The sequence below is a fragment of the Scyliorhinus canicula genome, chromosome 2 (assembly GCF_902713615.1).
Source record: "Scyliorhinus canicula chromosome 2, sScyCan1.1, whole genome shotgun sequence".
Taxonomy (NCBI): Eukaryota; Metazoa; Chordata; class Chondrichthyes; order Carcharhiniformes; family Scyliorhinidae; genus Scyliorhinus; species Scyliorhinus canicula.
In genome coordinates this window covers 216,303,938-216,592,295 of record NC_052147.1, presented here as the reverse complement: position 1 = coordinate 216,592,295, position 288,358 = coordinate 216,303,938, and positions in this window count along the sequence as shown.

The following is a 288,358-nucleotide window of genomic DNA, read 5'->3' as shown; positions in this document are numbered from 1 at the left end:
TACAGCTAGAGTGTGGAGACGAAGGGGTAACGGTTCAATCATGGAGGATGAGACAATAGTGCTATATTTCTATCACACCCCAGTGGTAGACGTTAGACACTGAACATTCACTGCACCATGTTACCCTGGCCTGTGACAGAACCGGACAGAACAGGGAGTTGGAGGACAAATACCGGCCGTTAATTGGGACCGAATGGCCAGTCAAGATTACAGCCACGGTCACGGGAAAAGAAGGTAGAGCCGATTTTGTTACAATACCACCACATTTATGGCAACAGTCAGCTTCTGTAGTCCCTCATATTACACATCAAGTCCACAACCAATACCATGTCAAGGATCTGGGGCCTATGGTAAGGAGGGCAGTGGATCATTCAGATCCAACACAGTACGCACTTCAAGTCTTGCCAGACGGCACTTCCATAAAATATTTTGAGGTCCCTGAAACGATTAACACTCAACTTCAGCATCACCTGGGACATGACGTTTTGGAATATGTTAACCCACAGATCTGGGCAGAATACCCATCACAAGTGGGACAGGCAAATGTTACACCCATTAAGGTAATGATTAAGGACCATGTAACGCTGCCTTCTATTCGGCAATACCCCCTGAAACCCCAAGCTGCCCCGTCTATAGACAAATTAATCCGGGAACTGTTGCAACAGGGTATTCTGGTCCCTTGCCAATCAGAATGTAACACCCCCATACTTGCGGTGCCCAAACCAGGCAAACCGGACCAGTACCGCTTAATACAGGATTTACGTTCAATCGATGCCATCGTGCAGCCGTTACATGCTCTCGTCCCTAATCCCGCCCACATACTGGCTCAAATACCAGCTTGAGCCCAGGTCTTCGCCATAGTTGACCTCCAGCATGCTTTCTTTGCCCTTCCACTCGCATCTGAAAGCCAATATTTGTTTGCCTTCACTTACAATGGACAGCAGTATACCTGGACCCGACTGTCTCAGGGGTTCATCAACTCACCTACGCTCTTCTCCAGATGTCTACAGACCCAACTCCAGGCCTTGACATGGAGCATGGTTCCACTCTCATGCAGTATGTAGATGACCCATTGATAGCGAGTCCCGGCGAGCCCAGTAACAGGAGTGATGTGATCCAGTTATTAAACCACCTATCCTCGTTGGGTTACGTTGTTTCACAATCAAAGGTCCCGGTGGCTCAGACAAAAGTCAAGTTCTTAGGAGTTTTACTTACAGCCACAGAAAGAAGTCTCGAACCCAGTAGGATTGAACCCATATGCCAATTCCCCGCCCCTACCACAGCCAAGGAGGTCCGTCATTGGCTGAGTATGGTGAATTATTGTAGGCAGTGGATACCAAACATCGCTGTCTATACAAAGCTGCTGACGCCTTACACTAGCGAAGGGGGGAATTTTACTCTCACCACCAAGGCACTCGAAATCTTCTGTTGCCTGAAGCAGGCCTTGTTACAAGCACCGGCCCGTGGCATATTACTCTTCCAAACTTGATCCAGTGGCGTTGGGCCATCCTGTTTGCACCCAGATCCTGACAGCGATAATAGTTTGCAGGCTGCTGCTAATATAACTCTCCAACAGGACATTACGGTGTATAGCTCCCACTTGGTCATCGCACTACTGGGGCAGCTGCAGACTCAGCATCTTACTGCAGCTCATCAGAATAGGTATGAAATATACCTTTTAAACAATCCATGTCTGACATTTAAATATTGTACCACTATCAATCCAGCCTGTTTTCTTAGTGGTCCCCCTGACCATGAAGAGGCACCTGGCCACGACTGTCTATCCTTGATTCAGGAAGCTACTACGATAAGGGAAGATCTGAGCGATATTCCGTTAGATCAACCTGACATGATTATGTATGTTGATGGCAATGCATTAATAAGCCCCAGTGGCTGGAGACTATCCGGTTACGCAATCGTGGATCAGGATGGCCTGACCCTAGAAGCGGCCGCTTTTCAGACCCCTTATTCAGCCCAACAAGCCAAACTTTTTGCCCTTACCCGTGCATGTATACTTGGGGCAGATCGCCGGGTAAATATTTATACTGACTCACGATACGTCTTCGGGGTAGTTCATGACTTCGGACAACTCTGGAACAATAGGGGATTCCTTACCTCGGCAGGCAGGGAGATATCCCACCGGGGTTTAGTTAATGACCTACTGCAGGCCCTCCTTATACCCGCGCAGATTTCCGTCATTAAATACGCTGCCCATACAAACGTTAAGACCCCAGTTGACGTTGGTAATGAACGAGCAGATTGTGCAGCGCGGACAGCCGCGTAAACTCAGCAAGTGGTGGTGCCTAAAATGTTAAGTCAGACTAAACGTTCTGCAATAAATAGGTCTGCCTCTGACAAGCCAATGCCAACCATCCAAGATGTCATAAGGAGGACGCTCCTGAGAGTGATAAACAAATGTGGAAACGTTTAGGTTGTACATATGATTCTGTTTCTTCTTTATGGACCACGCCAGCACATCAGACTTGTATGTCTGATGTGCTAGCATTATGGGTCATCGAATGTGTACACTTTTCAACTCATTGTGGGGCTCGGGGGACGAGTGGTTTGTTACTGTACACTTGGTGGCACCCTAAGATGCAGGGGATGGGCCAGAGTATCAGTAATCGGTGTTTGATTTGTCAGCAATATAACACCGGCAAAGGTGTCCCTTGTGGTATGGGGCAAACCCCGTTGCCCAGTGGTCCCTTTGAGACGCTCCAGATGGATTACATTGAGTTGGAAAGGTGTCAATGTTATATATATATGTCTTGGTTACTGTGGATGTGTTCAGCAGATGGGTTGAGGCGTATCCGACTACCGATAATAAAGCTGCTACTGTGGTTAAAGTTCTGATGCGGGAAATCATTCCCCGGTACGGCATACCAGCTCAGTTAAGTTCTGATAACGGGCCTAATTTTATTGGACAGATTAACAAGGAGTTCTGCTCCCAGTTGGGCATACGGCAGCAGTTACACTGTGCTTACAGACCGCAGGCAGCCGGGTTGGTTGAGAGACACAATCAGACCCTCAAAACTAAATTGGCTAAATTAAGAGCAGACACGGGACTGACATGGCTTAAGTTGCTCCCCGTTGCCCTCTTCCAGCTGTGGGTTACACCTGCGGGACCAGCCCAGCTCTCTGTGCCGAGATCCTTTATGGCAGGCCCATTAGAACTCCCTGGAACCTTCATGTTCCCAGACTGGTTCAGTTTCACCATATGACTGAAGAAATGACTATCTATGTTCTAGCCCTCACTAAGGTCCTCAAGGAGCTCCATGGCCAGGTCGGCGTAGCTCACCCGTCACTGTCCCCATTAGATAGCTCGCTTTCAGTGCAGCCTGGTGGTTATGTCATGGTCAAAAATTGGACTCGGAAAGGGTCGGAGCCACGATGGGAGGGGCCCTTCCAAGATCTCCTTACCACCCCCACTGCAGTTAAAGTGGAGGGACGGAGTGCTTGGGTCCACCTCCACCACTGTAAAAAGGTTGGTTACTAACCTGCCTCCCTTCCCCGGCGCTGTTTTACAGGTGTGGAGCATGATGGGTTGGATACGCGCCGCCTGTGTAATCTTCGGCCTTGCCTCGCTTGGAGTGACATCGGCGGCGGAAATGGAAAAGGGAAATATCATCTACATCTGTAACCCCAACCAAACTACAAGGACATTTCACTTATGCAAAGGTGACGTTCTTCGTTGCCCCCATATACGAGGACATGGTATCGACTCATGGAAGGTCATCAGGTTAACGGACAATGCAGGACTCATGAAGCAATTGGACTGGTCCCAGCGATGGGAAGGGAACATTGCATATACATTGCCTTGTTTTTGGAGTACATGTAAATTTGGTTTTGGATGTTTTAAGATTGGTGCCATAAAGGTAAAGTCAGACCATGCGGAGAGGGTAGGAAGAGGTTGTGAGAGAGAGAGAAGGACTAGAAAGAGGACGGAGCGTGTGAGAAGGGGGGTACAACTAGAACGTAGGTTATCAGGCGATATATTTACTTAATTTAGAACCCAGAATGAGGGAAACCTGGGCAGTATGAATCTCTTCTACCAGATCTACCACGCTTGTATGGCCAGGGACGGGTTGTCTGCTACCCGAACCCCGCATCGGTGTCTAGGTTATTTTCTGTTTCACCGCTTTGGGGCACTCACCAAACGGTGGTTCATTGTCAGCGTTCCGAGCCACCGCACGAGCAAGTCACTCTTCCTTACAATCCGGGTTCAGCACCACCGGCTATTTGCCTTCCCCTTCCTCGGGATAATTCCCACTCACAGTATGATAAGCTTCAACGAGGGAGGGCATATATACCTAGCCACTTCACTCCCAATAGAGAATCCCGGTCGTACGAGAATTGTTTCAGCAGTGAGGGGTACGGCTGTTTGCTGGTAGAGGTGGAAACGAATATAACATGTCTGTTCCCCACCTGTACGGACAGGAGGTGTCACGTCACTCAGGCGTCTGGCCAATGCATCTGTTACAACACCACCTGCGTTCCATTGAACGCCTGCCTTCAGCTCCTTTGTGGCTGGGCGAATGTCTCTCATATCACTGTTGGGATTAGGGCTTTCCGCATTGCTAGGAGGCCCAAATGGGCGTTCCAAAGCTGGACACTTCACAGACATGTCAACTGCACTGTGGCAGCTGAGTATTTGCAAAGGTATGATATGGCAGTGTCATCACATTGCTGGTTCTCTAGGATAACAGTGAGGAATTGAACAAACGAATGTGATATAAAATAGGATTATTAGTTAGAATAATGTAGATGTGAGCCAGACTGATGGTAGTGAGCTCACAGACAAAGAACAAAGGGATTCAGCAAAGCATGGCTAGGAGGGGGCGGGGGGGGGGGGGGGGGGGGGGGGGGGAGAGGGGGCCTCGTGCAGAGGGTGGTGAAAAGGATGCTTGGTAACAAGAGGCCCAGGGTTGAGGAATGCGAAGTGAGCCAATCAGAATATATGGCCAGGTCAGGAGGTGTATAGGATGACCTACAGGAATCTTGTATGTGAAACTCTATAGAGCGGGTCAGCCTTGCAAGTTGTTTAAAAATAAATAATACCATACCTACAAATCCCTCTTGAGTTTTATTGAGGCCAGACTGACGGGTAAAGAACTTAATTTGTCAACAGAAACTACAGGAATACTCCTTCAAAGGAATCTCTTCTGTTGAAAACTGACTGCAAGTATCAGTATCATATTAAAGTGTCATACCCGTCAGACTCCTCTTTTGACTGTCGCTCATTACTATCCAGTCAGCCTCGTTGTAGTTATAATTAGCATCATAGTTCTGGTTGGCTATTACATGGCAAATGTAGCTCATCAGAAGTGAGCGTGGAGGTGTACATTTCTGGAATAGGAACAGAATGGGAATGCTTCCTGAACAGTAAAGACTTGCAATGGCCTGGGTGGGAGGAGAGGGGTGGGTGGGGGGGGGGGGGGGGGTTGTCAAAGTTTAGTGATGCACGTCTGCAACCTTAGGACCAAAACATTTTTGTAAATATCATAAAATACTACAAGACAGGGCAGGTCATGCTGAAGCTTTATATTGCATCATTAATGCTTTCCCTAGCCCCATTTGAGTTAGCACCTGGAGCTGTGAATAAATATTACACGTAGCCTAGACTGAAGAACTGAGTGCTGCTTGCACTTGATCTTTGGGGTGAGATTTCCTGCAATTCTCAACCATTTATAACCAACTTGAGCCTGGAGACAAAAAAGAAAATCCTGATATAACGGGGACAGGCAGAAAGCAAGAATCATTTATGGATAAGGAAAATATTTGTAAAATACAGTACAATAAACAGGCAGGGCGGAAAATATGACAAATATTTCATTGGAGGATTGACCTGAGTTTTGTTTTATTGACGTGCAGGTTAGGTGGGGTTATGGGGATAGGGCAGGGGAGTGGGCCTGGGTAGGATGCTCTTTCGGAGGGTAGGTGCAGACTTGATGGGCTGAATGACCTCCTTCTGCACTGCAGGGATTTTATGGACCCCATATCAGGCAAGAACTTTCCTGGACCTTTGGAGGTAATTCTGGAGATCGGGCTGGAAATTTAGAAAATCATGCGTTTGGGCTGGTTTATCGGTGTGTTCCTACTTCCAGCTGCTTTTCACAGGTGTTGGTTGGTGGGATAGCTGGGAACTTTTATGGATGAACCAGGAGGCAATTTATCTCATTAGAAAGGCAATTTAGAAAGATTTGCCCCAGTGGAACCCTACTTTCCTAACAGGGGAGCAGTCTGATACAATGGGCGGGATTCTCTGGTCACGGATGCCACAATCTCGTTCGCCGATCGGCTGGAGAATCCCCGTTTGCACCGAAGTCGGGAGCGGCGCCGCTTTTGCGATGCTCCGCCCCCTCAAAAATGCCATACTCGATGAGTACTGCGCACGCTATCAAAACGGCCTCAGGACGTCACCCTCCCCCGATGCTCCACCCATGATGGGCCGAGTTCCCGATGGTGTGGATCACTCATGGTATTTTGTTTCGTGGACCCACGGGCCGGCTGCGGACTTGGTGCAACTATTGTGCCATTTTTCTGGCGTAAAATACCACTGTACCCACACCGACATCAGCACTAATTCTCTAAAACGGAGAATACAGCCCATGAGGTATGAATACTTTGGTCAGTTGCACTGAAGAGTTGGAGAAATAGCCACGGTGCCTCCAGAGGAGAGATTGCCAATGATGTAGTTTTCGGACAGGCTGTCCTTCCCAGTGCTGAAGCAGGGGAGAAGGGAAGAGTTGGAGTCGATGTTGGAACCAGAAGAGGTTATGAAGTGTATCAAATGAATGCTCTGGGTACTGATGGGTTCCTATCGAATTCAATTAGAAATTTGCAGGTCAGTTACCCCGCTGTTTCTGCATATAATCAATGATTACTTGTTCCGAGGGGTATTGCCGGCCATGTTGGCACAGGCATTGATTTTCCTGATCCTGAAGGAGGCCAAGGATCCTATGGAGTGTGGGTTGTGTGGTGTTCATTGTGGTGTTAAGATCCTAGGATGGTTGATGTAGTGTTCATAAATACCACAGCTAACTTTTATATACAACATAGCTAAAGATTTATTTACACTACTTAATTGAATTTGTCTTACTTTTATATAAACAATTGACAATAATCATACAATCTACACTCATCCATCACTAATCTCCACACTAATACAATAACTATGATCCGCTCTCACTCATATTATCTTTCCTACAGTCTGTTCTCTAGCTGTCTCCTCAGCTCTCTCGCAGAAGGCTTAACATTGATGCTTTATATAGTTCTGCATCTAGCTCCTTCTAGTGATTGATTCGGACATAACATTAGCCCTTACAGTTCTGTACATTTCTCAAAATGTCACTTCCCCCTTTCTTTGAAAAACAACATTTATAAATTCTGTTTGTAACCTTCTTTTCCCGAATATAACACTAACGAGAATGCACTATTATTATTTTTACATTCAATAGCAGTGATTACAGAGCAGTAGTTATTAACATATCATTAAAAATTCAGTCTATTTGGCGGTTTTCTTGTTTTCGTTGATCTTCTTAGTGTGCTTGTTGAATTGTTCAAATCGTTTTCCATGTTGTTTAGATTTCTTGTCAACAGTGAAGGATTTGGAAAGTCAATGTGAAAAATGGCATTTTAGAGCAATAATATCAGGAGTTTGAAGTGGAACATAATTCTTTATCTTCAATAATGCTCATCGATTCCTTCGGAACATTGTGCAATGTTCAGTTTGTACCAAATTTGATCTTGGTGCTATCTGTCATAATACCTTAGCAACATGTGACTGTCCACCATCAGGATTTTGTATTCTGACATAGTCTCCTTCATGTAATGGCGGTAAAGGTTTGGTATGCCTGTTGTAGTAGGCTTTTTGTTTCCTTTTTTGTAACCTTATTCTATCATGTAGTACTTGTTCATCCATATTCGGAATTGTGTTTTCTGGTAAAGTTGTACAAATTTTTCTTCCCATCAACGTCTGTGCGGGCAACAAACCTTATGACAATAGAATAGCTCTGTACGTTAACAGTGCAAATGAGGAATCTTTGTTATCATCCAGTGCTTTGCTGAATAGCTTTTTAACTATTCCTGCACCTTTCTCTGCTTTTCCATTGGATTGGGGTACAATGGACTTGATGTTACATGGTGGAAGTTATAAATTTCCGCAAATTGTGACCATTCCCAGCTGGTAAAGCAAGGACCATTGTCAGAGACAACGTATAATGGAATTCCATGTCAAACAAAAACAGATTTTGCTGCTCTGATTACAGATCGACTTGTTGAATCCGTGAGCGTATTAACCTCAGGATAGTTAGAATAGTAGTCAATAATGCCTAAATAGTCATCTCCTTTAAATAGAAGAGATCCATTCCAACTTTCAGCCATGGATGAATAACTAGTTCATTTTCTTCAAAACTTTTTTTACATTGTGCGGATTGATGCATCTGACAAATGCTGCATTCCTGCACATGATTGTCCACATCCTGGTTGATTCCAGGCCAGTACATAGATTGTCTTGCTCGTCTGCGATATTTTACAATTCCTTGGTGCATTTCATGTATCTGTTCCAAGATATCTTTCCGTAGGCAGGAGGGAATAACTATTCTATCTCCTTTGAGTAGGGATCCGTTAATCGCAGTGAGGTCATCTTTGACACTACGAAAACTGGAACAACAGCCATCCTTCTTTGAGGTATTGGATTATCCTTTGGAGTGTCAAGTCCTTTGCTGGTTCTTCTCGTATGAGACGTAGCTTGTTGTCAGACACTGGTAGCATTTCTGCAATGAATGAAACTTGTGCTTCCACTATGTGTACTATTTCTGGAGACGTGATATCAACATTATTTGTAGCTTTTGATAACGTATCAGCAACAACTAATTCTTTTCCTTGCTCTTTAAGCGTGATATTTTAATTATCGGTTGCATGTATCTTTTGAACTAAGTTAAGTTTGCTGCAAGCATCCACTCCAAGTATGATGATTCCAAGTAAGATGACTCCAAGTGATGATTTGTCATTTTCTACTATTTCGAAGTCTATTGGCATGCTGATGTCACCATTCAGAGCAATGAGACATCAGGAACCTCTTGTAGCTATGGCATTGCCATTATAGTCAGTTAATCGACAGGTTGATTTCTTTATCTGTGGCTTATTGTCTTAAATCCTTTTCCGTTATTAAATTTGCGTGTGCACCTGTATTTATTTTCAATGGAATTTCAGACCCATTTACATAAAGTAATACAGTCCACTCTTGAATAATTTTGGAGAGCTGATATATTGGCTTATTATCACAGTCTAGAGCATTGACCCTAGTAATCGCATCAAACATGAAAGTATCTTTCAGTGCATATTGAGAGGAATTATCATTATCAGTCAAGTCTTTTTTTATGTTCCTTCACTCTGTATATTCTGAATCTTTAAAATTTATTTGCTTCTGAAGCTGTTGCGAAACGGCACTGTGCTGCAAAGTGATTGTATTTGCAACATTTGGAACATTCTGTGGGCGTGATCCCAGCATGTGCGCATCATCATGCTCGTGATGTTACTTTCAAAATGGTCACCTGTCGTTGTGAATAGTTTTCTGCGCTGGCTTCGGACAAGTTTCCTGACTTTGCACCTTTTTCATTTGCCCTGAACTCCATATCTTAAAAGGATGCTTGTTCACTGGCTTTGCACATATTAATCCTTTATCTAGTGGCAAAATCGGTCACCTCAGCATTTTTTCCTGCAAACGTTCATCATTAATTCCAAAGACAAGTTGATTGCGAAGCATTGAATCAGCAATGGATGAGAAGTTATACGACTGCAACAGTAATAAAAGAATCTACCGACTCCCCTTTCAGCTGCAGACTTTTCCTGAACATGTAATGCTCGTATCACCTGCTCTTTGCAGTGAGCATCAAATTTTTTCAACACCATTTTTTTTCATCCTCTTCTTCTGAAAATTCAAATGAGTTCAACAACTCTAAAGCCTGCGGTCCAGCCAATTGGATTTTTCTCTGATTGGAAGCATTTTCTAGCACGGAAGCAGATAAGAACATTTCAAACTGTTGTTTGAAAAATGTCCAATTTTGACGCAGTTTACTGGCCATTCTAAAGTGGTCAGGTTTCTTCACGTCTTCCATTGTACGAAATGAAATGAAAATGAAAATCGCTTATTGTCACGAGTAGGCTTCAATGAAGTTACTGTGAAAAGCCCCTAGTCGCCACATTCCGGCGCCTGTCCGGGGAGGCTGGTACGGGAATCGAACCGTGCTGCTGGCCTGCTTGGTCTGCTTTAAAAGCCAGAGATTTAGCCTGGTGAGCTAAACCAGCCCCTTGTTGATCCATTGTTTGTGTAGATTCCTCAATTGGTGTAGCGGCAAGACTGTTTTTTTTCTAATTGTCTTAAAACTATACTATCTAAACTAATTGGTTATTTTTCTAGAATAAATACCTGGTACCATGTGGTGTGCTTTGTGTTGTTCAGATCCTAGGATGGTTGGCGTAGTGTTCACAAAGGCAACAACTAGCTTTTATATTAAACAAAGCTAAAGATTTATTTATATTACTTAATTGAATTTGACTCTTACTTCTAAATAATAAACAATTGACAATAATCAGGCAATCTAAATTTATCTATCACTAATCTCTACACTAATATAATAACTACAATGTGATCTCACTCACACTGTCTGTTCTCTTGTCTTCTCCTCAACTGTCTCCCAGAAGCCTTATCATCAATGCTTTACATAGTTCTCCATCTAGCTCCCTCTAGTGGTTGATTCATAAATAAGCTTACAGTACTGTACATTTCTCATAACGTTAAAGGTCGTACCAACCTATTTCATTGTTGAACACTGATACTAAGCTGTTGGTGAACATTTTGGCAATGCATTTGGAGCCTGCCTCCCAGGAGTGATTTCGGAGGACCAATTGATTTTGTAAAGGTCTGGCAGTTATCGGCCAACATGCGACAATTGTTAGATGTCATTCTGTCCCCCTCCTGAGTGCCCGAGCCAAAGGTAATTATTTCAATGGATGCTGAAAAAGTGTTTGATAGGGTGGAGTGAGGGTACCTATTCAAAATTCTTGGATGGTTTGTCTTTGGGCCAAAACCTATGACATAGATTTGACTCTTGTACAGCCCCCCCCCCCCTCCCCCTGCAGGTGTACATACGAATGCACTGAGCTCAGATTATTTCCAGTTGAACAGTGGTATGAGACAGGGTTATCCATTGTCTCCACTTTTGTTTGCCTTGGCAATCGTGCATCTGGCCATTGCATTGAAGTTGTGCATTGCGTGGAGGGGGATGGAGCCGGGGGAAGGGAGCATAGGGTATCTTAACGTGTGGATGATCTGCTTCTGTACATCACAGATCCACTCTCTAATGTAGAAAAGATAATGAAGCTACTTAGGAGCTTTGCGTCCTTCCTGGGTATAACCTGAATCTGGACAAAGGTGAATACTTTCCGGTGAATCCCCCAGCGAGTGGAGCTGATCTGGGGAAGTTTCCATTTCACCTGGTCATGACTAGCTTCCGTAATATGGGAGTCAGGTGGCCCACGATTGGGCCATGCTTCACAAACGTAACTTTGCTAGCCTGGTGAATGGGGTTAAGGTTGACTGAAAAAGTGGGACGACCTCTCTTTGACCTTGGCAGGCCGGATGAAGACTGTAAAAATGAACGTTCTCCTAGGTTTTTTTGGGTTTTGTTTCAGTGTCTTCCAATTTTTCTCCCCTACCCTGGGAGGTTGGGCGAATCGCACGCACATGTTCCGGTCTTTCCCTCAACTTGTGAGTTTCTGGGTCTCCTCCTTCAGCACCATGTCAAGGCTTCTGGGTATTCAGCTGGAACCATGCCTGTTGGTGGCTATTTTTGGTGTATCAGACTCACTGGTGCTGCAGATGGCGGTGAAGGCGGGCATCCTCTCCTTCATCTCATTGATAGTCCAGAAGCAGATTCTGCTCAAGTTGATGTCCCCATACCAGCCAGTGCCTCGGCTTGGCTGAGTGATTGAATGGAATTTTTGGATCTTGAGAAGGTTAAGTATACCATGAGGGGGTCGGTGGAGTTTTCAGGGAGTTAGTCACCATCAGTTGTTGGGGGTAGGGTAGAGTATTTTTGTTAAGTTTTGTTTATTCATGGAAATTTGTGGTTGGGGAGGGGGGGGGGGGTTAGATGTGGTGGATTTATTTTGCAATGGAACTTGCCGTATGTTATTGTTTATTATCTTATTATTATTGAAAACTTTTCTGAATAAAAATATTTTTTGAAAAAGATTAATTTGGTAGAAATTATGGCTTGAATTTTCCTTCCATTCCCACTGGCAGGATCTTCCGGTCCCACCTTCAGCAAACCCCCGCGGTTTCCTGGCAGCGGGGAGTGGATGGGATGGGAAACCCCATCGACAGCAGCAGAATCAGAAGATCCCGCCCTTGACCAATGTCAGGCCACTTCCACCATCATGAATCAAGCTGTGTGGGTGGGGAAAATCCCGACCTATGGCTCTGAAAATCCACAGTTTTTCCAATACACGGCTGCCATATTCTGGTGGAAGTTCTACAAATTAGGGGCACAATTCTCCACCACAAACTCCGTAAACGCGAACTGCGATCGGGTGGAGAATCAGGCGCCCAGCCAAAACCGAGATCCGCGCCCATTGCCGCTTCAGACGCCATGCTCTGGACACTCGCCGGCCCACGGCGTCCATTCATCCCCGGCTGGCGTGGTGCCAAAGGCCTTCCACGCTAGCCGGCGGGACGCAAACCACTCCGGTGCCGGCCTAGCCCCTGAAGGTGCGGAGGAGTCCGCACCTTTGGGGCGGGCCAACGCCGGAGTGGTTCCCGCCACTCCATCCCGCAACGACCCCCCTGCCCCGCCGGGTACCGGAGAATCCCGCCTTAGGTTTCTAAACGTCTTATACATTTGGTGCATAACCATACCAGATGGAATAAATTTATTTATTTTTAAGAACGGGCGGCACGGTGACGCAGTGGTTAGCACTGCTGCCTCAGGGCGCTGAGGAGCCGGGTTTGATCCTGGTCCCTGGTCACTGTCCGTGTGGAGTTTGCACATTCTCCTCGTGTCTGCGTGGTCACAACCCCCACAACCCAAAAAGATGTGCAGGATAGGTGGATCTGCAACGATAAAATGGCTGTTTAAAATTGGAAAAAATATATAGTTTTAAGAAATCTCCTTTCTGTCCATGTTCCCTTTCTAATCTTTCTATTGTGTTTGCTGCAGTCAAAAAGGGCATATGTCATTGTACTATATAAACTATATTTAGTAATGTGTTTACTGAAAAAATTGATGACGCAAGCAGAATCACAAGAGCAGCATGGTCCTTTCCCTCATTAGTTTCAATTATCTACAATGAAAGTACTGATGGCTACAGCACTCATGTTTGACCAATTTTGAACACTCGAACAGTTACTCAGCTGGCTACAGAGTCTGTGATAAATTTCAGTTTCCTGGATCAACTGCTGTCATTGTTGCTGTGTGTGTACCCATCAGAAGCACTTCACAATTCGCTTGAGTGTTGAGCTCCTCCACGGTAGGTAGAAGTGTTTCATAGAACCACTTGGGTTTCGTCGATGGTAGGTTATTGAAGACCGTTACAACCAGTGAACTAACAAATGGGGCAGAATTGGTCAGAAAATTGGCCCTTGTATGTATTATAATTTCAGGGGTTTTAGTGCCATCTTCTCTCTGAAGGGTCAAACAGAGATTACGGCAAATGGGTTTCTCTCCCAGCGATCCAGACGGAATACACTTTTCTTTACTCAACCAATGCAGAGATGTGCAATTACACCACTTACAGTAACCTTCTTATTGGGTTTAATGTAGTTTTGCACCATACTATCAAATAGACTTTGTATTTTCACACAGACCGGTAGCTGACAGCACAGAACAGCTGGAAAAGTAATTCAGATGCTCACCACATCTTATTTATTGCAGAAATTCACAATTTCTCCAAAATAACTTCAAAATAACAGACAATGCTAGAAAAACACAAAACAGGCCAGGCAGTGCAGCAAGAAAAACAGAACAAAAAGTTTTAAAGGTGGGGGTGGGAGGTAGGAGGTGTGGGGTGGAGGGAGGTGTTGGGTGGTGGTATTGGGGTGCAGGTATGGTGTGTGTGAGCCCTAAAGTGAGAGTTGGCTCCAGGGATATAGGTGCCCAACTGACCTTAATGGCTGGGCCTTGTCATCATCAGAGTCTGACTCAAAACTGGCTGGTAAGTGGCTGCAGGAAGGTTGCAGGCAGGACCTGCAGCACCGATTGAGAGGCTGACCTCTCAACCCCCAACCTGACCCGGGGAGGAGAGGTGGGAAAGTTCATATCGGGACCAATTTGTTTTGACTATCATCCTGTGTCAGAACCAAAAAGCTAATAGAGATGAACAGATTACAATATGCACCAAGGAAAAGGAGGCAGGGAGGGAAAAAAAGTATGGTGGGTAATTAGGAAGAAGGACAGGAGATGATTAAACAACAGAAGTAATAACGGTGGAAGATAAAAGGATACAAATGTCAACCTCCCTAGTTCCTTACTTAATTAGGGGTCGCCTGGAAAGTAATGGGATGTTTGCTGCACCTTCTCATCCAATTATACAGGCCCCACCTCCCAGCCCATTGCTGGAATTTTCCCCATCTACCAGCAGCAGGGTTCATGGCAGGAGAAGGAGAATATGAGGGGAGAAAAAAAACTGGTTTCCCGATCATGGGAACGAGTGGCGGGAACTTCCAGTCCCGACCACCATGGTGTGACAATGGTAGGCTGTCCTTCCTGCTGAAGGCCATTGGGAACTGGATATCAAATCATTAATGTTATTCAAATAAGCAGCCGACTGGCATTCCTGCTCCCCTCCAGGCACATCCTCAGGAATAACCAGGGAGAATTCAGGCCAGGCTGGTCATTACTGTACCAATGTGGCATTCACATGGCGAGAGAGCACTTACCTGAAAAGCAGGTATCGGTCTCGTCTGGGTTGTTGGAGCGGTAAGCAGCTTTACACAGATCTGGGGAACGGGTAACAGCAATGTGGAAATAGGCACTGTGGAAAGTGTCAGTTCATTGGGGGAGGGAAGGCATTTGAATGGCGATGGTATTGGGGGAGGTTCAACAGTTAGGAAAATGAAGGTAACACTGTTTGGCGAGGGGGGGGGGGTGGGTGGTTGATAATAGGGGTACGAGGGTGGGTTACAGGAGGAAGACAGAGGTGTTAGAGACAATTCGGAATATGATGCACAGCTTCTACATGCAAAGACAGATCAACCTGTTGACAACCTCAATGACCAAAAGAAAAAATGCTAGATGGGAGGAGGGTCATCAGATGGACGATGCAGAAGGTCAGCTCAGCTGGAAAACCGTAAGGGAACTCTCGTAATATAGACTGACAAGGCATTTGGAGGGAGGTTATGGTGCCCCATCTCCCTCTTGCGTAACCACTGAAAAAGCTTACCAGTGGCTAAAGTGATGAAGTATGGATCTGAGTGCATCTCCAGAATTCTGCTGGAACAGGGTTTCTATGGTGTCCACCATCCTCCCCATGGAGACTGCGTTGCCATCACATGTCAGGGCCAGTACATCAGAGAGCATGTGGATAGATTCTTCCATTTTGCCTACCACTTTGTTGAGTGCCTCTGACACTCCTGTCCAATGTTCTCCTGCGTCTCTGTAACACTCCTGCATTTTCTCCATGGCTGCTCCCAGATGCTCATCATCTGACTCAGACTGAGCAGGGGCTTCTTTGTCAATAGTCCTCGAGTGCAGGAGCACTTGGCTGTCACTGCCTCCTCCTGCCTAGTGGGGTGGCACCAGAGTATGAGCCTGAGCCTAAACTAGATCTATAAACCACCAAGGTGGGTGTCACTCGGCTGGTGGAGGGTGCAGGTGAATACTGTGATGTTTCTTTTATTCCCTTTTCTTCCCGTGTACTTAATGATCTGTTGAGTTGCTCGCAGAAAAATACTTTTCACTGTACCTCGGTACGCGTGACAATAAACAAATCCAATCCAATCCAATGTCTCTACAGGCAGAAAGTCATCTTGTCCTCCTCTAAGCCTCACCCTCTTCCAGCTGGCACCAGGAATGGAGAGAGAATGAGTGACTGCCTCCTATATTGCACACTGCCTCACACCCAGGTTCCGATTTGCAGAGATTAAACATGTTTGAGAGAGACAGGCCTCACCCTCAGCACAGGCATGGTCACGGTCATCTCCTGTCAGCTTGGTAGCCTGCTGCTCAAGCTATGTGGGAGGCAGATCTCAGGCATGCCCCATCCCATCCTCTCTCCCTCTCATGCCTGTTGTGCGCTGTTTTCTCCAGCATAAAGATAGATAACTGGATTGTGAGGAGTTCTGATTCAAGAGCTGGTTGCATGCTGCTAATATTGCAGCTGAGAAATGATATTGTGACTCTCCAAAGCCTGCCCACCATCTGGAAGGGACAATGAGGGGTTTGAGGTAATACTGACCAATTGTCTGGAGAAATGTAGTTCCAACAGCTATCAGGAAGTTGAACATCATCCAGGATGAAGCAGGTCACTTGACTGACGCTCAATCCAACACCATTAACATTGAGTCCCTCCACCACTGACACATTGGCAGCTGTGTGTGTAATATGAATGATGCACTCCTCTTCAGGCCTGTGAGCTCTCACAACACGAAGGATAAGGGTAGCAGAGGCATGACATCAGCAGCATCTGCAAGTTTCCCTCGACTCCAATACCCCTCGCTACCCCTCAAATGGCTGCGTCCTCAGTGTGACTGGATCAGCAACTACTGTTGCCTCCCTACCAGCAGACCACATGGACGGCAGTGAGAAAATGAAGCAAAACCCCAGCACTTTCTGAAGGTCTTCTGATTGACCACACAGAAGCTGGCCTTGCACTTTGCATCCAGGTCCTATGACAGGTTCAGAAAATGGCGAGTATAAAGAGTAAAGGATTTTCCAGCAGCACGGATTAATTCATTCTTGCAAAGCAGGGCAGTCTTCCTCTGCATCCCTCTGGCACTGAACACATTGGTGGCCTCCTCCTCCTCTCGAGTGGGTCTCCTGGTCCCATTTCATGGAAAAACGACATCCTCCTGTCCTCCATGGCCTGGGGGAGAGTCTCCAGAGAGGCATCACTGAACCATGGGGCTAGTAGATGCTGCTTTCTGGAGGCCATATACTGACTCACTGGCATTTTTATAATGGCTCCCAGACATGTGTTAGGATACTGCGCCAGACCCCAATTTTTATTAGGATACTGGATGTGAAACCCCAAACAATTTCTCATTGTAAAACTGTGAGGAAAGGATACTTCATCCTCGGAGTGAATACTCTGACCAATAGGTATCTTTTACACTGAAACAAACTTTAATTTAAACACAGAAGGAGGGCAGCATGGTGGTGCAGTGGGTTAGCCCTGTTGCCTCACGGCGCCGAGGTCCCAGGTTCAATCCCGGCTCTGGGTCACTGTCCGTGTGGAGTTTGCACATTCTCCCCGTGTTTGCGTGTGTTTCGCCCCCACAACCCAAAGATGTGCAAGGTAGGTGGATTGAACATGCCAAAATAGCCCCTTAATTAGAAAAACAGGAATTGGGTACACTAAATGTATAAAAAATTAAAATAAAAAATAAAAATTTAAACACAGAATTAACCACATTAACATCAAAGAAATATCTTTACAATTAGCAGTTAAACAGTTCTTAAATGAAAGGAAAAAAAAATTAACGCACTATCTACACCCATCATTATATATATATTCCAACAAAGAAGCCCAGTACAGTTTAAAATCCACTTATAAATAAAGTTAGCAATCAGGATTACTTGCTGTTCTCAGTGCAGACCTTTGGAGAGAGACTCTTTCAGGAACATCCTGAAAATACTTCTGTCTTGTTGAACTCAAATCCAACAGCCAAATTGTCTAAACTGCAGACAGATCTGGCTCCTCCCATTAATTACGTAATCTGCATCCCATTAAGATGTCCCATGCCCTGCTTAGCTGGGACTGAACACCGTCCCTCTTTAATTATCTATACCGGACGGAACCTCCAAAAACACAACAATATTCCATTGGCCGTCACTCTGTAAACAAGTAAATGGTGAAAATCAATGATAACCTCACCTTTACGACTTATTAACCATAGCTTTAGCAGACATACTGCCTGTATGTATTTTAAACCAGGGTTTTTAATAACATTACTTCAACAAAATATAAAACATAATATATAACAATTTCCTACATTTATCACACATTTTTGCCAAGAACTTCCTGCCAACCCCACTACATGATGCTATGCAATCCTCCCAGCTGCATAATTAATGATTCGGCATGCTCACCCACCTGGCTCTCCAGTGGGAGTCCCTCTGCCTCCCCGCTCCCACCACCGGACTTAGGCCCGAAGCGAATAATTCCAGCCTTTGTGTGAAAACCACTCCATCAGCCTTTGTGAGGGTTTATGCCGAGCACCACTCAATGCTTCCTCCAATGTTGAAAGCATTTGTTCACCCATCCTACATTACCAGCATGAGCTGTCTGAGAGAAAATGGGAGCAAGAGTTAAGGTTTGAAGTTCATCAAGTCAATGTGAAGGTCACAGAGGAAGAAGCTGACGAGTAGAAATAGGTGTTTTTCCTCATGCGTGAGTGGATCTTCATTGAATCCATGTCGAAGAGCAAAAGGCACCATAACCTGGTGATCATACCTGTGGGAGAAACTTGGGTTGCTCCATCAAAACTCTGTGATGTGATGAGTGTTCCATGCCCCCTGGATACAGATGTATGGGATGGTTGGTCACATTAACGTGGGAATGCTGGACCCAGTAACATGTTTGTGAAAGCTCACAAACTCTCCAGGTAGCATTCCAGAGTGAGGACCTCCGACAGACCTCCACCCCTTTTCACCTTCACTGTGACCTTACAATTGCGTGCTCTCAACTGCAATCACAAAAGGAAACCAGCATTATCCCTGGTTTTCCCGGCTAACATATATTAAATGAGCAGAGATTTTGCATTCTTAACCAAATGCATTGTGTAATTGAACGTAAAGTAGCTCAGCTGCAGAATGTTTCGGAGTTACTGAATTCAGTGGAACTGTTAGGTGAACGTGTGAATAATGATAGGCAGTCATCAGTCTTTGTCACGTGCATCTTACCTTACTTTCCTTTTATAGACTGCTCAATGCATTATCAGAGAACATCTATAAATCTTTAACCCTTGCTCTCTGGCCACCCACTCAAGAACACGGCCCGATGGCAGGATTCCCTGAGAATCCCTCGTATTCCAAGCTCTGCATAAATTTGCAAGGTGTGGAATACTGAATGGCATCCCGCTTTACGACCCCAAGGAGATTATAAAACTGGTCCAATTCAGCTCTGGCGGGAGAACATAGGGCTGGATTCTCTATTGAAGGAATCCTCCGTATCGCCGGCAGCACTCACATGCCTGCGGATTTCCTGACCTCGTGGGGGTGTCCACAACGGGAAAGCCCATTGGCCGACTGCCAGGACAGAGGCGCTCTGCACCAGAATATGGGTGTGGTGGGACGGAGAATCCCACCCATGGGGCTGAATTCTCCGATTCTCAGGCTATATCCTGATGCCGGCGTGGGAATGGTGGCCTTTTACGACCGAACTTTTGGCACAAAATGGCCCCCGATCCTCCATATGACTGGGGGCTAGCAGGAAGGCAGCGTAGAGTATCCAGCTCTAGCTGCCGTTACGTCCCGGAGAATTGCCGGGTCCGTGGCCGTGAATGCGCACAGCGGCAGCCAATAACGGCCGCATCGTGCAACATGGCGCGCATTAGTCTGCAGCCGCCATGCCAAGTTCCCGACAGGTAATACCATGAGAGATCCACGCCGTTGGGAACTCAGCCAGTCGGGGGTGGAGCATCGGGGCCGGGCCTCAGGCAAGTACCCTGCTTTGGACGGGGCAGAGCATCGTGCACGCGGCACCGCCCCAGATTTCGTCGGAAACAAGGATTCTCCGCCCAATCGCTGAATGTGATTTCAGAGAATCCCGCCCATGGTCTCCCAAATGGAGAATCCAGGCCCATCTTCCTTCTTAACAATACACGTTTCCTAGATTACATTTACCTTTCCAGGTTCATCAGATTTATGACATCACCATCACCGCCTAATACCTCCCCACAATTTGTCTCTGTGGTTGGTGGAGAGTTGAGGCAGGAGTTGCCCTGTCGTACTGAACACAATTCCAAACAACTGTCCTCCAACAACTGTCATCTGCAGAACTTTAATTGTTAAACACATTTTGACTGTTCCATAGGCTTTTCCATTTGTTTGTTCTGGTCTTGTCATTCAAGTGGTTTATGTTGATCCTGAGAAGTAAACATTCTGATTCCACTTGGTCTTTCATCAATATCACCCCATACTTAAATCATGATTATTCAAATTATTATTACTGCTTCGCAAATGTACCTCATCGTAAAAAATTGATTTTCCAGCATTGAAACAGCAATTAGATCACAAGAAATAACACAGTGTTGACAATGCTTTCAGATCCTCCCATGACTGATGCTGCTTAACTCAAACCTGAAGTTAAAGCTTTTGTGGGTTTTACGAATGTGTTATGCATCAATTAAGGCAATTATGCAAATTGGCACAAACATATTGTACTAAAAGACTTGAATATAGACAAAAATTCTGATGGATAGGGTAATAACATTGTGAACAAGTCGGTGCTTGTGATTCACACAGCATGGGTATACAACAAGGCTGACCATTGCTGAACATGTTGAAGGACAAAGAGGAGGACAACCAGTACAGTGGAACTAGGAAGATATTTGGAGGATTAAGATCAACAACTGTCCACCCCTGTACCAACAACAGACTGATCTCACCAAATGAATGTGTGACAGAAACTGTCGCAATCGCTTGGAATCAGATCTGCAACCAGAGAGCAACGCCAGCAATGAACTACCAGTGGTGTTTGGACCCGACAAGACACCATCAAGATCTGAGAAAATAATAACCAATTTAATGATCACTGCTGCATTACCTAGGCTACAGATGCTCTGTTGAAACATGCTAATGAATACATTAAAAACAGTGCTGGCATGCAGCATGAAGCACAGGTAGTGTTTACATTTCATTTCTTTTTTTTTAATAAACATCTATTCCTCAATAGCACTGTTTATGTGGAAATCATTAATTTTGAAAATAATTAGGTTATGTTTGGTGTATTTATTGAATAAAGAAGCGAAGGTGAAGAGTTTTAACATGATATGCTGCTGTGCCATCTGACAGTAAGTGAATTAATGCACTGTGGTATTCCTAATCTGAATGCTGTGAGGAGTGGAAACCACAGCTTGGTGAGTGGGCTGCAGTGGAACTTAATTTGACTGCTTATCTTGAAAGATGACAGACTCAGGCAGTATTGTTTGTGGGCAAATGATGCCCAGTTGTGACTCAGGGGTCTATCCAGTCATCTGTCCAGAGGCAGGAATATGGCAGATGGCATTTTAAGACAACCCACTTTGTTCCTATGCTTCAGCTGTATGCCATTGGTAGAAGCCAAGTTCTCATTATAACCAATGAGCTGTTCAAGCAATGTGTTGCATTGCCGTGTGATCCCTGGATTTTACATTCATAATTTTCAGCAACCTGTCTCAAAGCATGTTATCATTATGACAGAAATGAAGCGTTTAGAACATAGAACATAGAACAGTGCAGCACAGAACAGGCCCTTTGGCCCTTGATGTTGTGCCGAGCAATGATCACCCTACTCAAACCCACGTATCCACCCTATATCCGTAACCCAACAACCCCCCCCTTAACCTTACTTTTTTAGGACACTACGGGCAATTTAGCATGGCCAATCCACCTAACCCACACATCTTTGGACTGTGGGAGGAAACCGGAGCACCCGGAGGAAACCCACGCACACACGGGGAGGACGTGCAGACTCCGCACAGACAGTGACCCAGCCGGGAATCGAACCTGGGACCCTGGAGCTGTGAAGCATTTATGCTAACCACCATGCTACCGTGCTGCCCAGTTTGTGTGGGACTGGTCCCATAAATTCAGTCACAATATACTGGCACCAATGTTTTACATAGTGTCTTGTGCTGGGTTTAAACCAGAGATCCCTGAGTTACACTGCTTTGTTTTGGAGAATTTTGGACCTGTGGGCCGGGATTCTCCAGTATCCGGTGGGGCGGGCCGTACCGGCGCCAAAGAGTGGCGGGCCATACTGGCGGCAAAACGTGGCGTGAACCACTACGGCGTCGGGCCGCCCAGAAGGTGCGGAATCTGATTGATTCCAACCTTGGGTCACTGTCTGTGCGGAGTCTGCACATCCTCCCCGTGTGTACGTGGGTTTTCTCCGGGTGCTCCGGTTTCCTGCCACAGTCCAAAGATGCGCAGGCTAGGTGGATTGGCCAAGCTAAATTGTCCCTTAGTGCCAAAAAAAAAGGTTAGGCGGGTTATGGGGATTAAATGGGGGAGTTGGCCTCGGTAGGATGTTCTTTCAGAGGGTCGGTGCAGACTTGATGGGCTGAATGGACTCCTTCTATACTGTAGGGATTATAGGATTCTAAATTTCCCCTGATTGTCCAAAAGGTTAGATGCAGTTCCGGGGACAGGATGGGTGACTGGGCTTAGGTTAGGTGTTCTTTCAGAGAGTCGGTGCAGATTCAATGGGTCAAGTGGCCTCCTTCTGCACTTTATTGATTCTTTCGTACTGAAGAGTTGGAATATTCTGAATCCATGGTCCCATTTTAAAAATTATTTTACAGGATGTAGGTGACTGGTGAAGATGAGGTCAAGTATGTTTTTCCCTCTTGTTGGTTCCCTCACCACATGCCGCAGGCCCAGTGTAGCAGCTTTGTTTTTTAGGACTCAGCCAGCATGGTCAGGAACGGTGCTACTCTTGATGATGGACATTGAAATCCTCCACCCAGAGTACATTTTACATGCTTGCTACCCTAAGTGCTTCTTCCAAGAGGTGTTCAACAGGAGTACTGTTTCATCAGCTGAGAGAGGGTGGCAGTGGTAACCAACAGGAGGTTTCATTGTCCATCTTTGATCTGGTTCCATGAGTCTTCATGAGGTTTGGAGTCGATGTTGAAGACTCCCAGGGAAACTCCTTCCAGACTGTGCCCCCTTCGCTGGTGAGTCTGTCCTGCCCATAAATAAGGACATACCCAGGGATAGTGATGGTGGTGTCTGATTTTATCTGCAAGGTAGGGTTCCGTGAATATGACTATGTTAGACTATTGCTTGACTCGTCTTTAGGATAACCCCCCCAATTTTGGCGCAAGCTCCCAGATGTTAGCAAGGGGGCAGCGCGGTAGCATGGTGGTTAGCATAAATGCTTCACAGCTCCAGGGTCCCAGGTTCGATTCCCGGCTGGGTCACTGTCTGTGCGGAGTCTGCACGTCCTCCCCGTGTGTGCGTGGGTTTCCTCCGGGTGCTCCGGTTTCCTCCCACAGTCCAAAGATGTGCGGGTTAGGTGGATTGGCCATGCTAAATTGCCCGTAGTGTTCTAAAAGTAAGGTTAAGGGGGTTGTTGAGTTACGGGTATAGCGTGGGTTTGAGTAGGGTGATCATGGCTCGGCACAACATCGAGGGCCGAAGGGCCTGTTCTGTGCTGTACTGTTCTATGTTCTATGCTTTTACCATTGCTATTTCTGCTGCCTGTGTCAATGCTGGGCAGTCCATCCAGTTTCATTCCTCTCAATCGTCTCAATGCACAACACCTTCATCAATCACCAATCAACACTCTCCAACAGTCAGGACTCACACCTGATTCCACCGTACATTCATTCACACACCTTCCAATTATACCAACAGTAATCTCAATGCTTGCTGCATCTAAATATCTCCAGCTCTTCAGCTTCTGGTGACATTCTGGCCTTTCTCTTACCAAACTGAGCCTGAAGGAGAGGATGGTGCATTGCCTGTAACACCTCCAGGCATTACCAATCTCATCCAGGAAGATGGTTTGGTTCCTGGCATATGGCCCTTCCCAGCAGCTTCCACTCCCACCGCCTGCCCCATCACAATTCTTGTCCTGCTATATGGCCCAAAGTGCAAACTGCAGATGGTGTCAGCCATGGATCACTTTACATTCCACCCCCATCTCACTTTTACCTCCCCTTCTGAATTTGTGATTTTGGACCGCTAAGAATTGTCACTTGGCCAGTGAGAGAAGCTCCCAGCTAGATATTGTGCAAACGTTAGAGATTTGGGAGCTTCACATGTTGAGTTATCAGATGTAATTGGCAGCAGCCGACGGGAGAAAAGACTGCTCGGCTGCTAGTTCATTGGAGGGCATGATTACAGTGATGTTCTGCTGCAACTTACTCAGGGAAGTGCAGCAACCAGAATGATGCTGGTGAACAAGCACATTGAGATACTCGTTGCAATGACGGGCCTTCCAGATATCTTCTGTCACTGTTAAAAAGCATGGAAAACATGCTTCTAAGATCAAAGAGAGAATGCTGCAGTGCTTGGAGCCAAGCTTTTCAAGCCTGGAAGTGTGGCCAACCCAATGACATATTGGTAGATCAACCTTCAGTGTCGTGTCTGGTGTCCAGTATCTTAGTTTCCTTTCCAGCACGGATAGCAGTCACCTAACATCTGTTATTCCACAATACTTCTAATGGATTTGCTTAAGCAGAAGTAAGTTAAAAACACTCCATGGGCAAGTTGGTGACCTCACTTTAAATAATGCTATTACGGTTCCTTCATGCTGCTGAAGGCTTGTTCAGCTATGAGTATTAACACAGGCATGCACAGAATAAGTTAGTGAAAAGGCATTAATTCAGTCAAAATGGTCTTTTATGTTGATGGGACCTCTTCTGATGCTAGCGGTGCATGCACGGACACCTATGCTGATGCCCTTTGTAGCTTGGCTGCTGCATGAGCTGCACCAAAAAGTTCCGTAGCAGAGTCAGTACCATTTTTGTCCTTCAGTTTCACATTTTCCTTCTCTTCTCTTTGCCATGCTCTTGCTCATCTGTCAGTATCAGATCCTGCAGGCACTTGCCATTCTTGAAATGTGGGACAATATCACACTGTCCTCTGTGATATTTACTTGGCTGTGATGTCATTCTGGAAAATTGTTTCAGCTTATCTGCTGCTCCTCCCTTTCACTACTGCAATTATTAGTCATCCTTGGCTTTTTAAAGGCTTTTTTTATTAATTGTGCATCCTGCCTGTAGAATATTGCTGTGTTACATTAGAATTATGTTAACAAGCTGCCAAAATCCTATAAATGAGTTAGCCCCACAATTGCAGGATCTGTGTCGATAACATCAGTGAATACAAGTTGCAAATGAGGGGCACAACACCAGCATCAGTGGAACCGTCACATTCGAGGCCTTTCTGCTGTACATTTCAGGTAGAATTGTTTAAGACTTTAAAAGTGAAATCTTCAATTACATCGGAGCCCAAAGTGGCCAGTGACACATTAGCTACCGAGTACACACCCTGCTCATTTTTCCATATTTCATTGGTTTAATTGGACGGACAAATTAGGCAGGGTGCATGATGGATCTTCTGTTCTTATCGATGTTGAAAGTTCCAGCGTGTCTATTATTTAACTGAATACCATTGCCTCTGGAAAGTTTATGAATTCTTTGGCTGAATACTCAGTGTTATGGTGGCGATGTGTGTGAATGATTATGGCCAGTCTTCAATCTTTCTCAGCCATAACATTCAAAGTTCTTTTTTCATTCCTGCTGTACTAGTTCTCAATCATGTTTATAATAAATGACACTTGTCCGTACTTTGCTTAAATCAGGTTTTGGTAGGCTGTATTTATTCGCATCCATTCTTATACCTCACCATTGTATCCCAAGTTTGATACTTTCCTGAAGATTATGCACTTCCATCTCCTGTGTGGTGACCTCCTACATTTCCTTCATTCCCTGGGCATTGGCGATTACCACTTCCACTTTACGAGGAGTAGTTTATTATGCCCTCATTCCATTTGTTAGGATTTGCACCTGACCTATAACTCATGCATTATTGTTTTCATTGCTTTTCATAACAGGTTTGACCCTCAGAAAGCTTATTTGTATCAGTTACAGTTAAATGGTTGCTTAGCTAAGTGAATTGCATTCTTGGAAGTGCTTTCCTATGTTCTACTAAGTCAAGCATTTTAGGACACCTGACCTGAGCTTCCAGAATAGTACAAAGCAACGGTTTGTGTTCAAGCAAAAGTATAAATACGAACAATGTTTAATTCTATTGACTACATTGGGCTGGATTCTCCGATTTTGAGACTAAGTACTGATGCTGTTGTGAAAACTGCGGCCTTTTACGGCAGGAAAACTGGCATCAAAAGGCCACCGAATCCCTGTTTTGCTGGGCTAGCAGGGAACCATTGTAGAGCTCACAGCTCCAGCCACAGATATGGCCCCCAGCACCTCCGGTTCAGAGGCCACGCATGTGCAGGGCGGCAGCCTGCAGCGGCTACGCTGTGATCCATGGCGACCTCAGCCCACGGACATAGACCGCCAAAGTAGTGTACCACATTGGCCGCTCGCGCGCCCTGCACCGCCCACCCACATTTCCCTCAGTCCAGAATCAAACCCCCCCCCCCCCCCCCCCTCGCCTGCCGATCGGCCCTCCCCAACTGTGGAAGCCCTGGAATGAGTCCGCAGCTGCCACACGAGGATCCCGAACGGTGTGAGCACACGTAAGCCACACCGTCGGGAATTCAGCCGGTCGGCAACGGAGCATCTCGGGGCGGGCCTTCGGCAATGGCCTGAAGTGGTGGATACTCGGCGTGGCGTACTCCTTGAGTACGCTGATTTTCAGGGGGTGGAGAATTGAAAAATCGGTCCCGCTCCAGTTTCTGGCGCTAAAGCGAATTCTCCGCCGCGTCGCCGAACGTGATTTCGGCGTCGGGGAGCGGAGAATCCAGCCCATTGTCTTTATACTAACAATAGCATATGTTGATTTCAGAATTTTGGTTGCACTGAACCAGTTTGCCATTCACTTTTCTATTTTCTTGATTCTATAGTTTCTTATTTTCAATAATGAGATAGTTATCAAACACGTTTTGAAATTCAAAGTAGCCCAGGATTATTCCCAGTTTGGTGATATTTATAGTCACTGAGTGACTTTGCAAGGCACAGTTTTCTGCTCATAAATCCACTTTGGTTTTCATCCGTCATATTCATTTGAGGTTCAGAACTGCATTCTTTATATTGCTTATAAAATAAAGTTTTTTAACGCAGGAATTAAACATTTGACAGTTGTAAAGTCAGTGAGAAATAGTACATTTAGTATATACATCAAATTTAACACAAGCATGTACCATTTGAAGAACCATTTGAAATAGTTACAATAGCCGAGCAATTGCATGACCTTAAATAACATTTTCCGTTGCAATTTGCTTTAGGAGAATTGACCAAATCATCAAGGCTCACATTGGTTATTTTTATGATTCGTTTTATCATATATCTTCTATTCACATTTGCAAGAAACTGTTATTTGCATTCAAGTTTTTAAAATGATTCATTCCTGGGTTGTGGGTATCACTGGCAAGTCTGTCATTTACTCCCCTGGATAACTATGTAGCTTAATAATCAGTGGAGCCATGGGCAGACCGTCGTCAGAATTCTCTGGCCATTTGCTGGTGGCGGGATTCTCAGGTCCTACTGGCAGTGCACCCCCACCGTGGGTTTTCCAGCAGTATGGATGGCTTCAATGGGAATTCGCATTGATAGCAGTGGGAACAGAAAATCCCATTGCCTGCGAACAGGACGCTGCCTCCCGTGCTGGGAGGCCGGAGGATCCCACTCTGTATTCGGACAATAGGTTCCTTTCCTGAAGGTTATTCATGAACTAGTTGGGTTTTTACAATAATCTGATTGTTTCATGGTCGCGTTGTTAACTGATGCTATTCTTTTATTTGCATTTGTTGAAGAATTGACTTCAAATTCTCAAAAAGCCAGTTTAGAATTTGAACACATGTTCTATAATTTATTAGCCCCAGCCTATTGGATTACCAACCCAATAACATGACCTATGGTACTATCATAAGCTAATTATCTCAAATTGTTTAACTAACTGATGATAAAATACTGAATCATCATCTAGTAAGCTCCCCAAAAGTACACACGAGCACGAGTTTGAAACTGCTACTAAGGCCTTAAAAGAAAATTGAACCAAGCGTGAAACTCTTGCCCAACATTAGTCAGACACCTTTTATGGGTGCATAATTTCCTTCTGTCAGACAAAAATACCAAAGCTTTTGTCCAAATAGCATATAATTTTTGTGCAATTCATAATGACCAGGATTTTCCGCTCTGGGTTTGCCAGCCTGTGATTTTATGCCCATTAGAGTGAATGGGCGGTAACTCTATCTGCTGGTGAGTGCAGAAATGGAAAACCTTGTCCACTTTGTCTTTTGTTGTCATAAGTAAAACTTCATTTGAAGAAAAACACCACCCTCTGGTGTTGTATGTGATGTCTGCAGTTCACTGATAGAGAGCTGCAAGGAGCGCTCAGTAAATATTCAATTGTAAATTTAAAATTCAAGCAACGGTTCTTAACTCAAGTATTCACTGACGGTGCACCTCATCTTTTGTCAAAATAAAGTACAATCTTGGCATGATTTGACTGATTAAACATATTGCTCAGGAGAGTTCATTAAAGAGATGTCTCAGAGTCTTAGTGGAATCAATTTTATGTGAATGCTTGAGAATACAGTCTGTAAAATGTTTCTGTGCTAACGTTCCTCTGCATTATTGTTTACATCCAGCTTTGGGATTGGTTGCTGAACCTCGTCCTCCACCGGTAGGTCTCTTTGTATTGCAAAGTTATGTTGGATGCAGCAGAGCACAATCATATTGGAAATATCAGCAAAGATATGCTTCAAGACGGACCATGATCTTTTCAGGCCTCTGAAGTGCTGCCTTGAGATGACAGTGACCCTTGTCGTATCTGTGCTCTGCTTCTGTCCGTAGATGGTGCAATGCCAGCATTAGCAATGATTTTTGACAGTAGATTGTCTGATTTTGCAGATGTTTCCTGTGTAAGCCTGTAAAGTGCATTATAATAAGAGGCATAATAATTGAGGGTAGAGGTGACTTCACTTGTCATTGGCAGTGTTACCCATGTGGTACAAGCTTTCTTATGGAATTCTTACAGCTGTGTCACAGCTTTATAACTGCCTTTCTGTTGAACCAAAGTTTGAGGAGACTGTGCTACTCTGCCAGGTAGGTAACAGAATAAACCCCAGGTTTTATAGCTTGTGGCCGAATGGTAAATGCAGTAAGTGTTGCTTTGCTGCCAGATTATCACCTGGAATGACCTCCACTTCACAGGGTTACTTTCAAAGCAAATACCATTACGAATGTAGAGTTAAATTAAAATGCATTTCTAAAAAGCATTGTCCTTTAATAGCTCCATTCCTGCAGTTGTAAATAAATGGGCGCAATACTAGGGCAACGATTTCTCCCATACTTCTAAAAATAGAGGGGAGGGTTGAGCTTTGACACCTTGTTAACCATGTGTGGGCGGCACGGTAGCACAGTGGTTAGCACTGTTCTTTCACAGCGCCAGGGTCCCAGGTTCGATTCCCGGTTTGGGTCACGGTGCGAAGTCCATACGTTCTCCCCATGTCTGTGTGGGTTTCCTCCGGGTGCTCCGGTTTTCTCCCACAAGTCCCAAAAAACTGTGCTGTTAGGTAATTTGGACCTTCTAAATTCTCACTAAGAGTACCTGAACAGGTGCCAGCCGGTGTGGAAGGGCTTGGCGCCACGCCAACCAGCACCGAAGGGCCTCCAGCAGCCGGCGTGAGTTGGCGCATGCACGGGAACGCCAGCGTGTGCTGGCATCATCCCAGTGCATGCATGTGGGGTTTCATCTCTGCATCAGCCATCACGGACTGTTACAGTGGCCGACGCAGAGGAATAGAGTGCCCCCATGGCACAGGCCCGCCCGCGGGCCAGGGACCCGTGGGGGCAACTCCTAGGGTCAGATCCCCCTGCACCCCCTGAGGACCCCGGAGGCCGCCCGCAGAGCCAGGTCCCGCCGGTAAGTACCTGTTGCAATTTACACCGGTGGGACCGGCCGTAAACGGGCGGCCACTTGGCCCATCGCGGGCTGGAGAATCGCCGGGGAGGATTCTCGCCCCTGCCAAATCTCCGGCGCCAGAGAATTCGGCAGCCGGCAGGGGCGGGATTCACACCGCTACCAGGCGATTCTCCGACCCGTGGGGGTCGGAGAATCCCGCCCATGAAGTCTGTGAAAGTGCATTTTTACTTCTGGCAACCAGGCTAAATTATGCTGAGACATTCTCTGGTCCAACACCTGTGAGTATCCTATTGAAATCGAAGTCTGGGAAAAAATAAGTATTCACCAGAATGCCTTTCTTTGGGCAAATAGATCCATTTAACTCCGACATAGAGGGCTGGACACAATACAAGCGCTTTGTGTGTTATTTCCAAGTACCGTTTTGGACAGCACGGTAGCACAAGTGGATAGCACTGTGGCTTCACAGCGCCGAGGTCCCAGGTTTGATTCCCCGCAGGGTCACTGTCTGTGCGGAGTCTGCACGTTCTCCCCGTGTCTGCGTGGGTTTCCTCCAGGTGCTCCAGTTTCCTCCCAAAGACGTGGATTGGCCATGATAAATTGCCCTTAGTGACCAAAAAGGTTAGGAGGGGTTATTGGGTTACGGGGATAGGGTGGAAGTGAGGGTTTAAGTGGGTCAGTGCAGACTCTATGGGCCGAATGGCCTCCTTCTGCACTGTATGTTCGATGTTCTATGTTCTAAACAAAATGGTGGAGTAGGTGAACTGCAAAGCAATTCTCCAAAGTGTTTGTGGGATTCAGAACAATAACTTTATTCATAGTCTGACAGCCCCAAGTGAGCTCAACTTCAAATCATTTCGTGAGCTTGTGGATTTTGTGAGGGCTCAATTGCAACCACAATTATACTCAAATTGAATTTAAGGGTGAGAGTCCCAGGCAAAGCGATTGTGACTTACATTGCTAAATTGAAATAATTATTGGAGTATTGTGATTTGGCAGCCACCCTAAAAGACATGTTACGAGATAGGTTAGTCTATAGCGTGAACAACTACGCAATTCAACACAGATTGCTTGCAGAGAGCGATATAAATTTTAAGCAAACAATGGAGATAGCATTGTCCATAGAAAGTGCTGAAAAAGGTGCACAAAATGGTGCCAGTCATCGGTTAGGGCAGGAACCTGTAGCCAACCATGGCACCAAAACGACCGAAGCAGCTGTGAAACAGCAAACAATTTCAGCCACTGATAAAACAAAAAGTTACAGACTAGGCAACCAGTCAGTAATGCTTAAAGTTGAATGTTACTGATGGGGAGGTAACTACACTCCTGAATCATGTTGGTTGAAGGAGGCTCAGTGTTTTATTGTCACAAAAGAGGACATTTGATAAAACAGTGCAGAGCTAAGTAAACATCGCCGAATAATCTATCAGCCAAGATGTTACAAGTCTACAATGTGGAAAAGCCTAGCATCAGTGATTCTGATATTCACTCTCAATTTAATATGAAAACAGGCAAGATAGATCCTATTACTCTAACTCTCCGGGTAAATGAAAAGCCACTTAAATTGGAAGTGGATAAAGGGGCATCAGCCACTGTGATGGGCGAGCATACATTTCAACACCTAAGAGAGGGAGAAGAGTACTTCTGCCAAGTTGAAGACTTATACAGGAGAAGCAGTAAACATAAAAGGCTCCACAATGGTACCTGTAAGCTAAAGACAACAGTCGACCCAGCTCCCAGTGATGATAGTGACAGGTAAAGAATCAAGCCTTCTCAGTCACGATTGACTGAAAGAAATCAAGTTGAATTGGGCTGAGATTTTTCAGGTGCAGGAAGGGGGACTGCCAGAACTGATAACAAAATACGAGAGCATCTTCTGTGATGAATTATGTAAAATCAAAAGGCTACGAGCTAAAATTTAAGTGGATGGAGGTGACTCCCTGATTATTTAGGGCAAGACTGGTTCCAGATGCCTGACAAGAGAAAGTGAATACAGAGTTAAACAGGTTGGAAGAACTAGACATTATCAGGCCAGTTCAGTTCTCAGAATGGACAGCACCTAGAGTCTCCTGTAAAAACTGGATAAGACCATCTGCATTTGTGGCAATTCTAAGCTAACAGTCAATCTAGCCGCCAAGGTGGATAAAGATCCAATCCTGAGATTGAAGACCTGTATGCAAAACTATCAGGTGGTCAATCGTACAAAAGCTGGATATTGAGTGAGCAGGAACTGATGCAACTCGTCGCTCATGAAGGAGGAACCCTGATCGTTATGGATGTAGGTGGGGAACCTGAACAAGGTGAAAAGACTGTGCAGGGCCTTGATGACGGTGGCAGAGGTCATGTCAGGGCACGGGATGGCAAAGGGGAATCTTGAGTATTCGTCAACAATGTTGAGGAAGTACACGTTATGTTCAGTGGAGGGGAAGGGCCCTTTGAAATCGATGCTGAGGGGCTCAAAGGGGCGAGGGGCCTTTACTAGGTGCGCTCTGTCTGGCCGATAGAATTGCGGTTTGCACCCTGTGCAGACCTGGCAGTTGCTCGTCACGGTCCTAACCTCCTCGATGGAGTAAGGCAGGTTGCGAGCCTAGATAAAGTGAAAAAAACGGATGACCCCCGGGTGACAGAGATCATTGTTGAGAGCCCAGAGTCGGTCTACTTGTGCGCTGGCGCATGTACTGCGGGATAGGGCATCTGGGGGCTCATTGAGCTTCCCAGATCGATACAAGATATCGTAGTTGCAGGCGGAGAGCTCGCTCCTCCACCTCAGAATCTTGTCATTCTTGATTTTGCCCCGCTGTGTATTGTTAAACATGAAGGCAACCGACCGTTGGTCAGTGAGACGGGTGAAATGCCTGCTGGCCAGGTAATGCCTCCAATGTCACACAGCTTCTACAATGGCTTGGGCTTCCTTTTCGACGGAGGAGTGCCGAATTTCGGAGGCATGGAGGGTACGGGAGAAGAAAGCCATGGGCCTGCCCGCCTGGTTAAGGGTAGCGACCAGAGCAAAGTCCGACGCATCGCTCTCCACCTGGAACGAAATGGACTCGTCCACAGCGTGTATCGCGGCTTTGGCAATATCTGCCTTGATGTGGTTGAAGGCCAGGCGGGCCTCAGCCGTCAGGGGAAAAACGGTGGATTTAATAAGTGGACGGGCTTTGTCCGCATAATTGGGGACCCACTGGGCAGAGTAAGAGAAGAACCCCAGGCATCTCTTCAGGGCCTTGGGGCAGTGGGGGAGGGGTAGTCCCAAGAGGGGGCGCATGCGGTCGGGGTCGAGCCCTAGGACTCCGTTTTCCACAACATAGCCAAGGATGGCTAGGCGGTTTGTGCGGAAAAAGCATTTTTCCTTATTATAGGTGAGGTTCAGGAGTTTCGCAGTGTGGAGGAAGTGCTGGAGGTTTTCATCATGGTCCTGCTGGTCATGGCCGCAGATGGTGACATTATCTAAGTATGGGAATGTGGTCCGCAGCCCGTATTGGTCAAACATTCGGTCCATTTCTCATTGGAAGACCGAGACCCCATTGGTGACGCCGAAGGGAACCCTGAGGAAGTGGTAGAGGCGGCCATCTGCCTCGAAGGCACTGTATTGGCAGTCCTCTGGGCGCATAGGGAGCTGGTGATACACAGACTTCAGGTCAACTGTGGAGAAGACTCGATACTGCGTAATCTGGTTGGCCATGTCAGATATGCGGGGGAGGGAGGACGCATTAAGCTGCGTGTACCAGTTGATGGCCTGACTGTAGTCAATGACCATCTGGTGCTTCTCCCCAGTCTTGACCACCACCACTTGTGCTCACCAGGGGCTGGTACTAGCCTCAATGATCCCCTCTCGTCGGAGTCACTGGACCTCCGACCTGATAAAGGCCCTGTCCCGGGCACTGTATCGTCTGCTCCTAGTAGCGATGGGCTTACAGTCTGGGGTGAGGTTAGCGAAGAGCGAGGGTGGGGTGACCTTAAGGGCCGCGAGGCTACAGATGGTGAGGGGGGGGCAGGGGTCCACCGAACTTTAAAGTAAGGCTTTGGAGGTGGCACTGGAAGTCGAGCCCCAGTAATAGGGCAGCGTAGAGATGGGAAAGGATGTAGAGTTTGAAGTTAGTGTACCCTATGCCTTGTACGGTAAGGGTCACGACACAGTACCCCCGGATTGCTACTGAATGTAATCCGGAAGCGAGGGAGATTTTCTGGGTAAAATTGGGAGGGAGCAGCGCCTTACCGTATCTGGGTGTATGAAGCACTGGTTGCTGACTGCCAATTTTAAAAGGACCCATTAATCCCTACTCTTTGTTTCCTCTCTGCCAACCAGTTTTCAAACTGGTAAGGAGATTACAGATAGCTGCAAGAAAAATAGGGTGGTCATAGATGGGGCTTTAACTTTCCCAACATTGACTGAGACAGCAATAGCATTAGGGGCCATGCTCTGGAGTGACCCTGGCTGCCTGTAACAGGGCTGCCTGTAACAGGGCTGCCTTGCCTTGCACCTCAAACACCTGCCCCAGGCCTTGGACATCTGACGCATGACCTTTACCCTGGTCAAATCTGTTGAGTGTATTCAAGAGGAATTTTTCATTCAGTATGTGTATGGCCCATCTAGAGGGTGTAATGATATGTAGACAGACATGTAATTAAAGGGTTAATCACAATACCTAGCTGTAACCCTGCCACTAGAGGGCATTCCTAGATCCACCATATAACTGAGTTCCTAGAAGCTCGAGCTCTCTTTCAGCTCTCTTTCCATGCAGGAGGAACCAGATAGCAGCAGTGTAGTAGAGAGGATCTCAGCCGAGACATCATGTGTAGCTTAGATAGTTTGTACAGTTATTTATCCTTACTTTATTGCTTGAGTTGGTTCAGTGGAGTGTTCAACTCATTTATTAATTTTATCGTTGCTTAATAAATTCTTTCAGTTTCCTTCGAAGTCTCGAGTGTTCTTCAACATCATCTACAATTAGTAACATCATATATTATTAAAACCAAGTAGTATAAGAAGTGGAATCTCTTGTTAAGAGGAAGAAGGAGGCCTATGTGAAGATGAGGCGTGAAGTTTCAGTTGGGGCGCTTGATAGTTACAAGGAAGCGAGGAAGGATCTAAAGAGAGAGCTAAGACGAGCAAGGAGGGGACATGAGAAGTCTTTGGCAGGTAGGATCAAGGAAAACCCAAAAGCTTTCTATAGGTATGTCAGGAATAAAAGAATGACTAGGGTAAGAGCAGGGCCAGTCAAGGACAGTGGTGGGAAGTTGTGTGTGGAGGCTGAGGAGATAAGTGAGATACTAAATGAATACTTTTCATCAGTATTCACTCAGGAAAAAGACAATGTTGTGGAGGAGAATGCTGAGACCCAGGCTATTAGAATAGATGGCATTGAGGTGCGTAGGGAAGAAGTGTTGGCAATTCTGGACAAGGTGAAAATAGATAAGTCCCCGGGGCCTGATGGGATTTATCCTAGGATTCTCTGGGAAGCCAGGGAAGAGATTGCTGAGCCTTTGGCTTTGATTTGTATGTCATCATTGGCTACAGGAATAGTGCCAGAGGACTGGAGGATAGCAAATGTGGTCCCTTTGTTCAAGAAGGGGAGTAGAGATAACCCCGGTAACTATAGGCCGGTGAGCCTCACGTCTGTTGTGGGTAAAGTCTTGGAGAGGATTATAAGAGATACGATATATAATCATCTAGATAGGAATAATATGATTAGGGATAGTCAGCATGGTTTTGTGAAGGGTAGGTCATGCCTCACAAACCTTATCGAGTTCTTTGAGAAGGTGACTGAACAGGTAGACGAGGGTAGAGCAGTTGATGTGGTGTATATGGATTTCAGTAAAGCGTTTGATAAGGTTCCCCACGGTCGGCTATTGCAGAAAATACGGAGGCTGGGGATGTGGATCAGAAATTGGCTAGTTGAAAGAAGACAGAGGGTGGTGGTTGATGGCAAATGTTCAGAATGGAGTTCAGTTCAGTTACGAGTGGCGTACCACAAGGATCTGTTCTGGGGCCGTTGCTGTTTGTCATTTTTATAAATGACCTAGAGGAGGGCACAGAAGGTTGGGTGAGTAAATTTGCAGATGACACTAAAGTCGGTGAAGTTGTAGACAGTGTGGAAGGATGTTGCAGGTTACAGAGGGACATAGATAAGCTGCAGAGCTGGGCTGAGAGGTGGCAAATGGAGTTTAATGTAGAGAAATGTGAGGTGATTCACTTTGGAAAGAATAACAGGAATGCGGAATATTTGGCTAATGGTAAAATTCTTGGTAGTGTGGTGAGCAGAGGGATCTCGGTGTCCATGTACATAGATCCCTGAAAGTTGCCACCCAGGTTGATAGGGTTGTGAAGAAGGCCTATGGTGTGTTGGCCTTTATTGGTAGAGGGATTGAGTTCCGGAGCCATGAGGTCATGTTGCAGCTGTACACAACTCTGGTACGGCCGCATTTGGAGTATTGCGTACAGTTCTGGTCGCCTCATTATAGGAAGGACGTGGAAGCTTTGGAACGGGTGCAGAGAAGATTTACCAGGATGTTGCCTGGTATGGAGGGAAAATCTTATGAGGAAAGGCTGATGGACTTGAGGTTGTTTTCGTTAGAGAGAAGAAGGTTAAGAGGTGACTTAATAGAGGCATAAATGCTTCACAGCTCCAGGGTCCCAGGTTCGATTCCCGGCTGGGTCACTGTCTGTGCGGAGTCTGCACGTCCTCCCCGTGTGTGCGTGGGTTTCCTCCGGGTGCTCCGGTTTCCTCCCACAGTCCAAATATGTGTGGGTTAGGTGGATTGGCCATGATAAATTGCCCGTAGTGTCCTAAAAAGTAAGGTTAAGGGGAGGGTTGTTGGGTTACGGGTATGGGGTGGATACGTGGGTTTGAGTAGGGTGTAGGGTAGGGTGAGTAGGGTGATCATTGCTCGGCACAACATTAAGGGCTGAAGGGCCTGTTCTGTGCGGTACTGGTCTATGTTCCATATATGGTGCCACGCGGCGGGAACTCAGTGTTCTGGCTGTGAGGGCCGTCCTGGTGGGTGGAAGGGGGATCTGACTCCGGGGGGCCTCCACGGTGGCCAGGCCTGCGATCGAGGGCTATCGATCGGCGGGCGTGCTCATTCCGGAGGGGGGCCTATGTTCTTCCACGCCGGGTCCCTGTCAGACTCCGCCACGTTGCATGGGGGCCGGCATGGTGACGGCAAACATGCGCATGCGCATGCGCCAGCACGGAGACGGCCAGCGTGCGCATGCGCAGATCTGCGCCGTCTGCTGCATGCATGCGCGGACCCACGCCGTCCTTGCAGGGCCAGCTTTCAATGCCGGAGCAGGGCACAGCACTCCTCCCCCATTTAAGCCCCCTGAACTCCAGAGAATAACAGGGCCAGGAGGCCTGTTGACGCCGGCATACACCACTCCGGTGTTTACGCCGGCGTCAACTATTGGACGAGTTTTCGAAAATCCCGGCCCATGTCTCACAAACGTGAATGAGTTTTTTTTTTAAATGAAATGAAATGAAAATCGCTTATTGTCACGAGTAGGCTTCAATGAAGTTACTGTGAAAAGCCCCTAGTCGCCACATTCCGGCGCCTGTCCAGGGAGGCTGGTACGGGAATCGAACCGTGCCGCTGGCCTGCTTGGTCTGCTTTAAAAGCCAGCGATTTAGCCCAGTGAGCTAAACCAGCCCCTAAGGGTCACCAAGAAGGTAGATGAGGGCAGTGCAGTCAATGTAGTATACATGGACTTTAGCAAGGCCTTTGACAAGGCACCACATGGTAGGTTGATGCATAAGGTCAAATCTCATGGAATACAGGGTGAGGTCGCCAGTTGGATACAAAATTGGCTTGGCAACCGAAGACAAAGGGTGGTTCTCGAGGGTTATTTTTCAAACTGGAGGCCTATGTCCAGCGGTGTGCTTCAGGGGGCCAGTGATGGGTCCACTGTTATTTCTTAGTTATATTCATGTTTTGGATGAGAATTTTAGAGGCATGGGGCGAAATTCTCCGACCCCCAGCAGGGTCGGAGAATTGCCTGGGGCTGCCGAAAATCCCGCCCCTGCCGTGGCAGAGATTCTCCGCCACCCGGGAAGTGGCGGTGGCGGGAATCTCGCCACTCAGATCGGCGAGGCCCCTGCGGTGATTCTCCAGCCCGGATGGGCCGAAGTCCCGCCGCTGGGAGGCCTCTCCCGCCGCCGAGGTTTAAACCACCTCTGTAATGGCCGGATCAGCGGCGCGAGTGGGCCCCGGGGTCCTGGGGGGGGTGGGGGCGATTGAACCCAGGGGGGTGCCCCCACGGTGGCCTGGCCCGCGATCGGGGCCCCCCCGCTCAGACTCAGGGCCAGTGCCCTGGGTGCACTCTTTCTCCTCCGCGGCCGCCACGGCCTCCACCATGGCGGAATTGGAAGAGAAACCCACATCGCGCATACGCCGACCGGTGAAAGCCTTTTAGCCAGCCCCGCTGCCGGGGGCGCCGTTTTTTTGCGCCAGTCTTCTGGTGCCAACCACTCCGGCGCGGGGCTGGCCCCCAAAGGTGGGGAATTCTCCACCTTTGGGGAGGCCCGACCCCTGAGTGGTTGGCGCCACTCCCCTATGCCGGGACCCTCCGTCACGCCGGGTAGGGGAGAATCTAACCCATGGTTAGTAAGTTTGCAGGTGACATCAAGAGTGGCGGCATAGTGGAAGTGAAGAAGGTTATTTATGATTGCAACGAGTTCTTGATCAATTGGGCCAGTGGGCCGATGAATGGCAGATAAACTTTAATTTAGACAAATGTGAGGTGGTGCATTTTGGGAGATCGAATCAGAGGAGGACCTACTCAGTTAATGGTAGGGAGTTGGGGAGAGTTACAGAACAAAGTAATCTAGAATGCAGGTTTATAGCTCCTTGAAAGTGGAGTCACAGGTGGTGAAGTAGACCTTCGGCATGCTTGGTTTCATTGAATACGAATAGGGCAGCACTGCCCAATCACGTTTCACAATTCTGGCGTCACTGGGGGACAATCCCGCCCATTATATCTTCTTTCATCTCATTAACACATGTTCTCAACACAGAATCAGTAAGGCTATATAGTTATCAATGGATTATATTATTTCTCCACAGAGTCTGTCACGTTAATATGGGGAAAAGCTAGACTGTTAGAAAGATATATGGACAGAGAATTGGCAGCAAGTTAACTTGGAAAAATGTGAAGTAATTAGTTAGGGACAAGAAACCGGCAGAAGGATTACAAGATTAATGGAAGATACTAATTAAAATGGATCCGGTAAAGGATTCTGCAGTCATAATTGATCCCTCAAGACATTAAGCTATCTCCTGGCAACTGTCAAAAAATGAATGGAATATTAGGTTGCACAAGAAGAAAATGGAGCATAGATCAAGCAAAGTAATATTGCCTTTACATAAAACATTTGTCAGCACCTAGCTGGAATATTGGGCAGAATGCAATAAAAAATACCGCTGCCCAGGAGTAGGCTGTGGTGAGGGAATATAGAATCAGGCGGTAAGCCGCAGGTGGAGATGAAGTCAGCACAAAGAAGGTTGGGATAGCCTTCCCACCCCCAGATCAATAAAGGTCCTTAAGTGGTCAATTAAAAGCCACAGAAGGACCTCGGGCCTCAATTGCTGATAACATCTCACAGAGGGCCCTGCCAACAGCAAGGGCCACTCCCTGCCCTCTATACCTGCCCCCTCCCCAGGCTCTGCCTGTCTGTCCCTGGAAAGATCACCCCAGTTATCTCTTTTCCACGCCTCCATGGCTGCTCCTCTCCCTGAGCCAACTGCAGTCCCCTCAGTGGCCACCATTCCTGCTGCTGCTGCTGTAGCTGAAGGGCTGCAGGCCCTCTGAATGGCTGCAGGCCCTCTGAATGGCTGGCTGCTCTTGAAGGTGGGGTCTTCCCTGAGGGTAGGCAAGTAAGTGCCTGATTGAGGTTGAGGCTCACAGAAATGGCCACAACGGGGTTTCCACTGGCTCTCCAGGTGGTGCATGGGGCAACCACAGCATCCATTAAACTCAGCCCATTATGTGCAGTTCTGCAACCCACACCACAGAATAGCTAAGCTGGGTAAAGTACATAATGTGTGTGGTGGTATGATTAACATAGCTATGTAAGGTGAGCAGAGATAGATTCAGATGGAAGATAAGGGGCGGGATTCTCCAACCCCCTGCTGGGTCGGAGAATTGTCGGGGACCGGCGTCAATCCCGCCCTCGCCGAGTCCCGAATTCTCCGCCACCAGAGATTCGGCGGGGCGGGAATCGCGCCGCGCCGGTCAGCGGGCCCCCCCCGGCGATTCTCCGGCCCGCAATGGGCCGAAGTCCCACCGCTGTCAAGCCTCTCACTGCCGGCATGGATCAAACCACCTACCCTACCGGCGGGAGCAGGCGGCGCGAGCGGGCTCCGGGGTCCTGGGGGGGCGCAGGGCAATCTGGTCCCAGGGGGTGCACCCATGGTGGCTTGGCCCGAGATCGAGGCCCACCGATCGGCCGGCGGGCCTGTGCCGTGAGGAAACTGCGTATGCACGGGGATGATGCCAGCAGCCGCTGACGCTCCGGCGCATGCGCGGATTTACGCCGGCCGGCGAAGTCCCTTCGGCCTCGACTGGCATGGCACCAAAGGCAATCCACGCCAGCCGGCGGAGCGCCAACCACTCCGGCGCGGGCCTAGCCCCTCAAGGTGAGGGCCTGGCCCCTCTCCGCACCTTTGGGGCGGCCCGACGCCGGGGTGGTTCACGCCACTCTAGGACCCCCCGCCTCGCCGGGTACAGGAGTATCCCGGCCAAAGAAAGATTTCTAAGAGGTAGTTAGAACTGCTTATCAGAAAGAGCAGGGAGGAAAGAGGCCGAAAATCAATGGCCGTTCTGGCATATTATCCACATAAATCCGTTGACAGTAAAGTGAGAGGGCCAGAAATTAAGATAGAATCTGGTTCTGTTGGTCAAAGAATTGGCCTTCCCCACCAATCTTTACACAGCCTTATTTAGGGCAGAACTTTGCTGTGTTACCGCAAATGTGGACACCAGAGTGACACATCTCAATTACTGCACATCCTGGGAAATGGAGTTACCAGCATGTAGACCTGATATGTCTTGGACAATCTTCTTTTCAGGTGAGAACGCTTGAGGTTCCAGTCTCCTGATTCCATGTTTTTTTCATTCTTTTGTGGGATGTGAGCTTCATTGGCAAGATTAGCAATTGTTGTGTTGAGCTTCTTGAGGGTTGTTGGAGTTGCACTCATCCAGCTAAGTGGGGAGTATGCCATAACACTCCTGACCTGTGCTATGTAGAATATGGAGAGGCTCTAGGGAATCAGGAAGCAAGTTACTTGCTGCAGAATTCTGAGCCTATAACCAGCTCTCGTAGCTACAATATTTATATGGGTAGTCCAATTAGGGTTCCGATTAATGATAAGTCTCAAGGATATTGAAAGTGGTAGATTCAGTGATGGTAATGCCATTGAATGTCAAGTGTGGAGATGGTTAGATTCTCGCTTATTGGAGATGGTAAATGTCTGGCACTTATGAGACAGAAACATATCTAAATGTAACTGCAGCAGCAACTTCTATTGTGGAACCTGTACAACACTAGTCACCTCTAACTCCATTACTCTGTGACTTACTTGCCACCGTATGTTCTCTAAAGCCGTCTGAGGTGAAATTAATTGAGCTGGTGCATGGAAGTAAGAAAACGTGTGAAACATTGGGTAATATTGGCACAATAGATACAAGAGAACACAGGACAGGATATTCATCCAATGTCACTTGGTTGGGGCTAGGGGAGGTTGTGGCAACTGGTGACATTAATCATCCTTTTTCTCATCCTCAGTATAATACTTGAAGACGAAAAGCATCGCTCCTCCTCATCATTATCATCTAACTTCTTTCCCACTGGCTCCTGTTGTTGTGATAGGTCTGCAGAAAATGTAGGCATGAGTTAAGAATGAGTAAGCAGAGCCCCCGGAGATTGAAGAAACAGTAGTATATTTAGTTTGATGTTTTACAGGGATGACATTGCAAATGTCTTGGTCAGTACCGATTAAACTGCAGCTTGTATAGTACCAGACAAGGTCATCTCACACAGCTGGAGCAGAATGTCCTGCCAGCAAACCTGTGACCTGCTTCTTAAAGGGGGTCTATTCAACAATGTAAACAATATATCATCCTGCCATCTGACTTTATAGACATTGTGACCTTGATTTTTACAGATGGTAAGGGGGCATAAAACATGCCCATGAACCGAGAGCACAAGATCAGGTTGACAGCGTGGAGGCCTCTTTTAAATAAGACTTTGTGTAATCCCATCCGACACTTGGCCATATTCCCTGGATGGCTGGTGAGAGTAGGAATTATACCACAAGCAGAGACTTGAGCAAACAGTTCCCAGCAATTAATGGGTGGAGATGATTCTATCACGTCATGGTGGAATAGGTAGGGATGGGTTTCTTTGAGCCCAGTAATTGAGGGGATGTTGAGGCTGAGGAGGTCCACCAAGATTGTGCCTGAGAAGGAGCACTGCTAATAATATTATTATTATTAATATGCTGATCCTCCTAACTTGAAAGGAGGTCAAAGAGAAGTAAAGCTTTAAAACTTACCCGAGTCTCTTTCAACTAGTCTGCTCCTCCTATTATGTCCCTGCAGCCAAGTAATGGACAATGCAGGATGTTGATGTTAAAATTACACTGTGGTGCCAATGATATCACTGGGTCATGATTTTGAATGTTAGGTAGGTATCGCTTGGCTCACCACTGAATATTACAGCAAAAGTGGATTTATTTTTAATTCTTTCTTGGGATGTGGGCACCGTTGGCTAGGCCAACATTTATTGCACATCCGTAATCGCCTTTGCAGAGGTATTGATTGTGGTAATGTGCCTTTAAGGGATCAACATGACATCAGGGGGAGGAGGTGGCATAGTGGTATTGTCACTGGACTAATAAACCAGAGACCCTCTCCAGATGGTGAAATTTTAATTTAATAAGAATCTGGAATTAAAAGTCTAATGATGACCATAAACCATCGTTGTCTGTCATTTGTCGTAAAAACCCATCTGGTTCGCTAATGTCCTTTCGTGAAGGAAACATGCCATCCTTTCCTGGTCTGGCCTACCTGTGACTCCAGATCCCAGCAATGGGGTTAACTCTTAACTGCTCCATCAAGAGCAATTAGGGATGGACAATAAATGCTGGCACAGCCTGCGACACCCACATCCCATGAATGAATAAAAAGAAAGTCACGAGAAGGAAAACATGTCATATGTTAGTTTTACCTATGTATAACTGTTCTCATGTGCCTTAGTAACTGAACCCACAATGTGTTGACCCAATTCCTTATGAGCGATTGTGTCTTGTACAGTAAATAAGCCCAAGGTATTATATCATTATAATAATACAACATGGTCATCAGGACAGGTGGCAGCAGGATCAAATATAGGTACAACATGGTAAGCAGCCTTAAATCGTGCTACATGAGAAGATCCTCAATGTTTCGGTTAGATGGCAACAAAGTCACAGCATCTGAGAGTGTTCAACATACAGTGTGATGACTGCGAAAAAAAGGCTCTGGAAACAGTGTGGAGCTAATGCTCAAGTAAAAAGCTGGTAAGCAGGCAGAACTCTCGTGGTGAGATTGCAGTGCACAGCCGATGAGCCCAGTGAGTGGGACGACACGGTGAGAGCACCGGCACTGGGTTAGCTCAGTCAGGAAAGGCGAGTGACTAGGGTGTGGCCAGTGAGCGGGAGGGTCAAATGAATACAAAGAAAACCAAAGACCATCATAAAAATCTCCAGAGATGGTTGTCATTACAACAGGTGGCTTCAGGAGTTGCCGAACAACAAATTGGATGAAAAGCAAAGATGCCATTTCTCTGTGATGAGTTCCAAGCACAAATCGTATGCATAGGTGGAGCTTCAGAAAAGCATGAAAAAGCGCTACAGTGACACTCACCCAGGTACTACAGAAGAAGGACTGTCAAAGGAATATTGTCAGAATATCCACGACATTACCCAGTCTGAATTGGGGTTTAGCTGATGTACTATTCGAATTCAAAATCTTTAACAAGTGTATAGAGCTATGGGGCTGGATTCTCCGTTTGGGAGACTAAAGTGCTGACGCCAGCAGAGCACGTGTAGTCTTTCATGACTGAAAAATCAATGTGAAACCCCCACCGATTCAGGTACCGGTGAGGGGCTTGCACCGGCGCCGACTGAAACTCCCACCACCCGCACCGAATACGACCGGAGAAAGGCCCGGCTGCGCATGCTCACGGCTGACGACCTGCACTGTACAACACGGCGCTGGCCGTGCACGACCCCAATACACCGATCACGACCCCACAACCCACCCCCTGGCCCCCCCCCAGAAGGCCCCCCAGCCCTAGCAAAAGTGACCCCCCCCCCAGCCAGTGGCATGGATCCCTGCTCAGTGTGGTAGCGCTGGACACAGTCCACAGCTGGCATGCCTGTTTCCCGCACGGTTGGGACCACACGTGGCCAGCGCCATCGGGAACTCGGCCCATTGGGGATGGAGCATCATGGGTGGACCGGTCGATGATGATCCATTACCATTGAAATGGCGCGCAGCGTGCAACACGATGATGGCAGATCGGCACCAGCCCCAATTTCAACGTGGCAATCCATTCTCCGCCCAATCGCCGATTACGATTTCAGCATCAGGCTACGGAGAACCCCGCCCATGTTTTCTTGATTCAGGTGTGTCTGAACCAGACAAGCAAGCCATAAAAATTCACCCACCAATTGGGAATGAATGCTTACACAGGCTAAATACGTCAGGACTAACAGAAGAAGAGCTAAAGAATCATCAAAAAGTATGGACTGCATTGGAAGAATCATGTGATACTTCCACATTCATGACTAGCGATCACGGCCCGTAATGTCCTCAGAGTGGCAACCAATGGCAGATTGCCACCTCGAGGAGAAGTCAGAAGAGCTGATGCCATTCCATACCCCTTTCGGATGACACTGTTTTCAACAATCCCATTTTGTGCCATCTGTTCACCCGGATCACTTTCGAGCACACATAGACTGCATTACTTGCGCATAAATGCAATATTAACGTGCATCAAATCAAGTTATTTGGAGCTATTTATTCCAGATGTGCCAATCCAAGCAGAAATAGTAAGGCCATTGCCGACTGCTCAAGATAAAGACTGTCTTTGAAGATGTCTAGGTCTCTTTCATTTCTTGTCTCCCTTCATTCCAAACTATGATCAAATATCATTGCTAAGTGTCATGTGAGAGTACCTTTAAGAAATAAGTGTTTATAAGTGATGTCAGAGTGTGAGTGGAGCTGGGCTGTCTGTCAGCTTTCTACTTTTGTTTTTGAGCAGGCTGCAGGGTGTGCTTTAGTTTTGTTTTCAGATCTGGATAGCTGCAGTCACAGCCAGAAGATGTATGAATCTCTCTCTGCAATCTAAAGACTGTAAATCGATCCTGATGATTTAAAACTAAGAACAGTAATGACTTTAACCTAATGTGCTTCTGTTGAAAGGTGTTTCTTCTGTCTTCTGGATGTTGTTTGGGAAGTTATTAAACATTATATGAACATAAGAACTAGGAGCAGAAGTAGGCCATCTGGCCCCACGAGCATGCTCCGCCATTCAATCATATCATGGCTGAACTTTTGTGGACTCAGCTCCACTTTCCGACCCGACCATCATAACCCTTAATCCCTGTATTCTTCAAAAAACTATCTATCTCTATCTTAAAAACATTTAATGAAGGAGCCTCAACTGCTTCACTGGGCAAGGAATTCCATAGATTCACAACCCTTTGGATGAAGAAGTTCCTCCTAAACTCAGTCCTAAATCTACTTTCCCTTATTTTGAGGCTATGCCCCTAGTTCTGCTGTCACCCGCCAGTGGAAATAACCTGCCCACATCTATCCTACCTATTCCCTTCATAATTTTATATGTTTCTATAAGATCCCCCCTCATCCTTCTAAATTCGAACGAATACAGTCCCAGTCTACTCAACCTCTCCTCGTAATCCAGCCCCTTCAGCTCTGGGATTAACCTAGTGAATCTCCTCTGCACACCGTCCAATGTCAGGACGTCCTTTCTCAAGTAAGGAGACCGAAACTGAACACAATACTCCAGGTGTGGCCTCACTAACACTTTATACAATTGCAGCATAACCTCCCTAGTCTTAAACTCCATCCCTCTAGCAATTAAGGACAAAATTCCATTTTCCTTCTTAATCACCTGTTGCACCTGTAAACCAACTTTTTGCGACTCATGCACTAGCACACCCAGGTCTCTCTGCACAGCAGCATGTTTTAATATTTTATCATTTAAATAATAATCCATTTTGCTGTTATTCCCACCAAAATGGATAACCTCACATTTGTCAACATTGTATTCCATCTGCCAGACCCTAGCCCATTCACTTAACCTATCCAAATCCCTCTGCAGACTTCCAGTATACTCTGCACATTTTGCTTTACCACTCATCTTAGTGTCGTCTGCAAACTTGGACACATTGCACTTGTTCCCCAACTACAAATCATCTATGTAAATTGTGAACAATTGTGCGCCCAACACTGATCCCTGAGGGGCACCACTAGCTACTGATTGCCAACCAGAGAAACATCCATTAATCCCCACTCTTTGGTTTCTCTTAATTAACCAAATCTCTATCCATGCTACTACTTTACCCTTAATGCCATGCATCTTAATCCTCTGCAGCAACCTTTTGTGTGGCACCTTGTCAAAGTCTTTCTGGAAATCCAGATATACCGCATCCATTGACTCCCCATTATCTACCACACTGGTAATGTCCTCAACAAATTCCACTAAATTAGTTTGGCACGACCTGCCCTTTATGAACCCATGCTGCGTCTGTCCAATGGGACAATTTCCATCCAGATGCTTCGCTATTTCTTCCTTGATGATAGATTCCAGCATCTTCCCTACTTCCGAAGTTAAGCTCACTGGCCTATAATTACCCGCTTTCTGCCTATCTCCTTTTTTAAACAGTGGTGCCACGTTTGCCAATTTCCAATCCACCGGGACCACCCAAGAGTTTAGTGAATTTTGGTAAATTATCACTAGTGCATTTGCAATTTCTCTAGCCATCTATTTTAGCACTCTGGGATGCATTCCATCAGGGTCAGGAGACTTGTCTTCGTGTTGTATTCTTTGGGGGTTGTATTTGAATTAATGGTTGCTAAGATGGTCACTCTATGTTTTAAAAAGGTTAACTTGAGTTCATAGAATAAACATTGTTTTGCTTTAAAAAATACTTTTCCATTTCTGCTGTACCACACCTGCAGAGTGGGCCGTGTGCTCCCCATACCACAATCTTTTAAAAGTTGTGGGTCAGGTGAACTCCATAATATACTTTGTGGTTCTTTAAACCCTGGCCCATAACAGGGTATTGTTGAGAAAGGATTTGCCTTTCCTGTGACATGAAGACCATCAAAACCTCTTAGAAACACTGAAAGAGTTATGATCAGAAGCATCCAGAATGCAATTTTACTATTCTAGGGAGACAGCCAGCCTGGAGATAAATGTCTCACAGAAAGGTTTGGGAGCATATATACTACAAAATCGCTGTCATAATGCAATCCATTTCCTCCAACATCAAGCGGAGAATATTGGCCCGTAACTTCTGATTATCTGCGGAAAGCCACAGGCCGCCGATACTGACAGAGAAAACTGCGCAGCTACCTGCCCTCAGAAATGGTGATGAAACGTCCTGCTCCAGGAGCAGCCTCAGTCCTCCAGCACGACAGTCTGCGCAGGCTCCAACACAGTAGTTTTGATTCAGCCACGTCCCCTTGTGACACAGTAGGTAAAAGTGTTCGTATGTTTGAATTTAGATTATGAACGTCAGATTTTGTGAAGTGCCTCAGGGCCTTTTGCTATCACTGTCCTGGTAACATCTGATTTTTTTTTGATTTGTGTTTATAGAATCATACAATCACTGCAGTACAGAAAAGGCCATTCGGCCCATCAAGTCTGCACCGACGCTCCGAAAGAGCAGCCTATCTTGGCCCACTTCCCCGCCTTATTCCTGTAGCCCTACCTAATATTTGGACACTAAGAGGCAATTTAGCAAGGCCAATCCACCTAATCTACACATTTTTGGACTAGAACATAGAACAGTACAGCACAGAACAGGCCCTTCGGCCCTCGATGTTGTGCCGAGCAATGATCACCCTACTCAAACCCACGTATCCACCCTATACCCGTAACCCAACAACCCCCCCCAACCTTACTTTTAAGGACACTACGGACAATTTAGCATGGCCAATCCACCTAACCCGCACATCTTTGGACTGTGGGAGGAAACCGGGGCACCCGGAGGGAACCCACGCACACACGGGGAGGACGTGCAGACTCCGCACAGACAGTGACCCAGCCGGGAACCGAACCTGGGACCCTGGAGCTGTGAAGCATTTATGCTAACCACCATGCTACCGTGCTGCCCACTGGTAATGTAGGTAACGTGCTTACCTACTTCGAGTGCCCGGGGGGGGTTTGTGAAGAGAGAGAGACTGTGGGATGAAACCGAAGCACTTGGAGGAAACCCACGCAGACAGAGGGAGAATATGCAAAACCACACAGACACACAAGGGGCGAAATTCCCCAACCCCACACAGGGTCGGAGAATCGCCCGGGGGCGCCGATAATCCCGCTCCCGCCATGTTCAAAATTCTCCCACCCGCCATAAAACGGCGTTCTTCAAATCCCGCCGCCCGCCTCTGAGAACGGCTGGCGCCGGCGGGACGTCGTTGTTTTTTGAGGCTTAATTATTCTCCGGCCCGAATGGGCCGAAGTCCCGTCACGTCGGCGGAAAACAAAGTTGGTTTATAACGGTGTCAACCATTGATGATGGTTGACGCCGTTCAGCTTGGAGGTGGGTGACAGGCCGGGGCGAAAGATAAATTACCTACTTCGAGCCCGGGGGGGGGGGGGGGGGGGGTGGGGGGGAGGTTTGTGAAGAGAGAGAGTGAAATCACTTACATCGAGTCCCGGTGGGTTGGGGTGGGGTGGGGGGGGGGGGGGGGTTGGTTGGGGTGGGGGGGGTTGGGGGTGGTGGGTGGGGGGTTGGGGGGGGTGGTGGTGGGGGGGTTGGTGGTGGGGGTGGTGGGTGGGGGGGGGCGAGGTGGGGGGGTTGTGGGGGGTGGGGGGTGGTGTTGGGAAGAGAGAGAGATAAATCACTTACTTTGAGTGCCGGTGGGTTGGGGGTAGGGTTTGTGAAGAGAGAGAGTGAAATCACTTACATCGAGTGCCGGGGGTAGTGGTGGGAGGGGGGGGGGGGGGGTAGTGGAGGGAGGGGGGGGTAGTGGTGGGAGGGGGGGTAGTGGTGGGTGGGGTAGTGGTGGGGGGGGGGTAGTGGTGGGGGAGGTAGTGGTGTGGGGGGGTTTGTGAAGAGAGAGAGTGAAATCAATTACTTTGCGTGCCGGGGGTAGGGGTGGTGGGGTTGTGGGGGGGGGGGTAGGGGTGGTGGGGGGGCTGGGGGGGTGGGGGGATGGGGGGGTGGGGGGTCGGGGGGTGGAGGGATGGGGGGGTGGGGTGGGGGGTGTGGGGGGTTGGGGGGTGGGGGTGGGGGGGTGGGGGGTTCAGGGGTGGGGGTTCAGGGGGTGGGGGGTCGGGGGGTGGGGGGGGTCGAGGGGGGGTGGGGGGGGTGGGGGGGGTCGGGGGGGTGGGGGAGTTGGGGTTGGGGGGGTGGGGGGTTCGGGGGGTGGGGGGTCAGGGGGGTGGGGGTGTCGGGGGGCGTGGGGGGGTCGGGGGGGTGGGGGGGTTGGGGGCGCTATTTATATCATGTTTTGCCGGGCGGCGTTGATGATGTCGCCCGACGTCAACCGATGCGCCACTTCTGCAGCGGGTGAAACTGATGCGTACAGCGTCACTCCGCTGCTGGCCCTTTCGGGACGGGAGATTTCGGGCTTATAAGCGGGCCCCGACGCCGGAATCACCAGCGCCGTTTTTGCCCGCCGGTCAAGGGCATCACGATGGACTTTGGTGAATTTCGCCCAAGGTTCGAATTGAACACAGGTCCCTTGTGTTGTAAGTGCTAACCAGTGGGCCACCATCTCACCCGTGTTAATATGTTTCTGCCTTATTTACTTCAATTATCTTCTTCATTTATAACTATCTCATAATTAAATGTTGTGTTTTGATGTTTCAGTAACACATTTGTAGAAGCTTTTAAAGATTAATGGAAAACATTTATTAAGAAAAATAATTTTATAAATACCAAATTTTGAAACCAGTTAACATTTAACGTAACGTTTAACTTTATCAGCTGAACAATGATCTAAAAATACCTTAAATTTTCCAAATTACTTGCAGTAAAATATATTTTCTCACTTATACACAATGGTCAATAAAATATATTTTATATATTATATGTTATATATATGTTATATATATATATAAAATATATGTTATATATAACGGTTCTGTCTATTTGTAAAGGGGTGGGGATGGAACAGGGGACAAGGGTAGGAAGGGAGGGGAGGGATGTGGGGACAAGGGGTGGGAGGGGTGGGAGGGAAGAGGGGAGGAGGGAGGATTTTTATGTATTAATTCTTAATTTTACAAGCTCAATGTCCAAATACAGCAGCTGCCAGGTGGTTCTCAAATGGACCTTGTCTCACCTGAAACCTGAGCTTGCACATCTGCACCAGGAGATATGCCTGCATCAGGCTCCATATCACCTTCCTCCAGCTCATCCATTTCTGGTGGCAAGATATCACCTGGGAGAATGCTCAGTCCACACTGAATGGCAAAGTTGTGCAATGCACAACACACAACAATCTATGAGACTATCTCTGCTGCCTACTGTAACATGCCCCCTGACCTGTCCAGGCAATGAAAACGTGATTTAAAAACACCAAGGGTGCGATTCTCCGTTCCATCGTGCCAGTTTTCTGGTGCGGCGCGCACCCCGCTTGCAGCAGGACTCTCTGTCCCACCGGCCAGTCAATAGGATTTCCCAATATGGACAGCCCCATGCCATCGGGAAATCCCCGGGAGTGGGTGTGCTCTCGGCGTAACAAAGAATCCCGACAGTGGAGAATCCAGCCCCAATTGTCCTCTCCACTACTTGATGTATTGCTAGATGTTCTTCCAAGGTCTCATCCTGCCCCATCTCTGGACCCTCCAGTGCCCCTCTCCAATTTTCTATTTCTCTGACGTTTGTGCATCCACCCTATCCATTAACCCCCAAACCCCTTTACCTGCCTGTGTCCTACACACCTTGGCGAAACTTCAGTGCCTCTCTATTTCCTTAAGAAGCTCCTAAGACACATTTCTTTCAGTGAGCCTTTGGTCATCTATCCAATTAGCTTTTTCTTTGACTTCTTCGAGTTCTTCGACGGGGGCCGGTTTAGTTCAGATGTCTGGACAACTGCTTTGCGATGCAGAGTGAAGCCAATAGCATGGGTTCAATTCCCGTACCGGCTGAGGTTATTCATGAAGGCCTCACCTTCTCAACCTTGCCCCTCGCCTGAGGAGTGGTGATCCTCAGATTAAATCACCACCAATCAGTTCTCCCCATCAAAAGGTAAAGCAGCCTATGGTCATCTGGGACTATGGCAATTTTCTTAGACTTAACACTTAACATTTATTTTCTTTTGATTCTTTGAAGTGCCTTGTGATTTTTTTCTTTTGTAAAGGTGCTAGATAAATTCAGTTTGTTGCAGTTTAAAACACAGCAGGTAACACAATAGACTTGATTATTCATTTATTTCTTTTATTTTTGCTTTCTTTACACTATTTCAATGACACATACAATTTAGTGTAATTAAGAGACTAATTTAAGTGACCTGACAGGACCATTATTATTCCCTTAAATAGCTAAAGCCATTTCATAACTGGTCTTCTTTTAGTGTTACCATGACAACAATTAATCAATCAACGCACCATATACAATGCACAACCAGGCCACAAAATAATTCCAAGACTAACAACACAAGAGAATAAATTATTTTGCACTCAAATGATTCGCAGAAAGGCTTCCAACAAAGGTAATAAATCAGAGGTCTTCCTCAGGTAGGTAAAAGGAACACTGGTTACCTAAATGTCAAATGCTTACATACATTTAAGTTACGTTTAATATTACAAATTCAAAATTATTTTTTCAAAAATGTAATCAGTGTATACTCTCAACAGGAGTGCTTCCAAATATCAATATCTGGACAAAAATAAAAGCCGTGCGGTTCCAAGGCTGATATTCAGACTTCAGAACAAAAGCCTCAGAAATAATGATGGAGTTTCCGCACAATCGCTATGAATGAACTCAAGGCTCAATCACTAGTGCCACTCTCTAACAAATAAGCATTGTTGCATTATGCTGCTCTAATTACACGCGTAATCCTTAAGTATTTTCCATTAAAAGAAACTATAATAAAAATCTAAAATGTATTTTATACGAGTATCCTATTATGCTGCAAGGCACACGGCAGCAATACCTTGAACTTCTGTCCACAAGTTCTATAAATGTTGCACCCAATGGCAATCCGGATTTTATTCTTTACATGTTTATTTCTGTAAATGTACCTTTCTTTATTCATCAATTTCTGTACAATGTACAGTGTCATATAATTCATTTTATTAATTTATTTTACACTGAATACAGTCATAATTGGCTCAGGACGAGACTTTCACCCACAGCCTGAGAGGAGGTCCCGCCTTTGAAAGCTGCTGATTCTATTTGTGATGCTATTAATTACCCCCCATTTCCCGAAGTCTGCACTGCTGGGGCTACAGAGCCTCTGGCCAACAGGGGTGATCAATAGCATTACAAATAGAATGATATATCAGAATAATTGAATCGTGATAAGGAACATTCCATGTAACAGGAATGGAGTTTAACAACGCTGATAGGGTATTAATGACTGAGGCCACTTCAAAAAAAAGGTTACAAGTTAAAACTCAAGGTGCTACATATTAATGCACGAAGCACTGATAATAAGATAGATGAAATACTTGCCCAAATAAAGATAAATCGATGGTATATAGCAGCCAACATTGAGATGTAGTTGCAAGGTGATCAGTTTTTTTTAATTGTTTTTTTTATTCTTCTCATTTTTTTAAATTCTCATTTTTAACATTTTCATCAATAAGCAACCAATGAAAAAACAAACAAATGCAAATACAATAATAACCGCCCCACACACACAACCCCCCCACACACAACCCCCCCCACACACAACCCCCCATACACAACCCCTCCACACACACACACAACCCCCCCCACACACAACCCCTCCCCACACACAACCCCCCCACACACAACCCCCCCCCCCCCCACACACACACACACAAACCCCCCCCACGGCGCTCAATATACAGACCAAAATATCCACCCCCGTACATTCTAGGTAAAAAAAAACACAAATTAACAATCAATCTGTAAACAGTGCAACTGAACACAACAATGCCGCCAACCCACCAGCTCCCCCCCCCCCATTATGTTCATTGGCAACCAATTCTCGGGAGTGCATGACGAACAGCTCCCATGAATTGTGAAAGCCTTCCTTCATCCCCTTCAGCTGAGACTTCACCTTCCTGAGAGTCAAAGAAATTCAAGTAGGTTCCCCCCCGCCAAACCATGTCACAGATGGAGAAGCTAACCTCCACCCAACAGGACCCGCCTCCAAGCAATCAGCGAGGCAAAGGCTAACATCTGCCTGTCGCCCGTGCTGGTCCGACCCACCGAAAAAGGCATCTAGGGGCCCTAGTTCCAAGTTCACTAGCACTACCCCGAGATGACCCTGAAAAACCTCCCTCCAACAAACCCCTCACATTCTACGTAACTATCGTTTTTTTTTAAATTTAGAGTACCCAATTCATTTTTTCCCCATTAAGGGGCAATTTAGCGTGGCCAATCCACCTACCCTGCACATCTTTGGGTTGTGGGGGCGAAACGCACGCAAACACGGGGAGAATGTGCAAACTCCACACGGACAGTGACCCAGGGCCGGCTTTGAACTTGGGACCTCGGTGCCATGAGCCAGCAGTGCTAACCACTGTGCCACCTTGCTGCCCCTACATAACTATCGTAACCAGGGGTCTCTCACCCCCCCCCTTCCCATCCATCATCCTCATAACTCCAGGCCCTGCCCACTGGGCTTGGCCCGCCCTGTCCCATTGTTACCATCAAACCCCTGCCAGAATCCTCCCATCCACTTTGTCTCAAAAATACCTCACCCAGTATCGGTCCCCTCCCCCAACACACCTCCGAGTCACATCGAAACCTGTTCTACCAGGCTCTGATAGCCGCAACCCCTCGCCCCACCACACTCCTGCCCCTGCCCAGGCCTCACTCCCCTCCAATCCCCTCCCCCCTGTCCGGTCCCAGGAAAACAAAGAAATCCCCTTCAACAAATAACCCCAGTGTAAATACACAAACTCTAAAGAACCATCATTGCAAAAGAAAATCCCTACTCTTACCTTGTCCAAATGGGCAACTTCAACTTATTTAGCACATATAACAACATGCAGTGAAAAATAGAGCTCCATACCCTCTTCCACCCTCCCTACCCTCAGTCCAAGACCAATCCTCAGTCCCATTTCTCACATCTGCCCCAGTTCTTCTGCCTTCACAAACACCATTGCCACGTCCACCACCTCAAAATAAAAGTTATTGGAGTTGTAGGTCACCCTCAACATAGCTGGGTACACCATGCCAAACCGCACCCTGCTGTTATACAGTGCCGTCTTCACTCGCCTCCTCGTCAACTCCACAGTAAAGTCCTGGTATATACTTATACCAGCTCCAGCCCACTGAACCTTCCGCTTCTGCTTTGCCCAACTCAAGACCTTCTCCTTCACGGGGTCCCTAAGGAAACAAATAACACTGCTCTTGGCGGCTCATTCGCCTTTGCTTTAGGCCTCCACGCCCTATGAGCCTTATCCAGTTCGTACCAAGAAGGACCTTCCTTCTCCCCCAACAGCTCCGCCCACATCTTAGCAAAATACTCCATCAGCCTCGGGCTCTCCACCCCTTTGCGCAGGCCCGCGATCCTCAGATTTTGCTGCCTTGATCTGTTTTCCACTGTGGCTCGCAGACCCTTGTTGACCTCCACCACCCTCTGCAGCTCCTCACCCATCATGGTGAGCTGATCACTGTGTTGCAACAAGGCATCTTCCAGTCCCTTCAGTTTCTCACCCTGCTCCTCGACACTGCCGCCTTCACCGGGGCAATCGCCTCCTCCACCAGCACCTTCAATGCTGCCATCATTTCCTTCCTCATGACCTCCATGTGCTTTGCAAACTGTTTTTCAAGTTCCACAACCATCACTTCAGTCATCTTTTCTGCCGTGAACATTGCAGCCCCACCCAGCGACCCAGCCTCCGCCTACCCTTCCACTCAACGGTAAACCTTCATTCACCCCCTTCTTCACGGCAGGTTTCCTTCGGGTTTTGGACATCTTTCTTCCTTATCTCTTCCTGCACTTATTTAACCAAAAATTGTCCCTGGGACCGGGCATTAAATTCTAAAAAATCAAGCCTCGAGCAGGAACCATCCAACATGTGACCTCCTCCTACATACCACCACCAGAAGTTGTGATCAAAGTTAGCAATTAAATATTTTGGTATATTTTCAGAAAAGATAGGCGAAATAGAAAACAAATATGCACTAGTCCTGATAATAAAAGATGAGATAACAGCAGTAGTGAGAAAGGATCTTATCCCAGAAAATCAGGAAGTAAAGTCAATTTGGTTTGAGGTAAGCAAAATCAAAATGGAAAAGATATTGGTACGAGTTTATAGACCCACTAACAGTATTCATAAAGTTGGATTTTATGGCTTCCATTTGGCATGTTTAAAGGCAGTTCTTTTTAAGTTCAGCATGTGGCCTTCCCACAGCCTTCCCACCTGCCCCAGATCCAAATACCAACATGGCCTGCTCCACCATTCGATAACACCATGGCTGACCTCAACTCCCTTGCTAGTCAAAAAACTATCTACTTCTGCCTTGAATATATTCAATGACCCAACTTCACTGCTATCCAAAGAAGAGAGTTCTAAAGACTTATGATCCTCTGAGAGAAGCAAAACTCTCCTAATCTCTGCCTTAAACAGAGGATTTCTATTATAAAACTGTGTCCCCCAGTTTGAGTCTCTCCCACAAAGGCAAACATCTTTTCAGCATCCACCCAGTCAATTCCCCTCAGGATATTGGTTGCAGGACTCTCTGTCGGCGGGCTACTTTGCTTCACCGGCAATGCACCCACACCTGCGAGTTTTCCGATGACGTGGGGTGGCCACAAGGGAAATTTCATTGGTCGGCTGCAGGAACGGGGATTTCCAATGGTGGAATCCCTGTTCCTGCAACCGACGGAAAATGAAGCTGGGGGGATGGAGAATCCCGTCCTATATTTTTCAATAAGATCACCACCAATGCTTCTAAACTCCAATGGATTTAGACCCAACCTGTTCAACCATTCCGCATCAGATAATCCCACGATCTCAGGTATCAGTTGATTAAAACTTCTCTGACCTGTCTGCCATTTTAAGGTGGGTGAGGGAAGGTATCAGGTTGCCTACCCATCCTTGGGCATATTGAGCCCCTTAAGCACTCAGCTAATGGCCACTTACGTGCCGCATACCACCTCGGCAGCTATATTACCCACGGCAGGGGAGGCCCATGCTTGGGTTTGTCAGCCAGCCCCACTAAAATCCTGGATTTACCTTGAAGTTCAGCTCCATAACATCCTTGTCTATGGCGACTACCTATAGTCACAGCCATGGGCATCACACAAAGCTAGGCACTTCTGGGAAAACAGTGCTGACAGTCAATCAGATTGGCAGGACTTATTTTCCAGATGTGGCCAAAAGTCTCGCCCTGAAAAAAATAATATTTCTTTGAGTGAAAATTGGGCACCTTTTTGGTGGGCTGTCTCCCTACTGACCTTTACCCCGGGGATGGTGCTACCCATCTTAGGTGGAAGTCTCGTGGGCGTGAATTGGTGCAGGCATTTACAATCTGGTATTGGGCGTCATGGCTACAGAGGGGGAGCGGAAGACTAAAGAAAATGCTAAAAAATCATCAAAGATTGTCGGCTTTCTGGGGTTGGCTACCCAGGCCTGGGGCAGTGGCAGAGAATGACTTGGTGCCAGACCTGAGGACTTGGGGCCTCCCTCTTAGGATCGGGGTGGCCTGGCTCAGACTGCCATTGCTGCAATATGTGATTTAAATGGACACATTTGGTGCTACTTACATGCTCCTGGCTGCCCACACTGCTGACTGCTGACTGTGTCCTGTGGATGCTCAGAGAGTCTCTGATCATAGAAAATATAGTGCAGAAGGAGGCCATTTGGCCCATCGAGTCTGCACCGACCCACTTAAGCCCTCACTTCCACCCTATCCCCGTAACCGAATAACCCCTCCCAACCTTTTTTGGTCCCTAAGGGCAATTTATCATGGCCAATCCACCTAACCTGCACGTCTTTGAACTGTGGGAGGAAACCGGAGCACCCGGAGGAAACCCACGGAGACACAGGGAGAACCTGCAGACTCCGCACAGACAGTGACCCAGCAGGAATTGAACCTGGGACCCTGGCACTGTGAAGCCACAGTGCTAATCACTTGTGCTAACGTGGGCCTCAATTCCCAGATGTATCAGGAAGATGATGGGTGTGATCAAGCTCAATCAGTGGTCCACCAGGTGTTGGCACTCCTCAGAAGCACTGTCCCACTGCAGAGGAATCAGGAGATTAGCAGAGCTCATCCCAACCAAAGGACACCTGCACCTTGACCTTTGGAGCCCTCCCTGGATCTCGGCCCCTCTCAGGCAGAGGCCTCACCAGTGACACCCATCCCTCAGGATCTGTGCACTCTTGGTGAGGCTGGCAGCACTGACTGCATCAGCCGCCACCGCCCAGGTGCTGTTCAGGAAGGCAGGCTTGAGTCTGTGGCCCAACCTGGGAAGAGGATGTCAATCTTCTCCTCGCTGACATGGAGCAGTGGGTCCACCTCAAACTCCGGAACCCAGGGGCAGGTCTTCTGTTAGCCATCTCTGTGGCTTCAGTGAGTGTGTGGTCAGTGGAGCGCTTATAAACAGCTCCAGCTATCTCCCTGGCTCTACAATCAACACTCGTACACCTCGACAACAAGGGCACCTATGTAAGACTGCTGTTCATGGACTACAGCTCCGCCTTCAACACCATTATCCCGATATCCGAAAAGATATTGGTACGAGTTTATAGACCCACTAACAGTATTCATAAAGTTGGATTTTATGGCTTCCATTTGCCATGTTTAAAGGCAGTTCTTTTTAAGTTCAGCATGTGGCCTTCCCACAGCCTTCCCACCTGCCCCAGGTGGGAAGGATGTGTGCTCAGTCCTCAACTGTATTCCCTATACACACATAACTGTGTGGCAAGATTTAACTCCAACTCAATCTATAAGTTTGTGGATGACACGACTATGGTGGGCCGTATCTCAAACAACAACAAATCAGACTACAGAAGGGAGATAAATAACTTGGTTGCATGGTGTACCGATAACAACCTCCCTCTAAATGTCGGAAAGACCAAGGAACTGATCATCGACTTCAGGAAGCAGAGCATGACTCACACTCGCATCTGCATCAATGGCTCCAAAGTGGAGATGGTTGATAGCTTTAAGTTCCTGGGGGTCACCATCACCAACAGTCTGTCCTGGTCCACTCACATTGATGCAACAGTCAAGAAAGCCCAATAACGTCTCTACTTCCTTTGGAAGCTAAAGAAATTCGGCATGTCTGCATCAACTCTCACAAACTTCTACAGATGTGCCATAGAGAGCATCCTATCCGGCTGCATCACAGCTTGGTATGGCAACTGCTCGGTCCAAGATTGCACGAAACTGCAGAATGTGGTGAACTCAGCCCAACGCATCACACAAGCTTGCCACCCCCACATTGATTCTGTCTACATCTCCCGCTACCTCAGGAAGGCAGACAGCATTATTAGAGACCTAACCGACCCAGGCATTGCCTTCTTCCATATCTTCCAACAGGCAGAAGGTACAAACAGCGCCGGCCCTAGGGTTGCTGGCGCCCCGGGCAAGCTGAACTTCGGCGCCCTTCGGGGGGGGGCGGGGCCGAGGGGGGGGCGAGGGGGGGCGGGGGGGCGAGGGGGGGGGGGGTGAGGGGGGGCGGGGCCGGGGCCGAGGCCGGGCGGGGTGGGGGGGCGGGGGGGGGGGGGAGGGGGGGCCTAGGGGGGCCGGGGCCGGGGGGGGCGGACGGAGGGGGGACGGAGGGGGGGGGCGGCGGACGGAGGGGGGGCGGCGGATGGAGGGGGGGCGGAGGGGGCCGCCCTGGGGGAGGGCGGCCACCGCGCATGCGCTGGTTGGCACCGGCCCAACTGCGCATGCACGGGACCCGAGTCTCTGGCGCCCCCTAGCACATGGCGCCCCGGGCGACTGCCCGAGTTGCCGGTACCTTGGGCCGGCCCTGGGTACAAAAGTCTGAAGACCATTACATCCAGACATAGGAATAGCTTCTTCCCCACAACTACAAGACTCCTCAACGACTCCCCTTTGGACTGAACTGTTACCTGTAAGAACACGACGTCCTCTGCTGCTCTTGCTTTGGCCCCTTGTTCCGCATTGTAACCAATCACTGTTTGTCGATGTACCTGTTGATTATTCTCTTTGTCTATGTACGTACTGTGTACGTTCCCTTGGCCGCAGAACAATACTGTTCACTGTACTTCGGTACATATGACAATAAAATCAAAATCGTACAGCCGCAGTGCTTCCCCCAGGGCTGTGGTGACTAGAAGGAAGGCCATCATTACTGGTTGCATCCCAATATCCATTGTCTACAATGGGTGAAAAGCCAACATGTTGGCTTGTTTTGTACCCATATGCCCAACAAATGCAATGGGCTACACAGTGGCCCCAGTTGGCATTGCAGACCCTGACCCTGCCTCTAGCCCCGCATGCCCCCCCCCCCCCCCACCCCACCACATCCCCACACTCTTCACCCCGTCTATGCCCAGCACCATGGGGCCTCTGGCCCTAGCAGCCATCCCTGCTGTCAGGAGTACCATCAGATGGCAATGCCCTTGCAAGTGGTACCTCTGCAGCCCCCGTGCGGTGCCCCTCTCTAGGTGCCACCATGGGTGCTGCCCTTGGTTGGGCCATGTGATGCTCCACTGGTGGGTGGTGGCCGGTTGTAGGGGGTCATATGGCAGAGGGTGGGTGTGGGGGAGATGGGGTGGGGGCAATCATACAGCTGATGGCTCTCTGCAGAACCAGGGGCCAAGATGGGTGGTCAGTGGGGTGAGCAGAAAATGGCTGTCTTGCAAGCCGCGACAATGGCGGACTGTGCCGAGGCACCTCAATCCCGTGGGAGGTCAGCCCAGCTCCTTGCCCATCCCCCCATCACCTCATCCTTGGGCGCTGGCAGGAGCCCCTCTCCCACCCAGCCAGCCCCGCCAGTGACAGGACCAGCAGCCCATGGTTATGCCACTCCTTGTCCTACCTCGTCCCTCTCCCTCATCAGCCACAGCGCCTGTTTCTCGATTTTTAAATGCACAAGTGAACCTTACCGTTGGAAATTCCGGTAGTGGAGGTGAAGAATTACCGCGAGAATACCGGGTCAGGTCTGCTAACCGGACGGCATTTACTATATGTGCGGAGTGGAACGCACTGACGCCGCTATTGAGGGACGAGAGAATTGCGTTTTGGCGTGAACCTGGCGCCCGCCACAATTTCGCCATCAAAACCAATTCTCAGCCCAATAGTCTTTCCCGATTTTGGCGATGGAGAATCCCACCCTTGGCCTCCCAAACGGAAAATTCCAGCCAGTACCTCTGGGGGACTTTAACCTTCCTATGAAGGGCAAACCAAATTGACAATAGCAGAATGCATTCAAGGCAGTTTTCTGTAATACATTGAGGAACCAACTTGAGAACAGGCTATTTCAGAGTTAATGTTGCGTAATGTGACAGGGTCATTAGTAATCTTGTAAAAAAGCATCCCCTAGGAAGAGTGATTAAAGTATGCCAAAATCTCATTTCTGAGAATGACATGAGGATTAAATCCAAAGCTCGGTCCTTAAATTTAAACAAACCATATTTTTTCATTATTGATTCCTGAGCTGCAGGCATCACTGACTGGGCCAACATTTTTGCCCATCCCGAATTACCCTTCAGAAGGATGAGAGATAAATTGGCTGAGATTGGGAAATTAGATTTAAAAATATGGTGATAGATAAGTAACAGTAAACATTTAAGCAAATAATAATTTGGATTTGATTTATTGTCATGTGTACCGAGGTACAGTGAAAAGTATTGTTTTGTGTACAGTCCAGATAGATCATTCCACACATGAAAAAAAAAGGACATTGTGGGCTGGTTTAGCACAGTGGGCTAAACAGCAGGCTTGTAATACAGAACAAGGCAGCAGCGCGGGTTCAATTCCCGTACCGGCTTCATCGGAATGTGGAGTCTGCACATTATCCCCATGTCTATGCGGGTTTCCTCTGGGTGCTCCGGTTTCCACCCACAGTCCAAAGATGTGCAGGTTAGGTGGATTGGCCATGATAAATTGCCCTTAGTGTCCAAAAAGGTTAGGAGGGGTTATTAGGTTAGGGGGATAGGGTGGAAGTGAGGGTTTAAGTGGGTCGGTGCAGACCTGATGGGCCGAATGGCCTCCTGTTGCGCTGCATGTTCTATGTTCTATATACAATAGATACACAATATAAATACATAGACACAGACATTAGGTGAAGCATACGGAGTGTGATTTTTAAAATTCATTCATGGGATATGGGCATTGCAGGCTGTGCCAGCATTTATTGCATATCCCTAATTTCCCTTGAGGGGCAGTTAAGAGTCAACCATATTGCTGTGGGTCGGGAGTCACATGTAGGCCAGACCAGGTAAGGATGGCAGATTTCTTTCCCTGAAGGATATTAGTCAACCAGATGGGTTTTATGATAATTGGCAATGGTTTCATGGTCATCATGGTGATTCTGTGCTATCAAGGCTGTAGCGACATGGGTTTGAGAGGGTTCATCAACATTGTCTGTGTTAGCTGGGCCAGATGACATTAAATGCACTACAGCTACCGTGGAAGCAACTCAATGATTGAGACAATTGAGTGGGGAATTGAGAGATCCTACACAACAGTGGTCAAATTGAAAAGACAGATTTTCCATGGTGCCACATGTGAGATATTGAGTAAGAAGGTTTAAATTAAGTTATTATTCTATGTATAATATACTTAATCAACCTGATTTAGCCCATATATTTTATACATTCTATATTTACGACAGATAAACCGGCGCAGTACCTGCACCGATTCCGCTATCGTTGAGGGGCTAGCACCGGCGCCACGTGAAACACAATCAATCCTAATGGGAAATGATGCTGTATTCGCTGGTTTCGCGATTGACAACCAAAGGCTGACAGGCCTCAGCTGCATATAAACAATTCTGCCCCCACCCACACCATCCCAGCCAACAAGTTGGCAGCAAGGAGAGCAGCCCCGAAGTTCACTGACGCCGAGCTGGAGACCCCGTTCGACGACGTGGAGGAGCAGCGGTGACCCTGTAGCCCGGCCAGGGAAAGAGGCTGTCAGCCACTATCGTTCACAGTGCCTGGGCACAGGTGGCAGAGGCCGTGAGTGCCGTGGGCAACAACATCCGGATGGGCCAGCAGTGCCATAAAAAACTGCGCAACCTCCTCAGGGCGGCCAGGGGAGGTGGAGTTGAATGGGCGGACATTGCGGGGGGGAATGGGTGAGCACTGTGGGTGGCCCATGACCCTGACCGTCCCCATCACTGCCACACAGAGATACAATTGGAGCGTGTGATGGAATGGCCAGCTTCATGCAAGTATCACCCGGGTGAAAGTGCTACCGTGGACAGGAGTCAGATGTTGTCAATCGATGCGGAGCACCAGAGCTCATCGCTGAGCGGGTTGTCATCATCATCTCACCATCCCATGGACCAGACCCACTGCTACTGCCAACCGAGGGCCCCCACCCTGTAGTGCAACAGGTACATATCACGGTGGGAGTTGCAGGCAGGTGGTGGCTAGGAGGGGTTGGGGGGTGGAATGAGGGAGTGTGGGGTTGGGATGCGGTGTCCGTGCGCCTGGCCAGTATCCCCCAAACCCCATCCCCCGACTCCTAGTCGGTGAACCTGGAGGCGATCAGAGCGTCCCGTGCATGTTGGCTCTAGCGCATACGTCGTGCGGCCTCCCGTGTCTGCCTGTGCTACATGTCCTGCCCACCCTCATCCTCCCCCGCACCCCCCTAGTCGGACAAGGTATGGAATTCCTCTTCGTCCTTTTCCAGCAGGTTGCACCTCTGTTGTGCGATGTTGTGGAGGACACAGCAGGCTGCCACAATGCGGGCGATCCTCTCAGCATCATACTGGAGGGCCTCTTCAGAGTGGTCCAGGTACCTGAACCGCATCTTCAGGTGGCCAAAGCACCACTCGATCACACTTCTGATGGTTGTATACGTGTCATTGCAGCGGGTCTCCCCGGCGGTCTGTGGCCTCCGGATAGGCGTCAGCAGCCACAACCGCAGCGGATATCCCCTGTCACCCAGGAGGCAACAGCCCCAGCCTTCGAGTGTGCCAGGATGAATGAATGAGTCATGTAAACTGCCCGGGCACCGCTGCACGTTCATCAAGTGGACCCCCTTTCGGTTTGTGTAGAGCAGCTTGTTATCGGCGGGTGCTCGTAGGGGGACATGCATCTCGTCTATCACCTCCTGGAGCCGGTGCATCCTGTCGATGGTGGTGAACACCGGTACCCGGGCATCCTGGTGGGCTCGGTTCATACTGAAATGGGTGTATTGCTCCGCCTGGGCATAGAGGGCCTCGTTATGGCACGGATGCACCTGTGCACCGAGGTCTGTGAGATTGGATTGGATTTGTTTATTGTCACGTATACAGAGGTACAGTGAAAAGTATTTTTCTGCAAGCAGCTCAAACAGATCATTTAATACATGAAAAGACAAGAAAATACATAATAGGACAACATTAGTTACACAATGTAAATACATAGACACAGGCCTCGGGGGAAGCATACAGGAGTGTAGTATTAATCAGGTAAGTCCATAAGAAGGTCATTTAGGAGTCTGGTAACAGCGGGGAAGAAGCTGTTTTTGAATCTGTTCGTGCATGTTCTCAGACTTTTGTATCTCCTGCCCAATGGAAGAAGTTGGAAGAGTGAGTAAGCCGGGTGGGAGGGGTCTTTGATTATGCTGTCCACTTTTTCCAAGGAAGCGGAAGGTGTAGATGGAGTCGATGGATGGATGGATGTGTAAAAAACTTGCCTCGTACATCTACTCTAAACCTTGCCCCTCGCACCTTAAACCTATGCCCCCTAGTAATTGACCCCTCGATCCTGGGAAAATGCCTCTGACTATCCACTCTGTCTATGCCCCTCATAATGTTGTAGACAAAAAGGGGTTAGCATGGGCATCATGGGAAACGCCACACTTTGTACAGCTACAGAGTCCAAAGATGTGCGGGTTAGGTGGATTGGCCATGCTAAATTGCCCGTAGTGTAAGGTTAATGGGGGGATTGTTGGGATACGGGTTACGTGGGTTTAAGTAGGGTGATCATTGCTCGGCACAACATTGAGGGCTGAAGGGCCTGTTCTGTGCTGTACTGTTCTATTCTATTCTATTCTATACAGCCGCACTTAAGGAATTCTTCCCCCCTCCACACACACACCGTAGCCAACATGGCTGGAAATAGAGCAGCGCCACGCTACAATAATGCTGAGCTGGAGACTCTCCTGGAGGCCGTGGAGGAGGGATGGATGGTGCTGTCCCCTGGCCTAGGAGGAAGGTCCTCAGGCGCCGCTGTTCGCCATCCCTGGGTTCGCCATCAGCGAAGCCGACCGGGCTGCCATCCAGTGCAGAAAAGACCTGCACGACCTCCTCAGGGCGGCCAGGGTGAGTAGGCAGTGCTGTGCCCATGGCACCAACCCCCCCCCCCCCCACACACATGTAACTCCACCCCCCCCCACCCCACCCCCCCAGGGAGATGGCCGGCCCCTCACCTTGCCCCACCTGCCAGCACCCATGCCAGCCGCAATGGCCGTCTGCCCGGGCCATTGATGCCAGCATATACCCAACCTGTGGGCTGCATGCACCAGACAGTCTAACAGTGTCGTTGTTTGTGTTGTTTGTGCCCCCCTCCCCACCTCTCAAGGACAAGGTCGCACACAACCGCCAGGAGCGGGAGAAGACCGGAGGGGCACCACTAGATCTGTGTCCCCTCACTGTGCACGAGCAGAGGGCACTGGACATGGTCGGCGGCCCAGAGGAGAGGGAGGTCACCGAGGCGGAGGTCGGTGACGCGCGTCGAAGTGAGCCTGCCTAGCTGTGGATCCTCATGACACATATGTGCCCCCCCAACCCCCCTCACCCACCCCTCAGCCCCTCACCTCACCCCACATCTCACCCCTTTCCCCCTCACCTAAGTTCCACTCCCTCACCTCAACCCTCACCACCCCACCCTCATGTCTCACCACCGTCTGGCTGTCTAACCATACGTGCTGTCCTGTGCCTTACAGGACCTGCTGGAGATGGGCCCGGCCCATCCGGGGTGCCCAAGCCCAGCCAGTGTCAGAGCTGGTGCCCCCCAGATGGCAGAGCACTGATGGGGAGAACAGCCTGAACGACAGCACTCTTCCCGAGACCGAGGTGACTCCAGAGTTCGGGTCAGAGGAGGACATGGACTTTCCGTCACAGCTATCTCCAACACCCTCCACCATCTCAGAGACTATCACCTCAGTTGGGCACATTAGTGAAGAGGCTCCTGGGACACTATCTGGTGCGCACAACGCAGTCGGTCCGGTACAGTAGGTAGGAGCTGCCGAGGGGCGGACGGTCGGAGGGCAGCCCCTCCGCAGGAACCAGCTGTCGCCCAGACGGGTCCAGGGCTCCTGGAACATCCAGTCTTGGCCACTGTGCAGGTGCAGGCAGAGACCCAGGGACTACAGAAGGGGATGACGGCCGGCTTCCAGCACCTGCAGGAACAGGTGTCCATCCGCGTGCAGGCAATTGAGGCGACGGTGTCGGACATGGGTCAGAATGTGCAAGGCCTGGGGCATTCTGTACAAGCGGGGGCCGAGGCCCAGGACGAGGCTGCCCTCTCACAGGCAACTATGTGCCAGAGCCAGCTGGAGATTGCAGTGGCGCTCTTCAGCGTAGCACAGTCGCAGCAGGCCATTGCTGAGAGGAGAAGTGGCATTGCCCAGGTGCAGGTGCAGAGAATCCCACACAACATTTGGGGCATTTGCTAACATTGGCAGTGCCAATAGATTTCAAATTTTAGCTGGCGCTCTTCAAGTAAGTGGCACAGTTCCATCATTGTCTCCCAACAGAATCATCATTTCCTGAGGTACATTTCCTCGTTCAATCCTAAGTAATCATGCCTGAAATGGTACAACAGTTGGCAGCATAGTGGTAGGTCCAAACATTATTTCTTTAATGCCATCTATATTTCTGGCAGCCCTGTTCTACTCATACTTATCTTCCTCAGTCAAGTTCATTGCCGAGGGAGCACTGAATGCAATATTCATTATGCAGTGTCTACATAATAATGTTCAGTCACAAACTGCTGATAGTACAAACCTCCTCACTGTTGACACAAATGGATGCCATTTTGGGACTGTCCACTGATTCAGATGATGCCTCAACTCCCAAAAGCCAAATTATTTAGGTGGAAAGAATGCACTGCATGTCTGATGTGCAAGTTCAGCAATATTGTTTGCTCTCCCTAACTGCCACTAATGCTGGCATTAATATCTTTAATTAGTCTTCTGTCTGTATTATACACTTCAGCACACAGAATAAATCTCCCACTACTGGCTGCATGGAAAAATGATGCCATGGATTGGGAAGCATATGCTAAACCAGTTCTCTCGCTGTTTCTCTCCCAATTATCATCGACATAATACAGTAGCCGATGTTAATCTGCAAGTTGATATTCCAACCTTTTAATTTGGGAAAGATTGCATTAAATATTCGGATAAAATATGATACTTTCCAGTGGTACTTTTTTCAGTGAACTGCATTAACTGTAACTCATAATCCAAATTTTTCTTTCAAAGCATAATTATTAAAGAAAAGCTAAGAGAACTATCTGCATCACTTTGAAGTTTAGTTCAGAAGAGATTCACTGTAAAATAATATAACAATGCTGGGACAGACATATTGAAAAAAAGGTTTGGCACATGGGCGATATAGAAATACTTTAAAGCAACTAATGTAACCACTATTTTTTAAAGACAAGAGAAACATTTGTTGTGAGTAAATGTGAAGTGCAGCATAACATTATTTAGCTCACCAATACATTATATCAGTACATAGCAAATTTATGAACCATTCATATTAAATAATTAAATATTCTGATTTGTTTTCTGCATCAGGATCTGAATTCAACCCACATAAAGAGAGAGACCACATACCCAATCTTGATTAATTGGCATAATGTGATTCCATCTTTTAAAAAAAAGGTCAAAGGCATGATCCTACGAATTATAGGTTTGTTAGCTTGACATCTATAGTGGTAAAAATATTGGAATCTATTATAAGGAGGCAATTCAAGTGCATTTAATGAGAGCAAAGGCAATAATTCCATGCTAACCTGGTTTATGAAAGGCAGCTGGTGCCTAACAAATTTATTGGAATTCTTTGAAGATGCCGCAGATAATCATTCAAAAGGATATATGGAGACGTAGCAACTGCACAGATGAATGACACACAGCATTTAATATTAGGAAATGGAAAGTAATTCAAGTTAGCGCTAAATTACAAATTTGATTTGACAATGTGGATCGGTGGCACAGTGAAAGGTTTGAAAGATAGCTGACCATATTTTGAAAGCATCAACTAATTGTGCGTCAATGATTAGAAGGGCAAACAAAATGCATATGAAGAATAATAAATATTTTGCACACATAGACTACATTAATGGTATTTCCTGTAACCTTTCAGTCACACTTTATCTGTTAATACTTATAACATCTCTCTATGGTTAATCTGTATGCCAACACTTGGCTGTCATAAATCTTCCATGTTCTTGAATGAAAACCTTGGAGGTTGAACAATATTTGTTGGCACTGTATTCACTGCTCATGGTTCCTCTTCCAGCCAATGTGACTCAGCAACAATGTTAGCAAAACAACTTTTAAGAAAGAATGGGAATAAATACATTTATACAGCACGTTTCACAGTCTGAGGGTGTTTCAAACTGCTTCACAGGCAGTAAGTGAGTTTTTGAAGTGTATTTACTGTTGTAATCTATGAAAATGCAGCAATTGCTTGTGCATAGCAAGCTCTCAAAAACAACAAAATAAATGAGCAGCACATCAGTTACACGTATGGATTGGAGAAGCTGGTGCTGTTACCTTTGGTGAAAAGGAGGTGCAGTGATATTCAGATATCAATATACATGATCAATGTATGTAAATGTAGTACAGTAATTTCAACACTAGATGTCTCACAGTCAGATACGAAAAGAACTGGATTCCCACTCTTTTTAGTTAGTTCGAGAGTGTGATCCAGAACAGTGAACAAGCAAGACATAGACTAGCTAGAGTGAGAGAAGTTAGAACTAGTTTGTTACAATAGTGTACAGTTATATAGTAGTCCGTATTGTACTTTATTTCTTTATAGTTAGTTTAGTATTGAGTAAAAGGACTCACCGTTTATTATTTTATTACTCATTAAATAGACAACAAGAAGACTATTGGTCATTTTATCATCCTGATGGATTCAAGAGTAATATATATATTTTAGATAAGTTATTATTTAAAATATAACAGGAGGTTGGGAGGAGATTTGATAGAGCTGTTCAAAATCCTGAGAGTTCTGAATGGAGTCTATAAGGATAAACTGTTCCTACTGTTGGAATGACTAGAGGGTACAATATTACCACGAGGTGGGAAGTCGAATGGCTCCCCTCTTTTCCTTCTCATTTGACTGCAACAGGTTTATTTTAAATGAAATATTTCCCAATTCAGTGTGTATTTAACTGTATATGTGAACATACAAATAAACACACGCAGACACAAGTGGTGTGGGGTTAATTGCTGTTAATGCACCATTGTCTGCAACAGAGGAATCCTTGGATGGTCATGTTCAGCAAACAGGATTTGAAGCTTGCAAGGTGGGTTGGAGAGAGAGATGGAAGGAGGAACTTGACTCGGGTCTTCTCTCATCAGCCTCTCAGCTGCTTGTCCTAGATGTTTAAACACACACAGGGTGGGCCTGTCACATGACCATCACCCAATGATTCAAGCAGGGTCACGACTAGTGTGATTCCCCTTGTAATTTAATCAGTTAATGTCTGGGAATCCTGTTTCTCAACCAGGGTCTTATTATTCAAGTTATTAGGTTTACCCACCCCAACAGCTCTGGACACACCCATACCCACGATTACAGCCTCATAGGTGTCATAATATACATCCAGGTATATAATGGAGTGCAGACAGGCAGTGATTGACACACAGGATGACCAGTAAGCACACAGAACACAGCAGCCGATCACCAGACAGGACACTACCACTATAAAGCCAGAGGGCACCAGTTTTCTCGCTCTCTCTGGACCCAGCCACTGAGACAGTCAGAGTTCGTGAGCGAGCCAGTGCAAACATCATGCGGTAGCTAGTAAGTCTGGTCAGGCTAGTACTAGGTCTCCAGTCAAGTCAGCATAGTGTCAACCCACAGTTGAACATGTATAGTAGTTAAGACGTTAAATAAAATCATGTTGCTTCTTATCGAGTGTTGGAGGTCTGTCTCTCGCTACACTGCATCAAGTGCAGTCCACATCGACCCAGCCTACCCAACACATCAATAGGTAAGAGCTGCCTTCTTAAAAGTGAATCCACGGAAAGCGACGGAATCCCTGGGAGAGCACTCAGAGCTGCACAGACCAGCTGGCGAGTGTATTTGCAGATATCTTCACTCCACTGCTCTGAGGTCCCCACTTCTTTCAGGAAGACCGCCATAATACCAGCACCAAAGAAGAACAAGGTAGCCTGCCTCAATGACTACTAACCAGTAGCCCTGATGACTGTTATCATGAAATGATTTGAGCGGCTAGTCATGAGATGGATCACTGCCAGCCTCCCAGATGGTCTCGATCCATTGCAGTTTGCCTATCACCGCAACCGGTCCACAGCAGATGGTATCTCCCTGGCTCTACAATCAACACCCGAACACCTCGACAACAAGGACACCTATGCAAGACTGCTGCTCCGCCTTCAACACCATTATCCCGACAAGCCGAATAACCAAACTCTGCAATCTTGGACTTGACCCCTCCCTGTGCAGCTGGATCCTCGATTTCCTCACCAACGGACCACAATCTGTCAGGATAGGCAATAGCACCTCCTCCACATCGGGGCCCCGTAAGGATGTGTGCTCAGCCCTCTGCTGTGCTCCCTGTACACACATAACTGTGTGGCAAGATTTAACTCAAACTCGATCTATAAGTTTGCGGTGGATACGACTCTGATGGGCCGTATCTCAATCAACGGAGAATCAGACTACAGGAGGGAGGTAAATCATTTTGTTGTATGGTGTACCGAAAACAACCTCTTTCTAAATGTCGGAAAGACCAAGGAACTGATCATCGACTTCAGGAAGCGTACACGACACACGCTCCCGTCTGCATCAATGGCTCCGAAGTGGAGATTGCCGATAGCTTAAGGTTCCTGGGGGCCACCATCACCAACAGTCTGTCCTGGTGCACTCACGTTGATGCAACAGTCAAGAAAGCCCAACAACATCTCTACTTCCTATGGAAGCTAAAGAAATTTGACATGTCTGCATCGACTCTCACAAACTTCCACAGATGTGCAAAAGAGAGCATCCTATCTGGCTGCATCACAGCCTGGTATGGCAACTGCTCGGTCCAAGATCGTAAGAAACTGCAGAGTGTGGTGAACTCAGCCCAATGTATCACACAAGCTTGCCACCCCCACAATGATTCTGTATACATCTCCCGCTGCCTCAGGAAGGCAGACAGCATTATCAGATACCCCTTCAACCCAGGCATTGCCTTCTTCTAGACCCTTCCATCAGACAGAAGGTACAGAAAACTAAAGACCCGCACATCCAGACACAGGAACAGATTCTTCCCCACAGCTACAAGACTCCTCAATGACTCCCCATTGGACTGATCTGTTCACCGTAAGAACATTATTCATGACGCCCTATGTTGCTCTTGCTCATGTATTTGCTTTGTTTGGACCCTTGTTTCGCACTGTAAACAATCACTGTTTGTTGATGTACCATTTGTCAATGTACTCTGTCAATTATTCATTTTTGTCTACTATGTACGTACTTTGCACATTCCCTTGGCCACAGAAAATACTTTTCACTGTACTGCGGTTAATGTGACAATAAATCAAATCAAATCAAAATCAAATCAAATCAAATATTAATTTGATGTGTTCAATATCCCAGGCCTTGATGGCGAGCCAGTGGGGATAGGCTATGTGGTTCACTCACCCAGCTGATGGGTTAAAAATCATTATTTGGCATAAAGCATGTTTTGTGACAACCAATTGACTAAAGAAGGAATGGCAATGCAAGGAAAATCTTCTTTTACACAGCAAGTGGTTCTATGTGGAATGGATTTCCTGAGGGTGTGGTGTGCACTGTTCCAATTGTGGCATTCGAAAGGGGATTGGATCATTGTTTGAAAGGGAAAATGTGCAAGGCTACGAGGAAAAGGTGGGGAGTGGCGCTAGGTGAATTGCTCCTGCAGAGACACAGCACAGACACAATGGGTCAAATAGTCTCCGCCTGTGTTGTCATAATTCCATGATTCAATTTTGTCAATTTTCAGAAGTGTTCATTGAGGCATGCATGTTGGTCGAGATCTTCACTGTTATTCTTCAAATAACACCACAGGATCGTCTACAACCAAATGAGGAGCCATCGTGTCATCTCACCCGAAAGTCAGGCAGCCAGATTCTCCGTTCCTGAGACTAAGGGCAGGATTCTCCGCCCGCGTACTCCCTGCGACCTAAGAATCCCGCCCGAGGTCAATTAACTTCTCCATTTTCTGTGTCTCGCCTGCGCCGTTCCTGTGGAACAATCCAGCCCTCAATGTTGACGCCGGGCAGGATTAGTGGAGTTCAACAACAGCAAAACTGGTGCCACACCTCGACCAATTCAATGACCATTAAGGGGCTAGCACTGGAAGACAATCAACTCCAATGAGAACCGGTGCCAGGAGAGGTGGGTAACCACAGGGTGGGATGGAGGCTACCAGCCACCGTCGTTTGCTGGGCCTGGGCAGAGGCCGTCAGCGCTGTGGGCAACACTGTCCGGACCAGCCAATAGTACCGGAAAAAATTGCACGGCCTCCTCAGGATGGCCAGGGTGAGAAGTCAGCACTGTGACCCTGGCACCAACCTCCAACCCACACACCGATAACCTCCTCCCCCACCCCGTCACCTTCACACAGACACCAGGAGGGCGGCCGAACTTTCACGTCGCACAACATGCGGCACCCGTACCGGCCATCATGGCCGGATGCACTGGCCGTTGAAGCTATGAGCCACTCTCAACCCCCTGGGCTGCATGCCTCGGACTGTCTAATACTTTGCGTTTTACCACACCCCAAACCCACTCTTCACCACTACCCCTACACTCCTCCACGCTCCCTCCACCCAGCCCCCCGTCCCCACCACTCCCACTCCCCCGTAGCATGCAACACAATCGTGAGTCTTGTCTTGTGTCTTCCAAGGGCTGCTGGTGATGGGGCAGGCCCTTCTGGTGTCTCCCAACCTGACCCAACCACAACCGGAACCCTGTGTGTCAACCAGTGATGAGTATGAGACTGGCATGGATGGGAGCCATCGAGCACCCTGAGGGAGGAGGAGATGATGGGAAGGTGCCGGAACACCACTGCACCTCAGAGTCCCCCCTCCATCACATGGGTAGCGGGCAGAGCAGTGAGGCACCTGCCACCTGAGACACCTGAGCAATAGCAGATCCCATCCAGGCCCGGTCGCCCCAGAAGCCGGCCAACGGGGGCCTAGAACACAGGGCAGGAATCACAGCAGGCCGCCTCCACTCATCCGGGGATGAAATGAAATGAAAATTGCTTATTGTCACAAGTAGGCTTCGAATGAAGTTACTGTGAAAAGCCACTAGTCGCCACATTCCGGCACCTGTTCGGGGTGGCTGGTACGGGAATTGAATCGTGCTGCTGGCCTGCCTTGGTGTGCTTTAAAAGCCAGCGATTTAGCCCAGTGTGCTAAACCAGCCCCACCTGGACGTTGCGCTAAGGGCAGAAAAGTAGACACCAGTTAAGTTAGAATGGGTGCAGGGCACATTATACCGTTAGGGGCTAGGGCACAAACCTGTAATAATTTGATCACATTAAACGCCTGTGCACAATGTAAAAATCTGCGTTGGTGCTCTGTCAGAAGGTGATGAGAGGTGGGCTGGTCTGGGCTGGCCGCAGAATGAGGAAATGGACGGGCACTGAGGGTGGGATTGGCCCAGGGACCGCAGATCAGCCAGCATTCGCCACTCCAGTATCCCACTCCACACCCCCACACCCCCGCCCCCACCCCCGACTGGCCACCGTCCCCACCTTCATGATGGAATGGCCAGCACACATTCAGGGACCACCCAGGTGGATGGCGGAAAGTGCTACCATGCGCAGGAGTCAGACATTGTCAAACAACGTGGAGCACCAGAGCTCATCCGAGAGCAGGTTGTCATCAGCCTCCAACCCATTGCCCTAACCCACTGTTACTGTCAACCCAGGACCCGCACCCCGTAGTGAGGCAGGTTGGCATCATGGAAGGGGTTGCAAGTGGGTGAGTGGCCGGGGTGGGGGCGGGCAGGCGGGGGGGGGGGTTGTTGGAGGGGCATGTGTACGTGGCATGCGGTGACCGTGCCCTTGGCCATTACCCTCCAGCTAAGTCGGTGAACCAGGAGGTCATTAGAGTGTCCACCGCATGTTGGCCCTGGTTGATCCAGGCGCAAATGTTGTGAGTCCTCCCGTGCTTGCTTGGGGTCCATGTTCTGGAGGACACAAGCCACTGTAATGTGGGAGACCCTCCCAGCGCTATACCGAAGGGCACCTCCAGAGTGGACCTGGCATTTGAACCGTATCTTCAGGATGACAAAGCACCACTCGATCACGCCCCTGGTCACAGCATGGATGTCGTTGTAGCAGGTCCCGCGTCAGACTATGGCCTCCGGCTAGGCGTTATCAGCTGTGGCGGCAGTGGATCACCCCTGTCACCCAGAAGCCAATTGGGATGCGCCTCGACGATGCCAGGAACCATTGAGTGTGCCAGGATAAAGGCGTTGTGTATACTGCCCGGGTATCAGGCGCAGATCTGCATGGTGCGCATCTGATGGTCTCACACCAGCTGCATGTTCATCGAGTGGAACCCCTTTCGGTTTGTAAAGAGTGGCCTGTCATCTGCAGGTGCATCCCATTGGTCAGCCCCTGGACCCAGGGCACGTCGGCGATGGTGGCAAACGCATGGAAATGGATGTATTCTTGACTGGGGCAGAATATAGGGCATCCGTGATGGCGCGGATGCACCTGTGCAACGAGCTCTGTGAGGTTCCAGACGGGTCCCCACCTTGCCCTGTATGTGCCTCGTCTTCCCCCATCCCCGCACCCTTGGTCCTGTTGGTGCCCAGCACTGTGGGGGCCTCTGGCCCAGATGCCCATCCCTGCTGCCAGGGGTACCGTCGGCCTGCGCTGCCCATGCCAGCAGTGTACTCTGTGTCCCCGTCCAGCGCCAACTGTAGGGGTTTCTGTGGGCGTGGCCTTTTGGTGGGCCATATGCTGCCCTGCTTATGGGTTGTGGCCGGTTGGGTAGTTATGGCAGAGGCTAAGGTAGGGGGGGGGAGTGAGGTGGAGGCTGGGGGCTGGGAAGCAGGAGTGGGGGGGTGGAGGGTAGGGGCTGGGGTGCGGGGGTGATGGGGTGTGGGCACCCCATATGGCCTGTATCACTCGGCAGAACCCCTGGCCACTTTGCATGGTCAGTGGGGTGCGCAGCAAAATGGTTGTTTTCAGGCCGCGGCAATGGCAGTCTGTGCCTGAACACCGCCTAAATCCCATGGGTGGGTCATCTCAGCCCACGGCCTGTCCCCTGGTCACCCCCGTCAGCTCCCTTCACTTCCCCCCCCCCCCCCCCCCCCCCCCCCCCCGGTCCTGGCAGGGGGACACCACGACCCCATCCCACTCCCCCCAACCAGCTGGCCAGTGTCAGGACCAGCAGCCCATGATGGCATCTCTACGTGTCCTACCTCCCTCCTCTCCTTCATCAGCCACGGCACCTGATTTCCGAATTTTGAAAGCACAAGTGAACCTCGCCGTCGGGATTTCCCTCAGTGGTGGGGAAGCATCACAGAGGCCCCGGAGAATATCGGGTCAGGTCTGCTATTGATATGCAAACGGCGTTTTACTTTACGTGCGGAGTGGAACGCATGACACCTTTGTTGGGGTGCCGGAGAATTACGATTTGGTGTGAACCCGGCACTGGGCAATATTTCGGTGTCAAGACCGATTCTCCACCCAATCGCCTTTCACGATTTAGGCATCGGCTGACGGAGAATCGCACCCAGGGTCTGTGACAGCTCAATGTTTCTTTGGTACTACATCAACATGTTTGATTATGTAGTCAAGTCTGTGGAGTGGAACGTGACCTCACATCCTTCTGGCACAGAGTTGACAGTACTACCAGTGTGCTACCATGTTGCTGGTGAGACTCCTCACTCTCCCCATTCCCACTATTTCTGCCCTGATAACCTTCAGCTCTACTTTCATTATCGAGTTAACCTGACCTGTCCTGCCCTTTCCAACTTATTGTATTCTCCATTGTGTGCTATTCTTATTGCTGCCAAACCCCTTTCACTTGAACCTCTCTTCCGAAGAACAAAAGGCTGCTCCACATACCCCTCCAGAAGGGGATGCACCACACGAGGCCTGTTCTGTTACATTTTAACTCTACTTTTCATGAGGTCTACTCTCCTCTACCACTGAAGATGGCTTCATCCAATCATATTTTCTCATCATTCCATTAACTATCCACGAGGAAATGTACCTCCTGCCATTTTGTGCTTGGGATCAGTTCTGCGCTGTTGAGGACTTCCTCCTTGCTACAGCCCACTCTCAAAAATAGATAATTTAGCTGAAATAACTCCAGTGGGTGTTGTTTCAGCTTGACACTTCCCTGCCTGAATCCTTCAAATTACCTCCCACTCCCAAATCAGGCCTTCTTACTCTCATTGTCAACCACTTTCCCATTTGTTCCTGTTTTCTATTCTGCATCGGTACACAAAATCCATTGCCCAATTTATTTCATTAATTTACCACCCCAACCAATTTATTGCTGAGTGTATTTAATTTATTTTATTTCTTTGTTCATTACAAAATCTAATCTCCCTCACCCTTTCAGCGCTGAATTAATGTAATTATTTTCACTGATTTGTCACTCAAAGAAGTATTTGAAATCAGTGTGCAGATTAAACACTGTAGTACATTTCCACTTTCTATGTACAATACCACTGGAGATTGATGTATCTAAAGTGTACTTTCTGTCCCACATTTTAATTGTCATGTTTTGACTTTATCCCTGGTCTTCTTCTTCTTAAGCAGTCCCTCAAGATGAAGGATGCCTTGCTTTCATTCCGCTTTGATGGGTTCTCAGAAAGCTAATGAGTCTAATATGCATGCGATTAAAGTTCAGAGCGTTATTTTGAATATTATTAATTTGCCACAAGGGGGAACAGGTGGTGCTTGAAGGGTAAGAAAGATTAGTGTTTTGAAGATTTTTGTGCTCTATTTGAAGGCAAGACTTTGCTCCTGTGTGTTCCTGACTCTCGATATGTTTCATGCCTTCCCGAATGTGCCGTATCTATTTCAGTTAGTCACAGGCCAAGTACTCCCATGAATTAGTGGAGATGTTTGACCTCTTCAGGGACAATTTGAGGACATCCCAAATCTGCTTTCGCTGTTCGCCTGGGAATTTCCTGCCATGATCAAAATCTGAGTAGAGCTGTTGTTTTGAGTGTCTCATGTCAGGCATATGGACCACATGCCCTGCCTGTGATTAGCACCTCCGAGCTAGGCATGTTTGGCTTGGGAGAGGGTGCTGCTGTAGAACTGCTTTTCTTGTCACCAGATTTGGAGAATCTTACATAGGCCCCATCGGAATGCATTGAGGTGCTTGCAGCAAGCTGTCCAAATCGGCAACGCACATAGCAACACAGGGATCACTGTTGAAATTGAGAAACATAATGGAACTACACAGCTCCACAACCTCTTAATCCCTTGCCTAGGAAACGGAATGCACGCTGGCAGATCCCAAAAACGCTATAATCGTGACTATATTTAAGAAGGGAGACAAGTGGGCAGCACGGTAGCATTGTGGGTAGAACAATTGCTTCACAGCTCCAGGGTCCCAGGTTTGATTCCGGCTTGGGTCACTGTCTGTGCGGAGTCTGCACATCCTCCCCGTGTGTGCGTGGGTTTCCTCCCACAGTCCAAAGATGTGCAGGTTAGGTGGATTGGCCATGATAAGTTGCCCTTAGTGTCGAAAATTGCCCTTAGTGTTGGGTTGGGTTACTGGGTTAATGGGGAGAGGGTGGAGGTGTTGACCGTGGGTATGGTGTTCTTTCCAAGAGCCGGTGCAGACTTGATGGGCTGAATGGCCTCTTTCTGCACTGTAAATTCTATGAAGTCCAATTGTGACAACTCAGAAGGGTTTCCCTGCTGTCTACCTCACAGACTATCATTGCAAGGAATCTCCTCAACTACTTCCTCGTAATGGCTGGAGTGCTCCATTCAGAATTGTATTGTGGTTTTCACCCAGTGAAAGGCACCACAAGCACAGGGCAGAATTTTAACTACTTCGTTGGCAGGTTTGCAGGCGGGGAGGTGTGGGGGGGGGGGGGGGGGAGGTGTGGGGGGGGGGGGTGTGGCTGTAATATTCTTTGATGGCCCTCCCCGCATACAGTGAATACGGAGCAAGCAGGAACACCAACGACAAATGAAGGTGGAACAAGATCGCCGATTCAGCCATCGCTCAGAAGATCAACCAGATTGCGTCGTAAACCTGACAGACTGAACTTATAATAAACTGTGTACAGTACATGTTTAAAGTTATCATGCATATTGTGTCATGTAAAGCACAGTCACAAATGTAAATGTTAACACTTCCAAAGGAAGGGGGATGTGGTGATATGCATGTACACATCAATGTACATAGTTATCTATCAGTGTACATAGTTATCAGTACGACCTCCGACCGGCAGATGGTGATGGAGATCCATCATGTGCCTGAAGAGATTCGGCAGTTGGTAGTAAGTTGTACAAGAGGATAGTCGCACCAGAGATTGAATCATAGAAGCATGGAATTAACAGTGCAGAAGAGGGCCATTCGGCCCATTGAGTCTGCACCAGCCCTTGGAAAGATCGCCCAACTTAAGCCCACACCTCCACCCTTTCCCTGTGACCTAGTTACCCCACTTAACCTTTTTGGATACTGAGGTCAATTTATCAAGGCTGATCCACCTAACCTGTACCTCTCTGGGCTGTGGGAGGAAACAGGAGTACCCGAAAGAAATGCACGCAGACACTGGAGAATGTGCAGACTCTGCACAGACAGTGACCCAAGCCGGGAATCGAATCTGGGACCCTAGAGCTGTGAAGCAACAGTGCTAACCAATGGGCTACCATGCCACCCACTAAAATGCAGATTTTTTTTCTAGAGATGCCAGGGATTGAACCTGGGACCTCACACATGTGAAGCGCGCACCCTACCACTGAGCTCCACCCCCAAGCTCCGGGAGAATTCATTCATTAGTTACCAACGTTACTATAGTTTGTGAATCATCTTTCCACGTGTTTGTTAATAAATCATCTTTCTAGTTAAAGAACTAGATGTTCTGTATACATCATTACCATGGCCATAACACAGAACACAACAAGCATGACTAAGGAAGTAACAAGATCCTTAAACTAAATAGAGGGGGGCCGGTTCTGTAGAGAGGAAATGTGGGCTTCTAGGAACACAATATGACAGCATTACAAGGTAACTATTTGGATAATGTTACCCAGAGTGTGGCAGGAAGGGACAGAGTTTGCAAACATTCCAAAAAGCAACAAATAGGGTCAAAAACGGAAGAAATGGTAACAGAGAAAAATTAATGCCTCTTTACTTAAATACACGTACTATTCGGCACAAAACAAATGAATGAACAGTACAAATGAAGTTAATGGGTCTGATCTTATAACCATTACAGAGACATGGTTACAAAGGAGATCAAAATTGGAAACTAAATATTTAGGGATATTTGGCTGTTTGTAAGGACAGGCAGGATGTGAAGAATGGTGTAATAACTTTTTTAGTACGAGATGAAATAAGTACAATAGCAAGAAATGAACTTGGATCAGAAGATGTCAAACCCATATGGGTGGAGGTAAGAAATAACAAGAGGAAGAAGAAACTTGTGGGAGTAGTCTGTAGGCTCCAAACAGTACCTATACTGTAGAACAGAGACTAAATCAGGTGATAATAAAGACATGTTAAAAAGGCAGTGCATTAATCATGGGTGGCTTTAATATCCATGTAGACTGGGAAAATCTAATTGGCAGAGGTAGCCATGAGGAAGAGTACATAGAGTGTATTTGGGACAGTTTCATAGAATGATATGTTGTGGATTCAACCAGAGATCAGGCTAATAATAATGGGGAACCAGGAAATGAGAGAAGAGCTAAATAAATACTTTGCATCAATATTCACGATGCAAGACACTGCAAGAGTTGAGAAATACTAAGGGGCATAAAACATTAGTCGGTGTCATATGTAGACCCCCAAACTGCACTGGTTATGTTGGGAATGGCATTAAACAGAAAATTAGAGATGCATGTAATGTGGGATTATTGGTGATCGTGGGTGATTTTAGTCTGCATATAGATTGGGCAAATCAAATTAGCCACAATGCCATAGACGAGGAATTCCGGGACTGTACACGGAATGGTTTTCTTGACCAATATGTGGAGGAACCAACTAGAGAGCAGGCCATCTTAGACTGGGCACTGTGTAATGAGAAGGGAATCATTGCCAATCTGGCTGTGCGAGACACCTTGGGGATGAGCGAATATAACATGATAGAATTTTTTATCAAGGTGGAGAGTGAAATAGTTGATTCGGAGGCTAGGGTGCTGAATCTTAATAAAGGAAACTATAAAGATATAAGGCGTGAGTTGGCCTTGATAGATTGGGGAGAGTTACTTAAATATATGACAGTGGATAGGCAATGGCAAACATTCAAGGAACGCATAAGGGAACTGCAGCAACTGTCCATTCCTGTCTGGCACAAAAGCAAAATGGGTAAGAGAGTCAATCCATGGCTTACAAAGGAAATTAGAAATAGTATCCAATCCAAGGAAGAAGCCAAGAATTGGCCAAGAAGAATAATAGGTCTGAGGATTGGGAGCAGTTTAGAATACAGCAAAGAAGGATCAAAGGATTGATTAAGAAGGGGAAGTGCAGTACGAAAGTAAGCTTTCAGGGAACATAAAGACTGACACTAAGAGTTTCTATAGATATGTAAAGAGATTGGTAAAGACAAATGTATCCACTGTCAAGAAATTGATAGCGCAACATTTAGAAAGCAGTGGCAGGATCAGTCAGAGTCAGCATAGATTTATGAAGGGGAAATCATGCTTGACAAATCTGTTGTAATTCTTTGAAGATGCAACTAATACAGTTGACGAGGAGGAGCCAGTCAATGTGATATATTTGGACTTTCAGAAGGCATTTGACAAAGTCCCGCACAAGAGATTATTGTGCAAGATTAAAGCGGATGGGATTGGGGGAAGTCTATTGAGGTGGATAGAAAACTGGTTGGCAGAGAGAAAACAAAGAGTAGGAATTAATGCTACTTTTCAAATTGGCAGGCAGTGACTAGTGGGGTGCCACAGGGATCGGTGCTGGGACTCCAGCTATTCACAATATATATTAATGATTTGGATGAGGGAACAAAATGTAACATCTCAAAGTTTGCAGATGATACAAGTTGGGTGAGAGGTTGAACTGTGACGAGGATGCAGAAATCTTGGACAGGGTGGGCAAATGGGCTAATCAATGGTAGATGCAGCATAGTTTGGATAAGTGTGAGGCTATTCACTTTGGAAGCAAAAACAGGAAGGTAGATGACAATCTGAACCATTGTAAATTGGGAAAGGGGAGTGTGCAGCGGGACCTGGGTGTCCTTGTGCACCAGTCGCTGAAGGTAAGCATGCAGGTACAGCAGGTAGTAAAGAAGGCGAATAGAATGTTGGCTTCATTGCAAGAGGTTTCAAGTACAGGAGCAGGGATCTGTTGTTGCAGTTATACAAGGCCTTGGTTAGGCCACACCAAATTATTGTGTGCAGTTTCATTACCACAGGAAGTAGGTAGGGTACAAGCTCAACAAATCAATGGAGGCATTAGAAAGAACAGAAAGTGTCGGATGAAGTTTAAGAAAGTATTTAGGAGAGCAAAGAGAGGATATGAGAAAGCTCTGGCTGGTAAAAGTAGGGAAAATCTCAAGATATTCTATATGGGAAGAGGATAACCAGGGAGAGAGTAGGGTCCACGCGTTACCAAGGGGGCAATATGTGGGTGGAGCCAAAGGACATTGGGAGAGTGTTGAATGAAAACTTCACATCTGTCTTCACCCAAGAGAATGAGGATATAGGTATGGAACTCGGAGAGACTGACTGTGAGGTACTGGAGTAAATTGGCATCGGAGTGGCAAGGTATTCAACGTGTTGGCAGGCTTAAAAATGGACAGATTTCCAGGTCTGAATGAATTGTGTCCAAGACTGCTATGGGAGGTGAGGGCAGAGATTACAGGGGCTCTGACCCAAAACTTTCATTCCTCTTTGGCCATGGGGGAGGTAACACAGGACTAGAGAACAGCTAATGTAGTTCCACTATTCAAGGAGGGTTGGAGAGATAATCATAGAATCATAGGTAAGCCGGGAAACTACAGACAAATGAGCCTCACGTTAGTGGGAGGGAAACTATTGAAGTAAAGTCCGAAGGAGAGAATCTATCTCCATTTGAAGAGGCAAGGTTTGATCAAGGATAGTCAGCATGGCTTTGTCAGAGGAAGGTCATGCCTAACACATGCCTAACAAAGACTTGAATAGGATGGTAATAGAGGGAGATAGACCCCAAAGTAGGTTAGATGGCCTTTAGTTTTTTTTCCATGTCGGTGCAACATCGAGGGCCGAAGGGCCTGTACTGCGCTGTATCGTTCTATGTTCTATGTTCTATGTTAAAGTCATAGAATCATAGAATTTTCAGTGTAGAAGGAGGCGGTATTGTCACTGGCTAGTAATCCAGAGGCCCAAGGGAATCTGGGTTCAAATCTCACCAACAGTCCAGTGCTGACCATGAAACCATTGTTGATTGTTCTTTGGGGAAGGAAATCTGCCATTCTGACCTGGCCTGGCCTACATGTGACTTCAGATACACAACAATATGGTTGTCCCTTAACTGCCATTCGGTTTAAGGACAAATAGGGATGGGCAATAAATGCTGGCTTTGTCAGCGATATCCGCATCTCATGGAATCATAGAATCATAGAATTTACAGTGCAGATAGAGGCCATTTGGCCAATCGAGTCTGCACCAGCCCTTGGAAAGAGCATCTCATTTAAGCCCACATTTCCACTTATCCCCGTAACCCAGTAACCCCACCTAACCTTTTTTGGACACTAAGGACAATTTAGCATGGCCGATCCACCTAACCTGCACATGTTTGGACTGTGAGAGGAAACCGGAGCACCTGGAGGAAACCCACGTAGACACGGGGAGAACGTGCAGTCTCCGCACAGACAGTGACCCAAGCGGGATTCGAGCCTGGGACCCTGTAGCTGTGAAGCAATTGTGCTAACCACTGTGCTACCGTGCCGCCCCATAAAAGAATTAAATTCCCCCAGAAAAAAATTATTGTGTTAGCTTCCACTGCTATTGTATTGACAGATTCAATACACCTTCACAATGCTCTAGACACTGGGTTCCTAGTGATGCTGCTATCTGTTAGGTTACCTCCCTTCACAAACCATTGAAGAACCCTAGGCTTTACTTCCCAATGTTGCAAACCCGGTAAGGAAAGAAAATTTAAAAACCTGAATTTAAAAGCCAATTTCTGCAGGTGCTGGAATCCAAAACAAAAACAGAAAATGATGGAAATTCTCAGCAGGTCTGAAAGCATCTGTGGAGAGAGAACAAAGTTAATGTCTTAAGTCTGGCTGACTCTCCTTCAGAGCTCGCGAGAACTAGAAATAGAATGAGAATTACACTGTAGTGGGGGCAGGAGGAGTGGTTGGAGCAGTAAGGGCAGAGAATGTCAATGGCAGTGACCATGGCTAGGAAGGGGGCTGATCGTGGCACATTTAGAAATCAGAACGTGTTGATAGCATAAAAAAGGTAAGCAGGATGTCAAAGGACAACCTGGAATAGGGAACAGATGGCCCTCGTTTGGTGGGGTAGGGGGAGCAGAGACAGTGGTAAGAAAAACAATATGGGAAGGGGGATGGAAAAATTAATCAATGGAAGAAATGAAAATAAATTGATAGGGATATGTTGTGCTCGATGATCTTGTATATGCAATGAACCCACAGTTGGGTTATGACTTTCGGCGGCACTCGGAGGCCATGCAGATAACCCAAACTGAGGAGGTTTGCCTTTGCTCCTGTGTCAAGTTTGGATTTTATCAGTGTCATTTAAGATCACTGGAATGATCCATCTGCTTTTGATGGTGTCAGCTGGATTAGAACCATCATTCCAATTGGTCATCAAAACTTCTTCCTCTTTTGTTTTCGGACTCATCTTGCCCTGGGTTCTGATTAGATCCATGAAAAATAATTCACCAAGGGTCATCTCATTAATTGCATTGATCGACTCCATCTGGTCCACTGTAGGATGCAAAAACAGTTTGGCAAAATGGCCGATACGGTCATACCTGGAACATACTTTTCCAAAGGCCGGAAATTGCCATGGGCTAAGACGGTTGCCACATTTCTGGTACAAGGTGGCAGCTCCTTTCGGCAGCTTAAAATGGGCGCCCACACTGTGACCACATTTCTTATTGACCTGTGTCATAGTACTAATGGCACTGGCATCTTCCTCCATGTTGGCACCAAAGGGTTTTCGAGCTGAGTGTGTTGATTTGCTGTGCAGCTAACTCACTTGCATGGCAAATCGTTATTGCTTGTTCTAATATAAAATTTTCTTTCCACAGCAATCTCTCACACTGCTTGCCATTTGATATACCAAATACAATTTGGCTGCGGATAATTGAAGATTTCAGATTACTGAAATTGCAGGACTGGGCCTTCAGCCTCAAGTCAGTGACAAAACTGTCGAAAGATTCGCCTGGTTTCTGGGTGTGTGTAGGAAAAATGTATCTTTCAAATGTTTCATTCTTTTTGGGGGAGCAGTGCCGATCAAAGTACCCGATGACTTCATTCTATCTCTTGCTCTCCTCTTCACTATCAAAAGCAAAAGTATTAAGTATTTCAATTGCTTATGGACCCGCCACCGTGAGCAGCAAAGCAGTTCGCCTTTCCTCCCACAGTCTAAACATGTGCAGGTTAGCTGGATTGGCCATGCTAAATTGCCCCATTATGTCCAAATATGTGCTGATTAGGTTGGGTTACAGGAATAGGTGGTTGAATGAGGCTAGGTAGGGTGCTCTTTCAGAGGGTTGGTGGAGACATGATGGGTCGAATGGCATCTTTCTGCACTATAGAAATTCCATGGAAATAAAAGAAGGTAAAGAGAGAAAGGTAAAAGAGAGAGGTCACAGTTTGAAGTTGTTCAAATCAGTGTTAAGTCTGTAAGGCTGTAACCTGTCTAATGGGAAGATGATGTGCTGTTCCTTCAGTTAGCATTGCGCTTCACTGGAACATTGCAGGAGGCCAAGGACAGACATGTGGACATGGTGAATTGAAATGGCCAGCGACAGGAAGGGCTGGGTCCTGCTTGTGGACAGCCCGAAGACTGAAGATACTCTGCAAAGCTGTCGGCCAGTCTTCGTTTACTGTCTCCAATGTAGAGTAGACCGCATTGGGAACAGCAAATGCAATAGACCAGATTGAAGGAGGTGCATGTGAAGCACTGCCTCACCTGAAAGGAGTATTTAGGCCCTTGGATGGTGAGCAGGGAGGAGGTAAAGGGCACCTTCCCATGAAATCTCCAAAGTAGACTTAAATATTTTGCAGTTTCTTATCCTATTGTCTCTTGAATTGGTTGATATAATTTTTGCAATGTATCCCATGTATTAACCAGCTTCGGTCTAAATATTCACACTTTATTTTATAGGTTTTAGTCTATGCTCTTATATTGTGGAATCTCTGATTATATATTGATATTTATCATGTCTATGCCCGTTAGGATTTTGAACACCTTAGTCTTCTGTTCCCAGTGTAAATATTCCCAGCTTCTGCAGTCTCACCTTGATTGGGAAACCTAACACCAGCTCTAAATTTAGTTGCCCTCTGCACTCAGCGTGTGCCTTTCCAATTCTTTCTCATAATGTGGTAATTGGAAGTGTACATAGTATTCCAGCTGAGCTCAGATCAGTGCTCTGTACAATCTCAATCTTCGTGCTCTATTTTTTTGGCTAGACAGCTAATGACACCATTTGTTTTTTATTGCTGCTGCACAATATGCTGTTCACTTTCAGCAACCTTTCCTCCAGTGCCCAAATCCCTCTCCTGTGTCTTGTCCTTTAGGGTAAAACTATTTAGCTTGTATTCTCACTTTTTATTATCCTTTTCCAATCTCAGGTCTTTGCATTTATCCACATTAAATGAGATATGCTGCTCATCAACCCAACTTTCCAGTCTATCTAGTTCCTTCTATTTTTAATTAGCCTGTTCTCATCTGTTTGTCGTCTGTTCCAGTTTGAGATTATCCACAAACTCAGAGGATTAGTTTTCTCGTCCCCGCTTCCAAATCATTTGTGTGCATTGTAAACCATCATCCCTGCTCTGATTGGTGAGGCCGTCTGCTAATTACAACGGAGCAACAACAACTTGCATTTATTTAGTGCCTGTAAAGATTCAATGAATGGAAGAAGGCTATTCATCCCTTTGAGCCTGTGATGCTATTCAGTTTGCTCATACTGTACCTAACTCGGCTTATTCATCTGTGTTCTGTATCCTTTAATAACTTATGTTACGAATGGTAGAGGGATGGCGAGATTATATTTTCCCCATTTTCCCTCATCCTCAGTTGCCTGCATCAAGTAGAATACTTTCGAGGGAGTGTTTTAAAATCTTTTTAGTGCTGTGACTTTTAATAATAATGTTTGCATTTGATTTAACATTTAACTGCAAGTATTGTTTAATTCAGTCTCATCCAGGGACCTACGCAGGGAGATAAAAACTATCCACTGGCAGCAGCTGAAAGAGTTAATTAAGGTATGATGTTCAATGATGATCATCCACGGGGCATTCATCCTCGCCACCGCCAGCACCTGCGCCCTCTCATATTCCAGTTATCCCCCAGGCTTAATCACCAAGCATGGAGATTGCAGCAGAAAGCAAAGAGTGGGGATAAATGAGTGTTTTTCTGGTTGGCGATCAGGGGTTCGTGGTGAGTCTCAGAGATCAGTTTTGGGCCGCAATTGTTTACAATTTACATAGATGATCTGGAGTTGGGGACCAAGTGTAACGTGTCAAAGTTTGCAGAAGACGTGAGCGGCATGTGGCACAGTGGTTAGCTCTGCTGCCTACAGCGCTGACGACGCGGGTTTGAATCCCGGCCCTGGGTCACTGTCCGTGTGGAGTTTACACATTCTCCCTATGTCTGCGTGGGTTTCACCCCCACAACCCAAAAATGTGCAGGTTAGGTGGATTGGCCATACTAAATTGCCCTTCATTGGAAAAAAAAATAATTGGGTACTCTAAATTTAAAAAAAAAGATTGCAGATAACACGAAAATGAGTGGTAGAATAAAATGGGCAGAGAGCACTGAAAGTCCGGAGAGGGATATAGATAGTTTAAGTGAGTTGGCAAGAATCTGCCAGATGGAGTACAATGTTGGCAAATGTGAGGTCATCCATTTTGGTAGGAATAACAACAAAATAGACAGTTATTTAAATGGCAAAAAATTGCAGCATGCTCCTGTGCGGGGGACGTGGGTGTTCTTGTGTATGAATCTCAAAACGTTGGTGCAGCAGAAGGCAAGTGGAATTTTGTCCTTCATTGCTAGAAGGATGGAGTTTAAAAACAGGGATGTAATGTTGCAGCTAGTGAGGCTACACCTGGAGTACTGTTTTGGTCTCCTTATCTGAGAAAGGATGTACTGGCACTGGAGGTGGTGCAGAGAAAATTCACTCGGTTGATTGTGGAGTTGAGAAGATTAGTTTGTGAGGAAGTCCAAAGAGTCAACCACATTGCTGTGGGCCTGGAGTCACTTGTAGACCAGACCAGGTAAGGATGGCAGATTTACTTCCCTGAAAGACATTAATGAACCAGGTGGGATTTTACATCAATCACCAATGGTTTTATGGTCATCATTAGACTTTAAATTACAATTTTTTATTGAATTGTAGTTTCACCATCTGGAGTCCCTCGGGCATTACTGTGGATGTCTGGTTCACCAGTCCAGTGACAATATAACTATGGCCATCCCTCCCCAGATAATCCATTTGCTCGAAGTTATGATATTAAGTACATTCTATGAAACTGTGAAGCCATTGTAAAGAAACTTTCACTGCAGTGAGCTTTTCTTTTTCAAGTGCGTGGCAGGGTGGCGCATTGGTTAACAATGTTGCTGTGATTAATTTTGATCTCGGGTGACTGTGTGGAGTCTGCATGTTCTCCCCATGTCTAAGTAGGTTCAACATAATAAGAACATAAGAACTAGGAGCAGGAGTAGGCCATCTGGACCCTTGAGCCTGCTCCGCCATTCAATGAGATCAAGGCTGATCTTTTGTGGACTCAGCTCCACTTTCCCGCCTGAACACCATCACCCGTTATTCCTTTATTCTTCAAAAAACGATCTATCTTTATCTTGAAAACATTTAATGAAGGAACCTCAACTGCTTCACTGGGCAGGGAATTCCATAGATTAGGTGAAGAAGTTCCTCCTAAACTCAGTCTTAAATCTACTTCCCCTTATTTTGAGGCTGTGCCCCCCCCCATTCTGCTTTCACCCACCAGTGGAAACAACCTCCCCGCATCTATCCTATCTATTCCTTTCAGAATTTTATCTATTTCTATAAGATCCTCCCCGCATCCTTCTAAATTCCAACAAGTACAGTCCCAGTCTACTCAATCTCTCCACGTAATCCAACACCCTCAACTCTGGGATTAACCTAGTGAACCTCCTCTGCACGCCCTCCAGCGCCAGAACGTCCTTTCTCAGGTAAGGAGACCAAAACTGAACACAATACTCCAGGTGTGGCCTCACTAACACCTTATACAGTTGCAGCATAACCTCCCCAGTCGTAAACACCATCCCTCCAGCAAGAACAAGACTCCATTCACCTTCTTAATTACATGGTGCACCTGTAAACCAACTTTTTGCCACTCATCCACTAGGACACCCAGCTCCCTCTGCACAGCAGCATGTTTCAATATTTTATCATTTTGATAACAATCCCTTTTGCCGTTATTCCTACCAAAATGATAACCTCACACTTGTCAACATTGTATTTCATTTGCCAGATCCTGGCCCATCCACTTAACCTATCCAAATCCCTCTGCAGACTTCCAGTATCCTCTGCACTTTTTGCTTTACCACTCACCCTCGTGTCGTCTGCAAACTTGTTGGACACATTGCACTTGTTTCTTCCAGGTACTCCATTTTCCTCCCACAGTTCAAAGATCTGCAGGTTAGGTGGATTGGACAAACAAAATTGCCCCTTTGTGTCCAAAGGTGTACAGGTTAGGTGGGGTTACTGGCTTACGCGATATCACAAGTGAGTGGGCCGAGGTAGGGTGCTATTTCAGAGGGCTGGTGCTGACTCGATGGACCGAATGACCTCCTTCTGCACTGTAGGGTTTCTATGGTTCTATGGGGAGGGGTCCCTGGGTGCTAAATTAGCAGTCTGTGGAGATTGGGAGCAGGACTCCAGAGAATCTCATAGATAGTGCCAGCTCAGTAAAGCTAGCTGTCAAGCAAAGAATTGAATTGACACCAGTAAGTAAAGTCTGAAGTGGAGATTTGGAGAAGGAATCCTGGAAGGTGAAGTTGAAAACCTTTCAGGTTGGCCATTATTGAAGTCATCAGAGTGGGAGCAACCTTTGGGGACACTTCTAAGGAGAGATCTTCAAAGGTGAAGCTGGGAATCCCTTGTGAGTTAGAGACTCAATGAGATTGTTTGATTTGGTGTTTGCTAACATCGGGGTTGGTGGCTGAGAAATCCATGGACTGTGTCTTGCTTGCATGTGTCATTTATTCCGTGGTGTAGTGTGTTCTACCATAGTTTGTCTGTTCGTTCACGTACTTCATACCTAACCGGAATGTTGAGCATAAGATACGTATTATGGAATGTGTCTTTCTGAACTTGTATGGTAAATTTTGTTTTTGTTTATTCAAAACCTGTGGAATCTTGTGGCTTTATTCCAAAAACAAGTGTGTCAAATCTCAACCTTTATCTACTTTAAATAAAACATTAATGTTCCCGAAAAGTAGCTCTCCCCCACGATCTCCACGATCTGGACAGTAATCACACTCTCCATTTGCCTGGATGAGTGCAGTTCAAAAACACTCAAGCATTACCAATGACAAAGCAGCCTGCTTGACTGACACCTCATCCAACTTTAAACAGTTTCACTCCATCCATTACTAAGGCACCGTCAAAAGATGCACTGCTGAGACTTTCCAAGCTTCCTTCCACAGCAATTTCGAAATCCATTACCTCCACCACCTAAAAAGACAAGGGCAGCAGATAAATTGGAACACCCCCAGCTGCAACATAGAACATAGAACAGTACAGCACAGAACAGGCCCTTCGGCCCTCAATGTTGTGCCGAGCAATGATCACCCTACTCAAACCCACGTATCCACCCTATACCCGTAACTCAACAACTCCCCCCCCTTACCCTTACTTTTTAGAACACTACGGGCAATTTAGCATGGCCAATCCACCTAACCCGCATATCTTTGGACTGTGGAAGGAAACCGGAGCACCCGGAGGAAACCCACGCACACACGGGGAGGACGTGCAGACTCCGCACAGATAGTGACCCAGCCGGGAACCGAACCTGGGACTCTGGAGCTGTGAAGCATTTATGCTAACCACCATGCTACCGTGCTGCAAGTTCCTGTCTACAAAAGCTCAGGGCCGGGATTCGGCGAGCCTCTGTGCCGAAACTGCTCTCGGTGCATGGGCGGAAAATGGGGTCTCAGACCCATGACGCCGGGCCTCGATTCTCCACAGACCGGAGATGCGCTACCAGCCATGCGCGCGCAGTCATTGCAGCGCCAGTTAGGGGCCATTGAAAGAGGCCCCCACGTCAATTCTCCGCGATCGACCTGCCAATGTTCCGACGGCGTGGTTCCAACCTGGTTCCACCTGGCGGGAGCTCGGACTTGCGGCTGCACTGGCCGTCCTGGCGGGGGGGGGGAATGGGGGGGAATCAGACGCCCCCTCCACGATGGACAGGCCCGCGATCTGGAGCTACCGATTGGCGGGTGTGCGCGATCCTGTGGGCCTATCCTTCTTCCTTTCTGGCCCACTGCGTGGCTCGGCCATATTGCGGGGGGGCCGGCATGAAAACGGCCGCTGTGCACATGCGTAGACCCGCGGCTGGAAGTGCAGGGCCCCGTACTGGCAGCAGGAGCTGCGGGGCACAAGCCAGGGCCCTGCTATCCCTCTTAAAACTGGAGAATCAGTCCGAACTTTTTGAAAAAAGTCTGGAGTGATTGGCGCTCATTTTCTGGCGGGCGTTGGGACATAGCCCCATTTTCGGAGAATCCCAGCCCAGGAGTCTGAGGAGGTAAATTCAAACAAAGTTTCATTCAACAACAAAAGAAATAGTGCAACGCAGCTTACAGTCCAAAGGTCCCAACCCGGACTATCGATCACGCCAGTTCCAATTCGGGCTGGCTTTTATGAAGTGATTTTTAATGAGCCCCAGTTGATGGGCCTCCGCCCACTAACGGGGGAATGTGGCGTAGTCTGGTAATTGGAGGGAGCTTCTGGTGTTCCTAGCAAGCTGCACATTGCTGCACCATTCGCTCGATGTTGTCATTGAGCCCTGGCTGCCACATGTAACTCAACGAGCATCTTCATCTTGGAAACCCCCGGGTGCACATAATGCAAGTCCTACAATATGACTCACTGACCTGGCTGTGGATAACCACATGGGCTCCCCACAGGAGGATGCTGTCCTCCGCAAGGAGCTTCTGCTATTTTATCACATAGTGCCGCAGTTTTTCTGGAAGTTTCCCTTGGAATCCACCATGGAGGATAACTTGGCAATATAAGTTTTGCCAACATAAGGTCCTGTTGGGACCACATGCGAATTTGTGCGGACATGGTATGGAGAATCCAATTTCATGCCGAAATCGGGCCCAATGCTGGTCGGGCGATTCTCTGGGATCAGAGAGTACGCCGCGTGGCTGGGGGCCCAGTGACTGAGTGGCTGAGTGCAGCTTGCTAGGAACACCAGAAGCTCCCTCCAATTTAATTTTCATGTCTGCCTCCGCGGTCCGAGTCAGCCATGGCGCTTGGCGCGACCGCTGGAGGCCGCCACCATGCGTATGCGCCGACTAAAAACCGGAAGTGCAGGGGCTCTTATCCACATGTAAAGCTGCGAGGATTACTCCGGGTCCCTGCCAGTCCCCTGCAGGGCACTGAATTAGCTGTATTTTTTTGCTGAAATCTCGAGAGTAAAACTCTCGCCTTTTTACGCCGGCGTGGGGACATAGTCCCATTTTGGGAGAATCCAGTCCATGATGGGTAATGTGTCCATAAAATTTAACGCCAAATTGAATTTGTCCACTACAGTTGGAGACAGGGTGATGCTGGCAGACAGCGGGTATTGGCTAAGGGCATCTGTGTGCACTTTGTGTGCCTGGAGGACGTTCAAAAGTATATTCATATGCTGCCAATAGCAATGTTCACCATTGGATCCTGGCCGAAGCTATTGACGGTATCATTTTATCTTCTTTAAAAAGGTCAAGTAAGGAATTATGGGGCCGAATTCTCCGTTGCCCGACGTCGATATCGTAATCAGCAATCGCCGGAGACTCCCTTCCGACAGCCAAATCGGGGGTGACACCGGTTTGACATCAGTTTCCGAGTCTCCGCCCCTCCAAAATGGCGTCATCACGTTGCACGCCACACTCCATTGCAACGGCGTTGGCGCGTCACCGGCAGACCCTCCCACGATGCACCTCCCCGATGGGCCGAGTTCCCATCCGCGCGGTTGATGTGTGTTCTGAGCAGTTGGGAACAAGGCGTGGCGGCTGCGGAGGACTGTTTCCAGTGCCACCACACTTGGCTGGGATCTGTCCCACTGGCCAGAGGAGGGGGGCTTCTGTGGGGGCTTGGGGGACTGGTGGGGGGTGGCCAGAAGGTGTCCTGGGGTGGCCTGTGGGGTTGTATTTGGCGGGCCGGGTCCGTGCACGGCTGGCATCATGTTGTACAACATTGAAATTGCATGACCACTGCAGTTCATCGTCGTGTACATGCGCGGCCTCGAACCCGGCCATTCTCTGCCCGTTTTCGGCGTCGGGCCCAGGAGTTTCACCCGGCATCGCTGCTAGCCCTTCAACAATCCCAGAATCGGTGAGGGTTCAGCACCGATTTTGATGTCATAAAACGCCCGCGAATTTTGTTTCAGCCGGCACTTAGCCGCTGAAACTGAGAATTCAGCCCATGGTTTGTGATTACCATACAATGACGCCCATTGACTTACTGCAAAAAATCATGGGCAGCCCTTCCTTTTCAATCTGCGCATAGCGGTGCTCTGCGTAGACCAAAGTTCTGGACGCATAAGCTATCGGCAGTTCTGGCCCATCATCCCACCGATTGGACAACACAGCCCCAGTGCCATATGCGGCGGAATCACATGCGAGGATGAGTGGTTTTGATGAACAAAGAGCAAAGAACAAAGAAAAGTACAGCACAGGAACAGGCCCATTGGCCCTCCAAGCCTGGGCCGACCACGCTGCCCGTCTAATCTAAAATCTTCTACACTTCTAGGATCCGTATCCCTCTATTCCCATCCTATTCATGTATTTGACAAGATGCCCCACAAATGTCACTATCGTCCCTGCTTCCACCATCTCCCCCAGCAGTAAGTTCCAGGCACCACGACCCTCTGTGTAAAAAACTTGCCTCGTACATCTCCTCTGAACCTTGCCCCTCGCACCTTAAACCTATGCCCCCTAGTAATTGATCCCTCTACCCTGGGGAAAAAGTCTCTGACTATCCACTCTGTCTATGCCCCTCATAATTTTGTAGATCTCTATCAGGCCGCCCCTCAACCTCCTTCGTTCCAGTGAGAACAAACCAAGTTTATTCAACCTCTCCTCATAGCTAATGCCCTCCATACCAGGCAACATCCTGGTAAATCTCTTCTGCACCCTCTCCAAAGCCTCCACATCCTTCTGGTAGTGTGGCGACCAGAATTGAATACTATATTCCAAGTGCGGTCTAACTAAGGTTCAATACTCTCTGACTGTCAATACTCTTGAGGGTTCTTCCATTCACTGTATATTCCCTACCTGTATTAGACCTTCCAAGATACATTACCTGGCTAGTGGGGTAATAGTGCGTCAATAATTTGGAAGATAATAGTTGCCACTTCATTCTGCGAATTCTTCCACTTGCGGCCCTCTTCACAACTATTTCTGGTTCTTCAAAAAGTGGGTGCAAGGGCGCCAGCAAGGTAGTCAAGTTCGGGATGAACTTTCCTTAATAATTGATGAGGTCTAGGAATGACCTCAGCTCTGTCGTGTTCTCAGTTGTCAGGGCTCACTAGATAGCCCGGACATTTTCCTCCACTGGATGCAACGCGTCCTTATCGACATGGTATCCCAGGTATGTAAACACTTTCACCTGGAAGACGCACTTGCCTTCTTCAGGCAGACGCCCATATCTGGAAATCATCGGAGGACCCTCTTCTAGGTTGCCCAGGTATTCCGTCTTGGTTGCTCCTGTACTGAGAGCACCATCCAGCCAGCTCCACGTATAGAAGGCCTTGGAGAATGTTTTCCATTACTTGCTGGAAAATCGCACACGCTGACAACACCCCGAATGGAAGCTGGGTGTACTCAACCAACCCCCTGTGGGTATTGGTGGTGCCATATTTTCTAGATGCCCATGTCGAACTCCAACTGAAGGTATGTGTGACTCATGTCCAGCTGCGTGAATGAGTGACACCCAGCCAGCTCCACGTATAGTTCTTACGCGTGGCATGGGGTACCTGGCCAAGCGGGGGCCTGTTGACTGTCATCTTGTAATCGCCACACAGGGGAACCAAGTTGTCTGGCTTTGGCACTGGATTCACTGGTGCTGCCCACTCTGCAAACTGGACCAGGTGTATGATCCTTAAGTTCTCCAACTGGCTCAGTTCATCATCCACTTTTGTAAGCAGGGTGTCTGGAACCAGACGTGCCTTAAAGGATTTGGGTTGGGCCTCCGGGTCAACGTAAATTATAGCTGTGGCCCCCTGTATCTTTCCCAGGCTTCCTTTCTGAGGACTTTGTACAAAACACCAGTATCCATCTGGAAGATTTGTTGCCAGCCCAGGCAGAATCTTTGTAACCTGTCTAGGCCTGGAAGGCTGGGTCAAGGTCTTTGCATGGACAATTGAAACGAAATAAAATGATAATCGCTTATTGTCACGAGTAGGCTTCAATGAAGTTACTATGAAAAGCCCCTAGTCGCCACATTCCGGCGCCTGTCCGGGGAGGCTGGTACGGGAAGGTTGATAGCCCGATCGACTGTTGTCCATGCATAACCAGGATCACCGTGGTCTCAATGATGTTTAATGGTTCCGCAGTGCATTTTGCCAGCTGGGCCTTGGTATCCTTCAAACCCAGGTGCTGAGTTCCCAAATGGAGCTGAAAGATGTTTGTTGTCCGATAATTGAAACAGCAGCCGCCGTATCAATTATCATGTCCAAGGGGTGACTATTAACTTGGAGCATTGTTCTTTTTGGGGCTACTTTGGGGGCCGTGATGTGGTTTAACTGCATATGGTCATCTTCCTTGGGTGGGGAAATATGAAAAGCCCTGGCTGAGGGTCCTTGTGTCATCTGACCAGGGCGGCACATTCGCTGTTGATTCCACTTGCTTGGGTTCCCGCACCACTGTTGTGGGAACGCCTCATTGTCACCTGGGGAGATGTCCAGTTGGGCCGTGGTTGCCCTTGGTCAGCAGGTCTGACCACAAGGTATTTTATTGGTGACTGAGTCACGTCAGTCCGATCCTTTGGAGCTGTTGGTCGTCGGAATGGGGGTTGGCCAATGCTATGTTCACCATAATCCATGGAACCCTGGAGCTCCTGGACCCCTTTTTCCACTTTCTCATGGGAGTGTAACAGTACTATGGCACTTTTCAGATCCTAGGCCGGTTCCACTAACACCTTGCTTTGAGTCACCATATTGTTAATGCCACACACCAAACAATCTCTCAACATCTCAGGGAGGGAAGAGCTGAAGTTGCAATGTTGAGCTAATTGCGAAGGTGCTTCAGAAATTCCATAACTGATTCCTCAGGGGTTTGTCCCACCAGTATATCCACATTATTATTGATGGTTCAGGGTTGTAATGATTTGCAACAAGTTCTATGAGTTTGCCAAAGGTTCTTGCTTCCTGGGCCATCAGATTGGTGAGGCTCTTTATTGCGCTGAAAGTTGTGGCTCGCAAGGGGTCAGGAGTATTACATTTTGCTAGTCGTCTCCAACAATACCATTTGCCTGGAACAAATACCACATCCATTTGGTATAATGCACTTGAGTTAAAACTGGAGTTGGCAAAATTGAGCCATTTTCGAAAACCGCACATACCGCACAATTTTTCAGGCCCGTTTGCTACGCATGAAAATCCAATAAAGCATTTTCAAACTCAGGGTCACAACCCCCAGGTGGATCATGGTCAGGTGTCAGGAGCATCATGGAGCGATCATTTGTGGCGTTCCCAATCACGGGAAGAAGTGCCCAACAGTCATGACCTGCTTTTAAAAATGCTGGCTGTCCAGCACATGTGTGTCCCCTCAGCCGGATGTAACAGTGCACAGGCACGGAGCCCAGATCGATCATCCCGCCAAAAGTGGTGACAGAGAGCAGGTCACATGCCTGGTACACTGACGTCATGTGCTCTGGGCGCAGAATTATTGAGAAGAGCTTCCTCCGTTTTATAGCTGCCAGCAAGCAAGCAACAGGACTGCATGAAGGACTGAAGATGGAGCGTTTTGGATTGAGGAAGAGAAGGCCAGGGACACAAACAGGCCAGGGTCATAGAGCTGAATCTGCTGGAGAGCGCTTCACAGGAGAGTCCACAGCAGGAAAAAGCAGTTCTGGTGTGAGCTCCAAGACCTCTGATGAACTACCCAAAAAGAAATGTAACATTGAAAGACAAAGCAAGTGAGATCATGAGAATCAAGCGGGCTCATCTGTTGCATATTCTCCCCTTGGCTGCGTCGGTCTCATCCCACAACCCAAAGATGTGCAGGTTGGTGCATTTGGCCCTTACTTGGAAAAAAATAATAATTTTGTACTCTAAATTAAAAAAAAACAGTTGTGATGACCATGCTGGGCTGCCGACATGCCTGGAGGCCCTGGGATTGAGGGCCAGGTTCACTGCCAATGGGCATTGAGAGGAGGAAAGCCCTCACCACTGGGGGGAGGGGGCTTTCCCTTGTGTGTCGTAGGGGAGGAGGGGGGGAAGAGTGCTCTGCTGATACCTCTGTAGTGGGGGGGGAGTCACCCAGAGGTTTGTGGCGGGGGGTCCATTAGGTGGGGGAGAGGGAATTCAGTTATCTATTAGAGCGTCCTTTAAAGATGGCTCCCTGATCTCTCTGTAGCTGGGCTTGCCGGCTCTATTAAGCCCCGAAGCACCACAGTGATGCCGCAGAACCAGCTCACTGATTGTTTTCTGGCCAAGCATCAGAAGATCAGTGTGCCCGGAGCAAAACATGTCGGCTTTCAGTCAGAACCTGCCGCTTTGCCATTTTGTTTGGAAATTCTGCCCAAAACCTGTGTGTGCCCTTACAGGTAAAAAATCACTCTGTGAGGCTGGAACACTGAATATATTCAATGCTGAGCTGGACCAATTTATGATCTGCAAGGAAACCAAGGGTTATGAAGGGCTAGCATGAAAGTGGAGCTGATGCCACAGTCAAATCAGTCATGATCTTATTGAATGGTCGAGCAGGGTTGATGGGCCAAATGGCCTCATCCTGCTTCTCTTTCTGATGACCCTGTGTACACAGAATCAAGAATGTCTCCATGGTTCAAAGCACCGTCGTAATTTTACTTAACAATAATCAGCAATAGACGGACAAAATATTATTTTGGCAGTTGTAATGTGACAGTAAGCCAGTACATATTTTGAAAGCTGCCAAAAGACATTCATTAGTTACATGTGAATACATATGAGTGATGGATAAATAATGCATGATACTCTTATTGTACATTTCTTTCTGACAGGATTGTTATGCTTCAATGAAAGTTTTATTTCTGTATACAGAAAGAGCATATCGCTCAGGCAATATAAGAAAGAATGTCGTGTCTCCTGTCAAAAGTATTAATAAAAATGTTCTGGACTTGTGCACAAATAAGATGACACTGATCTAAAAGAGACAGTACTGAATTCAAGTAGCTTCTGAGTCTTTTGTCATGGTTGTCAAGGTGATGACCTGATGCGACAACATGCATTTAATTGTGTGCTTGAGGAGAAAGGCACAGATACATTGACAACAGCACCTCAGAATAGAAAAACTAAATCTCAAACATGATTACGTTCAGAAGCTGAATTCTGAATAATAATTCTTTATGTCAGATTTGGTGGAAACTTCAAACTTGAAAGTACTGAATAAAATATTTGGACCAATTTGGAAAAGATTAATGCCTTGATCGCACATTGCTTTGTCCATTGCTTTAATAGAAATGGAAACATTCATTCATTTTCAGGGAACAAAATCATTCCTAAGTATAGAATACAATAATCCCGAATTTGCAGTCAGCAGCAGAGCTGGTGTGAGACACTGAACTCAAAGAAAGCTGACAAAGAGCTCTAGCAATCATCATCACAGAATCACGGAATATTATAACACAGAAGAGGCCTTTCGGTCCATCAAGTTTGCACCGACGGCACAGGTTTTTATCTTACCTGGCAGCACGGTAGCACAGTGATTAGCACAGTTGCTTCACAGCTCCAGGGTCCCAGGTTCGGTTCCTGGCTTGGGTCACTGTCTGTGCAGAGTCTGCATGTTCTCCTCGTGTGTGCGTGGGTTTCCTCTGGGTGTTCCGGTTTCCTCCCACAGTCCAAAGATGTGCAGGTTATGTGGATTGGCCATGATAAATTGCCCTTAGTGTCCAAACAAAAAAAGGTTAGGTGGGGTTACTGGGTTACGGGCATAGGGTAGCGGTGTGGGCCTAAGTGGCTTGCCCTTTCCAAGAGCTGGTGCAGACTCGATGGGCTGAATGGCCTCCTTCTGCACTGTAATTTCTATGTTCTATGAATTTCAATATGGCACTAACCACAGGGAGTCTCCAGGGTCCATCAACAAGTTGGATAAGAAGCCATCGCATTGAAGAATTATCACCGCTAGGCATGAACGAAATAAAAGCACAGTAGTTTTTTATAGCTTTTCAAAAGTTAGAAAGATTACTTTGTCTGAGCAGTTTCTGCTAGCTCGGCATCTCCTAGAAACTTTAATCAATTTGCAAACAGCAAAATAAAAATTCTGACATACATATGAGACTAAGAAAGAAGCTGAAATATCATAAACAAACTTTCTTCAAATTATTATTTTTATTATTTGGAAAATCTGATTCTGTTTTTAAATCATTGTGTAATTTGACATTCCACACCTATAAAATAGTTTCTGGGGCCAGAGAGGTTGTTTAGAGCTAATTATGACTATGAGTGACATCCAATGAGTGAAATCTCATTGAGTTCCATCCGCAAAGCCTTCGACTGTGCATTGTATGGAGGAGCAGGGAATCAGTGACAGATTTCTGTGCTTTCCTATGTTTAACTGCGCATGTGCAGATACCAAGGGCAACATTTTACAGGGAGTGACTGGGTGATATCGATGAATCGCAATTGGAAGTGGGCGTATTGTCAACTCTCCTCCAGTCCCATCGTCCTGCAAGTATTTAACAGTCATTGGATTAATGAGGGAGAAGACTGAGAACCGGGCAATCAAATGGCAGGAAGCTTTCTGGTCCGAGCACCACCAGCAATAGCAGGCACTGCTGGGAGTACAGCAGTCCCTGATGGGGATCATTTCTGGAACTGTATGGAATGGCATGTTGTAGGAATATGGATGAGTGTAGTGATATATAGATTTAAGACCGTAATATGCAAGAGCAGAAGCGAGCCAGTCGGCCCATTGAGTCTTCTCCGGTACTCAATGGACCCAGCTCGAGTATTGTGTGCACCTATACCAATGGTGTCGTTCTGCACAACCATGGGCTACGGTGGGCAGTCAGTTGGGTGCACAGCTGCCCTGCCTGACATGCCCCCTCCTCCCCGGCCAGCCATGCCAGTGGCAGGACCGCCAGCCCACGATCATGGCTCTAGGAACAATTCCTACCTCCCTTCTCTACCTCAGCAGCCACTGTGCCTGTTTCCCGATGTTTGAAACCACAAGTGAACCTCACCGTCGGTAATTCCTCCTTGCTGAGGATCACAGGAGTCCCAAAAAATACCGGGATGGAGCTGTTAAAACGGTGTTTTCTATACGTGTGGCGTAGAATGCATTCATATCATCGTCGAGGCACTGGAATATAGCATTCAGTCGGGTGCCCTGCACCCGCCTCAATTTTCAGCTGATGCACAATTCTCTGCCCAATTGTGCCTCATGATTCCAGCTTCACTGGTGGACAATTCTGCCCCTCTTTGACTACAATACTTTTTTTTAAATAACTGTTTTATTGAGGATTTTTTGGTTTTACAACAACAAAATAACAATATACATAAGTCTATAAGCATAGTGCAAAAAGCCTGCTTCCTCCCTCACAGGTCCCACATTTATTAACCCCCCTACTCTAAACTAAACTTCTGCTGACGCTTAATTTTCTGCAAAGAAGTCGACAAACGGTTGCCACCTCTGGGCTAACCCTTATAGTGAGCCTCTCAAGGCGAACTTGATCTTCTCCAAACAGAGAGAGTTAACCATGTCAGATAGCCAGGTCTCTGACTTTGGGGGTTTGAGTCCCTCCATGCTAATAGTATCCATCTCCGGGTTACCAGGGAAGCAAAGGCCAGAACGTCTGCCTCTTTCTCCTCCTGGATTCCCGGATCTTCCGACACCCCGAAAATCACCACCTCCAGACTCGGTGCCACCCTTGTTTTTAACACCATGGACATGACATCTGCAAACCCCTGCCAGAATCCCCTGAGATTTGGGCATGTCCAAAACATGTGGACATGGTTTGCTGGCCCCCCAGTACACCTTGCACACCTATCTTCGACACAAAAGAAACTGCTCATCCGGGCCACTGTCATGTGAGCCCGGTGAATTGTCATGATAGGCAAACATGCAACCAATGAACACTCAGAATAGGACACAACCAATGGGCATTCAGGACACTCAGAGGTGGCATCACCACAAGGGGCCATGACATAAACACTATAAAAGGGATGAGGCACTCACACCCTACCTCTTTCCACAGACAGACATCTAGAGAGTTAGACAGGATTGATCAGCAGCATCACACGCCAGCACGTGGCTTAGAGCAAACTGGTAGAGTTAGACTGAGTTACTACAGTTAGATTAGCAGAGAGTCGAACTAATTCGAGAACTGTGTTAATAGTTCAATAAACATGTTCAACTCATTTCAGAGTCTGGAGCATCCTTTAGTTAAGACTGCATCAAGTAGCAGCCTGTGTTATCCGAAGCAGCATAACACAACATGATACCAGGAGTGACTGTTCAATCTATTTAATTCAACTCAGCAAGATCCGTGACAACCAGCTACTGAATACAGGCACAATGGACAAGATTCAGGCTCCTGATCAGCTCAGGACCACCGGCAATCTTAGTGCCGACTGACGATTATTCAAGCAGAAATTTCAACTATACGTGGAAGCATCCGACCTCAATGGCACGACCGATGCGCGGAAGATAGCTCTTCTAGTCACCACTGCAGGTGACCATGCGATAGAGATCTTCAATTACTTTCACTTTTCCGAAAGGCAGGGCAAACGAAGTACCAAACCATCCTGGACACATTCGACAGCCACTGTGAGGTGGACACCAACAAAATCTTCGAGCGCTAAATTTTCAAGCAGAGGATGCAAGGTAAAGACGAATCCTTCAACTCCTATCTAACTAACTTTAGACTGCTAGCGCAATCCTGCAACTTCGGTGATATCACTGACTCCATGATCAGAGACCAAATTGTTTATGGAGTCTACTCTGATCCTCTGCGAGAGCAATTATTGAAAATTAAGCACATGACCCTGCCAGGTGCGATTGAAAAGTGTACTTGTGAATGCGCACTCTAAAAATCACTATTCACAGTATAAAATGGCAGAAAGTGAAAAACAAGCCTCCCACAAGGTGGAGAGTGTTCAGGCCATCTCCCGAATGCAGCGCCTCCAATTGATGAAAGTGGCCATTTTGCGCGCTCTTCCTGGGGCCCGAAGCATGCGCAATGCGATCGGGAAGACAAAGTGGCCAAAAACCGCACTTCACAGGTGCTGACGTCCGAGAACCGCACTGTGCATGCTCAACGACGCACTGAGCATATTGACGCCGACGTCATGACTTGTGCGAACTGCAGCACCACCCATTTTAAAAAAAACTGTCCTGCAAGAGGCAAACGCTGTTTAAACTGTGGGAAACCAAACCACTATGTAGCCCTGTGCAGATCTGCACCACCAGTGAGGAGCCAGCGCTCCCAATTCTGACAGCGGCGCATCAGAAGTGTGCAACACTGAATGCATGACTCTGATCCAGGCAATGCGACGGATCCAGATGAGGAATACCTGGACAACACTTACTGAGTGGGCATTATTACAAAGTGCGAATATGCCACACCGGACACATCGCGAGTCCAATCAATCCTGGCCGTGAATTCCGAGGACGAATGGCATGCGCGATGAAGGTCAACCACTACCCCATCCAGTTTAAACTGGGCACAGGTGCCTTCCCCAACCTGATTTTGAAGCTGGACTTCAAGAGAATCAAGAAGCCCCTCACAATCCTTCCAGCTGCCTGCAAACTGGACCACAATGGAAACGCAATCAAGGCATTGGGTTCCTGCCATTTGCAGGTGTCCAGCCGACGCACACAAGCAAGCTTACACTTTGAGATTGTTAAACCAGACAGGGCTAGGTCCCTGCTAGGTGCGCATGCCTGCAAGCAATTGAACCTCATTCAAAAGATCTACACCAAGACGATGTCCCATTCGGATCTTCAGATCAGCATTGCAATATATTAACCCAGTACCCTGATGTATTTAGAGGGATGGGCACGCTGCTGTGCAAGTACAAGATTCTACTGCGGCCAGTGGTCCACGCACCACGACAAGTCCCTGCTCCACTGATAGAGCGCCAGAAGGCAGAGCTCACGAGTCTACAACAAAAAGGCATCATCTCCAAGGTCACTGAACCAACCGACTGGGTCAGCTCGATGGTGTGCGTAAGGAAGCCTTCAGGGGACCTACTCATCTGCATTGACCCCAAGGATCTAAACAAAAACATTATGCGGGAACATTACCCTATCCCGAAGAGGGAAGAAATCACGAGTGAGATGGCACACCCGCGCTTCTTCACAAAATTGGACGCATCCCAAGGATTCTGGCAAATCCAACTTGAAGAATCCAGCAGAAGGCCCTGCACCTTCAACATGCCTTTTGGCAGGTTCTGCGACAACCGAATGCCATATGGCATCATCTCGGCATCAGAGATTTTCCATTGCATCATAGAACAGATGATGGAGCGCAAAGAAGGGATTCCGTGTCTACGCTGACGATATCATAATCTGATCCACAACCCCTGAAGAACATGTGTCGCGACTCAAGAAAGTATTCCAACACATACATGAACATAGCCTCAAGCTAAACAGGTCCAAGAGCTGTTTTGGGACATTCACGCTGAAGTTCCTGGGCGATCAGATTTTGCGACATGGTGTGCACCCAGACAAGGACAAAATTAAAGCCATCAAGGCAATGAAAGTCCCCAAGGACAAGAAGGCAGCACTGCGCTTATTGGGAATGGTCAATTTCCTTGGCAAGTTCATCCTGAATTTGGCCACACACACCACGACTCGGCGCAACCTCGTGAAAAAATCAACCGCCTTTGAGTGGAAGGCGGAGCACTGAACAGAGTGGCTGGAGCTGTAAGCCAAGCTCACCACTGCACCCGTCCTTGTATTCTTTGACCCAGACCGAGAGACCAAGGTATCCACAGATGCGAGTCAGAATGGCATTGGGGCGGTGTTGCTTCAAAGAGACGACACGTCATCCTGGGTACTAGTAGCATACGTGTCATGGGTAATGACACCCACCGAGACCAGATATGTACAAATTGAGAAGGAGTGTTTAGGTCTTCTCACCGGCATCCTCAAATTTTATGAATATGTCTACGGCTTTCCAACATTTACTGTTGATCTGGATTATAGGCCTCTGGTTCACATCATCCAAAAGGACCTGAATGACATGACGTTTCGTTTGCAGAGAATTCTGCTCAAACTCCGGAGGTGTGATTTTAATTTGGTGTACACGCCTGGCAAGGAGCTAATCATCGCTGATGCATTGTCCCACTCCGTTAGCGTATCCAGTGAACCACTGGAGATCATCCAGAACATTGAACTGCAGGTACAACTGTGTGCAAGCACTCTCCCGGCAACTGATGAGAAGATCGTTCTCATCCGAGAAGAGATGGTCAAAGACCCCCTGTTGCAGAGAGTCATCCACAACCTCAGCAATGGCTGGCAGAAAGGGCAATGCCCTTAATTCTACAATGTCAAGGACGACCTGATGCTGATCAACGGCATCTTTCTCAAGTTGGACAGGATAGTCATCCCGCTATGTGTTTAGAGCATGGTGCTGCAGCAGATTCATGAGGGACGCCTGGGCGTCGAAAAGTGCAGACGCAGGGCCCGGCAAGCTGTCTACAGGACATCATGGACATGGTCCTGAACTGCGAAACCTGTCAGAGGTTCCAACCAGCGCAGAGCAAGGAGACGCTCCAACCACATGACCTAGAGACCTCACCGTGGTCCAAGGTTGATATTGACCTATTCCACGCGAATGGTCGCAACTATATCTTAATCATCAATTACTTTTCGAACTATCCTGAGGCACAGAAGCTGCCAGACCTCACCTCACGCATCGTCATCAAATTGTGTAAAGAGACATTCTCATGCCATGTCATCCCAAACACCGTCATGAGTGACAAAGGCCCGTGCTTCCACAGTCGAGAACGGTCCATGTTTGCCAAGAGCTACAATTTCAGGCATGTCACCTCCAGTCCGCACTATCCACAGTCCAATGGCAAAGTCGATAAAGGGGTGCACATCGTTAAGCAGTTCATCCGCAAGGCCTCGGACTCTGCTTCCGACATACACCTTGCACTACTTGCATACCGGGCGACTCACTTGTCCACTGGCATGTTGCCAGCTCAATTGCTGATGAACAGGCACCTGCGGACGACGCTTCCAGCCATACACCTGTCCAACCTTGATCACCTCCCAGATGCAGCAGCTTCGCGACGGCTAGAAGCAAGACTTTGGCACTCATGCCACGGATCTGGACATGCTATCCCCGGCAGACATGATCAGGCTCAAGATACCGGATGGTGGGTGGTCTGCTCCAGCTGTCGTTGTTCGACAGGCCGCGCCCAGATCCTATGTCATACGTATGGCTGATGGCTCCATTGTGCGAAGGAATCGAAGGCCACTACGAAAAGTTGCTCGCCCACAACCACTTTCCCCTCCATTTCCACATGTCAAATTGCCACCTCAAGACACCTCGAAGCCACCAGTCGTGGCTCCCACTCGCCTGTCAAGACACTGTCATCCCCTCCACCACCTCTCTGGCGGTTGACGAGAATCAGACACAAGCCTCAGAGACTGGAATTATGAGCATTTGTTTTGTTTGTTCTGTTCTGTATTCCTCAGTCAGTCACATTAGACAGACACATTCATGTGTATATACATCTACAAAAAAAAAGAAAACAAAAAGGGGGAGATGCCACAATATACAAACATGCAACCAATGAACACTCAGAATAGGACACAACCAATGGGCAGTCAGGACACTCAGAGGTGGCATTACCACAAGGGGCCATGACATAAACACTATAAAAGGGATGAGGCACTCACACCCTGCCTCTTTCCACAGACAGATATCTAGAGAGTTAGACAGGGTTGATCAGGAGCGTCACACCCCAGCACATGGCTTTGAGCAAGCTGGTTCAGTTAGACTGAGTTACTACAGTTAGATTAGCAGAGAGTCAGACTCATTTGAGAACTGTGTTAATAGTTCAATAAACACGTTGAACTCATTTCAGAGTCTGGAACATCCTTTAGTTAAGACTGCATCAAGTAGCAGCCTGTGTTATCCGAAGCACCATAATACAACATGAACGACTTTGAACTGTATCAGGCTGAGCCTGGCGCATGTTGTGGACACGTTGACGCTATTCAACGCCTCCGCCCAGAGACCGTCCTCTATCTCTCCTCCTAACTCGTCCTCCCACTTGCGCTTCAGCTCCTCAGTCTGCGTGTCCTCTGACCCCATGAGCTCCTTATAGATGTCAGAGACTTCCTTTCTCCCATCCACACTATGGAAACTACCTTATCCAGAATCTCCCTTGGTGGTAGGAGTGGGAAGGTTGCGATCTGTCTACATAGGAAGTCTCACACCTGCAGGTACCTAAATTAGTTTCCCCTCGCCTATCCAAATTTCTCCTCCAGCTCCCTCAAGCTAGGAAAGCTCCCTTCTATAAATATATCCGCTAATCTCTCACTCCCTGCTTCCTGCCATCTCCGAAATCCCTCGTCCATCCTTCCTGGGGCAAACCGGTGGTTATTGCTGATTGGAGACCAGACTGATGCTCCCTCTTCTCCCACATGTTTCCTCCATTGTCCCACAGACTCTCAGGGCTGCCACCACCACGGGGCTGGTGGAGTACCGTGCCACCTGGAATGGCAGAGGTGCCGCTATCAACTCTCCCAAAATGGTGCCCTTACATGAGGTCGCCTCCATACGTTCCCATATCGACCCTCCCCCCACCACCCACTTCCTGATCATGGCTATATTCGCCGCCCAATAGTAGTTACTGAAGTTTGGCAGCACTAGCCCGTCCTCTCCCAGGCTTCGCTGAATCATCCCCTTTTTTACTCGCGGGGTCTTGCCCACCCATACAAAGCCCGTGATAACTTTGTTAATCCGTTTAAAAAAGGTCCGTGGAATAAAGATGGGGAGATACTGCAACACAAACAGGAATCTCGGAAAGACCGTCATATTCATCGTCTGGACCCTCCCAGCTAGTGACAACGGGAACGCAAACAGCTCACTTTTCCCCATGTTATTTTGTACCCCGTAAACCGGCTAAATTCCCCCAGAGTCCTCAAGATTTCTTCCATCCCCTCTGCTGGGTCCAATACATACAGGAGCAGGTCACCTGCGTAAAGCGAGACTCCGTGTTCCAGTCCCTCCCGGACCAACCCCTTCCAGTTCCTTGAGGCACTCAGCGCAATTGCCAGCGTCTCTATAGCGAGCGCGAACAACAATGGGGAGAGGGGACACCCCTGTCTCGTCCTCCGATGTAGCCTAAAATAGTCCAATGTCATCCTATTCATCCGTCGCTGGCCACAGGAGCCTGATACAGCAACCTGATCCAGTCAATAAAGCCCCGCCCAAATCTGAATCGTCCCAGTACCTCCCACAGATATTCCCATGCTACTCGTCCAAAGCCTTCTCTGCGTCCATTGTGACCACCATCTCCACCTCCCTCCCTTCCTGGGGCATCATGATCGCATTTAGCAACCTTCTTTCATTGGACACCAACTGCCTACCCTTAACAAACCCCGCCTGGTCCTCCCAATCACCTCCGGAACACAGTCTTCAATCCCAGAGGACAAAATTTTGACCAACAGTTTGGCGTCACATTCAATCGGGATATCGGCCTGTAAGACCCACATAGCTCCGGATCCTTATTCCGCTTCAGGATCAGCGAGAGCCTGGCCTGTGGCATAATCGCGGAAGCACCCCCTCTCTCCCTTGCCTCATTGAATGTTCTCATCAACAGTGGCCCCAATATAGAACATAGAACATAGAACAGTACAGCACGGAACAGGCCCTTTGGCCCTCGATGTTGTGCCGTGCAATGATCACCCTACTCAAACCCACGTATCCACCCTATACCCGTAACCCAACAATCCCCCCATTAACCTTACACTACGGGCAATTTAGCATGGCCAATCCACCTAACCCGCACATCTTTGGACTGTGGGAGGAAACCGGAGCACCCGGAGGAAACCCACGCACACACGGGGAGGACATGCAGATTCCACACAGACAGTGACCCAGCCGGGAATCGAACCTGGGACCCTGGAGCTGTGAAGCATTTATGCTAACCACCATGCTACCGTGCTGCCCCTATCCCAGATAATTTTTTATAGAACTCCGCTGGGTACCCATCCGGCCCCGGGGCTTTAACCGACTGCAAGGCCTTCAGCCCCTCTGCTATCTCTTCAAACCCAATCCGGGCCCCAGTCCTTCTACCAGCTCCCTGTCCACCTTCTAGAAATTCAGACCCCCTAGGAAGTGCCTCATCCCATCTGGTTCCGGTGGGGGTTTTCGACCCATATAGCCTACTATAAATCTCCTTAAATGCTTTATTATGGTCTCCAACCAGGTTCCCGTCTCCATCCTTTACTTTCCCTATCTCCCTGGCTGCCTCCCTCTTTGTAGCATTCTGCTGGCCTTCTCTCCATGCTCATATGTTCCCCCCTCACCTTTCTCAGCTGCTCCACCGCCCTCGCTGTGGTTAGCAAGCCAAACTCCGCCTGTAGCCTCCGCCGTTCCCTTAACTACTCTGCCTCTGGGGTCTCCACATACCTTCTGTCGACCTGTAGTTTCTCCTTTACCAGTCGGACTGTCTCTGTCCTGTCTACCTTCTCCCTGTGGGCCCGTATTGAGATCAGCTCCCCTCTAACCACCGCCTTCAATGCCTCCCAGACCACCACTGCCGAAATTTCTCCGATGTAATTGACCTCCAGGTAGTTCTGGATACATTTCCTCAACTGCCCGCACACCTCTTCGTCAGCTAAAAGCCCCACGTCTAACCTCCAGTGCGGGCGCTGATTACTGACTTCACTAACCTGGAGGTCAACCCAGTGTGGGGCATGGCCTGAGATTGTGATCGCCGAGTACCCCGTGTCCACCACGTCCATCAGACGAGCCCTGCTCAGAATAAAGAAATTGATCCGGGAGTACACTTTGTGCACATGTGAGTAAAAGGAGAACTCCTTTACTCTTGGATGCCCAAGTCTGCATGGGTCCACCCCCTCCATCAACTCTTTTAGCTCCTTAGCCATTGCTGGCACCCTGAGTTTTTGAGCTTGACCAGTCTAACCCAGGGTCAATAACTATATTGAAGTCCCCTCCCATGACCAGGTTATGTGAATCCAGGTTCCAGTATCTTCCCCAGCATCCTCTTTATAAACTCCACATTGTCCCGGTTTGGCACGTATACATTTACTAGTACCACCTGCACCCTCTCCAATTTACCACTGACCATAATGTACTGGCCTCCTCCATCCAAAACTATTCTTCCCGCCTCAAACACCACTCGCTGCGTGTTGATCAGCCTTCGATTCCAGTCCCGAGTGAAAAACCTGTCCGACCCAACCTTTCCTGAACCTAATCTGGTCAGCTACTCTCAAGTGCATCTCCTGCAGCATTACCATGCCCGCCTTCAGTCGTCTCAAATGCGTGAACACGCGTGTCCTCTTGATTGGCTCATTGAGCCCTCTTAAATTCCAGGTGATCAGTCTAGTTGGAGGGCTCATCGACCCCCCCCCTCTCGCCGAACAGCCATCCCCCCTCTTTGGCCAGTCGCCAGCCTGTGCCCCACGCCTCCACCGACCCGCCACCAGGCAGCTTCTGCCCCCGACCTCCTCACTGTCCCTCAGCAAAAGTCCCTCCCTCGTCAGCAGAACATTTTCCCCCCTCTTCCCCCACTACGCTTCCGTAAGCTAGCCCGCCCAGCTAGCTTGGTGGTCCTTGCCCCTGGTGCCAGACAATCTCCCACCTATTATTCCCTCCCTACTCTCCCCCACGCTCATACATACATATTCAAATGAAAAACAATCCCAGCACAATTGTCCGACAGAGATAAAAAAAAACAAGTTGAACACAACAAAAAAAAAGATCAAGCAAAAGATTCAGCATCTCCATTCCCCAACAGTGCAAATGCAAATTTTACCTCACTCAGCTCTGCAGCTGGCCCCAGATCCATACAGCAGGCATAACAAATAACATCCGAAAAAGCAAGAAACAAGAAACTTTTTTTGAAAAACATAAACACTACAGCAAAATTCAGAGTTCAAAGTTCTCAGTCCGACACCAGTCCTTTCCTTTTCGCGAAACCAGTGCTTCCTCAGGCAACTTGAAATAGAAATGTTGCTCCTTATGTGTGACCCAGAGGCGGGCCAGATACAACAGCCTGAACTTCACCTTTTTTTTGAAAAGGGGCGACCTGATCTGGTTAAACCCCGCTCTTCTCCTGGCCACCTCCGCACACAGGTCTTGATAGATCCACAGGATACTGTTGTCCCATTTGCAGCTCTGTGTCTACTTGGCCCACTGTAAAACGCGGTCCTTATCCAGATATATGTGGAATCTCACCACAATTGCCCTCGGGGGGTCTCCCATTTGCGGCTTCCTCGCAAGCCCTCTGTGAGCCCTGTCCACCTACAAGGGTCGGGAGAATGCCCCATCCTCCAGGAGCTTCTCGAATATGGCCGCTATGTATGCCCCAGCATCCGCTCCTTCGGATCCCTCTGGGACCCCAACGATCCTCAAGCTCTGCCAGTAGGACCTGTTCTCTAGGTCCTCCACCTTCTCCAGGAGCCTTTTCTGCTGGTATCTCAGCATCCCCACCTCCAACTCCACCGCTGTTTGATGTTCCTCCTGGTCAGCCACTTTCTGGATCCCTGGATCTTGGGCATCCGATCTAAGTTCCAGCAGCACAGTTGCCTCTTTAATCGGGTCCAAGCAGTCCCGCTTCTGCTTGGCGAAGCCCTCCTGGTTAACTTGCATCAACTGCTCCATAGACCGCTGGGTCGACAAGCCAGAGGTCCGGTCCTCCGCCATGCTTCCTCCCAGTGCTGCTTCAGCCCAAGCCTTCTCTGTCCTTCTGTTTCTGTCTTTCTGAGCATTTCTAGTCCTCCTCTCCATGCACTGATGTGGGAATTCAGTTCACAATTGCCTCTGTCATCAGTTTCTCAAATAAAGTCCGGTAAAAAATCGGGGGAAAAGGTCCAAAAGTCCGACCCAAGCGGGAGCCACCAAATGTGTGACTTACTCCTTCATAGCTGCCACCGGAAGTCCCCCTTTGACTGCAATTCTTGACCAATTCCATCTCTCTTCGGGAATTTTTACACAGCACATTGTTAACAATGGGCCTTGCCTTGCTTCCTATTTTTATCACTTTTACAAGTCATCATGTCATGTTAGGTCAGGCCCACTGATTTTCGGTACCCCCTTTGCCATGTGTCTCAGCAGCAGGTGGTGGCCTGCCGATGGTCGGCAGTGAGATCTTCTGGTCCCACCACGGTCAATGGAATTTTCCACTGAATACACAGCCTGTCACCGGGAAACCCGCAATGGGGGAATCCATTGGTGAGACCGGAAGTTGCCGCTGGCGAGACTTTTTAAGAATGCCAGCCGCCCTATGCATGCGCATCCCATCAGGCAGATCCGGCAGTGCGTAGGCCCAAAATCTGAGGCCCTCCTCCTCCTTTATCTTCTTCCATTGGCCATTTCGCTGCCCTTCCCCAGCAGCCCGTCCCATCCCCGGACCGTCCTGGACCTGCTCCACTCTCAGAGCCGCAGCCTTGCTGACCGCCCATGCATATTCCTCCATAACCTGGAGAGCAGCCCAGAGTCCAGTGGGGAAGACTGCCTCCTCCTGACGTCAGCGCACTGTTTCAGTACCAATTTCTTTTTAAAAGGACGCCGGATGCAACCGGCAGTTAAATACAAACAATCTAGTCTTCCCACCAAAAGAGGTGGCAGAGAGCACTGACGCCATGCACTCTGTACGTCTGCACTTTTGGTGCAAAATCAGAGGAGAGAGTCCTCCATTTTGTAGCTGCCAGCAAACAAGGCAACAGGACTGTGAAAAACTGAAGATGGATTATTTTTGTAATAAGGAAGAGTGGGCCAGAGACACAAACAGTTCAGGATATCACAACTGAATCTGCTGGAGAGAGCTGCTCAGGAGAGTCTATGGCAGGACAAAGCAGTGCTGTTGTGAGCTATTTATAGAGCTCCAGGATCTCTGGTTAACGACCAATTAATAATAAACTGAAATCGGGAACAAAGCAGTATGAAGTTGATTTCTTGAAGTATGGCTTTATTAATCGTGCCAATGAAAATCAAGATGCAAAGACCATGTATGTCATATGCAGGGAAGTGCTGACAAATGAAAGTTTAAAACCCTCAAAACTGCTAGCTCAGCATCTTCCTATTCACTAATTAGAACTTCATTAAGGAACATTTCTTAAACAGATCAGCGGCTGGATTCTCCGTATCCCGACGCCTAATCGTGATCGGCGAAGCGATGCCAGAATCGGGGCCGGCGGCGGTTTGACCCTGTTCTGCCATGCTCTGTCCCCTCCAAACTGGCGTCATTGTGACGCGCACCGTGCGCCATTACAACGCCGTTGGCGCAACATTGACCCACTTGCTATGCTCAACCTCTGATGGGCCGAATTCCTGACGGCGCAGGCCACTTGTGGTCCTCTACCTTCTATCAGTTCCTGAATGCTTGTTTGCATTCCAGCCTTGCATGGTAGCTACCTCCAGTTCAACTGTAGGAAAACCAATGATTTTTGGCCACAGCCACAAACTATGGTCCTTATCCACTGCAGCCTTCATGTTTGCTTTTTTTCACCTCCAGCTCAATATTCCAACATTCTCCTTGACAACCTTTCATCCTTCACAAAATCCATCTGTCCGAAGTCCTGCTGCACATAGACTGTTCCACACTGATGATAGAATTTTCTCAGTCTCCTAATCCTGGTTCATTAGATGGGGCTTTTTTAATTGGATGCCTCCGGGATGATCACAATCAATATACTGGCACAACCACTTCCAGTTTCCTGACTCGGAATTGAGGCCGATGTTGAATCATAACCCAAACACCAAAGCTTTATCCTACCTCTCATTCGCTCACCACCCATTTACTCACTGAAATATTTTGGCTCTCAACTCTCAATAAACTGAATTTAAAATGAATTGCAGCTTCAAATCTACCTCAGTAATCACTTCCTGTGTTATACCAACCCCACCCTTTCCACCCCACGTACATTCTGTTCCTCTGATTCTGGACTTTCGTATATCCTCACCTCAATTGACAAAATGTTCAACTGCCTCTGTTCTATGATCAGGAAAACTGTCCATGAACCTTTACAACCCTCCCACCAGGATGTTGTCCATGGTGTGCTGTTCCCAACAGTTTCTCACACCATTACAAGTAAAATTTAATGTCCCAGTGGCGAGCACTGGAAACAAGTTCAATTCGACTTAGAGAAGCTTTTCCTTGCTGAGACCCGCTATCGGCTGATGATACTGCAGCTGCTACAGGGCAGTAAAAGAACCTCCTGTTCGAACAGAGAGGTTGCGATTCTCCTGAAAGATTTGTAGTGAGCGGGTACTGCCGCGAGCTTCCCGGCACTTTGCCCAGCGAGGCCGGTAATGTTATTCGACGGCAATTGGTCCTCTTAACAAGGCCCCACAGGCTTCTCACCACAGATGAAGGTTCGGCAGCCAATTCGTCAGCACCGCACTCGCTAGCAGCCCCCCCCCCCCCCCCCCCCGCACTAAAAGGTTTGGGAAGCACTTAAACAGCTCTTGCCAGAAAATCCCAGCCAGCTCTCAACAATGGTGCCCAGGAAACTGGCCCCAGGATCAGGGATGTACATCTGGCCAAGGCACCTAGACGCAGTGGAGGCCAGGAGGGATGTCCTGTTCCGCAGAAGGTCCCAGAGTGTCAGTAATGGGGCAGCCAATGCTGCCTGGATCGAGGTGGCGGCGGCTGTGAGCACCAGGAGTGTGACCAGGAGGACTGGACTCAAGTGCTGGAAAAAGGTCAATGACTTACACCAGGCAGCATGAGCGAGTAGACACCAACATCCCCCTCATCCCCATCTCCAAGACCTTTCCGCCCCATGCAAACATCCATTCCCCAACTCTCCATGCGACCCCCAGTCCTCCCTCCCCCCTCCCTCCCTTCAACCCTGCCCCCCCCCCCCCCCCCCAATCCTTGCTTCACAACTCCCCTCCCACCACTGTGAACCACCTGTTTGCTAACAATGTTCTCTCTGGCCCTCCTCAGGAAAAGTTCCCCCACAACCGTCGGGAGAGGGCCCAGACTGGCGATGGGGTGCCGGACATTAGAATCCTCACCTCCTTCGAGGAACGGGCCCTGGAGGTGACTGGGATGGCCGAGGACTGAGCGGTCACCAATGCGGAGTCTGGCAGACGCCACAGAGGTAAGGAGCCAATTTGATCCACCCGGAGGACCTGTCAAATGTGGGTTGTTATTGCCTTACTGACTGACCTATCCTTCCCAGTGACCACATGCCCATTTTCCCACAGGTCCTCCAGCTGATGGCGCTGGCTCATCCCGGTTGGCCCCCTCTCTTGCCTCCTGGGAGAACACCTCAGAGGTGAGCTCTGAGGAAAGCATCACACCTCTCATCCCCACCCTTCACCAGCGCAGTTACACACACCTCGGTGGGAAATATTAGTGGTCAGCTTCTGGGATACAATCTGGTGAGCACCACACAGCTACTGATGCACATCAGGTGGAGGCAGGAACCCCCAAATGAATCAGCAGTCAGAGGGTTGCTGGGTCCCAGGACCCAGCTGGTCCCAGCCTGATGCTGAACACATGGAAGAGGTAATCAAGGAGCTGATGGGTACAATAGGAAGCGATCAGGACATTCAGAGGGAGATGTCAGCAACACTCCAGCAGATCAATGGCTGATTGAAGGAGCCCCAGAGGATACTGGCGCTGGAATTGTTGCCGGCAATGCGTGGCACCGAGGCCAGCAATACTAGGGTGGCAACCGCAGTGGATATCCTGGTGCACGACGATTTATGATTATGATAACTGCTTGGGAAACGAGCACTGACCTGCATGATTCTTCACCTGTGATTGCACAACAGTTGTACAGTCAAAGTGTGAAAGTCCTTGCAATTTACAAAGGCTGTTGCCAGGGAAGCTCTAATGGCCTCATGAGTGTAGTTGATGAACCTCTGCACTCGAGGAAACCAAAAGATAGCACTGATCGTGGCTGGCTCTGCCACACGACTGTCTTGATGGTGGATATGTTGATAAATTAATTGGCACAATAGAGTAAGGCATCAGCCCCCTCCTCTATGGCAGCCTGAGCGATGCCACATACATCACCTATTGTGGCAGGGAAGCCGCTGCTGACATCGAAACTGAACACCACTGTAACATTGAGGGCCACTGGCATGGGATACCCGAGCAAAAGCTTATTGAAAGCTTTGTCAAAGAGTTGGAACTGAGAAACATTCTAAAGCAAAAGAGAGAAAGGATTTGATAGAGGCAGCAAGAGTGGGAAACATAGCATGCTGAATTCGGCAGGATGTGACATTTTGAATTCTCGAAAGTGGTTTGAGATGCAGAGATAAAGTCAGTCACATGTTTGTGGTATATCGAGCATTACACACTGGCCTGTGGCAGCTTTATACGTGTCAGGCATATGCGTGCCAGGAATATTTGTTAGCGCAAAACAGATTTGAATAAATTCTTACCCTTTATTGGCACCTGGTTCATGGTTGTTTAAAAATGGAGTGCATCCGTCCCTTGGTGCATTTGTGTTTTAGGTGAGCGGTTGTACACGTTGAGCCCTGTGGCAAAAGGGGCGGAGTGCGTAGAAAGGTAAATGTTTGGGTGTTGGAAGCCGCAGAGGAGGAAAAGATCCTCTCAAACCACTTTTGAAAATTCAAAATGTCACATCCTGCCGAATTCAGTATGCTATGTTTCCCACTCTTACTGCCTCTATCAAATCCTTTCCTCTCTATCAGTATCTTCTGAATGGAGCTGCATGTGGTGATGAATAATCTGACATACCTCAGTGAGTATTTCCTGGGACATCCCTAGATATCTCTGACATAATCTGTCTGACATCTGGAGGTAGTTTAATCTTGTTCTCTGGATATGTTAATGTGTCAGTGCCCGTCTTTGCCAATGCCTTCCCTGGATAAGGCTGCATCTAGACAAATCATGACACTGGACATGCCCCCTATCAAATACAACTCCCGCTATGGCTATAACTGGCCCCTCTACCACCCAGTACTCAATTCGAATCACAGAACCCCAAATTGACGACACCAACCCCACCTTTTAAGCCCATCATTCATCTTACCATGCCAGCCTAGAACTATATCCTACTCCCCCTTACAGGGCCACCACATCCAGGACAAAGGTCCTTCCATTCTCCTCATTTCCCTACACCTGAACACCACCCTCTGATCTTCCTTCTTTTCCAGCACCCAAACATTTACCTTTCTACGCACTCCGCCCCTTTTGCCACAGGGCTCAACATGTACAACCGCTCATCTAAAACACAAATGCACCAAGGGACGGATGCACTCCATTTTTAAACAACCATGAACCAGGTGCCAAGAAAGGGTAAGAATTTATTCAAATCTGTTTTGTGCTAACAAATATTCCTGGCACGCATGTGTATGACACGTATAAAGCTGCCACAGGCCAGTGTGTAATGCTCGATATGCCACAAACATGTGACTGACTTTATCTCTGCATCTCAAACCACTTTCAAGAATTCAAAATGTCACATCCTGCCGAATTCAGCATGCTATGTTTCCTATTCTTGCTGCCTCTATCAAATCCTTTCCTATCTTTTAAACTCTTCTGCTTTAAAATATTTTTCAGTTCCAACTCTTTGACAAAGCTTTCAATAAATCCTCCTCATATGTCTCATTACGACATGTTTATTTTCTTCATGCCTGTGAAGTAACTTGGAACATAAACATCAAAATGGTTCCTTGTGTAATGCGATGGCTTGTTATTTTAATTTTAATTGGTCATCTGTTTGGCATGCACCTGAACCCTTCTTGGTTGTCTTCCACTCCTCGTGGAATCTGCCTGGCTTCCATCTGTTACTCATCCAACTCTAATCAAGGTGACCACAAAAGCAAAATACTGCAGATCTGGGAATCTAAATTTAAAATGTAAAATACTGGAAATGTTCAGCAAGCCAGTCAGCATGTACGGAGAGAGAAATAATGAATGTTTCTCTTTCCACTGATGTTCCATGTTGGTGAGAATTTCAAATCTGTTTGCTTTTATTTCTATTCAACACTCTGTTCCATGGCTAAGTCTTGTTTAGTCTCTATTGTTTGCACCAGAATTCTATGACTTGTTCTTGGCACTCGTGGTACTTACATCAACTGCCTTACATCTGCTGTCATACTTCAGGGTGACTCACATTATACTCATGATCAGTTATCCATACTAACCATATTTTGTGATTCATGAGACCTTTACTCATAAGCTTGGAAATTACTGTTGCCAATGTCAGATGATATTGCTTTCATTATATGCTTATAAAATAGTTATATTTTCTCCGACATTTACAAAAGCATTCATCCGTTTGAGCTAAATGGGGTAATACCTTTTCCTAAAACAGCAGCAGGCAAGAAGATAATCGTGCATATACATTAAGCATTTGTCTGCTATATCAACAGTAATTTCTGGGCTATAGTTAGTTCTGCAGCCTGCTAACACTCGTTGATTAAGCTGCGCTGCCAGCTACAACTCATTGACACTTAACCTCCTTCCATCTGTGGTTTTCTTAGCGAGTGAAGGCCGCCCATTATCTTAATGATTTGCAATAACGTCATTTTCTTCTATCTATTCACGAATTACTTGGTGAATCAGTACTTCACGCAAATATCTCACTGAGGAATCTGAGGAGGTCGTGTTAAAAAAAGGATATCCTAATATCTACCATCCTACAATCAGGGTGTGGCATATTTTGCATGTCAGACTTCAGGCTGCAAAGTATTAAAGGGATATTAAAAAGAAAGCTAATTATTTTCAATTGGGGTCAATTATAGGTTAATTTCTGTAAGTGAGGGCTATTTGCACATTACCTTACAGCTATATTTTTACAGGAATGCAGCATTCTGGATTTTTTGCTCTGTAATATCAATTAACCTGGAATTAACATTCAGACCCCTTTGAATGACCTCTCCACAGCATGTAACTGAGTAATGGCCTCGAAGGAACAGGAAAGGTTGGTACTTAATCACAACCATTCAACAGATGTCAGACAACCTTTCAGAAACGCCAGATGAAATTTGCTAAGTTATTCAACTACAATTACTACATCTTATTTAATTCAATTAACAAATCAGAAACACCACATTCATAAATACATAACTATCTCCTTAATTTAACATTGATTGTAGGTTTTGTTATTTCTTTCCTTGAAGAATATCAAAATAACAGCAGGCCCAGCTCACAACCAGCATTGATAGATGAACAATTATTCAACAGCAGGCAGGACCACCCCCTCCACATCTCACAAGTGCTATTTAAAAAGATCATCAAAGGCTTTCAGATTGGCTACTTAATGATTATTACAGACTCTGTAGACAAGCAGCAAGCTTTATAATGATGTTTTTGAATCGTTTTTTTAATTTGACCCTTTTACTCCCTAAAGACCCTCACCCTCCCCTCTTCCCTCCGCTCTCCACCTCCCTACCCCCCTTCTCCTACCCCTCTGGCAACAAACAGATCCATAAACAAAGACAAGAACAGCCTCCATCTCATCCAGAACCCCCCCATTCGAGCTCTGAAGGACAAACCTAATCTTTTCCAGTTTAATTAATTCCGCAACATTTCCCAACCATGCTGACACCTTCAGCTGTTCCTCCAACCTCTGTTCGAACAAAATTCACCTCCAAGCAATCAACGTGGTGAAGGCCACCACATCGATTCCTTTCCCGTCCATCAACCCCGTGTAGCCATGCTGGCCACGCAAAATGGACACTGAGCCAAACTAAAATGGAAGGCTGCTGGGAAACAGACAGTTCAGCCAGAACAGCAGTCTGCAAAGAGCAGTTTGCATTCTGCAGCAGCAGAAACCAGTTTGGGCTCAGGTGAAAAGACCTTAGCTAGGTGCAAATGGCAAAACGCTTTGCATGCTAATGAGGCCATCAGACTTGAACACCCACACAATAGATACATTTGGTTCTGAATGGACACATTCCAATCAAGACCCAGACATCGAGGCACCAGAAACCTCCGAACAAAAGGACATAAGAAACGCCCCCTCCATCACGGAGACCCCCTCGCATTGGGGAATTAATCCAGTATCGATAAGAAATTGATCCAATAGGTAGAGCCCGCCCGAGAAGAGGGAAGGACAACGGAACCCCTATAAAAGATAGGGACCTCGTGTTGTCCGGTCTGTTAAACCCGTGCTCCGGCTCCGACTGACACCTGGTATCCTGACTCCAGCCGTTGAGCACCAGCCGCCGAAACCGTAAGTTCAACGCTCGCTACGCGATCCAAGCCCACTAGACTCCCAAGTGCCAGAACGCTTGCTGAAGGCTGCAGACAAAACCAGGACGAAGGCCTCGTTCTCTGACCTTGCCTGATCCTGTTAGATAAGTATTCTGTTTGCTTATGTTTAGTTGTAGCTTAGTCTCTTAGTGTGTGCATGAGTATTTATTATTAACTGTATAATAAATATTGATCGTTTGAACTTTACTAATCGGTGTATCGTCTTTATTACTTTGAACTTGACCTTGGAATACTTGTGACGTTGCCTATACGGCAACTGGCGACTCCAGAGCTAAATAATTACATAGAACAGAGCCTAGCAGTGTTAAGCACACGTCGAACTCGGAGGCGTGTTAATACACTCCAATAAATGCGTTTTACGCCCATAGTAAAACGTGCAACATTTAGTGGCGACATCCGCCGGGACCCTGTTGTAAGTGGAAACACCACAGTGTCCAGGACCCTGAAATTTGAATTAGAACTCCAAATTGCAGAGAAAGAAAGAGATCACAAGTATTCAAGGTGTTCAAAATAATAAGCGAAATTCGGAAGTGTGTTTAGTGCATGCGTACTAACAGGGCTGTAAGGTAAAACTGAAAGCTTTTTGTTGCGACAAACTTTCGGCAGTTTTGTGATCGGAAAATAGCGTAAGCCGTACCCTTTTCTCGAAACACCACCCCAGCAACCCCCTGTTCCAAATTATACAAAGAGAGTCAGAGAAAATGGCCATGCAGGCAATGGAACGTCTGATGGATCCAGCAAAGTTTGTGGTCGCAGCGACCAGCAGCAGTAGCAGAGTAGGCCAGTGTCCCACGTGGGAGCTGGAACTCCGCAAATATCTGCAGGGAAAGGGATGGCCCCTTTGGAAAGAGTTTTGTGCAAATGAGGAGACAGGTCCCGGGAGTATAGGTCATACTTGGTGGGAGAACCTCTCTCAGATACACAAAAAGAGTTTAGGTAAAGCACGCAAGCCGATGGCGATTGTGTCCTGTTTGGCACAGTTGCGAGGCGCAGAGGAGGTCATCAGGACGCTCCGGGCAGATTTAGAGGAAAGGAACCGAATGAGTAAGGTCGATGTCAGGGACATCGAGAAAGAAAACCTGGAATTAAAAGGGAAGTTGGCAGAGAAGGGTAGAGAGGTGGATGATGCCAAAAGGGCTCACCAGTCTTGTCTAGCTCATCTGAACATTTCCCAGACCCAGTATGAGAAAGCCTATCAGGACGTGCAACGTGCCGTTCTGATAAGACAGGAATCGGAAAAGCAGGTGGAGGCATTGCAGAGGCAATGTTCCGATCTCAAAGCAGCTTTGAGAGCACTCCATGCTGCAACAACCGAACAAAGACAAAGCACAGTTGACCACGCGAAATGCAGGAAACAGATTGCGGAACTGCAATCTCTGCTTTCGGTGCAGAATGGCTTCCAAAGCACCTTTGGAGCTCAGTTAGATGGGGAAAACGCCCCAGATTGGCAGGAATTAAGCGAGACAGCGCAGCGTTATGTTCAGGGAACATGTGCGCCCGCAGCTCAGCAGAAACGACAGGCACCCCAACCCCCCACAGCTCAGACCATAACCGCACCCATGAATCCCGTAACCACACAGAGGAAAGCCGAATCAGAAGGCGCCCCAGACATAACTTACACCACCCCTTTAACAGTAACCCAGCTAAGGGACGCTTGTGAAAAGATCACTCCGTTCCTCCCCACCGCAGACCCCCACCAGTTTTTCGCTAAAGTAAAACAGCAGGCTACCATGTACGGCCTGGATGAGAGAGAGCAGGTTAAGCTCACCGTGCTGAGCTTAGACCAGAGTGTAGTGGCAGCCCTCCCCGACCCACAGAACGTGGCAGGAGGCAGCCTAGAGGAGATGCACACTGCCATTTTAGATGCCATCGGGTACAATAGAGGTGACCCCGTAGAAGGATTGAATAAGTGCAGGCAGAAGAGATCCGAACACCCCACAGCATTCGCAGGAAGGCTGTGGATTCATTTCAGCGCAGTTTTCGGACAGCTAGATAGAGCGCATTTAACCCGCGAAAACATGGTTAAGTGGACGCGCACAATTATCTCACACGCAACAGAAGCAGGACAGAGCGCTTGCAATAATTACGACCCCTCAGAAGAGGCCCATAACGAAAAATGGGTCCTGAAAAGATTGTCCCGCGCTTGGGAGCAATCGCTTCAGGCAAAAGGAAAGGTTAGATCCCCAGAAGAGGCTCAGGCTGCTGCAGATATCCAAGCAGTCAGAGAGCACCAGAAGCCCGCATGGGTAAATGAAGGCAAGAGCAGCCCTCAACAGAAAGGACAGGAATGCTATAACTGTGGACAGTTAGGGCATTGGGCAAAAGAGTGTAATGCACCCCAGCGATCTCAGAGAGGCCAGCAGACAGGCACTCTGAACCGCAGTAAGGCAAAACCCATCCACAATGTAGCAGTACAGTCAGGACCCACCAATGTGGACGAGACGAACTGACGGTGTTCGGGCTCCCCCACTTGGGTCTGTGACACACTATGGGACTCATCAGGGAGGCCCGTAGTCACGGCAAAAGTCAAAGGGAAGCCCATAGAGTTACTGTGGGACACAGGAGGATCCCGCACCACCATTAACTCCACAACCACGGCACACGCAGACACGTGGCCGACCACCTCCACCATCACACTTAGCGGGTTCACCGGACACTCGCAGCAGGGACATATCACAGCACCCGTAGCGATCCAGCTAGGGAACATTAGCACAAGGCACCCCGTAGTTTTAGTAAATCTTCCCCGGACAGCAGAGCACATCCTGGGGATAGATTTTATGAACGCTCACAGCTTGTCGTTCGACCCAGTGAACCAGTGTGTCTGGCGAATGGCTAGATCAGACAGAGCCCCAGCCACCCTCACAGTAGGAGACTACGCTAATCGGATTAGCGCAGTGGGAGAGTACTCATTCGACCTGACTACACTCCACACCGACCGACAAATTAAGGCCCTACTAAACAAACACAGGACAGCATTTGCAAGTCACCGTCATGACTGTGGCAGAATGACTGGACAAGTTCATGTTACCGGACAGGACCCCCGACCGCAAAAGCAGTATAGATTTCCCCTTGAAGCAGAGGTGGAAATAGAAAAAGTTATAGGCAGCTTGTTGGACCAAGGTGTACTGAGAACGGTAGCCTCCACCAACAATGCCCCTATTTGGCCAGTGAGGAAGCCCGATGGATCATGGCGTCTGACCATCGATTATCGGGAGCTCAACAAAGTAACCCCCGCAGTAGCCCCAACGGTAGCTACTAGTCCCGAGACCATGCTCAAGCAGGGTCTCAACGCCAAGTACTTCACGGTATTGGACATCAGTAATGGATTCTGGTCAATACCATTGGCAAAAGCGTGCCAATACAAATTCGCATTCACTTTCAAAACTCAGCAGTATACGTGGACATGCCTCCCACAAGGATTCCACAATTCACCCTCCATTTTCCACCGACAGCTGGCAAGTGGATTAGAAAAATTTTCCCGACCCGAATGTCTGGTACAGTATGTAGACGACCTACTACTGCAGACAGACACAAAGGCAGAGCACATTTCGCTTCTGGCCGAACTCCTGGAACTCTTAACTGAAATTGGCTGTAAAGTTAACCCGAAAAAGGCCCAAATATTGGAAAGTAAAGTGATGTATTTGGGAACAGTCATCACGCAAGGCAAACGCGAGATCGAATTCAAAAGAATTGATTCGATCGTCAAATTGCCCCTTCCCCAGAATGTTTCAGCCCTCCGGTCGTTTTTAGGACTGGTTGGCTATTGTCGGAACCACATCGACGGATTCGCGACAAAAGCCGCCCCACTTTCAGACCTCCTTAAGAAAGGAGCCCCCTGGGAATGGCTTCCGCAGCATACAGGCGCTGTGGAAGAGTTAAAACGAGCCCTTAGTGCAGCACCCGCGCTGCTAGTCCCCGACCAACTTTCACCGTACGCAATAGAGGTAGCGAGCACCGATCTGACCCTCTCGGCCGTGTTGCTTCAGGAACGGCACGAGCAGCTAAGACCAGTGGCTTATGCCTCCCGACTGTTAGACCCAGTAGAACAAGGATTTTCGGCCTGTGAGAGGCACCTCCTTGCTGTCTTCTGGGCAGTACAGTATTTCTCATACATCACCGGACTAAACCCCATCACCATTCTAACCGAACACACACCCACACAGCTACTACTAGACGGTCGACTGAAGGACGGTTCAGTTAGCCAGATTAGGGCAGCTAGGTGGACCCTACTTTTACAAGGACGGGACATTACAGTGAAACGGACACGCACACACACATACTTAGCAGACAACCTCCAATACCCCGGACAGCCCCATGACTGTGAAATTGTAGCTCCCCTGCATAACACAGGACCCTTTTTAGCAAAAACACCCCCCAGGAAGATAGGGAACCCGAAACAAAGCCCCCAGCCCACAGACACGTGTGGACCCTTGAGGATTTATGTAGACGGTTCCTCCACAGTTTTAAATGGTGAGCGTATCACAGGATGCGGCATCTATGTAGAGGACGCGCAGGGGCGCGCTCTCGAAGAGATAGCTCTTAAGTTACCAGGTCACTTAGGCGCGCAGGCAGCAGAGCTAGCAGCCATAGCGTACATAGTGGACCACCCCGATTCTTTCCCCAGCCCAGCAGACATATATTCAGACAGCTTATATGTCTGTAACAGTTTAACCGATTTTCTGCCCCTGTGGAGGACACGAGGTTTTGTCTCCGCAGACGGAAAACCCCTTCCATCAGCCCCCTTACTCCAGCATATCCTAGAGAAAGCGAAGGACAGGACCTTCGGCATCATAAAAGTTCGCAGCCACCATAGGTCATCACCCCCTGGGAATGTAAAGGCCGACGCATTGGCTAAGGCAGGTTCCAGGAGAGGACACTTATGGACCCCCCCAGCTAGCGCACCAGCTAGCGCCCCTGTGAGCGCAGTCCAAGTCTCACAGACTGATATTAAAGATCTCGTGGCAGCACAAAAACAGGACGGAGACCTCAGGGAGGTTTTCAAGGGAAACTTTGTGCCTGCTTACGAGCACTTTAAACACGCACTGACCACACATGAGGGTGTGATCATTAAGGACCAACTTTACGTGGTCCCACAGCAGGACAGGAATCAGATGATTGCCTTGTTCCATGACGGACACGGGCATCAGGGAATTGATGCAACAACGAGGCACCTCAGGCAACTCTGTTGGTGGCCTGATATCAGGAATGATGTTACGCACTACATAGAGAATTGCCTGATTTGTGCTCAGAATAACCCGGAGCGGTATTCTAAGAAAGCACAACTTCGGCATACTCGCCCAGTTAACGGCCCTTGGACAAACCTCCAGATCGACTTTATAGGTCCATTGCCCCCTTGCAGGAATGGCTATAAATACGTTCTGGTGGTGATAGATACCTTTACCAAGTGGGTAGAGGCATTTCCCTCACGAACAAATACAGCAAAGACAGCTGCAAAGATCCTGACCCACCACATCTTCACGAGATGGGGTTTACCCCGAAGTATCGATTCGGACCAGGGATCTCACTTTACAGGACGGGTCATGAGGAACGTCCTGACAATATTCGGAATCAAACAGAACTTCCACATTGCGTATCATCCACAGTCCAGCGGGATTGTGGAGCGCATGAATCGGACCCTAAAAACTACCCTTAGGAAAATGGTTCAACAGAACAATTCCACATGGGATTCAGTGCTCCCATTTGCACTTATGTTCATAAGGAACACTGTCTCCACATCGACAGGATACACACCACATACACTCATGACCGGACGCCCTATGAAAGGTACAGAATTCCTTTTAGGACTGGACATGACAAGCCCCGAAGTGACGGCCCTCACACATGAAAAGGCAGTTAAAGAACTAGTTGAGACTGTGAGGTCTGCACAGATCGCAGCCGCAGTCCAGCTAGGGAAACGCCGACAGCAACGTACTGCCTGTTTCAATAAGACCGTACACACCACAGAATTCCAGGTTGGGCAACAGGTAATGTTATCTGTTTATAACCCCAGCAGTTTTTTGGCTCCAAAATATTCCGGTCCCTACTCAATTTCGGACAAAATTAGCCCCTCCGTTTACAGGATAAAGTATCCTAATGGAAAGACCGCGTGGTTCCACATAAACCAGTTAAAGGCTTATGGAACACAGGCCAACCATGCTCACCATGTCCTGCTAGACGCAGCAGAACACTTCACCCCGCCCACCAGAGACACTTTTCCACCATCCCCCTCACAGACCAGTTCATCCACGGACTCGCCCACGACTCCGCCCACAGACCACTACAGACCACGCCCCGACACGCCCACAAGCTGCCGCAGCAGAGACAGCGAGACAGACACTGACTCTGAGGACAGTGACAGCACACAGCCATACAGCCCACACTGCACCAACTACGACCCCGACTCCAGTGACCCCATGGAAGTCACTTACCTTAAAAACCCAGAACCACCACCCGACCCCGACTACCCCGACAACACACTCGACGCCACACAATGGCACAGGGACAATTCATACAGACTTGTCCGCAATGACGAGAGTGACCCCCGGTCACACAACTCCAAAATAGCATGCCTGATCCACACAAGGGTGTGGGATCCGGGAGAGCAGGACGACACGGTGTCTGACTCCCGACACGGCAACCCCTTTGTGACCCTGTTCACAGAGGCAGAATCAAAGTGAGGTGTCCAGATGATGTAAGATAGGAATCGTTTGAGGGAAACGATGTCCTTTCTGATGGAACCTGCACGTATGTTTGTCTTCGTTTTATGTTTGTTTGTTTTCAGGAATGTAAATGTTTCAGTTGGAGGATGGACATCTTCTTTTCAGCTGAAAAGATTGTGACCACCTCACATGCACGTTAGTTTGTCCGCAGATACTTTTGAGAACTTCGGTTTGATTGGAGATCTTTTCCAAAGTTGTAACACTTGTGACAGCCTGGTGAGCAGCTCACCGTATCGTCTAAAATATCTGAAGACCAGCTCATGTCCTCAGGTGGAGCATCTTGGCTCCCTTGGTTTTTTTTTTTAGGTGCCCCTCTATTCGGCGAAATAGAGGCTGCAAGTCATGGTAAACACATTCGTACCCGTTTTTTCCAGGTTACTCAGGCAGTGGACAAACGGCACTGAGGACCCGCCCTGTCTGAGAACCAACCCTTGGTCAGCCAAGCTCGGGTATGGCACAGCACGCCCTACCCGGGGATCCCATCCAACTCGTACCCGTAGCGGCCCATACGCAACTCATTCGGATGTTTGTTTCCAAGTTTGTTTTCATTTTAGGTTAGGTAGCCCTTCGGCCGCCATCCCACATGCTATTTACATCCGGGAACATTCGGATGGTAAATCAGCAAAGCCTGCGAGACGGCTCGCAGAAGGAAGGATTGTTAGGTGTATGCTGGTCTTTAAATTCGCTTTTTGAAAAAAAAATGAGGGGAGTCACAGGGTGTGACTTAGCCAGTCATTTTAAAGGGTCAATTGGGATTTGAAAGACAGATGCACTAACAAGTAAAGGTCTTAAACTGTGTATTGACAGATACTGTGCTTGATCCCAAAGGTTTCAAAGGACGAGACAGAGGTCGAAGCCAGGATTGTCAATACCGGAGGAAGAAGGAAGAGAAAGAAGAAGAACAACAAAAGATGATGGAAGCCCACTTATTACTGTTCAATGTCATATGTATATGTGTGGAAACAAGACACGTTTCCCCCACAACCCCCACCGTAAATGTTAGTACAACAAACCCCCAGTGCTCAGCTCTGATCAGCGAGGTTCAGACCTGGTGTACTAAATTCATGACGTGGTACTCCATGTCCTACATAATCGAATCACTGTTGGTGATCGCGATTCTCATCATCCTAGTGCAGACCCTCAGGTTGAGGAAATGGAAGAGGAGAGCCTCTCGTTCCAGCACCTCACCCATCTATAGAGTGCAATCCCCCATCTTCGGATTCCACCAAACCCCTCAACCCCTCACTGATTACAACACTCTGTAAATAAAATTCAGCCATGTATTATATTGTTCCATACTCGACTGCCGAGTTGGGAAGTGTGATGTTGTGGTGTGAATGGTTAAGATTTTAGAGTGATTAAATGTTTAAGTTAAGGTTAAGGTTAATAGTGATAGGTAGAGGTTCCCAGTTGTAGTAATGCATGTCCCTTTTGACATAGGGCCAAGTAGAGATGTTAGTTAAATTTTTTTCTCTTCTTCCCATAGTTTAGAACAGAGTAGAACAGGAACTGGCAAGAGGTCAGAACACAAGGAGGCAAAGTACATAGGTGATCCTTCACAATAGTATGATTGTGAGGATCACAAGGAGGGAATGTAGCCATGCTGGCCACGCAAAATGGACACTGAGCCAAACTAAAATGGAAGGCTGCTGGGAAACAGACAGTTCAGCCAGAACAGCAGTCTGCAAAGAGCAGTTTGCATTCTGCAGCAGCAGAAACCAGTTTGGGCTCAGGTGAAAAGACCTTAGCTAGGTGCAAATGGCAAAACGCTTTGCATGCTAATGAGGCCATCAGACTTGAACACCCACACAATAGATACATTTGGTTCTGAATGGACACATTCCAATCAAGACCCAGACATCGAGGCACCAGAAACCTCCGAACAAAAGGACATAAGAAACGCCCCCTCCATCACGGAGACCCCCTCGCATTGGGGAATTAATCCAGTATCGATAAGAAATTGATCCAATAGGTAGAGCCCGCCCGAGAAGAGGGAAGGACAACGGAACCCCTATAAAAGATAGGGACCTCGTGTTGTCCGGTCTGTTAAACCCGTGCTCCGGCTCCGACTGACACCTGGTATCCTGACTCCAGCCGTTGAGCACCAGCCGCCGAAACCGTAAGTTCAACGCTCGCTACGCGATCCAAGCCCACTAGACTCCCAAGTGCCAGAACGCTTGCTGAAGGCTGCAGACAAAACCAGGACGAAGGCCTCGTTCTCTGACCTTGCCTGTTCCTGTTAGATAAGTATTCTGTTTGCTTATGTTTAGTTGTAGCTTAGTCTCTTAGTGTGTGCATGAGTATTTATTATTAACTGTATAATAAATATTGATCGTTTGAACTTTACTAATCGGTGTATCGTCTTTATTACTTTGAACTTGACCTTGGAATACTTGTGACGTTGCCTATACGGCAACTGGCGACTCCAGAGCTAAATAATTACATAGAACAGAGCCTAGCAGTGTTAAGCACACGTCGAACTCGGAGGCGTGTTAATACACTCCAATAAACGCGTTTTACGCCCATAGTAAAACGTGCAACACCCGGCATTTCCGACACCCCAATAAACACCTCAAGAGGACCCGGTAACATCTGCACCCCCACAATCTTTGCTAGTGTCTCAAATACCGAGCCCCAGAACTAGACATGGTTAACTGATCCCCCTCTACACACCTCACATCTATACTCTACCCTTGCAAAGAACACACTCATTCGTGCCCATGTCATATGGGCCCTTGAACTGTAAAAGCTCATCCTAGCACATTAGGGGCTGGTTTAGCTCACTAAGCTAAATTGCTGGCTTTTAAAGCAGGCCAGCAGCACGGTTCGATTCCCGTACCAGCCTCCCCGGACAGGAGCCGGAATGTGGCGACTAGGGGCTTTTCACAGTAACTTCATTGAAGCCTACTCGTGACAATAAGCAATTTTCATTTTTTCAGTTTCATTTCATAAAGATGTAGCATTGACCCGCCGCATAATTTCACTCCACCCTCCACATCTCAAATCCATATCCAACTTCTCCTCCCACCTCTGCTCTATCTCCTCAATTGGTGTTTTCCCTGCGTCCACCAGCCATTCATAGATGTCCACAATTCACCCATCCCCCAAATCAACTGGCAAGAGCAAACTATCAAGCAAGTTGAAATCTGGCAGTCGAGGGAACGACGACAACTCCTTCCGCACCAAATCTTGCAACTATAGATGTCAGAATCCGCCCTCCGCACCCCCCCCCCCCCCCACTTGTCAATCCATGCTTCTCCCGCAACTTCTCAAAGCTAGCATATCTACCTTCTAAGAACAAACCTTTCACCCGTCCCACCCTCCCCACTATATCACCGCTTAAATGTTGCATCCAACTCTGCTGGGACGTACCAGTGATTCCCACAAATAGGAGCCAACAACGACATGTCCCCCAAACCAAAATGCTGCCTCAACTGGCTCCAGATCTTTCAGGAGGACACCACCACCCGACTTCCCATATACTTCCCCGGGGTGAATACCAGGGGGGTTGCAGCGGAAGCACTCAAGCTAGCCCCCTCACACAATGCCTCCTCCGCTTATACCCTCCTTAAATAGTTGTTGAAGTCAACAGAGAGTGAACTGCATGTGTGAAAGTTTTGGTCCTCAATTGCAGGGATCTTATCTGCTACAGGAGATGGCCATGGAAGTAATGAATGCGTCGGTTGTCATCTTGCAAAGTTCTGTAGATTGTGGAACAGTTCTGGCAGATTGGAGGGTGGCAAAAAAGGACAGAGGGTGAAAACAGGGAATTACAGACCGATGAGCCTAATTTCAGTGTGAGGGAAAATGCGAGAGTCTATTTTCATGCATGCGATAACAGGGCACTCAGACAACTTCAACAGAATTAGACAAAGTCAAAAAGGTTTTATGAAAGTGAAATCATGTTTGACAAACCGACTGGAGTTTTTTGAGAACAGACTGGAGTTTTTTCAGAAAGTTTTTGATAAAGTCCCACATAAGAGGTTAGTGTATAAAAATAAAACACTTAGGATTGGGGATAATATATTGGCATGGATTGAGAATTGGTTAGCAGACAGTAAACAGAAAGAAGGAATAAATGAGCACTTTTCAAAGTGGCAGGCAGTGACTCATGGGTTGCCGCAGGGATCAGTGCTTGGGCCCAGCTTTTCACAATATACATTAATGATTTTGATGAGTGAACCAAATGTAATATTTCCAAGTTTTCTGACAACACAAAACTTGGTGGGAATGTAAGTGGTGAAGAGGAGGATTTTCCCCAGCGTGATCGCATGGCCGAGTGCTCTAAGGCACTGGAGTAAGGTTCTCGTCTCACAAGGTGAGTTTGAATCCCACCGCTGTCACAATTTCAAATACAGTAAGCTCTGGCAGTAGAAGGATGCGGCTGCAGGGCCTCGATTTAAGGGCAGCACGTAGCACAGTGAGTAGCACTGTTGCTTCACAGCACCAGGAACCCGGCTTTGATTCCCGGCTTGGGTCACTGCCTGTGAGGAGTCTGCATATTCTCCCCGTGTCTGAGTGGGTTTCCTCCAGGCACTCCAGTTTCCTCCCACAAGTCCCGATAGACATGTTTATTAGGTGAATTAGACATTCTGAATTCTCTCTCTGTGTACCCGAACAGGTGCCGGAGTGTGGCGATGAGGGGCTTTTCACAGTAACTTCATTGCAGTGTTAATGTAAGCCTGCTTGAGACAATACAGATTATTATTATTACTAAGAGGCTTCAATGTTATTTGGATAAGTCGAATGAGTGGGCAAATACAGGGCAGATGCATTAAAACATGGATAAATGTCAAGTTATATACTTCAGTAGGAAAAACAGACTGGCAAAGTATTATTTCAATGATGATAGATTGGGAAATGTTGACATACAAAGAAAGCTGGGTATCCTTGTTCATCAGCCACAGGAAGTAAGTATGCAGGTACAGCAAACAGTTAAAAAGGCAAGTAGTGCCAGCCTTCGAGCTGGTGGCTGCAAGGGTGAAAGTGAGAAATTGTCAGCAGAAATCTCCATTCCTGAGGCTAAGTGTTGATGCCGGTGCAGGATTTGTGGACTTCTACGACAGCAAAACTGACGACACACCTGGACCGATTGAGCAACCGTTGAGGGATAGCACTGGCGCCACATGGAACACAATCGATTCTAATGAGAAGCGGTGCCAGATTTGCTGGATTCATGGTTCACACTCAGTAGACTGACAAGCTGCAGGCGCATATACACACTTCACTCCCAACACCCACCATCTCAGACAACAAGATGGCAGCAAAGAGAGTGGATCCAAGATTCACTGACACCAAGCTTGAGTTACTGTTGGATGCCGTGGAGGAGAGGAAGGCCACGCTGTACCCCAGCCTGGGAAGGAGGCTACCATCTGATGCCTTTTGCTGTGTCGGGGTGGCAGAGGCAACGTGCCACGAGCAATGCCATCTTGACCAGCAAGCAGTGCCAAAATAAACTGCACAACCTCCTCAGGGCGGCCAGGGTGAATAGGCAGCATTGTGCCCCCGGCACCAATCCCCCATCCCCACACCCGTAACCCTACCCCCCCTGACCCCAAGAGCAGCCGGACACTCACCGTGCACCACATGCCGGCATCCATACCGACAACCATTGCTGGGTGCCCTGGCCACTGAAGCCACCAACTACCCACCCCCTGGGATGCATTCATGCTAAAACTGTGCAGTTTCTGTTCCCCCCTCCAGGAAAAAGTCGGCCATAACAGCTGGGAGCGGGAGAAGACTGGAGAGGGACTGCTGGACCTGCGGCACCTCCCCGCGGCAGAACAGCAGGCCCTGGACATGGTTGGTGGGCCCAAGGAAAGGGCAGTCACCAAGGTGGAGATAGGCCTCGGGCAAGAAAGTGACACCTCGCTTGTGGTGATCTTTGTGTGGGGTTTCCAGGATGGAAGGCGTAGTGATCACAAAGATACACAAAGCTCTTTTAAAGAACTAAACTAATTTTATTAACGCTACTACATTTATGTTCGACGCTTATTCTCAATAGCAAACATACATGTAAGAATTAAACCACACTCACTAACACTATCTCTTTCTACTCATTATAACTATTATATCTTAACTAACTCTGCAAAACATTATGAATCTTATCATTATCAACTCCAGTCTAAACTCCTCCCCTTATCTTAAGAGTCAGTGCAATTTATAGTATTGTTCCTTAGCTCCCTCTAATGGCTAGGCTTAACATAACATTAACTCTTCACATGCTGTACATTTGTATAATGTCACACTGCTGAGTTGTGATTCCCCAATCCCATCACCAAATTCACCCCCAACCACCCTCACACCACCCTCAACCCAGAACCACCCTCACCACCACACTATCCTCAACCCCACACCACCCCCACACCATTCCCTCACCCCCGCTCCACACACCCCCGCCACCCCTACACCCCCCTGGCCCGCGAACTAATCATGCGTCCTGTCTTGTGTTTGCAGAACCTGTTGGTGGGGTGGGTCTTTCTGGTATACCCTGTCCCCAGCCACAGCAAGAACAAGAGCCCTGGGTGCCGAGCAGCAAGGATAATGATACTGATACAGAGGGGAGCCATCAACCCGACCCAGGACACCCCGGAGTTCGAGTCCGATGATGACACAGATTTCCCGTCACAGCTGTCTCCAACACCCTCCACCATTCCAGAGACACTCACCTCGGTTGGGCACCATGGTGAAGAGGTTCCTGGGACATTATCTGGTGTTCAGCACACAGATGATCCAGTACAGCAGTTGGAGGTAGGAGCTCCTGACAGTTGATGGGGAGGCCAACCTCAGGGATACCATCCAGATGAATTTTGGGCTTCTGGAACAGACAGTCCCATCAATCATGGAGATGCAGTCGCAGAGCCAGGGACTACATGAGGGGTTGTTGGCGAGCATCCAACACCTGCAGGTGCAGTTGGAGGTGTCCAACCACGTGCAAGAGCAGGAGGTGGTGCAGGCCATGCGTGCCATCCAGGCCAGACCCCACGGATAGCGTCCGTGGTGGAGGCCTTGGGGGCGAGGGTTTCGACTGTGGATCAGCATGTCCAACGCCTGGGGAATCTGTGCATGCAGTGGCTAAGGTCTAGGTCAGGGCAACCCTTTCAAAGGCAGCCATGTGCCGGAGCCACCTGGACATTTCAGAGGCGCTCCTGAGGGCCATGGCTAAGAGCAGCAGCGGCATTGCCCAGATGCTGGCTGACTTGGCATAGATGCAGATGGAGGTGGCCCAGTCCCAGAGGGAGATGGTTGATGTGTCACAGACCCAGAAGGTGATGGCACAGTGACAGCATGATGTGGCGCAGTCCCAGACAGAGGTGGTCCATACCCTGTGTCCCATGGCCGCGAGAATGCAGACCCTGGTCGAGACTGCAGCGGGCCTCTAGAACTGGCAGCACCAGTTGGCAAAGGAGCCTCAGGGGTTAGCTCCACTCGCACGCCCCTCCCACGTAGTAGTCCGGGGCCAGCAAAATCCACGTGGCCAAGGAGGTGATTGGACCGGGGCCGGTGATTCCCAGAGGGGAAGAGCCAGAACATTGCAGCATCTAAGATTCCCTTCCTCCTGTTTCTGGCGCATCTGGTGGGCAGCGGGCCGAACAGGGAAGCACCATGCCACCTGGGATGCCCGAGCAGCAGCTGGGCCCATCCAGGCTTGGTTGTCCCAGAAGACGCCCGACAAAGGAGACCCAGATCACAGGGCGGGAATCGCAGCAGGCCACCTCCGCTCCTGCTGTACCATCTGGGGATTCACCTAGATGTAGCGTTAGGGCCCGTAAGGCCAGAAAAGTAGACACCAGTTAAGTTGGCAGGGGAGCAGGGTGAATTTTAGTGATTGGGACTAGGGCACATATCTGTATATATGTTTCCACATTTAACACCTGTGCACAATCTTACAACCTGCCTCAGTGCCCTGTCAAAGAGTGTGAGGGGTGGACTGGTCTGGGCTGGCCGCAGAGGGGGCATGGGTGGGGGAAAGAGGGAATTGGCGTATGTTGTGGGTGGGCTCAGCTCAGGGAATGTAGTTCAGCCAGCGCTCACTGCTTAGGTGTCCCACCCTCATCCTCCCCCCCGACCCCTCCACCGTCCCCACACCCCACTGTCCCCACCTCTGCAATCCAGGAATTTGATGGGACCGTGTGATGGAATGGCCAGCTCACATGCAGGGGTCACCCAGGTGGACAGTGGAAAGTGCTACCATGGGCAGGAGTCAGATATTGTCAATTGATGTGGCGCACCGGAGCTCATCGCAGTGTGGGTTGTCATCATCCCCCATCCCATGGATCAGACCCGCTGTTACTGTCAACCCAGGCCCCCACCCCAAACTGCAGCAGGTATGTATCACGGAGGAGGCTGCAGTCCAGGAGGGGGGCTGGCCTGAGGAGGGTGGTGGGTGTATGGAGTTGGGAGGCGGTGTCCGTGCCCCTGACCAGTCGTCCCCCTAGTCGGTGAATTTGGAGGCGATCAGAGCGTCCTCTGCTCATTGGCCCTGGTGCACACGTTGTACAGCCTGCTTTGCCTGCCCGGGCCTCATGTCTTGCCCATCCTCACCCACCCCTGCATCCTCCTCGTCAGTCAAGGCCTAGCCTTCACCCTCCTCCTCCAGCAGGTCGCTCCTTTGCTGCGCAAAGTTGTGAAGGATGCAGCAGGACGCCACGATGCAGGCAACAATCCCAGCGCTAGACTGGAGAGCCCTCCAGAGAGCAGTCCAGGCACTTGAACCACTTCTTCAGGAGGCTGAAGCGCCACTCAATCAATCTCTGTCGTGGCATGGGTGTGTTGTAGTGGATCTCCGTGTCAGCCTGTGGCCTCCGGATAGGCGTCACCATCCATGGCCACAGTGGATAACCCCTGCCACCCAGAAACCAACCCCCCAGCCAGGGGTGCACCACGGAGTGGCAAGGAATCGTCAAGTGAGCCAGGAAGAAGGCGTTGTACATACTCCCCGTGTATCAGGTGCAGACGTGCATGATATGCATCTGATAGTCAGAAACCAGCTGCACGTTCATCGAGTGGGACCCCTTTCAGTTTGTGTGGAGCGGCCTCTCATCTGCAGGTGTTCACGAGGTTAACATGCATCCCGTTGATCACCCCCTAGTTGCGGGTCATCTCGGCGATGGCGGCGAACCTCGCTGCCAAGGCATCTTGGTGGGCTCGTCCCGCATTGAAGTGGATGCATTGTGCCGACATAGGGCTTCCGTGACTGCGCAGATGAACCTGTGCTCCATGCTCTGTGAGATCCTGGATAGGTCTCCACTCGGCACCTTGAAGGAGCCCAAGGTGTAGAAGTTCAGGGTGACCATCACCTTGACAGGCACCGAAAGCGGGCGACCTCCTCCATTCCCCTGCAGAGTCAGGTGCACCATGATCTGGCAGATATGCCTTATGGTCCTCCTGCTCAGCCGGAATCTTCAACGACATGACCGGTCCAGCAAGTCTTCAAATGACAGATGCTGCTGGTACACATGAGGCCTCATGCAGCACCTCGTTTGCACCTCCTTCTTCTCAGCCTGTTGGGCGGCCGTCTCCATCCTCAGCGGCTGCCTCCTGTTCCTTTGCTGCCCGCTCCTCCTCGGGCAGCTCCAGTTTGTACAGCAACAGTGCATCAACCAGGGCTGCACCGACTAACAGGAAGGCCACCATTGCTGGTTGAATTTCAATATCCATTGTCTGCAGGGAGTGAAAGGCTGACATGTTAGCATGGTGAGTAGCCCCGTGCCCAATGAGGTCCAACAGGCTGCACGGTCCCATCCATTGGCAATGCGAACTCTGCCCCTGCATGTCCCCCGCTCCTTCTCCCCCATCCCCACACCCCTGGCCCCGTCAGTGCCCGACACATGGGGCCTCTGGCCCTGTTGCCCATCCCTGCTGTCAGGGATACCGTCGGCTGGCACTGTGTATGCCTGCGGTATGCTCTGCGCCACCCATCCGGCATCCCTCCTGTCGTGGCTATTGTGAACGTTGCCCTTAGATTGGCTGCGTGATGCCTCGCCAGTGGGTGGCGGCTGGTTGTGGGAGGGGGGGGGGTTTGGTGGAGGGTGAGGTGGTGTGGAGGGTGGGAGAGTGGGGGCTGGGGTGCAGGGTAGCAACCAAAGACCAGTGTCACTGTGCAGTCCCAGGGGCTACAGTGGGTGGTCAGTGGGGTGCGTAGGAAGATGATTGTCTTGCAGGCCGCGACAATAGCGGTCCATGCCTGGATATCGCACCAGTCTCGTGGGGGCTTCACGGCCCTCCCCCCCCCCTCACCCCCCTGGGATTCCTGGGATGATGGGACAGACGTACGAGGAGAGATTGCATCAGTGAGGATTTTATTTGCTGGAGTTCAGAAGAATGAGGGGACATCACATAGATACCTATAAAATGCTAACAGAAATAGACACGATAGATGCAGGAAGGATGTTCCTGATAGTGGGTGTGTCCAGAACCACGGGTCACAGACTTAGCATATGGGGTAGACCATTAAGGAGGTGAGAAGAAACCTCTTCACCCAGAGAGTGGTGAGCCTGCGGAATTCGTTACCACAGGAAGTAGTTGTGGCTGGAACATTGTCAGTGGAATTCTCCATTGGTGGGATCCTCCAGTCCGCCGGCCTGCATGTTTCCTGACGCCATGGGGTAACCACAATGGGAAACCCCCATTGACCGACTGCAGGATTGAGCACAGGATGGAGCTCATTAAGACGCAAGGAAATGATTACATGCAGCGATGAATTTAAATATAGCAAACATATCGACCACATATTGGAAACATATCAGAGGTACGTTTTATATGTGCTCAAGCAATCATCCTATTAGTACCCTCCACCATGTATATACTTCTTTTAAAAATATTTTTATTCTCCTCCATTTTCACATTTTCTCCCAAATTTACAATCACCAACAATAAACAATAATCAGGAATGAAAACAGTGTCAATCCCCATATCAATAACAACAATCCCATCCTCCCAACAAACCCCCAAACATTAGCCCATTTGTTAACATAAACAAATAACAAAAAGAAATCAGGAATCACCCATAGTCACCATGAACACACACAGTCCCCCTCCCCCCAACCCTCCAAGCCCCCCACCCCACCAGCAATGTTCAATGTAATCTAATTCTCAAAAGTGCACAATGAATAACGCCCATGAATTGTAGAACCCCTCCATCCTTCCCCTCAGTAAAAATTTGACCTTCACAAGAGTTAAGAATTCCAGCAGGTCCCTCCGCCACGCCAGGGCACAGGGAGGAGAGGTTGATCTCCATCCCAACAAGATCCACCTGCGGGTGATCAACGAGGCGAAAGCTACAACACCTGCCTCCGCACCCTTTTCCAACTCCAGCTGGTCTGACACCCCGAATATGGCCTCCCAAGGGCCCGGTCCAATTTCACGTGCACAATTTTAGAGATTACCCTAAAACCTCCTTCCAGTAAACCACCAGCTTTGGACAGGACCAAAACATATGAACGTGATTTGCTGGGGGCCCCCCCTCGCAAAATTCACACACATCTTCTACCCCCTCAAAGCGCCAGCTCATCCTCGCCCTTGTGAGATGTGCTCTATACACCACCTTCGGCTGTATCAGCCCCAACCTCACGCATGAGGTGGAGGCGTTCACCCTCCGGAGCATCTCACACCAGAACCCCTCCTCCATACCCTCTCCCAACTCTTCCTCCCACAGGCAGCATGGTGGCGCAGTGGTTAGTGCTGCTGCCTCACGGCGCCGAGGTCCCAAATTCGATCCCGGCTCTGAGTCACTGTCCATGTGGAGTTTGCACATTCTCCCCGTGTTTGCGTGGGTTTCGCCCCCACAACCCAAAGATGTGCAGGGTAGGTGAATTGGCCATGCTAAATTGCCCCTTAATTGGAAAAAATGAATTGGGTACTCTAAATTAAAAAAAAACCGCTTCCTCCCACTTTGCCTTGATCCCTTCCAGCGGTGCCTTCTCCTCTTCCAAAATAGCCCCGTAAACAGGCAACACTACTCCCTTCTCCAGTCCCCCTGTCCTCAGCACCTCTTCCAGCAATGTGGATGCCGGCTGTACTGGGAAGCTTTGTATCTCCTTTCTGACAAAGTCTCAGACCTGCACGTATCCAAATATTTCCCCTGCTCCAGCTCATACTTCGCTCCCAGCTCCATCAATCCTGCAAACCGACCCCCAAGAAACTAATCGTTTAGAGTCCGAATTCCTACACCATGTATATACTTAACCTTCATTTATAAAGTGAATGGAATAATCTGTGAAGTTCGTGGTTCACTTCCAAGGCTATGACATTTGAAGATTATTCATGACCTTTCTCCACTCACATGAGATCATCAAACATCTTCCTGCATTTCACCCAAGTCCTTGAAGCTGGACTGCTTGCATTGGCACTTATGGTTGGCTGCTCCTTATAACTCTGTCTGTGGAGGGTACTCCTGTCCCCCTGCGGAAAGAAGACCACTTTCCTCATGTCCAACTTCTGCTTCAAGTTATCAAGTTAGATAACCTTGGAATATGATCTCTGCCTTCTTTTGCTATTTTCCTGCTCAGACTCTCTTACACGAAAAGTTCTGCAACTTGCAGCAAAAAGAATGCACCTTCCCTTTAAGACTTACAGTTTGGCTTTATGTATTGTAGGCTACCTTTGAGGGATGCTCTCCTCACATAACCTTGCTCTCTCCCCCCCCCCCCCCCCCCCCCCTATTCAGGCACGCTGCCATTCAATAGCATATTTAGTGCTAAACTGTCAGTTTATCATTTAAATTAGTGGATAGCACCAAGTTTGTACACTGCTTGCATTGGGTAACCACATACCATGATCCCCACACCCTTTTACAAACTTCATCCAATTTTGTTCCTCTTTGTGACGTCTTCACAGTTCACTTTTCCACCAAATTTTGTATTGTTAACAAACGTATACATTACATTATTCATCTAATTTATTAATATAGATTGTAAGTAGCTGAGGCTACAGGACTGATTCTTACATCGCCTCACTGTCAACCCGAGAATAACTGGTTTATTTCTACTCTTTTCTTTCAGTCCCTAAGCCTCTGTTGATATAATGCATTTGGGTTGGATTGGATTTGTTTTATTGTCACGTGTACCGAGGTACAGTGAAAAGTATTTCCTGTGTGTAGCTGAAACAGATCATTTGTACATGAAAAGAAAATACATAATAGGGCAACACAAGGTACACAATGTAAATACGTAGACACCAGCATCAGGTGAAGCATACAGAAGTATAGTATTAATCAGATCAGGCCATTAGATCTGTCATTTAAGAGTCTGGTAACAGCGGGAGAGAAGCTGTTTTTGAATCTGTTTGTGCGTATTCTCAGACTTTCGTATCTCCTGCCCGATGGAAGAAGTTGGAGGAGTGAGTAAACCAGGTGGGAGGGGTCTTTGATTATGCTGCCCGCTTTCCCAAGGCAGCGGGAGGTGTAGATAGTCAGTGGATGGCGGGTTCATGTAATGGACTGGGCTATGTTCACGAGTCTCTATGATTTCTTGTGATCTTGGGCCATGCAGTTGCCGTTCCACACTGTGATGCAGCCAGATAGGATGCTTTCAATGGTGCACCTGTAAAAGTTGGTAAGAGTCAATGTGGACATGCCAAGTTTCCTTAGTTTCCTGAGGAAGTGTAGGCGCTGTTGTGCTTTTTTCACCCCTAGATGGGACCTAGATTCCTAGGTCCCACCCCTAGATTCTGTACCTGCGCTGCTGGGGGAAACATCTAGTCCAATAAAGCCTTCAATTGTCATCCAATCTCGCTTCTGGAGTCACTGATCGAGCATCAGAGGGGGACCAGTTTCTGGCTATCTACCCTCTCCTGCCCCTCATGATCTTTAACATCGATATCGAATCTCCTCTTAGCCTACTTCTCTCCAAGGAGAACAGTCCAAACATATCCAATCTATCCTCATAACTGTAGTGTCTCATCTCTGGAACCATTCTTGTAAAAATGGGATAGCGGAGAAAACAATCTGGTTAAAAGTAACATTACAGGTTAGCAGGGCCATAAAAAGCAAACAATGCTCTGAGGGCTTTAATCAAAAACCAAAGGAACTATGCACAGCTTGTACAGAATTTTGATTTGGTTACAATTGGAGCACTCCGTGGAATTCTAGTCACCCTCTTATGTAAAAAAATTATTACAAGCATTGGAGAGGGTACAAAGAAGATTTATAGGGACAATAACTACCAGAAATATGGGGGTATGTAGATCTGGAGAGGATGAAGAGGCTGAGTGTCTTATCTCTTGAAAATATATGACCGAGGGGTGACCCTAAAATCATCTTTAAAATTGTGAAAAGAGATGGAGACAGTAGATGCAAAATGGCTAGGATTGGCTGCCTGCATGGTGGTGGCTGGGAAAATAGCAGGCATCTACCACAGTGGGAGAGAGATGCTTTCCCAGTGATGGAACCAGCTGTGAGTCGGGCAGCCGACTGAGGGGTGGTGGATAGCTTCGAAATATTTCGAAAAACAACTTCTTCCCCGCTGTTACCAGACTCCTAAATTACCCTCTTATGGACTGACCTTATTCACACTCCACTCGCTTCATCCGATGCCGGTGTTATGTAGTTACATTGTGTACCTTGTGTTGCCTTATTATGCATTTTCTTTTATTTCCTTTTCTTTTCGTGTACTTAATGATCTGTTGAGGTGCTCGCAGAAAAATACTTTTCATTGTACCTTGGTACAAGTGACAATGAACAAAATCCAAATCCAAATCCAGCTACAATGCTAATTTGGACCACTAACTCAGATTTTAGTTAAGTATTTACCCTTTTTATTTTCACTGAAAATTTCGGTTTTGCAGAGGCAGGAAACATTGGGAGACAGTTTTTTGGTAGGGTAGGCTAATGTTTTATATTATTGTATTATTATATTTATATTTTATTTTATTAGTTTTTAGAATTTATAAATATTCTTAAACTGCAAGGAAGAAATTTTTTTTTTTAAAACTTTGGCTTGTTATGACAATGTTATTCCATCAAAGGGACTATAATGGATAGAATAGGAGTTTCCAAAAGATAGGATTAGTCCTTGGACGCAAGGTCGCAGGTATTTCTTTCTCAGGCTCTCAGGCTCCTTTTCCGGGCCTTCTTTTGCCATCAGGTATTTTCAAAGAATTGAGATCCTTAAATCAGGAGGTTCTTCCAAGTAGGTATCTTCTGAGCAAAAATCTCCCAGGCATTGATGTCTATGTTCCATTTCTTGAGGTAAGCCACTGTGTCTTTGAAGGCTTCCCTTATCCTCCTCTTGTTCAGGATCTAGGCATTTTATACGTATATTAGGAACAGGATGGTAGCTAGAGAGAAAGTTGGTCCACTCAAGGACAAATGAGGGAAATTATATGTAGAACCAAAGGAAGTAGGTGAGATCCTTAATGAGTATTTTGCATTGCTATTCACAAAGGCGAGGGACATGTTGATAGGTGGTGTCTCAGGCGGATGTGTAAACACTTTAGAACAGGTCATTATTAAGAGGGAGGCAGTTTTAGGTGTGTTAAAAAGCATTAAAGTAGACAAAGCCCCAGGGCCAGATGGCATCTATACCAGATTATTGAGGGAGACAAAAGATGAAATCACTGGGCCTCTAACAGAAATCTTTGTGTCCTCGTTGGCCACAGGTGAAATCCCAGAGGATTGAAGGATAGCCAATGTTGTACCGTTATTTAAGGAGGGTTGCAAGGATAATCTGGGTAATTGTAGGCCAGCGAGCTTGACATCAGTGATAGTGAAATTGTTGGATAAGGTTCTCAGAGATAGGATCCATGCATATCTGGAAGTGAATGATCGTATTAGCGACAGCCAACATGGTTTTGCACAAGGGAGGCCATATCTCACTAATTTAATTGAGTTTTTTGAGGAGGTGACAAAAATGATTGACGAGGAAAGGATTGTGGATGTTGTCAATATGGATTTTAGTAAAGCATTTGATAAGGTCCCTCATGGCAGATTGGTGCAAAAGATTAGATCACATGGGGTCAGGGGTGAACTATCTGGATGGATCCAGAACTGGCTTGGCCATTGAAGACGGAGGGTGGCAGTGGAAGGGTGTTTTTCCGAATGGAGGTCTGTAAATAGTGGTGATCCGCAGGGATCAGCACTGGACCTCTGCTCTTTGTAATATATAGAAATGACTTGAAAGAAAATGTAGCGGTTTGGCAAGTTTGATTAGCAAGTTTGCGGATGATACTAAGATTGCAGGAGTTGTGGGTAGTGATGAACATAGAACAGTACAGCACAGTTCAGGCCCTTCGGCCCACAATGTTGTGCTGACCATTTATCCTAATCTAAGATCAACCTAACGCACACCCCTTCAAGTTACTGCTGTCGATGTGCCTGTCCAAGAGTTGCTTAAATGTCCTTAATGACTCTGACTCCGCCACCTCTGCTGGCAGTGCATTCCACGGTCCAACCACTCTCTGTGGAAAGAACCTACGCCTGACATCTCCCCAATACCTTCCTCCAATCACCTTAAAATTATGTCCCCTCGTGACAGCCATTTCCGTCCTGGGGAAAAGTCTCGCTATCCAATCTATCTATGTCTCTCATCACCTTGTACACCTCTATGAGGTCACCTCTCTTCCTTCTTCACTCCAGTGAGAAAAGCCCTAGCTCCCTCAACATTTCTTCATAAGACATGCCTTCCAGTCCAGGCAGCATCCTGGTAAATCTACTCTGCACCCTCTGCAAAGCATCCACATCCTTCCTGTACACACCTGACAAAATGTGCCCCATCCAAACCATTTGCAGTAAGGAGGTTCCAGTCAATGTTGGGGAAGTTGAAGTTACCCATGACAGCAACGCTGTTACTTCTGCACCTTTCCAAGATCTACCGCCCAAACTGTTCCTCCATCTCTCTGCTGCTATTAGGGAGTCTATAGAAAACACCGAATAAAGTGTTTCTGACTTCCACCCATACTGACTCAGTATACAAAACATCCTTGACTACCTCCTTTTGTGCAGCTGTGTTGCATTCCCTAATTAACTGTACTACTCCCCATCCTCTTTTACCTCCCTCCCTATTCTTCTTAAAACATCTAAACCCTGGAACATCTAACAACCATTCCTGCCCCAGTGAAATCCATGTCTCCGTAATGGCCACAACATCATAGTTCCAAGTACTGATCCATACTCTAAGTTCATCTCCCTTCTTCCTGACACTCCTTGCATTGAAACAGACACACTTTAACCCATTCCACTGAGTGCAACTTTGCCCTATCAACAGTCTATCCTTCCTCACAGACTCGCTGCATACTATTTCTGCTGTTCAACAGCTATTCTATCCTCTGATCCCATCCCCCCTGCCAAACTAGTTTAAACCCTCCCAAAGAGCTCGAGCAAACCTCCCACCCAGGATATTGGTGCCCCTCCAGTTTAGGTGCAATCCACCCTTCATGTACAGGTCCCACCTTCCCCAGAAGGTATCCCAATGATCCACATATCTGAAGCCTTCCCTCCTGCACCAGCCCTGTAGCCACGTGTTCAGCTGCCATCGCTCCCTGTTCCTTGCCTCACTTGCACATGGCATCGATAGCAATCTGGAGATTACTACTCTGCTTGTTCTGTTCTTTAGCTTCCAGCCTAACTCCCTAAAATCACGTTTTAGATCCTCATCCCTTTCCTTAGCTATGCCATTAGTGCCTATGTGCACCACAACTTCTAGTTGCTCCCCCTTCCCTTTAAGAGTCCTGTAAACTCGATCTGAGACATCCCTGACCCTAGCACCCGGGAAGCAAAATATCTTCCGGGAGTCTCATTCACGACCACAGAAGCTCCTATTCGTTTCCCTAACCGTTCAGTCTCCTATTACTATTGCTTTTCTATTCTTCCCCCTTCCCTTCTGAGCCACTGAGCCAGGCTCAGTGCCAGAGACCTGGCCACCAGGGCCTTCCCCCGATAGGTCATCCCCCCAACAGCATCCTAAATGGTATGCTTGTTTTTAAGGGGAATGGCCACGGGGGATCCCTGCACTGCCTGCCCTTTCCTTTTCCTTCCCTGACTGTAACCCAGCTACTCTTGTCCTGCACCTTAGATGTGGCTACCTCCCTGAAACACCTCCCTATCACCCCCTCTGCCTCCCAGATGATCCAAAGTTCACCCAGCTCCAGTTTCCTAACACGGTCTCTGAGGAGCTGGAACTGGGTGCACTTCCTGCATGTGTAGCCAGTGGGGACACCAGTGGTGTTCCTCACCATTCACATCCTATAAGAGGAGCATGCAACTGCTCTCGCCTCCATCCCCTCTGATCTGAATTCGCAAAAAGATTTAAAAGGGAAAAAAAATATTAAACTCCCGTTAGGCCCTTAAAAAAACAAATACATATATATATACATATACACTGCTGCTACTCTCTCAAGTGAACCCTCTAAAATTGGTGACTCTGCTAAATGATACAAAGATAGCTTGCTGCCCCTAAAAAACAAAAACGTAAAAATAAATAAACAACTTTTACCTTACAGAATGTAGCTGCCCCGTAAACCAACTGGAACTCTGCTCCCAATCAGCTGTGCTCTCTGTAAATCCCTGCTCCAATTATGCTCTTTGAGGAACTGTAGGAAATTAAATGAAAGGAGCACCTTGCTCCCTCCTCACCTAGCTCCCTCAGTCACCAAACTCTCACTTTAGCACTCAAATGCACCCAAAGTCAGCACTGTAAGTGGCTCACCTTTATTCTTTCTGACTCTAGCCTCTGTAAACTGGCCGAATCCAATTAACTAATTAACAAGCTGCAGCTGCAAGTAGAGCCTGAGTAAACTCTGTTCAAAGCTGGTTTAAAAACTCACCTTCTTCTAACCTTCTTCAAATCCAAACAGCAACTTTTAAGTTAATTTACTAAATGAAAGAAAGACTAGGATTTTTTTTTACTGGTGGTGTGTACAAAGGGCAGGGACTTAATCAGCGCGAGCTTATGACCCACACTTACTGGGAATTCCTTGTTCATGGGAAATAATGGCAATTCTCAATCCCCTCATCAATGGAGTTCAACGGGTTGCCCACACCTGGTGGCATAGGGTAGACACACGCTGATCCATTCAGTGCGGGGCGTGCACAGCCCCAGACATCTAAGGGCATCACAGACCTGTTATTGCTCAATTTCATGCGGCTGTACGCCACTTGTCCTTCTAAGAAGTTGAACATGGACCAATGAAGATTGCAGGAGTTGCGGATAGTGATGAAGATTGTCGAGAATACAACAGAATATAGATAGGCTGCAAAATTGGGCAGAGAAATGGCAGATGGAATTTAACCTGGACAAATGCGAGGTGATGCATTTTGGTAGATCCAATTCAGGTCGGAGTTCTAAAATAAATGGCAGAACCGTCAGGAGCATAGAGACACAGAGAGATCTGGGTGTGCAGGTCCACACATCTTTAAAAGTGGCAGCACAGGTGGAAAGAGTTGTAAAGAAAGCACATGGCATGCTTGCCTTCATTTGATAGGGTATAGAGTATAAAAGCTCAAAAATTATGTTACAGTTATATAGAACGCTGGTTAGGCCACATTCGGAATACTGTGTCCAATTCTGGTCACCGCACTACCAGAAGGACGTGGAGGCTTTGGAGAGAGCACAGAAAAGGTTTTCCAGGATGTTGCCTGGTTTGGATGGTATCAGCTGTGAAGAGATATTGAATAAACTGGAATTGTTCTCCCTAGAGAGACAGAGGCTGAGGGGCAACCTGTTAGCAGTTTATAAAATGATCAGGGGTATACATGATGTGGAAATGCTGGCGTTGGACTGGGGTGAGCACAGTAAGAAGTCATACAACACCAGGTTAAAGTCCAAAATGTGTAACATTTGAAACAAACACGTTGGACTTTAACCTGGTGTTGTACGACTACTTACTATTAGGGGTATAGATAGGGTGAACTGTTGGAGGCTTTTTCCCAGGGCGGAATTGAAAATTACAAGGGGAAACAAGTTCAAGGTGAGGGAGGTAGGTTCAGTGGTGATGTGCGGGGGAAGTGGCCTGGAATGCACTGCCAAGTGAAGTGGTTGAGGCAGGTACGTTAGCGACCTTTAAGATTTATCTGGATAGGCACATGAACAGACGGAATATTTAAGGATACGGGTGGTTGGTCTAGATAAGACACATAATCGGCGCAGGCTTGGAGGGCCAAAAGGCCTGTTCCTGTGCTGTATTGTCCTTTGTTATTTGTTCTTTGATACTTCCTTGAGCTGGATGAAGAAGATTTACTTTGGCAGTCGGAACTCTGACATCCTAAGCATATGGGCGGCCCAGCAGATTTGGGTTTGGAAGATTGTGGTCTCGATACTGCCGCTTTTGTCTCCATCAAGGTCTGCACGCCTGGCCTCCGATCTGATTCAGAGCTAAAGTACATTTGGATTTTGCAATGTATTTTAACCTGAGTTGTCACCCTGATGTCATGTTTATCCTTAGAAGCCTCAGTGATTACTTTAAATGCTTTAACAAAGTTTAATGCCTTAGTGGATAAATGCAAGTCTTCTGTAAGCTAATGTCAACTATCTCTCTGACAGGTATTTCAGTAAATCAATCACCCACCCCGAAGAGTGTACTGCCAAAGGACATCCCACAATGATGTCAGAGGAGATGTTCCAGGACACTGCGCTTCAGCAGCTGCTGCTTTTGGGCGTTGAGCTTGTCAATTAACAAACAAAATGTCTAAACCCTTCCCTTCTCCTCCTCTTCCTCCCCTCCACCCTTCCCTACCTCCCTCCCTCCCGCCATCCCCACCTTTAAAAAAAGACGGAATCGTTGTGTTTAAGTGAGAAAATAAGTTAAATGTTAACTGATTTCAAAGTCTTGTATTTATAAAATTATTTTTGTAAATAAATATTTCACTTAACCTCGACAAACTTCTGCGAATGTCTTACTGAAACATCAAAACACAACATTTAATTAGGAGATAGTCAAAATGAATAAAAAAATTGAAGTAAATAAGGCACAAACATATTTAACACGGGTAGCACGGCAGCACACTGGTTAGCGCTACTGCCTCACAACACCAGGGACCCATGTTCAATTTGGACCTTGGGTGACTGTGTGGTGTTCGTACATTCTCCCCGTGTACGCATGGATTTCCTAGAACCATGAAATAGAATCATAGAATTTCTACAGTACAGAAGGAGGTCATTCAACCCATCACGTCTGCAGCGACCCTCTGAACGAGTGCCCTACCTAGGTCCATTCCCCTGCCCTATCCCCAGAACCTGACCTTACCACTCCTGGACACTAAGGGGCAACTTAGCATGGCCAATCCATCTATCTTGAACATCTTTTGACTTTGGGAGGAATCCAGAGCACCTGGAGGAAACCCACGCAGATATGGAGAGAACGTACAAAGTCCAAGCAGACAGTCACCCAAGGCCGGAATTGAACCAGCGTCCCTGGTGCTGTGAGGCAGCTGTGCTATCGAAGGTGCCACCATGCCACCGCTGTTTCCTCCGGGTGCTTCGGTTTCCACCCACAGTCCAGAGATGTGCAGGTTAGGTGGATTAGCCGTGGTAAATTGTCCCTTAGTGTCCAAAGGTGGGCTTCACAGCACCAGCACCAATTTCGATTCCAGGCTTGGGTCACTGTCTGTGTGGAGTTTGCACGTTCTCCCTGTGTCTGCGTGGGTTTCTTCCAGGCGCTCTGATTTCCTCCCACAAGGTCCGAACAACATACTTGTTAGGAAATTTGGACATTCTGAATTCTACCTCCATGTACCCGAACAGACGCCGGAGTGTGGAGACGAGGAGATTTACACAGTAACTTCATTGCAGTGTTAATGTAAGACTACTTGTGACACTAATAAAGATTATTATTGTAATATAGTGCAGATTTAAATAGTTTCACAGATTTAAAACAAATACCCAAACTTATGCTCATTTATAAATAATCACCTTTAATCATAAAAAATTAAAAATTATTTCTAAACAATTGTAATGCCTGTTTAAAAGAAGTAGCAAAACAACTGTTTAAAACACTTCTACATACCTTTTAAACACTTGTGGAAACATTTGCCTGTTGTTTTCAATCCAAATCTACTGTTTAAATGTCCACCCTCAATGGTCGTTTCCAAGCTTGCTGCATCATAAGGGGACGAGGCTGCACTCCTCGTGCAGTGTGTTGGAGCCTGCACCCTGTGGCGCTGGAGGCCCGAGGCTGCCAAAGAGAAAGGAAAGTCCATCGCATCATGGGAGCGCAGCTAAGTGCTCAAATTTCTTTTTAAAAATTGGTGGCCCGAGACTTCCTGCCGTGAGCCGGAAGTTACAGGCCATCAGATCCGACGATGTGGAATCTCTATGGGTAGATTTTAGAACCACTAAGGGGCAAAATCCATTAAGTAGAGTTGTATTTAGACCCCCAAACTCTAGTGGTGATATTGGAAATGGCATTAAACGGGAATTAGAGACACATGCAATAAAGGAACATTTGTAATTATGGGTGACTTTAATCTGAAAGTAGACTGGGCAAATCAAATTCGTAACAATACCATAGAGATGGAATTCCTGGAAGTGTATATGGATGGTTTCTGAATCAATTCACTGAGGAGCCAATTGGAGAATAGGCCCTCCTAGATTGGTTATTGTGTTTTTATTGTGTAATGAAAAAGGTATAATAGGTAATCGAGTTGTTCCAGGCATCTTGGGGATGAGTGACCATAATATGATAGAAATCTTTATCAAGATGGAGAGTGAAGTAGTTGCTTCTGAGACTAGGATCCTGAATATTAATAAAGGAAACTACGATGGTATGAGGCATGAGTTGGCTATGATGGAATGGGAAACGTTACTTTTGTGAGGACCATGAAGAATCCAGCAGGAGTTTGTAGAGTCAAGCAGAAAATAACTTTATTTACAGCAATATGTACACAGCAGCAGTAGTTCATGACGCTTCCTTCTCCAGCCTGTACCACACTGGCCAGCTTTATTTATATTACTGAAATTACCTCTTTGGGGGAGCTCATATTCACCAAGAGTCATGGGGTAACCAATTGTCCCCAGCCAATAGGATCTGGGCAGGTTATAAAAGTTACTTAAAAGGATGACCGTGGATTGGCAGCGGCAAACATTCAAAAAGCGCATGGGTGACTGCAACTATTATTTATTCCTATCAAGAGCAAAAGTAAAATGGGAGGGGTGGCCAAACCATGGCTTACAAGAGAAACTAGAGATAGTATTTGATCCAAGGAAGAAGCATGAAAAAACAACAGACCTGAGGATTGGGAATAGTTTAGATTTCAGCAAAGAAGAATCAAGGGATTGGTGAAGAAGGGGGAAATAGAGTATGAGAGTAAGGTTGGGGTGAAGATAAAGACTGACTATAAAGGTATCTATATCTTTGTGAAGAGAAAAACATTGGTGAAGACAAAAATGTAAGCTCCTTACAGTCAGGAACAGAAGAAGTTTTAATAGGGAAACAAATAAATGGCTGACAAACTAAATACATACTTTGGTTCTGTCTTCACAAAGACACATAAAACATGCCAGAAATGTTGGCGAACACAGGATTTAGTGAGGGGGAAGAACTGAAAAAAATCAGGATTTGCAGGGAAATGTTTTTTGACTTAATTTACAGGATGTGGGCATCGCTGGTTAGGCCAGCATCTATTGTCCATTCCTATAGCCCTTCAGAAAGTGGTGGTGAGTTGCCTTCTTGAACTGTAGTTACACCCACTGTGCTGTTTAGGAGGCAGTTGGAGAAATTGATGGGACTGAAGGCATATAAATCCCCAGGGCCTGATAATCTATATTGCAGAGTACTTAAAGAATTCACCCCATAAATAATGGATGTATTGGTGGGCATTTTCCAAGATTCTATATACTCGGGAATAGTTCCTACAGATTGCAAGGTAGCTAATGTAGCCCACTATTTATAAAGGAAGATAGAGACAAAACTGAATTATAGACCAGTCAGAGAGAAAACAGGGAATAATAGACCAGTCAGCCTGGCGTAGGTAATGGGGAAAACTCTTGAGACCATTATAAAAGATTATGTATCAGAGCACTTAGAAAACATTGGCAGCTCGGACAGAATCAGCATGGACGTATGAAAGAGAAATCATGCTTGACAAATATACTGGAATTCTTTGAGGATGCAACTTGTAGAGTTGATGAGGGGGAGATAGTGTTGTGGTTTATTTGGACTTTCAGAGGGCTTCGACAAAGTCCCACATAAGAGATTAGCGTACAAAATTAAAGCGCATGCAATTGGGGGTAGTGTATTGAGATGGATAGAAAACTGGTTGGCAGATAGGAAACAAAGAGTAGAAATTAAACAGGTCTTCTTTCAATGGCGAGCAGTGACTAGTGGGGTCCCCAATAGGATGGATGGTGCTGGTATCCTAGCAATTCACAATCTATATTAATGATTTAGATGAGGGAACAAAAAGTAAGAATTGCAAATTTGCAAATGACACAAAGCTGGGTGGGAGGGTGATCTCTGAAGAGGTTTCAGAGATGCTTCTGTGTGATTTGTACAAGTTGAGTAAGTGGGAAAATGCATGGCAGATGCAGTAAAATGTGGATAAATGTAAGGTTATCCACTTTGGTACCAAAATCAGGAAGGCAGATTGTTATCTGAATAGCTATAGATTTAGAGAGAGGGAATGTATAACGAAACCTGTGTATCCTCATACACCAGTAGCTGAAGGTAAGCATGCAGGTGTAGCAGGCAGTAAAGGCCAATGGTATGTTGCCTTCATAGCGATAGCAAAATAACTCAAGTACAGGGGCAGGGAAGTCCTGATGCAATTATACAAGGCGTCGGTGAGACTACACCTGCAGGATTGTGTGCAGTTTTAGTTTGCTTATCTGAGAAAGGATGCTCTTACTATAGAGGGAGTGCAGCGAAGGTTTACCAGAATGATTCCTGGGATAGTGGATATTTGAGGAGTGATTGAGTCAGTTAGGAATATATTTGCTGGAGTTCAGAAGAATGAACTCATTCTCATAGAAACATATAAAATTCTAACAGGACGAGACCAGGGTAATTGCAGGAAGGATGTTCCCAATGGTGGGGTATCCAGGCACAGGGATAACAGTCTAAGGGTATGGGGTAGACTATTTAGAACTGAGATGAGAAGAAATGTATTCACAAAGGGAGTGGTGAGCCTGTGGAATTCGGTACCACAAAACGTAATTGAGGCCAAGACATTGTATTTTTTAAAGAAGTTAGATATCAAACTTGGGACGGAAGGGATCAAAGGATATGGGGGGAAGGCAGGAGTTGGATGATCAGCCATGATCATACTGAATGGTGAAGAAGGCTCAAAGGTCCTAATGGCCTCCTCCTGCCCCTATTTTCTATGGTTCTAAACCACAATGCTCGTTTGGAGAGCCGGTGCTGACACGATGATTCAAGTGGCCTCCCTCTGCGCCGTGCCAATTCTGTGATTTAAGTTCTTATTATCTAAGTGATATGCAAAATTCTTACTGTTACAGGCCAGGATCTCACAACTGAATCTGCTAGAGAGAGCTGATAAGGAGAGTCCATGGCATATCTATCTATGTTAAAATTCATTTGCCAATTATTTGCCCATTAGCGTCAGTTTGTGATTACTTCTGGCATCTTGTTGCAGTCCTTGGTAATGTGTAATCTGAAAATTTAGCAATAGCGTTTTGCTTCCAAAGTCTAAACTATTCATTGAAATTTTGAACAGCAGTGATCCAAGGAGTGATCTTTCTGGAACATCACTTCCTACCTGAAAATGAAAATCGCTTATTGTCACGAGCAGGCTTCAAAGAAGTTACTGTGAAAAGCCCCTAGTCGCCACAATCCAGCGCCTGTCCAGGGAGGCTGGTACGGGAATCAAACTGCGCTGCTGGCCTGCTTGGTCTGCTTTAAAAGCCAGCGATTTAGCCCAGTGAGCTAAACCAGCTCTCTGAATATTTACCCATTATCTGGACCCTTTGCTTCTTGTCTTGAAGTGGGGACGCACAGAGTGATAGAGGAATTGAGAACCGAGTGTAATGTCAAGAATTTGGTACAAGTAGCAACTCAGTTCCGGGGAGAGGGTGTGGGGGAGGGAGTTGGCAGTGGATGGAGGTGATGTTCTTTTTCTTTTTGTTTTAAATCCAGCATCTGTTGAGTGTTCTTAGTTTTTCTCCAATCTAGGAGATTGCAACTTTAGCTACCGACACCAGGATTTTTCAAAGTCAGGGTCGTGACACACCCATGGATCACAGGTAGGTGTGGCGGGTCATGAAATGATCCGTCAAGGCATTTCCAATCACGGGAGAAGTGCCCAAAGGCCACAAGTGGCATTTAAAAATGCTGTCCACGACTGGCTTTCAAGAATGCCGGCCATCCCGCACATGCGGGGCAAACTGCCTCCTCCTGATGCCAGCATGCTGTCCCAGGACTAAATTTCATTTTAAAGACAATAGAGTCTTTCCTCCAGGAGCTGGGACAGAGAGCAGGTCATGCGCCTGGCATGAACAATGATGTCACACAATCTGTATACCTATGCTTTTGATTGTGAAATCACGGAGGAGAGATTCCTCCATTTTGTAGCTGCCAGCAAGCAATCAACAGGGCTGTGAAGAGCTGAAGATGAGTCATTTTTAAGTATGGAAGAGAGGCCCAGAATCACAACCAGGCCAGGATTGCACAACTGAATCTGCTGGAGAGAGCCGCACAGGAGAGTCCACAGCAAGACAAAGCTGGTATGGGCTAGAGACAGAGCTCCACGCCCTCTGATGAACTTCCCATTAAGAAGGAACTGGAATCAGCATAAAGCAGTGCAAAGATGATTTCTGGAAGTATGGCTTTGTTAATTGTACCAATGCAAATCAGGATGCAAAGTCATGTGTGTTCTATGCAGGGAAGTACTCGCAAATGAGAGCTGGATGCTAACTATATCTTACCTTGCAGACATATTTTAAATGCTAAAAGAACTGAACCTCCAGTTGCAAGGGAAGAATGATGATTGCTTTCGGCATTGTGAAGAAATAGATGCTTCCCAAAAGTAATTGAAAGTTTTGCAAGTACAAAGCCAAAACTACTACATGTTCCACACACTGCTGTGACACGTTGAATAAAACAATGTTAGTAAGGGAGCTGTCAACAGACTGGCAAGTCTTGTTCAGTTGCATCTGGCTGTGCTGATCAACAGTTTTGTCACTACTTTCCAGAGAAGTTTCAGATTTTGAAAGAGAAGAGGTGGGTGAAAATTCCTTTTGAGTTTGAGACCCCAGAATCAATTATTAACTTGAAAAAATGAAATGAAAATCGCTTATTGTCACAAGTAGGCTTCAAATGAAGTTACTGTGAAAAGCCCCTAGTCGCCACATTCCGGCGCCTGTTCAGGGAGGCTGTTACGGGAATCAAACCATGCTGCTGGTCTGCCTTGGTCCGCTTTCAAAGCCAGCGATTTAGCCCAGGTCGCAGAATCGCCGGGGGGTCGGCATGAATCCTGCCCCCGCCGTCCTCCAAATTCTCCGGGCCCCCAAAAACTGGACCGTCGTGAGTCAGAGAATCGCGGGGTCCAGCACGACTCATTGGGCCCCAGGGCTGCCCAAATTCTCTGGTCGGCGATGAGCCGAAGTCCCGCCTGTCTTTTTCCGGTCCAGCCGGCGTAAATTGGAGTAGCTCCCTTACCGGCGGGACCTGGCAGGTGCGGACGGCCTCCAGGGTTCTTGGGGAGGGGCGTGGGGGGATCTGGCCCCGGGAGGTGCCCTCAAGTTGGCCTGGCCCCCGATCGTGGCCCACCGATCCGCAGGCGGGCCTGTGCCATGGGGGCACTCCATCCTTCCACACCGGAGGCTGTACCAGTCCGCCATTCCTGGTGCGGGAGCAAAGTCCTCTGCGTATGCGCGGGGATGATACCAGCATGCGCTGGCGCTCCCGCGCATGCGCCAACTCGCGCCGGCAGGTGGAGGCCCTTCGGCGCCCGTTGGTGTGGCACCAAGCCCCTTTCCTGCCGGCTGGCGGTGCGCAAATCACTCCGGGGCGGGCCTAACCCCTGAAGGTGCTGACGCCGGAGTGGTTCACGGCACTCTGTCCCGCCGGGATCCCCCACCCCGTAGGGTAGGGGAGAATCCCGCCCATGCTCTCTTCTAACCTCTTCCATCAGGTTGGAGATACAAGAGTCTGAGAACACAATCTAACAGGTTCAAAAACAGCTTCTTCCCTGCTGTTACCAGACTCCTGAATGACCTTCTTATGGACTGAACTGATATCTACACGCATCTTCTCTACTGAGTAATACTGCACTCCGTATGCTTCACCTGACATCTAGGTCTATGTATTTACATTGTGTATCTATCGTATGTCCTATGTTTTTCATGTGCGGTATAATCTGGTATAAAGGGTGAAAATTGGCAAGTCATGTTGCAGCTTATAGGACCTTAGTTTGGCCACACTTAGAATATAGTGTTCAATTCTGGTCACCACACTACCAGAAGGATGTGAAGGCTTTGGAGAGGGTACAGAAAAAAATTACCAGGATGTTGCTTGGTATGGCGGGCATTAGCTATGAGGAGAGGTTGGAGAAACTTGATTTGTTCTCACTGGAATGATGGAGGTTGAGTGGTGACCTGATAGAAGTCTACAAGATTATGAGGGGCATGGACAGAGGGGATAGTCAGAAGCTTTTTCCCGCGGTGGAAGAGTCAATTATGAGGGGGCATCGGTGTTATGTCTGAGGGGCAAGACTTAAAGGAGATGTACGAGGCAAATCTTTTACATAGAGGGTGGTGGGAGCCTGGAACTTGCTGCCAGGAGAGGTAGTGGAAGCAGATAGGATAGTGACTTTTCAAGGGTGTTTTGACAAATACACAAATAGGATGGAAATAGAGGGATATGGTTGCTGGAAGGGAAGGGGGTTTTAATTCAGATGGGCAGCATGGTCAGTGCAGGCTTGGAGGGCTGAAGGGCCGGTTCCTGTGCTGTAATTTTCTTTGGTATTCGACTGTACGCAGAACAACACTTCTCACTGTACCTCAGTACATGTGACAATAAATACAAATCCAAATCCAATCCAAGTTAAAATGGTTTGTTGTGAATGTCAGCCAGTGTGGCTCATGGATGTCGGCCGGGGTGGCTCCCGAAGGCCGGACAGTTGGCCAAATTGGTTCCAGGAAAAAAAGTTTGAAAAACACTGATGTAAGCCAGTAACATCCAAGCTTCAGGGCATCATAATGGTGGTACCGCTGGGATGTGCCATCCCCATCCCCTGTACGTTCCCGCATAGGGGTTGCACAACAACTGTGCAAAAAGTTCTGATTTCTATTGGGCAATTGTCCTGTAATGGGAACCATCTGAAAATACAATATAAACCATTAACTTCAGATGATTCCAGCTGCCCCACATGAATAGTTACCTAGAGAGGTTTAAAAGAATTAAAACTCTAAAACTCTAACTCTTAAAACTTTAAAACTCTAACCTCTTGATAACTATAGTACTGACCACCAAAAGCCCAACAGGACTCCCCCACTCTCCTGACTACCAATGGGTTGCTCCCTAACTATCCCCCCCACCCTCTCAATGACCACCCCCCACTGACTCCCAGACCCCCACCCCCATTGACCATCTGACGCCTCCTCTACAGACCAATCCCCACTGACCACAAGGTCCACATGCCTCCACTGACCACCCAAACCCACACTGACTATTCCACCAATCACCACTCCATCCCCACACCACTGACCACACCCCGACCACCTGACCCTCCCAAATGACCACCTGATCCCTCCGCTGATGACTCCCCCACTGACCACACCTCAGTGACCATCTAAACCCCCCTGCACTGATTGCCACTCTCAGGCAGTTGCGGGCCCTAGTTATTAATTTAGTACAGTAATCAAATAGATAAGGTTAGATTGATATGGCAAGGCAGGTGGTGGATAATGACAACAATATGTGAGAGTTTTTCGAGCATATTGCTGTAGCTGATAACCACATATGGAGTAAATATCTGCAGCTTTCGTGAATTTAGCTCAGGGTTGCTCAGAAGAACAAATGAACTGGCATTGATACTGTGCTGTGTCATGTCTCAAATATCCCCAAGCACTTCATACACCTGAGGTTGAGGAGTGCGAACGAGACACTTTGTTTCAGGAGGCAGTCGGACTCTTAAGTTGTGGAGATTTAGGGGTGGTCAACAGTCAGGGACAGGGGACAGTGACTGTGATTCAGTTCGGTTTGAAGCTCCAGCATGTAATGATGGAGGAGCACTCTGGTGCAGGATCCCATTCAAGTTGGGAAGTGAACAGGATGTGGTAACGATAGGAGACTGTATATAGTTTAGGGGGAGAGATACCGTTCTCTGCATCTGCAACCAGGAGTTGTGTCAACCGCCCTTTTTAGGCACAACTTTATTAATTGTCTATCATCAAAGCCAACATGAAGGGCAAAGGTTTGGAAAGTGCATGTGCTTCTTCTGATCTTTTCATTTTATTCCTATTACATTGGTCAGTAAATAATTTCCTGTTTTTCTTCTGAGCTTTTATATCATTCTACCAATCCTTCCTCTTGTGTTAATTTCCCTTTCCTTTGTTCTGATCCTATTTAAAGTCTGTGCATGTTTCATTTTTTTCTAGACTAACAAGAGGTGCTGCATTGCCTGCTCTCTCCACAGATGTATTTTCTATTTTTGTTTGTCATTATTCCACTGGCCTAATTGCCAGTCTCTCCAGTTCTGTTTTGTTTTTGCAAATAACCACTTGTCTATAATTCTGCTGCTCATATATAATGCTGCACTAATTAATTTTCTCACTTACTGGAACTCATTTCATAAAAAAAAACACTGTGGGTGTAACTACGCAAGGTAGACAGTAGCAGTTCAATAAAGAAGCTCACCGACACTTTTTCCAAGAGCAGTTAGAGATGGGAAACAAATTCCGACTTTGCCGACAGCACCGACATCCCACAAAAGAATAAATAAACAAAATCAGCTGAAGAACATTCAACCATTTTGCCCCCGCACTTGGAATGATTTCCCCTCTGCATTGCCTCCTCTTTGAAAGGTCAGGTCCAATTCCTTGTCCCTAGTTAGGGGGCTATTGTGGGTATTGGCCAGAATGATTGAAGACCAGTGTGATAGCTTAAAAATTCGAACCGGAAACCCACACAGGCACGAGAAGAACGTGCAGATTCCGCAAAGACAGTGACCCAAGAAGGAGTTGAACCTGGGACCCTTACGCTGTGAAGCAACACTTCTAAGCATTGTGCCATCATGCCGTATTTTTTGTACAACAGCAAGTAAAAAAAATTATAAGTATAGTAATTTGATACATATACAATTATAAAAAGTGTAGTGAACATTATTAATTAATTTTGCTTCAACTGGTGAAAGTATTCGATTTTAGGAAAACTGAACTTCTCATATTTATCATTAGCAAGGATGTTTTTATTTAAAAAAAATATAAGTTTAGAGTACCCAATTCATTTTTTCCAATTAAGGGGCAATTTAGCGTGACCAATCCACCTACCCTGCACATCTTTGGGTTGTGGGGGTGAAACCCACGCAAACACGAACAGTGGCCCAGAGTCTGGATTAAACCTGGGTCCTCGGCGCCATTAGGCAGCAGTGCTAACCACTGCACAACCGTGCTGCCCTACAAGGATGCTTTTACACAAGATATTACTTTTCAGTGCAATATCTCTATTAGTTATAAGGTAGATTTAGATATATTGTCACGTATTGTCAGGTACAGTGAAATTATTTTGCATACAGTCGAGGCAAATCGTTCCATACATGAAAAACATAGGGCATACGATAAATACACAATGTAAATACATGGACATACACATCAGGTGAAGCATACGGCGTGTTTTGCTGCACAGTAGAGAAGATGTGTGGAGAGATCAGTTCAGTCCATAAGAGGGTCATTTAGGAGTCTGGTACTAGCGGGGAAGAAGCTGTTTTTGAATCTGTTACTGTGTGTTCTCAGACTTTTGTATCTCCTGTCTGAAGGAAGAGGTTGAAAGAGAGAATAACCTGGCTAGGAGAGCTCTTTGATTATGCTGCCCGCTTGTCCAAGGCAGCGGGAGGTGTAGTCAGAGATAATGGATGGGAGGCGAGTTTACATGATGAACTGGGCTGTGTTCATGCCTCTCTATAGACATAAGGGGAGGGATTCTCCGACTCCCCACTGGGTTGGAGAATCCCCGGGGGGTGGCGCAAATCGCGCCCCGCCACCCCGATGCCGGCTGCCATATTCTCCAGCGCCAGTTTTTGGGCGGGGCAGGGTTCACGTCACGCCGGTCGTGGGCCATTGGCAGTGGCCCCCCCGGCAATTCTCGGGGCCCCGATGGGCCGAGTGGCCATCCGTTTTTGGACAGTCCCGACGGCGTGGGTTACACATGGTCCCACACTGCGGGACCTGGCAGGTAAGTTGGTGGGGGCGGTCCTCGGGGGGGCACGGGAGGGGATCCGACCCCAGGTGGGGCCCCCACAGTGGCCTGGCCCGCGATCGGGGCCCACCGATCTGTGGGCGGGCCTATCCCCTCCTTCTTTCTGCGCCGGTCCCTGTAGGACTCCGCCATGGCCGGCGTGGAGAAGAGAACCCCGCGTATGCGGCAAAATACGCCGGCTGGTCTGCGCATGCGTGAAACCATGCCAGCAGTTCCGCGCATGCGCGAGATCACGCCGGCCATTCGGCGCATTGCCGAACTCATGCAGTCCCTCCGGCTCTGGCTGGAATGGCGCCAACCCCTCCGCTGTCCACCTAGCCCCTGGAAGTGCAGAGAATTCCGCACTTTCGGAGCTGTTGGCGCCGGAGTGGTTGGCGCCGGTTCTCCCGCAGGCATGGGGACTTATTCCCCAGAAGGGAGAATTCCGCTGAAGAGGTACTGTAAAGTCAAGAGCATATGCCAAATTCTGTGTTTCTTGTCTGTACGAATTATAGTTGCATGTTAGAATGCTTCATCAGTGGACACTGCAAGTGTAATATTCTAAATTAAACTGAAGAGCAGCACAGTGGTTAGCACTGCTGCCTCACGACGCTGAGGTCCCAGGTTCAATCCCGGCTCTGGGTTACTGTCTTACTGTGTTTTAAAATTCTCCCCTGTTTGCCTGGGGTTCGCCCCCACAACCCAAAGATGTGCAGGATAGGTGGATTGGCCACGCTAAATTGACCCTTAATAGAAAAAATGTATTCAATACTCTAAATTATTTTTAAAAAATAAAATAAATTAAACTGAATCATGAGGAGTGTGCAGCAGTTTGAATACTAAGCTATTTCCAAACTTACTAAATAAGTCATAGACGGACCATATCAATACAGCTGAGCCAATATTTGGAACTTAATTCATGAGCATTAAAATATCTTTCAACATTTTTTATCTTAGGTTATTAATGTTGTGTACATGTAAAGCAGCCAAATTGAGAGCACGGTAATATAGCGGCTATGTTACCCGACCTGCATTCCTGAAGCTTTTGACCAACAATCAGAAAACACAAGGTAAAATCCCACAAAGCAGTTGAGGAATTTAAACTGGCTCATTGAAGAAATCTGGAATAAAAGGCTAGTTTCTGTAATGGTGGCCATATGGCACTCCTGGACTGTCATAAAAAACCAAACTGACTCAAATATTTTATGGAAAAAAACCTGCTATCCTTATCCAGTCTGGTCTCTATGTGACTTTCCACACAGCAGGGTTGTTGACTCTTAACTACCCCCTGATTCGGCCTTGAGTATAAAAAAAACACGAGCACTGGGGAGTGCCTTCACCACACAGATTTTAAGCAGCTGAAGAAGGAAGCTCACCGTCACCTTCTCAAGGGCAATTAGGTTTAGGCAATAATGCTGGCCTCAAACAATGCACATACCCTGTGAATAAATACATTTTTAAAAGCCTGTAAAGTAGCACACTTTATTTTCATTAATGTGAACTATGAGCATTTACAAAGCTACTTAACAGAAAATCTTCTTTAATGCTAGTGTTCATTCTTCCGTTGTGAGATTGTCAAAGTGAGGTATGTTGTCTCCACAGCCAGCTATTATTATCTTTACAGTTTAACAACAGAGAGAGCCATATCTGACGGTATCATGATTTCAGTAAAAGTAGAGATTGACAATGGACAAGCTAGTTCTATTCAGCTAATGTTGTTATCTAATTCTGAATTCGGAAGCAAATTCACAGAATTTAATTTCAGCTTTTTGATTAAATTGTCAATGTAATTTGTGTAGGCGAATTGTCATTTTAGATTATAACTTCATCTGTTCATATTATCTCCGCAGATCGATTTTCCATTCAGGCTTTGCTGCTTTAAAGCTGTTTTCCAATCACAGTACATAACTAGAAAGCTACCTGTTAGGGTTGGATTCAGTCACTTCGGAGTATTTCTTTTGAGGAAAGTCTTGCATAGATATTTGAAACAAAATTAATTTCAGTTGAAGATAAGGACATTTTTATGATTTGGTCATTGCGCCATGGATATCTGAAACAATGAAAATGGTGAAGATAGCTAGGTTTAGTTACTTGCCATGAAAAACACACAGTGGTTTTGTAGCCTGGGTGAAGTTGTCAGAAACTGACAATAATTTCACATAGGAGTCTGAAAACAGACATTAGGTCCCTCATCGGCCACCCTACATGTCTGACCTGGCTTGGGTTTGACATCTTTCTGGCTTTCTTGAGCCGCAAGATGCAGCTCCCAGAATTTGACCCTCATTGTGACAGTTTTACTATGAAATTAAATTGCTAGGCCATGATTAGAAGATTTCTTAATAGTATCAGATCATATACACTAAGGCGTTTGTTATGGGCCAGGGTTCAGAGAACTTCATGGAGTTCACCCGACCCACAACTTTTACTAGATTGTGGTATGGGGAGCACATGACCCACTCTACAGGTGCGGTACAGCAGAAATTGAAAAGTATTTTTTTAAAAGCAAAACAATGTTTATTCTATGAACTCAAGTTAATCTTTTTAAATCATACAGTGAACATCTTAGCAACATCTAAATCAAATACAACCCCAAAGGAATACAACACTAAGTAATCCTTACATTCCTTTTAACATCGATAAGACTTAAAAAAAAACTTTCAACAGAAGCACATCAGGTTTAAATTCACTACTGAGAATAGTTATCCCTCTAAATTCTCCAAATGATCAAGAGATAGTCTTTACATGGCAGAGAGAACAACATTACACCTTCTCTGGCTAACTGCAGCTCCAACACTGAAACAAAACCAAAAAAGAACAGACACAAAAAACACAAGCTTTTCTCAAAGTGAAACTAAAAAGCACAGCCAGAGCTCAGCTCCACCCACACTCTGACATCACTGCAGTAACATGAGCAGACAAACATTTCTTAAAGTGACATTCTCATGACACATTAGTTTCTCAATATAGAGTTGGAACTATCTGAATAAACATAAAACTGTCTTAAATTGTTTCCATGAAACTCAGCAATGGAAAGCTATGTTTTCTAGAGTCTGTTTGCCCACATCGTTTGTGGTTATCATATTCAGAATTGTTCTGGTACTTTATACCTATTTCCTTCTGCACTATCCTTCCTAATTTTGAACTGGAAATGACTTTAATAGGACCTTATTGAAAAAACAACTATGAAAATTAACCGAGGAATTATTGGCCTGTTAACTTCACACCCAAAGCATAAAAGTGTTTGCCAAGATTAACAGTTACAATACTTCAAAATATCTGACTGTGTTGGAAGGTTTTTGCCCACATTTATGAGATGTGATAAAGTAAAAGTGAGCCCATGGGGTCCAAGGAAAGTTGGACAATTGCATCCAGAGTTAGCTGAGTGACAGGAAGCAAAGGGTGATGTTCGGGGGGTTTTACTGGCTGGAAATCTGTCTCCAGTGGGGACCCGCAGGGACCGCTCTGCCCTTGCTGCTTATGGTCTATATTAATCATTTAGACTGTAGGAGGGTTAATCAGTAAGTTCGCGGATGATATGAAAATTCGTGGGGTGGTAAATAGTGACGAGGATAGCCTTGGATTACAGGAGGATATAAACGAGCTAGTCAGATGCGCTGATCAGTGGCAAACTGAATTCAAAGCAGTTAAGTGTGAGATGATGCACTTGGGCAGGACACACACACAAGGCAAGGGAATACATGATGAATGGCAGGACCCTGGAAAGCACTAAAGATCAGAGGGATCTTGGTGTGCATGTGCAGCAGTCCTTACGGTAGCAGATCAGGTGGCGAAAAAGATGTAGGATCTGCACAGAGTGACCACAAGGAAAAGGTATGTAGGATACAAAACTAGGTTTAATGACATACGCAATTTCTCTATTCTACATCCTGAAGGGTTCTCCCACCCCGACCTTCATTTAGGCCAGGGTTTTGATACTATGCAGGCTCCCTTTGAAAAGAGGAAGCTCGGCCCCATTATCGGGGAAGTTCGTACTCAGCTGTGGTCATGGGGAGCCTAAAGTGAGGGTTGTAACACTCCTACCCCCCACCCCCACGTACAGAGTGGTGTCTGCCTCAGTGGAATGTCGTGAAGGTCCCCTTGTCCATTTTGCCCAGGAAGCATAAACTGTACGGGAGACCATCGTTTTTGTGTGGAACATCGAAGCAGAGCCGGCATGGCTGCCTCCACTTTGGAAACTGGGTCTTCAACCCCTGCTGGTGGCTGAGTTTTTATCCCCAAATCGGAGTCTGATAGTTTTGCGTCTGCCACCTCGGTGTCCTAGGGTCCCTGAGCTTGTGGGGCTGGCGCCAGTGACAAGAGTGGAGAAAGGGGCGATCCATGGGACTGGGGTATTCAGGACTGGTTCTATTAGGCCCAGGATGTGTCTGCGGACGTGGTCCACCTGCCGTTTGGACTTGCGGCCTTGTGCCCAAGCCCTATAGGAGACCGGTCCCTTCTGGGTCAGAACCACGCCTGGAACCCATGTTGCCCCGTCCCTGAGGTTTTGGACGTGTACTGAGTCACTCAGTGAAAGCTGGCGCAAGGGCGTACACCTGGACAAGTCCGCCTCGGATCGATCCTGCCTATAGCGGGCCTTTCTGACAATGCCCGGAATTAACAAACTCAACCAAGTGTGAATACAATGCCCCACGAGCAGTTCCGACAGTGTCACCCCCGCCATAGCATGTGACGTGGTCTGGTATCTAAAAAGGGAGCCATGGTCTGTTTCCTCATCCCTTGCTTAAAAGATTGGACCGCTTGATCAGCCAACCTGGTCAAGACCAGGTGGTACGGAGTGGTGTGTATGCGTCGGACTCCATTAGACTGCATGAATGAGCCAAACCCGGTGCTGATGAATGCAATGCCGTCATCGGTAACGAACACCTGCGAGATACCATGCACGCTAAACTTTTGGTGAAGCTGTTCAATCTGATTTTCGCTGCCATTACCTGCATCCGCTGCACCTCCAGCCACTTGGAGTGGATGTCGACTATGATGAGAAATATCGACCGCTGGAACGGTCCAGCGAAGTCAATGTAATGGTGGGACAAGGACCGACCAGGTGACTACGAATGACGTGGCATTACTAGAGGGAGTCTTTGGTGCTTCTGGCACTGGGCGCACTGCTGGGCAAACGTTTCTATGTTGGTGTCAATCCCCAGTCACAAACGTAGCTGCAGGGTTTATCTTCAAAATCCCCGGGTGTCCATTGTGGAGGTCTTGCAGGAGTGGGCTGCACTCAGGGCCACGATGTACGTTGCCCAAAGAATGATGCCATCCTCAAAGCTGAGTTCTGCAATTTTGGTTGTGAAAGCCGTCAGGTCCTCTGGAAACACCCGGTGTTGAGCCACGTACAAAATCATTAGCGGGTTTCTCCGACCCCCGCTGGGTAATCACCACCTCTCATTGCAAGTCCAAATGTGTTTCAGCTAGGAGCTTCCATTGGGTCGCTATGTTGGAGATCCCGCAAACCAACCTGTCCCTCAATGATTCGTTTAAGGTCGCACCATCTCACCAAACACAGCGAATTTCCACAGGCGGGCCAAACATTTGGTTATGTGCTCACTCTGCCCTTGGGCATCAATGTAGAACCAAAAACGGCTGATTATTACGGGCGGCTTAGGGTTGAAGGGCTCACCTACTGGAGCCACTAAGGTGGCGAATGACCGTGTATCTGGTGCATGGGGTTAATAAGGCTTCTGATACTATACATAGCACCTCCACAATCTGTGAGGATGATGAACGTCTGCCTTCCGTCTCGAATTATGGCATTCATTCGAAAAAAATTGCATCCGCTCTACTATTGCACCCAGTCATCTGTACCTGCATCAAATGGTTCCAGTTTCCTGATGTGTTGCATGTCCTGCCTTTCTTAGTCGAGGCATAGAATTTAAGAGCAGGGAGGTTATGCTGGAACTGTAAAAAATGTTGGTTAGATCACAGAGTATTGTGTGCATTTCTGGAATCCACATTATGGGAGGGATAATAATCTTGATATTAACCTTTATTAGTGCCATAAGTCAGCTTACATTAACACTGCAATGAAGTTACTGTGAAAATCCCCCAGTTGCCACACTCCGGTGCCTGTTTGGGTACACTGAGGGACAATTCAGAATGTCCAATTTGCCGAACAAGCACGTTTTCGGTACTTGTGGGAGGAAACCGGAACATCCAGAGAAAATTTATTAACAAAGTTGACATAATCACCTCACCTCAAATTTACTTTCTGGTTCTACTGTTGTCATGCTAGAAATAGTGGAGTCATGTCTCTTCTTGGATTTTTCAAAGACCCCTCTAAATGGCAGAATTTCCATCGACACTTCACCTGCCCATGAGATCATGGAATAACAGTACTGATTAAATAGAAATAATCTGCATGGGTTTCACAAATACTAATCTGCAAACACAGAAAGGCTCTTGATTGTCTGTGAGCTATTTTGGTTTTGGCTCAACATACGAAGCAGGATAGTTTGATGTTGTATTGATCATTGGAGTCAGGGTCCCAGGTTCGATTCCCCGCTCAGTCACTGTCTGTGTGGAGTCTGCACGTTCTCCCTGTGTCTGCATGAGTTTCCTCCGGGTGCTCTGGTTTCCTCCCACAGTCCAAAGACATGCAGGTTAGGTGGATTGGCCAAGCTAAATTGCCCCTCGTGTCCAAAAAGGTTAGGAGGGGTTATTGGGTTACGGATAGGGTGGAAGTGAGAGCTTAAGTGGGTCGGTGCAGACTCGATGGGCCGAATGGCCTCCTGCACTGTATGTTCTATGTTCTATTGCTATATCGAACATGGAAAAGTCAAAAAAGTAATATAAATTTCAACATCATTATAAGAAGCTGATAACCTGCTCTTTAATGTTTTTGCATTTTGGAACAAGTGCAAGGGTGTGATCGGCACTAAAGTGAAAAATAGATTGATTTGTTTGTCAACAATTTTATGCAGTCAGTATTTGATTAGCAATGTTCACTAATGTGTCTGTTTCCCTGGCAGTATTGTTGTGAATGTTTTGAACGCTACACATCTTTTGAGGAATATTACAGGTGAGGATGACATTTCAAAACAATAAAATAAAGAATGCAAGACACAAAGGAACAGCCTCCCATAACAGCCTCCCCGAACAGGTGCCGGAATGTGCCGGAAGCCTACTCGTGACAATAAGCGATTTTCATTCATTTTTCATTTCATTTTCAATAAAAATAGTATAGGTGAAGGTTCAGTTTGAAGAATTTTATTCAAGAATAAGTCACAACAATGATGAGAAACGTTGGAGCCACCTGGTTGAAAGATTAATCAAAGGAACAGGAGGAAGTGTTGGGAAATAATGGAGAACATAAAAGGTTTTGCAGGTAATTTAATTCGGAAAACTTTAATTACTCGTAGCTTTCCGATTGCAGCTTCCAGTGTACATAATGTTGAAATTGTGTTGACACCAACACACTTGCTATATATGGTGGGCACTAATATACCAGCAAAAATAACTAATAGATTGCAGGAGTCTACAGGCAGGTTCACAGAGCAGTTAAACATATGGAAGCTGCAATGTAATGCGAAGAAGTGGAAGGTTATGTATTTTGGGATGTAAAACAATGGGTAGAAAGATGCCGAAGAGTTTGATTCAAAAACGAAGAATGGAGCTGAATCTGAAGAATAGAATCATACTTGACAAACATTAAGAGAAATACTCAGTTATGTTGTTAAATCCTGGAGAAGTATCAGATACTTTTGAAGTATGACTGCCTCAGTTATCACTCCATCGGAGATGACAAAGGGCCTTCTGCAAGTCCTGGCCTCTTACTATTTGGATTGCCAACTCTTTGGACAGTAAAACCCCCTACAATAAATGTGCATTTTTACATTACAAACAAGCACATCAGAACAATGGCTATTTTCTGAATTTCAAGGAGCTGAATGTCCTGTGGACTAAAATACAAATGATATGTCTCTGATCTTTAATAGTATTGCTTGTATGAAAGGCAGATATACTTCAATCCTGGTGAAGCTTGGAAAGCTGAACAGAGTTCATAATAATCTACACCTTGTAAAAGACTCAGGGCAGGATTCTCCGACCCCTCCGCCGGGTCGGAGAATCACCGGGGGGGGGGGGGGGGGGGGGTGAATCCCGCCCCCACTGGCTGCCGAATTCTCCGGTGCTGGAGATTTGGCCGGGGCGGGAATCGCGCCGCGCCGGTTGGCAGGCCCCCCCCCCCGGCGTTTCTCCAGCATGCGATGGGCCGAAGTCCCGCCCGTTCTATGCAGGTCCCACTGGAGTAAATTCGAGTTGGTCCCTTACCGGCGGGACCTGGAGGTGCGGGCGGGCTCCGGGGTCGTTGGGGAGGGCGCGGGGCGATCTGGCCCCAGGGGATTCCCCCACGGTGGCCTGGCCCGCGGTCGGGGCCCACTGATCCGCTGGTGGGCCTGTGCTGCGGGGGCCCTCTATTCCTCCGCTCCGGCCATGTAAGCCTCTGCGATGGCCGGCGCGAAGGTGAACCCCCCCTGAGCATGCGCGGGATCACGTCAGCAGCCGCTGATGCTCACGCGCATGCGCGGACCCGCGTTTGCCGGCGGAGTCCCTTCGGCCCTGGCTGGCGCTGCACCAAAGGCCTTCCACGCCGGCCGGCGAGGCGCAAACCACTGCGGTGCGGCCTAGCCCCTGAAGGTGTGAAGGATTCCGCACCTGTGGGGCGGCCCAACGCCGGAGTGGTTCTGGCCACTCCACTGCGCCGTTTCTGCCCGCCGATTCCCGGAGAATCCCGCCCTCAATGCTTGACTTCAGGCAAAATTGATGTGCATAAATGAGGGTTGATGCGGATATTTGATGCACAAAAGAAGAATTACAAGCTCTATAGTGTGTGACTGATCACCCAGAGGTGATTGCGAAACATATTAAGACTTTGTTTCCGTTTTTGTTTATTCATTCATGGGATGTGGGCATCGCTGGCTGAGTCACATTTATTGCCCATCTCTGTGGGCATTTTAGAGTCAAACATATTGCTGTGGTTCTGGAGTCACATGTAGGCGAGACCAAGTAAGACAGTTGGGGGGGATGACCATTCAGGTGAAAGCAGTAGAAGCCAGATATGTAGCACTATGACTGGCTCTGAGGTATAGTGGGAAAGGGAAAAGGTAAACAGGATCATAGAGATAGGAGACTTGATAGTTAGGAGGACAGACGGGAGGTTCTGTGGCTGCAAACGGGAGTCCAGCATGGTGTGTTGCCTCCCAGGTGCCAGGGTCAAGGGTATCTCGGAGCATCTGCAGAACATTCTCAAGGGGTGGGGGTGCAGCCAGAAGTCGTTATGCATGTTGACACAAATTACATAAATAGAAATAGGGATGAAGTCCTGAGGAATGATTAGAGAGATCTGGGGAAAAAAAGGTTAAGAAGCAGGACCTCGAGGGTGGTAAACTCTGGATTACTTCCAGTACCATCTGCTACTGAGGGCAAGAACAGGAGAATATGGCAAATGAATAAATGGCTAAAGAATTGGTGCAGGGAGCAGGGATTCAGATTTGATATAATTGGATCTTTTATGGGGCAGAGGGACAGGTTGCATCTGAACTGGAGAGGGATCAATATCCTGTGGGCAGATATGCTCGTGCTACAAGGGAGGGTTTAAACTAGATTGGGCAGGAGGGTGGCACCCTCAGCAGCAGGAAAGCAAATGAGGGGTTGAAAGGAGATGTGGTACTCAGCAACGGCAAGCTGAATAGACATGATAGGCAAGAGCATGGCAGGGAGCGGGAAAGCCTGTTGGATCAAATTGCATCTATTTCAGTGCAAGACGGCTGACAGGTAAGGCTGATGAACTCAGGGCATGGGTAGGTGTGTGGGACTGGGATATTAAAGCCATAACTGAAACATGATGTGGAGATGCTGGCATTGGACTTCAGTGAGCAGAGTAAGAAGTCTTACAACACTAGGTTAAAGTCCAACAGGTTTGTTTGAATCATTAACTTTCGGAGAACTGCTCCTTCCTCAGGTGAATGGAAAGAGCTGTGCTCCGAAAGTTAGTGATTCGAAACAAACCTACGACTCATCTTTCATTCTCACTCCACAGTATAAATATTTCCCACTTTCTCTGTCTGTTGGCTTTGACAAAGAATCATCGGACTCGAAACGTGAGCTCTTTTCTCCCCCTACAGATGCTGCCAGATCTGCTGAGATTTTCCAGCATTTTCTCTTTCATTTCAGATTCAGCATCCGCAGTAATTTGCTTTTATCCACTGTTGGACTTTAACCTGGTGTTGGAAGACTTCTTACTCGAACTGAAACATGGCTAAGGGAGGGACAGGACTGGCAGCTTAATGTTCCAGGGTACATGCGGAACAGAGGTGAAGGAAACATACGAGAAGGAGTTTCATTTTTGATTAGGGGGAGCATCATGGCAGCAGTCAGAGATGAAATAACCGAGGGATCACCCTGCGAGGCTTTGTGAGTGGAACTAAGAAATAAGAAGGGGATGGTGACCATATTGGGATTGTACTATAGGCTCCCAAACAGTCAATGGGAATTAGAAGAACAAATATGCAGGGAGAATGGGAAGACTTGCAGGAGTAATAGGGTTGTCATAGTAGGGAATTTGAACTTTCCTAACATAAACTGGGACAGCCATAGTGTTAAGGGCTTAAATGGGGTGGAATTTGTTAAGTGTGTTCAGGAAAGCATGTGGAGGGCCCTACTCGGTAAAGGGCAACCCTTGACCTACTCTTGGGAAATATGGCAGGGTACGTGACTGAGGTGACGGTGGGGTCCACTTTGGGACCAGTGACCATACTTCTATTAATTTAAAAATAGTTATGGAAAAGGACCAAACTGGTCCACAGGTACAATTTCTAAATTGGAGCAAGGTGAACTTTGATGGAATTAGACAGAAGCTTGCAAGGATTGATTGGAGTAGCTTGTTTGAGGGCAGAGGGACTTCCGGTAAGTTGGAGGCCTTTAAAAGTGAAATTGGTAGAGTTCAAGGTCTAAATGTTCCTGTTAGGGTGAAGGGCTAGACTAGTAGTAGTAGGACACTCTGAATGACAAAACATATTGAGGATTTGGTCAGGAAAAAGAAGGAGGCATGGCTCAGGTACAAGCAGCTGGAATCAAGGGATTCCCTGTGGGTCTACAGAGGATGAAATGAAATGAAAATCACTTATTGTCACAAGTAGGCTTCAAATGAAGTTACTGTGAAAAGCCCCTAGTCGCCACATTCCGGCGCCTGTTCGGGAAGGCTGGTCCGGGAATTGAACCCGCACTGCTGGCCTGCCAAGGTCTGCTTTCAAAGCCAGCAGTTTAGCCCTGTGCTAAACCAGCCCCATACAGGTTACAGGGATACACTCAAGGGGGAAATTAAGACTGCAAAAAGGGGCCATGAGGTAGCTGTGGCCGAGACGATTAAGGTGAATCCAAAGGGATTCTTTAAGTAAATTAAAGGAAAAAGAATAACTAGAGAGAGAATAGGACCCCTCGAGGACCACACATGTTTGGAACTGCAGGAGATGGGCCAGGTTCTCAATGAATATTTCTCCTCTGTGTTTACTGTGGAGAAAGGCATAAACATAGAACATAGAACGATACAGCGCAGTACAGGCCCTTCGGCCCTCGATGTTGCACCGACATGGAAAAAAAACTAAAGGCCATCTAACCTACACTATGCCCTTATCATCCATATGCTTATCCAATAAGCTTTTAAATGCCCTCAATGTTGGCGAGTTCACTACTTTGCAGGTAGGGCATTCCACGGCCTCACCACTCTTTGCGTAAAAAACCCACCTCTGACCTCTGTCCTATATCTATTACCCCTCAATTTAAGGCTATGTCCCCTCGTGCTAGCCACCTCCATCCGCGGGAGAAGGCTCTCGCTGTCCACCCTATCTAACCCTCTGATCATTTTGTATGCCTCTATTAAGTCACCTCTTAACCTTCTTCTCTCTAACGAAAACAACCTCAAGTCCATCAGCCTTTCCTCATAAGATTTTCCCTCCATACCAGGCAACATCCTGGTAAATCTCCTCTGCACCCGTTCCAAAGCTTCCACGTCTTTCCTATAATGAGGCGACCAGACCTGTACGCAATACTCCAAATGCGGCCGTACTAGAGTTTTGTACAACTGCAACATGACCTCATGGCTCCGGAACTCAATCCCTCTACCAATAAAGGCCAACGCACCATTGGCCTTCTTCACAACCCTATCAACTTGGGTGGCAACTTTCAGGGATCTATGTACATGGACACCGAGATCCCTCTGCTCATCCACACTACCAAGAATTGGAAATATAAAGACTTGGTAATATGGGAAGGTTAGTGGTGATATATTGGGGACGGTTCCCATTACAGTAGAGGAGGTGACGGACATATTAAAATGTATGAAGCTGAACAAATCTCCTGGCCCTGACCAGGTATATCCAAGAACACTGCGTGAGGCTAGAGAAGAAATTGCAGGAGCCATGGCTGAGATATTTGCATCATCGTTAGCCATGGGTGAGGTACCAGAAGACTGGAGTGGAGCAAATGTGCCCTTACTTAAGAAGGGCTGCAAAGAAAAACATGGGAATTATAGACCGGTAAGCCTAACATTTGTGGTCGGTAAGTTGCTAGAGAGGATTCTGAAGGATAAGAGATTAGGCATTTGAAAAGACAGAGGGCTGGATTCTCTGATTCTGGGGCTATGTCCCCAAGCTGGCGTGGAAACAGTGGCATTTTAGGTCAGAAAAACTGGCGCAAAACAGTCACCCCCATTTTGCTAGGGGCTAGCAGGATGGCAGCACAGAGCACCCAGCTCTAGCTGCCGATATGCCCTGGAGAATTGCCGGGTCTATGGCCGTGCATGCGCACGGTGGCGACCTGCATCGGCGGCCACTTGCGGATCCGGTCCGTGAAATAGTCCCCCCTTCGGCCGGCTTGCGTGTACCGGACTACCCCGTCACGGTGCTCCCAACCCCAAATAATATCCCCGCTGCCGCAGATCGGCCCTGCCCCGACTGTGCTGGCCCTGGACTGAGTCCGCAGCTGCCACGGCAAGTTTCCGATGGGTGAGACCATGAGAGACCCACGCCGTCGGGAACTCGGCCGGTTGGGGGGGGGGAGCATTGGGGGCGGGCCTCAGTTAATGTCCTGAGGCCGTCGATACATGGCGCGGCGTACTTTGCAAGTTCGCCGCTTTGTAGGAGGCCGAGCATCACGAAAGCGGCGCCGCCCCTGATTTCATCAGAAATTTGGATGCTTCGGCTGGTCACCAGATGCGATTTCAGAGTCAGCGACCAGAGAATACAGCCCAGGGTTTGATTAAGAGTAGTCAGCACAGCTTTGTGCTTGGGAGATCATGCTTTACAAATTTGTTAGAGTTCTTTGATGAAGTGACCAGAGAGGCTAATGAGGGCAGGGCAGTAGATGTAGTGTATATGGACTTCAGTGAGGCCTCTGATAAAGTTCAACATGGTTGGCTGCTCTGGAAGGTTAGATCACATGAAATCCAGGGAGAGCTGGCTAATTGGATATACAATTGGCTTGATGATTGGAACAGGGGTAATGCTGGAAGGATGCTTTTTGGACTGGAGGCCTGTGACTAATGGTGTGCCTCAGGAGTCAGTGCTGGGCCCATTGCTGTTTGTTTCTACAATTTGGATGAGAATGTACATGGCATGATCAGTAAGTTTGCAGATGACACCAAAATAGATAGCATTGCAGACACTGAGAAAGGTTATCAAAACCTGCAGCAGGATCTTGATCAGCCTAGAAATTGCAAATGGAGTTCAATACAGACAGGCAATGACAGACACCCAGTACAGCCAATCAACACACAGGACAGAACACAACCAATCACCAGGCAGAACAATAGAAGGTGGTCTCCCACTATAAAACAAACGACGCATCAACACTCTGCCTCTTTCCACTGGTGACAACTGTAGTGACAGTGAGGGTGTATATATCAGTTAGCTCCTTCTACACGTGGCTCAGAGCTAGTCTGGTCTAGTTAGTTATAGCAAGCACACTTAGATTAGTAGAGTGTCAAACCAACAGCGAACTGTGTGCACTGCTTAACAAGTTCAATAAAGCATATTGAACTAACATCACAGTTTGGAGTCTACTTTCAAGTACAACTGCATCCAGTTGCAGTCCGTGTTACCCCAGGGTGAATAACACGACATGGTACCAGTAGGCTAGTATCTCTAAGTGGTTTACCTCGAGTGGTTCCGTGACGACCAGCAAGTGCCTTCCAGTGGTATGGAGAAGATCCAGGCCCCTCCACAGCTATGGATCTCCGACAATCTCGGCTCCAACTGGCGCGTCTTTAAGCAAAGGTTCCTTCTCTACATTGTGGCCTCAGGCCTTGAGGATGCATCTGATTCCAGAAAAATCGCGCTGCTCCTATCAACTGCGGGGGACCAAACCATCCAGAATTTCTACTTGCTTAATTTTACCGACGGCCAGACAAGACCAAATTCAAAACTGTTTTGGAGAAGTTTGACAGTCACTGTGAAGTCGAAACAAACAAGAGCTTTGAGCGCTACATCTTCCAGCAATACCTTCAGGGTAAGGATGAACCTTTCTAATCCTTTCTAATTTATCTCCGTATATTAGCGCAGTCCTGCAATTATGGTGACACCGCTGATTCCATCATCAGGGATCAGATCATGTTGGGGTGCACTCCGATTCCTTGCAGGAGTCAAAATTAAGCACATGACCTTGCCAGTCGCAATCGAGACGTGTATAGTGCATGAGCGTGCGAGAAATCAGTACTCCCGTCTCAAATCAGCAGAATTCTAAAAACCGGCCTCCCACGAGGCATAGAGTGTACAGGCCATCGCCCGGATACAGCGCCTCAGTATCGATGAAAGCGGCTATTTTGCGCGCTTTTCCCGGGGCACCACGCATACGCAACATGAGCGGGAGAACAAAGCGGGTGAAAACAAAACTGCGCAGGTGCGAATGTCGGCTGACCGTACTGCGCATGTGCGGCGACGCACGGAGCGTAATGACGTCAACGAATTGGTGTGCCCGAACTACGGCACCGCCCACTTAAAACGGCAATGCCCTGCAAAAGGCAGGCGATGTTTAAACTGCGGGAAGCCTGGACATTATGCAGCCTTTTGCAGGTCTGCACCACCAGTCAAGGGCCAGCGATCCCAATTCCAACGCAAGGCGTTTGATGTGTACAGCAAGGTTTACTGGATTCTGATCCTGGTAGCACTACGGATCCAGAGGACGACAGCCTGGAGTCCCCCTATCGTGTGGGCATCATAACTACATGTGAGTATGCCTCCTCAAATTCAGCAAGGTGCCTATCTATCGTCAATGTGGATTCCACGGACAAATGGCGGTGCTATCATACACGTAAATCAATGCAGCATCCAGTTCAAGCTGGACACTGGTGCTTCTGCCAATCACATCTCTCAAGCTGATTTTGACCGCATTAAAAAGCAACCCAAAATTCTTCCGCCAGCCTGCCAGCTCCTCGATTATAATGGCAATGCCATAACTGCACTAGGATCTTGCCATCTATTCGTCTCCAACAAGACCATCAATGTCACACTGTGATTTGAAATCGCCAAGCCTGATAAGGCATCCCTGCTCGGTGCCCATGCATGCAAGCTACTCAACCTCGTACAGTGAGTCCATGCCATGTGTTCTTCCAATGTGGACCTTCAAGCTGATATTGATGACATCATTGTTCAATATCCGGATGTGTTTGATGGAATGGGTACTCTGCCATACTGCTACAAGATCCTACTCAGGCCTGATGCCACGCCTGTAATCCATGCACCACGCCAGGTGCCGGCTCCTCTGAAGGAACATTTAAAGGCACAGCTACAGGAGCTCCAAGACCAGGGCATCATCTCCAAATTGGCGGAACCGACTGACTGGGTCAGCTTGAAGGTCTGTGTGAAGAAGCCCTCAGGAGAGTTGCGGATATGCATAGATCCCAAAGATCTTAACCAGAACATAATGCGGGAACTGAAGCAGGAGGAACTGACCAGTGAGATGGCACGTGGCAAATTCTTCACAAAGCTAGATGCATCGCGTGGTTTCTGACAGACACAACTGGACGAGTCCAGCAGGAAGCTCTGCACGTTCAACACACCATTTGGCAGGTACTGTTATAACCATATGCCATTCGGCATTTTCTTAGCCTCTGAAATCTTCCATAGGATCATGGAGCAGATGATGGAGGGCATTGAGGGAATGCGTGTCTACGTACATTATGTAATCATATGGGCAAAGACCCCCGAGAAACACACATCTCGTCTCAAACAAGTCTTTCGACGTGTCCATGCAAACGGCCTCAAGCTGAACAAGGCCAAGTGCTCCTTTGGCATGTCAACCATCAAGTTCTTGGGTGACCAGATATCCCAGCAGGGTGAGCGACCAGATTCGGACAAGGTCAAGGCCATTAACGCCATGAAGACCAAAAGGCGGTACTACGCTTCCTCGGAATGGTGAACTTTTTGGGAAAATTCATTCCCAACATGGCCTCACACACCACGGCTCTCAGCCATCTGGTGAAGAAGTCCACTGCATTCCAGTGGCTACCCACACATCAAGCAGAGTGGCTCGAGCTCAAAGCAAAGCTCACCTCTGCTCCGGTACTAACGTTTTTTGACCCGGACAGCGGAACAAAAATCTCCACGGACAGAAGCCAGGACTACATTGGTGCGGTGCTCCTCGAGAGGGATGACTCCTCGTTCTGGGCTCCAGTTGCTTATGCGCCAAGGGCCATGACTCCGACTGAACAGAGGTACGCGCAGATAGAAAAAGAGTTCCTGGGCCTCCTAACCGGCATTGTAAAGTTCCATGACTACATCTATGGTCTACGAACCTTCAGAGTGGCGACTGACCACAGACCCGTGGTCCATATCATTCATAAGGCTTTGATTGACATGGTGCCCAGGCTTCAGCGCATTCTCTTTCGACTCCAAAGGTACGATTTTGAGTTAGTATACACACCAGCCAGACTGAGGCACAGGTGCAGCTGTGTGCCAGCAATCTCCTGGTATTCGTGAAGAGACTGCCAAATACCCTCTTCTGCAGCGGGTAATGCATCACCTTGCAAATGGCTGGCGGAAAGGGCAACGCCCTCAGTTCTTTAATGTGAAGGGTGACCTGACAGTTGTCGAGGGGATCCTCCTCAAGCTCGATCGTATCGTTATTCCTCACAGTCTGCGGAGCTTAGCGCTCAAACAAATCCACGAGGGACACCTAGGTGTCGAAAAGTGTAGGCGCAGGGCCCGGCAGGCTGTCTATTAGCCTGGAATCAGCCAGGATATATCCAACATGGTCCTCAATTGTGCGACCTGCCAGCGTTTCCAGCCTGCTCAAACAAAAGAAACACTCCAGCAACACGAGATCGTGACCTCTCCGTGGTCCAAGGTGGGAATCAACCTTTTTCACGTACTTCTCAAAGTACCCAGAAGTTGTGAAGCTGTCAGACCTCACGTCAAGGACAGTCATCAAGGCCTGCAAGGAGACATTTGCCAGGCATGGTATTCCACTCACTGTCATGAGTGACGATGGTCCCTGCTTCCACAGCCAAGAGTGGTCCAATGTCGTCAAGTCATACCAATTCAACCACATCACCTCAAGCCCACACTACCTGCAGTCCAAAGGGAACGTTGAGAAAGGGGTCCATATAGTGAAGCAATTGCTCTGCAAGGCTGCGGACTCTGCTTCTGACTTCAACCTTGCTCTGTTGGCGTACAGGGCAACCCCTCTGTCCGCCGATATCTCTCCGGCTCAACTCCTCATGAATAGAGACCTGCGAACGACTGTTCCAGCCATACATTTACCAGACCTGGATCACCTCCCAGTGCTGCAAAAGGAGCAGCAACTCAGGAACCGACAAAAGCTGACGTATGATGCTCATGCTACTGATTTGCCTGTGCTATCTCTGGAAGATGCTGTTCGGGTCAAGCTACCTGATGGAGGCTGGTCAGCTCCAGCTGTTGTAGTTCGACAGGCTGCTCCCAGATCGTTTGTAGTTCGTATGGCTGATGACTCCATTGTCAGGCACAACAGTAGGGCACTGCACAAAGTTGCCTGCCCACCACCAGATCCTACTTTTCCATATGTTGTTATTCCTCCTCCGGACACCTCGCACCATGAGGCCACCAATCTGGCGGCAATCCCGCCTGTCAAGATGCCGTCGTCCCCACCTCCACCTCTCAGGTGGTCAACAAGGATCAGATGCAAGCTCCAAAGATTGGACTTATAGACATTTATCTTGTAAATTTTGTTCTGTATCTGCACGCTAGACACCTCTGATGTATATATTCATCCACCCGCCATTTAATGTAAATAGTTATACATGTAAATACAGACGCATATGCTCCAAGCAACCAACATTTTTTTTTAAAAGAAGGAGATGTCATGATATGCACTCATGCACATAATGAGATACAGACAGGCAGTGACAGACACCCAATACAGCCAATCAACACACAGGACAAAACACAATCAATCACCAGGCAGAAAACGGGAAGGTGGTCTCCCACTATAAAACACACGAGGCATCAACACTCTGCCTCTTTCCACTGGTGACAACTGTAGTGACAGTCAGGGTATATATATATATCAGTTAGCACCTTTTACACGTGGCTCTGAGCTAGTCTGGTCTAGTTAGTTATAGCAAGCACGCTTAGATGAGTCGAGTGTCAAACCCACAGCGAACTGTGTGCACTGCTTAACAAGTTCAATAAAGCGAAATGGAACTAACATCACAGTTTAGAGTCTGCTTTCAAGTACAACTGCATCCAGTTGCAGTCCGTGTTACCCCAGGGTGATATACACGCCAGTGAAGAATGCTTTTGGCATGTTGGCCTTCATCAGTCAGGGCATTGAGTATAGAAGTTGGGAAGTTATGTTGCAGTTGTATAGGACGTTGGTCAGGTCACACCTAGAGTATCGTATTCAATTTTGGTCATCTTGCTGTAGGAAAGATGTTATTAAACTGGAGAGAGTGCAGAAGAGACTTACAAGGATGTTGCCAGGACTCAAGGGACTGAATTATAGGGAGATATTGGACTGGCTAGGACTTTTTTCTTTGCAGCGTAAGAGACTGAAGGGTGATCTTATAGAGGTATATAAGAACATGAGAGGCATGGATAGGGTAATGCACTCAGTCTTGTTCCCAGGATTGGGGAATACAGAACTAGAAGGCATAGGTTTAAGTTAAGAGAGGAAAGAATTAATGGGAACCTGAGGAGCAACTTTTTTACACAGAGGGTGGTACGTATGTGGAATGAACTACAGAGGAAGTGGTTGAGGCAGGGACATTGACCATTCACTTGTCCAACTTGACCAACTTGACCAACACAGTTGTTAACAGACCTACATTGTTTCTTTTAATATATTATGCTCACATGTAACTATGAGATTTTTATCTATTCTAAATAGTTGCGTGGTACAGTGGCACAGTGGTTAGCACTGCTGCCTCATAGCACCGGGGACACGGGATTGATTCTGGCCTTGGATGACTGTCTGTGTGGAGTTTACATGTTCTCCCTGTGTCTATGTGGGTTTACCTCTGGGTGCACCAGTTTCCTTCCACAGTCCAAAGACGTGCAGGTTAGGTGGATTGGCCACGCTAAATTGCCCTTAGTGGCCAGGGATGTGCAGGTTCAGTTACGGGGTTACAGGGATAGGACAGGGTGGGTGGGGGTGTGGAGGGTTGCTGCAAGCACAATGGGCCAAATGGCCTCCTTCTGCACTTCAGGGATTCTACGATTTGCAAAATAAACAATAAGATGCAAATTGCAAGTACTTGCGGCTCACAAAGTAATGCTCCAAATAATCACTAGAGGGCAGTATATAATAAGTAGTTAAAGGTGTTCAAAGCTCTCCTGTATTGGGCAGTTTATTAAATCAGAATTAAGTAAATCTTAATGCAATTCAGGATGTTTTAATGTTTTGTTGTGGCTCTATTTAAATCAAGTGAAACACTTTTTGCTGAAAGAGATTGGATTCATTAGTTTCCATTTACATATGTTGTCTGAAATATATAACACTTTTATTAGAAAGGGAATGAGATATTTTGCAAATCAGTAAAAAGCTTAGGTCATCACCAGATCAATATTTATTTTTAGCAGGCAGACAATTGTTTCAAGCTGTTTTTATTTGGAAAACTGGCTTTGTTTTGCTTCATAAACTTAAATTTTTCATGAGCTCATTATTTAAATACCTAGATCTTGTTAACTTGAAGACAGCTCGTTAGCAGTGAACCTCTGCTCTAAGTTTCGCAATGATATCACTATTCAAATAAATGGTACTATCCAGCACTGCATGTTGTATTTCTGAAATTAATTCTGAAAATATTTGAAATTTAGACCTCAGAAGATAACATCAAAGTGCTAAAAATATTTGAAATGGAGACCTTAGACGCTAACATCAAAGTTATCAAAGAAATTTGCTTCTGAGATAGATATAATGTATTGTTATAAACATTTAACCGGCATTAAGGCAGAATCTACAATTTTCAATGCTGGTATTTTTTATGGTACACGATGCTGGTTTAAACCAATATGTTTCTTATCTATAATAAAGCTCCAATCTTTCTGTGAGCACTTCTGAAGAATTATATTGCTGATTTATTATATTGTTACATTGGACTTTGACCAGAGTATATGCCATTATGAATCGGATGGCTATCCATTTTAGAGTTTGCATCACCCTATATGACAAATACTGGTTTTTATATTGCAATGGCTCTGTTCTATGCAATATTCTACCTGTCGTAAATATTTTCAATTATTTAGGCTTCAAAATCAATTGGGTGCAGGGTGGAAGTAGAATTTGGGTGTGGAGACATCGAAAATATAAGCAATAAGAGGCCATTCAGCACTTTGGACTTGCTCCACCATTCATTATGATCATGGCTGATCATCAAGTTCAATACCCTTATCCCGCCTTCCCCTTGATCCCTTTAACCCCAAGAGCTATATCTAATTCCTTCTTGAAATTATACAATGTTTTGGCACAGATTCACCACTCTCTGGGTGAAGACATTTCTCCCCACCTCAGTTCTAAAAGGTTTACCCCTTATCCTGAAACTATGACCCCTAGTTCTGGACTCCTGCACCATTGGGAACATTCTTTCTGAATCTATCCTGTCTAATCCTGTCAGAATTTTGTAAGTTTCTATGAACTTGCCTCTCACTCTTCTAAATTCCAATGATATAATCCCTACCGATTTAGTCTCTCCTCATATGTGAGTCCCAACATCCCAGGAATTAGCCTGGTAAACCTTTGCTGCACTCCCTCCAGACAAAAATATCCTTCCTCAGATAACGAGACCAAAACTGTCATAATATACACCAGTATATCATGGTGCAGACACACACTGATGGACATACACTAGGACCAATCTACATGCACAAATACCGCAGCCAATCACCAGTTAGAACACACGCACTATAAAGACAGAGGACATCACTTTTCCCGCTCATTCTGGATGCTGCATCTCAGAAGCACAAGAGCTCATTAAGTACAGTACAAACTCACACCACGTGCTGAGTGATTCCCATGCTCGGACGCAATGAACATGGCGACGTCGAAGAACGTACTGCGCAGGCGCGCACCATGCTGGATCGCACCACGCATGTGCGGTGGCGTAACGAACGCGCCGACGTAATGGCATGTGGCAACTGTGGCACTGCCCACTTAAAGCGGCAATGTCCCACGAAGACCCGACGATGCTTGCAGTATGGCAAACGTGGCCACTATGCTGCTTTATGCAGGTCGACTCATCCTGCAAGCTTCCGAAGATCCAGCCACCCCACAGGGATGTCCAGGCCATTCAGCCCACACTCAACGAGCCTGTTTCAGACCTGTCCTCCGACTTTGACAGCGATGACCTGCAAGCCTCTTTCCAAGTCGGCATCATAACCAAGCACAGGCTGTCTCCTAAGCGCAGCACCAAGCCCATTCCAATACACAGCATTGATCCGGATGATGAGTGGTGTGCCACCCTTACGGTGAACCAGAGTTCGTCGCCCACCTCAGAGACTGAATTTATGAACTTTGCAAAGTTATGGACTCTCTGAAATGTTTCCTTCCTTGTTCAATCATTTTCTATTGGTTTGTATATAACACTGTTCTTGTTCAATTTATTGCATTACTGACTATCTGCACCAGGCACCTTCCTTTGTATATAGCTTCATTTTCCTGTATATAGATCTGTACATATGTCTTTGCACCTCACATGTAGCTAGGAACATTCCACACACACCCACAATATTTATTGTCACACATTCACATCAATTTTTTTTTTAAAAGGGGGGAGGGTGTCATAATATACATCAGTATATCATGGTGCAGACACACACTGATGGACATACACTAGGACCAATCAACATGCACAAACACCGCAGCCAATCACCAGTTAGAACACACGCACTATAAAGACAGAGGGCATCACTTTTCCCGCTCATTCTGGATGCTGCCTCTCAGAAGCACATCAAGTACAGTACAAACTCACACCACGTGCTGAGTGATTCAACTGGTTCGGACAGGTACAGGTCTCTAGTTAAACTAACATTGTATAAACCCACAGTTATAGTATGTCTAGTATTTTATAAGAGTTAATAAAATAGTGTTGAACCTTCTTCAATGGTGGTGGCATATGTCTGCTTCACGAATCCACAGTGCCCAACACTTCAAAAACTACACACAATACTCCAGGTGTGGCCTGACCAATGCCCTGTACAATTGCAGTAAGACATCCCTATTCCTATGCACAAATCGTCTCGCTATGAAGGCCAAATACATAAAATTGAAACTGCAAACTAATTTAGCTCTGTGTTACTCAATCAAAAATAAGAACAGTCCTTATCCATATTGATGGTATGATCCTCCCTTTTTATTGTTTTATTAATGTAAATAATACAGCTTTGGCTCATAATTATTGATGTAATATAGTTCTGGCAAATTGAATTTTGCCGAGGTTCCCTGAGCTGGACTGTTTTTTTTTTTACCTTCTAATATTTTTGCAATGCTGGGAACAACAAATCAGTGGCATAAAAATTAATTCAGAGTGGCATTCGGGATTTGAATACTGATCAATTATTCAAGGAAAGGCTTTCCACGTACAATCTTAAACACTTCAAGTTATAATGGGAAAATGTCCCTTTTGCAACACCCAGGAGTTCAGTATCATTCCATTTATTTAAACATTGAAGGGCTTGGCTAGGAAGATCGGGAACCTCCTTATTATACATCAATTGGTTGCCTCTCTTTCACAGAGCAGTTCTATTGATCAAATACCTGTCTACCCAACATGTTGGGATAAATGTGTGTTTTCTCTCTCCCTGACACAACATAGGTGCAGCTCTTACAAATCAAAAGTGTAATGAACTCCAATTGGCTTTATTGTTTGGCCAATTGGAGTATGAGCTCCCTCAATGATAGCTCATTGAGGGGGCCCATATAAGCACCTGTGTAGGCTTTGTGAGCCAGTCTTAAGTTGACTGGACTGTTAGCTGCACTGTTTGTAGCTGCTCCTGTAATATTGTTATTGTAAATAAATATTGGTGAGGTGACGGAACTCCTGCCTCCTGTGGATTACTACAAAAAGATAATTCCAGCTTCAGATATTCAGCTTCAAAAAAGGGTGGTCTTTTCAATGCAATTCTTGTGAATCACAATACTTTGTACAAACTAACATGGGGTGCAGTGAGAATCGGAAGTTATTGCACCATGCACTAATAACCATTACAATGTTTGTAAGAAATGAAAATTGTTCCTCTTTTAAGAGTTGTGAATTTATATCAGTACTGAGAGGGTTAAGACATACGATTAAAACCGTTGCAGTCAAATAATCACTCTTGAAATTGTAGTCAGTGAACATTTAATGCTTCCTGTTGTAGACGGAGGCAAAGACTCCAAGAGAGGCCAGGCTGACAGAGTACAACTCACTCTTTTCTGCCATGCCCCATATCAGTGTGTCCTTCTCTGATGGTCTGTGATGTCTATCAGGGTGCCTTTCCATCAATGTGGAATGACCATTGGGGAGGGGTGGGGGGAGAGTTGGCTGAATGCTGGCTTTGTAGCTGGTGGTTTGTTTAAAGGAACTATTTTATGTTGAACTGTACCCCCTCTTTGGAGGAGAGGGTGTGTTTTCACTCTCTCTCATATTGTGCCCTGCCCGGTGTGTCTGTGCTACTCGTTGGGCAACTTTCCGTTGATGTGGGGTTACTGTTGGGGCTGGGGGGGCGGCGGGGGGCGGGCTGGGGGGGGGGGGCGGCGGGGGGGGGGGGGCGGCGGCGGGGGGGGGGGCGGCGGGGGGGGGGGCGGCGGGGGGGGGGGCGGCGGGGGGGGGGCGGCGGCGGGGGGGGGGCGGCGGCGGGGGGGGGGCGTGGCCGGGGGGGGGGCGTGGCCGGGGGGGGGGGGGGGGCGGCGGGGGGGGGGGGCGGCGGGGGGGGGGCGGCGGCGGGGGGGGCGTGGCCGGGGGGGGGGGGCGTGGCCGGGGGGGGGGGGGGGGGGGGGGGGGGCGGGCGGGGGGGGCGGTGGTGGGTGTGAGCTGGTGGTTTTGGTATTTTTTTGGTATTTTTTTGGTGTCTTGGAAATGCTTTTAGCACATTACTGATTTTCGTGACTGTCTTTAGCATTGTAATAACCTGTAGTAACCTGCACAGGACTCATCCAGCTGGGGATGATTGTTCCCCATGCTCAATTGGATTGAGTTAACCCAGTACTAGCATAATAGGCGGGGGCTGTAGAGCCAGCTAAAAGGAATGAGGATCCGGTGAAAGGTAACCAGGCCCGGTGAATGTATGATGCTGTTGCTGAAATAGAGGACTTTTAAGAAGCTCGTTGGACTCCCCTGGCTTTACCACAAGCATATTGCTGATTCTTTTATTTTCTTAAGTTGTCAATGAAATTAAAATATTAGTAGAAGGGGAATCGGATGCTATATAGGTTTTGTACCTCTAGGGGGTCGTAATACTTCCTTTGAGAGGTTGATGTTTTTCCAGTTTTTCTATTTTTCGTAATTCTAATGTGGATATTGTGCATGATTAAGTAAACTGTGCAGTGGATATTGTGCATGATTAAGTAAACTGTGCAGTGGAAGAGGGAAGAATTGATAAGAGTGGAGCAATGCAGGATTGAACCCGCTCAGTATAAAACTGCAGTCACTAGCTGATTTGTGGATTTGAATAGAATCTGTGATTTGAGCTCACAGGAGATACCTTTGAAATAGTTTTGTGAACTAAAAGCTTATGATTTTGTCAAAGAATCACAAAACTGCTGAAAGTGAATAAACCTGGACATTCGTGAACTTTGTTCTGAACAAATCTCCATTTGTGAAACAGAATAGAGCTGCTCAATAAGAATCATTTCATGTAGAAACAGATGTTAACATGGAAAGAAAGCAGAACTCAATTTAAGTTACTTTCAAAAATCTAATATGTGTCCCAAAAAACTGCCAACAGCTCTGTTGATAAACCTGGGATATATGAAACAAGTAATAATAAAAATCTTTATTATTGTTACGACTAGACCAGGCTTACATTAATGCTACAATGGAGTTACTGAGAAAAGTCCCTAGTCGCCACCCTGCCTGTTTGGAAACACTTTGTTTTTTAACTTTAGAGTCCCCAATTAAATTTTTCCAATTGAGTGGCATTTTAGTGTGGCCAATCCACCTACTTGCACATAGAACATAGAACAGTACAGCACAGAACAGGCCCTTCGGCCCTCGATGTTGTGCCGAGCAATGATCACCCTACTCAAACCCACGTATCCACCCTATACCCGTAACCCAACAACCCCCTCCTTAACCTTACTTTTTAGGACACTACGGGCAATTTAGCATGGCCAATCCACCTAACCCGCACATCTTTGGACTGTGGGAGGAAACCGGAGCACCCGGAGGAAACCCACGCACATACGGGGAGGACGTGCAGACTCCGCACAGACAGTGACCCAGAGTCAGGATCGAACCTGGGACCTTGGTGCCGTGAGGCAGCAGTGCTAACCACTGCACCACCGCGCTAGTCTGTATGTTCGGGTACACTGCGGGAGAATTCAGAATATCCAATTCATCTAACAGCACATCTTTCAGGACTTGTGGGAGGAAACCGGAGCATCCGGAGGGAACACACGCAGACATGGGGAGAACGTGCAAACTCCGCACAGACAGTGACCCAAGCCGGAATCGAACCTGGGACACTGGTACTGTGAAGCAACAGTGCTACCGTGTGCAACAGTGCTACCCCTGTGCTACTGTGCCACCCTGATGGTTTGTACCTCAAGTTTTAATGATGTGGAGATGATGCCGGTGTTGGACTGGGGTGCGCACAGTAAGAAGTCTTTCAACACCAGGTTAAGGTCGAACAGGTTTATTTGGAATCACTAGCTTTCAAAGTGTAGCTCCTTCAGGTATGGTGTAAAAGCTTGTGATTCCAAATAAACCTGTTGGACTTCAACCTGATGTTGTGAGACATCTTACTCTCCTCAAGTTTTAGTTCTTGGAGAAAGCAAAATATTATGATAAGGAACCAGGACATTTCAACACTAAGGGCACAAAAGTGGCTGGTTGAGTCAGGTTTAAGTTGGAGATGTCCGAGGAGCACATTGTCGCAGAAGAAAAACCCGGAAGAAAATGCATGGCATCTGTCGATTACTTTTTTCTTCCCTGCCACTGAATTAACACATGGCCCAGGATATTCCAGCCCCTTCTGTCTGGTGGGATTTTACAGTCTCGCTGAAGTAAGCTGCAATGTAAATGGCGCTCCTTGTCAGGAGGGTGACATAACATGGTGGGGCCATTAAATCCTGGTCATGATTTCCGGATTTCCTGACCAATTAGTTGATGACTTGCATAACGTTATTTCAACTCCATCATTCAAAGCGACATTCCAAACATGCAAGTTGAAGCAGTTAAAGGTGGGCAGGAAACAGAAACAGGTCTTGCCACCAATGGTAGTATGTCAAAGACAATGCTCCACCTAAGTGACACCTCCCTGAACGTGATGCTGTGGGCTTTGAATTTAGTTGTCCCTTGCAACAGGAGGAAGAAGTCAACTGGTAATATTAAGATAATGTGGCACGTTGGAGATGGCACAAGAGATCAACAGCAGGACCATTGTGCCAAGTGTGATGCATGCTCCTGGATAAATGTAGAAAGTGGTTCAGTGACACAAACATGACAGGAAATATGAGAACAGTAGCACATTCACCTATGACTGATAGGTGTAGCATTCCACTCCCTCCGCTCTGCCTTCTCAAGACAATTCCAGCATAATCGTCCTCGCTCTAACCTATCTTGCAGATACCCCATTCCTCTCTACCAGTGCACTTTCTTACATTCCAAACTGATCAGTAACTACTGACACTTGCCTTCATCTTCATGCAATGCCAAATCTCTCCATCAGAGTCAACTTGAGCAAATCTTTTGCATCCATCTAGTTAACACATGGCATTCACTGCTATCACTTATTGGTCTCTTCAAAAGCACGAAACACCAAATAATCGGAGGTGTCCCTCCACCTACCTCACAGCTAACAAGCGCAGAGAACGTGTGCTCTGGAAATCAGTTGCCACTTGGTGTTCCTAACAGTTGGATGTGGGAAGAAATGGACTTCCCAGCTACCGAGTCACAGAGTTAAATATCAAACCATCACATGGCATGCACCACTTTCTTCTGTTAACTTGATGATACCAGTGACTGAAATATAATAAAAGCAAATTATTGCAGATGCTGGAATCTGAAACCAAAAGGAAATGCTGGAAAATCTCAGCAGGTCTGGCAGCATCTGTAGGGAGAGAAAAGAGCTAACATTTTGAGTCCAGATGACCCTTTGTCAAAGCTAAAGACAGAGAAAGTGGGAAATATTTATACTGTGGAGTGCGAATGAAAGATGAGTCATAGCCACAGAAACCCAGGGAAACGGGCTGCTAATAGCCAGAGAAAGAAAGGGGAAAGAGGGCTAATGGCAGTCCCCAGAGAGAACAAAAGGTGTGAAAGGCCAGAACTGCAGAGAAGCTAACATCAGAGGGTCAACTGTGACATATGTAAATGTCGGGGGAGGGGAAGGGTGCAGCAAAGGAGAGAAAGGGTAACAAAAGGTGGATAAGGTGGGGTGGGGGGGGGTGAATATATGTAAAGAAAGACAAGAGAGAAAGAAATGGTAAAAAAACAGATAAAATGAAATTGGATAAAAACAAATGGGTCGAGGTGGGATAGAGCTAATCATCTGAAGTTGTTGAATTCGATGTTGAGACCAGAAGGCTTTAGCGTGCCTAACTATAAGATGAGATGTTGTTCCTCCAGTTTGCATTGAGCTTCACTGGAACAAGGACAGACATGTGGGCATGGGAGCAGGATCTTGTGTTAAAATGGCAAGCTACGGGAAGATCAGGGTCCTGAATGCGCACAGACCGAAGATGCTCAGCAAAGTGATCACCCAGTCTCCGCTTGGTCTTTCCGATATAGAGGAGACCACATTGGGAGCAGCAAATGTAATAGACCAAATTGGACGAGGTGCAAGTGAAATGCTGCTTAACCTGGAATGAGTGTTCTGGGACTGGGATGTTAAGCATGGAAGAGGTAAAGGGTGTTACACCTTCTGCGATTACATGGGAGGTCCCATGTGTCATGGGAGAGGCACTGGGTATGGTGGAGGAGTGGACTAGATTATCACGGAGGAAACGGTCTCTGCGGACTACTGACAGAAGGAGTGAAGGGAAGAAGTGTTTGGTGGAGACATCATGCTGGAGTTGGCGAAAATGGCGGAGGATTTGCATACGGAGGCTAGTGAGGTGAAATGTGAGAATGAGGGGGACTCTATCCTTGTTCTGTGATGGATGGGGGGGGGGAGGCGCAGGGTAGGGCACGGGAGATGGACCGCACACTGTTGAGGGCCCTGTTCACAACTGGAGGTGGGAAATCACGGTTGAGGAAGAAGGAACACATTTTCGAAGCAGCATTCTGGAAAGTGGCACCATTGGAACAAATGCGATGGAGGCGAAGGAGCTGAGAGAAAGGGATGGAGTCCTTCCAGGGTGTAGGGTGAGAAGAGCGGAATCCAGATAGCTGTGGGAGTCAGTCAGCTTTCAATGCCGGAAATGGAGACAGAAAGATCAAGGAAGGGAAGGGAAGTGTCTGAGATGGACCAGGTGAAAGTGATGGAGGGGTTGAAACTGGAAGCGAAGTTGATGAATTTTTCCAGGTCCGGACGAAAGCATGAAACAACACCAAAATAGTCATCATGTCAAAATAGTCAAAATATAATCATGTGCATAATGGTAACCTAAACCATTTACTTTGACAATATTCATTCGTGTTTCTCACATGACTTCAAGCGTCTTGCAGGATACAATCCTGCTATTGATGCCAATGCATCAGAGGAGGAACTGACTCCTTAAGGGAGTGCCCCCTAATAGGACGTATGCAGATCACACATTAGCTCAAATACTTAACCTTTAGCACGAAAGTAGATAGTTGAGTTTTCACTTAGTGACTCATCCATCACAAGTGAGCAAGCCCAGAAGACAGATGGAGTGCCTGTGATAGAAGGCACATAACATTTCAAGCCCTGCACAGCTGGAGCCTGCTCCTTCAGGGCTGTCAATGAACAGGACTTTTGGAACAGCAGCAGAAAATGTGCAATACACTGGCAGATTTCAGCCACACTGTGCGCAATTGCAGAGATTGGAGCTAGTCTGTTTCAAGCATGAGTAGATATTGCAAGCCTTTATAAAAATATCTTAATCCACAGAAAGTCGGGCCAACTCCACCAAGTATCAAATGCAGCAGTATTTCACTTTTTCCATACTATGATTACTTTGTTAAACAGGGTGACTGCTACCCAAAACTTGGAAGTGCCCCTCTGATCTTCAGCAAAGCCTTCTCCAGTTATTACTGGCAGGAAAGTAAGGATGGAGCATAAGTGGGATGATCGTCAAAGGAGACGTGGAAATTAGACCTTGCCTCGAGGCACTTCCAGTTGTCATTGGACATTCTCTCCACCAACCCCTCAGTTAATGGTACACATGCTGCCTTGTGATCCCATGGCCCATGCACAGATGCAAGCGGAGGAGTCTTTGGCAAAGCACACATCGGCTCCAATCCCAGACACGTCAGCGAAGAACATCTCAGTAGTCAAAGCAGCAACCGGAACTACTTGCCAGTAGAAAGTAGCTTTTTCAGTTATGTTACACCAGGTGGAATTGTATGACCCCTCCCGCCAGCGGGATTTTCTAGTTTGAAATGTTTAAGTTCTAAGCAGCTCACTGTATTTTCTGATCCCAACATTTTTTCGGATGAAAGATGAGAACGGCAAAAAAAATTCTTTAATTTGTAAAACTACAATGAAATGGCACCTCACCACAGGAGTGATGACTTTGACCAATGGCTATATTTTATGCTAAAACAGACTTTAATTTAAACAGCAAATCAACCACAGAAACATCAAAGAAAAACCTTTACAATTAACAGTTAAACAGTTCTTTAAGAAATGGAAAAATTTTGAACATTCTTTCTACTCCTGCTTAATTCCATTAGGTAAACCAATACAGTTCAAATGTCACTTACAAATAAAGTTAACAAAACAGGTTATTTGCTTAGCTGTGTAGATACTTTTGGAGAGAGGTCCTTTGAAGAACAGATCCAATACACTTCTGTGCGACCTAACAGCATTTGGCAAAACTGCTGTTCAACTTGAAACATTCTAGGAGACTGCAAGACTACAGACAGGCCAGGCTCTTCCCATTAATTACATCATCTGGATCCCACTAGATTCCATGACCTACTTAGCGAGGACTAAACACACAGCATCAAAAATTATCTACACTCTAGGGAATCGCCTGCAATGAAAACAATGTTCCATTAGTAATTACCTCACCTTTTATGACTCCTTAATTACAGCTTTAGTAGACACACTGCCTGTATATATTTTAAACCAGGGTTTTTTAATACAATTGTTGGCACAAATCGGAAATATAATATATAACAATTCCTATATTCATCACAATATAGTTGTTAGATGAATGCACTGATGAAATCTAAATTGCAATATTAAAGGCATCCTGGACAGCAAACTGCATTGCTGATGTTGCATTGCCTGCAACACTTTACATCTCCTCCTCCTGTCACCCCTCCTCTTCTTTCGCATCTCCCATCTCTGCAAAATCATCCAAAGAGGCTCTGTACTCTGCATCTTGTTTCTCCTGCAGGTTCAATCACAGCTGTTGCACAATATTGTGCAGATCACAGCACAAATACCATTCCGGGGACCTGCTCCGATGTATACTGAATGGTGCCTCCAGATCTGTCCAGGCAAATCTTCAGTAAGCCAATAGCTTTCCCACTGGTACGTTAAGTTGGTCATATCATTTTTATCCTCTTATCCTTGGCTACATTATTAAGGCTGATCAGGGGTGGCATGAGACATATTTTAAGTGGGTATTCTTTATCTCTGAGCAGTCTGTTGGTCATTTTGCTCAAGGTACATACATAGAAGATAGGAGCAGGAGGAGGCCTTTTGGCCCTTCGAGCCTGCTCCGCCATTTATCATGATCATGTCTGATCGTCCAAATCAATAGCCTGATCCTGCTTTCTCCCATAGCCTTTGATCCCATTCGCCCCAAGTGCTATATCTAGCCATCTCGAATATATTCAATGTTTTAGCATCAAATACTTCCTGTGGTAATGAATTCCACAGGCTCACCACGCTTTGTGTGAAGAAATGTCTCCTTATATCTGTCTGAAATGGTTTCCCCTGAATCCTCAGGGTGACCCCTGGTTCTGGACACACCCACCATTGGTAACATCTTCCCTGCATCTCCCCTGTTTAGTCCTGTTTGAATTTTATTAGTGTCTATGAGATCCCCCCTCATTTTTCTGAACTCCAGCGAGAACAATCCTAATCGAGTCAATCTGTCCTCATATGACAGACAGCCTCGCCATCCCTGGAATCTGTCTGCTAAACCTGTGTCAAGAGATTTCAGAGCATAGACCTTCACAGGATGAAAACATCTTGGCAACTGCCCAGGAATTTTCCACACAGCGACTTAAACATCTTTTAGCAGTTGGCCACCAACTGCATTTTGGTGCAATAGAATCCCTTGTGAGTGACAAAGATTCCTGGTTGATTGGGGGTGCTGTAATTGCCAAATCCATGCAGTTAGTGAAGTCCTGTCCTGTGGAAAGACAGTGAGAGTCACAAACCTGAATACCTGTGCATTCTGATTGACATCATTGCATGTGAACTTAACATTATCGGCCCGTCCAAAAAATTATTCTAACTTATTTCTGTGCCACCAACTGAAAGATCCTGCAAGTGGCTCCAGCACAGCCCGACAAATGTCCAGAGACAAAAATGCCTGGACCGTGGTGACTTGGACAGATCCTAGTAAAATGTGCCCACCAGTTGGCAACGGGTCTTGCCCCACCAGACTGCAGATATCCGCACCCTCCTAAGAACTTGAGACTCTGGAGATGTTTGTGTACTGACATGGCAAGCTTATCCTCTGCTTGTATACCATGTGTGCCAGGTATGGTCACCAATGAGCTGCCTGCTCTGCTGATCCTTTTCTCCTGATGAATTGCAGGTCTTTGAGCTGCTCCTGTGGCACCCACTGCTCCTGGTGCTGCTCAAGATCATCCAGAGCCCCAAAGTAACACAGTGTAACATCACCCATAATTATCTGATACATATGAGCCCAAAAGTGCAACACAGAACTCTGTAACTGTGTAGATCAGACCACCAGGTCAAGTAACCTTTCAGCACAAGCTCTGTGAACAAACACTTTCACACAAGTAGATCATAGAATCATTGAATTTACAGCACAGAAGGAGTCCTTTCAGCCAATTGAGTCTGCACCAGCCCTTGGAAAGAGCACCCTACTTAAACCCACACCTCTACCCTATCCCTGTAAACCAGTAACCCCTCTGAACGTTTTTGGATACTAAGGGCAATTTAGCATGGCCAATCCACCTAATATGCACATCTTTGGACTGTGGGAGGAAACCGGAGCACCCGAAGGAAACCCACGCACACAGGAGGAGAAAGTGCAAACTCCACACAGTCACCCAAGGCTGGAATTGAACTCGGGTCCCTGGAGCTGTGAGGCAGCAGTGCTAACCACTGTGCCACCGTGCTGTGCATGAGAAAGCAGATTTGATTAATTATTGCCATATTTCCTTCTTATGGCTTCAATTGCCTCTGTCTTCTCATTTTGTATTCATTGACAAGTTTTCAAAAGCCTAACAAATGTAATTAAACTTCAAAGCCCAGGTTAGTATTGCTCCATTTGAGACTGATGCACTGAAATTCAGATACAGCCGCTCATGAAGGTGTTGCGAGCATCCAGCCTAACCCACTGGAGTGAAGTGTGGAAGTCAGCAGGTTGGAGCCGGTTTTCTGATGCACATTTTTCCTGAATTTTCCCCACTGCCCACATGCAAACCCTTCCCTTCACCAAGTTAAAATCTCCCCTATGCCTCAATAACTGGCAGTGTTTCCTCGTTCTGCACAACCAGCCTTTTCCCAGTCTGAGATTCCGAGGCAGCAAAAATGAGCAAGAGGATGCACATCATCCTAAATAGCCGACAAAAGCCGGCAGTCAACTTCACAAATCTGACAGTCCTCAGAAAACAGTCAGATCAACAACAACCTTTTGACACAGAAAGATGTTAAGTGCCAGACTGAGAATGCAGTGGGACATAGACTTGTTCGAATTTAAACTGCATACCCAACATTCCAGCACTATTATAGCAAGGGGAAAAGTATTGTACACAAAAATGCCATTTGCTGTTCAGCTGCAGACTGAACTGAAGGGAGGCCTGACTGCTAAATGTGTGTAATGTATTTTCTAAAAAGACTTAAAATTACCCATTCCATTTTGTGCTTTTATTGATTTACAGACACCCGCAGTAATTTGTCCTTTCAAGCAAAAAATATTTTCTCCTGAAAAGAGTAGGGATAATTTATGGCTTTCACACCTCCCACATTGGGTGTTAATTTAAGGTTTTGTGGATCTGAATTTACACTGACAGAACAATTTGAACACACCGGGCTGAATTTTATCTCGGAATCTGCCGGGCACTTCAGCAGAACCGACTGGAAATGGAGGTAGACCAATTCCGGAGCAGGTTTACTCCACTGCCACCATTTTTGGAAAATTGTAAAGCCAGCTGCGATTAGTGCTGGAAGATATTGTGAGTTTGCTGAGAAGTATATGCTGCAGCTCGGCATATAACTGTCATATCCCGCTCAGGATTTATGGGGTGGAAATGATTGTATTCCCCATGGTTCTCAGGAAGTACAAGCTCCCCCGCCAGTAGGCACCAATCGTGAAGAGATCTGGTAGGGATCTCCTGGGAGTGTGACCTTCATACGTTGTCCGATACGTGAATGCTGTTTGATAGCCCAGCAGAATGAAACGTTTAATATTTAAACCACTGCAGACTCCTTGGAGCCTTCGCTGCCTCAGAGCCCCAAGTGCACTGATGGCCCAACCTGGCTCAGCCTCCAACACCCTCACACCCCCCCCCACCCACCCACCCACCTCGCCCCGGCATGCATCCACTCGCACAGCTTCAGTGAATCCTAACAAGGCAATAGAATTGAATACAGTGTGCCAAAGAAGGTACAACACGAGTTCCCTAACCAGAAACCATGGTTTAAACTTTTGACTGAAGTCCAGGTTTGAGGCGTTCAAGACAGGCGGCCCTGACCTATACAAGAAATCAAGGTACGACTTTCGGAAAGCCATCAGGGACACAAAGAGACAATACTAGACTAAGCTAGAGTCACAGACTAACGACACGGATTTGCATTAGTTGTGGCAAGGCGTGAACAACGTAAAGGGCCAAAGCAAAGCCGAGTAGAATCTCCGGCAGCAGCGCACCCCTCCTGGATGAACTCAATCATTCTATACTCGTTTCAAGCAAGAAACCGACAAACCATTGTCAGCTGCCCCAACAGCCTCGGACAAACCAATACCTACTGTCACAACCTCAAAAGTCAGATCGACCGTCTTGAAAGTGAACCCACGGAAAGCAATGGGTCCTGACGGAGTCCCTGGTTGTGCACTCAGATACTGCACAGATCAACTGGCGGATGTGTTCACAGACATCTTCAGCCTCTCCCTATTCCGTTCTGAGGTTCCCACCTGCCTGACAAGACCGCTATTATATCGGTACAAAAGAAGAACCAGGCAATGTGCCTCAACGATTACCATCCGGTGGCCCTGACATCTATCATTCTGAAGTGCTTCGAGAGGTTAGCCATGAGACACATCGACTCCATCATTTTAGAATGCCTTGATCTACTACAATTCGCATACCGCCACAATCGGTCCACAGCAGATGCTATCTCTCTGGCCCTGCACTAATCCCTGGAGCATCTTGACAACAAGGACTCCTACGTCAGACTCCTATTGATTGACTACAGCTCCGCCTTCAACTTCATAATCCCAGCCAAGCTCATATCCAAATTCCAAAATTTAGGACTTGGCTCCCCCCTCTGCAACTGGATCCTCGATGTCCTGATCCATAGACCACAATCAGTAATGATAAACAACAACACCTCCTCCATGATAGTGCTCAATACCAGGATCCCGCACTGCTGTGGACTTAGCCCCCTGTCATACTCCTTATACACACAAGACTGTATTGCAAAATTTGGCTCCAACTCCATCTGCAAGTTTGATGATGATATGACCAGAGTGGGTCGGATCTCAAAAAACGATGAGTCAGATAAGGAAGATAGAGAACCTAGATGTTTGGTGTAATGACAACAATCTCTCTCTCAATGTCAGCAAAACTAAGGAGCTGGTCATTGACTTCAGGAAGCGAAGTGTCATAGACATCCCTGTCTGCACCAATGGTGCCGAGGTGGAGATGGTTGACAGTTTCAAATTCCTAGGTGTGCGCATCACCAACAATCTGTTCTGGTCCACCCACATCGCTGCTATGACCAAGAAAGCACAACAGTGCTTCCTCACTGTTTCCTTATTCTCTGTCCTGCTACTTATTTTTGAAACTTGATTGAATTCCCTCAGAGGCCTTCCCCTATCCCCCATTTGCTAGTTCAAAGTCCTTGTGACCACCCTATTTATCCTTTCCGTTAGAACACTGGTCCCAGATCAGTTCAGGTGGATACTGTTCCAACAGTACAATCCCTCTTGTCCCAATACTGATGTTAGTGCCTCAAGGATCTTGACTGTGTTAGTTGAGGGATTTTGAAACCATCAATTCAGGGTTACCAGCTGCACTTGCGATTACTGGAACTCAGTAGAAATTCAAGTTAAAACTTGTCAGGTGCAAATAAGAATTGTTTCATTTGTCTTCTATTGATTACATCCTGAAAATTATTTAAAAGGCAATTCGTAGACAATTTGAAGCTTTCAAAGAATCACAGGAATTATTTTCTTAGACAAACAGCTCAAAACATAACTTTTAAAAGTCAAAGTCTGAAGTCAAAGTCTGAAAATGAAATATGAATACAGAGAGAGACAGTAAATAGTTCAGATCAAAGTATAGATGCCTAACCTACCAACAAAATCTATCCTAAAACTCTCTTTCTCTCTAACCCAACCCTAACCTAACTCTCTAAAATGGCGGAACAATCGTCTATGGTTATACTATTTCATATCTGTCTTAAGCGATCTGATCACACCCCAATATAATCCTAATAGGTTTGGGTTAGACTCAAATACATTTGATTTGATGGCAAGCTGTCTATCTTCAATATGTAACATTACTTCTAATTGTTGCCTGTCTGCCTACTTGTGCATGTTAAAGAATGCGATATTGTGCTTTATCAAAGCCAGCAAAAACTGGTCTAATGCTGACCTGACTACTGCAACAATGGAGACCTCATGCTATCTCGTCATGCCATGCTGGACATGACTCCGAAAATATAATTCAAACTGTCTATTTCAATCTAGTAAAGTAAATTATGCTGCTTTTATAAAATTGTTGTTTTGAGAATGTTGGAATCAAATATATATATTTGATTCGATGTTCTAACTATCCATTTATTAAAAACAAGGCAACGTAATCTAAAATGTTCCAGCATGTATAAGTCATGGGATGTAATTCAGCCTAACCTCGAACGGCGTGAGAACAGTAGAACCTTCACTCCTGCCACCTCGTTGCCATGGATTCAGCCCTTGTCCTTGGAGAAATGTAATGAAAAGTGTTTGTCTTATCAGACTTCTGTGTTACTTTAAAATTATGACAATGAGTTTGCAAAATATATGTTTTCTTTAATTTTTAAAATGGGAATTTAAATTTACGCTTAAACAGCTATTTTTTTACCTATATTAGGTGTATTAGAAATACCTGGCTTCTACAGTGCCCCATGAAATGGAATCCCTCTTTCCTGCATCGCTCCTTTAACTGCGTGTTTACTTCCCTAATTTTCTCATCCCTATGCCAATTTGCACGTGACTCAGTTAATAATCTAAAAATTATAACCCTTGAGGGCCTCTTCTTTAATTTTGTTCATGGTAAAAGTGTGATGCCCACCCTGAATACTTGTGGGAGTTGGAGAATTGGAGCAAGTGGAAGCCTAAAAGTAACGTAGAGGAAATCCTTCTTCAGAACTAGAATATATTACAGATAAACATAACAAGTGTGGTGGATTCAAGATTGAGCTGCAGGCCTTGGAGGTTCAACCAAAATTTAAAGCTTTATTCAGAAGATGTTGACACTACTGTCTTGTTATTCACCCTGGTTGAGGACCATGTTGGATATGGCCTCATTGATGCCAGGCCAATAGACAGCCTGTCGGGCCCTGCGCCTGCATTTCTCGATACCGAGGTGTCCCTCGTGGATCTGTTTGAACACTAAGCTCTGGAGGCTGCGAGGAATAACGTTACGATCCAGCTTGAGGAGAATCCCCTCTACAACTGTTAGGTCATCCTTGACATTAAAGAACTGGGAGCATTGCCCTTTCTGCCAACCATTGGCAAGGTGATGTATGACCCGCTGCAAAAGAGGTGCCAACTGAACAGGACAGGGGGTAATTTAGGTCATGGGCTGCAGAATTTTGGATGACCTCCAGTTTATTGCCTCCCTTGCTGTCCCCTTAACAGACTGGGGAGGCTTGAGTGCCTTAGGGACTCTGAGAGCTCTGCCGGCATGGGTATGAGGCTTCTGGTAGGTCTAACCAAGCTGGACAGGCCTCGGGTGAAAGGTCCAACAATGAACAGCAAACTGGTCCTCCAGGTTTGGGATTGGGCATGAGGTCAGCTACCCACCCTATAATAATAACATTGAGTTACAGAAACTGCAATAAAAAATCAGCCCTCTAGGGATAAGTAAGTTAAGTTTATGGAGGATTATACGTGGGATAGTCAAGACTGGAGATAACAAAGGAATGGTGGAGAGTGCAGTATATGATCTGAGGTGGAGATGGTGGAGTAGCACAATGTTATCTTAGCAATAAAAGTGAATTTGTGATTGGACTTTGAGAACAATCTGGTTTAAGTATCATGCTGTGTTCAGATGATGTTTCTGTGTCGGGGGGTGCAGCATGTAGATGAGAACGGGGAGGGGTCCACAAATAGATCCTTGGGGAAACTCCAGATATAGCTGCACAAGTAGGAAAGGAATTACAGTGTTCCCTTCCACTTTAGAGCCTTCAGTACTATTTATCCTTCTGGGTTTTGGGTTTCATATCGTAAAATCTATATCAATTCAATGATTGTATTGCCTAATAAATAAATCTCAAATGCGTAATTATATAGTAGTTACTTGCTAAGTAGGTCGAATGCAGTTTAAACATTTATGAGTTTGTGCATAAATCTCTTTATGTATTATTGTTGTTTACTTGACTTCCAGGAGTAGAATGAAGATAAATCCCAAATTTTTCTTGGATAATATGTTTACCCACTAATCTAATATGTCTCACAAATGAATAGAAACACAGGATCATAGAATAGATTCATAAGATTCCGACAATGCAGAAAGAGGACATTTGGCCCATCGAGTTTTCACCAACCCTCTGAAAGAGCATCCTAGCTGGGTCCAGTCCCCCACACTATACTAGTAACCCCACTTAACCTGCTCACATTTGAGCAGTAATGGAGAATTTAGAATGGCCCATCCAACGGGTGGCATGTTAGTACACTGATTAGCACTGTTGCTTCACAGCACCAGGGTCCCGGGTTCGATTCGAGGCTTGGGCTATTGTCTGTGTGGAGTCTGCACCTTCTCCCAGTGTCTGCGTGGGTTTCTGCCAGGTGTTCCAGTTTCCTCCCACAAGTCACGAAAGATGTGCTGTTAGGAATTTGGACATTCTGAATTCTCCCCCCCACCCCGTGTACCCGAACAGGCGCTGGAATGTGGCGACGAGGGGATTTTCACAGTAACTTAATTGCAGTGTTATTGTAAGCCTACTTGTGGCAATAAAGATTATTATTATTAACAAACCTGCACATCTTTGGACACTAAGGGACAATTTAGGATGGACAATCTACATAACCTGCACATCTTGGACTGTGTGGGGAAACCAGAGCACCCGAAGGAAACCCACATAGACATGGGGAGAACATGCAAACACCATACAGACAATCAACGAAGGTGGAATTGAACCCCTGACGCTATGAGGCAGTAGTGCTAAGCACTGTGCCACCCTGGGATGGCGGCACAAATATGTTTAGCTAATCTAACAATGCCAAATACATTTACCTCATCTAACAATAATGCTCTATTGACACTGCGTTTGGAAGGTTTTACAATGACCATATGCTGATACGCAGTTTGTTAATCCCTGTAACAATATTGATTGTGATAAAGTGGGATAATAAGTTGTCGAAGGATATACTTTCATAGGATGTAAAGAAGCACAAGAACCTAATTAGAGTAAACGATTTGTTCTAAAAGATAAAACAGGAATGGAAATTTGGACAGGCCTTTCTTTACATAACAAACAAATTGATATAGTACAGCACCTCTAATTATATTGGGTGAATCTGGGATTTCAAATATGAGTTACATAATTAAATATTAACTGTGTGAGTGAAAAGCTAAGGACATGTAAAATGGTGCTCTGCAATAATAGGGTTAGGATCTGCTGTACAATAAATGCCACTGTAAAATTTATCCTTCTGGCAGAAATACAATAAAGCCATTCGGCTGAAATTCAATGCCATATGGCCACATACATTCTGATTAATTCTGATATTTTTCACATTTGGGTCAGATTGAACTGAACTTCATAATGAAATAAACTGTAGCAGTGAAAAATATTTCCAGTTATCTATTCAGATCACAACATGCAATGGTGCAGGAAACCTCTGTTATGGTAGCCTGAAAATTAGGAGAGATCGTGGACTAGATTCTTCATTGCGTGCCACCTGTAGCCGAGTTCCCGGTGCGACGGAGAACCCAACGTTGGGGAAAAAACAGCTTCAACTCCCCCGCTGCCGTCAAGATCGAGGTTCGTGCCCAAATGGGTCATTAAGACCTATTTGCATCCTATTAATGGGCCGGGCACCATATTCTCGGAGTTTGCACGTCCTCCCCGTGTCTGCGTGGGTTTCCTCCGGGTGCTCCGGTTTCCTCCCACAGTCCAAAGATGTGCGGGTTAGGTGGATTGGTCATGCTAAATTGCCCGTAGTGTCCTAAAAAGTAAGGTTAAGGGTGGGTGGGGGGGGGGGGGGGGGGGGGGGGGGGGGGGGTTGTTGGGTTACGGGTATAGGGTGGATACGTGGGTGATCATTGTTCGGCACAACATCGAGGGCCGAAGGGCCTGTTCTGTGCTGTACTGTTCTGTGTTCTATGTTCTCCAGTTCTCTGGGCCTTCGTGATTCTCAGGTCCTCTGGGCCGGGAATCGCGTGGGCGTGAGTTGATGCTGGTCCTGACAACTCTGTACCGCGATGCACCGCATGGTGGCCAAGCGGATAACTCTTTCAGGGAGTTGCCCCCAAAGTCCATCGGATGGCCACCCTCCCCTCCCCCACAATGCAAGATATGTCCACCTCACACCCACCAGATCCCTGCAACTAGCCCCCCCCCCCCCCCCCACCAGAGAGCACTAAATTGGATTTGACTAGATTTGTTTTATTGTGACCTGTACCGAGGTACAGTGAAAAGTATTGTTCTGCGTATGGTCCAGGCAGATCGTTCCATTCGTGAAAAAAAACATAGGACATACATAAGTACATAACGTAAATAAATAGCCATGATGTGGAGATGCCGGCGTTGGACTGGGGTGAGCACAGTAAGAAGTCTTACAACACCAGGTTAAAGTCCAACAGGTTTGTTTCAAACACGAGCTTTCGGAGCACGGCTCCTTCTTCAGGTAAATAAATAGGCAGAGGCAACAGGCAAGCAATGCTACTCAGTAGAGAAGATTTGTGAAGAAATCAGATCAGTCCACAAGAACCATTCTGCAATCTGGTAACAGTGGGGAAGAAGCTGTTTTTGAACCTATTTGTGCATGTTCTCAGACTTCTGTATTTTCTGCCCAATGGAAGAAGTTGGAAGAGTGAATAAGCCGGGTGGGAGGGGTCTTTGATTATGCTGTCTGCTTTCCCAAGGCAGCGGGACGTGTAGACAGAGTCAGTGAATGAGAGGCGGTTTTACGTGATGAACTGGGCTGTGTTCACGACTTTCTGTAGTGTCTTATGGTCTTGGACTGCGAAGGTGCCATACCAGACTGTGATGAAGCCAGATAGGATACCTTCTATGGTGCATCTGTAAAAATGTGGACATTCGAACTTCCTTAGTTTCCTGAGGAAGTATAGGCACTGTTGTGCTTTCTTGGTCGTAGGTTGACGTGGGTGGACCAGGAAAGATTGTTGGTAATGTGCACACCTAGGAATTTGAAGCTGTCAACCATCTCCACCTCGACACTATTGATGCAGACAGGGGTGTGTAAGTTACTTTGCTTCCTGGTGTCAATGACCTGAAGTCAAGAGACCCCCACCAGAGACTTTCTAAATAAAGAGACCCCACACAGATACTCCTTAACTATACAGCTCCCACCTGAGATCCCCTAATTAAAGAGCCCCCGACCTGAGACCCTCCAATTAAAGAGTTGCCCACCAGAGACCCCCTAATTAAAAAGACATTGGCCCTGAATAAAGAGACCCTCCAGAAACCACTAATCAAAAAGACCTCACCAGCGATCTCCCAGACGGGAGATCCCTATTTGGAAGTTAGAAAGCAGTCCAGACAGGGGCAGTGAAAAAAAACAGTGCTTGAAAACTTATCTGGACAATACAGAAAGCAGGTAACCGCACCCCCCCCCCCCCCCCCCCCCCCCCCCCCCCCACCGCACCCCACCTCCTCCAAGAGCACGCCAGGCGCCCTGGAGCAGACCCAGGTCTTCCACCCACACTCCCTGAAGCGCTCCTGAACGCCAACATCCCCGGAGCCCATCCAACACTCTCTCCTTCCCTCCCACCGGCCCCACTTCCTGGACCCCTGGCCCCAGACGTGACCAGCCTATGTTTTAGTGGCCCCTTGAAACTTACCTGCTTTACAGTGTCAGATCTTTAAAAAATGGGGGCATGGCCTCCCATAGTTCACCAGTGCTGCATCACATAGTGGCCTGTGCGGACCCTTACACTGCAGGCACCTGCCAGTGAGAGGTTTCAATAAAGATCGCCAGAGAAAATAAGTGTGCTTTAAACTCTTTTAATTCCAGTGGGCCAGGACTTCACACCACTGGGTGGAAGTTGAGGCCCAAAGATAGGGGCAGCAGAAGCAGAGACCAAAGCATTGTGGGACTTGAAGACACACCATTAATCAACAACATAATTCGAGGAGTCATGTTGCAGGTTGATGATTGGTTGATGAGTATTGCAGCTTTATCTTTGAGCGAAAGAGGTATATCAAACTCAGAGCAATGAGTTTGTAACTTAATATTGGTTTATTAAATTAATAAGCTAGATAACCTAGTTATTCAAAACTCACCTGGGCAATACAGAACACACTAAACACACCCCCCACCACTCTACCTGCAAGAGTGGACTAATCCCCCTGGAGCAGACTCAGGTCCTCCGCTCCACAACACAGGCTTGGAGGGCCGAAGGGCCGGTTCCTGTGTTGTACTTTTCTTTGTTCTATTTGTACATCTTTAATGTGTTTCATCATTTCTGTTCCATTTAGTCAATCTGATAGAGGCATGACAGGGCAATCCAGATTATTTATGTCACAAAGATCAATGTCAGAAAAGGAGCAGCTCCACAGAAAATATCTGCCCCACCACTGTATTTAGCCAGCATTTATTAAGTATAAAATGCAAGAATAAGGAATATTCACCAGAAGAACTCTTAATAATTTCTCATACGGCAATCAAGATGCTGCAACAAATCTGCGTGATGTACTTCTCCTTTGGACTTGTCTCGCCGCACTGGTTGTCACATGGAATTGTATTAGATGACTTGTTACATCAGTGGTCAGCTTTGTTGTCACAATTTGCATTACAGTCAGGCAAGACAGAAACCATTTAACCCATTTGTAGTTTGCCTACCGAAGCAGCAAGCTATCAAGTACCCTTTCAAGTGACACACAGTGTATAGACATGTAATGATCCTTTGGGAAATGTTCAATTGAATTTACTATCACTCAAAAAAAATTACAGAATGCCACTCAGGAGTTGCTCATTTTAACCTACTTGTTCTCCAAAGTAAAGGTAGACAAAAATGTTAAACTTCAATGGCACTGGGCGGGATTCTCCCTTGACCGACGGTAAAATTACAACTCGGAATTAGGCGGAGAATCGGTTCCAACGCCAAAATCAAGGCGGCCGCCGATTTGAAGCCAAGTTGCAATTCTCCATAACCTCGACAGCAGGGTCAATGTGGTCCAGAGCGCATATACAGCAAACACTTTTTGTATATAATTAGCGTGCCTGACACGGTTTTCTCCGGGACCTCCGAGATTCTCCGCTTCTGATGGTCTGAGTTCCCGACGGCGCGTTTCATTTGTGCCTTTAAAACTTGTGAAACTGGCGTCATTGCTGATGAGGGAGAGAGAGGAAGTAGGACACAGAGAGGCGCGACTGTGGGCTGTCGGGCTGGACACTGGGGTGGGGCCCTCGCTGGGGTGGGGGTGGGGCCCTGCCAGGTCCGGGAGATGGTGGGGGGAGGTAATGGGAGAATGGGCCGAGTGGCTGAGGTGACCCCTCACGGGACTGGGCCGGTGCCCAGGCATGGGCCACCAATTCTGCAGCCTGCAACACAGCCATCTTGCTGTACACCACACGGATGAATGGTTGCCCTCATACCCCAACCCCTGCAAACCCACACTACCTATATCCCCCCAACCTGGCAGCACTCGCCGGTGGGGCATTTGGCGGCCCACCCAGGGGCAACGCCCACTGGAGCTCCTACGGGGATGCCAGTTGGGGGCCATGGAGCATAAACCTGGCAAGGGCAGCGGCAGCCGATGGTACCCTTGTCAGCAGGGATAGGTGCCAGGGCCAAAGGCTCCCATGGTACTGGGCAAGGACAAATGGGGGAGGTCCTATAGGGGCGGAGATTGCAGTGCCAAGCAAGACCACCATGTAACCCGGTGAACCTGGGTGGGCATGAAGATACACACCATGCTAATATGTCGGCCTTTCACCTCCTGCGGACAATGGGTATTGGAAATCAAGCAGCAATGTTGGTCTTCCTGTGAGTCGCTTCGGCCCTGGGGCATGCCCTGCGGCTATATGAGCTGGAGCTGCTCGATGAGGAGGAGGAAGCTGCAGCAGCAGAGCCTGCCCCTGAGTCCCCAGGATGGCGAGCCAGCCACCCAACAGGCTGAGGAGGAGGAGGTGACAAGGAAGCATCGCATGAGGCCTTGTGTGTACTGGCAGCCCCTGTCATTCGAGGACCTGCCAGACCGGGCATGCCGCTGAAGACTTCAGCTGAGCAGGGAGACAGTCGACATATCTCCAGATCATAGCACACCTGGCACCGTGGGGGTATGGGGAAAGATGGCACCCTGAACGTTTACTCACGGGGTCCTTCAAGGCAACGAGTGGGGACCTGCCCGGGATCTCACAGACCTTGGTGCACAGGTGCATTCACACCGTCATGGGTCCAGGCGGCTCAATACATCCATTTCTATGTGGACTGAGCCCACCAGGATGTCCGGGCAGTGGGGTTTACCTCCATTGACGGGATTCCCTGAGTCCAGGGCATCACCGATGGGATACATGTCCCCCTATGAGCACCTACTCTACACCAACCGAAAGGGGTTCCACTCGATCAACGTGCAGCTGATATGTAACCATAAGCTGCCCATCATATATGTCTGCAATAAATACCCGTTCAGTGTGCACGACACGTTCATCCTTGCACACTTGATGATTCCTGACATGTTTGAGACGCCCCTGGCTGGGGGGTGGCTCCTGGGTGACAGCGGTTATCCAATGCATTCGTGGCTGATGACACCTGTCCGGAGACCAGAGACTAATACCGAGGCCTGCTACAACGGCGCAATCTCACTCCCTTTGTCATCTTTCAGTCATCTCACCTGATTGACGACTTTCGGTTTAACCCGCAGCCTGTTCAAATCGGACAGACTGAGGAGGCTGACCTTCGCTCCTGTGCCAAGTTTGCATTTTATCAATGTGGCATTCAGCATCACTGGAATTGTTCATCTGTCTTCAATGGTGTCAACATCACCAGGACTATTGTCTCAACTGGTCAGTAAAACTTCTTCACTCTGCATATTCGGACATAATTGTGTCCTTGATTGAAGTCAGATCAACAAAAAACAGATTTTCAAGGGACATTTCATCAACTGCATTGACTGGTTCTGCTTTTGTTCCACTGTTGGATGCGAAAAGCATTGCTTCGCAAAATGATTTGTACGGCCATACCTAGAAGGTTCTTTCCCATATGCTGGATATTGCTGTGGCCCATGTCGATTGCCGCATCGCTGGCATATGATGGTGGACCCGGATGGCCATTTAAAATGGGCGCCCGCACTTAGGCCACGTCTTTTATTCAACAGCGTCACAGTGCTGATGGCACTGGCGTCTTCTTCCAAATTGGCACCAAAATATTTTAAGTTGAGTATACTAATCTGCTGTGCAGCAAGCTCAATTGTATGCCAAATCTTGATAGCATTTTCTAATTTCAGGGACGAAATTCTCCAACCCCCCGCAGGGTCGGAGAATCGCCCGGGGCCGGCGAAAATCCCGCCCCCGCCGTGGCAGAAATTCTCCGCCACCCAGGAATTGCCGGGGGCAGGAATCACGCCCCACCGATCGGCGTGCCCTCTGCGCCGATCGGCGAGCCCCCTGCGGCGAATCTCCGGCCCGCGATGGGTCGAAGTCCCACTGCTGAGAGGCCTCTCCTGCCGCCGTGGTTTCAATCACCTCTGGTGGCGGCGGGATTGGTGGCGCGAGCGGGCCCCCGGGGTCCTGGGCGGGGGGTGCGCGGGGCGATCGGACCCCGGGGGATGCCCCCCACGGTGGCCAGGCCCGCGATCGGGGCCCACCGATTGGCGGGCGGGCCAGTGCCGTGGGGGCACTCTTTTTCTTCCGCCGCCGCCACGGCCTCCACCATGGCGGAGGTGGAAGAGAATCCCCAAGCGCGCATGCGCTGGTGGTGACGTCAGCAGCAGCTGACACACCGGCGCATGTGCGAACCGGCAAAGGCCTTTTGGCCAGCCCCGGCGCCGGGCGGCGGGCGTCAAAGGCCGCTGGCGCTGGTTGGCGCCAACCAGCCCGGCGCAGGCCTGGCCCCCAAAGGTGCGGAGAATTACGCACCTTTGGGGAGACCCGACGCCGGAGTGGTCCACTCCGCTATGCCAGTACACCCCGCCCCGTCGGTAGGGGAGAATCCCGGCCCAGGTCTTTTTCTGTTAATAACCTCTCACGTACTTTCTCATTCGATATTCAGAACACTATCTGGTCGTGGTTCATCACGGACTTTAAAGTACTAAATTATATGACTGCACCTTCAACCGCAAGTCGGTTACAAAACTAACAAAATATTCGCCGGCTTTTTGGGTACGCATACAAAATATGTAATGTTCAAATATTTTGTTTTTCTTTGGAGAGCAATGCCGATCAAAGTACTTTATGGCTTTATCGAAGCTTTTGCTTTCCTCTTGCAATATGCCTCTCATCAGGCTGTGTCTGCAGTCTTACCCAAGACTTAAAGGTAGTGGGGTTTTTTCAAACCTTCAATCTCTAACTTCACAGTCTTTCAGTGCCTTAAGTTCCAGATGGCCGTAATTCACCAGGTCATCGGAAGAATTTTCTCTTTTATTTCTTCAGCCTATTTCGCACCGTCTTCTCCATTGTTATCTTTAATTGTTCTGCACTCCGGGTACCATGTTGTGTTCTGTGATATCACCATGGTAATGATGCACACAGAACATCAGTTGCTTAACTAGAAAGATTTAAAAAAACATTTAGAGTATCCAATTATTTTTTCTCCAATTAAGGGGCAATTTAGCATAGCCAATCCACATAACCTGCACATCTTTAGGTTGTGGGTTTGCTACCCCAGTGCTCAGTGGGGATGGGCGACCCTCCACAGGAATGAGTTGCCATGGTGAGTGGGGTTGCACTGGGAACATATGCAAAAGATCTGGGGGTCATTTCACATTGCAAAAGGAGGTGACAAAGTCATCATAGTGGTTTTGCGAAAAGGTGTTTAATGTGCTGTACGAACCCCACTCCTAATGGTGCAGACCACCCTCACCCCCCCCCCCCCCCCCCCCAAATCCCTACTCTCCCTCCCCATCTCCAACCAATCTCCTCACCCCCTCTCCCGGTGCCCTCAGTGGTTCTCAACATACTTGGCCCTCCTTGCTCTACCACTTGTTGTTTCCTCCGGATGCACATCTGAGGTGGAGGCTACTGGCTGATTACCTCGTCCTGTGGCCCTCGATAGCCCTGGCGGGCATCTCTGGGGCCAGAAGGGCCTGGCACACTTGGCATGGCACATGCACATCCGTGCCGCCCTGTCCGATGTACTGACCTTGAGATGCAACCTCACCAGAGCGTTGGAACTCAGGGGAGCTGGTGTCCTCCGTCGCCACTCCATGGAACAGGACCAGCTTGCCACTGGGCAACCCTTCCTCCTGATCGGTACCCTCAGGGCCCTGGGGTTCACCTTGGGACAGAAGGGCAGCTGGTTCGAGCCCCGGCTACCCCTGCATCATCTGGCTCTGCCAGCCCTGGTAGTTCCCCATGGTCTGCACCATAGTGTCAATGCCTGTGGCGATGCACCTCAGTGATTTGGCCACGCTCTGTGGCGCCTCAGCCATGCCCACCTGCAAATGGGACAAGCTCTGCAGTGCCTCGGCCATGCCCATCTAAGAGCTGGACATGTCACTCAGAACCTCATCAAGGTCGGCCTGGTAATGGGTGGCATCCCACAGCGAGTCGGACATACTGCTGAGACCCTCAGCCATGGCCATCACCGACTGCACAAAGTCTTGGACACCTTCACTCATGGTGTCGACGTTGTGCACCAGGCTCTCCGCTGCGTTTGGCAGGTGAGCAGTGTTGTCCTCGGTACCAGGCTGTGCCGGTGACATCTCCTGCACCCGTAGCCTCTGTGACTCCTCCAAGCATCTATGGATCTGCTGGAGTGATGCTGACATCTCCCTCTGTACACCCAGGTTGGTCCCTATCATCCACATCAGCTCCGGGTAACTCTGTTCCACAGGCTCAGCATTAGACTGGGACCCAGCTGGGATCCAGCAGATGTCCAATGCTGTCTCACCTGGGGTTCCTGCCTGCACCTGATTTGCACCACCAGCGGAGTGGTACTCACCAGATTGTGCCCCGATGTCTGTCCACAAACATGTCACCACCCTATTTTTCCTTTATATAACTATAACATTTCTTCTTATTCATTTTGATATCCCTTGCAAGTTTCCTTTCATTATACCTTTTAGTAGCTCTAGTGGTGAAGAGCAATGTAGGCCCATTAAAAGCTGAAAATTGACATATTGTCAGTGATAATGGGGAAAATGGCAGACACGTTGAACAATTATTTTGCCTCAGTATTTACAGTAGAAAAGGAGGATAACTTGTCGGAAGTCCCGAAAAATTAATAGTCAACAGTGGACAGGGACTTAATACAATTAACTTAAATATAGCATCAGTAACTAGACCATCAAATCCTCGGGACGTAACACTTTCCATCCGAGGGTGTCAAAAGAAATAAAGGAACGTTTTGCAGATGTCCTAACTATAATCTTCCAGAGTTCCCTAGATTCAGAAGTAATCCTTCTGGATTGGAAAATTGCACATGTCACTCCACTTTTTAATAAGGATGAAAGGGTGAAACCAAGGAATTACAGACCAGTTTGCCTAACATCTGTGGTGGAGACATTTCTGGAGTCTATAATCAGGGATGGGGTAACAGAGCACCTTGAAAAAGTTTGATCGATCAGGGAGAGGGAGCATAGATTTGTGAAGGGAAGGCCCTGCCTGACTAATCTTCATCTATTTTTTGAAAAGGTGACTACGGTAGTGGACAGGAGAATATTGATGGATGTCATTTATATGGACTTCCAAAAGACATTTGATAAAGTCTCACACAAGGGCCTGTTGACTAAGATGGAAGCCCACCGAGTTGAGAGCAAATGATTGACATGGGTAGGAAATTGGTTGAGTGGCAGGTGATAGAGAGTGGGGAGAATGGGTAATTACTCTAATTAGCAGGAGGTAACTAATGGTGAACCACAGGGATCTATTCATTAATGACTTGAATGATGGCATAGACAGTCATATATCCAAATTTGTGGATAAAACAAAGTTAGGCTGCATTGTAGACAGTCCAGATGATAGCACAAAAATGCAAAGACTAGGTGAATGGGCAAAATTGTGGCAGATGGAATTTAATGTTATGAAGTGTGGGAATCATAGAATCATAGAATTTACAATGCAGAAGGAGGCCGTTTGGTCCATAAAGTCTGCACTGGCCCTTGGAAAGAGCACCATACCGGGGTCCATGCCTCTATCCTATCCCCTGATGCACCATCAATTGGACACGAGGCGAAGAAGCGATCCAAACAAAAGGCTTTAATACACAAGATGTGTGCCCGGCAGCAGATGTACAGGAGAAAAGACCTCCGGGGAACACGGGTTCTTATATCCCGCCCTGTAGGTGGAGCTACCTACCTCTCAACCAATCGGCTGAGAGGCACATGGCTTACCTGGGCCAATGGGCAGCGAGCCCTCTGCACCAATGGCAGCTCACCTCTGAAGGTACCCTAATCCCCCTAGTCATACTGCCACATCCCCGTAACCCAGTAACCCCACCTAACCTTTTGGACACTAAGGGGCAATTTAGTATGGCCAACCCACGTGCAACCTGCGCATCTTTGGACTGTGGGAGGAAAACAGAGCACTCGGAGAAAACCCAATCAGACACAGGGAGAAAGTGCAAACTCCACTCAGACAACCGTCTGAGGCCGGAAATGAACACGGGACCCAGAAGCCATGAGACAGCAGTGCTAACCACTGTGCCGTCCCACCATGAGGTTATCTATTTTGAACCAAAAGGATAGAGTAGAGTTCTTTCTAAGAGATATCCAAGAGACTTGTGGCTTCAGGTGGATAGGTCCTGAAGATGCCAGAAACAAGTGCACAAAATAACCAAAATGGCTAATGGAATGCTAACCTTGTCTGGAGGAATGGAACAACAAGACACCGTGGTTATGCTGCAGCTATACAAAACCCTGTTTACACCCCACTTGGAGCATTGGGAGCTGTTCTGGGCACCACATATTAGGATGGATATTTTGGCCTTGGAGGCAGTGCAACGTAGATTTACAAAAATTAGACTTGGACTACAGGGATTGAGTTACAAGGAGAGATGAATCAAATTAGACCTGTTTTCACTCGCATTTATAAGGTTAAGGGGTGATCTGATTGAAGTAATCAAGATATAAACACAGGGAAGCAGGTTAGATAAAGATAAACTATTTGCACTGGTTGAGATTCTAAAAGCGGGGGCATAGTCTAAAAATTAAGGTAGACCGTTCATGAGAGATGTTAGGAAGAAATTTGTCACTTAAAGGGTGGGAGAGGTTTGGAACTCTCTCCCACAAATGGCAATTAAAGCTAGATCCGTTTTAATTTTAAATCTGAGAGATTTTTCTAAAACAAAGATATTAAGGGATATGGGCTAAAGGCAGGTATATGGAGTTAGGTCACGCACCCATGATCTCATTGAATGGCAGGACATGCTCGAGGGATTGAATAGCCTACTCCTGTTCCTATGTTACTGTTTTACATCAAGACTCATGCTCCATCCAGCGTTATGCAAATCAACTGGTCCACAGATTTCTGATGACAGTAGCATCATTGAAAATTTTCGCACTTAAAATTTTACATTGCTGACCTCCAGGGATCTTAAATAATATCAAGCAACATCCACAAACAGAAAGCGGAAATATTGCCACCATTGCCCAGGAATGTACCTGCAGTGAAATACCTCAGCATATTGAAGAAGTATTTTTACCTAGAAACGTTAAACCACAAAAGGAACAAAATTGTGTTGCCAATTAAGCCTCTATTTTTTTGTCAGGTGTCAATTAGTGTGATCTAATTTTCACAGTTTATTTCCTAATTTGTAAATACGCCTGTCTTGAGCATCACAATGCTTCTGTGACAAATTAGTTGCTGGAGTATTAGTCACTCTCTATAGAGCTAATTTAAAATATCACTGCAGGTGAAATGTTTGTTGAAAAAACACATCAGGTTGTTCCTTTAACTGCTGTAAACTTTTTTTTTCTTTTAAAGTAACAGGGAAACAATTGTGATGAAACTGGAGGTAGTTTGAAAAAACTCTTGTGCCATGAGACTAATTATGAGAATGGAGAAAAATCCCTGGAATTATACACTGAAATATTGGTCTTTAAAAATGACCTGAATTTTCTAATTGTAAAAATGGAGACAGGCTCCAAAGATGACTGAAAATGCACCACAAACGACTGACAGGAATGGCCGCAGGGTCTTTCTCTAACGCAATGCAATCCCTTCCTGTGGTTCCAGACTTGGTCATTCTGAAATTATCCAAAGACTGATTACTAGCTCTGGTAGAGACAGGAACATGACTGTCTCATCCAAAGACCCTGGGTTTAATTGCCTAGACTGATGGGAGGACTTCAATTCGAATACACAGATCCAGTGATGAAAAGCTAGCTGGGAGAGCTAACCAGGGTCTGTCTTTCTGTGTGTGTGGTCTGAGAAAAACAGCTGGAAGTTTGCCGCACTGAAGGCATACAATAACCGAGGCAGGCCCCTGCAAAAATGGCCAGGTTTTGCAGGAACATCTAAAGCTCTCCCTTTGTCTGTGAAAACCGATTGCCTCGCAGAAGGATTGTGCTGAGAATAGAACTGAAATCTCTCTACCAAAGTACAGAGCATCTGAACCAAAGAATCACTTACTGGCCGCAGAGCACCATCATCATCTCAACACATCTCAAGCATGTTCCATATAACTTTTTATTTATATTTGCCTACTCTGGGACTCAATTCTTACTTCTAATCTATTTGAAAGCAGATGCATACATTTTTAGCAGTTAACATACACAATCTATCTTAATTCCCATTAGTGTCCAAAAGGTTGGGTGGGGATACTGGTTTATGTGGTGGAGGTGGAGGCTTAAGTAGGGTGCTCTTTCCATAGGCCAATGCAGACTCGATGGGCCGAATGGCCTCCCTCTGCACTGTAATTTCTATGAAATCTATGCAACTCAAGACAGCCTGGTTAAATTGATTATTTTTTATGCACAATTATTGGGTCTCGAATACAGAATAGAGCTGCTAACCTCTGATTGGTCAGCAGCTCTTGGCGGATGAGCTTTCATACCAGACCTTGATCCTGGGGAAGGCCTGCTGCTTGACCATGGTCACCTCCACAAGTTTGCATTTATTATAATTTATTCTTTTTTAAAACTTTCTGCATTCTATATTTTCTATCAAATAAAAATTCTTATCTTTAAAAAAAGTTGGTAAAATTTGTACTAATTCCTATCCTAGATGTGATAGTGATTCTTCTTATTTGAAAAAATGAAAATGAAAAATGAAAATTGCTTTATTGTCACGAGTAGGCTTCAATGAAGTTACTGTGAAAAGCCCCTAGTCGCCACATTCCGGTGCCTGTCCGGGGAGGCTGGTACGGGAATCAAACCGTGCTGCTGGCCTGCTTGGTCTGCTTTAAAAGCCAGTGATTTAGCCCAGTAAGCTAAACCAGCCCCTATTTCAGATGATAGCGACATTTCGCCACTTGCTTCTTTTCCAGTTTGAGATTCATTGCCAAGAATGCTTCATGCAAATCTTTAACTAACCTCGGTCTCCGTCTTTTTTTTCCTGGTAGCACAACTTATGAAGGAAGTTTCAGAGAATGAGCATTTAAATAAACCAGTCAATCACAGAGCTCAGTCAACCTGATGCTCAGCCACAGAAAGTTTGCATCGGCACTGACAACACAAATCTCTTGGAATGTCTCAACATGTATTCTATTGGGAGACAGAGGTATTAATGTTTCAGAAGCCACTCACTGATGTGTGAAAGAAAGAACTGTTTCTGATATTCCTCCCTTTGGACACAGGTTTTAAAATTGTCTTTCACAGGGAGCAGGTGATGCTGCAGGTGATGCTTGTCACCGTCACGTTGTTTTCAAAATGTTGTCTTGTAAATCTGTGAGGGATTTGGTTTGAATTGTAATTAGATGTAGCCTGTTTAAGCAAATATAAATATTAAAGGGAGTGATTTATTATCCCCTCGATCTATGTTGTTCAAAGCAATCCCGAAAATGTTAGAACATTTATCTGTAGGAAATATTAGCGAACAGGAAAACAAATTTATTTTTGATAAAATAGCTTCAAGTATGATTGAAGTTCTCCATAACGACCACGGCTTACAACACAACTTATATTATATTTTTTAACTGGCAATTACACTTTGGTAAACATTGAGCTAACTATTCTGCTCAGTCATCTTGTTATTGTTATCATTGTCCACCAGCAAAAAATACATTTGCTGATTCATGTTATGCATAACTACTTATTTCAAACTTTGATGTGTCTTGAAAGAGAATTCATTTGCAAAATAATAATCATCGTAAATATTACCACACACAAATAACATTGGGTGCTAGCGTTTATACAAACCTACATAAATAATAAAAATATGATATAGCATTTTATGAAATAATATAACATGAAATACGGAGCATGATTTTGCCAGAGTGACGAAGGTTCCATTGCTGGAGTGGTTTCCAAGTCGCCAGTCTGTTTGGGTGGGAAGCACGTCTTATACCACAGTTTTGTCAGGACAAGGTGAGTAAGAGGTTGCACGAAGGGGAGGTGGTTAATTAAAGACTGAATGTGATGACAGCTGCTAAGGCAGCAAGAAGATTTCAAAGGTGTCTCAAAATGGAGATGTTCAGATGAGTGAGAACGTTATGCATGTTTTAATTGGGCAAGCAGGGCCAAGCAGGTAAGCCCCGGAGAACAGTAGGGAAAACTCTCCAGAGGCTGCTCAGGCACCTTTGCTGCTGGTGGCCTCGTCCCTGTGATAAAGGGCCTCCAGCTCTGATGGTCTCCACTCCGGGAAGCTACTGGAGACCACCTCCATGTGATTAGTAGCCTCCCCTCGCAACAGGGACCCCCCCGGCTACTGAAAAATTGCTGGCAGCCTGGGAAAATGAAATGAAATGAAAATGAAAATTGCTTATTATCACGAGTAGACTTCAATGAAGTTACTGTGAAAAGCCCCTGGTCGCCACATTCCGGCGCCTGTCCGGGGAGGCTGCTTCCTTAGGCTTTTACATATACAAACTGACGACCCCAGGCATTTTACCTGCATTTCACCTACAATCCCGCTACACGGGGTGGGTGGGGACTGTAACATTCCACCCATGATACCTGACAGTACAAAAATTATAGAACAAAACATTTTGAATTACCAGGAGTGAGACCTTTCTCCCTTGCTAACCTAATGTATGATTGGAGAAAGATGGTGAAGAAACCTTGTGCATTGTGAAAACATGTCAGTCCTTGGCAAGAAAAATCATCTTGCATTCGGGATTTCCTAGAGAATTCAACATACTTAGAAAACTGGAAGATGGGGCAGCACGGTGGCACAGTGGTTAGCATTGCTGCCTACGGCGCTGAGGACCCGGGTTCGAATCCCGGCCCTGGGTCACTGTCCGTGTGGAGTTTGTACATTCTCCCCATGTCTGTGTGGGTTTCACCCCCACAACCCAAAGATGTGCAGGATAGGTAGATTGGTCACTCTAAATTGCCCCTTTATTGGAAAAAATAATTGGGTATTCTAAATTTAAAAAAAAAAGAAAACTGGAAGATATCAGGATATTGGAGGTTTGGCTGAAAATTGGTGTTAAATTGTGGTTAATCTTTCCCCCTGATAGCTCTTTCTAGGGTTGGGTGGAAGGAATCAGTGAGAAGAGGAGAGAGAAGCCAATTTTGAAACTCCCCCACCCTGCAGTTGAAAATCATGGGAATGGTGCTCACAATATTGGCTGAGCAATGGGTCAAGGCAAGAAGTCAACTGCACAATGTTAATTCTTTCTCATCCTTCCCAAGCAGTGAATACAGTGCCAGAGAGATGGAACTAATAGAACTGGCTGTCATCCTTCTCCCGGTGAGGCCACAAGGCAAAGGCATCAATGTCTGGCTCTCCGATGGCAGCGTCAGATTTCTGAGCAGGAAGAGGGGCAGGGCCTGCTCTGCAGCCAGAGGGGAGGCCACCAAAAGCAGCTGCTTGGAGGTGCCATCTTTGGGCCAGGATTTACACACAGCACCTAACTTTCCTAGAGCAGAGAACAGTGCTGGAGGAGATGCCGCATGTCAAGGGATATGATTACTCATCTGTACCACCTGATTAGCACCTCAAGGACATGGTGGGCACACACTGCCTGCCACTCTGAAGGTGACAGCTGCCTGGAACCTTTATGTGAATGGCTCACTGCTCCACTGGTGACCTTTGCGGCATCTCGCAGGCCTCCACACAAAAGTGCATCAGGGATGTCATAGATACACTGGTCGCGAGGGCTGAGAACTTAATAATTTTTGACCAGAGCCAGGCTAGCCTTGGTGTGAAAGCCTTAGGATTCTCCCAGATCATGGCTTTCCACAAGTGCAGGGAGCCATTGACTGCACACAGATGTGCACTAGGTTCCAGGAGAGCATCCATGACAGCGTCACCCTTGGCAACTAATGGGCACCCAAGGTATTTGAGGAAGGATGATGACTATAGGGTTAGCTCCTCGCGAACAAGCGTCCCCCTGAGTATATGGCTGATGACACCTATCATGGGATCAAAAATCCCTGCCTGAAGTCAATGGGCATTTTGTTGGTCCATCAACTTTTCTGTCCCACCCATGACGATTCCCTCCACAGATAGGACTGGAGGAACCCAGCCCTAGTTTCTGTCATGTGACCACAACCTCTCTTTCCATTGTCCTCAGCAAGACTGTGAAGTCAGTCTTTTTAATTAATGAGAGAAATGCAGCCATTATCACACAAACAGTCATAGCATTTTAAGAATTTCTCAAAGGTATGCGCAAAAAGGTCATTTGCAGTTTAATAACTTCCCTGTCCAGAAGTGAACCATCAGCCAGATTCTTGCAGTCCCGGTATATTGACAGGAAAGCAAATGTCAAGTGACTTTAATGGTTATCGTCCCTTAAAGGGCAACACAGCAGAGTAACAGTCACCTGGTTTGGAAGACCAATTGGGACTCAGAGTGTGGAATCACCTCATGGTGAGAAAGGCTCCTTGGCAGAGGCATTTTGAGAGAAGGCTACAGCCATGAAGCTGCAAAACGATTCTTATTAATAAATACCTGTGTTCACTAATGAAGTCTGTAAATGTGCGTTCAATCCTCCATTTTATTTCACAGGGAACTTTTCATTTCAGATTCATATTTCTTAAGTTCATATTTATAACTCATAAATTCATATGGTTTGAGTGTTATAGTATCACACAATTTGTGAAATAAATCTTAAACCTATAAGGTAAGCAAACCTAATTCACCTCAAAACTATTTGCAAGTCAAATATTGAACCATCGTCATTTTATTATCTTGTAAAGGATTTGGCTGAGTCTATGAAAGGACTGCCAATTTAATTCAAATAAAATGCAGCTAATAAATCTTTGATGAAAAATACACATATTATTTTCACAGGGGCAGAGAGACAGACAGGGGTCTTGAAAGTAAAGCTTTGCCATACAGGGGCCCGTGTTTAAACTGATAACATAGCATCTGTCACATATTGTTTTGATTCTCAAAACATTCTCAGGGCACAGAGGTCTAACAGTAATACAGACAATGGTATATTATCTCTAAATGGAGCAGACTTTCTTTATATTACAAACTTAAGAAAACAAGTTAGTCATGTGACATAGGAACCTCCTTGAATTGAACCTTAAAAAGGTTTCCTTATAGCTAGATAAACATAGAAAAAAATTATACTTTATATTTCTGATTCGAAGTGCCAAACACGTTTGTTATTTGTTTGGATTTCTTACTTTGTTTTATTCTGTAAGTGAATTTAAGATTTGGATTTATCAAATTTAGGTGAAATTGTTTATCTTGCACTGTGTACTCTGACTATAATGTAATCCAAGATTTAAGTTTACGTTTATAAAAAAATTGGGCAGCATGGTGGCGCAGTCGTTAGCATCACGGCGCCGAGGTCCCAGGTTCAATCCCAGCTCTGGGTCACTGTCCGTGTGGAGTTTGCACATTTTCCCCGTGTTTGCGTGGGTTTCACCCCCACAACCCAAAGATGTTCAGGATAGGTGGATTGGCCACGCTAAATTGCCCCTTAATTGGAAAAAATGAATTGGGTACTCTAAGTTTATATAAAAAAAGCTGATTATAAAATATTATGTGGTCACAATTATAAAGGTTGTAGTCTCAGCCTGTAAATCTCATAGACCCTGGGCTGGATTCTCTGATTTTAAAGCTATGTCTGGAGGAAATGTCTGGTTTTCCGACAAAAAAATCGGCGAAGCCCCAGCACCAATCCTCTGACTGATGAGGGACAAACAGCCACACCACGTAAAACGCACAGCAAAGCCGATATAAACACCTGGAGAATAGTTGGATTCATGGCCACGCACGCGCACGGTGACGACCTGCAGCAGTCATGCCATACAATATTATGCAGGACACACACGGACCTGACCTGTCAGACAGTGCCCCCCTGGACACCCCCTTGCCTCGCCAGGTTCATGAAAATTGAGAGCACACATGTCCCGCGCCATTGGCCCATTGGGGGGGAAGCATCGGGTGAGGATCTTGAGGTAACGTCCTGAGGCCATCCCAACCGCGTGCAGCATACCCATCGATGACGCCGTTCTGGAGGGGTCGGAGGTTGCGAAAAGAGGTGCCGGACCCGAATCGGTCATAACCAGAGATTCTCCGCCCGATCGCCGATTACGATATCGGCATCCGGCAACGGAGATTCCCGCCCTTTCTCTCTTTTAGAATAGTTAATTATAGGATTCTATATATTCTGCGAGAGTTTACTCTTAAGAATAAAAAGTCTGTTGTAATGTACTGTGTTTCCTCTACCTGAGATAATTATGTTTATTCTAACATCGTCTGGAAAAAAGGACGTTTTATCTTAAGACCAAGTCATTGGCTAACGTAGTCAATGAAGCTCTTGCGATGTTTTAGAACCTTTTTAGCTGACGTTTTTAACTAACAATAAATTCAAAAGGATAGATTTCCCCTTGCAGGACAAACATTTGATTGGAGTACAAGACAAAACTAAAATGTTCTTCTCGTTTTTCTACAATCCATTTGTATAATAATAATAATCGCTTAGTGTCACAAGTAGGCTTCAATGAAGTTATTGCGGAAAAGCCCGCAGTCACCACATTCCGGCGTCTGTTCAGGTATTATTGTGATTAGAAAGTGACACTAAGATACATAGCACTATGTATAAACTACCTTCCATGCCTCCTATGTATAGTTACGTAAAGTAAGATAATTTACAAAAAAATAAGTGACTGGATCTTCTAATTGAAGTAGAAGAAATCATGACAGGCACACGTGTGAGCTACTTGCGCGTGAACTTCAACTTCTGGTTGGCAGAGCTGTTGCTGCCTGGAAGCTTCTATGGATGTCTCCAACACTGACTCTACAATTGTAGATTTGGGCTAGATGTCCTGATTATGCCTATAAATTTACACCTGTTATTTACAGGTGCAGGACCTGGATTGGAAGTGCCGAACATCAGAAGCTGTATCTGGAAGACGTTGAAATGTATTTAAAAGTAAACTTAATGAACAATCCCCAAACCTTAACTTTTACTAACGCTTCCCACTCACCCACTCTTCCTACCTCAACCACCCAATAAGCCAGTCCTTGCAAGAATGCATTAAACATAAAGCGAGCTGGCATTAAAGATCAAGTGGCTGAAATGCAACGTCTGATTGTAAATGGACAGTTATTAGAAATGGGGCAAGTTTTGTTTCCCAGGAGCCAATGAGGCTTTTAACTGAACTTAAAAAAAATATACTGGGACTGAAATGAAATTATTAAAGCAGAGACCCAGATATTTGGGCGTCGCTGGTTAGTCCAGCATTTATTGCCCAACCTTAGTTGATCTTCAGAAGGTGGTGGTTAGCTGCCTTCTTGAACTGCTGCACTTCCTGAGGTGTAGGTACACCCAGTGCTGTTAGGGAGGGAATTCGAGGATTTTGCCCCAGCAACAGTGAAGGAACGGTGATATATTTCCAAGTCAGGGTGGTGAGTGACTTTGAGGGAAACCTCCAGGTATCTGTTGCTCTTCTCCTTCTAGATGGTAGTGGTCATGGGTTTCGAAGGTGCTGCCTAAGGAAACTCGGTGAGTTACTGCAGTGCATCTTGAAGATGGTACACACGACTGCCACTGTTCGTCAGTGGTGGAGGGTTTGAATGTTTATAGAAGGGGGAGTAATCAAGCTTAGTCCTGAATGGTGCCAAGCTTCTTGAGTTTTGTTGGAGCTGCACTCCAGGCAAGTGGAGAGTATTACATTACACTCCTGATTTGTGCCTTATGGCGAATGCTTTGGCGGGTCAGGAGGTGAGTTACTTGCCATAGGATTTCTAGCCTTTGACCTACTCTGGTAACGATGGTATTAATATGGCTGGAACAGTTCAATTTATGATCAATGGTAACTCCCAGGATGTTGATTGTGGGGGATTCAGCAATGGTAATGCCATTGATGTCAAGGGACGATGGTCTTGTAGGAGATGGTCATTGCCTGGCACTTGTGTGGCGCGAATGTAACTTACCACTTGTCAGCCCAAGCCTAGATATAGTCCACATGTTGCTGTATTTGGACATGGTCTGCTTCAATATCTGTAGAATCGCAATGGTGCCACAAACATCTCCACCTCTGACCTTATTATGGAAGATGGGCATTGATGAAGCAACTGACAATAGTTGGGCCTAGAATATAATGATGTAAGTTGATAATGATGTCAATTGAGAGATAGCTGATATAATCAGGTCACATAATAGTATTTGTAGGTCCAGAGTTAAGTGACTGTCTTTACCATTAATCTCCTCTTGCCATGTTGTGAGCAGCACTTATAGGTTAATAACTATGGCTCCATTATGACTGTCGGCACCCAAATCCCTTTGAAAAGCTCAATCCAGAACTGCTTCAAAGGTCAAAACCCATTCAAGAATCTGATGGTGCTGATAAGCCCTGAATGTTCCTCATCAAAACACCTTTACATTTTAATGAGGTTTCACCAATCCAGGATATGGAATTAATACAAGGTTGAAGATCAAAGGTGGGTGGGGGAGTGGGTGTGCATCAATCATTGTCTTTGGTGTGATTTCCTTCAACTATAAGGCAGTGTTTTTCAATCTATTTTTCCAGTACTCACTTTTACCTCGGACCCACACTGGCAGACCTTCACGACCCACGTCGGCTGACCTTCGCGACAAATGCCCCATTTGCTTTCATTTATTGTGAAAGGGAAGCCTTCTTTGTCCTCATGATCTAACTTGAATCAGGTGCAAAGGAGGAGAGGACAATGCGTATATCAGGTGCAGACTTCAGCCAGTTTCTTGATGCCATCTTCATCTTTATGAAAACTAAAAATCTAACCTTACACATATAGGTCCTCATGAAGCACAAACCAATTTCTCAATAAATCATCTTTATACTCCTTTGTTCACGAGTTAAGTTTCTTCTTTGTAGGCTGTTAACCAGAGGCTCTGGAGCCGAGTGCAGAGTGAACATTAGCTCTCTCCTGTCCTGGACTCTCCTGTGCAGTACCGTTGAGCAAATTCTGTTGTGAAATCCTGTCGGTAAACTACTTATTTGAGTCTCTGGCCTTCTCTTACTTTTAAGAAAATCATTTGTCTTCACAGTTCACTTGCCTTACTTGCCAGCAGCTGGAAAATGGGAGCAACACTGCTCTATGTTTGGCGCCAAAGAGAACATACCTGGGCGGAGCTTAACATTAAGTGTGCGTTCGGGGCTCATGGCCTGCTCTCTGCTGTAGCTTCTTTGTGGAAAACTTCACACAACCTAATTTATTTTGATTGAAAAGGCGGCAGCCGACGCCATTATCTTTTTTATTTTTTGCAGTAAGTATTTTATTTTGACATGTAGGCACCAGAGATCACAACATAACCAATAGTACAGAGACTTATTTCAGCTCGTATCGCAATCTAGCTTTAAAAATCTATTATTTTTCCAGAACGCAATTTCATTATAATCCACGTCAAAATGCAAAACTGGTAAATTTCTTCAAGGTGTGTTGTTCCTTGGGTCTTAATAAAGCTCGTAGTCTCAAAGTTGGAGAAGATGCTTTATTGTGAATTTGTTCTGTCTTCAAAACTTAACTTACAGCTACCTCAAATGCTGCCTGCTTGTCCTGCTCCCAGTTCTCCCTTCTGTGAAGTGTGTCCTCACTTCCTGTCCCTCTGTATTTATAGCTCTCCCGTGCTTCCTCTAGTGCTTGCTCAGTTGTATTGCATCTACACTGATATACAATCACCACATCCCCCCTTTTTTCTTTACATATTTTCTGTACATCGTTAAAGAAAATTGTGCAAAACAGTTAGATTACTTATGATATGTGTATCTATACAAGTGATGGTGCTATTGCATATTTTACACAGCCAATTTATATTTATGAGTCCAATCTTAATAAAAACATTTATGAGTCCAAACGAGATGAATTTGTTCACTGAGTTTTTTCTTTTTTGTTGTTGAGGTGGTGATATTCTATTGCAACTCCGTTGTGAATGTTGTCGGTGTTCTTGTTATTTTAAGTAACCAATACATCATCCCATTGTGTTTGCATGGTCGAACCACTGATGTTGACTGACATGGACTTTTTTCTGTGCTTGTGATATCGATTTAGTATGTCATCTGCCTTGAAAGCTGGTGTGCTTGCTTGTTCTGGAGCAGATGTGAGTTTGTGTGATTCGTTGTCATCCCATGGCATGTTTGTAGTCTTGTCATTGCTTTGCAGTGTGCTGTGGCATTGTCCTTCATGTGCAGAGTTGTACCATTTTGTACAAGTCATTGTTTCATTGCTGTTGTTTCTCTCGTTCCTGTCTTTGTTGTTTTCGCACCGTTCTTGTTGCTGTTTTTGTCATTTCTGTCTTTGTTGTTGTCGCTATCTTTGTTATGCTTCTTGTTGGTTTTGTTGTTCTTCTTGTAGTTTTTGTTGGTGCTGTTGTTGTTCTTGTTTCTGCAGTGCTTCTTGCGATTTTTGTTGTTCTTATCGCGCTTCATGTTGCTTTTCTTCTTGCTGTTGTTGTTCTCATTTCTGCTGTGCTTCTTGTGGCTTTTGTTTTTCTTGTTATGCTCAATGAGTGTCCCATGTGGATAATTTGAGTCATTGTCACAGTTATTGGTGCGAGTGTCCTTTGTGGAATCTGTTATATTGAACGTTTCATCTCGAGAATGGTGAGAATGATCTGATGTTGCATTGATGCTGGTGACATCAGTCATTTGTGGTGGATCTGATTCCTTGTCTTTGCTTTCTTGGTGCTCCTCTTCTGGAGTCAAATTCTTCACGATTTCATTTGACGCGGTCTCTCTGGACTCTTGGTGCTCCTCTGCTGGAGTCAAAATCTTCATGGTTTCTATTGACGTGGTCTCACTTCACTGGACTCTTGGTGCTCCTCTTCTGGAGTCAAAATCTGCATGGTTTCTATTGGCGTGGTCTCACTGGACTCTTGGTGCTCCTTTTCTGGAGTCAAAATCTGCATGGTTTCTATTGGCATGGTCTCTCTGGACTCTTGGGTGGCCCTACTCTGTGCTTCTGTACAGACAAGCTGAGAACTGTCAGTCTCGCTGTGATCCTGTACCTCCTGTATGTCGAGTGTGATCACCTTGTCACTGTTTTCGCATGCAGTGGGTAGATGTATATTGTCTTCTTCTTGTTTATGTGAGCTTGGTAGACTTTCATAATCTGCTTGCAGTTGCTCAGATACGGCGGGTTGACCTTCATGGTCTTGTTCATGCATGGTGTTCGCCAGGGAGTGTTTGCTTGCTTCCCTTTTTGAGTCTTTCATCACTCTCACTGTGGAGCCTGTCATCACTCTCTCTGTGGAGTCTTTCTGTGCTCTCTGTGTGGCGTCGTCTTCGTCTCGGGTATTGCTGTCATCCAATGTATCGACGATCTGCCATGGCACTATGGTGTTGGATTCATCTACCACGAGTAGATTTGTGTTGAGCTTTGCGACCGTGTCGCTGATGCTGTGACCAGCATATCCGAATAACTCAGCCATGTCTGAGTAGTATTGTTCGAAACCCAAATCATCTTTTTATGCTTCGGATTTGGTATCGTTGTCTTCATCATTTTTTGCATGTCCGAATAACTCAGCCATGTCTGAGTAGTATTGTTCGAAAAACAAATCATCTTTTTTTGTTTCGGATTTTTTTTTTGTTCTCTTCACTTTGGGTGGTGCAGACTGCTTTTTCCATGGTGTTGTGAGAGTTATTTTCAACTGCTGGTTTAAGTTCAGGCGTTTTTCTGTCTTCTGAGGCAAGAAAACTTGGTTTTACAGCTTTAAATATCTTGTTTTCAATTTTCGGGCATTTCCCTTTTAAGTGGGCGTGGTCCGGATCCTCAGACGTCATGATGCTCGTGACGTCATGCGTAGGAATCAATCGCGCATGCGCAAATCGGCCTTCCTTTACTGTGCGGTTTTGCAAGTCGCGCATGCGCATAACTATCAGCCAGAAAAACTTTTTTAAACTGCACATGCGTGGCTTGCACATGCGCAGAACACAAAACGGGTGATTGTAACTGCGCATGCGTGGCTTCTGTTTCCTGCGCATGCGCAGACGCAGATTTTCGTTCTTTGTCTCCCTGAGACTGTAAAATGTGCTCCGATGCCATTTTATCGTGGATTTCAGCGGGTTTTTTTAAAAAGTGTAAGTAGTTACCTTTTCCTTTCGATCTGAACTGGACCTCAGCGTTTTGTCTCAGTGAAAAATTCATTCTTCCATTTGATCTGTACTTTTCACTCGCGATTTCTTGACTGAACCCTTTCTGTTCTGATAGTGATTGTTTGAGATTTGCATCACTCAGTCTCTGTGCAGTTTGGCCTCTGAGCATACAGTGCTGTTCAAATTTCACGCAGTACTCTTCAAATTTTTTTAGTATTATTTGTAAATTGTTGCTGCCTTCAGCTTTTGAGTATTTATATCCATAATATACTTTTCTAGCTTCATGTCCTGCGATGAGCAGTGCTATTTTCATTTTGTCTGAGGCTGCTGCTACATCATTAGCTATGATATATATATCGAACATTTGCTGAAATATTTTCCAGATATTTCTTACATTACCGGTTATGTTCAGCTGAGGTGGGCGTTCAACCCACATCCTCGAATAAGCGAGATCTTCCCAAGTCGAATGTCCAGTAGGAGGCTTCCATGCCATTTTGGTCTTTCTGTGTCTGCAGCTTTTCCTTGAGTAATCTTGTACTAAGCTTCTGAAGCAACACCTGGTACCATGTGTTGTTCCTTGTGTCTTAATAAAGCTCGTAGTCTCAAAGTTGGAGAAGATGCTTTATTGTGAATTTGTTCTGTCTTCAGAGCTTAACTGACAGCTACCTCAAATGCTGCCTGCTTGTCCTGCTCCCTTCTGTGAAGTGTGTCCCCACTTCCTGTCCCTCTGTATTCATAGCTCTCCCGTGCTCCCTCTAGTGCTTGCTCAGTTCTATTGCATCTACACTGATACACAATCACCACACAAGGTAGCAATTTTGAGTCGTGCCACAGAAGTTCAATGCTCGAGAAGGTACAACACTGAAGCTTGCATTCGTCAAACATTATGGTCTCCTGCGCGAATACCAAAGTAAGCTGTACACTTTTGAGGGTTCACTCCATTTCACACCACAGTTCGGTTGATATCACAAGAGGGGAATCTTTCTCAGTAGAGGCAGGGACTTATTTTCAAAATGAAACCTCAGATCCTCAAATAAAATGTAAAAGGTCGTGGACACAACTCCTGAGAATAACCAGGTTGGCTGTCATTTCCGAGCCCAGCACTCAGTGCGGCCCAGGGCTTTACCAAATACAGCAACCCACCCAGACCTCCTAAAAATAAAACCTGGTGTCCAGTAACCCCCCCCCCCACAAAACCAAACCACAAACCAGGTGCTGGGTCCCACCCGAACAGGGCCGGAGGTGGTGGGGGTGGTGCTCAGTCACCAGGGCCTGGTTCAGCAGATGAACTCTTAGGCCAGCACAAGCCTCATTTCCCCGGATAAATCACCGAGAGGAGCCACACCGGGCGGGGGCTGGATGTAGAGGGAGGGGGGGGGGGGGGTGAGGTGCAGCCCATCAAGCTTCGGGTGCAGGTGCTTCGGGAATCGTTTCCAAATTCTCACAGGCGGGGTGGGGGAGGTAGGGGGGGGGTGCAGATGCTGTGGGGATGGAGTGGCCACACCTCCCCCTCAATCGCTGGGTCTCACTCACCCCAAGCGCCCGGCACTAAACCGCCCGTCACCAGCCAACACTCAGGAATCTCCACACAAACCGTGGATGAGCCCCCAGCTGTAGACATTTAATTTTCTGTCTCCACCCTACTGACCATCCCCCTTTGCTGACTTGCCGGAATCATTGGAGCTGCAGATATTTTCAAACTCCTCAAGGTAAATGATGGGTACTCCTCCCACGATCGACCCACCACACGAACGGCACACCTGATCATTCCGAGGCCCTCCCGACACCCACCACTGACCCAACCACGCGATGCAACCCTGACTTTGAAAAGCCCTGCTATAAGGACTGTGTGTTGAGGAATAACATATTAGTGATTTCCAAAGATAGTTTTTTTTTTATAAATGTTTTTTATTGAGTTTTCATATTTTATATATGACAGATTACAAATTATTAGAGAGGAAAAAAAAAAGAAAACACAAAAATTTAACATGAATATTTACAGGTAAGCATCTTCATAACAACAATTGTGGCCGCCCCCTTTAGCCAGCATACATATTTTACATTCCCCAGTATGGCCGAGGCACATGCCTTGGCTTGCCATCAAACCCCCATAACGAGCCCGTAACCCCCCCCCCCCCCCCCCCCCCCCCCCCCCCCAGCTACCTTCCCCCGATTCCCGTCCATTTTCCCGATTCTTGGCCACCCGACTATTCTTCCTCTTGTACGTTGGCCACAAACAGGTCCCGGAACAGTTGCATGAATGGCTCCCACGTTCTGTGGAAGCCGTCGTCCGACCCTCGGATGTCGAATTTGATTTTCTCCATTTGGAGAGATTCCGAGAGGTCGGGCAGCCAGTCTGCAGCTCTGGACGGTGCTGCTGACCGCCAGCCAAACAGGATTCTACGGCGGGCGATCAGGGAGGCAAAGGCAAGGACGTCCGCCCTCCTCCCCAGGAATAGATCTGGCTGGTCTGAAACCCCGAAGACCGCCACTATCGGGCATGGCTCCACCCTCACCCCCACCACTTTGGACATAGCCTCGAAGAAGGCTGTCCAGTACTCCACAAGTCTGGGGCAAGACCAGAACATGTGGGCGTGGTTGGCCGGGCCTCTTTGGCACCGCTCACATCTGTCCTCCACCTCCGGGAAGAACCTACTCATACGGTTTCTCGTTAAGTGGGCTCTATGTACCACTTTTAGTTGCGTCAGGCTGAGCCTTGCGCACGTGTAGGTGGAGTTGACCCTATGCAGTGCTTCGCTCCAGAGTCCCCACCCTATCTCCATCCCCAGGTCGTCCTCCCATTTCCTTCTTGTTGCGTCCAGTACGGTGTCGTCCCTATCTACCAGTCGGCCATACATGTCACTACAGTTCCCTTTCTCTAGGATACTTGCGTCCAGTAGGTCTTCCAGTAGTGTCTGTCGTGGCGGTTGTGGGTACGTCCTTGTCTCCTTTCGTAGGAAGTTTTTGAGCTGCAGGTACCGTAGCTCGTTCCCCCCAGCTAGCTGAAATTTCTCTGTCAGTACGTCCAGTGTTGCGATCCTGTCGTCCGTGTATAGGTCCCTGACTGTCAGTGTCCCCCCGTCCTGCCTCCACCTTTTGAAGGTGGCGTCAGTCAGTGCTGGTTTGAACCTATGGTTGTTGCAGATGGGAGCCTTGTCCGACATTTTGTACAGGCCAAATTGCTGCCGCAGTTGGTTCCAGGATTGGAGGGTGGCTGTCACCACTGGGCTGCTGGAGTGTTTTTTGGGTGGGGATGGGAGTTCTGCCGTGGCGAGGGCCCGGAGGGAGGTTCCCATGCAGGAGGCCTCCTCCGCACGTACCCACTCGATTTCCAAAGATAGTTGTGAGTGGGATTAATCATCCATAGAGGTAGGAACATATCGTCCTCTCTGAATGCCAGGGTTAAATTAAGACAATAAAAGGGAACAGTATATTTGGATATTAATTAAAATTTAAAGGAATAGGACAGCACGCTGGCACAGTGGTTAGCACTGCTGCCTCACAGCGCTGAGGACGGGGGTTCCATCCCAGCCCCGGGTCACTGTCCGTGTGGAGTATACACAATCTCCCCATGTCTGCGTGGGTCTCACTCCCACAGCCCAAAGATGTGCAGGGTAGGGGGATTGGCCATGTTAAATTGTCTCTTAATTGGAAAAAAAAAGAATTGGGTATTTAAATGTCATTAAAGGAATTGGAAAGGAGTAGGACACTGGTGTTTGTATGTTATTGATGGCACAATGAACAGGCCAAAGAATACTGAGCGGTACTGAGTTGTGAACCTTGACAATATTACCCCACCTGGACAGGTTCTCGTTGGACTCCGCAGTGAGATTCGAAAGAGGGAGATGTAGGTTCAACTATGCATGCTCTTCACCCCACCCTCCACCCCAGCATTAAGTTCAATGGTATAAGCACACTTAGAAATTGGAGGAAATCCAACAACAGTGTCAAGAATGCAACAATGTACTTAAAACTTACAAGAACAACAATGACTCAGTTGTGTAAAAACATTAGCTGGAAGAACCACAAGAAAAGCAGCCCAACCATGACTTTAAAAAAAAGATAATAGTCGATTCAAAGGGGAGTCATATAAAGCTGTTAGAGAAAGTAGCAAGCCTCAGTATAAAGCAAAAGAAGAAAAAGAGATAGAGAAAGAGGGGATAAATAGAATATGAGAGTACATTTGAAAGTAGCATAAAAGTGGACTACAAAAGCTTCTGCGAGCATATGGGCAGCGCAGTAGCACAATGGTTAGCACTGTTGCTTCACAGCTTCAGGGTTGCAGGTTCAATTCCCGCAACTGTCACTGTCTGTACAGAATCTGCAAGTTCTCCCCGTGTCTGCGTGGGTTCCTCCCATAGTCCAAAGATGTGCAGGTTGGGTGGATTGGCCATGCTAAATTTGCCCTTAGTGTCCAAAAAAGGATAGGTGGGGTTACTGGGTTACGGGAATAGGGTGGAGATGTGGGCTTAAGTAGGGTGCTCTTTCCAAGGGCCTATGCAGACTTGATGGGCCGAATGGCTTCCTTCTTCACTGTTAAATTCTATATTTCTATTGAAAGAAAGTGTTCAGTGAAGAATGCCTCAGGGAGGAGGTGACGTAGTGATATTGTTGTTGGACTAGTACTCCACCACAGCAGGTGGTAGAACATAATCTCAATAAAATACCTGTAATTAAAAGTCTAGTGATGACCATGAAACCATTGTCAAATGTTATAAGAACCCATCTGGTTCACTAATGTCCTTCAGGGAAGAAATCTGCCATCCTTACCTGCTCTGGCCTACGTGTGACTCCAGGCCTACAACAATGTGGTTGACTCTTAAGCGCTGTTTGAAATGGCCTAGCAAGCCACTCAGTTGTATTCAACCTCTACAGAAAAAAGGAAATGTAACCAAGCGACCCACCTGGCATCGAACCAGACAGCGGAATCGACAACAGTAAACCAAGCTCTGTCAAACGTGCAAAGTCCTCCTTACTAACATCTGGGGGATTGTGGCAAAGTTGTAAGAGCTGTCTCACAGATTAGTCAAGCAACAGCCTGACATAGTCATACTCATAGAATCATACCTTATAGACAATGTCCCAGGCACCACTATCATCATTCCTGGGTATGTCATATCTCATAGGCAAGGCAGACCCAGCAGAGGTAGTGACACAGTGATATATAGTTGGGAGCGAGTTGCAATGTGAGTCCTCCACATCGAAATTAAGTCTCATGGCTTCAGATTAAACATGGGTAAGGAAACCTCCTTCTGATTGCCATGTTCTAACCCCCATCAGCTGGTGAATCAGTACTCCTTCATGTTGAACATGACTTGGAGGAAGCACTCAGGGTGGCAAGGGCACAGTATAGACTCTGGATGGGGGACTTCAATGTCCATCAAGAGTTGCTCAGTAATAGCACCAGAGACCGAGTTGGCTGGGTCCTAAAGGACATAGTTGCTAGACTTGGACTGCAGCAGGTGGTGAGGGAACCTACAAGAAGGAAAAACATACTTGACCTCACCCTTATCAACCTACCTGATGCAGAAGCATCTGACCATGACAGTATTGACAGAAGTGACCACCGCACAGTACTTGTGGAGACTAAGTCCCATCTTCACATTGAGGATACCCTCCATTGTGTTCATGGCACTACCATCGTGTTAAATGGGATAGACTTTGAACAGATCCAGGAACTCAAGACTGGACGTCCATTAGGTGTTGTGGGCCATCAGCAGCAGCAGAATTGTACTCAACCACAATCAGCAACCTCATGACCTGGCATATACCCCTCTGCCATTACCACCAAGCCAGAGGAGCAACCCTGTTTCAATGACAAGTGCAGGAGAGCATGCCAGGAGCAACACCAAGCATACTTAAAAAAGAGGTGTCAACCTGGTGAAGCTACAATACAGAACTACTTGCGTGCCAAATTGCATAAGCAGCAAGTAATAGACAGAGTTAAGCGATTCCACAACGAGCACATCAGATCTCAGCTCTGCAATCCTGCCACATCCAGCCGTGAATGGTGGTGGTCAATTAAACAGCTCACTGGAGGAGGAGGCTCCACATCCACAATGATGGAGGAGCCCAACACATATGTTCAAAAGATAAGGCTGAAGCATTCGCAATGATCATCAGCCAGAAGTGCCGAGTAGATGATCCATGTTGGCCTCCTCCAGAGATCCCCAGCATGACAATTATCAGTCGTTATCTGATACAATTCATCCAATGTTACATCAAGAAACAGCTGAATGCACTGTATATTGCAAAGCCTCTGGGCCCTGACAATATTTCAGCAATAATACTGAAAACTTGTGCTCCAAAGCTTGCTACATCCCGAGCCAATCTGTTCCAGTGCATGCACAACACTGGTATCTACCCGGCAATGTGGAAAATTGCCCAGATGTATCCTGTACACAAGAAACAGGACAAATCCCACCTAGCCAATTACTGCCCTATCAGTGTGCTCTCCATCATCAGCAATATTGGAAGGAGTCATCAACAGTGCTAACAAGCCGCACTTGTTCAACAATAACACAATCACGGAAGCTCAATTTGGGTTCTGCCAGAGTCATTCAGCTCCTGACCTCATTAAAGCCTTGGTTAAAACATGGATAAAAGAGCTGAATGTCAGAGGTGAGGTGAGAGTGACTGCCCTTAAAATAAAGGCAGCATTTGACCAAGTACGGCATCAAGGAGCCTTAGCTAAACTGGAGTCAAAGGGAATCAGGCGTAAAACTCTCCCCTGGTTACAGTCAAAGCTGGCACAGAGGAAGGTGGCTGTGGTGGTTGGAGGTCAATCATCTCAGCTCCAGGACATCACGGCAAGAGTTCCTCAGGGTAGTGACTTAGGTCCAACCATCTTCCGCTGCTTTATCAATGACCTGTCTTCGATCATAAGGTCAGAAGTGGGGATATTTGTGGATGACTGCACAATGTTCAGCATCATTCATGACTCCTCAGATAATGAAGCAGTTCATGGCCAAGTGCAGCAAGGCCTGGACAATATCCAGACTTGGGCTGACAAGTGGAAAGATACGTTCCCTCCATGCAAGTGGCAGGCAGGTGCTTATAAGAGAGGATCTAATCATTGCCCCTTGACATCACCATCGCTGAATCCCCCACAATCAACATCCTGGGGGTTACCATTGATCAGAAACTGAACTGCCTAGTCATATTAATACTGTGGCTACAAGAGCAGGTCAAAGGCTAGGAATCCTACGACGAGTAATTCACCTGCAGACCCCCAAAGCCTGCCACCATCTACAAGGTACAAGTCAGGAATATAATGGATTACTCTCCACTTGCCTGGATAAGTGCAGCTCTAAGAACACTCAAGAAGCTCGACACCATCCAGGACAAAGCAGCCTGCTTGATCGCTCCCCCTTCCAAAACATTCAATCCCTCCATCACCAACCAACAGTGACAGCCGTGTGTACCATCTACAGGATGCACAAGGTTCCTTAGGCAGCACCTTCCAAACCCATGACCACTACCATCTAGAAGGGCAAGAGCAGCAGATACATAGGACCCCCAGCACCTGAAGGTTCCCCTCCAATCACTCACCACCCTGACTTGGAAGTGTATCGCCGTTCCTTCACTGTCGCTGGGTCAACATCCTAGCTCTCCCACCCTAACTGCACTGTGGGTGCATTTACATTTCAGGGATTGCAGTGGTTCAAGAAGCAGTTCCCCACCACCTTCTTAAGGGCAACTAGAGATGGCAATACATGCTGGTCTAACCAGCGACACCCACATCACGTAAAGGATTTAAAACATTTAAAAAATGTAGGTCTCTTGCAGTCTGAAACAGGAGAATTTATACCAGAGAGCATGGAAATGGCAGAGCAATTAAACAACTACTTTAACTCTGTCTTCATGGAGGAATAACCTCCCTGAAATGCTAAGCAACCAAGGATCGAGTGAGAAAGATGAATTGTAGGCAATTAGTATTAGTAGAAAAATAGTGCTTGAGAAATTAATGGGACTGAAAGCCAATAAATCCCCAGAGCCTGATAATCTACATCCCGGGATACTGAAGGAAGTACCTATGGAAATGGTGAATACGTTGGTTATCAGGTTCCAAATTTTTGTAGATTCTTGAACAATTCTGGCAGATTGCAGGCTGGCAAATATAGCCCTGTTATTTTAAAAAGGAGGGAGGGAGAACATAGGGAATTATAGACCAGTTAGTCGAACATCAGGAATATGCAAAATGCTAGAACTTATGTGATAACAGGACGCTTAGAAAATATCAATTGGATTAAACAACGTCAACATAGAATCATAGAATCTACAGTGCAGAAAGAGGCCATTCGGTCTATCGAGTCTGCACTGGCCCTTGGAAAGAGCACCCGCCTCCACCCTATCCCGTAACCCAGTAACCCCAACTATCCTTTTTGGACACTAAGGGCAATTTAGCATGGCCAATCCACCTAACCTGCACATCTTTGGACTGTGGGAGGAAACCGGAGCACCCGGAGGAAACCCATGCAGACACGGAATCGAACCTGGGACCCTGGAGCTGTGAAGCAACTGTACTAACTGCTGTGCTACTGTGCTACCCACGGTATGAATTTATGAATTTATAAAAGTGTAATGATGTTTGACAAACCTACTGGAATTTTTGAGAATGTAACTACTAGAACAGGTAAGGGTGAACCAGTGGATGTGGTGAGTTTGGATTTTCAGAAAGTTTTTGAGAATGGGATCAAAGGCTATGGGAGAAAGCAGGATTAGGCTATTGAGTTGGATAATCAGCCATGATCGTGATCAATGGCGGAGCAGGCTTGAAGGGCCAAAAGGCCTCCTCCTGCTCCTATCTTCTATGTATCTATGTATTTAAGTCCCACATAAGGGGCGAAATTCTCCGACCCTCAGCAGGGTCGGAGAATCGCCTGGGGCCGCCGAACATCCCGCCCCCGCCGTGGCAGAGATTCTCCGCCACCCGGGAAGTGGCCGTGGCGGGAATCTCGCCACTCCGATCGGCGAGGCCCCTGCGGTGATTCTCCTGCCCGGATGGACCGAAGTCCCGCCGCTGGGAGGCCTCTCCCGCCGCCGAGGTTTGAACCACCTCTGGAACGGCGGAATCAACGGCGCGAGCGGGCCCCGGGGTCCTGGGGGGGGGGGGGGGGGGGGGGGGGGCGATCGAACCCCGGGGGGGTGCCCCCACGGTGGCCTGGCCCGCGATCGGGGCCCCCCGCTCAGACTCCGGGCCAGTGCCCTGGGTGCACTATTTCTCCTCCGTGGCCGCCACGGCCTCCGCCATGGCGGAAGCGGAAGAGAACCCCACATCGCGCATGCGCCGGCAGTGACGTCAGCGGCCAGCTGCCGCTGACGTCACTGCCGGCACATGCGCCGACCGGCGAAAGCCTTTCGGCCAGCCACGCTGCCGGGGGCGCCGGTTTTTTGCGCCAGTCTTCTGGTGCCAACTGCTCCGGCGCGGGGCTGGCCCCCAAAGGTGGGGAGAATTCCCCACCTTTGGGGAGGCCCGACCCCTGAGTGGTTGGCGCTACTCCCCTACGCCGGGACCCTCCGTCACGCCGGGTAAGGCAGAATCCCGCCCAAGAGGTCTGTTTGCAAAATTAAATCACATGCGGTTGGGGGTAATATATCAGCCCGGGTTGAGTATTGTTTCGCAGACAGGAAACAGAAGGTAGGAATATACAGGTCTTTTTTGAAGTTGCATGCAGTGACTCATATGGTCCCATGGGATCAGTGCTTGGGCCTCAGCTATTCACAACATAGATCAATGATTTGGATGAGGGAACCAAATGTAATATTTCAAAGTTTGCTGATGAATTGAAACTTGGTGGGAATGTGAGTGGTGAGGAGCATATTTAGAAGCTTCAAGGTGATTTAGACAAATTGAGTAAGTGGGCAAATACATGACAGATGCAGTGAAAATGTGGATGAAAATGAAATTATCGACAACGGATGGAGAGACAGAATGGGGGAATACAATTTAAATGGAGATGGATTGGAAATATTGATATACAAAGGGGCCTGTGTGTCCTAGCACATCAGCCACTGAATGCAAGCATGCAGGTACAGCAAGCAGTGAGAAAGGCAAATGGTATTTTGGCCTTCATTGCAAGAGAATGTGAGTACTAGAGCAAAAATGCCTCACTGCAGCTGTACAGAGCCTTAGCCAGAGCACACTTGAAGTTGTTGTCTCCTTATCTAAGAAAGGATATACTTGCCATGATGGAGTGCAGAGAAGGCTCACCAGACTCATTGCTGGGATAGCAGCATTGTTGTCTGAGGAGAGATCGGATTGATTGGGCCTGTGTGCACTGGAATTTGGAAGAATGAGAGAGGATCTAATTGAAACCAATAAAATTCTGATAGGGCTGGACAGACTGAATGCAGGGATGTTATTTCCTCTACCTGCAGGTGTCTAGAACAAGAACTTAACAAAAACACTCACCATAACACCTCAGGGCTTTAAGCACTCCTTCAATTGCTGACATGAAAGGATGGGTGGCTTTGCGACTTCTCCTTATGGCTACCTTCACTGATGGATTGGGACAGGAAGTCCTTAAAACTCTTGCATAAAAAGGTAAGGCAGCAGTTTAAATCATTGTGAGCAGTGAGCGGCTTGTAGTGTTCAATAGTTTGATTGATCTGTGTTTGATTGTGTTACCCTGGTCACTGGTCTGTCTGACTGTACTTGATTGTTTAAGCCTGTGGATAGAGCTAGAGTGTGAAGAAAAACAGGGAAGGTTTGAAAGAGAGATGATCTCAGTTCCAGCTGAGAACATGTATGCGCATATAAACTCCCAGAATGTCTGAAGTATTTTAAACTATTCTAAATAAACCTGTTGTACATTTGAAACCAGTATCATCTCTGCATTTCTCAGAGATAAATCTGATGTATAAGGTATACACCTCCTGCGGTAATCTCCCTGCAAAACAGATATACCACTTTGGATACTATTGAGAGAGATGGCTCACCAGGAGAAGACAGCAGCAGCCAGGTTCATGGCACCATGGCTGGCTCTGCTGTGCAGCAGGGCAGGAAGAAGAATGGCAGGGCTATAGTTGGATTTGGATTTGTTTATTGTCACGTGTACCGAGGTACAGTGAGAAGTATTTTTCTGCAAGCAGCTCAACAGATCATTCAGTACATGGCAGAAAAGGGAATTAAACAATTCAAGAAAATACATGAGAATACATAATAGGGCACACAAGATATGCAATGTAACTACATAAGCATTGGCATCAGTTGAAGCATACAGGATGTAGTGTTAATGAGGTCAGTCAATAAGAGGGTCATTTAGTGATGTCTAGTGATAGGACATTCAATCATAATGGGAATAGACAGGCGGTTCTGCGGACGCAATCGAGACTCCAGGATGGTATGTTGCCTCACTGGCGCAAGGGTCAAGGATGTCTTGGAGTGGCTGCAGGACATTCTGGGGGGGAGGGTGAACAGCCAACTGTCGTGGTGCACATTGGCACCAACGATATAGGTAGAAAATGGGATGAGGTCCTACAAGCTGAATTCAGGGAGTTAGTAATAATCTCAGGATTGCTATTAGTGCCACGAGTTAGTCAGAGTACGAATGTCAGGAGAGATAGGATGAATGCGTGGCTCGAGAGATGGTGCAAGAGGGAGGGATTCAAATTCCTTGGGCATTGGAACCGGCTCTGGGGGAGGTGGGACCAGTACAAACCGGATGGTCTGCACCTGTGCAGGACTGCAAACAATATCCAAGGAGGGGTATTTGCTAGAGCTGTTGGGGAGGGTTTAAACTAATGTGGCAGGGGGATGGGATCCAATGTAGAAAGTCGAGGGGAGGAAAACGGGGCCAGAAAAAAAAAGCAGTAAGGGGGAACGTGTAAGGCAGAGAAGCCATAGTCAAAAATCAAAAAGGACCACAGTACAGGGAACAATGACTGAGGAGAGTGTGAAATGGGAGGTGGCCAATGCAGGATTGAGGGTGTTGTACCTAAATGCACGCAGTATACGGAACAAGGTAAATGAGCTTGTTTCGCACATTGAAATTGGCCGGTACGATGTTGTGGGCATCACAGAGAGGTGGCTTCAAGGGGATCAGGGCTGGGATCTAAATATCCAAGCATACATGTCCTATCGAAAGGACAGGCAGATGGGCAAAAGGGGCAGAGTTGCATTGTTAGGAAGGAATGAAGATCGCAAGGAGCAATCTTCTGGGGCTGGTTTAGCTCGCTGAGCTAAATCACTGGCTTTTAAAGCAGGCCAAGCAGGCCAGCAGCACGGCTCGATTCCCGTACCAGCCTCCCTGGACAGGCGCCAGAACGTGGCGACTAGGGGCTTTTCACAGTAACTTCATTGAAGCCTACTTGTGGTATTGTGTGAAGCAAATAATGGCATGATGGGAAAAGTAGTCAAGTCTTCTTGGTACAATTGAATTTAACCTAAGACACAGATACAAAATGCAAAATGTTCGTCATGAACCTAGAAGCAGTCTCAATAAATAACAAGCTGAACAACTGTCTCTTCCTGTATGTAAACAAGTTTGTCCAGTTCTTAAAACAAAGACAAGATAATGATATGAGACTCCAGTCCCCTAAAGGTCAGCAAGGTGACGCCATTGTAACGATTATTACTTATGTTTTACTTTCGATCAAATTCCTGACCAAGTTGTATTCATGTTATCTTGATCCTATAATGTATAAAAATCATCTTATTCTTCTGTGAGATCGCAGACTTGGGACGGACTCAGCAGTTTGTATTTGACTGCCTTCCGACTTCAAAAGTCTCAGCCATTTACTGCTAGCAGTCAGTTCTAATTCGGAAATAAAGTTCAGTTTTGCTTACCTAATGAATCATGTTTGTGTTTCTCTATCACAGTCAAGACGTGGGGAAAATATAAAATACAACATACTCGTGACAATAAGCGATTTCCATTTCATTTCATTTCAATGTAGGATCAGAAGGCATAGAATCTCTGTGGGTAGAGTTGAGGAATCGCAAAAGTAAAAAGACCCTGACGGGAATTATGTGCAGGCCCTCTAGCAGTAGTCAGTATGTGAGGCAGAAAATAAATCAGGAGATAGGAAAGGCATGTAAAAAAGGCAATATTACAATAATCGTGGGGGACTTCAATATGTAGGTGGACTGAAAAAATCAGGTTGGTAGTGGATCCCAAGAAATGGAAATTGTTGAATGCCTAAGAGATGCTTTTTTGGAGCAGCTTGTGACAGAGTCTACTACGGAACAGGCAATTCTGGATTTGTTGATGTGTAATGAGGCTGAATTGATTAGGGAACTTAAGGTGAAGGAACCCTTAGGGAACAGTGACCACAATATGATAGAATTTACCCTGCAATTTGAGAGGGAGAAACTGCAATCAGATGTAACAGTATTACAATTAAATAAGGGTAACTACAAAGACATGGGGGAGGAGCTGGCCAGAGTTGATTGGAGAAGAAGCTAAGCAGGGAAGACAGTGGAACAGCAATGACAGGGGTTTTGGGGGTTATTAGGGAGGCGCAACAGAAATTCATCCCAAGGAGGAGGAAACATGCTAAGGCGGACAAGGCATCCATGGCTGATGAGGGAGGTCAAGGACAGCATAAAGGCTAAGGAAAATGCATACAAAGTGGTGAGGATTAGTGGGAAACCAGTGAATTGGGAAGCCTTTAAAAGCAAGCAGAGGACAACTAAAAAGGCAATAAGGGGGAGAAGGTAAAGTACGAGTGCAAGCTAGCTAGTAATATAAAGGAAGATAGGAAGAGATTTTTGCAATATATAAAAGGTAAGAGAGAGGCAAAAATAGACATTGGACCACTAGAAAATGTAGCTGGAGTAATAATAATAGGAAACAAAGAAATAGCAGATGAACTGAATAGGTACTTTGCATCAGTCTTCACGGTGGAAGACACCAGTGGGATGCCAGAGCTCCAGGAGAACCAGGGGGCAGAGGTGAGTGCAGTGACCATTACTCAGGAGAAGGTTCTGGGGAAACTGAAAGGTATGAAGGTGGATAAGTCACCTGGACCAGATGGACTACACCCCAGGGTTCTGAAAGAGATAGCTGAGGAAATTGTGGAGGCATTAGTGATGAGTTTTCAGGAATCACTGGAGGCAGGAAGGGTCCCAGAGGACTGTAAGGTGGCTAATGTAACACCACTGTTTAAGAAGGGAGGGAGGCAGAAGATGGGGAATTATAGGCCGGTTAGCCTGAATTCGGTCATTGGTAAGATTTAGAGTCTGTTATTAAAGATGAGATCGTGAAGCACTTGGAAGTGTATGGTAAAATAGGACTGAGTCAGCATGGCTTTGTCAAAGGGAGGTTGTGTCTGACAAATCTGTTTGAGTTCTTTCAGAAGGTAACAAGCAAGTTCGACAAAGGAGAATCAGTGGTTGTGATTCATTTAGATTTCCAGAAGGTCTTAGACAAGGTGTCGCATAGGAGACTGTTAAACAGGTTAAGAGCCCATGGTGTTAAGGGTAATATCCTGGCATGGATAGAGGATTGGCTGACTGGCAGAAGGCAGAGGGTGGGGATAAAGGGGTCTTTTTCAGGGCGGCAGCCGGTGACTAGTGGTGTGCCTCAGGGGTCTGTGCTGGGATCAAAACTTTTTGCAATATACATTAATGATCTGGAAGTAGGTACTGAAGGCACTGTTGCTAAGTTTGCAGATGATACATAGATCTGTGGAGGGACAGGTAATATTGAGGAAGCAAGGGGGCAGCAGATGGACTTGGACAGGTTAGGAGAGTGGGCAATGAAGTGGCAAATGAAATACAATGTGGAAAAGTGTGAGGTTATGCACTTTGGAAGGAGGAATCTAGGCATAGACTTTTCTAAATAGGGAAATGCTTTGGAAAGCAGAAGCACAAAGGGACTTGGGAGTCATTGTTCATGATTCTCTTAAGGTTAACGTGCAGTTTCAGTCAGTAGTTAAGAAGGCAAATGCAATGTTAGCATTCATGTCAAGAGGGCTAGAATACAAGACCAGGGATGTACTTCTGAGGCTATATAAGGCTCTGGTCAGACCCCATTTGGAGTATTGTGAGCAGTTTTGGGCCTTATATCTAAGGAAGGATGTGCTGGCCTTGGAAAGGGTCCAGAGGAGGTTCACAAGAATGATCCCTGGAATGAAGAACTTGTCATATGAGGAATGTTTGAGGACTCTGGGTCTGTACTCACTGGAGTTTAAAAGGATGAGAGGGGATCTTATTGAAAGGTACAGGATACTGCGAGGCCTGGATAGAGTGGACATGGAGAGGATCTTTCCACTTGTAGGAAAAACTTCAACCAGAGGACATCATCTCAGATTAAAGGGACAATCCTTTAAAACAGAGATGAGGAGGATTTTTTTCAGCCAGAGGGTGATGAATCTGTGGAACGCTTTGCCACTGAAGGCTGTGGAGGTCAATTCACTGAGTGTCTTTAAGGCAGAGATAGATAGGTTCTTGATTAATAAGGGGATCATGGTTTATGGCGAGAAGGCAGGAGAATGGGGATGAGGAAAATATCAGCCATGATTGAATGGTGGAGCAGACTCGATGGGCCAAGTGGCCTAATTCTGCACCTATGTCTTATGGTCTTATGGTCTTATACAGTGACGTGAGAAATACGTAACACTCCTTACTGGAAGATTGGGGCTATTAATTAAATATTTTTCTGAATCATTATGTATTGACATTAATGATTCAGAACTCAACAATACAGGTTATGTTTAGAGAGTAGTTATAAAAGTTCCTTAATACCTGCTTAGGTGGCAGAGTGTACCAAAGAAAATCATACAAGTATCTAGATTAATTGTCCTCAAGGTATAACTAAAGGTGGGAGTAATGGATCCAAACCTGAGTAAGGCCTTGAAATATTACAATGGTAATTAACATGTCAGTGATGAAGACATTATGTACAATATTTCTGTCAGTTATTTTAATGAGCATTTAATCATCTTTAACAAACGGATTTTGTTTTAAAAAATAAGAATTTTACATGAACATATCACGTAAACAGGATAAATCCAAGGTCAAACTGTTTTGGAGACTCTGCTGCTTAGGATCCACATCTTGCACCTTTGTAATTTGTGTTTGAATCCAGCCCAGTCTGTGAGAGATGAAAGTCTTATTCTGCACCACATATTGGCCGAAGGAGATCTCAATGATTTCTTTCATTGGTACCAGGATGCATTCAGTATGAAGGGCAATTGAACAGGGACTTTGTCCCATTGAAATGAAAGGTCTGAGTATGATCCGAAGGATAAGCTGATTTAATAAAATGAGGAATGACATGCAGGCAAAGTTAAATTTCCTGACATCAATGCCTTGATACGTTTGTACAGATTTCAGTTGTGCATTCCCATTTCATTGATCAGTGAACAAAATTTGGCAAAATGATTTGGTACACTGCATTCTGTGAAAAGAGAAGACAAGGATCTTTTCGTGCCAAACAACAATACTTTGATACACAGCAAATATATAGCAAATATTATTTTCATGGAATAGTATCAAAGTAACTTATTCATATCATGTGAATTTATATCAGGAATAAGTGTGAATTGTCTCCTGACTTGAAGCAATTTACACCTCTTTAACCTGGGATTACCCCTCTCTCTGGATTTGTAAAGATTTAATTACCTGCAAATGCTTGCATTCAAAGTATTCTTGCATCTTTGACTTTGTCTATATATATGTTTCTGGAACCCACCTCCTCATTCACCTGAGGAAGGAGCAGTGCTCCGAAAGCTAGTGATTTGAAACAAACCTGTTGGACTTTAACCTGGTGTTGTAAGACTTCTTACTGATAACTTCTTAAATAATAGCTTCCAATGTTTTCTCTGTGACAAATGTTTAACTAACTGTCTTTTCCTGCTTTCTTTTGAATAAAGGAGATAAATTTGATCTTTTCCAATCGATGCAAACTTCATCGAATCTAGAGAATTTTGGAAAACTACAACATATGGATCAACTATCTCATCAGCCACTTATTTTGAGGTCACAGGATGAAGTCCATAAAGAGACGAAGACTTGTCAGCTTGCAGCTCCAACAACTTACTAAGTATCACTTCCCTGGTAATTGTAATTTTCCCAAGCTCTGTCCTCCCTTTAAACTTCTGTTTGACAATTAGTTCTGCGATGTTACGAGACTTCCGGTTGCGGCTATGACTAGCTAAGCCGCACATTTGGAAGCTCCTGCAACAAAGGTGTTTTTGGGCCAATTGGAGGGCCCCAACGGCGCTGAAAAAACGAATCCCGGTGGGGGAAGGTCCCCTGAGGAGAACTAGACCGATTTTATGGTCGGTACCCGGAGTGGAGCAGCAAGAAAAACGGCAGCAGCTCCCCAAAAAAAGCGGGGGAAGAAAATCAAAATGGCGGCCGGCGGTGCATCGGAGGAGTGGAAGAAATGGGCGGAGGAGCAGCAGGCCGCTCTCCTCCGTTTTTTCACGGAGATGAAAGTGGAGCTCTTAGAGTCCATGAACGCGACGGCCACCAGGTTGGTGGGAGCCCAGGCGATCCAAGAGGCGTCGATTAAAGATCTGCAGCAGGAGATGACCGCGAGGGAGGAGGAGGCCACAGTCATCGGGGCAAAGGTGGAGGTGCACGAGGCACTCCACATGAAGTGGCAGAGCCGCTTCGAGGAGCTGGACACTCGGATGAGGAGGAAAAATTTGAGGATCCTGGGCCTGGAAGAAGGCCTGGAGGGGTCGGATCTCCCGGGATATGTGGCGGAGATGTTGAGCTCCCTGATGGGGGAAGGGGCCGGTCCAGCGCCCCTGGAATTGGAAGAGGCATACCGGGTCATGGCCAGGAGGCCTAGGGCAAACGAGCCCCCGAGGGCGGTGCTGGTGCGGTTCCAGCGGCTAAGTGATCGAGAGAAAGTCCTGAGGTGGGCAAAAAGGGAGAAAAGCAGCAAGTGGCAGAACTCGACGGTAAGGGTGTACCAGGACTGAAGCATCAGCGGCGGGCCCGGTACAACCGGACAAAGGCGGTGCTACACGCGAAAAAGATCAAATTTGGAATGCTGCAACCGGCGCGCTTGTGGGTCACCTACAAGGACCAACATCATTATTTCGAGTCCCCAGAGGAGGCCTGGACCTTTGTACAAGAGGAAAAGTTGGACACAAACTAAAACCTGGGAGCACCGGCGGTCGTAGCCGCCGGGGGACTCTTGATTGAGCAAGTGGCCCTTTTCTTTTTCAGGCCAGGTCGGAACTGGGTAACAGTTTCGTGGATTGTTTGGGGTGTTTTTTCTCGAACGGTTGACTTTTCTGAATATTTTGAAGGTTTCGAATTGTTGGGTGTTTCTGTATATTTGTACTGTTGAAATCTCTATTGTGGGTCGTTGGCTTCTTATGGGGTGTTTTTTCCCGTTTCCAATTTCCCTTAGTTATTTACCCCTCTTACCCTTTTTCTTTGGGTGCTTGGGGGGGTTTTTTGTTCTTTTTTTCTTTTCGGGTTATGGTTATCTGCGGTTATTTATACTGTTTGATGGAGGGTGATGGTTGGGCACACTGTTAGTTGATAGTTAGTTAATTATTTTGTTATTTAAGTATGTAGTTAAGTATTTATGTATTTAGTTGCCATTGGGTATTTATATCGTTAAGTTGGGGAGACGGGACGGGGGGGAGCGGGTTGATTATGCGGGTCTTTCTCGGGGGTTTTAAGGGGATCTTTCACGGGCGCAGATGGGGTGAACCGGGAGGAGTCGGAATGTGGCAGGAGCAGCCGGGTCAGCGGAGACCAGCTGACTCTCGGGAGTACGATGTGGGGTACATCGCGGCTAGGAGGGGTCCTAGCCGGGGGGGGGGGGGGGGGGAAAGGGGGGGGGGACACCGGGTTGCTGCTGGAAAGACCAGGGACGAGAAGGGGAGAGCCGGGGGGGGGGGGGGGGGGGGGGGGGGGCATCGCTATGGGAAGCGGGTCAGAAACGAAGGGATGACCCGGGGCGAGCAAGGGACAAGACATGGCTAATTGACAGGGAGTAGGGACGGGTCGCTCTACGACCCGATTGATCACGTGGAACGTAAGGGGGCTGAATGGGCCGGTCAAAAGATCACGGGTCTTCTCACACCTGAAGGGACTGAAGGCTGATGTAGCAATGCTGCAGGAGACTCATTTGAGGGTAGCAGATCAGGTCCGCCTGAGAAGGGGGTGGGTGGGACAGGTGTTCCACTCAGGCTTGGATATCAAGAACCGGGGGGTGGCGATTTTGGTGGGAAAGAGGGTGTCGTTTGTGGCGGCAGAGGTGGTGGCAGACAAGGAGGGCAGGTACGTGATGGTGAGGGGTAGGCTGCAGGGAGAGAATGTGGTACTGGTAAATGTGTATGCCCCGAACTGGGACGACGCGGGTTTTATGAGGCGCCTGCTGGGCCTCATCCCGGGACTGGAGGCAGGGGGCCTGACCATGGGAGGGGACTTTAATACGGTGTTAGACCCTGGGCTGGATAGATCGAGTTCCAGGACGAATAGGAGGCCGGCAGCGGCAGAGGTGTTAAGGGGGTTCATGGAGCAGATGGGAGGGGTAGACCCATGGAGATTTGGTAGGCCTAGGGCGAGGGAGTATTCTTTTTTCTCCCACGTCCACAGAGTGTACTCTAGGATCGATTTTTTCGTATTGAACAGGGGCTGATACCGAGAGTGCAGGACACGGAGTACTCGGCCATTGCGATATCGGACCATGCACCACATTGGGTGGACGTGGACATGGGGGAGGCGCGGGACCAACGCCCGTTGTGGCGCCTGGATGTAGGGCTGTTGGCGGACGAAGAGGTGTGCAGAAGGGTGAGAACGGGCATTGAGAACTATCTGGGTACGAATGACACAGGTGAGGTGCAGGTGGGGACGGTCTGGGAGGCCTTGAAAGCAGTGATTAGAGGAGAGCTGATCTCCATAAGGGCACACAGAGAGAGGAAGGAGAGGCAGGAAAGGGAGAGGCTGGTGGGGGAGCTCCTAGAAGTAGATAGGAAATATGCGGCGGCACCAGAGGAGGGGCTATTAAGGGAGCGGCGTAGCTTGCAGGCCAGGTTCGACCTACTGACCACTAGGAAGGCGGAAATGCAGTGGAGAAGGGCGCAGGGTGCGGCGTATGAGTACGGGGAAAAGGCGAGCAGGATGCTGGCACACCAGCTTCGTAAGCGAGATGCAGCCAGAGAGATTGGGGGAGTGAGAGAGAGGGGTGGGGATGTAGTGCAGAAGGGGCAAGAGGTGAATAGGGTCTTTAGGGACTTCTATAGGGAATTGTATAGGTCTGAACCGCCGAAGAGGAGAGGGGGAATGAAGAACTTTCTCGACAAATTGGGGTTCCCAAAGGTACAGGAGGAGCTGGTGGAAGGGTTGGGGGCGCCGATAGAGCTGCAGGAGCTAATTAAAGGGATAGGCCAGATGCAGGCGGGGAAGGCGCCGGGGCCGGATGGGTTCCCGGTGGAGTTTTACAGGAAATTTGTGGACTTGGTGGGTCCAGTGCTGGTTCGAGCCTTTAATGAGGCGCGCGAGGGGGGGGGTTCTGCCCCCAACAATGTCGCAGGCCCTGATCTCCTTGATTTTGAAGCGGGACAAGGACCCGGTCCAGTGCGGGTCCTACAGGCCCATCTCCCTCCTGAATGTTGACGCCAAGCTGTTAGCAAAGGTCCTGGCAACCAGGATAGAGGACTGTGTGCCAGGGGTAGTCCATGAAGACCAGACGGGGTTCGTGAAGGGACGCCAACTTAACACAAATGTCCGGAGATTGTTAAATGTGATTATGATGCCAGCAGTGGAAGGGGAGGCGGAGATAGTGGTAGCGCTGGACGCGGAGAAGGCATTTGACAGGGTGGAGTGGGAATACTTGTGGGAGACGTTGGAAAGGTTTGGGTTTGGGGAGGGATTTATCAAGTGGGTAAAACTGCTCTATTCAGCTCCGATGGCAAGTGTGGTAACAAACGGGAGGAGGTCAGAATATTTTGGGCTCCATCGAGGTACTAGGCAGGGATGTCCCCTATCTCCCTTACTCTTTGCATTAGCGATTGAGCCGTTGGCGATGGCACTGAGGGGTTCAGGGGGGTGGAGAGGACTGACAAGGGGAGGGGAGGAACATCGGGTCTCACTCTATGCGGATGATTTGTTGTTGTATGTGGCAGACCCGGAGGGGGGAATGCCGGAGGTAATGGGGATACTAGCGGAGTTCGGGGACTTTTCGGGATATAAATTAAATCTGGGGAAAGTGAGGTCTTTGTAATACACCCGGGAGACCAAGGGGAGGGAATTGGGAGGCTCCCCTTCAAAAGAGCAGTTAAAAGTTTTAGGTATTTGGGGGTGCAGGTGGCAAAGAACTGGGGGACCCTCCACAAGTTGAACTTTTCCAGACTGGTGGAACAGATGGAGGAGGAGTTTAAGAGGTGGGACATGGTGCCGCTGTCGCTGGCAGGGAGGGTGCAGTCAGTTAAAATGACGGTCCTCCCGAGGTTCTTGTTTTTGTTCCAGTGTCTGCCCATCTTCCTCCCCAGGGCCTTTTTCAAGAAGGTAACGAGTAGTATCATGGGGTATGTGTGGGCACATGGCACCCCGAGAGTTAGAAGGGTCTTTTTGGAGCGGAGTAGGGATAGTGGAGGGCTGGCGTTACCCAACCTTTCAGGATATTACTGGGCGGCAAATACATCGATGGTACGAAAGTGGATGATGGAAGGGGAGGGGGCAGCCTGGAAGCGCATGGAGAGGGCGTCCTGTGGCAACATAAGCTTAGGGGCACTGGTAACGGCACCATGGCCGCTCCCTCCCACGAGGTATACCACGAGCCCGGTGGTGGCGGCCACCCTCAAGATCTGGGGGCAGTGGAGGCGACACAGGGGGGGAAGTGGGAGGTCTGATAGGGGCACCACTAAGAGGGAACCACAGATTTGCGCCGGGGAACACAGGAGGGGGATTCCAGAGCTGGCAGAGGGCGGGTATTAGACAACTGAGGGACTTGTTTATAGAGGGGAGGTTTGCGAGCCTGGGAGAGCTGGAGGAGAAATTTGGGCTCCCCCCGGGGAACACGTTCAGGTACCTCCAAGTGAAGGCATTTGCCAGACGACAGGTAGCGGGGTTCCCCGCGCTCCCCGACAGGGGGGTGAGTGATAGGGTGCTATCAGGGGTCTGGGTCGGGGAGGGGAAGATCTCGGACATCTATAAGATTATGCAGGAGGTGGAGGAGGTACCAGTAGAGGAGCTGAAAGATAAGTGGGAGGCAGAGCTGGGGGAACAGATAGAAGACGGGACATGGGCAGACGCCCTGGAGAGGGTCAACTCGTCGTCGTCATGTGCGAGACTAAGTCTCATTCAATTTAAGGTACTGCATAGAGCCCACATGACGGGGACAAGGATGAGTCGGTTTTTCGGGGGTGAAGACAGGTGTATTAGATGTTCGGGAAGCCCTGCGAATCATGCACATATGTTTTGGGCATGTCCGGCACTGGAGGAGTTCTGGAAGGGGGTGGCAGGGACGGTGTCGAGAGTGGTGGGGTCCAGGGTCAAGCCAGGATGGGGACTTGCGATCTTCGGGGTTGGGGTGGAACCGGGGGTACAGGAGGCGAGGGAGGCTGGAATATTAGCCTTTGCGTCCTTGGTGGCTCGGAGGAGGATCCTGATTCAGTGGAGGGACGAAAGGCCTCCGAGTGTTAACACCTGGTTAAACGACATGGCAAACTTCATCCAATTGGAAAGGATCAAATTCGCCCTGAGAGGGTCGGTGCAGGGGTTTTTCAGGCGATGGCAACCCTTCCTAGACCTCTTGGATCAGAGATAGAAACTGAGGCCGTGACAGCAGCAACCCGGGAGGGGAGGGGAGGGCGGGAGGGGGGGAGGGGGGACAAAGACGAAGGAAGTACGGTAGCGGTGGTGGCACGGGCAAGGCCTGCCCGAGGACGCTGCTAGAAATGATAAGTTGGTCTGACTGTCGGTTCGCCGGCGGGGGGGGGGGGGGGGTGGGGGGGATTCACGAGTAGGGGGGGGGGGACTTTTTTCTTTTTCTTGTTAAGTAGGGGGGTTTGACTTTGTTTTGTTATAATTTAAATGTAAATGTAGGGGGGGTTAAGATGTTTGTATTTTGAAAAATTTCTTCAATAAAAATTATTTAAAAAAAAAAAGTTCTGCGATGTTACTTGTATCCTCTGTAATGAAGATTGATGCAAAATACCGGTTCAATTCATCAGCCATCTCCTTATTTTCCATTATTAATTCCCTGGACACATTTTCTATTAACCAACACTCACTTTGTTAACTCAATTCTCATTTAAATATTTATAGAAACTCTTGTGATCTGCTTTTTATACATCTTGCTAGCTTTCACGTGTATGCTTTTCAATCATTATTGATTTTTTAGTTTTTCTTTATTCTGCTTTACATTCTGTCCAGTCTACTGACCTGCCACCCATCCTTGCACAATTATATGCTTTTTCTTTAAGTTTGATACCATCTTTAACTTTTTTAATTAATCATAGATGCTGGATCTTCCTTAAATAATTTTTTTTTGCATTGAAATGTATCTATTCCAAGTATTCTGAAATATCCCTTTAAATATCTGCAACTGCATCTCTATTGACCTACCCCTTAACTTAATTTGCCAGTTCACTTTAACTAGTTCTGCTTTCATGCTTTCATAATTGCCCTGATTTAGGTTTAACACACTAGTCTTGTAACCACTCTTCTTTCCCTCAAACTAAATGCGAAGTTCAATCATACTATGATTACTCTTACCCAGAGATGCCTACACTATGAGATCATTAATTAATCCTGTCACATAGCATAATAGCAGGCCTAGTACAGTCTGTTCACTAGTTGGCTCCTGAATATGCTGTTCTAAGAAACTATCCCTAAAACACTCTATGAACTCCTCACCTATGCTACCTATTCCGATCTGATTTATCCAGTCTATGCGCGGAATCTTACCAGAATTTGTCAAAGTGTCAGGCTGGACTAAAAACTGCAAGGTAACTTTCCAGTTGTGCAGACCAATTTTCTCTTGAAATATTGAGCCTCTTAGAGAGAAAAAAAATGAGTGGATGTAGTTTATGCCATCACTCCAACAGGGCAGGGCCTTATAGAGCTGCCAAGCAGCTCCACAGAGATCAAATGCCATCTTTAAAGGGCGCACTGATCAGTGCTGCAACCTAACGGCCCCCTTGAGCGGAATTCTCTGAAAATGGGATTATGTCTCCATGCCCGCGATAAAACTCTGAACTTTCCTGGAGAAACATGGCGGACCCACACAGCAAGCCGGCCCCAACAATATAGGCCCCCTGCCAGATCGCGGGCGCCTACCAATCTGTGGCCCCCGATCGCGAGCCTGGGCTTCCTGGAGGCCCCCCCGGTTACGGATCTTCCCGCCTCCCACGAGAGTGGCCACGGGCAGGGTCTGCAGCCGCCACTCCGAGTGCCTGCCGGGTGGAACCATGAGGATTGAGAATCGCCACGGAGGCCTCTTTCAATGGCCCCCGGCCGTCGCCGCGTCGACCGCATCGACCGCACACACGCGACTGGCGGTGATTCTCCGGTCCACAGAGAATCACAGGAAGTCATAGGACCTGATCACGGGTCTGATGCCCATTCTCCGCCCCAGCGCCAAGCGCGATTTTGGTGCAGAGACTCAGAGAATCCCGCCCCCATCTCAGAGCTTTCGGGGCTCTCCTCCTCCCCCCTAGCAATACTTGCCAGCATACCCCCTGCCCAATACTTGCTTTCATACTCCCCACTCTCAATGTCCATTCTCCACTCCTAACTACACATGGGGCCACCTGGTGGTGCCAACCTGTACCAGGGGAAGTGCCAGGGCACTTCAAAGGCATGCTTACCTCTCCGGTGTCTATACATACCTCTGCACTCCTGGAGAGATCCCCTCAACTGTCTTGCATCTAGCCAAACCGTGCGCGGCCCAGAGAACAGTGGGTAGCACTCTTGCTTCACAGCGCCAGGGTCCCAGGTTCGATTCCCGGCTTGGGTCACTGTCTGTGTGGAGTTTGCACATTATCCCTGTGTCTACAACATGGGTTTCCTCCGGGTGCTCCGGTTTCCTCCCACAAGCCCTGAAAGACGTGCTGTAGGGCAATTTGGACATTCTGAATTCTCCCTCAATGTACGTGAACAGGTGCCAGAATGTGGTGACTATGGGCTTTTCACAGTAACTTCATTGCAGTGTTAATGTAAGCCTACTTGTGGCAATAAAGATTACTATTATTATTATTAAACCTGTTGTGAACCGTTAGCAAGGTATGAATATTTAGTGCGAGAGGTTCACGTGGTGGCACGGGGCTGGCTGATAATATTTAAATTGATTGAAATCTGTTAAAATGAGGTTCACACCCTGTGACTTTGCCAGTGAGGGCTGGGAAAAATCGGGAAATGCGATCTCTCGGGTGAAAATTGTATTTCCTAATTCTCGTGGGATTTTCCACCTGAGCCGCCAATCCCACGGATGGGATCAAAATCGCCCTCTGTATGTAGATTAAAATCTCCCATGATATTGCCTTTCTTTCTGACAAGCGCCCATTTTTTTTCTTTTATACTCTGCCCTACCATGTAGTTACAATTAGGAGGCCTGTACGCTACTCCCATAAGTGACTTCTTGCCTTTATCATTTCTCATCTCTACCCAAACCATTTCTACATTCTGGTTTCCTCAAATTAGGTCATCCCTCCCTATTATGTTAATAGAATCATTAACAGATCCACTCCCCCATCTTTTCCTAGCTTTCTGTCCTTCCTAAATATTATGTACTCTTCAATATGCAGGTCCCAACCTCTCATCTTGCAGCCATGTCTCTGTCATGGCTATCAGATTGTACATATTTATTTTCATCCACACTCTCAGTTTGTCTGTTTTGCATGAGTGCGATGTGCATTTAGATATAGAGCCTTTAGTTTCATCCTTTTATTTTTGTAATCTCGAGCCTACCGGCTGATGTACTCTTAACTTTGCACTCTCAAAACATCCCTATCACAGTCTGTTTCTCATCTCCCATATTCCCATATACTATTCCCATATCCTCTTTGATTATCACATCAGAAGAAGAATGTGACATTTAAAATCCAAAATCATTGCTATTTAGTTTGTAGTGTTCATTCATTTAACTAATTTATTCAAAGCTATGAATTGGATCAAATTCTTGTTTCCTCACCTCAAAAACAGCCCAATTTAAAGCTCAGAAGTATGCTTTATCACAGCACTTATGTGATTGTCTTTATCTCAATGACTCAGTGTTACTGTAATATAGAAAATGTTAGAAAATTATTTTAAATGTGTCCATCTGAGAAGGAACAGGAACTGTGTCCCTGTTACTGCAAGTGTATAGTTTCAGCAGAAACTGTTATTGATAGCATTAATTTACATTCTTGTTAATATTTGCAGCGTGAAAGAAGACAGAAATGAACTTTCGAGTTAGTTCTATTACAAGATGATGAATGCAAATGCCCAGAATTCCCAATTGTAATAATATAAATGACAAATGAAAACTCATTTCTTATTTAAAGATATTGCAAGAATATAAATATGTTTTTACTTTTATTTGATTTCAATTGAAGACTGAACAATATTGTAAATAGGAGTGGTTTATATTGGTTGAAATTTTACCAGCCCTTGGCGATGAGCTGAGAAGCGAAAAGACTGGCACAATGGGATGGGAAGGCATTGGGAGACATGACCGATATTTTGCCATGGCATTGCATTTTGGTAGTGATGGGAAAATTGGCAGATCAACCACCTTTCCCAAACCTCAGTTGAGCAACTTAAGTAGCAAATTAAGAGCAGGTTCCTGCCTCTATGAGCGTTTTGCTCACATTGAGCGGGTGGGAAGTGGTATACTTTGCAGACCACCCAGTAAAGTCTGGTGGCCTGATAGGAAGGGGAACTCCTTGTTGCCAATCCATGAACCACAGAGAGGACACCCCCCCCCCCCCCCCCCCCCCCCCCCCCCCGTCACATAGCAACAGCTGTCTCCACTGCAAGGGCACCATCTGAACAATGCAAATGATTATTATAAACATTGAGATGCGTAGGGTGTAATTTTAGGGAAAAGGTGAAAACAGACACTTAGGGCGCGATTCTCCGCACCCGCAAAAAATCGCAAAACTGTCGTAAAAAACGGGCGCGTTTTACGACGGTCGTGAAGGGTCCATTTCCCGACGTATTCACTTCCGGGAAATGGGCTAGTAACGCGGCCGCGTCAATCACGTGCGCGATGACGACGGAACGCGGCGACGACACGATCACGCCCACGTGACGCCACCCGACGCCGTAAAAAGGCGCGGGCGAGCACAGAATCTTTCGGCCATGATGTCGGAGTCCAGGAGAGCTGCACCTCGATTTGTGGAGGCCGATGTCGAAACTCTGCTCGGTGCTGTCGAGCAGAGGAGGGGCATCATCCGCCCGCAGAGAGGGCATCGCCAACCTGCCAGCGCGGTACGCCAGGCCTGGCGTGAGGTGACCGCTGCCGTCAGTGCTGTGGGGCAGACCCCTCGCTCAGCAGAGCAATGCTGGAAAAGCTACACGACCTCACCAGGGCTGCCAGGGTAAGTGCCAAGAAGGTGCCCCCTGGTCACAACCATCTCTCCCCTCCCCCCACTTTACTTAATCACCCACCCCCCCCCCCCCCCCCCCCCCCCCCGGCATGGGGGGGGGGGGGGGGGTGGAGGGGGATTGGGGCAGAGTTATTTGAGGATGGTTCACAAAGTTGTCACAGACCCAGCGCACTGGCCCCGTGGAGAGATGCAATCGTCTTATGACAACTTGACCCCCAAACTGTGCCAGTATCTGAACGGACTGCTGATACCTGCCGTTTTGTAATGATCTACCTATGTACCCTCCCCCAACAGGCCAAGTCCGCTCACAACAACCATGAGCGGCACAAGACTGGAGGGGGTTCGCCCAACCTGCACCCCCTCACCACCTTTGAGCAGAGGGCCCTGGACCTTGTTGGGGGGTCTGCCACCCGGGATGTCGCGCTATGCGAGGTTGGTGGATCTGTAGCAAATGAGACAACCCTCCTTGACAAACACCCACTCCTCCCCCATCCTCTGTCCCTTCACACACCCTGCCCTCCTTGACAAACACCCACCCCTCCCCATCCTCTGTCCCTTCACACACTCTGCCCACTTGGACACCTCCCCCATCCTCTGTCCCTTCACACACTCTGCCCACTGGGACACCTCCCCATCCTCTGTCCCTTCACACACTCTGCCCCACTGGGACACCTCCCCCATCCTCTGTCCCTTCACACACCCTGCCCACTGGGATACCTCCCCCATCCTCTGTCCCTTCACACGCTGCCCACTGGGACCGTCCAGCGGCCTGCCGAGCAAATCTAAATAAACCGTCTCATTCTCTTCCCTAGGACATGATGCCGAACGACCAGGGCCGTCTGGCTGCAGACGGGCACAGGCATCTGCCGCCACCTCACCCGGGGCCGCACAACAGAGGGTGCCCGATCAGCGGGGAGCCCCATCCTCCCCAATCCAATCTGCGGAGCAGGACGCCCAGAGGGTGGCGATACCACAGCCCCCGGAAATGGCCAGGGATAACCCACTGGACTCTGAGTGGCCCCACACCTTTGAGGATTGCCTAAATTGCGAAAACATCGGGCTTGCGGCACTGCTATCTCCCACGACATCCATAATCCCAGAGACACTCACCCCGGCGGGCCTATTTAGTGATGAGTCTCCTGGGTCACAGTCTGGTTTGAACATCACAGCTGAGCAGGTACAGCAGGTGGAGGTAGGAGCAACCGAGGGCCCAGACTCGCGGAGGCCAGACCAGGCCCAGGATGCAGCTGGCTCCCAGACGTTTTCGGAGTTTCTGGAGTTTCTCAACCCACCCGCACAGCCGATGCCTCAAGAAACCCAGAGAAACTACGACGGGATGAGGGCTTCCTTCCAGACTCTGCAGACGCTGTTAGAGGAGTCGAACCGCGTCCACGAGCAGGGAGTGGTGCCGCTCATGGCAGAGACCCAGTCCGACACCGCACGGATGGCATCCGCGGTGGAGGCAATGGGTCAGGTGATGCAAGGCATTGGGGTTCATATGCACGCGTCATTCTCGGCCCTGGACAGGGTTGCCCTCTCACAGGCAGCAATGTGCCAGAGCCAACACGACATTGCCGGCGCGCTGCGGGCCTTGGCCGAGTCTCAGCAGGTCATTGGCCAGTCGCAGCACGCTATGGCACAGTCACAGCAGTCGATGGCACAGTCCCAGCAGTCAGTCGCGGAGAGCATCAACCGCCTGACACATGTGCTGGATGGCGTCGTGCACTCACAGGTTGAGGTCGCACAGTCCCTGGCGGGAACGTCTAACTCCCTGGACTCCGTCTCTGCAAACCTTCGGATCCTGGTGGATACCGTTGCAGTCCTCCAGGACTGGCAGCGCCAGGTGTCGGTGGTGCGACGGAGCACCTCCCCGCTCGCACCTCTGTCCCAAAGTGAGGCCCGGGGGCCACCGGGCTCCCCGAGGGAGCAGGAGGTTTCGGGGCCCGTCCCATTAAGTCCATCACGGGACGTCCCGGAATTCTCGGCCTCCCCCGGTCCCATCCCTGGTGCATCGGGTGGGCAGCAGGCAGAGCAGGGTGGCACAATGTCACCCGAGACGCCCGCAGAGCAGCCTGGCCCATCAAGGCCGGGTCTCCCCAGGAAACGCTTGGCCAAGGAGAAACGAGTCGAAGGGGGCGATTCACAGCAGTCCTCCTCCACTCCTGCTGTATCATCTGGGGAATCACTTAGACGTAGTGGTAGGGCCCGTAAGGCAACTAAGATAGACACTGAGTAAGTTGGCACGGGTGAAGGGCACAGTTTAGTTGTAGGGGCTAGGGCACCTGTAAATAATTGTTAACATTAAACGCACTGTTCCACCTTACTTGTAATACCGTGTGATTGTTCCACAGCCACAGGATTTGTGATGGTGACCGAGTGTCGCTGGGGTTGACGAGTGGTGAAACTGCGGTGCCGGGTGTGCAGTCCCTGCCCCTCCCCCCACCCCCTCCCACAGCTAGCCCACGCGGGCACGTGATGGAGTGTCAGTGATGATCTCAGCGGCCACCAAGGTGGATGGTTCAGCTATTGCCATGGGTCAGACTCTCTCTAACGATTCTGAGCTCACAGCTCATCGCAGAGCGGGCTGTCATCATTCCACATGGCACTGATCACACCCGCTGACACAGCCATCAATGTTGTGCCATATCGTCTGGACCCAGTGATAAGGGTGATGTCGAAGTGGAGCAGTGTACACTGAGAGGGGGTGGGGGGGTTGTGGTGGTGGAAGTTGTGTGTTGACCCTTTGCACGACTAGCGATGCAGGTGATGGTTTGGTGTTCAGCGGGGACGTCACAGGCGATGCGTGAACCGTGCTGCCACCAAGGCGTCGCGTGCCCGCCGTCCTCGCCGGGTCTGTTGTGCCGCCTCCTGGACATCACCAGCACCTGGGTCGTGTCTGCGTTCTGCGCCCGCCACTCCGCCAGCCTCCTCCTCCTCCCTCTCCTCCTCCTCCTCCTCCTCCTCCTCTGTGCTGGCACCACTGCCACTAGCTTCTCCCTCCGCCTCCTGCAGCAGGTCATCTCCCCTCTGCATCGCGATGTTGTGCAGCGCACAGCAGACCACTACAATGCGAGCGACCCTTTCGGCCTGGTACTGCAGGGCCCCTCCGGAGCGGTCCAGGCACCTGAATCTCATCTTCAGGAGGCCAAGGCAGCGCTCCACCACACCCCTGGTTGCTGCATGGGCCTCGTTGTATCGTGTTTCCGCATTGGTCTGAGGCCTCCGTATAGGCGTCATCAGCCAAGACCTCAGCGGATAACCCCTGTCGCCTAGCAACCAGCCCCTCAGCCGGGGGGGGACGTCCCTCAAACATCGCAGGGATGAACGACTGCGCCAGTATGTAGGAGTCATGCACACTCCCTGGGAACCTTGCAGAGACGTTCATGATCCTCATGTGGGGGTCGCATACCACCTGGATATTCATGGAGTATGTCCCTCTTCGGTTTGTGAACACCTCCCTGTCCCCTGCAGGCGGGCGCATGGGGACGTGAACACAATCGATTGCCCCCTGCACCCTCGGTATCCCAGCCACACTGGCAAATCCACGAGCTCGTGAGTCTTGACTTGCTTGGTCCTCGGGAAAGGTGATGTAGCGGTCCGCGATGGCATAAAGGGCGTCGGTCACATCCCGGATGCACCTGTGCACCGATGACTGGGAGATCCCGGAGACGTCCCCGCTCGGAGACTGGAAGGAGCCGGTAGCATAGAAGTTAAGAGCGACCGTTAGCTTGATGGCAACCGGGATCGCGTGTCCTCCCCCCGTTCCACGTGGGGCGAGGTGCGACAGGAGTTGGCAGATATGTATCACCGTCTGCCTACTCAGCCGGGGTCTCCTCCTGCAGATGATGTCCGTCATTGTTAGGAAAGAGACCCGGACACGGTACACCCTCGGCTTTGGTCGTCACCTCTGGCGCCGTGGCTGCACCCTCACTCTCTCCTCCTCCCCCTCCTCCTCCCCCCCATGCTGCTCGACGACTGGCAACTCCTCGGCCCTTCCCTCTGCTGCTGCAGCTGGCCCTGCATCCACTGCGGGTTGTGGGTGTGGATGCTGCTGCATCGCCAAATGCAGTACAGCGGCCCCAACCACTGCGCAGAACATAGCCGTTCTGTTCACAGACATTGTGCTAACCTACAGAAGGGTGGTGGGGGGCAGAGAAACGGGACATGTTAGACGGAGGTTAGTCGACACCTCGGCAGCCGCCTGCAACGGGATACCTGTGTGTCCCGGTGGCCTGGTCGCGCTGCTGACACGCGGGCAGCCTAACCCCTGGTCACTTTCTGCATTCAACGGCCAGTAAACTATGTCCTCCTCACGGGTGCGTCAGTGGCCTGTGGCCGTAAGCCACAGGGCAAACAGCGGCCTTGTCCTTGTGACCGGCACGCCATGGCATGGTGGCAGACATTTTGTTACGGGGTTGGACGGCTCACTCGCTCACTCTCTACCTAACCACCCCCCCACTCCCCCCCTCCGTCTCCCCCACTGCCCCCCGTCTCCCCCACTGCCCCCGTCTCCCCCACTGCCCCCCCCGTCTCCCCCCCGTCTCCCCCACTGCCCCCGCTCTGGACCCCCCCTCCCGTTCTCAGGGATGCCTTCTCCGTTGTGGCCAGACTCGAGCGGTGCGCTGAGCGGTGCGCTGAGCGGTGCGCTGAGCGGTGCGCTAACCTCCTCCAAGCTGTCGTCAGCCAGCATGACTGGTTGACGAACTTAAAAAGCAGGTGTGTTTCACGCCGTGCAAACAGGGCGCGATGACGTCGGGACTTCGGCCCATCCGGGCCGGTGAATAGCGGGGGGGGGCTATTAGTGGCGAGTCTGGTCGTGTCGGGGGCGTGAAGGAGGCGTTTGTCGGGAATGGCGACTCCGAGATTTTGCGGGGTTCGGAGAATAGCGGGAGGGCGTAGGAACAGCGTCGCCGTAAAAATTTGCGACACCCGCTATTCTCCGAACCGTCATGAGTGCGGAGAATCGCGCCCTTAGTGAGTGCTGTGCCAATGATATTTAGAGAAACACAGAAAAAAGAAGTAGGCTATTCGGCCCTTCAAGCCTGCTCTGTCATTCAACATGTTAATGGTTGATCCTCTGACTCAATACCATACTCCCACATTCTCCTCAAACCTCTTGGCACCTTTAGAGTCGAGAAATCTATCTATTTCCTTCTTAAGTATATGCAGTGACCTGGCCTGCACAGCATTTATAGTAGAGAATTCCACAGATTCATCACTCTCTGAATGAAGAAGGTTCTCAGTCCTAAATGGATTAACCTGTATCTTGGGACTGTGGCTTAACCCCCAGTCAAAGGAAACAACATCCCTGCATCCAGTCTGTTCAACCCTGCCAGAAGTTTATACATTTCTATCAGGTCCCCTCCAATTATTCTAAATTCTTGTGAATACAGGCCCAGTCAACCCAATCCCTTATCCTACAATAACACTGCCACCCAAGGAACCAGTCAGGTGAACCTTCGCTGCACTCCGTCTATGGCAAGTATATATGTTCTGAGATAAAGAGACCAAAATTGCACACAAAATTCCAGGTGTGGTCTCACCAAGGCCCTGTACAGATGCAGTGAGACATCTTTGCTCCTGTCCTCAAGTATTCTTGCAATGAAGTTCAACAGACCCCATTTGCATTCAGTGACTGGTGTGCAAGGACACCAGGTCACTTTGTATATCGATATTTCCCAATCTATCACCATTTAAACAATGCTCTTGTCATTCTGTTTCTGCATGCAAATGGATAACTTCACATTTATCCACATTATACTACATCTGCCATGAATTTGCCCACTTACTTAACTTGTCTTAGTTACCTTGAAGCCTCTTAACATTTTCCTCACCACTTACCCATAAATTTCAATTAATCAGCAAACTTCGAAATACTACATTTGGTTCCCTTATCCAAATCATTGATCTGTATGTGACTAGCTGGTCCCAAGTGCTGATACCCATGGGACCCCACTAGTGACTGCCGACCACTTCAATAAAGGCCCGCTTATTCCTACTTTCTGTTTCCTGTCTGCTAACCAATCCATACCAATATATTACCCCAATCCCAAGAGCTTTCATTTTGCCCACTAACCTCTCATGTGGAACTTTATCAAAAGCTTTCTTAAAATCCAAATCCACCACATTCACTGGTTCACCTTTATCTATTCTTCCAGTTACATCCTCAATAAACTCCAGTCGGTTTGTCAAACATGATTTCCCTTTCATAAATCCATGTTGAATTTGTCGAATCCAGTTGATATTTTCTAAGTGTCCTGTTATCACATCCTTTATAATGGACTCTAGTATTTTCCTTGCCACTGATGTTGGACTAAAATTTTGGTTGGTTGGTCTGAAATTCCTTGTTTTCTGTCTCCCTCCTTGAACCTTAACAGCACGTTCATCTTGATCGTCTGCACCCTCCCCGCCCGGGAAAGCGGGAATGCATCCCATCTCTGGAGGTCCTTTTTAACTTCGTCCGCCAGACTGGGCGGATTCCTTTTATGAAATCAGTGTTTAGTCATGAGCTATCTGGATCCCCCATTTGGATTCACCGGAAATGCATCGCTCTTGCTAAGGTTGAATTTGTAGCCCATGAAGGCTCTGAACTCTTCCAGAAGATTCATGATTACTTTCAGGCCATTCTGTGGGTCAGAGATGTAGAGGAGCAGGTCATCTGCATAGAGTGAGACCTGTGCTTTCTGCCTCCTCTTCGGATGCCATTCCAGCCTTTTATGTCTAGTGGAGAGATTGCCAGTGGTTCGATTTTCAGGTTGAACAAGAGCAGGGACAATGGGCATCCCTGCTTGGTGCCTCTGTGCCGCTGTATACCACCAGTATTCAGATCTGGTGGTGTTGGTCTGGACGCTTGTGGTGAATGTATAATATAAATTCACACTGTATATCACTGTGTCCCTGTGGGCTCCATCTGTGAGCCGTTGTGCGGCTCTGCCCACAGGGGGAAATGAGGAGCATGTACAGGGCTCCGCCCATGTATCCGCCCATGGCTCCACCCACAACCGGAAGTATAAAGTGCTGCGGTCTATCGAGCCTGCCTTCAGTTCAGCTAGTCGCAGGCACGCTCAGTTGTAAGTCGATTAAAGCCACAGTTTACTTCTACTCGTGTCTTTGAGTGAATTGATGGTCGCATCAACGCTCACCTGTGGGGCGTTGTACAGGAGTTTCACCCACGAGGTGAAGCCCGTCCCTAACCCAAACAGCTCCAGTACCTCAATGAGGTACTCCCATCTTTACTGCATCCAGGGAGATGATCACCTCTAGTATTCTCTCCCCAGATTAGGTAATTATTACATTCAGCAGCCGCCTGATGTTCGCAGTTAACTGTCTATCCTTGACAAAGCCTGCCTGGTCCTCTACGGCCATCGCCAGTAAGCAGTTCTCCAGTCTTTTGGCCAGGATGTTCACGAGTATTTTCACATCCACATTTAGCAGCGAAATGGGTCTAAATGGTGCGCATTCCGTTGGATCTTTGTCTTTTTTTGGTATCAGCAATATTGTGGCCTGTGTCAGAGTTGGAGACAGGATGCCTCCACTCGTGAGTCTGTGAACATTTACACTTTTGGTGCAAATGTTTTATCGAAATCTGCAGGGAATCCATTGGGTCCCGGTGCCTTTTCTGCCTGCATGGAGCTGATGCTCTCCTTGATCTCTTCCAGTCCTATTGGTGTTTCCAACTCCCCTTGTCTGTCATTCCCCTCTCCTCCCCACCCCCCCCCCCCCCCCCCCCCCCCCCCCCACCGACTGGCATGTCCAGTCCATCGAGGAACCGTTTCATTCCCTTATCCCCGGCGGGGGGCTCGGAGATATACAGTCCTCGGTAGAAGCCCTCAAATGCTTGGTTGACCTTTTTTGATTTGGCGACCAGTCTGCCTCTGTGGCACAGTGGATAGTACTGCTGCCTCATAACTCCAGGGTCCCAGGTTCAATTCCGGTCTCAGGTGACTGTGTGGAGTTTGCACTTTCTCCCCATGGTTATGTGAGTTTCCTCCGGATGCTCTGGTTTTCTCCAACAGCTGGTTAGGTAGATTGTCCATGCTAAATTGCCACTTAGTGTCCAAAAGGTTAGGTGGGGTTACTGGGTTATGGGGATAGGGTGGAGGCATGGGTCTCCAAGGGCTGGTGCAGACTCGATAGGCTGAATGGCCTCCTTCTGCATTGTAAATTCTATGATTCTTCACCTGCGCTATCTCCCTCATAGCTGCCTGCTTTCTCTCCGTGTTCATAGAAGATCCCCCGTGTCTGGCAGAATTGTTGCACTGTGTTCCTGGTGGATTGCAGGTTAAAGTCCATCTGTAACTTTAACCTCTCTGCCAGAAGCTCTCGGGTCGGGGCCTCAGAGTATTTTCTGTCGATCTCCAGGATGGAGTCGATCAGTTGATGCCGAGCCACCTCTCTTTCTGCCCCTACGTGCCTTGTAGGATATAACTGCTCCCCTAATCACCGCCTTCAATGCCTCCCAGAACGTGGAAGGTGAGACTTCCCCGTTCTGGTTGTTAGCGATGTACTCGCCTATGGTCTGTGATATTTTCTGGCAGAAGACCTTTATCGTAAAATTACATTGATACCAGGATCATGAGAGGATCCTGAGGTGGGCGCGACAGACGAAGGCGAGTAGCTGGGAAAGACATCGGAGTCTATCAAGACATTGGCGCGGACTTGGCAAAACGCAGGGCCGAATTTAATCAGGCGAATTCGTCCCTGTACAGGACGGGGTATAAGTTAGAATGCTGTTCCCAGCCAGGCTCTGGGTCACGTTCCAGAATAAGGAACATTATTTCAACATTCCGGCATAGGCGGATGAGGGATTGTTCCAGAAACTACATGGATTTACTAGCCTAATTTTAGCCTCTAATTTTGGGGCTAATTGCTGATTACCATGGTGTAAATTTATTTTCTCTCTTTATTCATGGGATGAGATGCTGGTGTCGCTGGCTGGGCCAGCATTTATTGCCCATCCCTGAGGGCATTTAAGAATCAACCATACATTGCTGTGGGTCTGGAGTCACATGTAGGCCAGACCAGGTAAGGACAGAAGATTTCCTTCACTAAAGCGCATTAATTAACCAGATGGATTTTTACAACAATCGACAATGGTTTCATGGTAATCATTAAACTTTTAATTCCAGATTTTTATTGAATTCAAATTCTACCAACTGACCTGGTAAGATTCAAACTTAGGTCCCCAAATCATTACCCTGGATCTCTGGATTACTACTCCAGTACCACTATGGATTACTAGTCCAATACCACTATGCCACTGCCTCCTCATATGCCTCCTCATAAATGTTCCTGGAGTTTCCAAAATATGAGCTTATTGCTTCAGAGCTAAGAAAAAGGCATCATAGATTCTCGCCTATGGCCCTAGAGATCCTGGTGGAAGAGATACAGAGGAGGAGGGGTGTCCTGTACCTGCAGGGGAGGAAGGAGTCTGCAGGGAAACTAATGTGGTGAATGTGGCAAGAGATCGTTGATGACGCCAAAAGCCAGAAACTGTGTCCCCAAGACGTGGCTCTCATGCTGCTAGAAATTTAGTGGCCGAACAGGCAAGGTAAGAACCCATCTTAGAAACACGCTCTCAATAATTGCATCTCCACCACCAGAATCACAACCTCAACACACGTCATTCACCATCTAAGTATATACTGAAATTTTCACACATACTGCTGCACACTTTACAAGTGCCACTTACATTTCATAGCTCTTTAACCATAGGAGGCATTGTGCATACAAACACACCTATCAATACACTCATTCACTCATTCTTTTTCTTCTGGAGTAAGATGGCACGCAACATGCAGTAGCAGCTTCTGAGGAGGGGAAGAGAAGCCTGATTGCATGACGTCACCCTCCTTGAGGAAGCCGTGCTGCCCATGATTGGGAGTGGGGTTGGAAATGCCTTGGCCACAGACATCTCACCTGGAGGTATATGACCACTTCAGCTTCTTTACAGATGCACAGTAATTCCTGGTTCCTAAAGCAATCCTCACTCACAATCTCCACATAATCATCACACATGTCCTCCGATAGTAGCCACAAGTGCTGCACTGTAACCCTTCCAGCTTTATTCTTGTAGGCTGGCAGTAGCAAGGTCCACCATGCCAAACAGAGGAAATGGGAAAGGATTAAGTCCCGCGAACACCACTGACCCCCCCCCCCCCCCCCCCCCCCCACCCCCATATCACCAGCACCTTCCAATCACTGAGGAGGAGGAAAGTAAGGTTTAAAACACTGAATCAGTCACTGGAACTATCACGGTCATCAGCTCAGAAATCAGCACCCATGTGACATAGAGACTAGGTTAGAATATGAATCCTCAGATTAGCACACTAGAGTACGGTGGGCAGGAGCCATGCTGGGTGGAAGGGACAGCAAAGATGTCACTTTGCCAGGGTGGGGGCAGGGTAGCAAATGTCACATATTACTTTGTCTGTGAAATGTCAGAGAAGGACATTGCAGGGGCTAGCTTCAGAAGAAAACTGGTGGGTTTGACAAACCAAATTCTTGATACAATGGTCAGCTTCCCTGGAAGCTATGATTTTGAGTGTAGAGGGGTCTCGCTTCAGCTTGTCCCTTGGATTGATAAATAATGTGGAACCAGTGACTTGCAGAGCCTAAGATCATACAGTGTTTGCTGCAACTGCAGTCATTGCAGCATGCATGGAATGGCAAACAGCTTGCATTGCACTGTTAGCACCTTCCAACGATTGGCAAAGTGTTTCAGTGGAAGCTCAGGTACATGCAATGGTAACTTTTGGCTCCTCTGTTGGAAAGGGCTTGCAGAGTGTCTCAACTTCCGAGAATCTGTCCTGCAGCAGACCTCTAAGCTAACTGCAAAGATGCCCCAAGGTAATAGTGTGAGAATGCTGGAGCAGTGACATACTGGTCTTTCATGCAGGACACAAGCAATCCTGTACCCTCCCCCACCAGTCTACCATTGCCTTTGTCAATGCATGTCAGCCAGGCAGCACATAGTGTACAAACCCATGGTGCAGTCTGAGGTAGGCACATCAGCCCACAATGTCTCAACGACTTTCCAGGAGGATTTCTAAATTTCTTTAATCAGATTTCCAGAAGCTGTTCACCTCACCCGCTGCTGCCATTCAGGTTGCACCTCGGAGAAGCCCAAGAGTAGGCAAGAGCTATGTAGGATGAAAATGAAATGAAAGTTGCCAAGGTCCCAGAGACTGCTCTCGCCCTTTTGAGACAGAGCTGACCGGTGTTGATTTAACCTGAGGGTCACCACTCCTCAGGCGAGGGGCAAGGTTGAGAAGGCAGGACCTTCATAGATAACCTCAACGGGTACAGGAATTGAACCCACCCTTTTGGCATCACTCCCTATCACAAACCAGCTGTCCAGCCAACTACGTTTATGCAGGATAGCCATTGTGGATAAGTGCAAGAGTGAATGGTTTAATTTGTAAGTGTTGTGCCATATTTTTATAATGTTGATTGTGTCATGTTTTTATAATGGATGCTGAAGATAAAATAATGAGAATAATTATCTTTATTATTGTCACAAGTAGGCCCACATTAACACTGCAATGAAGTTGCTGTGAAAATCCCCTAGTTGCCACATTCCGGCTCCTGTTCGGGTACACAGAGGGAGAATTCAGAATGTCCAATTTACCTAACAAGCACATCTTTCTGGACTTATGGGAGGAAACGGGAGCACACGGAGGAAACGCACGCAGACACAGGAAGAGCGTTCATACTCCGCACAGACAGTGACCCAAGCAGGAACCATGCTGCCCAAGTAAATATGGGTAATCAGGTGGAGGCGGAATTGATTTTTTATTGTGTTCTTCATTGGGAAGGGGTTGAATGGATTGAATGGAGATGGTGGACTTCCTGATGGACCCCCATGGGAAGTAAAACGTGTGACACCAGTGCTCCAAAGTCTGATAGTGAAGAATGTCACACAAAAGCAGCCATCAATTAGATGGTAGTGAGCATTCTTCCCACATGTGGGTCATCTACTTCTGATGTTCCCCCTTGGTCCCCCTCATCAAGTACTCCTTTTCCTCCTCCCTCACCATCCTCCTCTTCTCATGGCTTCGAAGCTTCAACCTTTGACGTAATTGCTGGTGGAAAAACTAGGTGATCACCAGGTTGTGAGCATGAAGCAAATTACAACAATGGAACTCTCTTCTGTCTCCTCACCAAATCTCCTCCCCCTGGCTCATCTTCTGCATCCATTTTCCCCTGCCAAGGGGTAACCCTCACAAGATCTCCTGATCTAACTATTCCCTTCCTCCTCTTGACTCTGATAAGGACTCCTATTAGGTACAGATGTACAGCACTAAACCTGGATGAAGTCCTCAGAGAACTTGTGAAATAAAAGTTGATAGAACGTTGGTGAAATCTTTGCAAAGTTGTCTCAGAAAATCTCCCACTGTGTATTAAAAACCTTAATTGGTCATCCTCCAGCAGTGAATGAACATTTAAAACTTGAACCTGGGTTTCAGTAGTGCTTGCAATCCTTTTCAACAACTGTTTTATTCCTGTTCAGCTGATCTCTGTCAGGAGAGTTGGATAATTGAAGCATCAGCCAGCAAAATGGTGAACAGTCTCATTAATGAACATTAGGAGCCAAATTAATTGGTTATCAGAGTCTTAGAATTCTGACAGTGCAGAAGGTCATTTGGTTCATCAAGTCTGCACTCATCGTCTGAGCACTCGGAGGAAACCAATACAGACCACAAAGAAGGTGCAAACTCCCACAGTCACCCAGGACCGGAATTAAACCGGGGCGCTGGTACTGTGAGGCATATGTTCTAACCACTGTGCCACTGTGCTGCCCTTATTCATCCTTGGCACAGTCATTTCCAGCACTTGTTTTAACTCCTTTATGAAGATGACAGCTTGCGCTAAAGGTGAGATAGCCAGACGTGCAGCTCAAGACCCTACCTTGGCCACCGAGGAGATTTTACCACAAGCATCCAGGGAAAATAGCCCAAAACATTTTTTAAACTCAGCCTTATCATCACAGCTGGTATTAATGTTGCAATCTTGCTGCAATGAAGTGCATACTTGTATATGAGAGCAGCTATTAATAATTGGGCAAAGAATCAGTATTCTAAAGCTGCATGGTGGGTTGGGGGAGTTCCTAGTAAACATTTGGTGCACTAGGGTGGCCTTTAAAATTGGCGCCGCAATCTTCAAAAAACAAGTTTATGGAGGGACAGTGACCTGCCCCTTACCATTTTTTACCATGTCTGGGACAATACAGCAGAGAAAGTCACCATTGGTGCCAGCACCTTCAGCGCCGGTTTTTCCGCCTGCTATCCGCTGTTGCTGATATTTGGGAAAATTCCGCGATGTTTTTAAATTGGTTATCAAGAAAAAAGATTTTTCCTGCCTTTGAGTGCCTGTAACCTGAATAGGCTTAGAGAAGCCATTCTTGTGAGGCATCATTAATATCCAAGCATGTATGGTTTGGACATGAGGTTAATATGCAGTGCACTGTTCGGTTGGTTAGGGTGTGTTGAAATTAATGATTTGTCCTTAAAAACTTAAGTAAATCATCAAACATATTACTCTTTTAAGTTGTGGGTATCTGTTTAATGAGTAAATTATGGCATCAAAGAGCCCTGGCAAAACTGGACTCAGTGGGAATCAAGGGGGAAACTCTCCGTTGGTTGAAGACATAACTGTCACAAAGGGAAACGGTAGTGGTGGTTGGAGGTCAATAATCTCAGCTCCAGGACAGCACTGCAAGAGTTACTCAAGGGAGTGTCCTAGGCCCAACCATCTTCAGCTGCCTCATCAATGACCTCCCTTCCATCATAAGGTCAGAAGTGGGAATGTTTGCCGGTGGGTGAATATTCAGGCCTGGGCTAACAAGTAACATTCATGCCACACAAATTCCAGGCAATGACCATCTCCAATAAGAGAGTATCTACCCCTTGGTATTCAATGGCATTACCGTCACTGCAACCTCCACTAACAACATCCTGAGGGTCACCATTTATAAGAAACTGAACTGGATTAGCAATATAAATATCGTGGCTACAAGAGCAGGTCAGCGACTAGAAATCCTGTGACAGGTAACTCACCCCCTGACCCCTCCAAAGCCTGTCTGCCATCTACATGGTACAAGGCAGGAGTGTGATGCAATATTCTCCACTTGCCTGGATGAGTGCAGCTCCAACAACACTCAAGAATCTTGACCCCATCCAGGCCAAAGCTGCCTGCTAGATTGCTACTTCTTCCACAAATATTCACTCCCTTCATCACCGGTGAACATTGTAGCAGTGTATACCATCTACAAGATGCACAGCAGGAATTCACTAAGGCTCCTTGGGCAGCACCTTCCAAATCCACGACAACTATCATTTAGCAGGACAAGGATAGCAGATATATGGGGACACCACCTAGTTCCCCTCCAAGCCACTCACCATCCTGACTTGTAAATATATTACTGTTCCTTCACTGTCACTGAGTCAAAGTCCTGGCTCTCCCTAACAGCACTGGGTATACCAGCGCCTCAGGGACTGCAGCAGTTCAAGAAGGCAGCTCATCAGTATCTTCTCAATGGCAATTAGAGATGAAGAATAAATGCTGGCATATCCATTGATGCTATCAGCTCATAAAATAATTTTTAAAAATTAAAAATTAAAAAACAGACATGTGAGCAATTAATGCAGCTTTTGTCTTTGTGCTAACTTCAATCAAATAAAATCATTTTGCAAAACATTTTCACAAGAACAAAAGGCTTGCTTTTACAGCAACTTTCCTATCTTCAGCAGTCCCAAAATTACAGCCAATTATTTTTTACACAACATCTATTTTTATGAGGACAAATGCAGTAGTCAATTTATTCCACAACCAATACTGAGATTATTAGCTAGTCAATCTCGTAATGGTGGTGTTGATTAAGAAAGATCAATGTCGACCAGGCCTTCGAACAAGGCCATAGTAAACACGGTCTGAGTTTCACAGCTCACACAAAAGGTGCAACCCTGGTTGTGTGGCACTCCCTCATTACACTGAAGTATCAGCCGTCCTATTTAGCTTTGAATCCATAATCCATAATTGGAAGTGCTGAGTAAGCACTAGCAATAGGTTATTCTAATAATATGTACTATATTTACACTATAGATATTTCAAAGTAAACAGAAACTAATTAGACTTGCAACTAAGACATATACAGCTCACTCACACCCACAGAGTTTGTAAATTTTGTACTGCCTTGCATACAAAATTAATTTGTTATTCAAAGATTCCCACTGAGTATGATTTGTAGTTGCCTTATGCATAGAATTTACATATATGTGATCTATTTTATTTTACTTTAAAGTCAATATGTGCCTTCACTGCACAATAAACTCACTCACAGATTTCTGATTTATGTCTCCAGGAAATCATCTGTCATAATTTCTTCATATGGCCCGAGCCATCCTTTATAGGGCATCCTGTCTTGCACTGTGAACTCAGGAGGGTCCAAGAATCTATCCTTGGCACTCTCCTGTTTCTCACCTACATGTCGCTCCTTAGCAACATCATTCGAAAACACATTGGGTTCGATTTCATTGCGCGAAAGATCATCCGCCACCCACCGACCTAAAAGTCAATCAGAATCCTACTGACGTGAAATCCGGCTGTCCCACAATGGGGGTGGCTTTGATTACTGCAGAGTGAGACTTCTGCCCCTCAGGGACAGAAAGTCCTGCCTGAGGGAGCTGTCAGCCAATCTGTTTGGCTGCCAGCCCTGTAGCCCCAACAGTGCCAGAAGACAGTAGTGATCACTACTGGGACAACAACCAGTTCTAAAAGAAGTGAAAATGTTTCCTAGACTTTAGCTAAGTCTGATGATTTTGGATGGGCTTTGCTGGGAGATGCCAGTAAGGGCATGGGTGGAGGTTGAAGATAGATAAGGAAGGGTACCATCATGGGGTGTGCCCACAATAGGTGCAGGGGACCCTCCCAAAGGAGGTACCCAGCCCCCCTTTTCTGCCTGACAGCAACCTGCCACTTACGCTTGCTAGAACTGACACACATTCATATGTAGGGACCCAGAGCCTGCAAAAAAAAGGAACTTGTCCAATCTATGTGACCTGTTTGAATTACCACAAAGCATTGGGAGCCTATAGTTCCCTGTTGCTTTCTCCACAGCAATGCTCCAGCCAATCAGAGTCGACTTGCCAACCAATCAGCAACCCTTTTCACTGATTGTTTAAGCTTTTGTTATCACTTGAAATTTGGCATTTTTGCATTTGTCCTGATGAATGCAAGATGAAAAGCTTCAGCAAAATGTCACTCCTTTCAGCAATTTTCCAGTTCTGAACTATCAATTGACAATTAAATATTAGTGTATTGCTAAAAAAAGAGGCATGGGCTATAAGACGGTGTTCCTTCTCCCGGCATACAAGCAGAAACTTTAGCGGACAAATCCGGTTACGAAGGTTGTGCAATGCTGGTCCGAGGCAACACGGAAGAGTTCTTACATGACTGCTTGGAGTCAGTGGACTGGTCCATATTCAAGAACTCAGTGGCCAACCTAAACGAGTATGCCACCACCGTCACAGACTTCATCAGCAAGTGTGTAGAAGATTGCGTACCAAAGGAGGTAGTACGTACATTCCCCAAATGGAAACCATGGTTTAATCGGGAGATTGAATCCCTACTGACAACCAGGTCTGAGGCATTCAAAACAAGCAAACCATGACCTATTCAAGAAATCCAGGTGCGACCTCTGCAAAACCATTAGGGATGCCAAAAGAGAATAACAGACTAAGTTAGAGTCATAGACTAACGACACAGACTCTTGTCGGTTGTGGCAAGGCTTGAACAACATAATGGACTACAAAGCAAAGCCGATTAGAATCTCTGGCAGCAGTACACCCCTCCCCAGGGAACTCAATGCATTCTGTACTCGTTTCGAGCTGGAAACCATAAAACTGCTGTCAACTGCCCCAGCAGCCCAGGCACACCCATAACTACCGTCACAGCTTCCAAAATTAACGGGCCCTGACAGAGTCCCTCCTTGTGCACTCAGATCCGGCGTGGGCCAACTATTGGGTATGTTCGCAGACATCTTCAACCTCACCTTACTCCGTTTTGAGGTACCCACCTGCTTCAAGAAGACCACCATCATACCGGTGCCAAAGAAGAACCAGGCAACGTGCCTCAATGACTACCGTCCGGTGGCCTTGACATTTATCATTATGAAATGCTTTGAGAGGTTGGTCATGAGAGACATCAACTCCATACTTCCAGAATGCCTTGATACACTGCAATTTACATACCGCCACAATCAGTCCACAGCAGACGCCATCTCCCTGGCCCTACACTCATTCCTGGAGCATCTTGACAACAAGGACCCCTACGTCAGACTCCTAATCATTGACTACAGCTCTGCCTTCAACACCATAATCCCAGCCAAGCTCATATCAAAACTCCAAAATCTAGGACTAGGCTCCTCCCTCTGTAACTGGATCCTCAACTTCCTTACCTATAGACCATAATCAGTAAGGATAAACAATAACACCTTCTCCACGATAGTTCTCAATACTGCAAGGGTGCGTACATAATCCCCGACTATACTCCCTATACATTTGCCACACGACTGTGCGGCAAAATTTGGCTCCAACTCCATCCACAAGTTGTTGATGACATGGCTGTAGTGGGTTAGATCTCAAATAACGATGAGTCAGAGTACAGGAGGGGGATAGAGAACCAAGTGGTGGGTGTAACAACAACAATCGCTCTTAGCATAGTGGTCTCTCCCTCAACATCAGCAAAACAAAAGAGCTGGACATCGACTTCAGGAAGCGGAGTAACATATACGCCTCTGTCTGCATTAATGTGCAGAGGTGGAGATGGTTGACAGCTTCAGATTCCTAGGTGTGCACATCACCAACCATCTGTCCTCGTCCATCCGTGTCGACGCGACGACCAAGTGTTTTTAGAGATGCACCATCGAAAGCATCCTATCTGGCTGCATCACAGCCTGGCATGGCAACTGCTCGTCCCAAGACGGTAAGAAACTACAGAGAGTAGTGATCATAACCCAGTCATAGAATCATAGAATTAATAGTGCAGAAGGAGGCCATTTGGCCCATCAAGTCTGCTCCAGCTCTTGGAAAGAGCACCCTACCCAAGCCCACACCTCCACCCTATCCTCATAACCCAGTAACTCCACCCAACACTAAGGGCAATTTTGGACACTAAGGGCAATTTAGCATGGCCAATCCACCTACCTACACATCTTTGGACTGTGGGAGGAAACCGGAGCACCTGGAGGAAACCCACGCACACACGGGGAGAACGTGCAGACCCCGCACACACAGTGACCCAAGCTGGGAATCGAACCTGGGACCCTGGAGCTGTGAAGCAATTGTGCGAACCACTATGCTACTGTCCAGTCCATCACGCAAAACCGTCTTCCATCCATTGACTCTGTTTACAACTCCCGCTGCTTTGGGAAAGCGGGCAGAATAATCAAAGACCCCTCCCTCCTGGGATATTCCTGAAGACAGGTGGGTTGGAGAGAGTGCTATGAGTGTGCTGGTCTGGTGTTTCAATGTGGTGCAACACAGCATTCAGGACTCACACTCTCAGCTGCAGAGAACAATGGGTGGAATCTTCCCAAATCTCCACTGGCAGGTTCAATGGTGAATGGAGAAGTTGGGCATAGACCCACAAATCAGTTTTACGCTGGCATGGATTTCCTGCAGGATCTTCCACTGGCATATGCCATGTTGAATCTGGAAGCCCATTGATGGCTGGTGCAAAACTGATTTGCATCTCGCTATAGGGATGCAGGTGAAGGCCTAACCAGAATTTTCCCCCCTCGGCCCGATTCTCCGCAATGCCAATCGGAAAACACGGCTAGGGCAGGACGGTAGCATGGTGGTTAGCATAAATGCTTCACAGCTCCAGGGTCCCAGATTCGGTTCCCGGCTGGGTCACTGTCTGTGCGGAGTCTGCACGTCCTCCCCGTGTGTGCGTGGGTTTCCTCCGGGTGCTCCGGTTTCCTCCCACAGTCCAAAGATGTGCGGGTTAGGTGGATTGGCCATGCTAAATTGCCCGTAGTGTCCTAAAAAGTAAGGTTAAGGTGGGGGTTGTTGGGTTACGGGTATAGGGTGGATACGTGGGTTTGAGTAGGGTGATCATTGCTCGGCACAACATCGAGGACCGAAGGGCCTGTTCTGTGCTGTACTGTTCTATCTATCTATTAGAACACGTCTGGAATAACGTTGCTCTTTCCAAGGGCCGGTGCAGACTCGATAGACAAATGGCCTCCTTCTGCACTTCAGATTCTATGATTCTATGATGTTGAGGCCCTCGGCTAGAGTCATTATAAACTGAGCCATACCTTGGACACCAGCAATCCAGACGCAGACATCGTAATCCAAGGTTCCCACTGTGGTCGCCACCCTGGCAGCTTGGCCTTGTCATGAATTGTTGGCACCATCTCCTGTGCCTTGCAGTCGCTGGAGTGCCGCTGACACCCCCTCCTGAATCTCACAGCTTTGTGCTATCATCTTCACACTCCTCAACTCTCAAGTTCCTCCTCGAGGTCTGGGAGAACCAGAGTCTGGGCATCTGGCTGGGACTCAGCCGAGTCTTGAGATCCAGAAGACCTCCAGTTGCTGTCTCCCTCGGATGTTCCTGCCTCCACCTGTTGTGTATCAGCAACTGTGTGGTGCTCACCAGATTGTGCCCCAGAGGCCTGTCCACTAATGTCATACACTGAGGTCTCTGCTGGTTGAAGGTGCGGGTGACAGCTGCAATGCCTGGATGGTGGTCTCCTTGGAACTCTCCTCTGAGGTGATCTCTTAGGTGACCGAGTGTGTTGACTAACTGAAGTGTTGGCTAGTGTAGACTTGAAGATGAACAGACACCTCACAGTCCCCGGCTGTGAAGAGGAAGAGAGCAATCTTCTGTGCGTCCGAGACAGCTTCCAGGTCCCTGGCCTTGAGGTACAGCTGGAAGCACTGCTTGAAAAGTTTCCAGTTCAAGCCCAGATTCCCTACAATGCGGAGAGGCGGCGGCTGGCGACTGGAGTCCATTCTGTAGGATGGCGCGAGACTGGTGAAAGGCAGATCACTGAAAGGTAGGTCTCAGAAGTGCGAGCATCCCTCAACTCCTGGTACCATGAAGTGTTGGCTAGTGTTGACTTGAGAGATGAACAGACACTTCCAACACTGATGAAGGTTCAGCTCAATTTTATCAACTATCTCTGACAAACTAACACGCGATGACTGTGGGTCTAAATGATGCTAACTTAAACTAGAGACCTAAGTCTTGTCCAAACCAGTTGATTCTCTCAGCATAAGAACATAAGAACAAGGAGCAGGAGTAGGCCATCTGGCCCCTCGAGCCTGCTCCGCCATTCAATTAGATCATGGCTGATCTTTTGTGGACTCAGCTCCACTTTCCGGCCCGAACACCATAACCCTTAATCCCTTTATTCTTCCAAAAACTATCTATCTTTACCTTAAAAACATGTAATGAAGGAGCCTCAACTGCTTCACTGGGCAAGGAATTCCATAGATTCACAACCCTTTGGGTGAAGAAGTTCCTCCTAAACTCAGTCCTAAATCTACTTCCCCTTATTTTGAGGCTATGTCCCCTAGTTCTGCTGTCACCCGCCAGTGGAAACAACCTGCCTGCATCTATTCTATCTATTCCCTTCATAATTTTAAATGTTTCTATAAGATCCCCCCTCATCCTTCTAAATTCCAACGAGTACAGTCTCAGTCTACTCAACCTCTCCTCATAATCCAACCCCTTCAGCTCTGGGATTAACCTAGTGAATCTCCTCTGCACACCCTCCAGCGCCAGTACGTCCTTTCTCAAGTAAGGAGACCAAAACTGAACACAATACTCCAGGTGTGGCCGCACTAACAGCTTATACAATTGCAACATAACCTCCCTAGTCTTAAACTCCATCCCTCTAGCAATGAAGGACAAAATTCCATTTGCCTTCTTAATCACCTGTTGCACTTGTAAACCAACCTTCTGTGACTCATGCACTAGCACACCCAAGTCTCTCTGAACAGCGGCATGCTTTAATATTTTATCGTTTAAATAATAATCCCGTTTGCTGTTATTCCTACCAAAATGGATAACCTCACATTTGTCAACATTGTATTCCATCTGCCAGACCCGAGCCCATTCACTTAACCTATCCAAATCCCTCTGCAGACTTCCAGTATCCTCTGCACGTGGTGTAAATCTGTGCTGGGCTGGATGAGTTCTTGTTACACTGAGAGGCAGCTCCCAGAATGAGCAGGAACCGTGGTGCCCACTGCCTTTATAGTGTGTGTATTCTAACTGGTGATTGGCTGCGGTGTTTGTACATGTTGATTGGTCCCTTTGTGTGTCCCTCAGTGTGTGTCTGCACCATGATATACTGGTGTATATTATGACACTTAACAAGCAGCTCTTTGGAGGCCATTGGTCTTCCGACATTGGACAATGGTCCTCTTGTCATGCTGCATGCACTGACAGTCGCTGCCACTGCCTCTCATGCAGCATTGCTAACCCTGGTGTTGGTCCTCCGACCCCCTCAGAGGAACAGGGTGGCCCGCCTCTCATCTACCGCGTCGAGAAGCCTTGTGAAGTCGCCATCCCCAAAGCAAGAAGCAGATCTGCATGCTGCCATGCTTGTGTGTTGACTGGGGGTGCGTGGGTGAGTGAGTGGTGAGGGAGTGGTGAAGGAGCTTGAAAAAGTAACTCCCCCTTGTTAGCGGTGAGGTGCAGAGGCACAAGTCGCGTGAATCAGAGAGGGGGCAGCCTGTAATGTTGAGAATCTTGTGGGGGCTGGTTTTTGGCACTAAGTGCCGTTGAATACAGGCCGCGATCTCGCCAATGCAGCAATAGAACCATGGAACTGCTATAGGAGGCCATTTGGCCTATAGAGTCTGCATGACCCTCTGAAAGAGTATCCTACCTAAATCCACTTTCCCGCCCTATATCCATAACCCAACCTAACCTCCTATATTTGGACACTAAGGGGCAATATTTTATCACACATCTTTTTACCTGCACATCTTTCGACTGTGGGAGGAAACCGTAGCAGCCGGAAGGATTTCACGCAGCTATGGGGACAATGTGCAAACTCCATACAGTCATCCAAGGCTGGAATGTATCTGGGTCCCTGGCACTGTGAGGCAGCAGTGCTAACCACTGTGCCACCATGCCATTGCGAAACCCCCTCCCAAAAGCGCCCAAAACCGGACTTGGAAATTTTTCTGTTGAATCGCGCTCTATATCTTAATAAATATATCCAGGGATCAGGGAAAAATGCTATCATCCTTGATGTAAATTTCTTTGGTTCCATGATTTTTACACTTATTTAGCTCAAAATTAAAATCATGTATTTAAGCTTGAATTCTTATAATTTGTCACATGATTACTCACCGTTAATGAATTGAAAAGAATTGTCAATGCTATTGTTACATTTTTTGATGTAGCCACAAAGAAAAGAGTCAGAAGTGGCACATGTCGAGTTTGTATATCAGAGTGCAAGGGGTTTATTTATAACAGATTTAAAAAAACTTTTTTTCCTGTTACTCACTTTTACCAACCTGTCGACCTTCGGGATCCACGCCGATCGTCCTTTGCGACCCACGCCGACCGACCTTCGCAACCCACTCCGACCGACCTTCGCGACCCACGCCTACCGACTTTCACGACCCACGCCAACTGACCTTCACGGCCCACGCTGACTGACCTTCACGATCCTTCACGACTCATGCCGACCGACCTTAGCAACCCACGTCTGCGAACCTTCGCGACCCACTCCTGTCGGCCTACGCGATCCACGCCTGTCGACCTTCACGACCCACGCCAACTGACCTTTGCGTCCCACGTCAACCGACCTTCACAACCCACGTCTGCGACCTTCACTAACCACAAAACACTCTGATGATGTCATTGTATAACACGTGAAATTACACCAGCCAATTGTGTTATTCTGACACAAAACGTCACTTGCTCTTTACTCCTTTTGTGTCCCCAGTGTTTTTACTTAATCAAACACTTTAACACAGATCCAACACATTATGCCATAAATAACATTGCTATGTGATGGATAAATATATATATTAGTAAAACAGTCTCTTGGGTGGATGTCTGTCATGTTTTGGCAGACCACGAGGTTCAGGAACTGGTTCTTAGGGGTACTAGAAGTGTCTTCCTGCACTCTGGTTGGTATTACATCAGGCAAAACCAACTCAGAAACTGTCTCAGGTTGTGTGGATGATTCTGTCATAACAGATTCCATAATTACAAGTTTAAGTCTTTAAGTTGGGCACGTCACTGTCCATACTCTCTGTGGTGAAAACAACAGGTACAGATTCCATACTCTAACTACATCTCGACAATAATTGGTCAACGTGCCGACACTAAATTGTTCATCGTCAGACTGTAGTGTATGAAATCGGACCTTTTTTGGCTAATATAATTGCTGGAGTCCATTTTTCACCTGAGGTGTAATTTATTGCAAGAACATGTTCCCCACTGTCAAAGACTCAGATTTTGGAATGTTGTTCTCTTCTAGCCACTTGTGTTTGATGTTGGTGCCTATCTCTGAAGTTGAAGGGGTGTCAAAAGGTTGAACTCTGTGCGTAGTTTTCTTTTGAACATCAGTATAAGCAAGTGAGCTTTGTGTTGTTGAATGCGCAGAGTTTCTGTATGTCATTAGAAAGCTATTGACATTAGAAAGTACGATAGGTAGAAAGCGTTTATCCCTTGAAAAATTCACTGCATGCTTCAATGATTGTACAAAGCGTTCAGCTAAGTCATTGGTAGTTGGATTGTATTGGGCAGATTTGACATGACAGACACCACACCGCTTCAGGTAGTCCTCAAATTAATCTGATGTGAACTGAATGCCATTATCGCTCGTGAGTTATTCAGGTCACAAATAGCTGGCCAAATTCGATTTCATGATGGCAACCTCTGGCCATTTCAAATGCATATCAACCAATACCATAAACAAGTGTCCTTTGACTTGTCCCACATAATCAACATGGAGTCTTTGGCATGGCCTAGTCGCTATTCGCATGAATGCAAAGGTTGTACTGAAGGTACACTTCTCAAAGCAGTGCAGGATAGGCATGACCCTAACTCCTCTCTATTTGGGTATCCAACTGGGGCCACCAGAAGTGTCTCCTCGCCAACTCCTTACTTCAAACTACATTGGGATGGCCCTTGTACAGGTGTTCAAGATTATACTTCATAGACACAATGGAATGATGAATCTAATACCCCACAACAGTACTCCATTTTCTCCTGTCAACTCAAGATACCTGGTAAAACAACGGTTAAGGTCTGGATTCTTTTTTTTTAATTCATGTCCAAGACCTTCCCCATCACTTGACCTGTTCAGGTGCATTTTCACACCTGAGAATACATTAATGGAACATTTTCCACATGAGACAGGTAGAATATATCGTTAAAATGTTCAGCAAATTTTTGCTTATCTTTTTGATCTAGTTGATCTTGCAGTGGTAGTCTAGACAAAGCATCCATGTTTGCATGCTGTTCAGACAATCATGATGTGGAGATGCCGTCGTTGACCTGAGCAAGGAGCTGTGCTCTGAAAGCTAGTGATTCAAACAAACCTGTTGGACTTTAACCTGGTGTTGTAAGGGAATCGTGTGCTGCCAAGATTAATGCCCAACGTTATACTCAACCGGCAGCGAGCGAACGGATCACCTTATATGACCCAAAAATTGTTGTTATGGGATGATGGTTAGCCATGAGAGTAAATGGATTTCCAAATAAATTATGGCGGCACCTTCAAATACCAAATTAATGCTGAGAACTTTTTTCTCAAGTTGAGCATAGTTAGACTCAGCGATAGTCAACTTCCTGAAAACAAATGCTATTGGTCGCTCTTCGCCTGAAGGCGTTATATGCAAGATAACTGCTCTAACCCCACAGGGTGATGCATCGCAAGCAAGCTGCAACTTCAGTTTTAGGTCATAATGGGCTAGTAACTCCGATTCCTGTAATTTGTTTTTGACATTTTGGTAAGCATCCTCACAATCTTTCGTCCAGAGCCAAGTTTGTTTGTTACAAATCAACGTGTGTAAAGGCGTCACTCTTGTTGCTAAGTGTGATACGAATTTTCCATCATAATTTAATCATCACAGAAAAGACCTTAACTGAATTATGTTCTGTGGTTGTGAAGCATCCAGTATCCCCGACATCTTCATTGGTTCTTTGTGAAGACTTCTTGATCAATGATCTGATCAAGATAGTGAATAGAAGATTTCAAACATTTGCCCTGAGATTATATAGTTGTAGCCTTACAAGAGTAGTTTCTAGGTTCTTTACATGTTCTACATCATTCAAATCTGTGATCAAAACGTCATCCATGTAGCATCCGATAGCCCACTCAAGATCCGATCCATCATACATTGGAAGAGACCAGTGCTGACATTATCCTGAACGGAAGCCTACGATACTGAAACAGACCCTTGTGTGTTAATATGGTCAATAACGGTTGAGAATCAATATCCATGTTCATTTGCAGATGTGGAAATGCTGGCATTAGACTGGGGTGAGCACAGTAAGGAGTCTTACAACACCAGGTTAAAGTCCAATAAAGTCTAACATTTGCAGATAGGCTTGGGGGAGATCAATTTTGCTAAATTTCTGGCCACCTGAGAGTGCTGCAAAAACATCTTCGACAAGTGGTGGAGTGTGATGATCAGTACATAATACAGGGTTGCTCACCATTTTGAAATCCTCGCATATTAGTAATGAACAATCCTTCTTTAAGACTGGGTTGGCCCATTTTAGTGCCCCATGTGCAACCTCCACAGCTCTACTCAGTACAACGGTAAGTGCAACTCACAGTTGTCTGATAGTTTTTTTTATTAAGCCCCTTTAACTTGCACGAGGGCTGCCGTGATCAACAGGATGATTCGCCAACGTCCCTCTACAAATTGTACAGTGACCACGAACTTACTTGAGAGTTATGTTTACTTTCCACAATTATGATTTTGCTTAGAAAGTCGACAACATTTCTCCCAACCTCACTTCCGCTGGTGTAGGGGCTGGGTCTCTGTCAATGATTCCTTCTTCTGGCTCACAAAATCGTCTTTTGAAGTTATCTTTCACTGAATTCTGTTTTGTGGCCCAGATCTCGTCATCGGTTTATCTTTTTCCATATTCGTTGTTGGAGCCACAAAGAAAAGAATCAGAGGTGACACATGTTGAGTTCGTATAACACAGAGCATGGGGTTTGTTTACAAGCTGTTGCTCAAACAGGGTATAATGATGAAATCCACAAAAGCCCAAAAAATGCTCCAATGACGTCATTGTGTAACACGTGACATTATGAAAATGAAAATCGCTTATTGTCACGAGTAGGCTTCAATGAAGTTACTGTGAAAAGCCCCTAGTCGCCACATTCCGGCGCCTGTCCGGGGAGGCTGGTACGGGAATCGAACCGTGCTTCTGGCCTGCTTGGTCTGCTTTAAAATCCAGCGATTTAGCTGAGTGAGCTAAACCAGCCCCATTATACCAGCTAATGGTGTTACTCTGATACATAAGAGCTATTAGGAGAGGGGAGAGGGAATAAAAACCTTTATATAGAATGTGAAATGCAATAATTGCATTCTCTCATTGTTTTCCTCGAGTCTTCAATTAAGTTCCATATACCATTACATTTCATCAAATCTCGGTTAGCCTGGAAGAGAATTATATGTTCTGCCTCAGTCAGTCAATTCCTGATACATCATCATGGAGCAAAGTATTTTTGACTTCTTTGTCTTATCATAAAATTTGGCAGAAAATAAAAAAAGTAATTACACTATTGTGACTCAAAATATTCTAAGGTATATCTTTATGATCATATTTTAATGTGACTAATTCATGAATAAAATAGGCCAATGAATACTTTATCCACATAGTAGGAATTTCAGATGCATAGCGAGTGACTACAGGTATAGTTTGCAACACTGCAATGTGTGTAATGTCATGCGGTTTAACTGTGAAGCTAATACCTTATTTATGCTCACATAGGTGAACTATTAAGGAAAGAAAGTGGAAGATTTGGATCCCGCTTGTGGCCATAAACAATGCAAATTTATTCTATTTCGAATAAATGAAATTCACAGCGAGCTTGCCTGCTTCCCTCCAATCCACTGCATTGCTTCCCTTCCTTGTGATGCTTTAACAGGATTTATATTGCATTCGACTTCTGTTCGGGTGATTGTAAAACAAAGCTGGAAAAGAAAATCTTCTGTTCAAAAGCCTGTTTTGTGCTAACCTAGTACACATAATAAAAAGATAACATTTTAGCTCCATTTAATGATGAGTAAGAGCAACTGAATCAGTGTAAGCTGAGTTGCAAGGCTTGTTTACGGGGACAGTGGCACAGCAGCAGATGGCTGGAAATCTGGCAGACTGGTGGCAGTTATGTTTTCCTCTCCCGTTTGGTGAAACCTGCTTCAGGGTATAAAGCAACAGTTTCCCCAGCAGGAGCTGGTGCCTTTGAATACTCGAAACTGGAGGGATGCAGCCAGTCTGATGAAAAACCTTCAGGATATGTGACAATGAGCACATTGACAAGATCTCCTCGAAGTGGATCTGCCACAAGCGCGAAGGTCCAAGATATCTGCCCGCCCAACCGTACCCGATCGTGACCCTGGCCCATGTTTCTGGGTCAGAGGTCATTACGCATGCATGGCAGCCTCACAGTGATAACTTGGAAGAGCTCATCATTGCACGGAAGGGAAATACAAATGCTCTCTGAATCATCCATTAAGGATAGCAACCAAGTTATGAGGAGAAATAAAACTCTGAAGAAGAAAGTTCAATTTAAACAAGAGGCTCAAGAGAAACCAACATTGCAGCACCCAGCAGGAAGGAGGTAAAGAAACAATGGACAGAAGTAGTTCCCTTCCCTCCTCTCTGACTTTGATGGTCTTCCGGTTACCCTCACTGCATGTAGTCACCTATCCTCTGGTATTGCCTGATGGTACTTTAGCATGGGGGCAGGAAAATTATCCTGGTTTTCTGCCTTGCCACCATTACTTAAACATTGTAGCACAGTCAATAGTCAGGCAGTTGAATTTTCTGCTAGGGCTAAAGCAGCAGAGGAAGATCTTTGGCAGTGTTCATAGAGATGGGAATCATACTGTCAGCCTTCCCACCTCAATCCTTACTTTTCTACCATGATGCTATTTATAATGTCTGTTAATTAAATAATTGTGACATTGAGATACTTGAGAAATATTTCATAGCGCATCAGCCCACAGCACAGATGCATTTTTAATAACCATAGAACAAGATTTATCATATTTGTCATTTTAAGTTACTGTGAAATGCATACCGGTATATAGTGAGAATTCTAATTAAATTTCCCAATGTCAGCATTGTTTTCTCCTTTACTCTAGTCATCCTTGGTGGTGTCCTGCACTGTGAATCATATACCTTCACCTTGACTTTTCAACAAAGTAAATCCAAATGACTCATCCATTTGTGGAGTCTAATTCAATCTGAGGTTTCTTACGTGACCTACATTTATGATCTTACATGAGTGTTATTTATACTGAGAAGGTGAGTTGTGCACATCAGATATCAATTCAGAGTGGAACATATCGAGTCAGCTTTGAATGTAAAGTGATTCATTTTCCCAGGCAGCTTGAGAAGCTAAAAGCTATTCCAACCACGAGCAGCCAGATGGAGACTAACCCTGTCAGATTTGCCAGTTGGAAGACAGCGATTGCATTGACAGCTGCAGTGGTTCCATATACGGACAGCTCACATTGAGTAAGTGTTAATCAGTATCTTTTTCACTCCTGGGTTTAGATCTTGGAACCTTAAACAAATGGAATTTTTCCAATGGGTTAAAAGAAAATTTATTCCAATTTCAGGGTTGAACTTCTCCTTGATCTAACGGGATGACAGTATTCCTGCCACACATCGACCTGTGTGCTTTCAGTTAGATTATGGTTGATTTGTATCAACTCCATTTATTCACCTTGGTTGTGTACCTTTTAATAACCTTACTCAACAAAAATTTACCACCTCACATGGAAATTGTTAATTGGCCCTACGTCATCATCGTTTTGTGGTGAGAGTTCAAGATTTCCACTCTCCTTTATGTGAAAAATTACTTCCCGATATCGACTCTGAAGCTCTAATTGTGAAGTTATGCTCCCCTGGTCTGGGTGCCCCCAACAGAGGAAATAGTTTGCCTCTATCTGCTCATTCACATCATTCAATTAATGTAAGCACCTCAATTAAAGCAACCATTAATCTTTTGTAGTCAAAGAAACACAAGCTTGGTCTATGCAACCTATCACCATAATTTAACCATTGCAGCCTGATATCATTCTGATAAATATGTTCTGCTTCCTAGCCTCCAAGGCCATTATATCGTTTGAGAGAAGTGTTGCCCAGAATTAAATGCAGTACTTCTGATCCAATCAAACCAGACATGAAGATTAACTTGGCTACTTGACATTCTATTCCCTCTCCTGCGCTAACTATAACTTTAGTGAAAAACTGAAGCCCCAGTACAGATACCTGGGGTATATGTCTTTTGCATAATCATTAAATGGGGTTGCTCAGCGGAATCAACCTTCCACGCTGGGCATGTCGGGTGTGCAATTAGGCTGCTGTATTTCACAATGCGACGTAAGCATCATGCACTTGGCGACGTGAATTCCGCATGGGACATAAACGTTCGGGATGGGGGGACCTGAATGGGGATAACCTCGCTGGTAGAATTATGGGTGCGGTTTAATGGCCATGTTGTGCTCAAGTGAGAATGGGATGATGATGTTAAACCATGGGAGAGACCTAAATCGAGATCCGCGCCACCAGCCAATCTAACCGGTCTGCTCGCGTTGGCAAAATCAGGATCCCACTTTAGCGTGGTGAGAAACGAATAATCACCACTTCAAACCAATCTCCATACAATTAACGCGGGCGACCCACTATCTAGCGGCCTCCGTGATCTAATGGCCTCCCATCCAAAATCAAAACAAGACAAAAATGGGAGTAAAAGCAGAACCTGTAAAGAAAATGGAAATAAAATTGCGGGGGCGGGGGAGGGGGGGGGGCAGATGCTATGGTCTGAAATATATGAATCAGTGTTGAGTCTGGAAGGCTGTAAAGTGCCTAAATGAAAGATGGGGTGCTGTTCGTCAAGCTCACATTGAGCTTCATTGGGACACTGTAGGAGGTTGAGAATAGAGAGATCGGTGTGAGAACAGTATAGAGTGTCACAGACAGAGTTTAGATGTTCTATTGTTATCTATCATCAAAGTGTTTTTTGTCTGAGGTTAGTCTAACTTTTTGTCCCAATTTAAACAATTTCAACATGTTTTTGTGAATTTAAAAATAAAGAAGATTATTTACAAGTACACACCTGTCCAGATGTTTACAAGCAATATCTCACACACATATCAATAGACTCAATGGCTGGACAAAGATGAAGAAAAAAAGCAATATGATTGCAAGTAACGATTATTTTAGTTTCTTTCAAAGCAGGCCTGCAGTTTCTCAGATGAATTTTTTTTTTTTTAAATTTAGATTATCCAATTATTTTTTCCAATTAAGGGGCAATTTAGCGTGGCCAATCCACCTACTCTACACATTTTTGGATTGTGGGGGCGAAACCCATGCAGACACGGGGAGAATATGCAAACTCCACACGGACAGTGACCCAGAGCCGGGATCGAACCTGGGACCTCAGCGCCGTGAGGCGGTTGTGCTAACCACTAGGCCACCGTGCTGCCCGTGTTTCTCAGATGAATTAATGGCTTGGCTGGAGTGGAGGTCTGATAAAGCTGAGGATTCTCTGTAAGCTATGAGTAGTTGATTGCCAGGTAGTCGTCTCTCTGGTGAACTTGAAGAAGGAACGGTTTGGGTAGAAATCATCCCCCAATTTTAAGGTATAGTTGTCCAGTAGCTGACTCAGTGGCTTTTCAGATGGTGTTTCTGATGATATCTATCATAGGCAGGGATTTTACGGCACCGTTCTGGCAGGATCCACCATGTGGGATGCGATGGCCCAGCCAAAAGTGCATTGACTCGTTTGGACTGGTCAATCCCAGCAGGGTGGAAATCCCTCCCATAATCTTTCTGATCAAAATACTTTCTGCTGCTAATTTTTTTAGAAGAACAAGTAATAAACAATAAACATATCTTACCTGAGATGAGTCGAAAATCTTTCTTCCAAAAACAGTGGTGAGTTAGGCTGATACACATCTTGTATTTTTCCTTTCACACTCTAGTGCTTCATGGAAAGGTGATGTGGGATGGAGAAGGACATTGAGGCTAATTGAGGAGCCGACCATGATATTACAGAGAGAATAGTCCCCTCAGAATGCTCAAAGGGGATATAAGGAAAGTGGGGAGGGGGGGGGTGGGGTTGATGTCGGGGGTGGGGAGAGCCAGAACATTGAACCGGCCTCAATCAGGCATGTGCTTCATTTCATAAAACCCCACACAGTGCATATTCCACACAGTCACCCGTGGTCGGAATCAAGCCCAGGTCCCTGGCACTGAGAGGCAGGAGTGCTAACCACTGTGCCGCCAGGATCTGTAGCTATACTGTTACCCACCCATAGGGGCTGGTTTAGCACACTGGGCTAAATCGCTGGCTTGTAAAGCAGACCAAGCAGGCCAGCAGCACGGTTTGATTCCCGTACCAGCCTCCCCGGACAGGCGCCGGAATGTAGCGACTAGGGGCTTTTCACAGTAACTTCATTTGAAGCCTACTCGTGACAATAAGCGATTTTCATTTTTTCATGTCATTTTAGTTGTTTGAGTATCAAGATGTCAAGTCTGAAGGAATCCCATTTCAGATGAGTATTCAGGGCTTCCAGTAGATCAACCGTCCATACCCATTATTACCTGCACAGGGACATCTGCAAGTAGAAGGGAACTTATCTTATGTTGACAAATATGTTATGCAGGCATCGGGTCCTCTCCAACATAAGCTGTTATGGCATCTGTATTCAGTGACGGCACTAGGGTTGCTGGCGCCCCGGGCAAGCTGAACTTCGGCGCCCTTGGGGGGGGCGGGACGGGGGCGGGGCTGGGGAGGGGGGGGCGGGGGCGGGGGGGCCCGAGGGGGGGGGCGGGGAACGAGGGGGGGGGACAGGCCCGGGGGGGGCGTACCCGAGGGGGGGCGGACCCGAGGGGGGGGCGGACCCGAGGGGGGGGCGGACCCGGGGGGGGGGCGGACCCGAGGGAGGGGGCGGATCCGAGGGGGGGCGGACCTGAGGGGGGGGCGGACCTGAGGGGGGGCGGACCCGAGGGGGGGGCGGACCCGAGGGGGGGGCGGACCCGAGGGTGGGGGAGCGGACCGAGCGGGGGGGGCGGACCGAAGGGGGGGCCGCCCTGGGGGAGGGCGGCCACCGCACATGCGCTGGTTGGCACCTGCCCAACTGCGCATGCGCGGGACCCGAGTCTCTGGCGCCCCCTAGCACATGGCGCCCCGGGCGACTGCCCGAGTTGCCGGTGCCTTGAGCTGGCCCTGTCTGTATTTGTTAATTGTATTTTTAGAGGCTCCTTCAAAAGCACCCGGATCACGCTGGATTTTTTAATTTTAATTTTATTTTTAATTTAGTATACCCAATTCATTTTTTTCCAACTAAGGGCCAATTTAGCGTGTTCTATCCACCTACCTTGCACATCTTTGGGTTGTGGGGCGAAACCCACGCAAATACGGGGAGAATGTGCAAACTCCACACGGACAGTGATCCAGAGCCGGGATCGAACCTGGGACCTCGGCACGGTTTCATTTTTAATTTGACCCATGATTGGTAGTTTGATGGAATGGACCATCCTCATGTTGTGAATGTATGGGGTCTTGATGGGCGGCATAATGTAACTGACGGCATCTACCAAGGTGTCATGAATCACATCTGTAGGTTCTGGCATACCTAGCTTTGCAGGATCTGATTTTACTTTTGCTATCATAGGCTACAAAAGTTAATTTTGTTCTGGCAGTGCTCTGTTAGCCATTTAAGCTTTTTTGTACCACATGGCAGCACATACCTCACAGCACCAGGGTTGCAGGTTCAATCCCGGCCTTGGGGGTGACTCTGTGGAGTTTGCACTTTCTCCCCATGTCTGCGTGGGTTTCCTCCGGCTGCTCCTGTTTCCTTTCACAGTCCAAAGATGTGCAGATGAGGTGGGTTGACTATGCTAAATTGCCCCTTAGTATCGAAACGATGTGCAGGTTAGGTGGGTTTATGGTGTTCATAGAATCATAGAATATACAGTGCAGAAGGAGACGATTCGGCCCATCGAGTCTGCACCGGCCCTTGGAAAGAGCATCCTACTTAAGCCCACACGCCCACCTATCCCCGTAACCCAGTAACTCACCTAGCCTTTTTTTGAACCCTATGTTATGGGAATAAAGCTGGGGAATGGGCCTCGGCAGGGTGCTCTTCCAGAGGGTTGATGCAGACTCGATGGGCCAAATGGCCTCGTTCTGCACTGTAGGAATTCTATAGTTCTATGCCTTCTTTTGATTGTAAGGATATACATAGCTTCCCTTTCTGCTCGGGTGATACTAATGGTTAAGACACGTTCCATTTTTGTTTTGTGTCACTAATATCCAACCCAGTCAGGTTGCCCAATGCATCTCATTGAATCCCCTGCCATCTTTGCAAATCCAGCCCCGGCAATAACATTTCGGCAACTTGCATTTGATTGATCAATTAGATCAGTACGTTGGTCACTCCAATGAATGCAAAACAATTAGGTTGATTGGTGATGCTAAATTACCACTTGGTGCCGTAGGCTCATGAGGTAGGACAGGAGATTGGGCCGAGAAAGGGTGCTATTTCGGAGGGTTGGTGCCGACTTGATGGGCCAAATGGCCTCCTTCTGCACTGGAGGGATTGTATGATGCTAACCCGATTGACTCTTTAAACTTAGGGTGGGATTCTCCCGTACCCCACAGGGCGGGGGGGTCCCAGCGGGACGGAGTGGCGTAAACTACTCCGGCGTCGGCCCGCCCCAAAGGTGCGGAATCCTCCGCACCTTCAGGGGCTAGGCCGGCGACGGTGTGGTTTGCGCCCCGCTGGCCGGCGTGGAAGACCTTTGGCGCCACGCCATCCGGGGCCGAAGGGACTTCGCCGGCCGGCGAGAGTCCGCGCATGCGCGGGTGCATCAGCGGCTGCTGACGTCATCCCTGCGCATGCGCAGAGCGAGGGTCACTTACGCATAGGCCATCGCGTAGGCTGACACGGCCGACATGTAGTAAAAGAGTGCCCCCACGGCACAAGCCTGCCCGCCGATCAGTGGGCCCTGATCGCAGGCCAGGCCACCGTGGGGGCACCCCCCGGGGCCAGATCGGCCTGCGCCCCCTCAGGACCCCGGAGCCCGCCCACGCCACCAGGTCCCGCCGGTAAGGGACCTAGTCTGATCCAGCCTGCGGGACCGGCAAAAAACCAGCGCGACTTCGGCCCATTGCGGGCCGGAGACCTCTGGCAGCCTCGGGGCCCATTGAGTCGCGCCGGTCCCCGCCATTCTCCGGGGCGGGCAGCGCGACCCGCGCCTCGCCGAATTTTGGGGGGGCGGGAGAATTTGGAGGACGGCGGGGGCGGAATTCACGCCGACCCCCGGCGATTCTCAGACCCGGCGGGGGGTCGGTGAATCCCGCCCATGATTTTTATCTTTTAAAGTTAGCAGAGAGTCAATTGTGCTAGTTGCCCTTTGCTAACAATCCAATTAAGTGGACACATTTAACCTGTAGGGTAACTGAGGGTATTCGTTGCAAGCACGTGTTACAAATTCTGGCTTCAAGGTAAGCAACTGATAGAAATTCTGTCCGTTAAAATTCAAATTAATAGTGTGAAAATAATTCAGGATGCAAACTGGTTAAGCCAACCTCCTTGTCTAAATTCCCAATACACACTCCTACTGTGTGATGCTCTGCATTTAAAACTATTTTCATTTATCTTTTCTTTCAAATGCTTTCAGTGGGTGAAAGAACCGAAAAGTTATTGGATGTCCTACTAACCTACTAAACATAACCAGAAGTTTTAGTAAGGTACAAAAAGGTACAAACTACATATTTTTGGTTGCATATTTCATGTTATCTTGGAACACAAATTCCACATTTAATTCAAAGAATCAGTATTGCAACACTGTTGTGACTAATCCACCTGCTATTGAATCCAATTATTGAAGGGATGCTGAAACCACTGTCTGGATTTACTTTAAATAATCCTTTAAAAATGCAAATGCAAGAAACTTACTCTTTCAGTTGCATGTTCTGTAATTTTTGTATTATTTTCCATATTTGCTATTTGTTTTATATTTAGATATTTACAAAATATAGGACCTCATTTTTATGTTTTATTTAAAAACTTTAAATTTTAAAGAAGATTTTAATAGTTGCTGCTGTGAATGGCCTATATAGTTGCTGCGACTGTTTGACATAATGGGTCCAATGGATTTATGAAAGAGTTCAAAGTTGTTTTGTGAATTTTAATGCTTTCTTAAATCTTTATATATTGAACACATAGTTCTGAGATGACAGTGCACTGAAAATAGCAATGAGTCATGGCCTGTTCTAAAACAGGATCCATAAATAAGCTACTTTGAGTATTCATGGAATCCCTACAGTGCAGAAGGAGGTCAATTGGCCTATCGAGTCTGCACCGATCTTCTGAAAGAGCACTCCACCCAAATCCATTCCATTTCCCTATCCCAATAAAAGGTCAAAGTTGCCATAGTCCCAGATGAGAATAGGCTGCTTTCCCCTTTTGAGGGGGAGAGCTGACTGATGGTGATTTAATCTGAGGATCACCACACCTCATGCGAAGGTTGAGAAGGAGAGACCTTCATGAATAACCTCAGCCGGTACGGGAATTGAACCCACACTGCTGGCATTGCTCTGCATCACGAACCAGCTGTCTAACCAAGGGTTGGTTTAGGGGGCTAAACCGGCCTCGTATTTCAATAACCCCTTAAACTAACACACAATCTTTGGACACTAAGGAGCAATTTAAAAAATAATAAATTTTAAAGTACCCAATTCTCTTTTTTTACAATTAAGGGACAATTAACATTTACCCTGCACATCTTTGGGTTATGGGGGTGCAACCCACACAGACACCGGGAGAATGTGCAAACTCCACACGGACAGTGACCCGGGGCCGGGATCGAACCTGGGTCCTTAATGCCATGAGGCAGCAGTGTAAGGAGCAATTTTAGCATGGCCAATCCACCTAACCTGCACCTCTTTGGACTGCGGGAGGAAACCCGAGCACCCGGAGAGGGAGAACGTGCAAATTCCATACAGTCACCTACGACTGGAATTGAACCAGTATCCGTGGGACTGTGTGGCAGCTGTGCCAGCCACTATGCCGCTGTGCCACCCCTATTGTATTGTATGACAGTTAACAATATCATGAAGGAATCGATTCAGAAATAATTTACACAAGAGAATTAGATAATATAGAGTACAATTCTCTTTCTATCTGCTTCGACCTGCAAATACATATGTTCACTATGCCTTCCCATAGAAGATGAAGTAAAATACCAAGAGGTTACAATTCAGATGATAGGGTTGTGATTGAAATTGAAAAGGTTTGAATAACTGATACAGGATATTGACCTGCTGACTTGCCATAATCTGATTCCCATGTGATTTGATTTGATTTCACCCCTCAATATACACAATAGGGCACGATCTAACGGGAGAAGTACTAAGTGTGATAGCGAGTGCGGGTTACCAGGAGCTTCCCGACGGCTGACCTGATTGGACTGTGACCAATATCTAACATTAATTAGGGCCGGAAATGATGTCCATGGGCTTCACAGTGGAAATGGCCCTCCCGCCAGTTGATTCACCTGAACGGCCCCAGACAGCCCCCCCCCCCCCCCCCACCACCACTAACAAGGGGGAGCAGCACATAAACCATTCCATCCGAACACATTCCGGACAGCACACAGCCATGGCACGAAGGACACCTGCTCCACATTTTGAGATGACGACCTGGCCAGGCTGTTGGACACTGTGGAGTTGGGTCGCAGGTATGACTGATGCCAAAGATCTGATGTCAACTCATCCTTGCGGCCCGCTGGAGGTCATTGAACTTCTTCCTTCGTTGGACTGCGGTCCTCCTCATCATGCTGCCCAAACTGATGGCTGCTACCACTGACTCATAGACGGCACTGACAGACCTGTAACTGATCCCCCGGACACCCTGGATAAAAGCAAATTACTGCAGATGTTGGAATCTGAAACAAAAGAGAAAATGCTGGAAAATCTCAGCAGGTCTGGCAGCATCTGTAGTGAGAGAAAAGAGCTAATGTTTCGAGTCCGATGACTCTTTGTCAAAGTGATGATGTGGAGATGCCGGGGTTGGACTGGGGTGAGCACAGTAAGAAGCCTGACAACACCAGGTTAAATTCCAACAGGTTTGTTTCGAACACTAGCTTTTGGAGCACTGCTCCTTCCTCATTCACCTGAGGAAGGAGCAGTGCTCCGAAAGCTAGTGTTTGAAACAAACATGTTGGACTTTAACCTGGTGTTGTCAGACTTCTTACTTTGTCAAAGTTAACAGACAGAGAAAGTGTGAAATATCTATACTGACTGAAATGGGACGAAAAGAAATGGGTCGAGGTGGAGTAGAGCTGATCATCTGGTTATCCGGTTAGGCACGCTACAGCCTTCCAGCCTGAACATCGAATTCATCAACTTCAGATGATCAGCTCTACCCCACCTCGACCCATTTCTTTTCATCCCATTTCATTTTAACTGTCTTTTTCCATTTCTTTCTCTCTTAATATATATTTAATTCCCCCCCCCCCCCAATCTTATCCACCTTTCCTTCACCTTTCTTCCCTTTGCTTCCCCCTTCCCCTCCCCACGCATCTACAGTTCATCCTCTGATGTTAGTTTCCCTGCTGTTTGACCTTTTATATCTTTTGTTCTCTCTGGGAACTTCCCCCTTGGTTTCTGTGGCCATTAGCACCCGGTTTCCCTGGGCTTCTGTGGCTATGACTAATCTTTCATTCTCACTCCACAGTATAAATATTTCCCACTTTCTCTGTCTGTTAGCTTTGAAAAAAGAGTCATGGGACTCGAAACATTAGCTCTTTTCTCTCCCGACAGATGCTGCCAGACCTGCTGAGATTTTCCCGCATTTTCTCTTTCGCCCCGGACACCTGTTCCCCCAAGGGGGTTGGAGGATCAGCCAAAGGCCTGCCCGTGCTGCCTGTTAGTCAGCAGCCATCAGTTCAGGCAGCATGATTAAGAGGACTGCAGTCCAATGCAGGAAGAAGCTCCACCATCTCCAGCGGGCCACATGGGTGAGTTGACCTCAGCCCCCGACCATTCCCCAGACCTCTTTTTACACCCCCAAAATGAGTTTCGGCTGGCGCTGTACAACACACACCCCAACACAATCTGTCACCCACCAGCACAACCCACCCATGCCCAGCAGCAGTGCCCACACCTGTCATCCGCCATAGACCCCCTGCTGATCCATCAAGCTTGCGGCTCACAATGCCCTCTCTTTGGCCTCGGCAAGAGAAGGTGGTAAATAACAGGCGGGAAAGGGCCCAGATGGGTGGTGGGTGCTGGACAAATTCCTCACCCCCTATAAGGATCATGAGGATGACCAAGGATAGTGTGGTTGCCGACAGCGAGGCTGGCCTGTACTGCAGGGGTGAGGAGCCACTGCCCCTTCACCCAGATGACCTGTCTCAGGTGGG